The sequence below is a fragment of the Megalopta genalis genome, chromosome 11, assembly GCF_051020955.1.
Source record: "Megalopta genalis isolate 19385.01 chromosome 11, iyMegGena1_principal, whole genome shotgun sequence".
In the NCBI taxonomy this organism is placed as follows: domain Eukaryota; kingdom Metazoa; phylum Arthropoda; class Insecta; order Hymenoptera; family Halictidae; genus Megalopta; species Megalopta genalis.
In genome coordinates, this window is record NC_135023.1 from 6,425,688 (window position 1) to 6,631,100 (window position 205,413).

The 205,413-nt window shown below is 46.9% G+C and overlaps 13 protein-coding genes and 2 long non-coding RNA genes across 27 annotated transcripts; 8 read left to right on the plus strand and 7 right to left on the minus strand.

Moving 5' to 3' along the window:
• The first annotated feature begins 1,732 nt into the window (after positions 1–1,732).
• Positions 1,733–6,318, plus strand: Hrs (Hepatocyte growth factor regulated tyrosine kinase substrate). Its single transcript, XM_033479776.2, has 10 exons — positions 1,733–2,239; positions 2,317–2,401; positions 2,667–2,742; positions 2,824–3,012; positions 3,086–3,360; positions 3,424–3,676; positions 3,744–4,099; positions 4,180–4,493; positions 4,548–4,843; positions 4,959–6,318. Exons 1-10 carry the CDS (start codon positions 2,206–2,208, stop codon positions 5,568–5,570), a joined length of 2,490 nt encoding a protein of 829 aa, XP_033335667.2. The 5' UTR covers positions 1,733–2,205; the 3' UTR covers positions 5,571–6,318.
• A 100-nt stretch (positions 6,319–6,418) lies between these two features.
• Positions 6,419–10,831, minus strand: ema (C-type lectin domain containing ema). 5 transcript variants are annotated; one of them, XM_033479775.2, is made up of 14 exons: positions 10,696–10,831; positions 10,511–10,639; positions 10,298–10,431; positions 10,043–10,191; positions 9,555–9,784; positions 9,261–9,453; positions 8,549–9,193; positions 8,354–8,474; positions 8,121–8,275; positions 7,878–8,039; positions 7,637–7,775; positions 7,262–7,565; positions 7,059–7,192; positions 6,419–6,985 (listed from the first exon to the last, which is right to left on the minus strand). In XM_033479775.2, the coding sequence occupies exons 1-14, from the start codon at positions 10,767–10,769 to the stop codon at positions 6,558–6,560; spliced, it is 2,997 nt and encodes a 998-aa protein (XP_033335666.2). In that variant the 5' UTR covers positions 10,770–10,831; the 3' UTR covers positions 6,419–6,557. The 5 variants fall into 5 exon arrangements, with proteins under 5 accessions (XP_033335666.2, XP_033335663.2, XP_033335665.2 ...); XM_033479772.2 differs by having other exon boundaries at positions 7,637–7,799; XM_033479774.2 differs by having other exon boundaries at positions 10,034–10,191.
• Positions 10,832–11,355: 524 nt separating this feature from the next.
• LOC117228257 (tRNA (cytosine(38)-C(5))-methyltransferase-like) lies at positions 11,356–12,769 on the plus strand. Its single transcript, XM_076525121.1, has 2 exons — positions 11,356–11,497; positions 11,619–12,769. Exons 1-2 carry the CDS (start codon positions 11,443–11,445, stop codon positions 12,638–12,640), a joined length of 1,077 nt encoding a protein of 358 aa, XP_076381236.1. The 5' UTR covers positions 11,356–11,442; the 3' UTR covers positions 12,641–12,769.
• LOC117225926 (transcription factor MafK) lies at positions 12,718–13,739 on the minus strand. Its single transcript, XM_033479778.2, has 2 exons — positions 13,574–13,739; positions 12,718–13,341 (listed from the first exon to the last, which is right to left on the minus strand). Exons 1-2 carry the CDS (start codon positions 13,598–13,600, stop codon positions 12,976–12,978), a joined length of 393 nt encoding a protein of 130 aa, XP_033335669.2. The 5' UTR covers positions 13,601–13,739; the 3' UTR covers positions 12,718–12,975.
• LOC117225927 (uncharacterized) lies at positions 13,633–15,470 on the minus strand. The gene is made up of 3 exons (XR_013034382.1): positions 14,930–15,470; positions 13,898–14,033; positions 13,633–13,762 (listed from the first exon to the last, which is right to left on the minus strand). It is a non-coding gene; the product is annotated as an uncharacterized LOC117225927 (long non-coding RNA).
• A 3,588-nt stretch (positions 15,471–19,058) lies between these two features.
• On the minus strand, positions 19,059–86,187 carry LOC117226228 (QRFP-like peptide receptor). 6 transcript variants are annotated; one of them, XR_013034380.1, is made up of 13 exons: positions 86,042–86,187; positions 85,216–85,549; positions 71,520–71,874; positions 69,779–69,909; positions 38,139–38,260; positions 33,561–33,684; positions 31,710–31,915; positions 28,024–28,147; positions 26,356–26,516; positions 25,273–25,434; positions 24,976–25,063; positions 22,916–23,117; positions 19,059–21,590 (listed from the first exon to the last, which is right to left on the minus strand). XR_013034380.1 is itself a non-coding variant. In XM_076525118.1 (11 exons), the coding sequence occupies exons 3-11, from the start codon at positions 71,650–71,652 to the stop codon at positions 21,581–21,583; spliced, it is 1,173 nt and encodes a 390-aa protein (XP_076381233.1). In that variant the 5' UTR covers positions 71,653–71,874; positions 85,216–85,549; positions 86,042–86,187; the 3' UTR covers positions 19,059–21,580. The 6 variants fall into 6 exon arrangements, 4 of the variants coding, with proteins under 4 accessions (XP_076381233.1, XP_076381234.1, XP_076381232.1 ...); XR_013034381.1 differs by lacking the exon at positions 24,976–25,063; XM_076525118.1 differs by lacking the exons at positions 22,916–23,117; positions 24,976–25,063.
• Positions 86,188–86,240: 53 nt separating this feature from the next.
• Positions 86,241–88,733, plus strand: LOC117226224 (protein LSM12). The gene is made up of 3 exons (XM_033480357.2): positions 86,241–86,400; positions 87,068–87,444; positions 87,520–88,733. Exons 1-3 carry the CDS (start codon positions 86,280–86,282, stop codon positions 87,613–87,615), a joined length of 594 nt encoding a protein of 197 aa, XP_033336248.1. The 5' UTR covers positions 86,241–86,279; the 3' UTR covers positions 87,616–88,733.
• A 2-nt stretch (positions 88,734–88,735) lies between these two features.
• Positions 88,736–96,748, minus strand: LOC117226225 (NACHT and WD repeat domain-containing protein 2). Its single transcript, XM_033480358.2, has 26 exons — positions 96,463–96,748; positions 96,309–96,397; positions 95,876–95,992; positions 95,600–95,803; positions 95,386–95,530; positions 95,098–95,323; positions 94,841–95,039; positions 94,533–94,775; positions 94,221–94,418; positions 94,022–94,161; positions 93,364–93,966; positions 93,185–93,290; positions 92,957–93,129; positions 92,671–92,890; positions 92,402–92,614; positions 92,131–92,332; positions 91,933–92,056; positions 91,513–91,866; positions 91,220–91,438; positions 91,003–91,149; positions 90,730–90,935; positions 90,461–90,660; positions 90,237–90,406; positions 90,013–90,171; positions 89,760–89,949; positions 88,736–88,948 (listed from the first exon to the last, which is right to left on the minus strand). The coding sequence occupies exons 1-26, from the start codon at positions 96,563–96,565 to the stop codon at positions 88,802–88,804; spliced, it is 5,097 nt and encodes a 1,698-aa protein (XP_033336249.1). The 5' UTR covers positions 96,566–96,748; the 3' UTR covers positions 88,736–88,801.
• Nipped-A (Transcription-associated protein Nipped-A) lies at positions 89,214–109,599 on the plus strand. The gene is made up of 10 exons (XM_033480354.2): positions 89,214–89,327; positions 96,983–97,165; positions 97,247–97,741; positions 97,828–105,597; positions 105,673–107,031; positions 107,132–107,306; positions 107,376–107,607; positions 107,680–108,322; positions 108,399–108,612; positions 108,683–109,599. Exons 2-10 carry the CDS (start codon positions 97,040–97,042, stop codon positions 109,024–109,026), a joined length of 11,358 nt encoding a protein of 3,785 aa, XP_033336245.2. The 5' UTR covers positions 89,214–89,327; positions 96,983–97,039; the 3' UTR covers positions 109,027–109,599.
• Positions 109,600–109,683: 84 nt separating this feature from the next.
• On the minus strand, positions 109,684–115,118 carry MED24 (mediator complex subunit 24). 3 transcript variants are annotated; one of them, XM_076525116.1, is made up of 8 exons: positions 114,946–115,118; positions 113,099–113,250; positions 112,903–113,028; positions 112,497–112,833; positions 110,901–112,422; positions 110,531–110,821; positions 110,007–110,451; positions 109,684–109,925 (listed from the first exon to the last, which is right to left on the minus strand). In XM_076525116.1, exons 2-8 carry the CDS (start codon positions 113,225–113,227, stop codon positions 109,779–109,781), a joined length of 2,997 nt encoding a protein of 998 aa, XP_076381231.1. In that variant the 5' UTR covers positions 113,228–113,250; positions 114,946–115,118; the 3' UTR covers positions 109,684–109,778. The 3 variants fall into 3 exon arrangements, with proteins under 3 accessions (XP_076381231.1, XP_033336247.2, XP_033336246.2); XM_033480356.2 differs by lacking the exon at positions 114,946–115,118 and adding an exon at positions 113,548–113,686 and having other exon boundaries at positions 110,007–110,448; XM_033480355.2 differs by lacking the exon at positions 114,946–115,118 and adding an exon at positions 113,548–113,686.
• LOC117226229 (uncharacterized) lies at positions 113,836–115,007 on the plus strand. Its single transcript, XR_013034383.1, has 3 exons — positions 113,836–113,967; positions 114,063–114,197; positions 114,359–115,007. It is a non-coding gene; the product is annotated as an uncharacterized LOC117226229 (long non-coding RNA).
• A 1,235-nt stretch (positions 115,119–116,353) lies between the features above and the next one.
• LOC117226065 (uncharacterized) lies at positions 116,354–128,315 on the plus strand. The gene is made up of 5 exons (XM_033480036.2): positions 116,354–117,148; positions 120,138–120,591; positions 121,462–121,730; positions 121,965–122,502; positions 125,812–128,315. Exons 1-5 carry the CDS (start codon positions 117,029–117,031, stop codon positions 126,225–126,227), a joined length of 1,797 nt encoding a protein of 598 aa, XP_033335927.1. The 5' UTR covers positions 116,354–117,028; the 3' UTR covers positions 126,228–128,315.
• Positions 128,316–128,576: 261 nt separating this feature from the next.
• Positions 128,577–130,519, plus strand: DNApol-alpha50 (DNA primase small subunit). 2 transcript variants are annotated; one of them, XM_033479906.2, is made up of 7 exons: positions 128,577–128,789; positions 128,855–129,005; positions 129,068–129,243; positions 129,318–129,516; positions 129,596–129,792; positions 129,879–130,268; positions 130,340–130,519. In XM_033479906.2, the coding sequence occupies exons 1-7, from the start codon at positions 128,693–128,695 to the stop codon at positions 130,357–130,359; spliced, it is 1,230 nt and encodes a 409-aa protein (XP_033335797.2). In that variant the 5' UTR covers positions 128,577–128,692; the 3' UTR covers positions 130,360–130,519. The 2 variants fall into 2 exon arrangements, with proteins under 2 accessions (XP_033335797.2, XP_033335796.2); XM_033479905.2 differs by having other exon boundaries at positions 128,579–128,789; positions 129,596–129,806; positions 129,875–130,268.
• A 17,031-nt stretch (positions 130,520–147,550) lies between these two features.
• LOC117226132 (uncharacterized) lies at positions 147,551–169,354 on the plus strand. The gene is made up of 2 exons (XM_033480177.2): positions 147,551–147,845; positions 166,104–169,354. Exon 2 carries the CDS (start codon positions 166,111–166,113, stop codon positions 167,071–167,073), a length of 963 nt encoding a protein of 320 aa, XP_033336068.2. The 5' UTR covers positions 147,551–147,845; positions 166,104–166,110; the 3' UTR covers positions 167,074–169,354.
• Positions 169,355–170,735: 1,381 nt separating this feature from the next.
• LOC117226131 (uncharacterized) lies at positions 170,736–204,857 on the minus strand. The gene is made up of 2 exons (XM_033480176.2): positions 204,690–204,857; positions 170,736–172,890 (listed from the first exon to the last, which is right to left on the minus strand). The coding sequence occupies exons 1-2, from the start codon at positions 204,704–204,706 to the stop codon at positions 171,909–171,911; spliced, it is 999 nt and encodes a 332-aa protein (XP_033336067.1). The 5' UTR covers positions 204,707–204,857; the 3' UTR covers positions 170,736–171,908.
• Between the last annotated feature and the right edge of the window lie 556 nt (positions 204,858–205,413).

The window sequence follows — 205,413 nt, forward strand, 5'->3', positions numbered from 1 at the left end:
AAATATCCGTAAGTTCCCAGGACCGATTTCTCACATTCGTCGAACAATTCGCATAATCGATCCCTCGAAAAGCCAATTACGAGACCCGGCAATACCAATCGAGATAAAAGTATCGGCTGTTGGAACTGTCGAGACGCTAGAGAAGGAACCACCAAGTACCTTCAAAAGATAAATTCATCTACGGGGGGAGAAGTTAGAAATCTACGATCTTCAAAATTAAAAAATCACCGAGTACAATCATCGACGCAGCGCTAAACAATTCGGACCAGTTCACGACAAAGGGTATCTATTTATAAATCGATTTACACGTTTGCAAGTTCGAGCAGCCGGAGATAAATTGTAACGTAATTTTCTCCCTCGGAGAAGTTGCACCGATTGCAATTACAGAATCGTTCTGGCAGTAATACGCCAATTCCGCAGCATTTTAATTAACATCGCCCGGATGAACCCGCGACCGCGAATAAATCATAGAATGGTTAATAGCCGACGTGTAATCAATGGTTATTGGACGCCTGGCCAGATAAATTGTGTTATAGGTATCATCGAACGTCCCGAATTACCGTCGACCAATTACAGAGGGGGAGTGTAATCCCAAACATAGAAATGATAACACGCGCCAGTTTAATTCCAAGTTCCGTAATGCGCCACGGCCGATTTTAATCGCGATCGTGTAAACTCGTGGAGCACTGGCCGCCAAAAGATTTAATACACGGATACGGGAACGGACATTAATTAGTCGCGATAATGCCAGTCGGCTGTGAATTCATTAATTCACCCTCCCCGATTTCTTATCTGTAATTATAAGTAATTACGCTCCAGTAATTGCCGGAGCTGATGGAAGCAGGAAATCTCATCTGTAACTGCCATGGCAGTCCTGGTAGTCCTGGCAGTCCTGGCAGTCCTGGTAGTCCTGGTAGTCCTGGTAGTCCTGGTAGTCCTGGTAATCCTGGTACTCCTGGTTCTCCTGGTTCCCCTGGTTCCCCTGGCACTCCTGGCACTCCTGGTACTCCTGGAACTCCCGGTTCCCCTGGAATTTCTTAACGTCGCTCCGCAACGTCGAGATTGCGAGACGACGTCGGTGCTAGATACTTAAATGTCGAAAATAAGGAAGTTCGACGGATTCCACGTAATTTAGAGTAGATTATTATACAGTATAATTGTCGAATTGTGCATGAGTACCGAGTGCGTTTGTATTAGATCTCTTTACGAACTGATATAAATAAACGGTAAGATTCTCAACGCGCTGTGTTTTTGTCCTTTTTAAAACCCGAACTCCTTAAACTGTGAATTTTACAGATTATTAATTACTGCAAATTAATTTCAAAAGAATCCAATGAGAAGCAATCCTTTAAGCTGTTCGTAAAAAAATTAAAATATTAATAATCCGGTTTTTTATGATAAATTGTTTCATTAGTAGTCACATAAGAATATTAAAATAACATGACTAGAAATAGCACAAGAAATAATTATTAAATTCAAAAATGAAAATGGACACTGAACGTGGTTGGTGGTGCCATCTTCTTGAGAAAGTGGGAAACTTGAAAACAGAGAAGAACTGAAATACCTCCTGAATTGATTTTTATTAAAATGCTTTTTCTTATTACTCCATGCGTCGATTTCGTGCTATAAGATCGAAAAATTATTGTATTTTTAGAAATTTCAGTGATATCGATTCGATTGGTGCCTGAATAATCCTTTTATTAATTTATTGCGCGTCTTATTTTGAATCGAGTACAAACATTAAAGCCCGTCGACTATTTTAACATCAATAATAATTAATTTAAATGAATTCTTTAATTGCCAATAAAGCGATGTTCTATACATTACTGATGACAATTGTTAATTCGCAATATTGATCCAGGAGAATACAACAAACGATCTGACAACACTGAAAATTTGAATTTATTCCTCGTCTGTCTAAAATTTTTTGTGTACATCGTAGAATAGGAATCAATAAGAAAAAAGTACAATACATATTAGTCATTGACTATTGGATTGTCGGACTGCGGTGGATAACCATTTTAACCGTTTACGACGTGAGACGTGACTCATATTTTGCTATATGTCAGTATAGCAGTGCCATCGACGGTATAGGTGGTTGTCAGACTTCGTTTTGCAAGTTAATTGTCCAGATAATTGCAAAAGACCTGAACAAAGAGAGCGATTATAAATACTACGATTATAAATTGTTCCCGGTGCAACAAAATGTTTCGTAGTTCTAACTTTGACAAATTACTAGGTACGTTTTTATTAACAATGTCAACCCAACAAAATGTCCGACTTTCCAGATTCATGATTTTAATCAACATTTTGCAGATAAAGCGACGAGTTATTTACAGCTCGAGCCTGACTGGGTCCCAATTTTACAAATATGTGATTTAATTCGCCAGGGCGATATACAGTGAGTGTAAAATGTCATCTAATTTACAGTTAACCTATTTAATTTCTATTTACGACAAAAAAGTTGTTTTATCCAGCAATAACTAACGTTACATTAATTTCGCACTTGATTTGTATTTTCGGCAAAATGTTACTAAAATTCATTAACATTTCTCCTCTTTTCCTCTTGTCTATTTTATTAAAATAAGTAACAAATGATCTTCTATGATTAATTATTTGGTACCTCTATGTAAGAAAGTGAAATGCTGTGTTTTGTATGTACGTAGACCTAAGGCAGCACTTGCAGCAATCAAGAAGAAAATGACAAATGATAATCCGCACGTAGCTTTGTATGCTCTATTGGTGAGAAATACTAAGCTAATTATTTTAATAAAAAGATTATTAATTGAATGATAAAATCTTAAATGCTTCTTTAAAATGCAGGTCCTAGAATCTTGTGTTAAAAATTGTGGTACATTAATTCATGACGAAGTCGGTACAAAACAATATATGGAACAACTTAAAGAACTAGTAAAAACAACAACTCATGATAATGTTAAGATGAAGACTTTAGAATTGATTCAAGCCTGGGCACATGCATTTCGTAATAGCCCCAAGTTTAGAGCAGTACAAGTATGTTTGTATGTCCTGTTACATATAAAACTCGTTAATATCACAAAGTTAAATATTACCAATAATATTACAGGATACACTTAATATTATGAAAGCTGAAGGATATAAATTTCCTGCTTTGAAAGAGAGCGATGCAATGTTCATTGCTGATACTGCACCAGTGTGGGCTGATGCTAACGTCTGTCACCGCTGTAGAGTCTCTTTCGGTTTGATACTGAGAAAACATCACTGTAGAGCATGTGGTCAAGTATTTTGTGATCAATGTTCGAGCAAAGCATCGACATTGCCCAAGTTTGGAATTGAAAAAGAAGTTCGAGTTTGCGAAGCTTGCTATGAACAAGTGAACAAGTAAGCACAAATGTCTTTTAATTTCCTGTTGTTATTCCTAATTCTTCCAATATATTTTTGTAGACCAACCTCGGTGCAAATCAAAGAAGCTGATTTACCTGCTGAGTATCTAAACAGTTCCTTGGCTCAGCAACAACAGGTGCCTCCTAAAAAAACAGCAGCAGAGCTTCAGGAGGAAGAAGAACTGAATCTTGCTATTGCCTTAAGTCAAAGTGAAGCGGAACTCAAGGAGAAAGAAAAGAAACGAACGACTAATACAATAAAAACGAATGCAAATACTATAAATAGGACAACGTATTCTCCACCACCGTCACCCGTTAGTGTTTTAATTAGTCACTTGGCAGAAGCTCCAACAAAGAATTATACTAGCTTCTACTTTTCAGGGCCCAAGTCCATCGAAATTGCAAGAGGAAGAAGACATCGATCCCGAGCTCGCTAAATATTTGAATCGAAAATATTGGGAACAAAGACAAACAGCGATAGAAGAGCACGTCTCTCGGGTGGATGTTACGAGTCCGTCTGCTCCAAATATCAGTAGTCCAATGCCACAGAAAATTGTGATCGCGAAGCAACAAAACGGAGAAGTTGATAGCCAAATGGAGGAATTCGTCAGTGCTTTGCGATCACAAGTAGAAATATTTGTCAATAGGATGAAGAGTAATTCATCTCGAGGCAGATCGATTGCTAACGATAGTTCTGTTCAAACTTTGTTTTTAAATATCACTGCTATGCATTCAAGGTTCGTCTTGAAATACATGCTAAATTTATGTCAAATTATTAACGAACTGAAACTCAATTTGAATGTTTAAATCTCTACAGATTATTGAGATATATCCAAGAACAAGACGATAGCAGAGTATATTATGAAGGACTTCAGGATAAACTGACGCAAATGAAGGACGCTAGGGCTGCATTGGATGCTTTGCGGGATGAGCATAAAGAAAAATTGAGAAGACAAGCGGAAGAAGCTGAAAGACAGCGACAAATGCTGATGGCTCAAAAGTTAGCCATTATGAGGAAGAAGAAACAAGAATATCTGCAGTATCAGCGGCAATTGGCTCTGCAGAAAATTCAAGAGCAGGAGAGAGAAATGCAAATGAGACAAGAACAGCAAAAGCAGCAGTACATAATGGGTAAGTTGATCGAAGTATTTCCAGCTGCTCTTTATTTTATCACATCAACTTTAGGTGGTTATCAAGCTGTTCCGGGTTACATGGGGCCGTCTCAAGGTTCACCCGTTCGCCATGTTCAGTATCAAGGTCCCGGAACCAATTACAATCCCATGTCGCCAACCAATCAAGGATATATATACGGACAACCTACTGTGAAACAATACCCAATGCAAGGTTACAATATGCCTCCAATGAACACAATGCCAGCCCACATGATGGGACCAATAGCTAATCAAGAACAGCAACCGAATGATCCTTCTGTACAGGGGCATGAAGCCTTGGGTCGAGTTACTGTTTCCGGTCCTGGCATGGTGTGTATAATTTAAACTTTCTTACATTTATTTCTTATCACTGAGATAATTTAGCATGTATTAAATATTCTTCTATGTTTTACTTAATCAATCTTTTTGTACGTCTCTTTCGAAGATGCCTCAAATGACAAATCCCATACCGCAACTACAACAGGCAGGTGGACATCCAATGGGACCACCTCCTGCTCAGCCAGGACCACCAGGACCGCCAGGGCATATGCAACAATCTGCACCAGGGCATATGCCACCGCAACAGGGTCCTCCACCGATCGCGCAATCAGGACCACCAAGTCAAATGGTTATACCTCAGGGACCTCCTCAAAGCCACATGGCTCCTCCTCCCACACAAATGGGACCTGGAACGCATGGTCCACCGGGTCAAGTGGTTGGTCTTCCGCCTCAAGTGGGCCCTCAGCAACCAGGACCTCAAGGATCTTCCATGCCTTCTCACGTTGCCAACCCTTCTATCTCGGCTCAAGAAACAGGTCCTATTCAAATGCCGCCGGGAACTGTACCTGGACCAATCCTAACATCGAATCAGGCGATGCAAGGTCCGCAAGGACCTAATTTACCTGTCATGCCTCAAGGCATGCCACCAAATCCGGTTTCTCAAGGGCAACAATTGCCATATCAACCACCAAAACCGATGCCACCTACATCAAATGAAACCGCGCAAGTGAAAGAAGACCCGAAACCTGAAACAGCGGAGTTAATTTCCTTTGATTGAAGAGACTTGGGTAGATATATATCGATAATTAGAAATGCATTTAAGATAAACCTCCAATTTAACATAAATTTTTATTTTAAATTGGCGTCAACGATTTTAATACTTGAAACAAGTGTTTATTTTCATTATGTTAGGAATGAAATGCAACTGACCGCTTCAGATTAGAAATTTTGTTAAACGACAGGGATATTTTCCACATGAAACACGTGATTATAAATGGAGACATTCTTTTTTTATTTTTAAATGATAAATTACTTGTCCGTACTAATAGTACCAACTTATCAGCCTACAAACAGTTAACAAATACCCTTTATTTGACATGATTCATTAGCAGAAAGATAATTGTATTAATAATATATAACATAAACATTTATTTAGTAAATTTTATGTGCAATTTTCTGATAAGCATTAACATTTCCTCGAACTACAATATTAATTTAAAAATAAATATTCCTGAATACAGTAGAGAATTGTTCGATTCTCAGAATTCGAATACCTGATATTGTGAAAGAAAGATTTTTTGTCTTCAGTATATGTTTTGAGTTCTAGAAATTTCAAATACAAGACTTGATTGGAAAGTTGCTAGTGGAAAATTGTACTATTTATACAGCGAAAACGAACTATCTAATAACACATGATGTGTTGAATAAAAATGTATATACAAATACTTATATGTTATCGTTATGCAATAGAAAGGAACTGAAGATAAATAGTTTCGCCAGTGATTGACCTTTTACTGAAATCATAATACCGTGTGTTTTTTTTTACAAGATTAACTCCAATTTATTCTCTATTCTATTGAAAAAACGATGAAGCATGGGATGTCTTTCAAGTCATCATTTAGAAAGTACCTGTAGTAAAACCTTTTTATTACATAGATCAAAGATTTCTTCCATTAATTCAAGATCGCAAATACATTCCCACGTCTTTCTTATATCCTTTAAAAAAAAATCAATTCAATCTGTATGCTTTCTTTCTATCTCACAATCATACTGTCTCCACTTGACCCTTCTTACGCGGTTTCGTTTCCTTCGGGCAAGTAAACGATGTCTCTTCCGAATGTTTTCTGATCACAGTCGAGGGTTCGCCATTTGTTGAACACGCAGAGATTTGACCATCCTTCTTCTCCTGACACATATTTGATATACTCAATGCAGCAGATGTTAGAGCTGCTTTCCGTAGACGCATATCCTCCAGAGGGATCTCTTCGCTTCGCGGCCTCGGCATTTTCGGTGAATTATCTCGAGATCGCAAACCGTTCTCTTGGCTTTTCTCATTTGAGTTATCACTGCGCCTGGGAACTGATGAAGGTGCTGCATTGTTTTCTCTGCGCATTTGTGCCGCGAATCCGGGCACTCTGTTTACTATAAACATTGGTCGCGGTTCCTTCTGTCTTTGTCCACGTCCTACTAAACCTAAGATTAAGTAATCATATCAGTCTTTTTCATTTAAATGATATGAGCTAATAGCAGTTTTCCTGTAACATACGTTCATGTCGCATACCCCGTAGAGCATAATTTGGCGGTGGTGTTGATGAATGGGGTGTACTTGTGGGAATGTCTAACAGTCTCGCGATCTGACTCATCTTCTTTTGCCGTGCCTTTATCCGACCTTTCGTTAGCCTTAAAGTCAAAGAATGAATGAAGTCCATGCTATGAACTGATGCATGTATATTTAGAGTGAAGATATACCTTTGTTTAGCAGCCATACATCTAATGTGATCGTCGAAGATAAATTTTGTTGATAGCAAAGGAACACGATTGCCGGTCGAACTACTCGAAGGTTTGTAAATCGTTAAGTGTAAACATCTAGAATCGTCTTTGTCACCTGCTACCTCAATGTCTTGTAAAAAGCCCACTAATCGTGCCACTCCCCAGCCTAATTTGCTAGTGTCTGGTTCTACGAGGATTAATTGCACAATATGTATGACTAGAAAACGTCGAATTTTCTGACCGTCTTTCCACACAACCGTACAGGCGATCAAATCGCTATTATCTGTGAATAAATCAAAGTAGAAGTAACATTTAAAAATACTATGTACGCGATAGGAAAAGAATAATGTTTACTTAAGTCAAGAACATTATCCACTTGAACACAATTGACCGGGTTTGTTAAGGGCAACTGCGTTTCCACTTCCATGTTAATAGCTAAGGATAATTCTCTTATTAAAAAAAATACTCTTATAGCGCGACGAGCTCTCTCCACCTGTTTAAATGATAATTTGATTTTCTATCAATATATTTAACGACTTATATTCTATACAGAACATATTTGACAAATGAAAATATTTCTAATGATTACACTCACTTCGCCACACGGTAATCTTTTGGTAAATTCAATACCAGTCATCGGAGTACCTGTCGGTGGTAATAAAATGTTACTGTCCATCATCAACCATTCAACGTTCAAGGGTCGCTTTTGAATTTCACTATATTCATCCTCAAACATGTCTAGGAATATGTCTTCGCTCTATAAATATCATAAATCATATGTCTTTGGATTTGTGTCGCAATTAATTTTGTAATTAGATAGATAACTGTTGCAACGTACCCTATAAAAATTTTTTAACAACGCAGTACTCTGCTCTTTGGCCGTTTCGATAGCCGCCAAATGCGAGTCTTTTAACACTGTTTGTCCATCCGACATTACTAATTGCATTAACAACTTAATCGCCAATTCCAGCGTAACAAGTCTCACTTTCACACCTATAACACACCAAAAACATTATTCATGAATATTACATCTTGGAAAATTAAAAAAGTTTACTCTGGAAATGAACTCACTTGTTTGACAACTTAACGTTATAATATGAATTAGTCTATCTATTAAAATTTCATTATAGAAGCTCGTCGTAGAGCCTTGTGAACTGCTTAAAATTGGATCCAAAGTTTTACGGTCAATGCCCTAAAAAAAATTTTTTTGTTAAATTAATTGCATCGTCTTATCAATATATAGTCTTATTAGAGTCATTCTCTTACCTGATTGTTAGCTAGAGCATAAAGCAAACATAACGCAAACAGGGCAGCGTAATCATTTTCCGTGCAAAACAACGAGTTCAAGATAGTTTCTAGAAATAGCTTATTTGACAGAGATTCGTTTAGATTCCTTTGCGTTTCGGGTATCAAGGGGCTTTCCAGTGCAAGTCTCTGTTCTTTCTCTTCATCAGTTACATTTAAATATCTGATGTCTTCTAGATTATCATGTGGAATGCTAATGTCTAGTTGTTCTGGACTCATTAGTACAGGTGTATCACTTATTGAAGTAGTATCAAACGATGTACTAGGATAATTGGTGTCTAATATCCTGTTGACCATACTATCATCTCCTCCTTCTTCTACAACGCATCCCTCTTCGCAAAGATCGTCGGACACATTTAAGGATTCGCTCAAATTTTCTAGAGACTTTTCTAAACTTTCTTTTGGAGGTGAAAAACCAATTGACTTAATAGACGTAATATCACCGTACATTTCGAGCACTTTGCTTGCACCTGTTTGAATAGTTTCTAAGTCTGACAGCAATATTACTGCTGCTAAAGTATGTACAAGAGGGCCATGGGAGATTATAAGAAACACTTGAGAAAGTAGAAACAGTGCTACTACAATGCTTACATGTTTTCTCTCATCCTATTAATAAAAAGGAAAAGTTATTTCTTTGGACATGGTCATTATATAATGGTTATCAGAAACGTACCTGATTTTGGCACAAAAGATTCTTATGTTTTGTAAGCGAGTAAACGTACAACGGAACCAATAATTTGTGAAGCAAGTGTTCAGACAAGACTTTATTCAAGTCGGGTATATTTAAACAAAGAATATCGTTTAAGTAATGCAAATGATCTAAATGCTCAGCTACCAAATCCGATAATCTGTTTTGACTTTGATGACTGAAACATATATGAAGTTATGTATATACGTGCGTATATGTAAAGAAGTCTCTCTTCAACAGAGCTATTTACATTTCATTAATAACTTTTATCTCACTTACTCGGCATCGTTTCTGACACAGGTGTCAAGCTCTATAATGTGATCGCCAATAAACCATACAAGATTACTGAAATAAGGTGCAGCAGTGCGGTCTCTTATAAACACGAGCATGGAGGCATCCTCTACACGATAGACATTTAAAGTTAGGGTTCGCACCGCTATACGAACCATACCTTCTGAGTGGTTAAAAAATTTGATTGCCTCCGTATACAATGGAAAATCATTGGTGTGCTGATAAAAAAATCAAATTAAACAATATCCTTTTTTTATACGTGTTTAGTGCAACTTAAAAAATGAAGATGAATCAATGATCACAATAATGGAGATAATATTAACTGATTAAACACTATAGGCATATATAAAGCTTTTAATGTTAGATCAAAAGAATAAATATATATATCTCAGGCAGCCACTATTAAAATCAATGGACATGAGATTAGCTACAGTGAAAAAATAGACACAGAGAATTATCACGTGTACCTCGTTTACCTCATTATAAAAGAAATGAATAGTATGAGCATTCAACTTCAAGCTCAAGGTCTTTAAAAAACTGATGTAGTATGCCATCACCTCTTCATCACTGAAGTCAAATTTGTGCACTATTATACTGTTTACATGATTATTACTGAGCAAGTAATCTAAAACAGAAAGGAATACCTTAGCATTCGAATACTCCAAATTCAGAAGGTCTCGACTAAGCTTATCTATCAATATGTACAAGAAATAATTCTTTCAAGAACTTACATAAGGAAGTCTCATTACGTATATTTTCAAACAATATATTCAGTGTCTGTAGCAATTGAACACATACATAGCTTCCACATTTTTGTTTCATAATTCGTAAAAAGAATGAAAGCATGTTTTTCTCCAAAAAGAAACTGGGGATAGGAAATAAGACTATTAATTGTAATACAAAAAAATTGATGTTGAGTGAATGCTCTCATTAATTATACTTACTCGAATACACTACTATCATTTTGGTCACCCCATATTAAAATTTCAGCTATAGAACGGAGAATCTCTACCAATAATCCTCTATTATTCTCAGACACAGTCTGATTCCTTGATAGGACATTGTACAAATACCTATGGACAACAAGATAATAAGCATAAAACGCAGATATTGTAACATGTATACATACTTGAGGTGCTCCAAAGAGTGTGGATTCTTGGGCTTCCAGAGCCCTCCTCCAAACCAGCTTCGGCTTCGAAACATTTTTTAATTGTATTGCGATCGCATTTGGGTGGTGGCCTGCGATAAATTCATTTTTCGCTATCTTTTATCGCTAAGGAAGAGTATCAATCTTTGTTAATACGATTAGGATCACAGGGGTTTTTTCATGCGAATCCTTGCGCATTGAAATCTTCGTAAACGTCGAAACAATTATCAAAATAGAGCCAAAAGTCAACACATTGTTCAGGTTAGACTTCTTGTTTTCGCATTGAGCATTCTTATCATTGTTTTAATAACTAATTACTCTGTTACTTGCAAATTTACACTTACTTTTCTTATACATTTTTTTCTCGTACCATAAACAGTTTTTCGAGGTAATGTTAGATCACACACGTAGAATTTTGCGCGACGCAAAACGTAGCCCAGCCTCCATTACTGAACGGACTATGGAATCACATGTTAGGTTACTTCGTTGTCAGTTGCCGTTATTATTTCTATAGATTTCGTGTACGAAAGTGCGTTAAATATGAATCAAAGTGTATTTCCCTTTTTGCGAATCAAAATTTATTTAGATTGTACCTACCAATACGTATGAAACAAAGTTGTCAAAGAACGATGAAAACACGTCGATACTAGAGCAGATGAGTTTATTGACAATTAACAACATACGTGCCAGAATATCTATAATTAAGAAATTTCAAATGAATCATTAATCATGAGAGTGCTAGAATTATATAGTGGTATCGGGGGAATGCATTACGCGTTTCAAGGTAAGACACTCTGTTATTACCTGTACAGACATATATTGTTTAGAAACACCTAACCTACATTAGTCAATGTGGTTTCTCCATTAGATATAAATAAATATAAAATAATTATTTGTATTTCCAGAAAGTGGTGTTAATGGGGACTGTGTTGCAGCAATTGATATAAACACTGTTGCAAACGATGTGTACAAACACAATTTTCCACATGTTTGTCTCATGAATCGCAATATTCAGTCAATTACTGCAGATGAAATAAATAGTCTGCATATAGACACTATATTAATGAGTCCTCCTTGTCAACCATATACAAGGATAGGCCTCCAAAAAGATGTATCCGATAATAGGTCTTCTTCATTACTCTATGTACTTGAACTCGTACCAAAAATAAAAACATTAAAATATATTTTGCTAGAGAATGTAAAGGGATTTGAGAAGTCTGAAATGAGAAATGCAGTACTAAAATGTCTGAATAATTCCGAGTTTTATTACAGAGAACTGATTTTAAGCCCTTGTCAGCTTGGTATTCCAAATAGTAGACACAGATATTACCTGTTAGCCAAGAAAAAGAATCTCAAATTTTGTTTTGATAATGCTACATTAAATTTTGATCTACCAGAGGATATTTTAAAAACTTTAACAAGGAGGAAGTATAAATTCTTAGGAGAAAGATGTATTCAAGATATGGAGAGTAATAAGGATTGTTACATGTTAGATAAAATTTTAGAAAATGTTGAGGATGTACAGTACCTGGTACCAAGTAAATTATTGCAAAAGAGAGCTTGGGTGTTAGATTTAAGAACCTCTGAAAGTAGTGGTTCCTGCTGTTTTACAAAAGCTTATGGCCATTATGCAGAAGGTACAGGATCTGTGTATTGTCCATACTCGGAAGAAGTGATTAAAGAAGCATATTTAGCAGCGAGTAAATACGGTCGCGAAACGTTAGAAGCATTAGAGATACTAGAAAAATTGAAGTTGAGATATTTTACACCTAGGGAAATCTGCAGACTAATGTGTTTCCCAGAAGATTTTACATTTCCTGATCACATCACAAAAAAACAAAAATACAGACTACTAGGTAATTCAATTAATATATATGTAGTTAGCAGATTAATATTCTTATTGCATACTGAAAAGCAATTTGTATAAATCTATACTACAGAAGTACAATATTTTTCTATAAATATAGAAAATACTGGTGAGAAAATGACAGATTCAATTACATATTCTATGTAAAAACATTCGATTTTTAATACAAATAAAACCGATCCATACATAGATATATGATTTTACATATTAGTTATAGTTTTTTCAGCATCTTAAATCAGTTTATAATTAATATAATGCACAAGTGCACTATAATATTTATCTGCATTTCAACTGCTTCAAGGTACAACTCTTTAACATTATGTAAATTTCATATAGATTTATTAATTATTCAATACTTCTGTCACTTCCCAGTGCATCAAGCATTGTGATCTATTTTAAATAGTTTCCAATTCTGGTGGAATGTGAATCTTCTTCTCTGCTGCAAATTTCTTCAATGCTTGGTATTTTGAGTGCCAAGACTCTACTTCCTCTCTCATGCGGTTATTGTCATCTTGCATAGTTTCCATATCCCGGTATTCCTGTGACTTCTCTGACTCTAACTCATCCTTCTGTTCAATTCTCTTAATGCGGCAACTGGCTGCATATCCTCTGTTCTTCAACGTACGTCTACGTTGTTTCATACGTATTATTTCTTCTCTTGATAAACCACGTAATTTAAGTTGCCTATTCAAATCTCTGACTGATATAGTCACCAGTTCATCGTCACTAATGTCTAAACAGGGGCCAGGTGAAAGAGGATCCTATACAGATAAATAGAGATTGTCCTAATTTACATGGTTATATAAGAGATGCTGGTGCCACTACTAGAAAAAACTTTATTAAGAAGGAAATAACGCTCATGGAAGGTAGTAAAAAAGGGGAATTAATGTAAGTTTAATTTCCTGCGTGTCATAGTTGTGTATTTCGAATAGATACGTAAAACATAAAGGAAACATAGGAGACGACAATGTATGCGATGGTATTGCAACATACCATTTTTATAGAACGCTTTCCATCCATAGGTTTCCCAAATGATGAAATTTCTCAAGTTCCAACATCGAGCAGCCACCGAGGCTTCGATTTTCCGCTAGCTTTTACGCTTTCAGGAAAAATTTGCTTAGTCATTGTACGCTCTCGTACAGGTCAATTCGTCATTCGTTTTACAACACGATAGGTATCTCTCTAAAAACATGAACATATTCCTCTCGTAATCATTTTGTACGAATCAATTTTGTAATCAGTAACGACAAAAAGTATTCAATGCCTATTATGCATTTAATTTTGAATAATTCAATTAAATGTTTGAGTCATAGATACTCTGGTTTACGTGGCGAGGCTATTTCCAGGTTTTAATTGAAGCATCACTTCATAGAGGGCCATGTTCTGAGTTTCTCGCTTGTTCTTTGATTGTGAATCTTTTGTTTACATCTTATAAGGATTTTGAAGGCTTGATCTGCAAATAAAATATTAATATATACAACACAAACATTTGTTAGAGTATAATATGATATATAATTAAATTGCATTGCATTCGCATATTCTCAAGCAACAAAGCTGGCGCCCTAATATTATTCGAATGCTAATTATTTAAATCGTTCGTCTATTGAGCAAAATTAAGCTTGGTTAATTTTATTCGAGGATAAATGTAACATTCTATTAATAACAATAATAACGTTTTCGAGACAACAGCAGTATAGTAGGGTAATTATATGTGAATCGTATCGAAACATTCTGTTTTGTTGAAATACAGTTTAGTGCGCATAGTTTTCGAATAAACCAGATGGCGCGGCAGTAGCGTTTGGATGAATTTCGTTGTGATTACGTGTCTTTCACATAATTTATGTATTTCGTTAGTTAATTAACGTTAGTCACAGCAAAAAAAAAAGTAAAAACATAGCTCTAACACCAGACTGTGTTCGTTGCAAATTTATTCGATTATCATAAAGAAGTTTAATAGAAGGAAGGCAATTTATTAGAAATGAATTCTAATTTCATTAAATATAAATCTTTGAATTTATGAAATTTTTGAGGTACTTGGTGTGGCTGAGGAATTACTATCATCGTTAGAAACGTACTAGATTGTTTAAAAAATGTCGGAGAATTCGATATCGACAGCGGCGGCGTGCTCGAAGTTTACCAGGTCGTTTTTAAGGTTCAATTTGTGAAACGAGCCCGTTGCGGAGACGAATATCAAGCGAATTCAGCCCTTGGGGAGCTGGAAATTATTCTCGGAGTTTCATTAAGACCAGCCGCACAATGAAATGGAACCCAGAATCGGAGCATAAATCTCTATTTCACCGAGCATATGATTACAAAGTCTTGCACGTGTACCAAGCCCCCTAAGGTTACCTCCACGAAAGCCACGTAGCAATAATTTAATTTCTCGCCGCCTTCCTTTTTCGTCGATTCTTTAGCTTTCCTCTTTTTCTTCGCGGACTTTTCTTCGGATTTTTCCTTGTCCGTGAGCTCGTTTTTCGGTCGTTGGAAACGTACACCGAACTCCATCTGCGAAAACGATTTTTCAAGCCGTAAAATTCCACAGAAATGTTAGTTTTTAGCGGCGACCATAAATTACAGACGAGGATAAAATGATTTAACACGACGCTGAAATCGATCGAATAAAAACTGAAATCTACCAGCGATCGAAACAAATTGAAAAACTTTCTGGACAAGTAACCGCGGTCTACCGAGCGGAAGGAAGATATTAAAAAGCAAACGGATGCGCGCGGGTATCTTCCGAGCGGAAAAACAGCGTGTTTCGCATTCCTTTTTCAGATTGCATCGTGAACGTCGGCGCGGCATTTTCATGTATTTCCATCGGCGTGGAAATATCGAAGTAAGAACTTTACTTATCTCAGAGGAAGCTCTCATGTTTCCACAAACAGCGGACTCTCAGGAAACCGATACCTTTCTGGCCTCGGGCACCAGCAACCGCATATCCTCGTCGAGATCCGAGAACGAGAAACATTCGGGATGCGATGATTTCTCGAGAGCTCCTTCGGCTATCAGTAATTGCTCTTGCGGTCGAAGCGCGTCGTCGAGCCGCAAGTTCTTCGACGACTTTCCGTCGGACTTTCCTTTTTTCCGATGTTCCCTCGGCGATTCGTCCGCCGTCGCCGGAATATTACCCTCGAACGTGTCCTTCACGCGAAACCGGAAAACCAGAGGACACCGTCCGGTGTTCTGCAGCTGGAAATCAATTTCCCCTCCCGTGGCAAAGCGTGAGCAAACAGGTAGGCGAGGGTGATGCATAGTCGTCGGTGCGTCGGTAAATGGAAAATTTACTGCCTGTCGGCTGCGAATGATTTAATCGAACTCTACGCGGATTCTGCGGCCCGAGTTCCTCCTAGTTTAGGTATGTTCTCCGAGAATATGCAGGAAGTTTGCACGGTTGTCGGGCGTGTTTGCTCCGCGGGAAATGCATAGAATTTTTAGCAGCCGGAACCATTCGCCACCTTCAGAACTCCATTTCCGAGAAATCTCTTTCCTCTCGAAGTGTTCTGAATTTAAAAATATCGTCGCGCGCGGTGTTACGCGTACGCGGTACAAACAAAAAATAGTGAAATAAACGTATCTTGCGTGTTACGGACGTAATTAGACTGCCGATGGCAGCGCACAGCGATTCGAGTATCAATATGTATGGCCGAATTAACCGAAAGTTACGATCAAAGAGAATTTGGTTGATCGCGGGTGATCGAGCTTCCGGCGATATGAACGTCGCGGTGATTAAATCCTGCGTCGAACTTTGCGCGATCGAAGATCGACCCAGCAAATCGTGAAATATAGCGCCAGCGGATCGGGCTTAAATATCGGGGACGATCGAGAACAGTGATCAGTGGGATTTCTCGTTCGCAATAAGCTAATCGATTGATCCACATCAATTGTAGACTGGACAATTGTGGTAATTGCGTAAACTGGACAACGGGAAAGGATGTTCTGCAGCAGAATCCCGACAAACGCCGCACGAGACCGATTAAACCCGACCTTACTCAATTACCAGGATGATTCGCCAAGGTAAATAGGCTGTAATTAAACGATACGGCCTGGGGAACCTTATTAATTGATCGTGGTCAGGCGATGGCTAAGTTGCGTGGATCCGCTCGCATGTTTGCCCTTTGATCCTATCACGATGATCAGATTCGAAGATTCCGGCCTAATTAACGGGATTTGTTTAGACCGCCGAGCTGCTACTATCTCGCGATAGCAGCACTTTCTTTCGAGACGGATTAAGCTGATCCTCGGGCCAAACGGATAGCGATCTCGAGCTGTCCCCGGAACCATCGATTACAACTTTGCCATCGATCGATTAGCACTTTAGGAGGACCGATTATAAGCTCGTTAAATATATTTTTATCGAATGCTGTTAAATGCTCTTGATTCCTTAAAACAAATAGAATAATAATTTTCGAGGACCGATTCATCATGCGCCGTCTCTTAAAATCTGCGAGAGGTATTATTGGCCTCTCATAATTCTTACCAGTAAGTCCCTCGGACATCTCATAATTTTAGTGCGAACTCGTGTAGATTTAGCTGTACGGTTCCATTGGATCTTTTATCGGTGTTGGTATCTCGATGAATTATTGGCTGTCGTGTAACCAACCACTATCTGGTGGTCCAGACTTTCATCGAACTTCCCAAAAAAGAGAGACATCGCAGAGGTCTCGATAAATCCTACGGGATTCGTCAGCGAATTGTAATTAAACTCCGTTACCAAAATTCTACCAAATTCTAATCGAACTGAATTCTTAGAAAATCGAATAAAGATTCGACGCCAGATGAATGCTGAAATAAATAAAGAAACTTGTAAAAGATCGCTGTAAAAACCTGTAAAATAACCAAGTTCCCGAATCGAGAAACGATAGGCCAATTAAAAAGTCCTCGGAGATCAATGAAACTACGGTATCGTCTGAAATCGCCCGGACGAATATTAAGATCCAAGTGGAGCAAACAAACAAATGTCGGTTGCGCAGAGACTAAATAGAGTAAAATAAATGGTATCGGAAGTGTAGCGAATATTCTCGAGGCCAAAGCTCGATGAACAGGAAAAGCAGCTAAAAGCGTGGCGTCTTCGAGATACTATTCCCTGGAGGAAAAATTCGAATAAAATTCGTGGGAACCGATCTCCGAAGTTTCACGGTTGCGTGGACGTGTTAGGCGATAGTTGAGCAAGTAATCTCCCGTCGTCGGTGACGAAGATGGAGCTGCTGCCCTGGGTCCCGTTTGCTTCGTGTGTATCGGAACAGCAGATCCTTTTGCGAGATTTCTCGAGCGGAACACGGCGTTCGCATCGGGCTCTTTATGCGGGGATACCACGGGGATGCAGATCGAATTGTACCCGTTCGCCGTTCTGGCTTCGACGTTCTCGCGATTTCCAATATTTTTCCAAATGGCCGACTCTTTATCTCGCTTTGTTACGCCATTCGCTGCTTTGTGCCGCGCAGCCTTGGCGCCGCGATCCTCGGACCATGTTTTATGCGTCGCCAAAACACCCTTGCAATAAGGGTGTAAAATTGTACCCGTAGCTGTACACGAGTTTTGACAAATGTGACTCATTCAGTGGAGGCTATTGAAAGAAAGACACGAATCAAAATTGATTTCAGTGGATCGTTAGGAGAAAGTCGCACAAGAATGAAATAGTAAAAATTTCATTAAGAACCGTGTTTCAGAAACTGAGGCCTATATCAAGGACCTGCAACCTTTCTCATTATATTTGCGACCTTTAAACCAGCGCTCGTGCCAGCAGGAAAATTGGTAAGCTTTTTCGAGTGCTCCGATCAAAGTGTATGGTATGGTCTGATTACCTTTGACATGTCGATACCTAAGCAGATCGGTGTCATACGCGAAAGATGATCTCAGACCCGGATGTACCGAGCATCGAATTTTATTTGTCGAAAATGGAGGAAGCGACGAGGAAAGTGAACGAAAGCGGCGAGTAATTGAATTAATTGAGATTAAAGCCTCGAAGAAGCCTCGCCGGGCGCCGGCGGTGTCGATAATAGTGGACAATGGAATGGTGATACGGGCAGTCCGGGACAGCCCGGAGACCCTAATGGTCAACCAGGACAACCTGGAGACCCTAATGGTCAGCCTGGACAAACTGGAGACCCTAATGGACAGCCTGGCCAACCTGGAGACCCTAATGGCGAACCTGGATCACCGGGGTCACCTGGAAGCCCTGGATATCCCGGCGAATCTGGATATCCTGGAAGCCCTGGGTCACCTGGATCACCTAGATCTCCTGGATCACCAGGTTCACCTGGATCTCCTGGATCACCTGGATCACCTGGATCACCTGGTTCACTTGGTACACCAGGTAGTCCTGGCACACCAGGAACCTCTGGAACTCCTGGTACTTCTGGCCTCTCAATCCGATGATCTCGCAATGATCGGTCCAATAATTTGATCTGATGAAAATTAAATCGAATAGAATGGATATCGCGATTCTGGCTAAACAATTCTCGGTCTCGTAGAACAGGAATCATTGTTCGGGGTTGTTCGCCAGTTTATTCAAATATTTACACGCAGAGATGTCCACGTAGAAAAATCGATACATTCTGTCGCCTCGTGGACCGTCATGGAAAAATAAATAAAGCCGTGTCAGGACGCATTGTTCGTGGGTCGCGGAGGCCCCGAATAACGACGAAATTCCCGATGAATTCGAGAGTTGCGACGCGACGCGACGTAACGGTGTTTCCCACTTTGTACAAAACAATTTGTCCGTGACGAGATTCGCGGGCCGCCACGCGTACACAATTTTTACCTTCGCACCCTTCTCGCGCGGGATTGAACAGGAGAACTGAACGCAGCCGTAATGTAATTAGCACGCGAGAACAGGAAGCTCGTCGAACGGACAGCGCGGCGCGTTGTAAAAGCGTTCGTATCCATAATTGTAGGCGGGACAATTGAGCGGAACGAATGCGCGAAATGTTTTAGAAAAAGTCTGTCTCTCTACCCTAGGAGTTCGTGATTCGTTATCGCCGCCATTAACGGCCACGATCGCGCGCGAATCGTTGCGGAACCACGAGCTACGCCACGAAGAAACAGTCTCGTTGGCGTACCCCGTTCGCGATTAACACACAGAAGCACGACGAAATTGGAAAAATACACTTACCAGACTGTCGAGAGTTCTGGGCCACCTCGAGGAAGCTATCGTACGGGATTAAGGATCTAAATTGAATCGATCGGATCCGATCGGGAAGCTAGACTTCGGCTGTCAGTCGATTAGCGATTCGTTTCCCCATTTCTACGATGTAGATAATCGAAGAGTTATTTTTTTTTTGCTCGATTACTATTACACCTATATCGATTTACCTTCCTGTGGCCAACCGGGCGCCTGCATATTTCCAGTATTTTTTTTCCAACGATTTTTACGGTTTCGCGAATGGAACCGTGAAATTGGTTTGTTGGAGCTCCGGTTCGCGGAAATTGTTTCGTTTGCGAATCAAAATTTCGTATCCTGAATTTGTTCACATGCGTACGAAATCTTTCCTCGATTATTTTACGAACAGATCGCGATGGGTCCGCAGAGGAAAGATGAAAAATCGTCTGCCTCGGAAAAGGGATTGGAATGAATTATCGGTTGCCCACAGGAGAGTCAATTACGCGACAGCGCTCGCCTAGGAGCGCGTCCATCGAATGATATGACGAGAAGAGATGCGATTAGTAGTCTCCCTATTTTACAATTAATTTTACAACGTTCGATCCGCTGCACGCGTTGCTTCCTCGAACGTATTCTAGTTTCGAATTACTTCCTAAAGCTTGCGCGCGTCGATAGACGAACGAACACGCTCGATCGGCGTCTTGCACTTAATTAATGCCCCGTCGATTATGGGAAACAGTTTCGATGCGCCCGCCGATTGAAACGAACAGAAACGGCATTGATCCAGGAATCGTGCTTTTCGTGCTCCCTATGCGCGCCCGAGTCCTTTTTCATTCGAATCTGTCCGTCGACCGCGTTAATGGATCAAGAACGAAAAACGACCAGCACATTTTTCTATGCAAATTCAAGCCGCCGCGCTTCGAAACGCGCACGGAACGACTCTGCCGGAACGCTACCTCGCCGAAGGATTTAATTAAATGCACATTGTTATATACGATCAGGCCGACAATTTTCGTGGTTGCCCCCGAAAACCATGCAATAACATAGATGAAAATCACTCGCGATGCAAAACTCGTCAAAGATATTCGACGCATTTTCAGCGACCATTGTTCGCGTTCACAGAGCGAAAACGATCCTCCTGGTCCGCGCGGCTACCAACACGCTTCATCGCACGAACATCTCGCTCATTCCGGAGAACGAAGTCCACGTGCAACACGTGTGCGTTTTTGACAAACAAATTCCACGGGGTACATTGTTTGAGAATGCACCAAAAAAGTCGCGCCGCAAACATTTTTCCGGCGAAACCTCGGCCTGGAAAAAGCACGCGCGAGCGAATTATTTCGAGAATGAAATTCAAGCGCAACGTTACAACATTCCGCCGCATATTTCAAGGGTCGAGTTTCGCAAAACGAGCAGACCGAACCTTTCCGAATCTTCTTATCGACGATTTCTCGGTCGAAACTCGGCGTTCCTTGAATTTCGCCGAGTAGATTTACCCTTCGTTCCCTAAATCCGAGCGTCGGCTGTCAAAGAAAATGCGTCCCCGAATATTTTGCCGAGTTTGGCATCCCGTGGAAGCCTTATTGCGATCGTCGGACGTTCTTCGAGGGATCGTTCCGCGTTACTTCCGATTTCCAGCGCGGCTGAAAGGATTCGCCTAGGCTAAAACGAAAGTTTCGGTCCCTCGGCGTAACTTCTGAATTAAGGAGCCGAGATTCGCGGCGTCCTGGGTTCCGATGGACAAGGGCCGCTCCTTCCGGGGCTGAAACTTTTTCCCTGGCAGCTCGCAGAGACCTCGCCTTTTCTTCGCTTTTCTCTCACGCTCTCGTATTTCCTCCCGTTAGCGCTTTACCTGCGAAATAGCTGCCGTCTGACGTGGGCCGGCCACGACGGAAGAAGAATCAAGTCCATCTGAAAGCAGACGCGTTCGAAATGGGGCGGAATAGAAACGGCTCGATTCCGGCTTTACCCGGCCACCCACGCAAAGCCTGCGTCCGCCGTTTTCGGGACCGGTGTCCATCGAGTGAACGCGTGGGCCACGATCGCCCCTCGCGATACACCTTTGTCCAGGCGAGCCACGTACAGCCTTCGCCAAAAGCATCGACATTCGCCTAAAATATTGTATTCGTCACCGGGACCGGCAGAAGAATACGTCTGGACACCTCATAAAACGGAATAACTCATCGAAGATTGATCCAAACGATTTGAATTTGTTGAAGGACTCTATCAGATGATAGAAGAGCTACTTTTATGAATAATGCATGAAAACATTTTTCTAAAAATAACACTTCGGTGAAAAGAGCTGCAAAGAATTAATTTTCCTTATTATTTTTGTCGTTCCACCCATTTGCTACTTCCATAAAAATTTTTTCAGTGATATCCTCACGGTTTTATATTTTCTGCGGATGCTTCTGCTCAAGGCTGTACTTGTATTTTTCTCAGAAAAAAAATCACATAACCGTTCCGTATTATGCAAGGACACCGCGAGCCATTCGATGGCTTCAGTCCCGTTCCTTTTCTCGCATTTATGCGATTCGTTCAAGAATAATCGACTCGGAAAATCGAAAATGTGAACTTCTCTGCCGGTTATTTCGTCAGGTTTTTCCTTTTTACAGAGAGAAGTTTAATAAACACAACTCGGATAGTAATAGGACCGACGTTGGGTTCTCGTTGGGTTACGATCGCGTGATTACGTTAATCGAGCGAGCAAAAACACGAGGAACAAAAATCGTATCCGACTGGTGTGCGCCTGGAGACAAACACAAAAAAGCTCCAACAGAAATTCGTGAGACAGATTAGAAAGAAAAGAAAAAAAAGAGAGAACAGCGGTGTTCAAATATGTGTGTGTGTACGTGTGTTAATGTGTGAAAGCTGCGACAGTCGATTTTTCTGCTTGTCAGGACGTTCAACGGCGACGACATTTCCGAGAACAATTTCGGTAAATCGCGCGACGTTCGAGTCGACGTTGAAGTGACGTAAACGAAAGCGACTGGAATATATGATGATTCGAACTCGGTTTTCGAAAAATGAATTCAGATAAAATCACGTCGCCGGAGATGGGCACGGAACGGTCGCAAACAAATCAGAATCCATCGATTATCGAAAACATTGAAATCCCGTGACGTTTTTGCAACACTCGGCACACCGGCTCGTCGCGAAAATTTCCGGAATGGAAGGTGAATCGGTGAAAACGACTCAATCAAACCAGAACTGGGCGTTCCGTTTTTTCGGTTTACCTAGATGGAAATCGTGCTCCGTGGCCCTAGACGTGTTTTATACGTGTGTTCGGGTGCTCGTAGAGTCGCACACACTGCCACGGTGTCGCACTATAATCTGCCATATCGTCGAGCTTCGATGCATCGACTCCCGGAAGGATTTTCGTGTCCGTCGAAATCTTAGGATTATCAAAGAGCAACGATAACATTGTGCTTATTCGGTCTGGAAAAAGAGAAAACGATCAGGCTTCCCGGCAACGTTCTCCTCGGGGATAATCGCACTAGCTACACACGTCGATGGGTTCAGGATCGAAAGCTCGCGAAGCGAAATGCCAGCACGATCTATACTCGACGTTGGGTACTTTCGCTCGTGCTGCGCGAAGCTCGGATCAAATACGTTCGAGCAACTAAATCTGCTTTTCCGAACGAAACTATTTACATAAAACTATGTTGCTTGCACAGAGAGAGAGAGAGAGAGAGAGAGAGAGACCCGGCCCACGTAATAATCGGCTCGCTTTGCTTTGCTTCCCATTGTGCGAGCTCTTCGCCCGAGTTTCTTTGTTCCGCCGCTGAGAGAAACTGGCCAATCGAAATCGCGAACTCGTATGAAACAGATAAAAGCTCGCGCGTAAAAAGCGTGAAATGCTGCTCCTAAGAGCACGTTCTCTTCCTTGATAAAATATTAAACTGTGCAACAAATTTGCCGACCGAAAGAGAGAGAGAGGGAGAGAAAGAGAGAACGTTGCTTCGACTCGTTTCCCTCGTCTAAAGAATTCGGAGACATAAATTCGATTAAATTAATATTTTATTCCGACACGGTCGACTGCTCCGTTCAATTTTCCACGCGACCTATTAAATTAGCTTATCCGGCAGTCGATACATAATTTTCAGAACGGTTGTCCAGCGGAATCGGGCGGCGATAAATCAACCGTAAAATCAGCGGAATTTCAGAAAGCGGTTCCGATCGGAAAACTTGGTAATCGTTCGAACGACGAATATCCAATGCTGGGAATTGGATCTGGACTCGCAGGGTGTTACGGGGCCGTTATAATGCATCGGTCGAGAGCGAAACAAAGAGGGAATCTGTTAAGCGAGACCGATAATCCGCGGTATCAGCGGATCGATTTCCGCGGGATCGAACGTCGCGGCTCGATGTTCTCGGAATTCGTTCGAACCCGCTCGTAAAAGGAGGGACGGACGCGTAAAATCCTTTAACGGTGTGCACACGCGTCGACCGTGCGCCACGATGGAATTTATGGCCGCGCGATTCTGTTCCAGGACGGTTCCCGGGGCTCGTAAAGCAAATTCGAGATACGTCTCGCTCGTAACTCTTCGAGAACGGCGTCGAATGGTGTTCGATTAGTCCGCTCCGAGGGAATTTCGATGATCGAATCGACCACGGGACCGTGAAATTCGGGCCGGTCTAACCTGTTGACCGGCGCCGATTTTTCGGCGTGCGAACGCGAGACAACATCTCCGGAGATGCACTCCGCCTAAACACGCTTTGTTTCGGACTATCGCGAGTGCTTTGTTCTCGCAAAGATTCGCGGCGTTTTCATTCGCCTTTTTTCATCGTAGAGAATTCTCTCGTCGACGAAATAAATTTGGTCCGTTACACGGTGACTATTATAGACGGGAGATCATTGTATTTTATTTTCACTGGGAAAACATTATTCGGTCGCCGAAACAAAACTCGCCGTTGTTCCGGCTTCCGTTAAAACGATTCGTGCGAAACGAAATTCGTGCCACGATTCGCATCGTCGACGATTCGAGAATGCTTCCGAACGGACTTCGTGAGAAACGGGTCTCGCGATCAACGCAAGCTCTGAAAGCGACGTCCAAGAAATTAGCGTGCAGCACTATGCTCTAAACTGTTGCCAGTCTTCTTGCTCCGCGGATCAACGTTCAACGTTCCGTGGGAACGTAGGGTGCAAGCATTACGCAAGAACAGCATTAACGCGTTCTCCCCGATGAGCAGCTGAATCCGATCGTGGCTGAAATTGCGCCGTTTGAACGCGTCAAGTACACTCGGCAGAAACGTATGTTTCTTGTCAGCGATTACGTGTTGTAAGCAAACGCACGGGATGTTACGCTAAGGGATGCGATTCACGATTCACTGCGTGCAGAGTGTACCGCCTCAGAGTACCGTACACGTGTACCCAAATCAATCTGAAATTCAAAACAGTGATTCTTCGGCTACGGCTGCTGCTTCGTATTGCTTATCAAGAGAGGGGACAAGTGAGCGACGAAACAGAAAATTAAATGAACAGAAAAATAAAGAAATAAAGACAGAGAGTGTGTGAGAGAGAGAGAGAGAGATGATGGGGTTGACACCTAAGGGATTATGCGTGCATGCATGGTCTCAACAGATTGTATACCTGACGCTGGTCGTTCTGGTCTGACTGAGACTCGGGTATCTTTTCACCGGCTCCCTGTAGCCTTTCCTCGGACAGCAAATCCACCATCTGCAGCAGGCCGCCGCCAGGAAGCTTTCCCGAAAGTGCTTCGACATAAACCCGTAAATGATCGGATTTATGCAACTGCGAAACAAACGGATTTCGAAGAGAGATCAGAGCTCGATTACTCCGACCGAACTGTTTGCCTGTTTTGCTTAAGCGTTGCTTTTGGCCGCAGAATCGCTTCTCCCGTTTCTCTAAAATCATTCTCTGTCAAAGACACGATCGAAATCACAGACTAGTTTTCGAAGGAGTCTACAATCAGAAATGTTGGCTATCGACAAGTAGCAAGACCATTAACATCGTCAACCCACATCTCGCAGACGGAAGTGGGCGAAACGTGGATCGATATTAATCGTCTGCAAATCGCCTCGTGGTTCGAAGGAAATTAATTAAGCACGTTCGCAGCTGCGCCGCTGTTCTCTGGAAACGCGTGACTTTAAATAGACACCTATTCGTACACGTTCGCGTTAATGTTCCAGCTCCTATAGAGAGTTCTATCAATATCCAAGAGAAATCGGCAAGAAAAACGGACAAATTGTGTTCAATATTCTCTTCTTTAAAGCCTACTTTTTTTTCTATAAGCGAAACTCTCTCGTACGATGCTCGATCGTCGAAACAGCGGCTTTCGAAGTTTCCTCGCGCAGCAAGTGGAATAAGTCGGACATGGTCGGACACGCGTTACATTAAAATTATTTCCAAATAAATTCAAACGTATCGTTCTCCGTAAAGCAAAGCAGATGAGCCACTCTTAGACTTTAGATAGGTTTATCGTGAAATGATTCAGCGAGCAAGGACGAGTCGAAAACGCGTAAACTCGAGCAATCGTTATCCTTCGGCTAATGTTTCCCTGTATTGTTCCGTCGTCGCATAACCGCGATAATAAAGTGTCGAGTCCAAGCGAATAAAAAAACAAAGAGAACGAAGAGTCTAATAAACGCGAGGATTGCACGGTTTAACGAGACAATAAAGCTTAAAGTTCGAAGCGATCCTCGACGTCCGTACCTGTTAAAATAAGCCATCAGTTGGAAGGCGGTGTTCAGGTGCTTGTGCAAGCTACTCTTCTTGTACGGTAGATAACCGGAAGCGGTGAGGATATTGTCGATGAGGATGGGGCCCCAACAGATCACGAAGAGCACCACCACGGCCACCAGCATCTTCACTACCTGACACGGAGACAAATCAATGGATCACGCGAGTCCGAGGATACTCTAATTACCAGGGTCTCCGAGGCGAATCGTATACTCCTTTGATCCAGCAAGATGTAAGGAAGCTACAACCCATCCGAAGCCTTAATTACTTCGTGCCCATCGAGCCCGGAGACTTGGGCGGAGTTTTCAAAGGACCGTCTGTCCGTGTGGAAACGAAAACGCCATTACGAACGGAACAGCGTTTCAACGGGCGCAACAGACGCGACTTTTCATTAATTTTTCTCTTTCGGCAGAGCTTAACCCGCTTGGCCTACATCCTATTTCTCTCTGTCGGCGTTCGCGGCGTGCTATTATTATCGCTGCGCCGCAGCGAACTTTGTGCACTTATGCTCGCGGAGAATTACAAAATGCGAGATTCCGGGGAATTTAATATCGTTCCGCCGTTTAACAGGCTCCGGAATACGCGCCGTTGCCGGCTTGCAGATTTCGAATATGCACGTGTACATTTTTCCGCGGTAATCTGTAGAAATTGCAATCGAAAAGTTCGTCCGCTTGAAAGAGTCGAGCTTCGGTTAATCTGTTAATGAAAAGTTAGGTTCGTTCGGAGCATACTTTGTATCCCCGAATAAGTTTCGAAATGGTTGCGGAAACGTTTCAAATTGCGAATGAAAATAAATATGCATGAAAAATGAATATGCATGATGTTTCTTCATAGCTGAAGCACAAGATGAGTAACAAACTCTATATGTAGGACACGCGGGGGAGAGGCCTTGTGTGTCCGAGAGCGGCGTTCCAAGTGCACGACAATTACCATTTAAATGAAAGTGGCGACGATTTGTTTAGGCAAATTGCTGGGCGGTATCGGGGACTCTTACCAATTTCAACGGAGCTCTAGACTTTTCGAGCTGACGGAATTTCCACGCTGTTTCCTCTGGCTTGTTCGTTCCAATAATTTCAGTTCTATCGCTTTAACGACGCGGTAATCAACGGCCGACGATTGCAAAGGAACAATCCTCGGTTCGAGTATACCGCGATGCTGCTTAACATTACATTAAGACCATTGTGTACGGCACTTCGGGTTACGTTGAAACGATCGTACAAACGATTCGAAGATTATTATTATACAGGGTGACCAATCAGAGGCGAGATCATTTGGCGCGAGACGGCCGAGCCAATGAGCGGAACTGGGCTCCGTGCACTCGTTGGCTGGGCCGCCGCGCGCCAGCCGAGCTCGCCTCTTATTGGTCAGTGTTTTCCGTTAATAACTCGTAAATGAGGCCTCGGAGAAAATTTTCGGAAAGGAAAAAGTTGCTTCAAATACCTCAAGAACCTCCCATTTCCGGATTGCGAGACATTTTCGGGACACCCTGTATATACTCGGAGGCGAAGCGAAGCAACGATAGATCCAAGTGCACCAGTCAAAGGTTAATGCACGTATGTATAATATATCGGCATAAATTGAAGCAATTATCGGAGGGAAATGAATCGAATTTGCGGAGTTCTAAGCGAATATGCGACGCACCTGTTTCATGGTCCTGGATTCCTCTTCGGTCTGTCCGTCTTCTCTGCAAGAGCGTCTGCCGTTTCGCATGGTCTGCCGCTGGGTCATGGGTATCGACTCGGTGTCCGCGTTATTCGGGTTTAATCTGGAACACATTGTACCCGCTCGAATTAGATCCAGCGATCGGGTTTCTCACGCGAGAATCCGCGCAATCCTGTTCCACCGGCGCGGCACGGCCGCGTTCTCTCCTGCTACCCATTACCTAAATCCATTATGCGCAGGATGTTCTTTTGGAATGCTTGTAACGCGACCGACCCGCAGATGTCGCCTATCCAGGGATCGTTCCCTGGATCACGGGCCTTATCAAGGATTCAACGTGACACGATAAACCGCCCGAAATAAACGCTGCTCCATTGTATCGGGGAAAGAGACGCGAACACGATGCCGCAGTTTTGCAGCACGGTGGAACTTGCAAATTGCATCAAGCGAGATTCCGTCGTTACGGTCAACTCGGTGATCGGCTTCGTCCAAGTTTCTAACGAGCGTAATAAACGAGGATGGATCCAACCGACACACCAGGATCGATAACGAGAAGCCGAGGATCAAGGGCTCCCTTCGTGTTCCTACGATCTTCTTGGCACGATGACAAGTTTATCGAGAGCATCGCGATACCGTTCTCGAACCGCCACGAGACTAGACGATTAGCTGAATTTTTTACGCCGCGGATGATTCAGTGAATTTATCGTTTCCGGAGAACGAGCTCTCGAGGGAAAACAGAATCTTTCCTTTCGCAAAACATTCAGCTCTTCGAAATACAATTTTGGTAATAAAACTGAAAATAGAAAATCAAATTGTGTGTGCGTGTGTCCGTAACTGTTACCCGTTCAACCATTCTACATCATTTAAATTAGCAGCAATAAACCATTATTTCCGCCACCAGATGTTGCGATTGCTATGAGAGACTGTAATCTAGATTGTGGTAACAGCGTCTGTTATTTATGTGCAACATTTAACGTTGTTGCAACTGCTATACGGAGAAAATATATACCTGTGTAAAGTGTTTTTAATTAAAACCGCTAGCCTGGTAGAGGAAATATAACGGAGTCATTAGTATGTACTCTACAGACAGAGGATGTCTATAAATTTACAACTGGATCATGGACCTTCAGACAGTTATAGATCTTCGTTTAATTAAAAATTCGTTTAGACCATTGAAGATCGCAAGTTTACTTCGATCCCTGCTTCTATAAACATTCATACAAAAATCTGAAGTTACTTGGAATCCCATTAAATGGAAACAAACTCCAAAGATGTAATATTCGCAGTTTCCAAATGCTAGCAGAGATTCAATTACATCTTCCAATTCGTCTGGACATTGCGAACATCGAGATCGCTCCCCCAGAACAAAACGTTCCAAATATTTCATTCTACCCATTAATTTCTCCCATCCGATCAATAGCCATGGCAGCACGTAGCATCGATCATTCTCTCGCAGTGAAGTTCCTCGGCATTCTCTAAAAGAAACTTCCCATCATTGTAATAAGTCGATAGCAGTCCCAGCTACGTTCTCCGCGAACCAGCAATTTTTTAATCCGTCCGAAAGCAATTTCTCCATCCGACATTCGCCGGGAAACAGACTCAGACTGCTGCGATACCAGGCACTCTCCGAAACTCGAATTTTTCAAAGTCTTGCAATCTGCTCGGCCTGTTTCAGCGCAGAGTTCGCAAGGTCTTTGAAAGTTCGGTTTCAATTGGCTCTCGAGCTTCCGGGAACTGCTGTTTAGAGCCACCTGCAACTTTCTACGAGCCCGTCCCGGAGCCGAAACGATCACGGTCCGTCTCTTCCGAGAGAAATCCTGCCCTCGCAGTTGAATTTTATACGGTCCCGAAGCTTCTCCCTCCTCGTGGAGACGCGCGCCGAATCCCGAAACAAGAAAGACGAACCGGCGAAGGCGTCTCGCGGATTAAGAGAAATTTTAATATTCGCCCCGCGAAACGCTACTAGACCGCGTGACTCGCGTTAACTATGTGCTTTACAGGGCTTCGTTGCTTCTCCACGCGCTCTTAATGGCCGCGCTAATTAAAATGCAAATACCCCGCGCGAAACACCGTTCCGCGGGCTCTCACCTTCCTAATACCATTGTTTATTTCGCCGCGTTCGCCTGCCATCCCGGATGCATAATGCATCTCTCTCTCTCTCTCTCTCTCTCTCTCTCTCTCTCTCTCTCTCGACTGAAGGAATTATTTTGGAAAACGGTATATATGATTCCGAAGGAAACCACCGAGACGATTCTTGGGAAGGAAATTGTGCCATGTGGTGTAGAAAGCTGCCCAAAAACCGCGAAGAGCCTTCGCTTTCAAAAGTCAAGCAAAATTGTGTCCTAACGTGCATTATTTCCTTCCTTTCCCTAGAGTTTCCTCTATGTTAATATAAGAAATTTCTGAAATAGAGAGATTACGGTTCCGTGTTGTGAAATGGTTTCCTGCATTCCTCTTTTCAATTTGCTTCTACTTTAAATATTTGGTACACGAACGTCAAAGGCGAGATCCCAAGGCTTTGTTTAGCGAAACAGATTATTGAAATGACATTCCGGTTTGTATTTTCCGCGAGTGTTAATATTGAAACCCAGATTTCAAATTTGCCGAAAGCAATCGGCGAAACAAAAACACACAAAATATTTCTACTGGATCGTTGAAATAAAAATACGATCGCTCGAGGATGATCGCATCTCCGGAATTAGGGGAGGAAATGGCGGATGCGTGAACGGATAATCTTGCTGGCGTTAGAAAAAGGGAATCGTGTTGAGAAAATGGAATCGTCAGGCGGCGCAAATCAAAGCAATGTTCTCTTCTGAAAGACATCTGCTCAGTCGTGGAACGTCTCCTCGGGATCTCCGATTTTTCCCGATAAGTCGGTTCCCAGGAAAGTTTTCCATCATTTTCCGCACGGCTCTTGGGGCGAAACTCTGACAAGCGTAACTGATGCACTCGACCTTTCAACTCGGTACACACCGGTGTCCTTCGAGATGCGAGACTTAGTTCAGCAACACTTGAATCGATACCAGGACCGACAAAACTTACACCGGATATGCAGGATTTTCGCCGATTGATTCTTGTCCTTTACGAGTACGTTCGCGCTGCGTGGAATACTCATTAACCTTTTATCGTGTGTTTTATGCTTCTCGAAGGACTAGGACGAGATAATCCAGACCGTGGATTTTCTTCGTATTAAGATCCTCGTTAGGGCGTGCTTAAAGAAGTTATCCTTTCTTTTATAACAAGTTTCAACCCCTTTGCACCCGAGTGGCTACTCCAGAAATTTGTCTTACCATAATTCCGAACAGTTTCTAATTTTCATGTAATTAAAACTTTGACTGCCACGCTAATCGCCTCATAAATTTCGTAATAGTATTTTATTTAATCAAATTACGAGGATATAATAAAATTATGAAAATAATAACAGAAATAATAGAATAACGTACAAATTAATTTTCTAGTCAATGAAGAAGTCAAAATTATACGTACGTTATAAATCTGTACACAAGAAATTATCAAATTAATTGCAGTACGAGCAAATGCGCTTAATGTCGCATTGGTGCACGAAATGATAAAGATCGCACAGAATGATATCCTGGAGGTAAAATAGCTTCGAGGGCAAAGGGTCAAAAACCCATGACTGTACTTTTCGATGGAATTTGTCAACTCACGTGTGTCGAGATGTCATATGGTATCGGCGTTTCATGACGCGCCAGATTTCCCAGCAGATCGCCGTGTAGCAGAATGCCATGACAGTGACGGGCAAGATGAGGACGAGCACCAGCATATAGACCTCGTGAGCGAGCCACAAAAGTCCTGCATCGGAGTCCCTGACGCACCAATAAGCGATTACCCTGAGTCCCACTTCTTTGTGCGTCTGAAACGAACGGCAAATGTATCGTCAGAGAATTATTTAACAGCGAAGATCTGCATCCTATCGAAGTCTCAGAAAGCGTGGTCGTAGGAGACCGGTCGGTCTTGAATCAAGTCCGTCGAAGAAACCCGGCGAGCGAGGCCAATTAATGCGAGCAATTATAAAAACGAAAGCTGATACAGACTGGGAGTCCCGCGCACGGTTTCCGCAGGATGTATTTCACGTCGCTTCGCAGTTTTTATCGTCCGCGCAGGAAATTAACTTCGGGTTCGAGTAATGTACTGTGCGATCCCACGTATAAAACGAAGAATATACTTTTTTCCCGTAGATAAAATTCAGAGTCCTCGAAATAGAATTTCCTGCATTAACAGCAGCACCGCGCGTAATTAGCAAGCTATCCTCGTTTAACGACTGCAAATTTTCTTCCACTTTGACACGTTGACTTGCCGCACGTTTTACCCATATCGGATTAACTTAATAATTCGTCTAGATTTCGAAATGATTTTTTCGCCGACGAATAATAGGACGGCGGTTCGAACAAGGAACACTTCTCGTTAAATAAATGACTTCAATTTCGCGAAAAGTTTGAGATTATCGAGTTGGCAGTGTTAAGTACGTAGCTCGTTTCGATATCAAAGTTTTCGAGTTCTCGATCGACTCTTTAAAGGAATAATTGAAAAGCGAACTACCACGCGCGCGCGCGCGCGACAAATCCATTTCAGCGACAGGTGTTTTACGATCCAGAGGAAGGAAAGGTTTATTAAAACGTTGAAAATAGATGTGTGCTCGCGAGCACACGATTCTCCACGGTCGTATAAGATCGTTTTACAGCCGCGCGCGAGGCATTTATTTCACGAGAAGCGAAACCACAGTGTTTCATTAATTCTTTACCGTGGCCGTCAGCTGTTTAACGCCTCGGAGGAAATGTAAATTGACTTTCATTTCGTTTCGAGATTCTGTCGTTAGTTCGTCGTTGTGTCACCAAAAGGAACTCCGATGATGAACTATCTAGGAACTCGACGTACGTAACTCGGTCGAAACCACGCCGCCGACTATCTGACCGCGAAACTTGTCTTCTGTGTTCAAAATGTGCAATATCTAGGTACGACAACTATACAGTCTGGTCACGGTCCATTAACTTTGACAACCCTAGATAACAGATTTCTATTGTGCGCAGTATTCTCAAGCTATTTGTGCAAGACTTAGAATTAATTAAAGGCAATTTTATTTTAGTTTTCAACCAGCGATTGTCCGTTCAACGATAGAACATTTTTCCCGATTTCCAATCTCGTTAATTAAACGCGAAATAGAGAATTCGCATAAAGGGCCGTGGTTCGATGAAAATTTATGAGAAACATACGACGTGCATGCACGAGACAGCAGAATTTAAAAGGCGGGAAATTGAAATGGACTTAATTGTTCTCCTCGTAAATATAATATATTGAATTTAATAAATTACCAGCAACGAATACACGAGCCCTGCGAAATTAAAAAATTTCATATTTCTGTCTAGTGATCGCGAGTCCTCGTAAAATGATTTCATTCGGTAGATGAATAGAATGAAATTCGTTCGATAAGTTTTGATTATATTAGAACGAGGAATGCTCGACGATCGAGGAGAGCGTGATTGGAGGAAATTAATGCTCACCTGGGTGAAAATCATCGGAATACCGAGCAGGAACGAGACCACCCAAGTTATAATCACGATCTTACGAGCCTGGCTGATTGTGCACGTGTATTGTGCTCTCATCGGATGAACTATCGCATAATATCTGAAACAGGAATGAAATTTCTAATTAGTTCGGTGTCATTACGAAGTGTCGGGTCTTATGAACTTCTAACGATATTAAGGATACTTCGGCAACTCATCAGCATTTATCGTAGGAACTACAGGATCTGATCTATAATCATAGTCGATCGGAGGGTGCACCGTTCTCGAGCAACATTTTTAATTATTTTATAAACGTTTTTCGCTGCCTAATGATCATTCATACCTTCAGGAAGAAATAAATCATACGACCACGAATCATCATGGAAATGCAAGCTTTTTAGATAACAGGTGACACAAGACTATTAAATTTAAATGATCACAGTTCGATAATGACGTTTAATGAACGCAATCAATTACAATCGAGTTATGAATTTTAATGCAAATTGAATTCGCTTCGAAACTAGATAGCGGAATCACGCAGAAGCTTGTAGCTCTCAGCTTCTTTTCACATCGAAGTCCCTTTGAATATCTGATTTGAGCTTTCTTCGGTAACATTTCGCGCATCAGGAATGCACAAAGATATCGTAGTCCATAAAGTTGCACAACGTCTCCAGCCGAGGGATTAGAAGTTTTCACGGAGCGAATCTTTTGGATCGCGCGACAACGCGAATCCCGCGGAGGCTACGGGCTTTTTCGAAAACCTGAGATCATGGCAGGAGCGAAACGAAACGCAGAGAGAAGGGAAATATATCGAGAAAGAACGCCAAAAAAGCGCGCGGTGTAATGGCGCGAAAAATCTCCGCGAACGGTTCGCGGTCATTTCCGGAGCCGTTCGCTCCTATCTCCTTTTTGCTCTTCGTTTGTTGGTTCCACGCCTTCGCAATTAAACGGAGAGAAGACCGACTCCGAGATTATCCGGCTTCCTTTCGACAGCCGCCGTGAATGCAAAAGCACGCGCACCGATTTACGGTCGATTGGCATGAGCGGAAACAAAAGCGTTTCGTTTCGATCCGTTTTCACTGCGGATCAAACTCTGCAAGAAACCGGTTCGGTCGTGGGTCTCATTCTCTCGTGGATCCGTCACGAGCATCCGGGTCGTAAGACGATCGCCGAACCGGGAAGAGGCTGCAGTTATCTCGGTTGTAATTGTACCGTGACGCAATCGAGGATCTCGATGCAATCAGAATATTTCCACGAGGAGAGTAGCGCAACTTCGAGCACCGCGTTAATTGATAAAACATGCAGGACGTTCTCCCTTACCAGGCGAATAATAATTCGCTTGTTTTCCCCGGCAGTCGCTCGCGACGCGGTATGAATAATCAAATTAAAAATTTGCTTACGCTTGCGGCCCGATTGCATCGAGTAAACGGCGCGAGAAGTAAGCGATTTCGGAACCGGTGCTTCGAATCGTTACCCGGGAGATTGTAAATTTTTGGAAACAGAGAAATAACTATATCTTTTGCTCATAGCGTCGGTATTTTCTGAGAGTGATCAAAGGAATTCCAGCGAAATGTAAACCACGACCACGGAGAACGGTGCGATGTCTTTCAAGGACAGTTCAGTCCCGCTGGAATCTCAAGAATTCGATGGCAGATGCAATCCGACACGCGTTCCTGTCGACGAACACGATCTCAGTCCTCGTGATCTCTTTTAAACCGACATGACACCGGTGAAACGTTCCGTCGCCGCGGAGCACGGTGAACAGGAAATGGGATAGTTTGCGAGATTTATCGTTTCATCGGGCCGCGTGCCTGTCGCGATAAACAATGGCGAGGCGTGTAAAGGGGATGCAATCGAATCAACGAGACCGAGAGAGGCGCGACGATAAGGAGCGATGCGCGATAAGGCGCGGTTCAATTTCCCCTGGAATCAAATAAATTTTAAGCATGGTCGCGCATGGTCTGGGAAACGAGCTGTTGGCTCGCGCGTCCGTGAAGGCGTCTTGGGGGCCTATTTTATCGGCTCTCTATTAAACCCAGACGTGAGCGGCAAGAGCAAACCGAAACCTCTCGGGAGAAATCATAAATCGGACGATGGTGATGGCTGGCCGCCTAGAGTCTCCAGCGACCGGTTTCTAATTGTGGAACGTCGCGACGCGACGCGGCCAACAGGGAACGTCATCTTAGAACGAATCCGAGGAGCCGGTAATTAATTTCTATCCGCTAACCACGGCAGATAAGCCGCTTTCGTTTTATCCTCCGCTATCCAGAAAACGTTCGAGACGATTATACGAATATTTCGTCGTGACAGTGACTGACGGGGGCAGCTGCGTCAAATCGAATTTATAAAGCGACGGAGGTAAAGATACAATCAAAAGTGGGTTCAAATCGTAGTGACATAAGCGATGTTCTCGAAAATACGAAGCTCTCTTAAAATGTAATCTGTACATGCCAAAATGTTAAAAGCACACAACTGAAATAAATTTATCGCTATACTGAAAATAAGACTTTTACTATATGAAATAAGTAAAGTTACTATTAATTAACTTAGCTCCAAATTGTCTCGCAATGTATAATCCACTCTACTGTTCCGTAAAGAAATAGAAGATCCGGAAGACGATCATGCGAACATCCGAAAAATGAAACGAAAGAATGGACAGAGAAATAATTGAACAACGTCGACATCCTCGGGATAAGGCAGGAAGGTAAAAGTAAGTTTTTGGTATCCTTTAGCAACGTCCTGGACACCGGAGGTCGAGGAAAATCGTGCGAGGGAGTTTTTAGAGGCTAGATAAGGGACAGCGGGAGAAACAGTCTGTCGAAATCTTCTCCGACAAGAGAAGACAATTCGCAGGCCTTCGCGTGTCATCAGTCCCGGAGGGTGGTGGAAAACAAAGGCAACCGTATCAGCTGGAATTGCGCCAGAAGATCGAAGCCTTCAGACGAACACGTACACGCTTAGACAGTGGCCTCCACTCCTAGGGGTCGAACACTTTCCTCACGGGGAAATTGAACCGGGTACATTCGAGAAATTCGAAAGAGGATCGTGCGATGATTTTTATGCTGATTACAGTTCGCTAACGCCCGAGTCGAGTGCGGAGGGAGAAAGCTGTGTGTGTGACTTCTGCTTTAAATTTCCCTCCCTTTCGGGGAAGCTAAAGAATATATACGGCACGATGAAAAAATACAAGGAAACGAAACGAGAGAGGACTCAGGCCATGATTAGCCTTTTTCGAACGAGAATATGTCTTGGTGCATCTTCCAGCGAATCCGATCTACTTGTGATTTTTCAGACTTGTGTGATTCATATTTCAAAAACCCTATTATTCGGTAGAACACCAGAATAGTATTTAATAGAATTGACATAGAGAATATGAATTATTTTAAATTAAATTAAAATCCGATTCTTGCAGTATCGCTTCTTTAGCATGAAAGTAAATGCAGGCGTGCAATGAATAAATTTTTTCTCTCAGGAAATTACTAAGGACAAAGAAGTACGTAGCCGTGCAAATGATCATAGGATAAGGGGTTGAGAAGAACGATAAAGGAAGGACCCTTGTAGTTTAAAGAAAAGATTTCACACCTAGAGAAACGCCGGTGTAATCGAGATGTACATTGCAGGGATGACAATGCGAAAGCTTCCAGCATTTCGGAGATTGGAAATCGCTCGTGTCCGACTAATCCAGGCCGTTTCCACTGTGGCCAGGTGCGCGGCTGCTCGTTCATCAAACCGGACTTAGTGCCGCGATATTTTCGAAGGCTATTCGATCATCGCCGAATCGAATTTTCTTTTTGCACGCGATAGATCTCTCTTTTCCGGGAAGGAGCACGCAATAACCGGACAGGAATTTATAATCCCCGACGCGCCGTTAATCCGAAACGAAAACGGAGGATACAGCCCCGGGGATAAAATTGCATCGCGATCTAAGAACTAATGGCGGCGATTCTTGATGAAACGAGCCCTTCCGCGGAGAAAGTGCCTGCTTTCAGCGGCCCGGCCGTGGCTATAAATAAGCCGGAATCTCAGGCAACTCTCGTTTGCCTCCGCCAATTAAGTGAAATTATATGCGGCCGTGCGATATCTCAATCGCGGCCGCTTTTTCCCGGAAAGTAAATTGAAACTGAGAAACATCGGAAGCTCTCCGGCATCGTAACCGTGAATCTCGAAGCCTCCGCGCTTCTAACCGGCCTATCCGATCCGATGTTCTCGTGCCGCTTTTCAGAGAACTTTCAAACTTCCTCCGCTCGTTCTCTCCTTTTACTTTTCCCAGTTAGGGAACGCCTCCGCCCCTCCGAGTTCCCGCCAAATTGTTATGGAATTAGACAATTTATAGCCTATCATTATTCCAGAGTTTTGCTTTAAACTGCCCCCTCTAAACTTTCCAGGGAGATCGCTAAAAAAATGTCCGTCGTGCTTCGCTGAAATTCTGCGACGATCCGTCGAAGACGGGCTTCTTCTTTTTGTTAAAAGAAGCGTTCGCATGATATTACCCGCAGATCAATTTCGCATAGAAATATTTGACTCCGTTGACACAGCGAAATCGAATAAAGGAAAGTGTTTAAATGCATTGTCTACCTTTCTATCGACATCGCAGTCAGGGTGACAACCGAGCAGATGGCAGACACGCTCTGCATGTAGTGCACCGACTTGCATAGGAACAGACCCATGGTCCATGTGTAGGAGAACAGCTTGGCGACCTGAAACAGACATGTCACATATCTATCGTGCGCGATTCTCTGCAGTCTAGCGATCTTCTTTTAGATCGCTTCTCCACCCTAAGGTTCGCTCTACTTTTCGCCGCATTGGGATATATCGCGTCCACGGGTTTCCAATCCGAGTCCAGTCGTTAAGCAACACGTTAAGAGAACAAAACTCCAAAGACACAATGAAGCTCGCATAAAAGTGGATGGAAAAGAACGGCGGGAATGAAAGAAATACAGGAAAGCGTTCCGAGAAGCTAGCCGTGTTTCATCAACCCCTTTCGAGAACGGGAATAGCGAGCAGTTATTGAAGTAAGCTCTTTGAGGACGGTAACGAGCGGAAATACCGAGAAATCGCCGCTTCGAGCTGGCAGCTGCCACTTTCACGGCGCTGTCCACATCGCGAGGAAAATAAAAGGAAGCTAAAAGAAACGTTTCATGAAATTTCCACTTCGTTTGCGAGGTTTATGAAACTCAGACGCGTCCGAGACGATGTAAAGCGTACCCGTCGCGCCTCCCCATTCGATCGCTGCTGCAGGAGCTTTGATTTATCGTTATAGAAATACGAGAACGTGGTCGAATTAAGAGCGATTAAGGGCGAATCCACTTTACGTTTGCTGTGAAGGGACTTCTGGCAGACGAGATAAATTTCGGTCTCATCCCGAATTCTATGGAACTTCAGAAACGGGAATGGGAATGGGAGTTTGCATAGTCTGCAGTTTTATTGGACGATTCTTACGGCCGACCGAATTAACTACGCGACACACATTTATCGTTTCTTAAAATACCCAGAAATCGAGCCAGATCGTCGCTGTCTATATTAATGAAATTGTCATTCTTCTCACAACCAGCAATCGTAGAAATCTGGACGAAAAACCGCGGTCAGGACAACGCGTCGATTCCCAAGAAGATCGAATTACAAAAATTGGCCACGATGGTGCAAAGTCCAAGAGAAGCTGGATCGTAGAAGTATCGTAAGAACATGGAGTGAATTGAACTGTTCATAAGTACATTAAAGGAAATTGCAGCTCGAGGACGCGGAGAATCAAAGAGTGTCGAAGAATCACCGAAGTCGTTTTTCACGGAGGGAACAGCGGGGCAAGAGGAGATCGTGACTTTTCATCGGCGAAGAGAGATTCCACCGGCGAAGCCGAGGAATTAACCGGCCGATCTCAGTTTCTAATTCCGTGCAATGGGTACCCAGAGGAGCCGTCTCGCAGAGATAAGGGGACAGGCAGCACAACAGGCTTTGATACTCTGATCTCGATTGCACGAGTTACGGTGTTTCGGAAATGCCGCGGGCCGGTGCGAGTCGCTGGACGACACTGCCGGCACTAACGAAATTACCGGAAATTCTGCTCGATCGAAATTTTACGGCAATTATTGGACAATTTTCCGCCGGTTTATCCGTCGGTTTTGAGCCCCGGCGAGAAGAGATCGATCAAAATACGTCGACGTGGCAGCTGCGGAAATTATTTCCGAGCACGGAAAAACAGGAAATAATTATGCGCGCGTGTCGCCGAAAAAATGAATCGAAGCGGGAGAAATGGAATTGGGGATAAAACGTTAAATAAAATGCTCTTCGTCGAATACCAATGCATAAAATGAATACTGCGACGCGTACATTGTCGGCTCGATTGAATAGTTTTTGGTCGGTGTATTAGAAGGGAAATGCGCCGGTCGAGACGAGATCAGTCGAATGTCACAGGTTGTCGGCGGAGAGAGAGAGAGAGAAACGGAAGCGGATGAGCGTGGATTCAGCCGAAGCAATCAGCGCGAGTAAATAGCGAGCTATTTTCGGCATTGAATGAGCTTGCATCGGCGACGGACGAATAAACGGAGACGTTTTCCGATTAATTCGTCGGAGGATGCGAGTCTTCGTGAATATTTCAAGACCTATTCCGGAAAATTGCAATCAAAAAATGTCGAGACAATAATGAATCACCGATGCGGAGGACAATTTTACAGACATCGATACGCGTCATTCACCTGTTACAAATTCTTCAGTAGCGCGAGTCGACGATAAGTCGGGCGGACGAGTAAAATACCGTTGATAAACTCGGGCTACTTATGCACGAGTAACAAAAATATATATTAAATTATGCAATATGCAGGGCAAGCGTGGATGGTTTTATTAGTTGAAGCAACAAGTTTCTCGACGCAGGGAAAGAAATTTCCACGATCAAAGAGGGATTCAGCGACTTGAAAAGCTCGAAACGAGCGCCGGTGCTGATAGCACTCGGTGCACTCAATTAGGAAATTAACGTTTGCGCGTGAATTTAATTACACGAGAGCCGGCCTAACGTGCTGATCAACTCGCGAGCATTCTCGAGCGTCTTCTAAATCGACCGAAACGCGCGCAAATAATTTTGTTAGGCTATGTGCGAGGCTCGAGGAATTCTCTCGTCGCTCTCACGGCAATTCCCGCGGCATTGCGCGCTTTCGTGCAGCCTGCAATTGAATGAAACGACTTCGAGCGCCTCTGGTAACTCGATGAATCGCTGTCGGACTCAAGAATACGGCTCTGTCGAGAATTTCGATGACCAAAATTTCATTATCAGTGTGTTGAACAACGAAAAATCTTTCGATTTGTCCCAGAGAAATATCGATTCCTGTACAAGATTTTGTCCAACTCGTTCAGATAGATTTGAAGTGCAACAACAAGAGAAGAAAGGCCCATTGAGCACGGATTATCGAATCAACCGCGTTCCAGACACGTTCATGTAAGCACATTGATTAAAACGAACGCCATCGGCTTGAAGTTGAAACGCAGTTACAGCGCAATGTAATTCGATTACTCTCGGAAGACTGCCGGATCATCTTGGCGAGAATTAGTTCCCGGTTTCGATGGGAAAAAGCAACTTGTCGCGACTCGATGTTAGTTCCTCGGTTAATTAAAGAAGGAAATGGAAACCTACTGAATCGAAGTATCGGGAAAACGTTACCGAAGAATGAGTTTTCAGTATTTCAATATTCTTGTAATCGGCTCCGCGAAGTCCGTATCGCGACGCCAGTCAATTGCAGGGCCCAGCTTCGATTATTTTTATAATGCACTTCGCCGAGGACAATGGAGCGATTTATTCGCGCGATTATTTCCGACTGCGCCATTGACGTTTCATTTAAGTCGCCTTCCGATTCTCATTAAGAAACTCTGCGCACGGTTGAAATAGTTTCACGCAGCTGCAGCATAAACCGAGATTGCTCGTTCTATGCCCGACCAATTAGCGTCCCCCTAATTAGCTAAACTATCGACAGCGTTGACCGAACAGATAGCTACTCACGAGATAACCGATCTAACGTGCCGATTAAGCTGGTCTATTTAGACCCCTCGAGAGTCATGGATTTCGCTGGTTTTCGAAAATGTCTTTGCGCAATTAGTACGACAATAAAATGAAATATACTCGACAGGCTATTTTAAAAATAACTGCACCATTTACTCGATGTTTAGCAACTGTCCTCCGTGTTTAACGCGTATGCAAATTAATACTATAAAACAAGATCCGAACAGCTCGAGCATTTCAACTGTTACATCGCTTATGCAAATCGTCCATGTGACGGCAACCAGGTAGCAGAACTTTCTGCAAATTTACATATTTTTTAAGGGAATTCAAGCACCTATGATTCGGTAAAATTATACGCGTCACCAGGATGGGTCACAGGGCACGAAGAACTAAATTTCCTTCAATTACTACTGCAGCGAATCGTCGGATTCCATGAAAGTTATCCTTCTAACATGTATTCTTTCTCCCAGGAACTTAAAATTCATGAAAAATGAAAATCGCAGAGAGACGACGGGGGTGAAATTATACCAGGCTTAACGTAGGACGCAAAGAGTCGGGTTAATGGGGGCCACAAGGGGGAAAAGCGGTGGACAAACGTAATCCCTTTAACTCGGCGCTCGCTCTAATCAAGTTAAACCGTCGTTTATTATCATGCGTTGTTATCGTCCGCGTTGTTGGCGTCGCGTCATCATCGCATTACGCGACAACAAGTTTCTCGATACATTGTTGAGGATCGATATTCCCGCGGCGATATTGCATTTTCGGCATTGTGCAGCGATGGCAGTCGTTGTTATACAATAGACCGACAGAACGTCATGCGGGACGAATCGAACAAACATAAGCCGAGCTGCCTGCAGAGCAGAGCAGAACGGAGCAGAGTAGAGCGGAGCGGAGTAGAATGAGCGTAATTCATGTGGAACCCGAGATCCTGGTCGCGAAATGAAAATTGCCTTGAGCTGCCCCGAGCAATCTGCAACGCGTGTAACTTGTTGATTTCGCCGCGTTGATTGCAAATTGTTATTGTATTCCGGGTGTTTATGCAGATACGCGACTTCGTAAATTACTCAGCCGAGACATTCAATTATACCGTGTCCCGCACGCAGCCGCTCTGTTCGCTAACTACGCGAGTAACACAACTGTGTGTGTGTGTGAGAGCACCGCAATCTCATTTTTCAGTGTCCAGAAATACCGCGAATTACACACGGAAATAACAAAGATTCAATCGCCTGTACCTCTACGATATCGCAACCGCTCTAAACTTTGTTCAACGAAGCGGGATAAATGAAGTTAATACGGTCGACGCGGCGCCTGAAACACGCGAAAGATTAGAAGGATAAGCAGCGAGAAGATTTCATCGAAGTTCCCCATTTACTTCCGACTTAATAATCCTCTTAAGAACTCGGGAGATTTCGTTTCGGTTCTACGCTTTATTAAACGATCGATGGAAACGAGAATTTTCATAGAGAATTTGCGATCCGATCGTCGCAGCCTCCACACCCACTTCGTTGGAACGACGTGAGAAAATATTGCTCGCGACGGAAAAGGTCGCATCGTTGATTTTCCGAACTATCGATAACGTTTTAGTGTACCGAGACCATTAAAGCCGGCAAGTAGATATTGGCCAGGTGTAACGAGCGAATTTTCCGGGGACGATGGGCGTCATCGGCAGACAGCGCGATATTGCAACGGGATAATTAGCATACAGCGCGGTTCGTTCGGCCACTACTGCGTCCTGTTACGGTTTAATTAAGCGACTCCACTGATGCCATCGAGGAGCGAACGAGAAATTTTATCGGTTAACCATCTATCCCGAGGCTCGCTTAAGATCATCGATTTCGGTTCGACCCTCCTTAACCGTCGATCAGCCCCGAAACGGAAACTGACTTCCACTCGTTAAAAAATAACGATCAGTTTCCAAAATATCCTCTGAGAAAAATGCTCTAAAAAAATACAGCGCGAACTTCCTCGAGCTAGAACGCTGCCAAAGAGTTATTGGAACGAGGTCTCTTCGAATCGCCGAAGAACTGGCGCAAACTTCGATGCGGTTCGTCCGTCGAATAAAGTGCAATACGAGCGGATGCAGCAGCCGCTGAATTATATCGGCTGCATACGGGTTCTGCGCTGAGAGCCAGCGAAAGTTTGCCCCGTTAATTGTCCACCGCGGAAACGTCGCGTGTGTCGATCGACCGAACTATTCCGGCAAATTAATTTATGTTTCGACGGAAGCCAAACGAAATTACATCGGTGTCCGAGTTGACAGTCCGGCCGCCGTGAACCCGCGGACACCTGACCCGCCCTCGGAATTACCGAACACGATCATCGCTAATTAGATCAATCGGCGTCGTCGCGCGGCTAATTGAAAGCAGGACTGCCAAAACCGAGTTGCGGGCAGCGTCGGCGATTTCCTCCGTGGAATTTTAACGCGGTCACATCGATACATCGAAATCGCGTTCTCTGATCGACATCCGAACGCGATTCACGTCTCTTTCGATTCGGGGCACCGAGTCGACCAGCGAATTTCTGACTTTTGATATTCGAAACACACTGTGCCGCTATTCAGCGGCGGTGGAAACGTGAACAAATTAGGGAATCGTCTGTGAAAAGATCGGTCAAAAGAATGTTGTACAATTTGTCCATGCAGGAATGACTTTTCGAGAAAATTACCTGCGAACGTTGCTCCGCATAAAATCACCGAAGATTGTAAGTAGAATTACCCTAAATTGGTCAGACGCTACGAATACCTAGAGGATCGAGTACGGAAATCATTGTGCACGTCGCAGGAAATTCAACAAGTAGAATCAGTCGACAATGGACAGACGTCGCAACTGTATTCCCTTTCTGTAGAATGCAGAAGCTCTAGAATATTGATTTAAGTAATATAATTCTGGAATTAATGCCATCGTGTGCACCAAGGATTTTCTAAGCAAAAAACATACTGAAACAGTAGCGTAGAGCGAAATAAAATCGCAAATACCAATAAAGTCATAAATTAGATTGAAATAAAAGTTCCAGTTCCAATAAAACAAGACATTTGGACAGGCATAAAATCCAAGGCCCATAAAAATGTAAACGGTGCAACACGTGCACCGAGCGAAAAATAAGAAATCGTCCGCGGAAAGTTTGCGATTTAATTTTTCACAAACATTCGAGATCGTAAGTTACTGCAAAATTTCGCGATATCATCATCGGTGAGAAACAACAGTTTGTCCGCTAGCGGACAAGACCACAGAGACACCCATAGAAGTCGCAGCGATTTGCGGGGATTTCAACGAATAGAATGAATAGAATAAACTGAAGCCACAGAGGCTCTGCTGCCTCGTTAAAGCGAATCGCACCCCTGGAAAATTACGTTTCACCGTAGACATTCGGCAGTTTCGGCGCTTGTTCGGACAGGTGAATCGTCTGTCGACGAACGGTACATCGTTCGATTAGGATCGCGGAAAAATTCAATGCCCCTCGCGAATCGGTGAACATATTTTCGGTCGTCTCGTTCCACGCGTTTCTATAGTTGTCGAACACACGTGCCGTCGAAACCAAAACTTTCACGGAACGTTTGCGCTGGCAATTTTCACGCCTTTCGCTTCCTACTAAAATATATTTGCAATCCGGCAAGCTTAATTCTAGGCACTCGTTAAAAACTTGAACGTATCTCCGAATGTTGTGTTATCAGTTTATCGAAAATTTTAAGGGTGAATTAAGGCGGGTTCGGGCTGGCATCCCCTGTCAATTCGATTCCTGTTGCAGCAACAGCCCGAGACGGGCGAGGCGACGCTTCTCAGCCGGTTTAATCCACTCAGCCGATGCAATTATCCCATGCACAAAAAGTGCACGGCGCGGCGCTCCACCGAGGAATAATTTATTTTCGATTAACAGAATATGGTTGTCGAACGTGGTTGGTAAACCAATTACCGCGAGACAAAGTGCAATATGGTCCTAATTTTACAGGCGAATGGAACGCAGCACGCGCATGCCTACGGCCCGCGGGGTGGGGAGGGATTTTAATGGACTATTATCACTGCGGCCAGTGTCGTGCGCGTTCTTTAATTGTCTCATTAACTACACGACCCATCGATCGATTTCGCCAACATACCAAACAATATAGTAATCGACGTGCAACGCAGTCGCTGCACCGCAACTAATCGACTCCGTTTCAACTCGTGCCGAAATTGTTAGTTCGAACTACAAAACCTGTTTCTAGACTGAAAATTTGATCGCTCGAACAATCGTATCGCCTCTTCCCAAATTGTCCATTTTCTTACTGTATTGAGATTACGAAGCGTAGAAATCAGTTTTCTACGAATCGAATGAACATCGAGCGACAGTAACGAGGATCGCGCAAAGATTATCATGCGTGCGCGGAACGTGTAAGAGAAATTCCAGATATAAACATTCGCGCGAATGACGTTGCTCGGAGCAGATGTTAAAAAGTCGGATGCAAGCTTGTCCTCGAAAACAGACGTGGCGCGGGTGGCACTACGGCCGTTCCGCGCGAAGGTCGTGACAACGCGGACGTAAAAGTGAGCTCGCATAAATCGTTTACGCTCGGATTTGATAGTCCGCCGCCGTCCGCTGCAAGTTGACGCTTATACCTCTCCAGACACGCCGACAGTCGGCGACATTATTCTCGGGGAGGCGATAAAATTCCACGGATCAGAAGCTGGCTCGCATGTTTCGGCGAATGCGCGAACCGTGTCGCGACTTCCGCGTCCGGAAGATCCGCGTCTCCCGCGTGAAACTCGCAGAATGATTCACCGCCGTTCGACGACGAAGTGTCTTCGCGGGTAAAATAAACCAGTCGAATGGGGAATTTCCGGCAGGATCCGTCGAAACGCGACCTCGAAACGATTCCCGGACCGGGAAAGCTCCGTTAAACTATTCCAGCCAGAAGAATACTCGGAATTCCAACTTAATTCGACGCGTTTTTATCTCTCGGTTCGTCGATCGATGGAAAAATTCCTGAACTCGGCAGTTAACTGTAACGGCAAGGCGAATTTTTCTCTTTCTACAGAGAGGATGGTTGCGAGGAATTACAGGCTCGCAGTTGGAGAACTCTAATACATGAAACAGTAGAATTCGTTCGAGGCTCCGATGAAAAGGTTTTCATGCCGGATCGACCGGGGCAACGTAACGCCTGATAAATCACGAATGATAGATAAGGGGTCGGCTGGCCGGCGGCAGGCTGTGCCATCGACACCGAGCATAAGTTACCCTCCAGGTCGGTGTTTTTCAGCTGACATTTACAGCGAACAAGATAACGCGCCACGCGATGACCGGGCGTTGATCAAACCGTTGAAAAATTACGCTGCGAGCCGATACTCCCGCGCGGTTCCGGATCACCGTAACACTCGCTTGACAAATTCGACGGAAATTTGATAGAATCCGCCAACAGCTGCTAGAGCCGGGAGTCATTAAACGTCGCTGATATCGGCCGGCGATCTGCCGTGAATTAAAAAGCCCACTCGGCCCGATTGTCCGGCGCACGTTCCCCGCATCGATCGTCGGCGATCAGAAATGCCCGACTCGACCGGGCGCGCACAAATTTATTTCTTTCGCGAACGGTGAAATATACGCTGCCGAAAATTGAGCAAGAATTATTCGGTGCATTCGTCAGCCTGCTCGCCGACTATGACGAATGCTGGCCGTTTCGCTGTGCACAGAAATTCCCGACGAATTTGTTAAATCGGCTGACGGAAAAAACCAACGAAACTGTTGCATCGCAAAAAATGTCGGCGACCTAATCGAACGCGTCGCGAACCAAGTCGAACATCGGAGAGTCGCGCCGAGGATCGGGATGAGCGAGCGTAACCCGCGGGGACCGGTCGAACGTGGCGCGTAAAGCATCCAGCTAGCTTCGCCGCAGAGTTCTCGGGTGAGTATGAAATTTATGGCGGCTTGCCGGAGTCGAGGAGAAGGTCGAACGCGTGCAGAGAAGAAACGAGATCTTGAACGGGACATTTACCTCGGCGCTCCTTATCCGAGGAATTTTTCTCGCGCGCGATGCAAGACTTTCTTCCCGCGAAGTGGGCCAATTGCCACTCTCATGGATCCTCCGAGGAAGGGCGAGAGAGACAACACGCGAGGCTTTAAAGCACAGCCACGCCTGCCGCCCCCGCGACGGGGGTGCGCCGCTTTCGAGAGGCTCGCCGTTTCGCGTCGCGTCGCTATCCTAACAAAGCGGCCCGCTGCAGCTGCACTTATGCGCTCGCTTACCTTCGTTACACATCGTTCGCCGGCCGTCCGGGAACTTCTCCTCTCAAGACAGATCAGAAAGCGATGAAACTCTTTGCAGCGGATGGTCCTAGAACACCTGGAGAACGCTCCTACGCGCTGGAAATTCGATTTCCAAGCTCGACGCCTCGACGATATGTGAGGTATTCTAAGGAAGATCGATTGACAGGCTCCGTTTATAAGGTGGAGACGCTGCACGTTTGTTCTGGGACGTTTTTTCTCGGCCGTCAAACACGGTCAAACGAGATCAAATGGCATCCGATTACGGTTACCGAGCTTAGAGCTACGCGACGATGACGATTATTCGATGGAAAAGTGAAAAGAATTGCTTAGAAGTTCGTCAAGACTTACCAAACATCGGTAATTAGAACATTAAACATCGCCAAACAGTACGATAACAATTTCTGGATATATCAATTAGGAGCTTTCGATGTATTGTGCAATACTTTTGAGAATGCCCGTGATATTTATTTGATAGAACGATACTTTTGCACGTTTTCTGATGTCGCAGAAGTTCTGTGACAGACGGAAGGCACTCTCGAGAAAAGTGATTTGCAACCGCGAGAATCCGGCGAATGAGCGTCAGTGTTGAGTCAGACAGTCGGCAGGAATTTAATCATTTCCGAATGGGTCATTGGCAAAAGGTGATGCAGGCTAGATTCGCCGTGGAACGGGACAATTCGCGAGGCACTCGGGAATATTGCACGACAACCGCGCGGGAAGCACGATGGATGCGGTTCGCCCGTTCTGAATAATGGAACGCGCGATGGAAATATGGAATTTTTCCCGCGGACCCTAAACTGTCGGGCTCCTGTGCCAGGATGGCGCTGCTGGAAGCCAGTCGGCGACGTAAATCCTTGACACGAAATCCGAAACTGGTGTCGCAGAAGCAAAAATTCCAAATCCGCCGGCGCGGGGACACGCGAGTTGCACAATGGTGCATGATTTAAATTTTCACGCGCAACCGGATACCAGAATCGTCGACCGAACTGAAAGAGAAGGATCCCGGACAAGGACCATGAATTCCGTGTTCATAGCTAATGAAAGAAGGGGAGACGACGGCGCCTCTCCCTTGTTATTAAATTCTAAAGCAGAAAGCATTGCGTTGCTTGCGGAGCTTTTACAAGCTTTCACGCATTATCCGTCACACAGTGTCGGCCGTAACAAATCCTCGCTAGCGAGATTAGCAGCGGATTTTCATTACGACTAGTCCACGCGGCCAGTAAAGTATTCCTTCGCTGCGGGCTCGCCCTTTTAAGCACGATCCGAGCGATTGCATTCGTACTCGCTCGACGAACAAGAGTTACATCTGTTACGTCGTTCGAGAGAATGTCCGCGACTAATAACGCTGCGGGAGGAGAAAGAATTTTCAATTCTTTTCGACAACTAATCGACGTCCGCTAACTCTCATAAGAAAATTGCCGTCGTAAAAACTGTTCGCTCGGATGCATGCGATTTAATGAAAAATTCCGAGCACTGCATTCCCGGTGCAGGCTTTCCAGTTTCGCTATAGGCACGCACCATGTAGGACGAACTATTTTCCTTCGTTGTTCATCAAAATATTTTTCGTAGGCCGTCCTGTGAAAAAGGATTCAGCGGATGGGAAGAATAACAGGGGACGAGTGTCGTTCCGGCAAAATACACAAACCATTATTGATCCATTTCCTTGAGCCGATTAGCTGCAGTTCCGATGCAAACGAGTTTCGCGACGCGACGCGACGCCGCGACCCAATTTTCAGAGCTACAATCCCCTTCTTCCGCTTCCGGCCAATAATCTTAACCGACTTCGATCGTTGTCGGCGGAGCCGTCGGATCGTTTCCGACGTAACAGAAACTCCTAATGCGCAAATGTCGAAGATGACACTTGCGATATTATCTCTATCGCCCGGCGAGAGAATTGCTTTCTAATAAATTTGTTGTATCATCGGCAAGGTTTACTGCTGCGGTTAAAAAGTGCGGTGACAATTTGGAGATGCCTTTCTTGAACTAGTTTGTCAATGATATTATTTGTATGTGTGATAATTTTACATTTGTTGTCTTACTTTGTTACTCACTGTATTGTACTAATGTGACGGCTATATATAATCTCTCTTTCTATTTCTTTTCTTGCAACGCAAAGTTGTACCCATATAGTACACGATTAAAGTTATTGTAATTATTATTATTATAATGTGACAAATTGCCTTGCTTCTGTATCGATGCACGTTCAGATTACTCTCTCCCTGATCTTATAAAATACAGCCGAATTTCCTTCCTCGAGAAACATGCAAGCTAGCGTGTTTGACGGGAATCGATTGCCTTTGGAAGGCACCGCCGACTTAAGTCAAGACCGGCGCGAAACGGCTCTTTGCCGTTTCGGCGCCTCCTCGGCTTTCCCAGCGGCCTATTTTCCCCGCTGACCGGTGTCATCCGGTTTCCTTCGGCCGGAATACGAATAGACGCTCATCGGGGCATCTGCTACAATTTTTTCGAAGAACTCCCACGGGTCGGACCCTCGGTGATTTCGTTGGGAATCACGGCCGAGTTTCGGCAAGTCTCAGCGCTGCAGGAAAAAAAAGGAACGTGGCCGCGGCTGCGAGCTTTCTCATGCGCACGGAAAATTGAATCCGGCAGCAGACATTGCGGAAACTGTCTTCGGAAAAACTAGAAGTTCTACCGAAAATTACGCCCCAGAGAAATTACCGCAGAGAAACCGCTTCGAGACTTGTTCTGGTCCAGAAGTTCGGCGAAATCAACTTTTCAAAATGTCTGTGCAGAAATTCGTGCAATTCTTTTAAATGTAAAAAAATTTGCCGAAGACGGAGAACGCAAAAAATTAAAATAGCACGTCAGCCATAAGGCAAATATGTGTAGTTGCTATAGTCTTAGGTACTTCAATCTGAGAACAATACATGATGTACGCCAGATACTAGAAAACACGAAAGGATTCGAAGACAGTTATCCGACTTCCCGAAGAAGGTTCGAACGAGAACGAGTGGAAGAATGTATTTAAATCGCAGACACGCGGCTAACAATGTCGTAAAGTTCAGGCGGGCTTCTTCGTGACACCTGTGGGTACTCTTCGGGGAAGAGTGTTCAAAATTCCTGCGAAGTTTGCAGGGAAATCGCGGAAAGATTGAACGGCTGTTCACGGCGTCGGAAAATTGAATTCAATTTGCGTGAATTCTCGCGCGCCGCTATCTCGTCGACAACCTCCGTCGCGCCTCCCCCGCCCGTATAATATCCGACGTTATTATCATTTTTATTTGCGAGGCCGCCGGTCGTGGGACGCTTCGCCTCCTCGGGGAGTCCACTGTAGGCCGGTCATTTTCTTCGCAATCAAAGTTTATGACGTCGTTGCGGATCCCAAAACTGCGAACGAAATGGGAACGACGCGACGGCGACGGTCCGGGAAGCTTAGGCCGGACGAACAACTCGAGGACTCTCGGCATAAAACAGGAATTCACCGACTCCCCTTTGGATGCATGAACCGCTTCGTTCGTGTTCTCTCTGATTCCGGAGTGCCAACGGCATACAAACGGCCAACGAAATCCTTCGTACGCTTCGCCGCGCAAACGACGGACGGAAGATGCTAAATTTCTTGCGAATTAATGCGATTCTTCTTCAGATTCCTCGAATACAATCAAGAAATACTTGGAAAGCAGTTCGATTCATTTTTGTCGCTTTCGGATCTTAAACAAATCCAGCGGAATCACAATGGACCAGTTAACTGTTTTCAACTAACAACAGCTAACTGGTTAACTGGTTAAGAAGAATATATTTATATATTCTTTCGTACATTTTTTTATAGACTTATTAGAGAAATTGCTTCTAAGAAGTTGTAATGTAATGGCATTCAGAGGTAATTAGAAAGCTGATTACCAGCTCAAAGAGATGAGAAGAGGGAAGATATGGAAAATACTTCTGGTTATGAGAAGCTGGAAAAAGGAGATAAAAAGGGACACCATAAAGATTCTACTCTGTCGCGTTATCGAACATCGAGCTCTCTTGGAGTTCAAAGAAAATGTATTTGGCCGGCAAAGATCCGACCGATATAAAAAATGTAATATTCCGTCATCTTTCTTGTTCATGAAAGCGTCCCCTTTTCAAGAGGAAGCCGGCTGCCCTTGACGCGGAAGTATTTCTCCTTTGGATAGACCATCCCGGTTCTCCCAGCGTTCTCGTTTGCCCGTCCTCTCGCCAATCTCTATCGTTCAAAACTGAAAACCGTGAGTTTCCACTCTGCGACAGATAAAAACAACGACCGAAAAACTGAACGTCACTGGACTGAATGGTGGTTCACGGTTTCGTTGCGAAATTGCGGGCACGCAGGTTGAGTGGCAACGAGTTGGAGACCACAATTTTCGAAATAGCGTGAAAATCATGGAGATCCTGAAATTGGGCGAGTCGATCCGGACGCGAACGGACCTCTTTTTGATCCCTAATTGCTGCCTGAATAAATTGAGGCAGTTTAAGTCATCGTCGCGCTCCACGTTCAGTTTTTACCTCGAAAACCAGCACAGAAAGTTTTTACCAATTTTGCACGCTCTCGCGGGCACCACTCGCTCGAATTAATTCGTATCGTTGAAATCGTTGGTCCCGCTAAGCTTCAGATTTTTTTACGCGTTCTTCGAAAGAGCGATCTCTGTAAATTAATTTTTGTTTCCGCGGCGATGTCGCGTTTACGGCGCAGGAAAATTTCCGCAACGGAGAATCTCGTTCCGAGGAATCTTTGCGCTTCGAGTATTCATTTCCCAGCGAGGAGAAGTACTGTGGAATTAAATGAGCAGAGGTTCGATATCAACCGACTGCCGAGATCGCAATAAACGTTTCGCGAAGTGATCCGAATGGTTTGGGACGATCCGACGCTGCTCATATTGTGTTCACGGTCGAATGAAGCGACGCCGGAAAACTTTCAGCCCCTCGATAAAGCTAGACGATATCGAGAGAAAACCGCAGCTGTTTTGTTCCACCCGGTGCTTCGAGATTATGGTCGTCTTTGGTTTAGCAGTGGCAAACAATTTCGGCGGAACGCTTGTTTAAAAATGGTGGTCGAAAGCGAAGAACAAAAAATTGAATCCTGTATCGACGAATCGGTACAGAAGTCAGGGTCTCTGGCAAATCGTTAAAGAAGCATCGAAAGAAGCCAAATAATTTTGAATACAACGGCGAGCGGGGATCACAATGCGGGCACGCGCCGAGTAAATTCATCGGCTTTCGAGAATTAAGTGAAATATCGTAGAACTGTCGGAAACTTCGCGAGTACAGTAAGCCGTGAGAGCTAATTAGACTGTTCGGCTCCGAATGTTTCCTAATTTATCGAAACTCCGGCAGCTGGTTTCACGAACGTTTGGCCGCGATCGCGCAGTAAATTCAGCGGCCCTATAACGGACACTGTTGCAAATAGGGTGCAACCAACAGCATCGCAATTTATGCGAGGCGTTCCCTCGATAAGGGAGGCACTGGTTGATCGTAAGCGTCGAATTAACTTATTGGCGCGCCGATAAAGCGACCCGTCGACACGGTTTTTGGTCGTCGATCACGACGGCCGACCATAACCGGCGCTAACACATGCTCGCGCAGCCGTCGAAACGTCAACGAAACCGATAAGCTCGCGAATTTCGTGCCATCGGAATCTCTCCGGTCCCGAGTCTTCGTAACCTCTCCCGTTCGTTACCGATAATTCCCACTCGCAATTTGTTCCACCTGCTTTCAGCGAACGTAAATGTTGATTAAAAGTAAAATGCGGATATCAATTCTGCCGCAGTCCTCTCGCGAATCGTAAATTGCAAGCGATATCAAAGAAGAAACTTCATTTCGAATCATTTCGCCGGCAGCATTAAATCATCCGCCAGAGGGACGATAAAGAAATGAAAATGTAATTAGATAGAAGTCCTCGAGAACGCTGCATCGTGAAAGGAAGCGTTTATAAAAATGTTTCCTCCTTGCTTTAATAACGTTTTTTTAATCAACCCGGTTCTACGAACTGCTCGAGTTCCTTTCCGCTGCCAGCTGAATCATAAAGACGTGAATTCGTCTAAGCTGGCCGGGGCACTGCTGTTCTCGCGCAATCTGCAGTTTCTTCCGTTCTCACAATATTTGACTATCCTCTAGTATCAGTGTTTCCACGGAGGTCTCTGTTCGCTTCAATTCCCTCGAATATTCTTGAATATGAAACCGCGAGCGGGCGCGAAGCTGGCGAAAAATAACCGGGGAAACCTGCTGTCTTCGCGGCGTTCCAGTCCATGGAGGGCGCGTCTGTGCATCTGTTGCAGGTTGCATGATGCATCGCGGCGAATTACGTCGCAGTTGTACCGTAATAAACTCGCGATGCATTCCTGCCGTCACGTCCACTCCGCGCGAGTGTTGTTAGCAGGACATTGTTTAACCGCGACAGTCAACTCATGGCTGACACTAAACCGCTCGTAAACTACGCTCCCAGTCGATAATTGACTCTTCGTGTAAATGGCTCTGCGATCACTGAAACGAGAACCATCGGGGCCTCGGAACTTCGGAGTTCCTCTCGGAGTCGCTACACCGCCTGTCCGCCAGTTACCGAACAAGCAACTATTGCACATTCATTCGCTAGTTTCGAGCACACGTCACTCATTTTCCTATCCACTGGCGTAATTGTTCCGGTAACTTCGTTTCCATCGGAACGAGCGTCGAACGAACAGCGTTCTCCGCTGTGCGAATAAATAAATAAATTGTTCGATGTTACGTTCCTCGAGTATCTTATCAACTGCATTTTACCTACGATGCATCCATCGTAGCGCACGATCCTCAATCATTTCTGAATTTTATAGTCCGCTGCTAGAAAATGCAACTTCGCGTCGATATTTTTGAATATATTGCCTGCCGTTCCGTGATCGAAATTAGTTGCCGTCTATACAATGGCGAGTGAATCTCGGGAACATTGTTTACGACATTCGATCGAGTCGAACGACTTCTTCGACCATGAGACAGTTACGAGTGGACCGCGGTTTTTATGCGTGACAAAAATGGATTATCAAAATAGAGGACAGTGACAAAATTTCTATTTCAATTTTCTATTTATGAGAAAAGTTGTAATAAGTGACACTTCGGATTCCCCTTTCAACATTAAGCAAGGAAAGAATCACAGCAAGCTCTACACGATTTATTCTGACATCGGCCAGTAGAACGAGTCGCCAACGGGTCGGACAGTTATCAAAATTTTCCTGGATCAAGGAAACGCTCGAGCTCAATTCCAACGAGGATAATCTGCTTCGTCTGGCCAGTAAATTCTCCAGGACACTCGGGAATGCGACTACACGATAAATAAAATCGCCGCGAGGTGTATTAAAGCGCAGAGAGCGTACAATTTCTGGAACGTGTAAGCAACGTATAATCCTTTGATCCCTTGGAAGCTCTATGATTTAATTAACCGGCCCCGAAGTAGTCAAGAATCGCAATGGAGAAGTTTCCGGCCCGTTTCCTGCTGCAAAGAAGCCAATTAGTCGAGCCTATGCACGGAGACCGTCCGCGGCTAAAAGCCACGACCAGGAAGTTCGTATTTCAGCGACCACAATGAAAATATTGCACGCATAATCAGGAATGCAGCACCGGCTCGCGACTGCGCGCCGTTAATATGTAAATTCACGTAGTGCCTCTGGAGGCAAGTAATAGTTGCAGGAGCCTCGGAGGAGATTTCGTTCGATAAATCTTCCGGACAACTTGCCGGAAACAATCTCGCCGCGTGCAGAGGCGAAAATTCTGGTCGAATACGCCGCGGGACTCTAGTAGCATAACCAGGCATTAGTCGGGCCAAAGTATCCGGAGAACGCGATGCTTCGCTTCGAAACCAGCCCCGAGGCGGTACGCGCGCTTTCCGAACTTGCTAAGATTCGAGTGCGATTATTTGACCAAAAGTATGCACGATAATTGACGTCTGAAAAATTTATTTTGCCGATCGGAACATCTGTTCCGAAAATACTATCGATTTCTATCGAGCTTCGCAGACGTGCGAGGATTGCCGAGATTGCCAAACCGAGCGAGATAAAACGATTCTCACTGGCAGACGATTTCACGATTCGACGAGAAGACATCGCTAACATTTTAGCCCGTTTGTTCGAGTCATCGCCCTAATAAATCTCGCCGAACGAGCACAATTTATTAAAGCGAAAAAATTGGATTACAACAGTTCCCGCACCGCCCACGCTAACTTTCCAATCACCGTGCACGGTACCGTGATTTGGTCCGGCGAATCGGTCGAAACACTTCCCAAAAAATTGTTCCGCGCAATCTCTCTTGTTCCCGTTTTGTTTTTTGCCGGGAGCGTAATTAAGTTCCCCCCGACGAACGAGAACAACTAACCACTCGGTGAGCAGGAATTAAATGGCAGGATTTTTGCTAGAGGCGATCGATTATGGAGAGGCAAGTTCCACGGAGAGTTCTTCCCGGATACTCCGTTCTAGTTACACGTACAATTACACTTACTATTCTGATTTATTCGGGAGACGGGCAGGAAAGTACACCGTCTTGCGAACTGTCGTAACGACCTAGCCGAAAGTGGAACGAGCATCCGCGAATGGGGGGAAGCTTCGCTGCTGGTCGTAGGAACGCCAGATACCGAACGTGTTTGCGTCGAGCATCGGTTTACCGGGGAACGATCCGGTGTTCAAGTTTCCCCGTGTTTGCGAACGACAAAGGGCAAGAGAAAGGAAGATCGAGAGAGAAAGGGCGAGGCCTGTCTGAGAGGAGAAACGGGGCCATGTATTCGGGATAAAGTCGAGAGGTTCTGCGCGCCAACTCGGGTCACCGCGATCGACATCCGCCTGGAGGAGACGCGAAACTCTAATCGGGCAAATTTTTCGCCTCGATTAACAGAGCAAATGAAATTCGATCGGCGCCACATACCTCAATCGCGTGACAGCGCTCTAATTATGCTTGGAAAGCACTTTAGTGATCCTTCTTTGATTTCGGATGAGAATTACGGAAGGCTTCCTCCTCCTATGTGTCCTGTAATAACTTGTCTAATTGATGTCATGATCGGGTGATTCCGAAAACATACTTTTTATTTTCTGCGGATCTGTGTTTAAAAATATATGCAATAATTTATTGTTTCGCGTTATTTGCCGTGTCCGTATATGTCGGTATAATGCTGAATGTTCGCCCCAGAAAACCATGTTTCCGAAACACTGACTTGGTAATTATTAATTAAAGTATAACACATCGGAATAACTGTGAAACGTCTCCCGATACTTAATACAATATGTATTTAACTTCGCTCATATTTTGTATATTTCTCGTGCATAAATGTCACACATGCATTTTGCATATTTATTATGCACGAACATCGGCCAGTCTACGTTATTACGTTTTATAAAACCTTACGAAACCGAATCGATCGTTTTAATTTCCTGTGGGAGAAACCGAGAAACATCGCGAAAATTAATTTCATTAAAAGCACCCGCCAATCGAAGTGGCTGTGCCAAAGGTACCGGAACTAATTTCGTGGAAATTCTTTTTGACGATGAAATGTACACACGATCCTGAATTTATCGAACAGTTTTCGGCGCAGCGATCTTCCCGAACCGAATAATTCCATAGCGAAGAATGAGATATGAATTATTGTAATCCCTGCGGAGCCTTGAACGATGGATTTCGAGGGGGCAAAAAGCTACTAGGTGGCGGAATTCATTTCCGCGGCAGAGTTCGGTGAATTAATCGACGAGGGCCGATAACTTTTCATCGGAATCGGGAAACCGGAGTCGCTCTCGGTTTTTATCATTCGTTCATTCATTACGGTCGAATAATATTGTCGCGCGCGGGACGTTTCAATTTATCTGGAAATTGTTGGAGGTTCGGAACTCTGACGGACCGCGGAGCCCGCAGGCTATGGAACTACTTTCCCATTAGCGAATCATTAATTAACGAGTAGTTAATGCAACGTGATACTGGCGAACGTGTTCGCGGCCTGAAAGCGCACATTTCATTCGCGGTAATGTTTACTGTAACCCGTTGCACCGGTGCGTCATATGATAAATTAGCTTGGTTGCATGTGATACGAGTTTCCGGCAGAGTGATTTCACTTCCGACCAGGGGAAACGAAAGTCCAAAGAAACGTTTCCACTTCGCTGACTCGTCGGATGCGCCGGGCATTTAATTCACGTGCAATTGTACGATCAACGGACGTCTTTGAAGTTGTTCTTCGTTCGCTACATCGAACCACGACCGCGTAAAATGTTCCAGCAACGATCCAGCAGAGTCGATAGCCTAAATAATTACATTTACTCCATTCGTCGCATTAAATAATCCAAATTACGTACTTCCAAAATTTCACGGTGCTCGAGCAACTTTCGCGAGACAAGTATTCGTATTTTATTTCCCGACAATTTCACCTAACGAATTCGCATTTCAACAATTTCCGGAAGAGTGCTTCGAACATTTTTACGAGAGAAATCGCTCTGTCTGCTCGAGAGTTCACTGATAAATCGTAAATATATTCCTCGAGGGTGTCGACCAGTGTTCAGAATTTAACTTCGCGGGAATAGTCACGTTCTGGTAAATCGAATGTCAGCTCGAACTATCTGTCAGTGACTTAGAGTGCGTTAAAGGAAGAACTCCCGACAATAACTCCCGGATGCCGGTAACAAGCGAGAATGCTCGAAGAACATCATGTTGCCCACGTTTCCTGACTAGCTTCGTTTAAAGTACGGCTGTCCCGGCGATGTAAATTGCTGTATTATATTAACGTTGCATTGGTGCAGCTTCGCAGCCACCAAAGACCTCGCGCATGCATTACTTTAAACGCTACCGACTGCGGTTTACATTTCCGGTAGCTTCCGCGAAAATGGTAGACGAGAATACGAGCAAATTCGTCGGTTGTGTTTCGACTCTTCCCGACGCAATTCGCCATTTAATTCCTCGATACTGCTGTTCGCGACGCGACGCATCGTCCTCTTCTTCGAACTGCAATTTATTCAATTTTCAATCTAAACAGAACCGAGACCGACGAAAACATGTTGGAGGAGGAAGAGGAAGGAATATGCCAGCTTTCTGGCATATTAAACACAGTGGCGGAGTCTACGCGAACCGGTCGGAAGAATGACGAGAATATCGTCCAATCTTCTTGCCGTGCAATTTTAATGAAACTTCGAGCACAGATCCTCGAAGCGAGGGACCGGAGATACATAAAAGACCGGTCGAGAAAGGTACGGAGGAAGATGGTACCTAATTTTGGGAAACTGATGCAATAAATTTCCAATAAGTTCAGCCAGTGTTACGCGTCCTAAAAAAAAGATGGCATTCGCAACAACTAGGACGCGACAGCTTCGACAGACCTGACAGAACTGTGACCGTAAAAAATTTCCCGATGAATTATAGAGCGACTGGCGCGACCCGAGACGAGCCGGTTGCCGTACAACGGACACCCCCGCACCCGGAGAGACTGCATGCTCGTGGCGTCCCGAGGTGTCGAGGCAAACGTGCGACAGAATTTCCGGCTGTATCGCTTCCGGTAGCGGCCGCTCCGGTTTATTGGCTTTTTAGGTGGGCCCGATATTGCCTCATTTCCACGCGACCTTCGACGAGAACGTCGCCCCGCTCTCGCTGCCATAGTTTGACGCATGGTTCGAATCCGCCCAGCTCGTTTCTCCGCTGAAATATTCAACGAGGTCCCATCCGACGCTGGATCCTCGGGAATAACGATTTTATTTTTCGACGAGCCCGGGAGTATCGACACCGCAGACTCTTCGCGCACGCAAAAACTTCGCCGATGAATTTTTGTCCACGTGCCAGCTATGCTTGCCAAGAAAACACAGGGGACACCGTTGGTAGAGCAACGTTTAGCTTTTTAATCGGACCAGCTACTCCGTTCGCGTTAAACCGCTCGGACAGTCGCTTGGATTAGAAAACGAGCGGAACGGTGTCAAGGTGACGCTGCCAAAGTTTCCGCGTCAACGATCATGGGACGAATCGCGAGGTTAAGGACGACGGCTGTTCGAGAGCGAGCTGAAATTACATCGCTCCGACTGGCGAATGTTAGACGGTAGTGCTGTGATTAAGGAATTTTGGACGTTCGATGGAATAGATAACGACCGCGATATTCCCAGAATAAAAGGGAAGATTCAATGTCGAGAAGTTCCCTGGCACGAAGCGAGGCGATCCGTTCCAAGGAACTCAAGGTTTACAAACTTTTAGCAGTCTGGAAAAATAACGAGCTGAAAGAAAACGACGATCGGGAGTTCGCGGCGGAAATAGAAAACGCGACTCTTCCTTAGAAATCACATAATGTTTACACCACTCTACGACTGGAGATTTCGACCCAATTCTACTCTGACGTCGAAGGGAGATTTGCCGAAGCAAACCGTATTCGAACATCGAGTTCGACCAATTGATTGTAAACTTGGATGCGGAGATTCGTCGTTTAGATTATGATCTGTTAATTAGGAGATCGAAGTATCGATTGATCCGAGCGGGATCAGAGAAATATCGATCCAAACGAGGATTCGCTGGCTGAAAATAAAATCCGGAGAAACAATTGCGTTCTTAACGAGTACACGGATATCCAAGTTCCAGCAACATTCCAAGAGGAGAAAAGATGGAGGGAAAAGATTGATAAAATGAAGGATTGTGTACTAATCCCGTTGGGACATCGATCGTGTATAGTAACATGATCCATGCGAGAACTCGACCAGATAAAAGTGGAAACCAATTTCGCCCGTGTGGTACGTGACGCTCGCAAGTAGTATAGGCACGTGTATGATCAGCCGCTCATTCATGAGACTCCGCGATGCTATTCGTGATTAATCAAACGACAATTTCGCACGCTGCGTGCACAATTGCGCGGGACTAACAAAGTATTATATACGTGCGCGGTCTCGTAACGTATACATTTAATAACTGCCAATTAATAGCTATTCGAAGTTTCCGTCAAAAGCGAACCGCTGCTCCGCGCTTCGAGTTTCTCCAAGATGTCACTGCTCGGTCGAATCTTGTGCAGGAGTCGGACAGGAAGACGTAAGGATCGCATTAAAGTTCGTCCAACATTTCGCATCGCAATGCCTCACAATCCGAGTTCTCGAAATGTCAGGATACGCTGGGACACGGATAAATTAAAAGTTTCTCTGTTAGAAGACACCGGTAAAGATGAATACATTACACGCTACACGGTTTTTGTTCGTTCTCGCGTGAATTGTCCGTCGAAAATATCGTTTGCGCAGAGGGCAAATTTAAATTAAAATATTCCTCGGAGCATCCTCGTCGAAACGAGACGTCAAATATTAATATCGCGCGTGTCTGATCAATGCTGACCGATAGCACTCATTAAAATACACGAATGCAGAGAAGAAATTTCTACAATGAATTTTCCTGCGCGCCCGAACACGCTCGGCGAAATAAATTGTATGAAATAAATTCGTGAAATGTTTCAAATATTTTTACCGGCCGCCCGACCATTCCTGGCCGACGCTATTTACCGGAATAACGAACAAATATCAAAGGAACGTTTCAAATAAATTTTCACGCGTGTCTGGCCACAACCGACCGGTGCTAGGCGCCGGAATAACACGAGGATGCCGCAGCAACGTTCTACAGAATTTTTTATGCGTCTCCGACCACAATCGACAGAATAAAATTTACATCAAATTCGTTCGTGTGTCTGGCCACGGCTGATCGATGCTACTTGCAGGAATAATATGGGGATACCGAAGGAACATTTTCAATACGGTCGTGTATTACCACTTGTATACTTAAATAACGCTCACCGAAATGAAACCCCGAAAATTAGTGGCTGACAATGATCTACCTGTACCCCGACTGACTCGCCACTCTGTGTGTCGCACACGGTGCAGCTGTCGCACATTTCCGTAATGAATCAACAGTCCGCGAAGTATCGAGTAAATTGCTGCGCGCTGAGGCACGCGTACCTGTTGCACGTCACGGAATCGGGTCATCGTTAAAACTAGACAAACTGTCGATAAAACATCAGGAAGCAGGAGAAAAATGACCGGGAAAGCCGGCTCATTGGGACAACTTTTTTACCCGATAAAATTTCCATGGGATCGTTCGTCACTGCCACGGAAATCGAACGTTTCCCCATTGTAATCGACAAACTTCCCCGCCCTCGAGCAGAAGTCATTAAAGATTCCACGCGCGAAAACACTGCTCGAAAACAACGCGTTTCTCTGTACTGCTCTTCGATAAAAGTCGAAGAAGGAATAGTCTCTGGCGAACGTTTGGATATCGATCGGATCGATTGAAATCAATTCGGTGGTTCCAACGGAAGGCGGTCGACCGAATCGGAGTTAAAGGTAGCTTCTCGCGCCTCTCTGGCTAAAATTACTTTCCAAATGAACCCCCGAAGACGCGTGGCTAGCATCTGACGCCAGGGAATCCACCGCCGACTCGGAGATCGAAAGGGATCGAATTCCGGAGGCGGCAACTCCCGGAATTAGTTTAGTTTCCAAGCGAATTCGCTGTCATCTTTTCAGATATTTTCGGAGCTATTAACATCGGAATCGTCGAATCGATCAAACTGACGTTACAAGAAAGGAGCCCGAAGAAATATTACTTCAACTAATGGAGCCATGTGTTATCGAGCGGGCTGCAGTTTCCTTACAAATTCATCCCTCTCGCGTGATCCATCCCTAAATTCACGGTATCCAAAACTTCTTCTCGAGCTTCGAACCAGAGACACGGAAAAATCTACGCGAAGAAAGTTCGCGAACGAACCCTAAGATCAATAAGTAAACTGTTACAAAACGCCGCGATCTTTTACATAGAAAATTCATAGCGATCCATCGACGGATCTAAACCTCGCAAGTGAGAAGAAATTATTTTTTTAAGCAGAGAAGGGTACGAAATTGGGCGACAACGAACGCAACAAGAAGCCTGAGGGCTCGGAAAGGTAAACAGATGGATAAGGTTAAATACACTTTGGAATCGGGATCCATTTCCCGGAACAGGATCTCGACAAGTCGCGTACGCGCCGAAGTCCGGCAGAGCTTTCCTCGGGAGTGTTTCTCAACACCCTTCGAGTTTGCGAGCGTATTATGTTTCTCTCGTTCGGTAAACGCGACCGCGGAGAAAGGAGAAGGTGTTCTTTCCATGGTGTAACGAATAAATCTGTCGCGTTGCCTCCCTTTCCCAGTCTTTCCTAGCCAGGTAATTCGATACAGGGCGAAGTCGGGTTACGAACAGTGGCAGCACATCGGAGAACAAAGGCGGCGGATAATAATGGTGAATTACCGCGGGCGCACTTACCGGAAGCATGTTCACCACTCTGGAGAATGATTCCAGCCCTGTCGGAATTTTAAACGATATTTTCAACCGGTGGTTCCGTCTTCCTGGAACTCCGAGATACCGTGGACACAGGAAAATTGTACAATTCGAAGCTCTCTACTTATCGAGCAAACACGAAGCCACCGGTAGTGATGGTTTAAATTTATACAGCGAGCTATGACGGAAGTGCTCGAGTTTACCTAAAGCGTCCGAAAGCCTCGGAAACGCCATTTGCGCTTCCTCTATTAAAATTTCCAGGATACTCGCCGACCAAAACCACCGAAGCGTTCGGAAGCCTCGAGCAAAGGCGAGATCAGCAAATAACTATCAAAACTATGTGTCGAGAGAAACTGCCGCGGCCGCCGCTTATCCTGCATTTTGCATTACTTCCTCGAAGCAAGAGGAAAGAGCCGGAAGACCGGTGTCTCAAAGGATAACGATTAAAGAGATCCGGAACTCCTGGAAAATTGATGCCGCGTCCCGAGGGAATCCTTCTATACAGCTTCTCGACGGACGAATTCGAGGGACGAAACCTTACGTAAATAAGTTAGTACTCCTTTCGTCCGAAGCTCGTAAATTAGACGATATCTCGGTCGTTGATTTCGAACCAAAAAACAGACGAGCCGTTCTCCGCTCTTTATATTCCCGTTTCTTTTCCACCGTTTTCCCTAACGGTGGTTCACCGGCTGTAGCTCTAAACACTACTCTATCACTTTCAGCATCAGCGGAACGGCTCGATGCATTAATATTCCGTTTGCCGTGCGTGCGACCCACCGCCGAAGCTGCGGAATTTCATTTCTGCGGCGAATGAACCGTCGACGTTGACGAAAATTTACATCCCGCGGCGGCCCCTGCCTGGAATACAAAAGCCCGTTACCGTATATCGGCGATTTTATACCGCGTAAAACAACCGGCGACCGACTCGCCGACTCGCGGAATTAAAAACCTCGACACGCGGAGCCGCTCTCGTACACGGATTAAAAGGAGAGCCCGGCATCGAAAAAGCTTCGTACATCAAATCCAGCCGCGAGCATTCCTCTCCGCGCCGGCACAGGATGAATTAAACCACGCTAGTTTATGCAACCGTTACCCTTATTCGCCGTACGCGACGGGATAAAGCTCGCGGTTAAAATCTGCAGAAGCATCACAATTGTTTGCAGCTTGCCAAACGAAGCGATGCCGGAGAACTGAAAATTTGTAATTCTTTATGCGGCCGCAGCAGAACTCGAACAATTCAACGGAATAAAAACTTTTCTACCGGACGCAAGCTGCAAGTTTGCGGTTCACCCGGTACAGTCGAGTCTCGCGGACGTGGCAGCAGCAGCAGAGAGTACCACGGGAACGTACCTTTCGTTGCACGTTCCGGCCGCGTTCGCTAACATTTAAAAGAAATAAGGAAAAGTTCGCGGGCTGTCCGCGCTAAGAAACTCGGCATTGTTCGATGGAATACTTTCCAAGGACATTTTCTGTGAAAACAGTTCGGAATTGACAGAAGCTGTGGTTCGGGAAAGATTGCAAAGGCCTCGGGGCGAGGATCGACGAAGTTTGAGGAGAAGAGGTGGAGGAGGAGAAGGTGGAGGGTCGAGGGCGCAAGTTGGACGGAGCAGCGCGAAACACAATAATCGAGCGGAGGAAACGAGGAAGAAACTTTCGACGTTCGCCGGGCGACATCATTGGCAATGAAAGCAGCGTATTCAGCGGACGATAAATTAAATCAAGCTCTGTTCGCTCTGAATGGTGAGCGGGCACGCGATTACGAGAACGTGTTTGTCGGTGGAGCAGTCGTTGTCCGCCTCGCCTTGCCTCGCCTTGCCTCGCCTCGCCGTGAGCCGAGCGGATTAAGATGTTGCCGCGTGTAGACCAATAAGAGAGGACTCTCGCTTTCCGCCGGCGGCCCTTTGCTCGACTCGATCCCTATTTCTTAAGGGAGCCGCCGGACCATCTCGAGGGCTTCTTTATCTCGCGAACGAGAAATTAAAGGGTCGAGGGTAACCGGTTAACGCTCGGACCGCAACGAAAATATTTCCTCGCGTAATTGTCCGTGCACGGTAAAACCAAGTTTCAAGCACCGACGGGAGAGCGTAATTCGCTTTTAAAGGATACCGAGCAAGTTCCTGGCACGACGCTTCCAAGCCGGAATGGAAACCGCTTGGAAAGAGAATCGACTCTTTCAGGTTCGACCTCTTCATTATGTTAATCCGAGCGCGAGGTTTCTTCTGGCTAACCTTCCGGCGGGATCGTCGATGCACGGTATAGTGCTCCTATCACTGGAAAGATTCTAGAAGGGTAGAAATGCAAAGTTCTCGATATGATACACTCGAGGAAAGGATCGCCGGAAACTTCGTTCATTTATATTTTCTCGGCGAATTTTTATGCAAGCGTCGCTTCGCGTAACGCGGGGAAATTTTAATTCAATCTTCTCGAAAGCACTAAAGCTCCCCTAAAAAAAAGTTTCTACATTCTATTCTTTATTACTTTTACTCGGGACACACTGCCAGGCTGCGCCCACTTTCTTGACCATTCTTTGTCCGTAGCATTAAACCTTTTTGTTCCGCCGAGAGTACGTTTGCGTTGGAGCCGCGATAAAAGCTGTAACAGCATGAAAGCTGCGAGAATTTCTTTCTACGGCGTGTTTATAACTATGCTAATAGTCCAATTTCAGACATCTCGGGTTTCTCGGCGATGGGCGAGATATCCGGCCGTTGCTCGGACGCGAGCACTCCCATATAAAACAGTGAAATATGTTTTCACGTTTCTTATCGTTTATCGCAGTCCCCGCATAAAAACGTGCCCCAAATCACGCGAGCTATAAACTAGTAAATCAGCGAGAAACCGTGCCTAGACGAATCGAAACAGAGAGTTCGGCTCGTAAAGGCAGATTCGATCGCGAATGCCGGACGAAGACTGACCAGTGACGAGACGATCGACGAGCGACTGACCCACAGTGACAGTAAAACCGAGGCGAAGTTCGCGCTCGTGCACGAGACAAGTCGCAGCCGATTCTCGGATACGTAAATTTAGAACTTGGCACAATTCGATTTTATTTTCATTCGGGCCAGAACGTCCCGGCGCCGCCTTGACACCGGACTATCTCTCTCCCTCTCCTTCTCTCTCGGCAAGAGACATGGTGTCTCGATTTCTTTTCGACCAAACAACATTCGGTCCCAATCGTTCCTCCACGGACGAATCCGCCAAATTCTTATCGAGATACCTTATCTCGGTGTCATTCTATTCCACGCGGATCTATTTAGCTCTAATCAGATTGAAACTTTTTTACGGCCGCTCGTAAACTGCATGGTCCAAGTCCCGATATTTTGGCGAAAAATAGTAGCGTTGCTTCTAAGTAATTTTTTATAGAGCTTCGTGAGCGTAGAATAAAATATATTTGTCTACGATCGACCCATTTCCGTCGTTAGCGTCGAAAATAACTGTTAAGTATCGGGTGGTTTGTCAAAATAGCGCCACTGACTGATTTATCGCTACGAATGCTATACGAAACAATTATTATTAGACTGCGGATTCCTTTGCAAGATACAAATGTTTTATCTCAATTATAGGAGACATAAATTAAATACTTCTCTTCTAACGATATCAATAAATTACAGAGAAAATAACAGCGACGTTCTGAAATGATTCTAATATCTTTAGACTTCGATATTTTATCTAGGTCACTTTTATCACAAAGACATAAAATCCACGGTCCAATCATTACACGTTTCATTCTTCCCTGCGATGCAAATGAGTTGAACGAAGGTTAGAAGACGTGCCCGTTTACGTTTCAATCTCTTTATAAAATATTCGACAACGGAAGTCCCGCTTTATGAAATTTCTCCAAATCCGTGATTACTCTCTCGGACTATTTTCCAGCTTCGCCGAGCACAATTCTCGCAGGATAAAAATTCAACCGACAACAGGAAACGCGGAATGCGTAATACTCCCGCGACAAGAGCAAAGCAAAGACTTCGTTGATTTGTGTTATATCCCGTGGCTGTGAAAAACGGCGCGCCGTGATTCATCGTTCTCGGCGGAGAAAATGTCGCGAAAGTTAGCATGGCGAGAAAAAGACTCGTGTCGTCCCGGCGGGGTGGCCACGGCGGAGGAACAATATTTACCCCGTAGAGCGGGCCAGTAATTTCTTCCTGAAATTTGACAGGCCGTTACCGTGACCGAGCCCAAACTGGGGAGCGACAGCTTAATTGCAGTGGACGGCCTCGATCGCGAAACGAGGCGTCGAAAACTCGCAGCTCGACAATGCCCTGGAGGCTCGCGTTCATAAGGGTGGGCCCAGCCTGTTGTTTCGATAAACGAGACACGCTCGGGCGAGACAATCGATCACGGGGACGCTCGTGTGACAACAGAACGACCATAGGAAAAAGGAACGAGCGATCACTTTTACAGCCTCGCTCTCTATCGAGATGAACGGGGCAGACCGTGGAACGCGATAAATTCGGAACGACGAAAACAGACTCCGGAAATGAATTATTACGACCGCACGATAAACCCGCGATCATTGTTTCATGAGATTCCGTGTGGCGGGACATCGGACGATCTATATTCCACATTATGGCGGATGTTTATGCCAGCGTACGCTCGACCAGACAAGTTTCGGGAACTCGAGGCAATATTTCAGTTCGATTCCAAGGCCGTCGAGAAACAGAAAAAGGCGGACTCGAGGAAAAGCTTATCGACTCGTTGGCGCAAGGATTAATCCATTGTCGTATCATTTTCTTCGTAGATTACAAGTTTCTCGATTGCAGCAATTTCTTAGACGAGAAAGAAAATTCATATTTATCGTGTGCCTAAAAATAGAAAGTAGCTGAAGAAACCATTGTGGTAGAAATTGTGAACGGACGTACTGCAATATTTGCTGAGATTATTAAACAGTATTTTATGTGAATATGTGGAGTGAAAACGGAGAACGTATTTGCCCGTTCAGATTAAAGAAATGTATTAATTTCGAGCGTGCTCGCGCTGCACTCCAAATTGGGGGACCCTAGATGCACCCCAAATTGGGAGACCCTAGATGCACCTAACTGCACCGGTTGCCTCAACAACGATCCTCGACGAGCCGAAGGTTCGCTTTAATTAATGTACTTCCTGTTACCAGAGATTCTTGGCGCCCAACTATTCTCTGGAAACTTACGATGTCGTTTCGACCCGGATCACGGCTGCGTCGCAAGAATTAATTAACAAGGAATTATGAATAATGTTGAGGCGAAAATGTATCGGAGTGCTGAATTCGGGGCTAGGTTGCCTCGGATCGCTGTAACCAATTCAATTATTCGGCGTGCTAAAACTATTTCTCTCCCCGCCGAGCCTCGTATCGGGAAATGGCTACGGACCGATGTAATAAATTCAGCCAGACAAGAATTCCTAGCGAAGTTTCTTGTTCTTCTGATTAATCTGATACGTTGCCCTCTCTCCGCTGAGAAAGTGCATTCGGTAATTTATACCTTTTTCCGCGGAACGAAGGAATTTTCATTTTCATTTTTCACGATCCGGTGACTGTTCCCCGTATTTTATCGTTGAATTTGCCCACCGAAGTTGTGTGCCAATATTTTTATTTTTTACGAGACCAGGTGAAAACTGCGATTGCACTTTCACAGACTGATAATTTTACCGTCCACCGGGTGGAAGCACGGTGACTCACGGTGATTCGATCGCGATAAAATTTCGGATCGACCGTAAAACGTCAGTTTGCTGTTAGTGCAAACGCATATAAGCGTCGCAGGAAATTGATGGCTCTGTGGATCGTTGGTTGGAGGAGAGTGTACGATCAAATGTACGAGTCATCGAGTGATGTCAGCTTCCTTCGAGATTATTGTTACGTATATTGATTCATCTACTACCGATTTGCGGCGTTACCAGGTCGAAAGGCCGGGCACCGAGCCAAGCAGTTCTCAAAATTTCCATTGGTACAAGTGGCCGTTGCCTTCGGCACGGGAGAACCAATCTATTTGAACTAACCGTCGATTCCACCAAAGATGGCTGACCGGGCTTCCCAACTTAGATTCTCCGTTTCGCGTGGCCAAAATTCGTTAGCGTCGACCACGCGCAAAATTGCCAAAAACTTCTGGAATCGCGATTAGAACCTGCGCCGCGTCCAGGATTACGGGTCTCTTTACCGATTCGTAAAAACAGCAAAGACCACGGAAATCTACGATGTTATCAAATATCTCGAGCGAACCGGCGCGAACGATATTTTCGAAAATATCCAACAATTTCGCGATCGGCGGGATTTCATCGAATTACGTAGAAAATATTGCAGAAATGAGACTGAACTAGGACAACCTTTGAGCATTCTCATTATAATGTAAATTGAACGAGCGTGTACGACGTGGCTCGGTAGAAGCACGTTCTGCGAATCCATGGCACACTGTGGCGAAGCAGAGACCCGCAAAATTAACAAAGTTCGACGAGTATGATATTTGATTTACGACAGCTGCGAAGCAAACGAAATCTTCAAACGATCTTCGCAGATTGCTCCCGAACGTTTACGCTCGCCGAACGGAAGTTTCATTCGGTGATCGGTAAGCAACGGCGTCGGCAAATTAACCCTTAACGGTCCAATGCCGCCATACACGCGGCAGAAATCAAGAAAACCATAAAATCTGGCAGGAAACATTGAAAGAATAGGCACGATTGTTTAGATGAAAATATATCAACGATTTTTCGTCTGAGAAAACGGTCCGGACTTGGCAGTGGAAATAAACTGGAAATAAATAGTTTTGGTCCCCTAAGGGTTAATTCGGAATTGATCGCGATCGCGGTGATGGAGGCTCACCTTGACGGGAATGCAGAAGATAATGAGCAGAAGATCGGCCGTTGCCAAACCTCCCAGGAAGACGTTGGTCGGCGTGGCTGGTAGAGGTCTCAATCGCGGGCACAGCGTCGAGGCGATGATGAGCAGGTTTCCTGAAATAAAACACGATGCACAGCGGTGTTTCTACGGTTTCTCATTAAAACTTGATAATTGACCCGCCCACCCGTCGAGTCGTGTGTAGCGCAGGGCCACGATCGACCGATCTAGAATCTGGATCTACGGGAATGATTGCGCGATTCTTTGCAAACGGATCTTCGGCAGTTCTCGTTAACTGCTGCTCTCCAGAATAAACAGCGAGTAATTTCCTCGACGAAAGTTGATGATTAAAGTCGCCCGTAAAAATAGCTTCGATCGTGAAGAACTCCGCTTGAACTTTCTATCAAAAATCGGATCTTACCGTTTAATTAATGAATCGATCATAACGGATCGCAGATTTCTGCTTCGCGATTCCATCGATTCTCGCCGAATAAAAGTTTAATCTCGGGTGCCTGTCGCGAGATTAGAGCCGAGTCCAGGGCCTGTCGGAATAGCAAACGGGGGACCCGATTCTGCCTATCAAAGTTACCGGCGACCCGGCCGAATCCATGTAACGCGGAATTAGGGGAATCTCGGAGTAAATCCTGCCGTTCGTTCCTGTTTCGTAATAATATCAACGGCGAACTTCGCGCTTGCGGCGCACTTAAAGTTAGATTGCATCGCGGTTTCGCGGGATCTCCGTTCCGAAACGACAAGTTGCATCGACTGCGAAAGCCGGACCCCGCTTTTGTCGCGTAGTTGTGTGTCTGATTGATAACGGGAGTTTGGCAGACTATCCCCCGGCAAACGCGTTCTCGGCTGAACTTAATTAGTTTCGGTAATACTCTCTGCCGGCGCTAATCCTCCGAGCTTCCGACTCACTTTGACTCGTTCGGCGATTGAAACGACAATGCTTTTCTGCAGGATGACGGCCCGACGAATCGTTCGCAATAACGAGCCGCTTTCGTTTGGAACGGCTCTTGCGATAATTCCCGAACTGAAAATTGAATTTCCGCTTAATAACTCGGCCGAGATTCGCGGGACCGATGGGAAAACACGCCGGAAAAAATTGAGAATCGCGATATTAAATTCCGACAACCGATTCTCGATATCCACTCCGCGCATCGATCGACGTTATCGAGTGCAATCGAAATGTTATTTGATCAAGCTCGTGCGCGAGTAATAAATGCTGCGCATAAAACGGCGCGATGTTTGCGAAAAAAATGATTCGATTCGGACCGGGATAACGAGTACTTCGTGTCGAAACGAGATTCAATTGTACAGCGATCAAAGAGACCTCGATCCAGCGAACACAAAACATGCGATCGGGTGACTGCGACGATTAGAAACTAATTGGACATTCATCCGGAATTACGATCGATCGAGAAATACCTGAACTAGCGGGAAATCTATGCGGTGGCTGGACGGATTCGATCGAAAGGCTACAGCGACCGAAGCATCCGAGCATCGGGAACTTTAATCAAGAGAGACCTCTCGGACAATGACGATCGAGGATCTACGCTTATCGGAAAGTTTCTTATCGTCGCGGCGGTTCGCGCCCGAGTAGTCTGCAACCGGAATCAGTGGAAGAATGTTCTGGCTGACCGGAAGAGGAAGAACGAAGGGAGCAAATCGAGCGGGATGAAACGAGATGAAGCGGCATGAAACGACGCGAAATGGTACTCACCGACTAATCCAAGGAAAAAGGTGAGAGAGTAGACGACGAGGACAGGCGCAAGTTCCGCCCAGTTGAAGTGGCTGTACGATTCGTTGATGTCGTAGTCGGGAAAATCGTCCGTCGCATTTGTCTCGTTCGACATGATTGCGATTAGCTTCTCAACGGTGACACTTCGCAGGTTGGGACACCGGTTGACGATCGTTCACGAGCGCATTTCCCATCGTGCGGCCTCGGGCCCTAGCTGCGCCGCAATCTGCAACCCGAGCAGTCCCTCGAGATGCCTGCAGCCTCGTCGAGAAACCTTTCTCTTGATCCTGTGTTCGCTCGATCGCATCCTTTCCGGCTGCCCCGCGATCTCTTAATCCTGTCGCACAAAAGATTTCCACTTTACGCGCGTTCCCCCGTATTTTCTAATTCCCCTTCTTCCTGTTCCAAACATTTTGTTCCTTCGCAATGTTTTCCACCACCCTATTTCTTATTCCAAAGAATTTATTATTTCGCTTATCGGTGACCGGGTCCATATCCTCAGTATTAGAATGAGATTTCAGGACAAGACAGATTCGCTACTTCCATCGTGAAAGGGGCAATGGAATACAGTAATGTCTCCCTTACCGATGCTCAGATCGTGCTCAAAAATTGACAATTTGGGAAGAGGAGATACGATTATTCGAGCCTTGCAGTTAGTTTTTATAGCTAGCGTTTGTTAACAATTATAAAAACGAGCCGCAAGGCTCGAACAATCGTATCTCCTCTTCCCAGATAGTCCATTTTTTGTCGCAATTTGGGCGACAATAAGGGAGACATTACTGTAATACTTTTCCGCTATCGGAGCGCAATCTGTAAACGAGGTAAAAACAAATTCCGTTTGTCTCCAAGATCGTCGCAAAGAGACGCAATTATTTAGGAATCCACACAGCCTGTTTTGAAACTCGGAGAGGAAACTATTCAGCACCGAATCCCACCGCGGGATGGTTTCAGTGCGAAGCGAGAGAGGATCACGCTTGAATTCTGTGAATTTGCGGACGCGGTTTCGTCCGCGACGATCCGTATTAATTCGCGGGTGTTCGACAAAGTACACGAAGCTTTTAACGAATCCCTCCTTCAGCTTCAGCAGCTTCCCATCTTTCGACACATTAAGCGGGATTCGATGCGCGTGACTAGCAACCGACACCGAAACCATGCGACCACCGGCAGGATCCGCGATTTCTGTTGGCATCGGGAGCCGTTACCGTACCCTAGTCGGTTCGGTCGACAAATTCATTAAGAACCGCGCATTACGCTCGGCTCTGTAATTCTCTGAAATAATGCCCTCCAAACGCGGCCGCTATCGCGTCCAAATTCCGATCGAACGAGCCGCTCTGCGCCAACGCGATAGCGCTAAGCTGCCAATGAAGTCGTGCTGCCGTAGAAGTTCACAATTTATTCTTCGGATTTTCTTAATGAGCACGACGACAGCGCCGAAATTTTCCCGAAAACCGGGTCCCAAAATTCTTCGAATCGACGAAGTTGTTCGAACGAAGGAGACACACGGCCTATTCGCGGTTTCAATTTTCTGCTTCAAATCGCCGCAAACGATTCTACGGCTTCGCGACTGGAAAATAATGATGTAAAATCTCGAGATCCGAACTGCAACGCCCGCGCAAGTTATCTTGGGAAAGAAGCATCCTCCTGACCGGTATTCCGCGGGGCATTCAATTTCAGATGCCCGTTCCCCGGAGAAATTATGAGACCGTGGGTGTGCATGCGTGTAAACTGTTTCTCTTGATCCAGGAACTTCGTTTCCTGTCCCGTTAACCACGGTTCAGAGGGTTCGCGACCGTGACGAAGAATCGTCGACGGAAGGGTGGTTACGTTTCGAGTTTCGGTTTTAATCGGTCCGAGATAATTACCGGAGATTTGTGGGGCCAGTAACGAACTCGCGCGGAGCATTCAAGAAATAATTGGCCGGAAAATCGGAGCGCGGTTGGACAATTGATCACGGGCTCGGAAAATTTAGCACCGTTTCAGGAACGATAGCGTCGTCGCTATCGTTATCTTACGCCCCCGAAGCTTTCTTTCGGCGTCTCTTATCATTCGCCCACGAGCCATAATAATCAATGGAAGAGCAGTTCGAGGCAACGCGGAATGTCGATGACCAATTAAACCGATAACGGCCGATTCTCCCAGAGCCAGGGCGAGATTTATGATCGAACGCGAAGAACGGTGAAAAAGTATTACAGCGTTCCACGTTCCGCGTTTCCGCAATATTTTCCGGGCTTGGAAATTATGCTTTCCCGGTTCTCGCATCGGAGTCTCGTTTCATTGAATTTCCGCTGCCACGGAATCTTTCATACGGCCAACAGGGATAATGCCGCCGTGCTACAGATGGATATAAACGACAAATTAATTGGTCCGCGCCGGTTAACGATAAACGATCCGTTAAGCTCCGAGAAGATGAATGGATCGGGAAGCGAACCAACGAAATTGCATTTCGGGGAATAAAATAAAAAATGACTGGTTTGGCAATCAAAGTTAATAACGCCGGATAACCGGGACACAGGATCAACGGCGGCGCGACGTCGGCTCGTCGCTTAATGATTTCACCAAGTCCAGACGCGAGGCCCGGAGAAATCCTTGATTGCGATTGGATCTCGCTATCATTTTTCTTTTCTCTCGGCGACCGTCGCGAGCCGGAGAGCCGTGGGAAAAGAAAATCGTGACATGAAAACGTGAGCCGACATCGCGAATGTCGAGTCAACGAAATTCCGCAATTTTGACGTTGCATCCTCCTCGAATAGATCTCTAAGAAACGTTCGACTGGAACTCCGACAATTTCGATCGAACGATGGATCTCTGGATAATAGATCGAACAGATATAATCCGGAGCTAGACAAGCATCGAGGCGACTGACAGACTACGAGTCTTAATTCTCCGAGATTAATTTACCAGAGGCCTTCGACAAATTCGTAGGTCTATAAAACCGAAAATACGAGCGCCTCGAAGTGTCGAGATGGAATGCCGACTAAAATGATCGGATTAGAAATCTTGAAAAAGAGAATTTGCCGTTGGCAGTGTCCCAAGCCCCTGCCGAATCGAACTTCGGCACGAGTTTGCGGAATAACAGAGCTAAATCAGCGGCCCGATAGGTGTTTACGTAAAAGAAATCGAAGAGGACCGGTTCTCGTTGAAAATACACGTCGGAGAGGTCCCTTTTGATGCATCGTTCCCGAGAGAGATGTAATTATGGAGAAAACGCGACGCCGTCGCTACGCTCGGTCCTTGGCGCCCAATAATTCCAACTTGTCGTCGGAGAGGGTCAGAGAATCGACTGATCATATATTACGGAAGCACGTCGAGCGGATTTCAATAAATCCTGGTTTTTCTCTCCCGGCTTTCTGCCGGGGGATCGCAGGAAGCTCGGCGTTTCCGCTAGTTTTTCGCCGCAGCGTCGCGGAAGGAATCTCCGCGCGAAATGGAGCAGAAAAAGCACGCGATTCTTCGCGGTCGCGGGTCGTTCCTCCGCGTATTCCAACGCTGATTGCGCCCACCGCGATCTTTCACCCATGAATCGGCCACGCGTGGCCGGCACCGTTGGGAAAAACGCCGTTGTTCTCGATCCTCTCTCGTTCGACGATAAAATCGGCGTCCGGAAATCTCATTCGCGCCTTTGCGCCGCTATTGCCTCGATTTGCACGCGAAGTTTCGCGATCCTCTGCGTATAACCGACTCTCCGGGCTCGTGAATTTTAGAACGCTGCATTTTCCTGTGCCCGGATTCTAGACGTTAACACGTGTTCCGTTTGTTCGATTTTTTACGAACAGGAATTTTAGAGTTGCCGCATTCTCCTACGATCGACAGTGGACCCCCGATATCATACACAGAGTAACATGTATTCGTTGCACGATTTTCTGAGAACAGGAACGTTAGAGTTTCGTGGCATTTTTATATGCTCGACAACGTTGTCGAATTATAGAGAATAGCGCGTGTTCTTTTCTCGATCTTCGAGGAACAGCGAGCATCCGCGGGTGCATTATTCGTTCGATTCCGTAAGAACTCTGTGTCCCTGAATGTTCGATCATCGAATCGCGGGAGTATCGAAGCGTGTTCTCTTTTGAAACACTGAAAAATCCAATCGAACAAAAAGTGGCCACTTCTTGTCAACGAGGAGATATATATTTTATAGGACGAGCGACATTCGCCGCAGCGACCACACACAGAATCCGAGCTTTATTTTTGCAGCTGTAACAGGCATCCTACGGATATTGGAGCAGAACCGCAAAAAGTGACGCCCGAGGATCGACGGCAATTAATCGCATTCGAGTGTTTTCGACAGTGCGCGATTTGTCAGTTTGCGAACCATCGGGACGCGCGGATTCGGTGTCCGCAGTTTGTATGCGAACCAATATATTACAGGGAACCGCAGCACACGCTCGTAGGTTAATATGCAACGGTCCGAGGATGCACCGAGCTTCGCGACAATGCGTGTTACGCTTCCTGGGACCGAACGAGCGTGTGCCGGGACGATTATTGATTCGTGCACCAAGGATTATTACTCGGGATGCAGCCAGGAAACTGGACGTGTTTACCAGCCGAGCAACCTCGTTAAGATCGTCCCGGACGCTGGATATACCAAAACCGAGGTTTCATTAAACAGATTCATTAACAGGGAGCCTCTCTGTGCCCCGGAAATAGAATGCGCGATTAGGATACGGAGGCTCCTAAGACTGCGCGACGGAAACGGAATCGTCTACAAAGCGGCGGATTATTTCGTTTCCCCGTATCCGACCTCGATATCGCACACCGACACCGACTGTGATCGATTGGAGCTCGGGTGCTCGGCCAATTAGAGAACGATCGTCGATTCAACTTCCAATCGATCGGTTCTACCGAACGTCAATGCTATAAATAAAAATTGAAGCGGAGAAATGAAGATCTGCCTCTCGGAACGAACTTCATTCGCGTTGCTATTATTACGATATCGAGGAAGAAAGCTTTCTTTTGGAGAAACGCATTGGAGAGTTAGGTGCCGGAGCCGGTTTCTATGATGTGCCTTCGATTTTTCCATTATTTTCTTTTGCTTATTTTTGGCTAAATAAATCTTCGTATTCTTCAATTTCGTTTATTTCATAATAAACCAGAACCGGCTCCACTATTCCAAATAAGAAAACAGAAGATATCCAGGGAATACAGGTGAGAACGATGCGTGAATCGGTTCTATTAAAAATACTTTCACAACGTTTGGATTTTCACGTAATTTTTGCGTGCATCGAACGAGCGAAGACTTTCCAGCGAGATCCGGCCGGTAAATGCGCCGGATGTTAAACCGATGAAGTCTGGTTCATTGTGTATTCCACGGCGGAGCAGTGACAGCTTTTTCGTATTCAGAGAGAGTAACGACAGCGAGCCAAAAGTTAAACGGTCTCCCGGAGCTTTCAATTAACGAACCAATGAAATTTCCCCGGTCCGCCCGTGGGAAATCTCGATCGGCGAATGATCGGATTCGCGACGCAATAATTTTCCAGCCTAATTGCTTCGCGTAAATCTAGTTTAAGTAGTTATGCAACGGCTCGCGTCCGCCGAATCGATAATTACCATACGCCGTCGGAGCACGTATCCTGGAGCTACAGGTAGCACGGTCCCATTTTCAATCTAATGCATTTTTCTTGTTCCCTGTCGAGCCGTACTCCGACGCGATCCTGGATCCGCCGAACCCACGTGAATACGTCTCGTATGATAATGCGACTCGCCTGTGCACCGTATATCAATGGAATATTTGCGTTCGCTGTTGTAAATTGAAACGGATTTCCCTATACTTAATGGACCGACGACAATTAATCGATTCACTCGACGACGTAATTCGAATGTTTCGCCGTTGTCACGGTACAGAGAACTATTCTCGAGAAGTTTATCGAACGAAAAGAGTGCCGCCGTTTTTAAACTATTGCCAGGATTTCGAAGAAACTTGGTAATCGACGCTGGAACTTGGATCGTTTCGACGAGAGAGTTGGGCAAACATAATTCTGCACGCGGAACAGACGTCCACGAGTAAGCCGTGGACACGGTCGAGTTTTCATGTCTTCATTTTGCCGAAGAAAAATGTTAACACATTTACGAGCGCTCGTAAAAATCCTTCATAAGGGCAAGAACGTCGTGGAGATTGAGAAGTATAAATTCCGGCCGTGTCCGACGGTCTGAATTAACATTTCCTAAATAAAAGGCAAACTGCGTTGCTTCGCGGAAGCTGCAATAAGCCGGTATGAATATGCAGCTCCAATTAACGAGCGGTTCTTTCCTCCCTTCTTGCGAGTCAAGTAGCGTGAAAGCTTCGCGATTCCTTCTAAACGGTCGAATAGATGGAGAAGAAAGCGCTTGTTAAGACGAACCGAGTAATGCGATTTTTCATCGGGCAGAAGCCGGGTCATTAGAATTCACTGGCGACGATTGCCATCGTGTTCCCAGCGATTTCCAAGAGGCACACGTGCGACACACTTCGCTGCCGTGATATCGCGCGCGAAAGCGAAAACGGATGATGACTCCGACAAGATACGGGAGCCGTTTGATCTTATCGATCCCATAATGATCGTGTAAAAATTAATTCAAGTCCGTCCTCGGTGCAGATGTCGCTCGCACGCTTCCTATACAATTATACATTATATCTGCTAGAGTTATCGCGCGACCAACACCACGATTACTGTCACTAACACGACGAACTTGATAGTGTATCTGTAACCTTGCCGGTCGATCTTGCGAAGAGGATCGTCCGCGTTTCCGTCCGTCAACTATACCAGCGTTCGCAGCAATATATGTTTAGACTGTGAAATAAACGCAGCAGTGAACGTTATGAAATACGGACAAATAAGTTGCAGCTTCATTGATCGAACGAACAGAGAATATTTTTGGCATGATAAAAATTAGAGAGCCGTCAAGAACCTTTCGAGTCAAAGCTGTCAAGAACCGCAGTCGATTGTTTTCCGAGTCATATGCTAATAATTGTTGTCGTTGCTGTTATCTAGCATCCATATCCGAGGGTCAGGTGATTCGCTCGCATACATTTACCGCTTCCCCAGCGCATATAATCTCCGCCGGCGCGTAAATTCCGCAATTAGAAAGCCTGGTCGTAAATTACGAAGTTTAGAAACTGGCGGATCGCGATGAAGAACGACGAAAGCGAGGAAGAATGAACGATAATGGATTTGATAGAAGAACAGGTTTCGATAAGATAGGAGAGGAATGTCGAGCCTGCTCGAAGATCTACGTCGCAGATTCCACGATGTACAATTAGGTGAACGACAGATGACGCGAGGCAAGAGGCGTTCGAAAGCTTGCGTCAAGCTTGCGTCAAGCTCGCGCCAAGCTTCCTCTCGTGTTCGCTATTTCGTTCTACAAGTTGGAAAGACCGTTCATTCGCGAAAGACGAATCTCGTTAGCATGCTCCCGGCTAAATTTAGATCGTGTCATCGCGACCATTCTGTCGTTGCAGAAAAAGCGTTAAACGTCCGCGACGAACCAAGCTCGCGTTACACGCTTTTGTTTCGCGGCTTGTTAATGCCGCCGCTGCGTCCACTTGCTGTCCGAACTTCTGCCGCCGTTGCTCGACTATTTCGAGCTTTCGAAGCAGCTTACAATTAGTTAAGGAACCCGAAGCCGGAAAGATAAAAGCTTCTTCAACCCCTTGCCTTATTCGTAACATCGGGACGGACTCGTGAGCAGAATTTCGAATCAGGTCCGCCGAGTATACACTCGCGGCGGAAAGTATGTCGATTCGAATCTTTTATGGAGACGTTAAGCCGACTAGTTTTCTAAAGAATGGGTATACAACAATTATTTTCCGTCAAAATATGTTCCAATGAAATCTCGTCTGCTCGAACGGGTCTCGAGTTTGTTGCCGAATTTGACCAAAGAATAACGTCGCTTACGTATACCGTGTTTACCGTGAAACGAGGAAAATTTATATCTTGCCGAGCAGAGATCAAGATTCTCCAGAAGACGGTGCTTCCTCGTAGAAAAATTATGTAGACAGCTCGCTATGCAGAGCACGCCTGGCTGATAAATTGCTGTACAAATGAAACAGAACAAAAGATTGGTCCACGACAGGTCAGAGATGCCTCCGACGCTCTGCCCAATGAATTGTTGAAATATTCAGAGCTGCCAATAGATTGTTCGCTCTTAAAATACCCAAACTATACGAAGCAGCAGAAAACGCGGGAATCAAAGTATCCATTGCGCGTAAAGATGTCGATTCTATTTATCCACGATAAATAAATTGCACAATAAATTGCAACGACTATACACCGGATTGCAGATATTTTCGAAGAACGCGATCGATGCTATTCGCGACAAGGAATCTCCGCCCAGACCTTGGTATCCATTATCCATAATTCCTGATCGCGATGCGGACCAGTCGGGGCGTGCAAAAAGTCCTCGTCGCATAAAATTATGCATAAATCAGCGGACGGCGAACGCGATCCTCGCCGAGGCGACGAACACAAACTAACAACGGCCGGCAAAAAGCGAACGTCGAAGTACAAGCGAGAGGAAGAGAACACGAAACCACCGACCGAAAGGAAAACAATCTCCCGACGACGGTGAATTGTCGCGGGGTTGGCGGCGACACTAGCAAACAATTTTCGATGGATCCCGGTCGCCAATACGCGAATCCTGCGGAGCAGCCGAGGAAGAAACCATCCAGCTATAGCGGCGTGATCGATAATCGGGCTAGTTCGAAATAGCTTGCCCTGAAAATAGGCGTGAATCCGGATAATTGAAGATCGGAGTCGCATCGAGGGTGAAACTTCGGGCCGCAATTAAGACGGCACTAACGAAAATCACGCGGTAGTTAAACCGCGCAAACTTTTCCCCGACTACGACACGATCTTCCGCGAAATTACCGCGTACCCGGTTCAGCCGCGGAATTTCCGAAATCGCGCGAATTCCGTCCGGAAACCGTGTTTTTTAATCGCCGCTGCGGCCAAGCGAAGCAGCGAGCAACCATCTCCGGCGAACGAGCGAAGTTTCATGTTTAAATGTTCGGATCGTTCGCGAAACACGGCTCGAGAGTTGATAAAATCGGCCCGGGATATTATTTTTTCTTACGCCAGCGCCGGTAAATCTGTCTGAAAATATGCTTCTGTCGATCGCGAAGGCAACCGCGCGGGCTCGCTGCCAAACTGCCTCCGCTTTCTGGTCGACAAAACGAATTCTCGATGACAAGAGTCGATCGGTGTAACGACGACTTTCCGGCTTTTCGACGGCACAAAGCGTCCGTCGACGTTCCGCGAGCCCCGGCGCCCGGTGTGCTTGAATAATTCGGACGGAACATCAAACAGCTCCTTCTGCGACGTTATCGGGCCTCGGTAGACTAATTATTCTGGAAACTTTCATTCGAACCATCATTTGTTCCCGTCACTGATAAGAAATCGTTACGCAATCCCTCGGAACCAGGTCTCTCGATTTTCTACTCACCGTTGTCTCTCCGGGACCTTCGCTACACGATACTCGACAAAAGATTCCAGCCTCGGAAGGGCTGCGCCTCGGAAGCGCTGTTCCATAATCGATAAGTTCAGATTTCTAGTGGATCTAATAGAAAATGGGTGTTCACTTATATAACGCTTCATCTAAAGCTTCCAGTCTACTAAAGCTACGATCGCGATACAATAGACCTGCGAAACGTTATCTAAAAACTGTGAATATTCCACATAACGCGCGGTCATCGGAAGCTCGCGCAGTTATGGATCGTAAAAGCATAAAAAAGAACCGATGGAATATAAAGTTTAATGTACTTTAATGCACGTTTACGTTCCTTTTTATCTGTCAAAGCCACGGTAAATAAATCTTGAACGTACTTCCTCGAAGTTCATTCGCGGACGATACGCGAGCACAGAGGCATTCGCATAAACTTTGCGGTCCAACGATCGAACGTTACAGAATCTACTCATCCTTTCTACGGAACGTTAACCGTCGACTGGTTCGAGAACGTTTAGGAGAAAAACGCGTAATCTACCGGTTCAATTAAGAGAGGCGCACAACAGGCAGCGTGCACGCGATGCTTCAGAGACGTAGACCATACGCAGCCTGGAAGTACAGAAGCTCTCGAACGCGAACTATAGTACACAGTTGGCTGATCGGAACACGGAGCAAGTGCGATAACAGGCAGAATTTATGCAGCTAAACAGGCGCCACGTGTTCGCAATAAAACTAGTATTTATAGGAAAGGTCGGGATCGAGTCCCCGCACCATGCCGGCGATGCCAAACCATGGACGCGAGAATTTTTCAAGCGTCGGGTGGTGTCGTAACGAACCTGCTGTTCGTCAAACTATGCATGTAATTCCGATCTCGATTGTATTTCAGAGGCCGCACGGGCTTCGTAAAACGATAACGATACGAGACACAATGCCGATTCGAAGGAAACGGAACCTGGTACCGGGCGATCGTACGATTATCTGGCCGGGGAAATAAATGCCCGAGTTTCCACGGGGAAAAACGAAACGGAACAACGAGGTAGAAGCGCAAGATTACGCGATAAACGGGGGCGTGTTCGCTCGGTTTTGGCCTGGTTTCGATATTTTCCTAAAAGACGGTAGTACAATGTCTGGCCGCGGAGACGTTTCTGTGATTTACACGTTCCCCGGGCAACGTTTTCGATGCAAAACAGCGCGGCGAGGCGAGGCGATTCTATTTATGAGCGGCGGACACGTGCGATCGCCCTTACCTGTGCGGGTGGTCGCAGTTTCCTGGCACCGGCGCTGACCAGAGAAAAAGAACGCCGAAGAGAGAGAGAGAGAGAGAGAGAGAGAGAGATCGACAGCCGGCGCGCCGAGAAAAAGAGCTATGCATTTTTCATGAGACCAATTCGCGGCTCTTTCACAATTATTCGACCGTCGCGGCGCGGCTCCGAGCGCGACACGGCGAGACGCTCTTTATCTTCGCGCCACAGCGAGCACTGAAAAACGCGTTTATCTGCGAATCCGTTGCCCGACCGTGACACGAATATCCTTTTCATTTACCTCGCACTATTTTTCTCGGCCGAAAATGTGCATTCCGCCCACGAGTGCGCGATGTTTCTGGCGGACTGCGCTATCTATGAATTTTCATTTGCTTTACGCAATTTGTCTGCGAGCAGCCACCTTGATACAATTCGGCTCGCGTCGCTTGAAGCTTTATAAGATAGAAACGTGGGAGACCGTCGTTTAGAAGCTACAGCGAAGAGAATGTGTACGTCAAAGCGATCCGAGAGACGTTTCGAAGAGTTCTTTATCAACGTCTGTTTACGACGAGAGAAACCGAGAGACCTGTGGCAACAAGGAACGGAACGATTCTTCGTGGAAAACAATTGTCTAATCGCAAGGCCGTTCGTTGTCATGTAAATTGGCTAATTAGAATCTCGGGCGAGGAGCAATTGAATTAAAAGATCGAGGAATCGACGCTGCAACTGCTGGACAGAAAGAAAAGCACCGAAGAAACAAGAATCTGGGAAAGTTAAACCTTCTTCTTTATCGATCACTTCGCGAACTCCGTTGCATCGCGAATGTAGAGAACGCTGCAGTTTGCAATAAACAGAAGACAAGTAGTTTCTAGAGAGTTGCCGATGTTTAGTAACGTTAATTATCGAGAGACCTGATTCGGGCAACGAGCGAGAGACGCGTAAAATATTCATCTGGAACAAAATACGGCGTCTATTGTACGCGTTCGATCGGAAGGAACGCTGCACCGATAGGTTCGCGTCGATAACGAGACGAATGGCAGAGGATTTGTATGGCATTCGCGAACAGAATTCCAGATTGCCGTGAAAACGACCCGGTGATTCATTCGCAGCCAGAAAGAGGCAACAACTCGCCGCCTGCATTATTTTCCGAACCGTCGATTCGTGCGAGGAAAAACCGTTGATTCGTGCGAACGGTTTTCGATCGTCGAGAATCAAATCGAACCATCGAGCATCGTCGGAAACACGTGTATCGTAAGAAAATCGTTTTGCAGAATGCCTCCAGTGATTTATCTCGAGTGGTCGAGTCTGCGACCTAACTGGCGTGAATTATTGGAGTATATATGTATAGAGAGAGAGGACCGTTTACACTTCCCTCGGTCAGGATGTAACTAGGTCTGATGGTCGTGTTCGTTGCTGCATCTTATTCTATGATTGATATGGACGATCATAAAATTTCAACCGTGGTCGTTAAACCGCGGATGTCTACGCGCGAAGATCTACCGAAGCGGTTTAGCCGAGCTAAGGAGTCGATCCGACTCGAGAGTCGATTTCTGATCGATTTGTAGTTACGATTAAGTGGACGTAAAAATTGATAATAAACTGCTATATTAATCACTGGTATGAATACATCCTTTGAGAAATCATTGCATGGCAAATTATCGAAAGAATTAATAGGCATCGCGAATGGCAATCATTGTCCGCGGAAAAAGTTCAATGAAAATTCCGAGGAAATGGAGCAATCTAATTACTATTGAACGAAGAGAATTGTAATCCAGCTTCGGATTTAGAAGCAGGATTGCTGTCGCTAACGATGAATTATGCAGATTTCGGAAATGCGCGCGGTTGGAGGCGTCCTGCAATTATTTGCGGAACAATGATTGTTATTCCGATTGATGTTACGGGATTAAAGAGCGTAGCAAATAGAAACAAATATTCATCTGGCGGAGGAAACAAATGGTGCGCGCGGATAAAGGGCAAAAACAACGTTGCTGCGGATTTCGAGCAAAAAAGCGCAAGTTTGCGAGCAATTCTAGCGAGGCGAACTCGGTCTCATGAAACTAATTCGATTACCGAGGAGCTTCGAGCACGTTGTTGAAGTCGATAGTAAATTTCATGCATCCGACGAACCGAATTCGAAAATCCACTAAACCGTAAATCTTTTCCATTCGCAGTCCTCGATACGAGAAAATGTTCAGAGCTCGTTGCGCAACGAAGTCATGGACGAATAAAAGGACGACTAATGTATCGAATAAAAGATCGAATATAGGGACAAATAAAAGGACGAATACGCGGACGAATATCGCTGCAAATTAATATTGAATGGGGGTGAGTAATTACTTGTAATGGTTTCCTAATGGAGCCGTATAAAAGGCGCAACAATTCCGCCCGACAATCATCGTCACGCGAAACGATATCGTGTCTCAAGTTTCACACACCAACATCTTCCGTTTCCATCGACCTTCGGGTAATGTTAGGGGATTCGTCAAAAAGCTTTCCGCCGATAAATGTCACCCTGACAGGCCATTATATTGTGTACCGAGGAAAGCTGCGGTAAAGGTCAACCCGAATTTGATTGCACGAAAATTAATGGGACCGGCGAAATAAAAAACGATGGGAAGCGAAATGTTTGGAACGTCTTGGACTTGGTAACTTGATACAGTAATTACTGTACTGTAAACTTTATTCATTTACAATCCACATATGTAAAAGTTCAAAATCCTGTATAAAAAGAAAACACTAAGCCTCCTAAGATACTTTCTATCTGCCCTTAAGATAAATCACTATCATTTCATTACAATTTCTGCAATTCTGCAATAATCGAGAATAAATAAATTCAATGAAATAGACGTATCAATCAAGTTCACTTTAATTAAGCGCAAAATAAGTCGTTTAAGAACAGCTATTTTTATAGATGTTCTAACATAAAAATATTTCACAGTATTTAGCGAATAATACACAATAAATTCTTGGACGCGTTCGCCAGAAATGAAGGTTAAGTAAGATTATTTGAAATCGCGACTTACGTATCACGAAGAGGATGTCGAAGATGCTGAAAGCGGGTCACTGTGCACCATAATGGACACCGTTTACGGACGTAGCAATGCTTTCGGTTCACTCACTTTGTCACTATCCGGTTGACAATTGCGAATGATGTTCAGAAAACGCGATAAGAACGGATATCACGATGTTATTCAGCGGAGCGATATCTATACACTGAACGTCCGAAGCCACGCGACTTACGGAACTACCCGCCAACCCGAATTCCCCCGACACACCCCGATTGTTGACGAAGTTCCTCGAACGATGAACGTAGATGACCGAGAATCGGTGCAGGGAAAGCACAATTCTGCGTCGTACCTAAAATTAAAAAAAAATTCGAATAGACTCCAATAACAATGCTAACGATCCTACGAATAACGTAGAAACCAAGATTGCTATCTAGACTAAAGTTCACAAATGCTTAGGTCCCTTCGCATCTCTAGAAATTATGGTCGAGAGATACATAATGCTTAAAGAATTACTCATAATTATAGAAACGAAATTTCTAGATGATCGAGTAAATGCCAAAATGACTACTAACCTAACAGAGCTTACCTTAAGATTCCAAAATACCTATCTGATTAACAGAACTGACCCTGAATCGTTATTCTAGTATGTAATTACCACAATCGCCGGTAAATATTATAATAAACTGAAACAATCATTGTTTTCTTCATTTATGAAAGTCCGTTGAAATAAGCTGCACAGATCTGTATCGGACGTTTTTAACGCAATGGCGGGCTTCTAAATTTAACCACGCTCTAATAGAAGAAAAGAAATTACTTCTTTAACGATGCAGAAAAGACTAACCTCATAACCCAGTAGGAGAAGAAAGAATTCCGCATCAAGTGGCAGCATAATTCATAACTGTGCTCGAATGATTTCCTAATGAATTGTCAATTAATTGAAGAGCACATCCTTCGAACGTCCACCAGCCGCAAGCCGCAACGCATACCGGGAATGGAGAAAATGGTGGGAATTTCGTGAGACATTTGAAATTAGAACAGATGGCGACAGGGAGCCCGCGGTTCTGAGTCCGTAGTGAAAAATGGCCGGTGCCAACGATTGTTTCAGCATTGGGAGTACGGTGGCCTGTAAAACTTGTTACAAGGAGGAGATCGAAGGCGAAGTGTTGGCATTCGATCCACAAACTAAAATGTTGATACTGAGTATCCTTTTCATATAAATTCCCCGAGAATTATTGCCGTTCTCGACGTGTACATGTATCCAGCGTTCATCCGTCGCTCGTTCAACATCAACCCAGTGTAATGAATATTCCGTGCAACCCGCGACAGATTTTCTAATGTCCGATCGACGACAAATACATTCGGTTCCGCGATTTTTCACGGGCAACCCGAAATACCGCTTGTCAATTATTTGATGATTTCCTAACCAGCTACACGAAGTCAGGTTAGTTTCGTCATTCAATCAACCATGCTGGAATTTTCATTGGTTTTGTTTCGTCGCTGTGTACATTTCTCGCGTGCATTTTCACGATCTCGACAGCCGCTTTCACCTTTCCCATCCGTAGAAATCGCGAATGATATTTTTCCAGCCCGATAAGATAACTAATATCGACTTGATTATAACCTTAGATTCAACTTTGATAGGAGACCCATTCTGACAGAAATTATTTATCAAACGAATTTATATTGCTCGAAACAATTAGTGAATATTTTATTTTAATCGGTGGAATGTGATACAATTGCTACATATTGGGAATGCACCGTTTTCGAGCAAAGAAAATTGTAATATACCTGCTAATTGTTTTGGGCAGTTTATTTCTAACTCTGCATATCGATTATTGTCTATAATTTCTTAACCAACGGCAATCAGAATGTCCTTCTTCAAGCGGAACACCCACGTTAAACGACGTACATATAGTAAATTTATCCTTGGTATCTGAGGTCCAAGTAAAACGAGAAGTTAGCCCCACAACTAGCGAACCACCACAAAGCCTTAATTTGCAAAAGTTAAACAGAAGAGTACGTAATCAAATCGAAGAGAAAAAGAAACTGGTAATGGCTCTGCAGGCCGGAGTATCCCCAGAAGGACAAAAGCTCTTCAGTACTATATCAAAGACAATTCCGGAAATAACGTGGAATGGAACAAATATCGTTGTATTTGACAATGTCACGATTAAACCTCCATACAAAGTTGACAATGTTCATGGTAACACAGAATCTGGAGCATACAAGCATGTAAAAAAAGTGGTATGTATAGTTGTGGGAGGAATCGAAAGAGGACAAAATGTATTTATGTTACTGTAACGCCTATAACTGTTTCAGGTCGAAAAACATATTAAAGATACGGAGGCATCCGCGCAGGCACAACAGCGAGAACAACAGCAACAACAAAAGCAAAAAGGAGGTGCTATGCAATAAAAATTTGAAAATGGCACTATATTACGAATAAAGCTACCAATGCTTTCACAGAAGTTCCAGTGTTTGAGGGAAAGTAGGAAAGAAATGAAACCGGATAAACAAGAAAAAAAACCATTGCAGAACTACTAGATAAGGCTATCATGGAAAAACCAGCATCACAGACGAAATTCACATTTGTTTTGTTAACGGGGCATTTTGGAGCGACCAAAGTGTAAATCGATCATTCAAATTCCAAATATGTTTCGATCACACGTTAATTGTATTTGTATGAGCAGCATTTTGTAAAGCAATGGATTCGCGTCTCACCCGAATTTTAGTATAGAGCTGGCTCTTGAATGAAGAGCGTTGTTTATTTTATCCGATTAGCTGCCATACATCTTATGTACTGCTGGAACTATTGTTCATACATGTGCTCTGATGCAGGTGTGTTTTAGTTTAGTTTTACATTGTTACAAAATACGTTTAGTAGTTGTTTACAGATCATTGATACACCTGATGGTAGCATGACTCGATTGCCATACCAAGTACCAAATTTTTTAAACAATCAGTAAATTGATTATCGCAATTATGATCCAAGTCCGTATGAAACGGTTTAACAACAGAAATTTGTAGAATCACTGTTGTAATCGGGAGGGGAAACACGATCAACGGCAATGGGCACGTTTACATGTGACTCATTCAACTTCGTAATTGACTGGCATTTTACTTGTATTCACGAATTAGAAATCGACATTCGTCTTCAGATCATCGCTGTAGTACTATCGATCTCTCAAAATTTGTAAACAAAGAACAAAAACGGAAACGTTACACTTGATCACGCCTGCGTCGGCACGAGACGTCTTCAGTCGTGACTCAACATTGTTAAATGAAGGATATTCCCTTGCATAGAACGAGCGAAGAAGAATTGTTATTTAAGAGAAACAACAACTTGGTCTGTGCAAGGGCAACTGCCGTCTAGCTTGCACATAGGAGTAACTTCATTTGCAATTCAAACTACGGAACACGTCTCGTGCCCTTTACTTTTTGAACGCGGAGAAAAAATGTAAAACGGAAAGAAAAGAAAGATTATAAAAATTAATTACACGAAAAGACACAAATAAATGTAATATAAATTCTAAGATTCCCTTTCGTATTTATTACGTTTTTACTATACTATAAAAGATTTACTATAAAAACGATGCGATCTTTATTCAGAATTCTCTTCTAATTCCTCAATCGTTTCCGCAACATTTGCACTTCGCACGATCGCATTTAAATCGTGAGTTACCCTTGCAATTCGTGCCGCAGCTTTGAATTTAATTGCAGCTCGTTGTTTCTCCATCTTTTTCTTCCACTAAAAAGAATTATTCATTTGCATATCGATATGAAATTTATGTACATTACATATCTGTGCACATATGTAGAAAATCTACTTATGGTGAAAAGAGCTATATGCAATGGTAGATTATTGGTTGAAAGTTCAACCAAAATCGACCTATAGAAAAAGGATACCGCTAGGGGAAAAATCGAATGAATATCTAGTAATATTTTACCATCCTTTCGGTACAAAAGGTCCCTAGGTTCGATGCTTTCCATTCTATTAGAGTGACAGAGAAAGAGCGAAAGAAAATCGTGGTCGAGAGTCGAGTGTTTTGGAAGAACGTTTTATGTTTGTTACTTCGTATCTGAGTTATATGAGTAGTTTTATATTTTTGGTAAACAAACGAAGTAAGGTAATTGTCATTAATTTTATAAATAATTCCGCACGCTTTAAGAGTCGTTTCACTATGAAATATTTTGTATACGAAAAATTACGCTTGATTTCGTGTTTGAGCGGGATGTTATGATCGTCATAATTTCAACAAAAACGATTGTAAGAAAGTGTTGTATGGTGTTTTAAGTACTATCAAATCAATTGCTTCGAATCAGTCTTCACTCTGAGACTTGATAATTATTTTATACTGTTTTTACTCAACAATGCGGCAAGTGTTTACCCTAACCTATTTTGCTAGTTGACAAATTTCTAAGTAAGTTGAATATTCAAGAAATTCAATTTTTACTACGACATTACTGTTGAAAGCTTATTAGTTATTATTTTTAAAAAAATTGATGTCTTGTGTATATGTAGTGTGTTAGGTTACTAATATTAAAACTTCATTACTTACATCCTCATCACGAGATGGTAAGTTTGAAACATATTCTTTCATTTCTTCTTTCATGGGATCTACTATAGCTACCACAGACACACAACCGTCAACTGTACCTAGGACTATACTTTTACCATCATAAGTGCTATCTATTGCACTTAACTCTGCTTGAACCCTATAATTTGCTATCAACTCACAGTCTGATGATCTGGAAAGCAGATATATAGATGAAATTCAATAATTTCAGGGAAACAATTTCATCTGTCTTTACCTAAATACACGTATAGTTTTTCTACCACTGTGGTAATAGAGAACATATTCATCTGTACGGTTGAACATGGATATTACAGTGAACACCCCTTCTGCTACTTTGGGGATATAAGTCTTAACACTGGTACCTTTCTTTAACTCAAGAAGTTCTAGCCCTCCTCTGTAGAAATAAGAACATTGAAGTTTATATTATGTTTCTCTCTCATTTTAGAAAAATTAGACTACCTGCTGGGTGCGTATAAAGTGTATTTTCCATCTCTGCTGATGTTCCCACTCCACTTTGGAATAGTACGGATAAATTTCTTCTTATTTATATCCAAAATAGTGCCCTTGTCTGCTCCAATAATGCCCACCCACTGTGGTTTATTGGGCATTGGAGTAATAGACAGTATATCCTATAAAAATTAAACAAATTAAAAAATGTACAAGATACAACAAATTTCTCTTACTTTAAATCCAGGCAATTTTATAGGGATTTTGTTGATCAGTGCACCCGTTTTTGCATTATAAATTATAATGCAATCTCTGTTGCCTTTATCAGCTGCTGGTGCAATCAGGAAAGCATTGTCAGATGTAATTACTACATTTCTAAAGGGTGTACCTGTGTGGCTTCTGACTATATATTGCAATAAAAATATTGTTCTACCATCTAAAAATGAATATTAATTATTAGGAACCATTATTTACAGCTTCAAGCTTTCATTAAGCATCAATGTACCAGGAATTGATCTCATAACAAGAGTAGCACTGGTCTTCATACTTTCCACCCCCGCAGGATTTTTAGGTCTGGAAACAGCCATGAACTTGCTGGAGTTCTCAATTAATGTTAGTTGTCTCACATGTTGTTGTTCTTCTTTAAACAACACTTGTTCTGTAATTCTGTTCCATATCAGGACATTGCCTGATTCTGTTGATACGACATACCTACAATAAAATAACAATATACGACATTGTTGTTCAAACATCGCTTTGACTGACAAACATCACCGACCTTCCATCGTGTGTCATACAAGCATGAGTAACAATTGCCCCCAAGGGACTATCAGCTAATTTAGAGATCAGCTTTCCAGTGTGTAAATCCCAGATCCCCACACAATCTCTGGTGACTATCGCAGCCAGATTAGACTGTTCTGCTAAACTGTGAAACCAAAAATATGCTTGCGTCAGAATTAAAATATATATTTATTTAACATTGAAATCCAAATTACCTTATCATATCGACCTGCAGCTCGTGCCTGTCTATCACGTGAACCTGTTCAAAAATGTTATTTATATTCCATACTTTAACGCTTCTGTCAATGCTCGAAGTGACCACACTGTTCCAATTGCCAACAGTTAGTGCCTCCAACTGAATGATCCTGGCAAAATGAGCATCTAATATCTTCACTAATTCTGTCGTTTCTAAGCTCCAAACGTACAAATTTTTTCTGTGAAGAAGATAGGCCACATTTAATTGTATTCGCGATTTAAAATTGTCTTCTCGATTTACCACGAAACATACCTCACACCGGCGACGGCATAATTTTTCGTGCCACTGACCATTATCGAATTGGACCACGTCATTCTCGTGCTGATGTTCCGAACACCGTTCGGCAACATCAGAACGTAAGCATCGCTTTTGTTCTCCAAAAACCAAACGATGAAACCATTGGCAGTGGTAGCCAGTAGCATTTCTTCTTCCCTGTCTAATTTTAATTGCAACAAGTACTCGACGTCGTCGTTATAAGCTCTAGGCATATCGAAAACTTTTTCCCATTGCGAGGACGTTTCATCGCAAGTATACTTAGTGACTCGATTATCGCTGTTAACTGTACAAGTATACAGGACCTTTTTATCGTTGGTCATCGTTAGGGCACTACAAAATAGACGTTAATAAAATTGCAATTAATTTTAAACAACCAATATCAAAAGGACATTTTACCTGTGGAAATTCAGAGGATCCAAAGATCCTTTCTTCCTGTAAGTATGCAATAGCATGCCAGTGTCCTCCATATTCCCAGACCAGAACACTATTCTATAGTCGTTCAAGGTCGTGTGCTCTACATCTACATGAAAGAGGCATTCCCAATGTTAAAAAAAAAATACCACGTAAACAGGTACAAAATTTTTTCACCCTTACGCAAAATCGGCCACTTGTTAGAATCTTCTGGATTCGTGTGAGTCTCCAGCAAGTTCCCTCTCAGATCGAACCTGCACCAGCCTAATTTCCCGTAGACGAAGAAAAACTGGTTCATCAAATGCACCCCGTATACCGGATCCTCGTTCGACAGGGGGTTGTCGATGGTGACGAATTCGCTCGTTAAGGTGTTCAATACGACGATCTTAAACATTCAAAAGCAATTATAGAGTTGAAATTACGAAACTGTAGTTAAAGTCAGAACATTGTCCACCTGATTGTTGGTAGTAAACGCAGCTGCGTATCTATTGTCAGGACTCAAAACTAAATTCTGCATGATCCCTTCGACTCCGGGATTGACATCCCTCGTCATGTCGCTGGTGCTCAAGTCCCAGGTGATGAACCTGTTGGATATCGAGACCACGTGTCGGTAGTCAGAAGTCAGACAGAAGCCAAAGACAGCGAACTGGTGACCCTCCAGTGAATACTGAAAGAATTCAAATCATATAGTCCCTAGCCGAGCAGGTATATCGCTAATATTACTTTCAGAGGTCCTCCAGGTGTATGCAAACAGTGATAAACCGGTAGTAGGGCGCAGTCTTTAGCACCATCGTTGTCACAAGCCCTGAGTAGCATCTTCACATTAACATTGCCCCCAATTTCCGGTAGTAATCGGCCTATCAACTGGGGTGCAAGCATATCGGGGTGAGAGCCCAGAATTGCACCCCCTAATCTCAGAGCATCAGCTACCAGCATCAGCTCCCTACAAAAAGAAACGCTACAGCGTACAAAATTACCAAAATTCCACAGTTCTAGCTTGAAATATTACCTGACGATGCTTTGATTATCGATGAAGGTGCACGCGTCCTCGAAGTCTGAAAGTACAGCTTGCAGGGGACAAGAACTGAGCTTAGCATGCAGCCATTCGTAGTTGAATAACACGTTTTCGAAGAGATCGTTGAACCGACGCGATCTGACTAGGTGGAACGGCAGCTCTCCGAACTGAAAATTCACAGTGAATCAATGAATAAATATTACAGATATTATTATTCTATACCTTTCTTAAATTGTATCTCGTAATTGTCCCCTCTTTTGAGTAGAATGCTAGGGGTTGTTCCGGGACCTTCCTGTCCGCCACACCTTCTTTGTCCGCTAAGTTGAACCTAGAAGAGACATTTTATACTGCAATAGAATCCCGAGGTTTCCACGATACCCTAATTTTATAAATTCACTCACCGATGTCTTTGAATCTCAGTGTACTTGAAAGGCTTCGGTCGTCCTCCTCCCCAAATGCCCAAGTAATAGTCGGCGATCATCGAATGAAAGTACATCGCCATGTTCATGTTCTTGAAGTACCTTTCTTTCGCGGCGTCCCTGAACTGCCTATGATACCAATTAAGGACACTGACGCCATCGGCTTCCCTCTCGCTCAAATAATTAGGCAAATCGTTCCTTATCCTGGTCCAAAGCAACGGAGGGATTCTCCTAACAGGTGGCAAGTGGTATTGATAGACATCGTCCAACACTTTATCGTCCAGAGAGATCAGATCCTCTAACTCGGACTCGGATAGTCCCGATTTCGCCGCAGTGATGTAAGCCAATGCATGGAAGACCAAGATCTTGCCATGCTGTTTCTCTATCCTCTCGAACAGCATCATGATGCTGTCCATCACCGTGCTGGTCAAGTGGGTGTCGGCCGGCTTCGTGTAGCTCCTCCATCTGCAGATCTCCGCGAAGACCAACTTCACGAAAATTGGCAGCGAGCACTTGGATATAGCGTTCGCTACCAGACGCCACTGATAGTTGTTCAAATCCCTGTGCGCTGTCTTCATCCACATCCTATGGATACGTTCTTCTGTATAAATATGTTCGTACAGATTTAAGTCTGTTTTACCTTATCACGTCCATAGCTAGGTCCTCTCCGAGGGCTATCACTTCGATGAAATTCTCTTCCGTGTCTATCATCCTTCGCAGAAGCTGATAGTCCCGAGAGATCACGGGATTAGATTCTTCGGCAGCACAAGACAGCATCATCTGAAAAGATTGTCGAATGCTAGAATCCTGTACAATTCTTCCGACATACAATCGAGTACCTTGCAGTTGGTGGGGAGTCTAGTTGGTAGCCAGGACAATTTATTCCCTTGAACACCTGTTAATTGGTCCACGCTGTCCAGAAATAAGAGAATCGGTTGCTCGTTCGTTGCCAGAGTCAGCAAGTATTTGAAGTACGCGGTCAGCGGGACTATATCGTCTGGGATCTCGTCGAAAGGTAGCATGAAGTTGTAGGAGATCTGTAAAATATTTCATGCCCGTCAGGGTTCATGTAAATCCCACGCGTCTTTCACTTTCTCAGAAGAGAACAAAAATATAGTATTTCTGGACCACCAAGGTGTTGATTAGTTTACCTGTTGACAAATCGAGATCAGAGTAGGTGTCAGGGCACTGCTGTCAGGGGTAGTGCCAAGAAACCGGATTATGTTGATTGGCTTTTTCCCAGTGAGCCACGTACCGCTTGTCAGCCCTGCGCTCTTTGCTAATAACGACGTCTTGCCACATCCACCCTCTCCGTATAAAACCAGGGGCTTGTCGCTGTCTCCTAGCATGTACTCTTTGATCCTCATCAAGGTGTCCTCTCGGCCGTAAAACACCTGAAGGTACCATGTATCGAAATATTATTTTTTGCCTCGCCAACGATGAAGTATCAGAAACATACCCTGACAGAGTTGTTGCAAGCGTGAAGATGCTGCAACATCTCTGTTATTATTTGTCCTTGAGCGGAACTGTCTTCTTTTCTCATGGCACGGTCCACCAGCTTCACTATGTTCCGATAAAAATGAGTTATGAAATGCTGGAGGTATTCACTGTGCGTCTCTGTGTCCAGACCTTCTCTTCCGATCCATTCCACCGTGTATCTGAGAGAACGAACTTGTCGAACAATCGTTGGGAGCAAAGTTTCGAGGGAATTAGTACCTTTGTAGATTCGTAGTTTCGATTTTATCAGGCAGTCTCTCGTCCCTCAGGTTTGCCAAGAGCTTCGAAGCTTCGTTGTCCAAACTTCTGTTCGCTATATCCAAAAAGAGACTCGCTTTTCTCAAGTTCTGAAGATTTATGTTGTTTATGTATCTCACGTAGGCTAGACAGTGGTTTTTAGTGTTCTTAACGTTCAGGACGCCGTTGATTACTTCTCGCTCGGTTACTGGAAAATTAATAAATCAGAATAGCTGCCAGTGTTGGTTCGCGCGTGAATCAGTTGCTCACCGGACATGAAATAATTGTGCATCGTGTCTTTGTCGAATTTCCCATTGTTGAACAGAGACTGTGCTCCTTTTCGGAACAGCTTCTGCATCTTTAGCATGGTGTCCCACCAAATGGCCTGGTCCTCCTGCTGCAGCTTCGGTATCCTCTAAATTATCGCGGGACATTAACGTCAACATAATTCACGCACCTTTAAGGGAAGAAGAAAGTTTTATACTTTATTGTTAAAGTTCTTTAAGATGGACGATATAGGTTGCAGGATACTGGTCGGTGGCACAGCGTTGCTGTCCTTTTTGTACCATCTATCCAAAAGACTAACGTCCATTCCCTGACCGTCCAATTCTGTTCGCAACATTTCCAATTCTGAACTGAGCACGTACGTCGGTATAGGACGATAGCCATATTTTTGTCCAAGAAAAACCTATTGGGAAATATTAGAGAAAAATAGACCGTCGTTCGGAGAGTCAGCGGAATAAATCGGCGAGATCGTTACCACGAAATTCGGTCCCATAGAGAGCCTCTGACAATTCTCTATTTCCCTCATGCAAAGTTCTGTGGTCATGTGATCGTCGGTCGCTTCGTCCCTTACACCCCATCTCATGTCAACTACCTGCAATCGAAACACATCTCCCAGTTGCGTCTGTGTTGGGTGCAACTTGACTGGTCACGTGTCAAGCTTGAACTTTAGTATTAAAAGTTTCGGAAACTCTTCCTCGTGTGCAGGACTTGGTACCTGGCACGAGGAAATCAATTCCTCAAGGACGAGCGAACATGCGACACGTATCTCGGCAATATCTCTCCCAAATACGTATATATGTGTATACAACAAATAAATACACCGAAATAGTATGCAACATCGTCGCATTACTTTTTAATTACCGTTTCGTTATACCGAACTAGATTTTTTTAATTGTGGCTGCAATTACCTGAAACTCCAATCCGTGTTTCTCTCTACAATAGTCCTTGATTTTAGGGTAGCACTGAGCCATCAGAGTGTTACGTTCCATCGCGGTATCTGGAATCGCAGTTATTATAATTCGATATCACGTTCAGATTCTTACAATTAATTATCAACGATACCGGTGAACGTGGAGCTGGTAAATATCCTGACGATTTTAGAGCTGACCGCGGGCAGGGACTTCAAAGAGCCCGCGAAGATCGAATCCACGGTAGATTCGTCCATTTTTCATTTAAACGTTCTCTCGCGATCGAATCTTATCCCATCAGGTTCCCAACAACATTGCGAGGAAACTGAGATCGGGTCTCGAATATCGCGAGTACTTATACCGTGTAGACGTATATTCATGATCCGCTGCCATCTCCATAGACGTCGACTTCGGCGACCATGCGAATCGCTAGACCCCGCTAAATTACTTTTGTTCGCGAAATTTCAACGCTGCTTCTCCGTTGTCGCCTGCGACCGAACGAATTTTGCAGCCCACAAAAAATTTACAAAGAATCGTAGATCTTTGCAAAACGTTGGAAAAGCGTCTGCAGGGTGGTTGCTAAGGGCTGTTTACGAAGTCCATAGCCGTCTCATTGATTTCGCGGGAGCTATGCATCCTCCGTTTGAAGATAGAACACGTTTGCTTGGCCGCAGGTATTCTAATGGACCAGACGTAGCGTAAAGGGATAAGATTTTGATTGAACAATCAAAATGGCACCGCCGGACCCAGTCACCCAGATGAACACGTACCGGTCGTACGTGACCATGCTGGCTGATCCGGTTTCCAAGGACGAGTTGAAACTGAAGGCCGCTCAAGAATTGTCCGAGAATTTCGAGGTACCAAAGTCTTGACAATTTTCACGAGTTCTCGATCGTTGAAAGAGACAATACCGATCATCCGAATCTTTTTCTCCACAGGTCATTATGTGCTCCTCGCAATACCCGGCGTTTCTCGATCACATGATGAAGATATTTCTGAAGATTCTTCAAGAAGGCGAGCCGCACTTCATATCGGAATACAATATACAACAGGTCAGGAAGCTGATCCTGGAGATGATACACAGGTTGCCGAGCAACGACTATCTTCGTCCGTACGTGAAACAAATCTTGAGCTTAATGTCGAAACTGTTGGAGACCGACAACGAAGAGAACGTGCTGGTCTGTCTGCGGATCATCATCGAGCTGCACAAGCAGTACAAGCCCGCCTTCAATCCGGAGATACAGTATTTTCTGCAATTCGTGAAATCGGTGTACAGCGAGCTACCAAAGAACCTACCAAAAATATTCGAGCCCCGTCCGCCGTTAAGGGTGAAGGATTTGTCGGAGATAAACATAGAGGCGCTGCTGAAAGAGACGTTCACGATCACGGCTATACAGAGCGAGAAGAAGGCTGCGGATGGCACAGTAGTCACAGTAAGCAATTTTACATTCTATCATTCCAGTTCACGAAGGATCTACCTTTCAATAGAATCGTTACTAAAAGGAATATTTTCTTCCAGTACAATCTCATTCCCAAAGCAGTTCTGTCCTTAAAAGTGCTTCAGGAGCTACCGATCATAGTCGTGCTAATGAACCAACTGTACAAGCAGAACGTGCACCAGGACGTCTCGGACTTCATCCCCCTGGTGATAACGACGATAACCCTGCAGCCGAGTCCTCAGCACAGAGGCTCCCCGGGATTCAACAAAGAAGTGTTCGTCGACTTCATGGGGGCTCAGATCAAGACGCTGTCTTTCCTAGCCTACGTGATCAGAATCTACCAGGACGTGGTGTCTCAGCACAGCTCCATATTGGTGAAAGGCATACTGGGCCTGTTCACGCTGTGTCCCATGGAAGTGGCGCACCTGCGAAAGGAGTTGGTGATAGCTTCGAGACACATCCTAGCCACGGATCTTCGGAACAAATTCATCCCGCACATGGAGTGTTTCTTCGACGAGGACATCTTTATCGGTCGAGGCTGGACGACTCACGAGTCGCTGAGACCATTGGCGTACTCGACTCTGGCAGACTTGGTCCACCACGTGAGGCTGTTGCTACCCTTGAGCGACGTTTCCAGGGCGGTGCACTTGTACAGCAAAAACCTGCTGGACCAGAGTCTTCCGACCGCGGTGCAGATGGTGTCTTGCAAGCTGCTGATGAACTTGGTGGACACGGTCAGGCAGAGGTCCGACGCAGAGAACAGTACGCAAGGCAGGGAGCTGCTGATGAGGATTCTCTTGGTGTTCGTCTTGAAGTTCAAGACGATAGCGAAGATCTACATACCGATCCTGAGGAACAAAACGAAACAACTGGCCCCTCCGGGCCTGGACATCAAGACAGAGGACGTGAAACCTGTTATTCCCGATTTGAACGAGGAAAAGGAGGCAGGGAAGTCCAAGTTCGGATTCCCCTCGTCCCAGGCGATGAGCTTCAACGTGGGCGACTACAGGAACCTGGTGAAAAGCCTGGTTCACGGCGCGAAGGCCATCACTTCGAACTGCATCAACTCGAAGACGGGAGAAGTGACGCAGTCCAACCAATTTCAGTCGAAGGAGACTCTGGTCTATATCAAATTAGTGAAGTGGGCTCTCCCTGCGCTGGATATATACACCATAGGTCCGCCAACGATTGGAGCCATCGCTCAGCCAGGAAGACCCGCTCAATCTCAGACTATTCGCACTCGCGAGGAGAAAGAGGTTCTGGAGCTTTTCGGAAACGTGTTCACTCAGATGAACCCTCAGACGTTCCAAGAGATCTTCTCCACGTCCATCGACTACATGGTCGAGAGGATCTTCAAGAACTGCGCGCTGCAGATCATCGGCAGCGCCTTTCTATCTAGCCCGACTATATCCTCGACCTTCGCGACCATTCTAGTGGAGTACCTGCTGGAACGAATGGGGGACATGGGCTCCAACGTGGAGAGGAGCAACTTGTATTTGAGACTCTTCAAGTTGGTCTTCGGCAGCGTGTCTCTGTTCCCCGCTGAGAACGAGCACATGCTGAGGCCCCACCTGAACCAGATAGTCAATCGGGCGATCGAGCTCGCCATGTCCGCGAAAGAACCCTACAATTATTTCCTGTTGTTACGAGCTTTGTTCAGATCTATCGGCGGTGGATCCCACGATCTCCTCTATCAAGAGTTCTTGCCTCTGCTGCCGAACATGTTGGAAGGCTTGAACAGACTGCAGTCCGGTCTGCACAGGCAGCACATGAAGGATCTCTTCGTCGAATTGTGCCTTACCGTCCCAGTGAGGCTCAGCTCCCTCTTGCCTTATTTACCGATGCTGATGGACCCCCTTGTCTCAGCCCTGAACGGCAGCTACGGTCTGGTCAGCCAAGGGTTGCGGACTCTGGAGCTCTGCGTCGACAACCTCCAACCTGATTTTCTCTACGAGCACATTCAACCTGTCCGAGCAGACCTGATGCAGGCTCTTTGGAGAACCCTGCACAATCCAACCGATCAAGCTCACGTAGCCTTCCGGGTCTTAGGAAAATTCGGAGGGGGGAATAGAAAGATGATGATCGAACCCCAGAAGCTGGAGTACAACGACCGCGAGACCAACTCGCCAGCGATCGTCGTCTACTTCCAGGAACCTACCAAGCCCATCGATTTCACTGTAGAGAAAGTGATAGAGACTGCGTTCAACGCCCTGAAGTCCAACAACACCGATTCCTTCTACCGTAGACAGTGCTGGGAAGTGATCAGCTGTTACTTGGCAGCTTCTTTGAGACTGGACGACAACAACGGGATACTGTACAAACTCTTCATGCATCCCAGCTTCAAGGAAAGCAAGATTCCTCATCAACAGGGCCCTCATTACAAGTGTCCCGACGCTGTAGCGAGGAACGTGCAGCAGACAGCGCTGACGGGACTCTTCGTAGCCGCGGAGATCAAGGAATTGAGACACTCTGTGCTGGGTACCGTTGTGTCGATCGTGAGACATTATACGATGGTAGCGATCGCTCAGCAGGCTGGGCCGTTTTGTCTGACCGGGAGACAAGTTCGTATGCAGGGTCAGGACCCTCTGGTCTTGATCGACGCTTTGGCGGTGATTATGGGTCACGAAGAGAAGGAGTTGTATAAATCTGGTCACCTCGCTCTGGTTCTGATCCTGGAGACTGCTACCAACATTCTGGGATCGAAGGAGAGAGCTTGTCAATTACCGCTGATGGAGTACCTGGCAGAGAAGATGTGTTCTCTCTGTTACGAGAGAGCCTGGTACGCGAAACTGGGTGGCTGCATAGCCATCAAGTTTCTTTTCGAGAGGATGGCAACCAAATGGGTGTTGAACCATCTGTTCGTATTCTTGAAAGCCCTGATGTTCGTAATGATGGACCTAACGGAGGAAGTATCCAATGGAGCTATAGATATGGCCAAGGCCAACCTGGAGAAGATGCTGCGAGTTTGCGTGAACCCTGGGATCCAAGATGGAAACACCGAGCTGATAGAAGCGCAGAACAAGAGCCTCTACGACGTCACTCACGAGCTGGTGAGGCAGGTAACATCCCCGCACACCTTAGTGAGGGAACAGGCTATGGCATCCTTGCGTCTGCTAGCAGAGATTCAGAATAAAACAGTGACAGAGGTAATGGAGCCACATAAGGAAGTTTTAGCGGACATGATCCCACCTAAGAAGCATTTACTGAGACACCAGCCTGCTAACGCTCAGATCGGTCTGATGGACGGAAATACCTTCTGCACGACGCTGAATCCTCGTCTCTTCACGATCGATCTAACCGTGATGGAGCACAAGGTGTTCTTCCAGGAGCTGCTAGCCCTCAGCGAAGCGGAGGATGCGAATTTGAACAAGCTACCTTGCTACAAATCGGTGTCGAACCTCATCCCACTTCGGAAGTCAGCATTGAGAGCTCTCGCTGCTTGTCATTACATAGTAGCTTGCAGGGAGAAGATCTTCGGGGTCCTGTACAAGGCTCTCGAGAAACCGAACGCCGAGCTGCAGGAGGCAGCTTTCGAGTGCATGCAGAAATTCATCGCTGGATTCCAGATTGACATGGAGTCCGTTCACACTATCATGCGACCGATGCTACTGACTTTGGGTGACCACAGGAACCTGAGCCTCAACTGTGTGAAGAGGCTCTCGTACCTGACGCAACTGTTCCCCAGCACCTTCAGTATCACTCTCTGCGAGCAGCTGCTGCAGCATTTGAAGAAGCTCTTGGAGAACTTGATACAGGCGCACAAGGGGATATCGAAGTCCGGAGAGAACGAGCAGAAGATAGCCACGATCATAGGCATCTTCCACGAGATTCCAGCAGCTACTCCGAAGTTCATCGACGTACTGTGCAGGCTCGTTCTGCAGACGGAAAAGTCGCTGATGGTCGAGGTCTCCAGTCCATTCCGGATTCCTTTGATGAAGTTCTTGCTGCGCTACCCTACCGAGACGCTGAATTTATTTTTGCACGACAATAACATCAAGGACCAGCAGTGGAGCAAGTACCTGGAATTTCTCATCAAGCAGAAGGATGGGAAACCGTTCCGCGATGTGCTCCACAACAGCACTGCTAGATTGATAACGATGCTGCTCGCTCACTCTCAGACCAACTCGAATCTGACTCACACCGAGAAGAGCGAGCTTCAGCATCAGGCGATCAAGATCATCGCGGTTCTAATTAAATTCGACGAGCAATGGTTGTCGACGCAGACTCAGCTGGTCGGTGCTTTGAAGCAGATTTGGTGCAACGACGAATATCAAGCTCTGCACAAGAAAGTCGAAAGCGTGGACTATTGCCACTGGAAGGAGCCGAAGTTGATAGTCAAGATCTTGCTGCATTATTTTCGCCACCATTCCAAGGACATCGACCTGCTCTTCCAGCTGCTAAGGGCCACCTGTGACAGGTTCATCCCCGATTTCCAGTTCTTGAGGGACTTCTTGGAGCACACTGTGGCTCAGGAGTACACGGTCGAGTGGAAGCGCAGCGCGTTCTTCAAATTCGTCGAACATTTCCCCACGAACAATTTATTCCAAGAGTTGAAGGCCAACGTTCTCCAATTGATCATCATCCCCTGCTTTGCCGTGAGCTTCGAGAGAGGAGAGGGTACTAAGTTAGTTGGAGGAGCGCCGATGCCTTATCAAGATAATCCAGAGAACGTCGTGTCGGTATTTATCAGCAAGATCATAGATCCCGATAATCCGTTCGGATCCGCCGACTGCGTTCGCATTTCCTTGCTTCAATTCTCTTGTCTCCTAGTCGAGCAAGCTTCTCAGCATATTCACGATGTCACCAATAAGAGGCAGGGTAACAAGCTCCGACGACTGATGACCTTCGCGTGGCCGTGTCTCCTGGGCAAGAACTGCGTCGACCCAACGACCAGATACCACGGCCATTTACTCTTGAGCCACATAATCGCTAAATTCGCCATCCATAAACGAATAGTTCTTCAGGTTTTCCATAGCCTATTGAAAGCACACGCCTTAGATGCTCGAAACGTGGTGAGACAGGCTCTAGAAATCCTGACTCCTGCGATGCCAGTCAGAATGGAAGACGGTAACACGATGTTGACACACTGGACCAAAAAGATCATCGTAGAGGAAGGTCACTCTATGCAGCAGCTATTTCACATCCTCCAGCTGGTGGTCAGACACTACAAAGTGTACTATCCAGTGAGACACCACCTGGTCCAGCACATTGTGAATTCTATCCAGAGGCTAGGATTCAGTCCCACTGCTACCATCGAGCACCGGAGATTGGCTGTCGAGTTGGCAGAGGTTATTATCAAATGGGAGCTGCACAGGATCAAGGACGAGGCTGAGAGTGCCGAATCCGGTGGCACTAGAGGGGCCCAAGGTTCGTTGAAAAGACCTATGAACGATGATCCTGCGGGGACCAAGCGGATGACCACTCAGGCGGCCACAGGAAACGCTACCGTTCCTGTGATCCTGCCTAGAATAGAGCCCGGATCTACAAAGCCGATCGAGAGGGCACACGCCGACGCAATTCTCAATTTCCTGCTCCGTCTGGCCTGTCAGGTGAACGACGTCACTACCATTCATGGAAATCCTGGCGAACAGCTTTCTAGACGCTGCGTGGCCTTGCTGAAGATGGCCCTGAAGCCGGACGTCTGGCCCCAGTCCTGCGATTTGAAGCTCGCTTGGCTGGACAAGGTCCTTGCCAGCGTCGACAGCACTCAGCCAATTTTTGGAAACATTTGCACAGCTTTGGAAGTGCTCACTTTCTTGCTGGGTGTGATGAAGAGAGAGCAGATACTCGCAAGCTTCAAGTCTCTGCAAAGAGGCATCGGGGCTTGTATCGCGAGCAGCAACACGAAAGTGATTAGACTGGTTCATGGTCTGTTATCGAGACTGATGACCATTTTCCCAGCAGAGCCGACTTCCTCCACAGTGGCGTCGAAATACGAAGAGCTGGACACTTTATACACCACCGTTGGCAAATTCATCGTGGACGGTCTGGCGACCTACGAGAAAAATACGGCAGCTACTCCCAGCACGCTGTTCGGTACCCTGATGATGCTGAAGGCGGCCTGCACGAATAATCAGAGCTACATCGATCGACTGATAACTCCCTTCATGAGGGTCCTTCACAGAATGGCCAAGGATCACCTGCACTCGACTCAGGCAGAGGCGAATCCTGTTGGAAGCGAATTATTAATCCTCAGCTTGGACCTGGTAAAGAATCGAGTGATGGTGATGGGCGTAGAAATGAGGAAATCGTTCATCGGCTCGATTCTAGTCGGTCTGATCGAGAAGACGCAGGACATCAAAGTGATGAAGGCCATCACGAAGATGCTGGAGGAGTGGATGAAGAATAAGAACCCCATAGCTATGAACCAAGCACCCAGCTTGCGCGAGAAGTCGATTTTGTTGGTGAAGATGATGCAGTACGTGGAAAAACGGTTTCCCGATGATTTGGAATTGAACCGACAGTTCCTGGAGCTCGTCAATTTCATCTACCGAGACGAAGCCTTGAAATCGTCGGAACTGACTTCGAAATTAGAGCCAGCGTTTTTATCCGGTCTACGATGTATTCAACCCCAGATTCGAGCGAAGTTCTTCGAGGTGTTCGACGGGTCCATGAGGAGGCGACTTCACGACAGGCTTTTGTACATTATTTGCAGTCAAAGCTGGGACGCGATCGGACCTCATTACTGGATCAAGCAGTGTATAGAGTTGTTGTTGGTCACCTCGAACTCTACCACTCAGATTCAGATGTCTAATCAGGACACGTTGCTGCCCAGCGTGACGTCCGTGATAAATATGACGGACAGCGAGGAGCACAAGAATTTCATGATCTACAGCTCGATCAAGGAGGAACCGCAGGACATTTCCGACACGGCTGACGTGAAGGACGATATACTGGACATGGATTTGGCTAACGTAGACTCCACGACAGTCCCCGAAGAGATCGCTACCACGGGCAGGACGACCTTGACGCAGCTAATCGCGAAGCAGGCCGAGTTCATCGAGCATGCGAAGAAGATCAGAACGGAGCAGCTTTTGTTGGCCGCGGCGCAGCTTTGCCACATGGACACCAATCTGGCGGAGCGTGTCTGGCTGGACACCTTCCCGAGAATCTGGGGGATCCTCGACGAACATCAGCACAGCACACTGATTGCCGAAGTGGTGCCGTTCATTTGCAGCGGCACGCACGTCATTCAGAAGGACTGTCATCCGAGCGCGATCGCGACGTTCGTCGAAGCGATCGCTCACTGCAATCCTCCGGTGCCCATGAGACCGGCCTTGATGAAGTACCTGGGCAGATCCCACAATCTCTGGCACAGGATGACGCTGAGCTTGGAACAGATGGCGTTCGACAACGGCAACAATCAATTTAAGATCAAGAGAGAATCGGACTGTTACGACTTCGAACCTGACAATAGTCCTCACGCCGAGATCCTGGACTCTTTGTCGGACATGTACTCGTTGCTCTGCGAAGAGGACATGTGGTCCGGACTCTGGCAGAAGCATGCGCATTATAAGGAGACTCTTCAAGCTACCGCGCTCGAGCAACAAGGCTTCTTCGAGCAAGCTCAGGGAGCGTACGACGTAGCCATGACGAAGTTCAAGCAGGACTACGTTTCGACCCCTGCTCCTTTCAAGATTCAGAGAGAGGCTATGCTCTGGGAGCAACACTGGATCAGATGCGCGAAGGAGCTGAATCAGTGGGATCTATTGTTGGACTATGGCAGCAAGAAGGCGGAGAAGAACCCGTTCTTGATTCTGGAGAGCTCTTGGCGTATTCCAAACTGGACGATGATGAAGGAAGCTCTGGCCCAGGTGGAGCACAATTGTCCCAAGGAGATGGCTTGGAAGGTAAACGACTGTCCCCGGACGTTTATGTCTCCGATATACCCTGCGGATCGGTATTCCGAGTCTTTCTCTTTCCAGGTGAACTTGTACCGAGGTTTCCTGGCGATCTGCAACAGCGAGGATCAGCACCTGAACGCGGTGGAACGCTATGTGGAGCTTGCATCAGGTCTGTGCATGCGCGAATGGCGCAGGTTGCCTCACATCGTCAGTCACGTGCACCTGCCGTTGCTGCAGGCCGCGCAGCAGATCATGGAACTGCAAGAAGCGATGCAGATCCATCAGGGCCTGTTGCACGGCAGGAGCACGTCGCTGCACGATATGAAGGCTATCGTAAAGACCTGGAGGAACCGGCTTCCTGTGATAGCCGACGATCTTAGCCACTGGTCAGACATCTTCACCTGGCGGCAGCATCACTATACTTTCATTTCGAGCCACTATGATTCTCAGCAAGACCAGACGACCAATCATTCCATGCTGGGCGTGCACGCATCGGTGCAGGCGATCATCCACTTCGGCAAGATCGCGAGGAAGCACAATCTCTGCGGTGTCTGCTTGGATTCTTTGTCGAGGATCTACACGATCCCCAGCGTTCCTATTGTCGATTGCTTCCAGAAGATCAGGCAGCAGGTGAAGTGCTACCTGCAGATGGCCTCTGTGAGCGGGAAGAACGAGCTGCAGGAGGGTCTGGAGGTGATCGAGTCCACGAACCTCAGGTACTTCACCAAGGAGATGACCGCTGAGTTTTACGCCCTGAAGGGAATGCTGTTGTCGCAAATCGGGAGGTCGGACGACGCTAACAAAGCATTCTCCGCTGCTGTACAACTGCACGACACCTTGGTCAAGGCGTGGGCTCTATGGGGAGACTATCTGGAGCATATATTCACCAGAGATGCTCGTCAGATCTCGATAGGGATCTCGGCGATCACTTGCTTCCTCCACGCCTGCAGACACCAAAACGAGTCCAAGTCTAGAAAGTACCTCGCCAAGGTCTTGTGGCTTTTGACTTACGACGACGACAAGTTCTCCTTGATGGAGGCTGTGGATAAGTACGCCGTTGGGGTTCCTCCTATTCAATGGCTACCTTGGATACCTCAACTTCTGATGTGTTTGGTGCGACACGAGGGCAACGTCATTCTGAATCTACTTAGTCAAGTTGGAAGAGTATTCCCGCAAGCGGTGTATTTTTCGATCAGGACTCTGTACCTGACCCTGAAGATAGAGCAGAGGGAAAGATACAAGAGCGCGGAACTGGCTGCAGGAAAGAACCAGGAAGGTGTCGAGGGTCGTGGAGCAGGTGGAAACGTTCAGCAACAGGGAGTGCCGGAAACCGGACCTATTCGAGCCACGCCGCCCATGTGGAGGTGTTCGAAGATCATGCACATGCAGCGGGACATTCACCCGACCATTCTGTCCAGCTTGGAGGGAATCGTGGATCAGGTTCATCTTTATTTTATTTTATTTTATTTTATTTTATTTGATTGTGGTTTTTTCGTGCATTCGGAGCATATAGAAGTGACACGATTTAATTGTGTTCCAGATGGTGTGGTTCCGGGAGACCTGGTACGAGGAGGTTCTCAGACAATTGAGACAGGGCCTGGCCAAGTGTTACGCGATAGCATTCGAAAATCGCGGGGCTGTCAGCGAGGCTACCATCACTCCTCACACGCTGAACTTCGTGAAGAAGCTGGTCTCGACGTTCGGAATCGGAATAGGTGAGTCCTCGATCGACCTCCCACCCTGACAGAGACGAGTTCTTACGGACTTCTTCCTGTAAACCGTAGAAAACATATCCCCATCTCAAAACGTGAACAACACATTTGGCTCAGCGGCTTCAGAGTCGTTGGCGCGCAGGGCACAAGCCACCGTCCAGGATCCCGTTTTCCAGAAAATGAAAGGTCAATTCACTAGCGACTTCGACTTTACCGTGCCCGAGGCCAGGCTGCTGCACAATCTCATCAGCAAGCTGAAGAAGTGGATCAAGATTCTCGAAGGCAAGACCAAGCAGCTGCCCAAGTGAGTATCCTAGTGATCGAATCTCAACGTTCTGCAAAGTACAATCGCTGCAACGATACATAATTTGACCAGGTCCTTCCTCATCGAAGAGAAATGCAGATTTCTCAGCAACTTCAGCCTGAAGACCGCGGAGGTGGAACTTCCCGGCGAATTTCTGCTACCGAAACACTCCCACTATTACGTCAGGATAGCCAGGTTCATGCCCAGAGTCGAAGTCGTCCAACGACACAACACAGCAGCCAGAAGATTGCGCATCAGAGGACACAACGGTCGCCTCTACCCTTATTTGGTTGTGAACGACGCCGGGTTAGGGGATGCTAGACGCGAGGAACGCGTTCTTCAACTGCTGAGGATGTTGAATCACTACCTAGCAAAACAGAAGGAGACCTCCAGGAGGTTCTTGCACTTCACGGTGCCGCGAGTTGTCGCGGTTTCCCCGCAGATGAGACTAGTCGAAGATAATCCTGCTTCGGTTTCTTTACTGGACATTTATAAACAAGGCTGTGCAAAACTAGGAATAGAGCACGACGCTCCTATAGCTAGGTATTACGAAAGGTTGGCTGCTGTGCAGGCGAGAGGAGCGCAAGCGAGTCATCAAGTTCTCAGGGATATTTTGAAGGAGGTGCAGACGAGCATGGTTGCTAGGACGATGCTGAAGGACTGGGCGGTGAAGACTTTCCCGGGAGCCACGGATTACTGGACCTTTAGAAAAATGGTAACGAAGCGAAAGACCATTTTGGTCATCCAATTTTTCTCTGTCGCGTCTTCGATGTTTCCTTTTTTATTTGCAGTTCACGTTACAATTATCTTTGGCCTGCTTCGCGGAGTACGTGCTTCACCTGACGAGGTTGAATCCCGACATGATGTACGTGCATCAAGATTCCGGACTGATAAACATCGCCTACTTCAAATTCGACGTCGACGACACCTCTGGCGAACTGGACGCCAACAGACCTGTTCCGTTCCGGCTCACGCCGAATATCCTCGAGTTCCTGACTAGCACAGGTTCGTGATCGATCGGCGAAACCTTGTACGTAATTTTGCGCGCGTAAAACTAAACGGGGATTTTCTCCAGGTGTCTCCGGGCCTCTGACAGCGAGTGCGATCGCCACGGCGCGCTGTCTAGTGCAGCCATCCTTCAAAGTACACACGATTCTTCGTGCGATCTTACGCGACGAGGTGATCGCGGATCACAACAAGAAACAAGAGGATGCTGAAAACGCGTCCCAAACACCGACGGACATGAAAGGCGAACTTCTAATTACTATGGTGACACGCGCGGTCACGGCGATCGTCTCTAGGTTAAACTCTCTAGCCAATTTCGATGGGACCGACAGCAAAGTCAGCACGCTGGTTGCTGCGGCGAACAGCCACGACAATCTGTGCAGGATGGATCCATCTTGGCACCCGTGGCTGTAGAACAACTTCTACGGCTGGCCTAAACGTGCTTCCATTACGAACAATCGCTGGAAACGTCGATCAGCTTGAACGGTTCTCCACCTTTTGTGCAGTCTTTGTATCTCTTTCCTTGCTTTCGTTTTGAATTCCGCGCCAAACCGTCTGAGTTCATCGATGCTCCCGGCTTACGGATCTCTTGAGTCGTTCGTTATCCTTTTCCTTTCAACGAACAAAGAGTGTTGTCCAATCTACTATATCCCGATACTTATCGAACGTGTCTCGCTAATCAAATCGGGGAGAAGCGATTGGTCGGTACTCTTTGTCGGAACGTCCCTGTTTCATGTAAATATTACGTAGTCACGTAAGGTGTTACTTACAAGGTGCGTTTTCTTTTGTAACTTTAGCGAACGGAATAGTTTGCGACTTTCATTTACCCACGTGTTTATATATCGTGTACAAATTCTCGTCTATCCCCGGGAATACTACGTGTATCATTTACTGTACATAATTTTAAATATAAGAGTTATTTATAGATCTGTTTATAAATCCGCAAGGACGAGAAGAAAGGATGGAATAAAGTGTCCAAAACAATAACACCTTTTCTAATTCAGTGGTTTTAATGTGTATCCGGAGTGGAGAAGAGGGGGATATGCTTGGAAGGAAGCATAAAACGCAATAGCCATATTAAATTCGTATATTTTAAAATAATAATATGAGTCGACGTCTCACTATCAATCATACTTATCGCTTCTGTAAAAAAATGTTCTCGTCGTCTACTTCGACGGCTTCAAAGTGATATTTCTGAGCATACACAAATCTCGCGCGGTGGCCTTGCGTCCAACTGCAGTCTGGATGTCGTAAAATCGTAACAATATATCAGTCGTGAATAATTCTGGCAGTGCTTTCAGTAGACATGGTACCTAAAATCCTCCGAAAATTCAACATCTCGCCTTTCGATCGAACTACTAATGTACTATAAACAGGCTCCGAGTTGCACTCACCAGTGTTTGTGGCATTCCCTGCAGGACGATGCGAGTTCTGTCTTTGCCGCATTGTACCATCAGACGAAGGAACTGAAGTATGAAATGAGTCTGCTGGGAAACCTCGCCGTCTCTACCAGCCAAAAAAGTGAAAATTGTGAACAATCCGTTTAGCGAAGTCAGCAGAGGATCCCTCAACACGACCGATTTTTGACCGTTAGTGGGTCCCTGGGCCTGAGGGCTCTGCGACCCGAAGATAGGATTCGAATCCCCCGCTTCGTTCAGTCGCAGAATTTTATTTGGCACGCCGAGAGCGTCCAACTCCTCGGCATCCAAATCTCGTCGCACGCGCTTCCTATTGTTGCCGCGATATGGATTCGAATTGTTATACTCTAGGGTAGAAAATATACAGTATACGCACAGCTTCGCTAAAACGGAGGACTGTGGCTCTACGAGTTCTTCGCTTCTGAAAGAAATTTCGAGTCAGTATTTGATTAACCAAACTGAATTGAATGAATTTGTCAGCGCCGAGAATCGCGACTTACTGTAATGAGTTATATAAATACTGTGGAATGATATGGTTAATGAGATCTAATGTACAGTTCTCAATGTCAAGGTGAAAAATGGCGAACGCTAGGTCCACGGCCTGGTCAAGTTCCTGCTGGTAACGATACTTCAGCACCTCCTTCACTATGTTCGAAACGAACCATAGCGAGCCTCCAGTGTTCAACAAGGACTCCAAGGACTGCGTCGCTTGAATGTTTATCCAGCCTCGTTGATTGATGTTTCTCCACACTGTTTCCAATTGTTCGAGGATCGGTTGCCTCGATATGATGCTGAAGAAATTAAAATTTGTACCTCGTAAATTCCTTAGAAACGTTTATAAAAATATTATAAGGCAGGTGAATTAGCTACCTGTGAGACATCGAAAGGACCTTGTTTTTCGACTGAGTAGGTGGATGCACGTCGTACTGCATCTTCCTAATGATCTGGAACATCAAGCTCGACCGTTCCTTCAGATTATCCTGCATCTCGTCGCCAGGTAAGGGCGTCAAGAAGTGCTGCACCATGTTCATGGGCTTCAGAAGAGCGTCCTGATGAGTGATGCTCATGTAAGCACAGAGCCAAGCCGCTGCACAAACTGGCAAACAACAAGCGGTGGCTCTTAGTCCATCCAAAGCTCTTTTCACATCTCCAGCTCCTAGGACATCGCTCTCCCAGGCACAGAGAAGTTCCTTAACAGCGCCCATGGCCGATTGACACGCGATATGCCATTTAATATTGCTAGATTTGAAGTCCGAGTCCGGGGAATTAATTTGCGCTAAAAGAGCATCCACTCTTGCGGGGTCGATGTTCTGTAACATTTTCTGAGGCGACTTTGGTTGATTGCGTTCCGGCATACATTCGCGCACCCACTGTTCAAAGAAAGAGTCCCCGCCACCTTCTTCGAGGACTGCATCGGAGCCGTAAGTCTGCACTATGGAGCACAGCATCAGAAACGACACTTCGAAGAGCATCGCTCTGGTAGCTGCCGTTTTCGGTGGAACGGGTTCGTTGATCTGTTTGCTGCACTCGTTGAACTTGATCAGTTTGGTTACAAAGGTCTTCAGCTTGCCCTCGACGGTCGCCACGGCCAGCATCAATTCGAAGCTTTTTCCAGTGAGCACCTGGTAGAGCATACTCAGCAACGCTTCGTGGATCTTCAAGTAGTCCGCGTTCAAGGTCTTCAAGATCCCGGAAAGCGTCGGTTCAGCTCTGACGATCACCTTTGGAATCGAGGGAGTGGAGGTTGAAGATTCTAATTTTTGCAAGGTGGCGGTGACACCTTCCCTTCTACTACTCAGCTGCTTCGCCTGCTTCTCGGTTACCAGGCTGACTTTCTGAAGGGCGTTTAAGAGACACTCGACGCTGTTGCAGGAGCATGCAGTGTCCATTATGTCTAGGAGAGGCGTGAACTGCAGAAGCAGCTCAAAAGCGTCCAAGATGTCCTGAGAGTATTCCGATTTGTCGTCGCCATTCGAGTGTGCAACGTGCAGTTCTTTCAAGATCAAGGGGGCCTTAAGGAACGTCATCGCACCCCATTGGGACTCTTTGAACGTCGCCGTGACATTATGCAGACACATCAGGCAAGCGCGAATTATCTCGCAGTACAATCGAGCGTTCGAGTAATTCTTTAGTCTCTGCACCATCAACAACTGGTTAACAAAGACTGTCGTCTCCGTGCTCGGATTCAACAGCACTTGTACCGCGAACAACGGTTGTAAACAGTGTGTGATCGACTCCATCTGGGTCATCTCGGGGGAGAGTGCCAGGCACTCTACTTCTAGATTGCACAACTTCTTCAGCGAATCCTCGATAGGCACCGAGGACTTCAGGCTGCTTGTTTTTAACAGAGCCTCGATCTCCTGGCACTTCTTCACAACATCTATGTACAAATCTGAAAAGGAAGTTCGGTGTCAGAGAGGTGGGAGATGCTTCGAGTCAACATTTTTCAGTCAATTTAGCTATTACCTTTGTCATCGTATTTGGCTAAGTACATCATTGCGCAAAGAAAGTCCGAACTGAGCATCTGTTTCAATATACTGGCAGGTTTGTCCATCAGTTCGGTGGGCTGCGGTGTCAATGGACTGTTCTGTGGCATTTTGGTTAAAGTATGAAGGTAGCACTGCAACAGCCAATGCACGATAGACAGCACAGCAGCTGCCAAGAGGTCTTCCTCCGGTTTGCCACGACATGTTATACCTATTTGGATAGATTCTAGAAATTCTAGTAAACTTAAGATGCAGTGGGGCTTGTGAAACGCGTCGTATTTGCTAATTCGTTGCAACACAGCTGCATAGGAGACCAACTGGAAAAACATTTGACTTAGCGGATATATTTGATAATATTGTAACAGTGATATAGAATTAATTCATACCTGAGAGCTCAATGAATGTTTCAAGTAAGATAAAACTAACTGATTGGGACCAAGTCCTACTAATGCCTGTTGCAATATACAGTCTGCTAAATTATATACATCTCCACTGACACCTCGTGGTAATATCTGCAAGGGAAAATTATTTTGTAGGCCTTACGCTCTTGAATTAAATTAATTACAATTAAGTTAAACTTACTGTTTTAATATTAATACCCCATTGCAGATCACTCCAGCGTTCTCTCCATGCCCGTAACAAAAGAGCCTTCAAGCTGCTGGTTTTACTAGTAACTTTAGTCTCCATAACTAATGCCAGAAGATTACACATAATTTCGTCCCCGCGAATTACGTCTGCAATAATATTAATCACCATAAAAAATTATAATATATGATTTCAATTGAAGTGCAACAGATGCATTCTATGATTATTAAAATAGGCGAATTGCACACTTCGTTTTTAGAGTCTAGATACTGCACACATCACAAAAAAATATATCTTTTTATATAGATTGTCATAACACAAAACAATATTAAATATAACAATATATAAACCTGTGAAGATATAATAAGTATAATCTGTATCTATATTAAAGTGAAGCTTGAAATTAAGTTAAAAAATTTGATTGCTCTCGCGAGTAGTCTACCTACCTCATTTCATAAAATTCATTTACTTGATAAATTACTATAACTGGCATATTTTCATTCGATAATCAGAACGTAACCTAACCACAGCCGCCATGATCGCCGCCATAGTGTAACTGTTAGCTTGTTAGGCTGCTACGGGCAATGGCAATTCACGCTGCGACGCTATTCGGCGGACAAGAAACGAACGATCGATCCGAAAAGCCTACAGTCCCGTCCAGTGTTCAAAACGTCATATTATCAATTGTTTGTTCAACACCAACCAAGCCTGTCCCACCAAAATCCATCGTCTCTGGCCACTAAACCACCCATCCAAAATGTTGTCACCGTTATGCATCCCCTAACTCGAACTCACCCTCCGGACCATCCAAGAGTCAAACGAACAACTAATATCAGCAACTTATCATGATTATCTACGTCGTGCAAGTGAAGCATTTTTCCTTTTAATTCGCACCAATTAAATATTTCAAATCAACTGCAAACTATTCCCGAAATCTTAAAGGCACCGATTGTTTAAAAAGATGGGTGTATGCGCGAGAAGAACACCACAATCGTCTTTCAGTATCTTGGATTTATTTCTATGGCAAGGATGGAGTTTCATGGTTTTTGTAGGTCTCCTGATAGCAATCGGAATATTTTATCAGCAGTATGTAAACGTATGTACCTAATTACTTTAGCGAACGCACCATTATTTAAAATCTTACGACATTCTTTTCAATCTGAGATTTTACTCATTTTGTTTCATCCTGCAATATTCTTTCAGTCCATCGAGTGGTATAAATACAATTTAATTGCTTACGAAAAAATTCTGTTACAGAAATCCTGAATTCGGTAAACAGAGCGTCGGTCTATTTGACATTACATCCGTCACGGAAACGAATTCACGGGGCGGAAGTAGAAGAAGGAGCGGATGGCGAATATGGGACTGAAGCCGATGCAGTTTACGATGAGACCCCGTGGTTACAGATCACTTATGCATTTCCCATACATATTTTAACGAAAGGATAATGCGACGAAGATTCGCGGAACAATGGGGCTCGTAAACTCCGTTGCAAACATCATTCAGTAACAAAATGCTCGGAGGAAGTCTGCGTCATTTTCCGTCGCGGATAATGGAATAATATTTCGTAGCTGAATATCCATGACTCACTGATGTGTACCGAATGCGTCGCGACTTCGACCAGCCAGCCGGAATTGATTAATCTGATGCAACGTCCGCGACGCAAACATAACGGTTACCTCACAATCTCCCTGAAATATTTCGGAAACAATAGGGATTCCACGACGACTTTTCCGCGGGAATAATCAAGCCGAAGCTCCAACCTTAACTAACACCAAAAGTAAACCCTCTTGTACCTTCGAATTACGGAGATTTCACGGAAACACTTATGACTCAATACTTACCATAAAAATAGAATAAACACAAAAATAATCGTAGACTAGGAATAAAAAACTTATGGCTCCTATTCTCTCTCTACTTTAATTGAAACAGGTTTATTCGTAATATTATCGAACCAAACACAATCGTACGGCACCATTAGATTTTAAATTTGGTATGGGCGACGCGGATGTTGCAACGTGAACGATATTTTCTCAAATGGTGAAACGAACGTTTTCGGGGGTCTATTTATTCTGCCCTTGTAAAGGACAGAGTATCCCTCCTGACAAGGACAGAAACAATGTCTGCTAGGAACAATGTACCAAGTACCGTACGAAAGTCCCTTCATTGTAAATGGCCAGCTATCAGGTGTTCGCTGCAACAGTGCAGCAACACTGCAGAATTATGAGCTTCGGAATTTTGTCGGGCCTTGGTAGTGACCGGATCGTACCAGGAGAATCGAGCGAAGAGAGTACCAAAATTGGTTGAAACTCCACGCCAAAACCAGAATACAGTAATGTCTCCCTTACTGACGCTCAGATTGTCCACTGAATTGGATAATTTGGGAAGAGGAGATATACGATTATTCGAGCTTTGCGGCTCGTTTTTATAATTGTGAACAATTTATAACTATAAAAATAAACCGCGAGGCTCGAATAATCGTGCCTCCTGTTCCCAAATTCTCCATTTTTGTGCGCAATCTGGGCGTCAATTAGAGAGACATTACTGTATATAGTAAATCGAAAATATGCGACTTTCTTAAGTTCGTTGGAACTTCACCGAAAGACCCCAAATACATGTCTTTACGATGAAAATAGACTACAGATGTGACGGAGTATATGCCATGTACATACATAGGTATTGTCGCGTTTTATAAATGCGCACATGGCATAGATGCATCGCAGTAACGATCTACATGAACGGTTTATAAATCGTATTTGTCCCTCAATATTTTTAACCCCGAAAGCAACAGATTTCTTCGGTAAGCCCGAGAGAGATCGAACAGCATCTATACAAGCAATCTTTTCCAAAAAGAAAGCGTAGATCCCGCGCCAAAACCGAGCAAGCACGCACGATGCAGAAGAGACAGGCTATTAAGGTTTATAAATCATATTTGCTCTTAATATTTTTAACCCCGAAAGCAACAGATTTCTTCGGTAAGCCCGAGAGAGATCGAACAGCATCTATACAAGCAATCTTTTCCAAAAAGAAAGCGTAGATCCCGCGCCAAAACCGAGCAAGCACGCTCGATGCAGAAGAGACAGGCTGATCTCGTTGTAAACAGTGCTGTTATCAACGTCAGACAAATTGTAACCGTCTCTCCGCAGCGTCTCTTCCTCTCGAGCTCGAGCGAGAGAGCACCGGCGAAATCTCGGCCGAAATTGATCCACGATTTCGTCAGTCAGTCCAGAAGAGCGTTTGAAGCGGGTCGCGTCGCGTCTCGATTCCTCGAGGTATCGTTGCGTGCGTGTTCTCGACCAATCGCGACTCGGGTCGGTGGTGCGCCTGTGTGACGCATTAACTGCCACGCTGGCAGCTGGCAGTTCAATTGACAATCGTCTAGGGCCGAGTGCGGTTCAGTATTCTCGGTTCTCGGAAAACAAACAGACTCGCGATTGTCAGATCGCGGAGCACCGAGACGCAGTGCCCCCGAAAAATCTGTATCAGCGCGCGAGGACGGGTCGGGGGGACGGTAGAGTGATCGGGGCGGGTCGTGGCCGAGCGATGCCGGTCCGGGTTGCTCGAAATATGCTTGCGCCAGCAGGCTCGAGCTGAAAACCGGTCCCTCTCTTCGTGTGCAGTGCGCTGTACGGCCTGGCTTCTGTTCAGGGTGGGGCGAGAGAGCAGAAACGAACTGCGTCCGTCCGTTGGTCGGTCCGTGACCGCGGTTTTCCTTCGCTCCGTTACTTATTGTTAGTTAGTCGGGACTGACGTGTTGTGTGTCGTCGTCGCTGTCTGTCGAAAGGTGCATCTTTTGGTCGGTGCAGTGGCACGGCGAAGGCGTGGGTGCGTGGCTCAGGTGTTACATGGGAGCGTAGAGTGCACGGTTCTCCACACGCTACAGTGTTGTCGCGCGCACACGGTGCTTGAAACAGAACTGCCGGGATTATGTCGTCGACGGACATGAACCTGATGGACCTCCTGTTCCCCAGGGAGGAGTCGTTCCTGAAAGGCGACGTTAAGGACGAGCCGTTCATAGACCAGAGCTACGGCGACGACGCCATCGCGGTGAGACACACGCAGGACACGATCCTCTTTCTATTTCCCTCTCTTTCCGCACGCACGCCCCTCGGGAGAAAGATTCTATTAAAAGAAGCCAATCCAGACGGAGTCACGAACCGTCCTGTGAACCGTGACGAGTTTTTCTTCCCGCCCGGGATTATCGGTTCATTGAGTAACTCGCGTATTAATACCATTCTCCTCCGACTTCCCCGAATATTGGAGCACGCTTCTTTCCCGTTTATGTAAGACGTTCTTATGGATCTCCGAGAAAACTTTAGAAGTTCGCGGGGAGAGCGAGAGAGAGAGAGAGAGAGGGCTGGTATCCGGAATGCTAATACCGGGAATAATACCCAAGGCTGGCGAAACCTTTTTAAACGACTCATGCTTTACGCAATCGCTTTTGAACGGTGCAAAGAACGCTTCGCGGTCTTGTTATCGATTCCGATAGCCTGCTTCCCGGATCTCGCACGGATGAGAAAGGTGTCGCGCGGTCCCAAAAAATGCGGCAGCGACGGAGAACGTTCGATCCGCGAACCGGCGGCGGCACATTTCACCGGCTCGTGTGCCACTTTCGTCGCATCTGCCATTCTCGTTCCACGGTCTCCTTTCGTTGCAAACGATTAACCGTTTAATGGCTACAAAAAAAGAAAACATTCCTGGCCGGCCGACGAAACGGAAATCGATTCCTCTCGGACCGCCCCGGATGTTTACATCAGCACCGGCAATTAGCAATCTCTGTTCGACGAAAGGCCCCGTTAGATTCCGGCGTTTCCAGCTATTCGAGTTAACATATGGTATGTGCGACCCACGTGCGCCGCGCGTGCACGCTCGGCACGCTGACGGCGACGGCGACGGCTCCGCGAGCCTCGCGTTGCACCGTCCCCGTTTGGAGAACAATGATCGCCGCAACAAGGACGAGACCGGTTTAGAAAAATCCCGATTATCATCGCGAACTAACGTAATCGTTTTTAAAAAACGTCGCGGTTGGACGAGCAGCGTTTTATCCGCGGCCGTCACTGAAAACACCGAGCGAACGTATTTTTCTTGCGGTGAATTTTGTTTACGATTCCTCCGGAAGAGCCGTCGGACGGCAATTAAATTCGAACAGCTGTAATTACCGCACAGTCTCGTCTAGTTTTTGTAACATATGGAATGGTCGGATGCACGTGCCGGCGCTGCGATTGCCGCCATCTTGGATTCCCCGATAGCACATCGCCGGACACCATCGGTATAACTCCGGTTCGAGACGAGTCTTATTAGCTCCGCTTTGATTTACGACGCGCGTTCCACGAATGCATCCGACCGAATTGCACCCTGCGACTCGAAGTTGAATCGCACCCTGCGTCCTTCCACGGTCAATGGTCGAGCGATACACACATGTAGTCCGCATTGTTCTCCAGGTTAATCGATTTGGTTACCTGCGACGAAGGTGCACAGGGGGCCTCGGGTATCGAATCAGACCGAGAACGCGAAGAGTTACTCATCGTGGCGTGCGACCTTCGAACGCGGGGTCCCGTTATCTTACGGGACTCCCTGCGATTAGTCTTGAAAATTTCTGAATCATTTTCCCCAGGGGGACTAAACGAGGACTTTCGTCGGATTCGAAAAGAGTCCGGGAGACAGCCCGCTTTATAATTACACTATGACGCATACCAGTTCTCATGTTTGCTTAGAGTTGCTCGCTCGAGTCGATACTGCAACTATGTACAGTAATGTCTCCCTAATTGTCGCTCAGATTGTGCACAAAAATAGACAATTTGGGAAGAGGAGATACGCTTATTCGAGCCTTGTAGCTCGTTTTTATAGTTGCTGAGAATCGGTAATTATAAAAGCGAGGCGCAACACTCAAATTAATCGTATCTCCTCTTCCCGAATTGTCCATTTTTTGTGGACAATCCGAGCGCCAATTAGAGAGACATTACTGTATATGCAGTTCCACGGATCTCCACAGAATATGTATGTACATATCTCGCAAGCATTTTCAAAAATATTACGGACCGACGAAATGGAAAATTCAAAGGAATTCAGAGATTGTGCTGCAAAACCTCTAAAAATACATCGACCAAGCATGTTTACTCTGTCCCGATGATAAAATCGCGAAGACCGTCGGACGGCTGGAGTTTGATCCACGAAAAGCAGCTTGTTCGCGCTTGGAAAAATACACGACTACCAAGCGTTAGCTCAGATTTATTTTTAGTATATTTTAAACTGTATGGAAAAAACATAATTCGTGCCTCGTCCCGAGACCTCGCTGCTGGATCTCGGACAATGTCGCGGTCTTCTCGGCACGACGCGCTCGTTTGTTCCTAGCTCCTGGTAATTATTGGAGTCGCGGGGTCGTGCTCGTTCTCGTCTTTTTGCGCGGAGAGCCGCGCAACAATCGCAGGATCCCCGAATCCGCTCGAGAATCATCGCTTAACTATATTTACCATAGCTCGGGAACTGGGTTAACTGACATTGGGCAAACGTTCGCGTTCGCGGCTCGCACCATGCTCGCGGCCATTTCTCAAGCTTCGCTAAGTCGATTAGCCCGACTTTCAACCGGCACACGTACGTATGTAAGTGGAGCACGCGATCATCAACGGGAATTGTTGGTGCCGCGATCGGGACCGTTTCGGTATCGAGAAACAAAGCCGATGCTTTTGGATCGATAACGCCGGAGCCGGACAGGAAAACCTGCGGGAAAACAGCCGCCGATGAAATCTGCGGCCCCTCGCGCGTCACCTGGGAAATATTCTCGAATTAACATTTATCCTGCGCCGCACGCCTGGTCGCTTGTTTGCGAGCCTACGGACGGCGCGATGAATTCTTAACGAACCGTAAGATAATGACTGCAACCTCGCGGCGAAGACAGAGAAATCAAATATCGGTTGTACAGAACTTCGCATTGTTTCGCGTCGTTTGCGACCGCAATGCGAAAACTGTCCGAACAGCGTGCGGTCAGGTTTCCAGGCGGCTAGAAATAATCGCACGCGGTCCCCGTTTGATGTTCAAGGCGGAAGAATGGCCGTCGAACCCCGACGACTTCCTGGACTCCATCTTCAAGCTGGAGGACAATCAGTTCAACCTGATCGAGAACGACCTGGACACGATTCCGTCCTCTTCCTCGGACAGCGGGCTGTCGAGCGCGCTCAGCCTCTCCTGCGAGCAGCAGCTCAGCCCTTTGCTGCCCATCGAGGAGGATCAAGTGGAGATCAGCAACTCCGAGATGAACAGTCCGGACGAACAGAACTTTATGGACTTCGAGTCTTTGGACAGTCCGAACCAATCGGTGGGCAGTGTGGACAGTCCGATCAGGTCGGTGGTCAGTTCCAACATCGGCTCACCCGTGACAGACGTTGCCGAAGAGATGGACGTGGAGCACACCTTGGTGGCAGTCGTGAACCCTAATAACACCTTGGCCGATGCCAGCGCGACCATCGTGGCGGAGTCACCGGCCGTCGATTTAGGTAACCGAGGATTTTGGTAGAACTATATAGAATTGTTTGGGAGACAGGGTGCGCTAGAGGCGATGATTTTCTGCGCGATGAACTCGCACGATTTACGATTATTAACTCTCGCGAGGGTGACGCCTTCGATGATTTCAAAGCAGCCATTTATCAGGTCCGCTCATCTTCTTACGCATCAATTGTTGCGGTTTGTTGACCTGCTTCTTCGGGTTGACGTTGTTTCGCTTGCTGGATTTAATACAAGCAACGCTTCGAACCGAATTTACTAGGACGCTGGAATTTCGACGGAACGTTTACGATTCTGAATGAAATTGATTTCGTGAATCCCGTGATTCGAGGACGCTCAAAAATGGCCAATTTGGGAAGAGCAAATACGATTATTCAAGTCTTACGGCTCATTTTTAGAATTATTGACAATCGGCAACTATAAGAACGAGCTGTATAATAATCATATCTTCTCTTCCCAAACTGTACACATTTTTGTGTACAATCTAAGCGTCAATTAGGGTGGCTTCGCTGTACATCGCGGCATAGAAACACCGCGGTTATTGAAGGAATTCGAAGTCGTAGATATTGTTCGGTCCGTCGCGCTTGTTTATCCGCTAGAACCGGAGATAATGTTCGTTCGCCAGATGAACGCCGTTTGAACAGATGTCGCGTATTTCTCCATACACATCGGAAATTATAGAGCAGATAGTAGATACTGGAACTCGCTCAAGGTCGAAGAGATAATAGTTCATCGAGGAATCGATCAGCATTTCAGAGCGGGACCTTTATTTTTAGACGAGGAACGACGAGTCGTTGTTCGATAGGACGATGAGAGGATTTAACGATCCAGGGAGCTTGCAGAGATGAACGTTTTCGTTTTAGATAAAATAGCGCAGCAGCAGGTACTGGCCGCGCCGCAGGAGAACAACACGCTAAATGTGCGCAACGTCGCGAGCAACGGGAAACGAAACATGAGACAATTGATACGCGTGACGCCGATGGGCTCTGTGAACCCGAGATCGATCCTGTTGCCGGTGAGTCTCAAGGACATGAAGGACGTGAGGACTATCAAGATCATCAACGCGTCGCAGGCGAGGAACCTGAAGGGCTTCAAGATCAACCAGGCGAACATCATCAACAAACCTGTCCAAGTATGTCGCAAATGAAACACTAACTTTTGCTAACTTTTACTTAGCGAACTAGGGCCTCCGAGATCTTAAGACAATTTTTAAATAATAATTTTATCGTGGTATTGTTTTCATCGTACTATAAGAGTATCTTACAAATAACGTAGATTTGTAAAGACCCGCAGTTTAACGATCGGTCAGCCGAATGCCTCTGAAGCGAGAATTTCGCTAAAATGTTTGGGCTCTTGTTTCGCGCAGATGACCATCAAGCAAGAGGACTCGAGCAGCGAGAAGGGTTGCAACTCCAGCGACGAGGTGTCGGAGTCCGACTCCCCTTATCCAAGGCTGAAGCTGAACGCGGAAGAGAAACGTTTGCTCCAGAAAGAGGGGATCACGTTGCCCTCGCATTATCCCCTGACGAAGCACGAGGAGCGCGAGCTGAAGAGGATCAGGCGCAAGATCCGCAACAAAATCTCCGCCCAGGACTCCCGGAAGAGGAAAAAGGAGTACGTGGACGGGTTGGAGGATCGAGTGAAGCAGTGCACCGAGGAGAACATGAGCCTGCTGAAGAAGATCAAGGCGCTCCAGTCGCAAAACCAGAGCCTGGCCGGCCAGCTGAAGAGGCTGCAGGCGTTGCTGCAAAAGGGCAACAAGAGCGCGCAGCCTGCTACCTGTCTGATGGTCTTGTTGCTCTCGTTGGCCCTGGTCGCTGTACCGAATCTGCGACCGCACTCCAATTCCAGCAACGAGCTCGCCAAGGAGCAGGAGCAGCCTGAGAAAATGCCACCGTTGGCTGGTGAGTGGAACGCTTCTTCGTATGCAACGGTATTTTTATTCCCGAACCAAGACAGCGAGAATGAATCTCCGATCTCTCTGGTTATGGCAAATCCATGGGGGGATAGAATAGCGATTCGAACGGGGGCTGACGGGGACAAATTTTCTAACCGAGCTAATATGTCTCCGGATGCACTAATTTTAGTTTCTTTTTCTCCACGTTTCGCGATCTAAGAAAAGCTTCAGGCTCGTTTGTAAAACTGTGCTAGAACAGATTATCGTTCGAGGGTTAGAGAAAATATTGCCGGACGAATATCAGGCGAAGCGGCATAATTTTTGTAGGGAGCAAAAGAATCTCGAGGCTGTCCGAAGCCCGACGAGTGTCGCGAGCTCGCCGAACCTTTTCGGACCGTTATATTAGCGGTTACGCGAGCTGAATGGGTTTGATAGCGCTCCCCTGGCATGGCCTGGAACATTGAACCCCACGGGATTGTGAAAGGCACAGCCCTGCAGAGTGCTCCTTTCTTTTTTCTTCTGTTTCGCTTTGGCTTTCACGTCCTGCGGTTTGCTGCTTCTCGATCTCGCTCGTTGCTCGCACGGTCGAGCGGCTTTTTACCCGCGCCAGCAACGAAACGACGAGCCACCATTTTGTCATTTTTGCGGGACGATTTTTTAATTCGCGAATCAAATTTTCGCGACGCCTCGGCAATTAGGAACTACGCTGGCAATTTAATCCAGGTGCTGTGTCGACGTTTCACGCGGTCGCAGTTGTTGATGCATGGATCGCGATAATTTTGCATAAAGACAGTCATCAATTTCGCAGCGGCGTTAATAACGAGACTCATTGGCTTCCGAGTCGTTTCGAACTTAGGTGATCGACCGTAATTGTTTCGCACCGAAGCTTAAATGTCTCGTAGACTCGAAGCGATAACTCGTCGCTGGGTTTCTGTAAATGCGTAGGAGGATGATAACCGGGCGTCCTCGACACGTCGTTGATAGCGAACTTCACAGTTGAATTCATGGTATTTTGGAATTGTTCGCCTACACGTGGGAGAGAGTAGCATCGACATGGAAAGATGCGATCGTCGAACAGATCGACGCCGACGTTGTATTCATTATCTTGAGTCGCGATTGGGTAACCCCAGATAATCGAGTGACGTTAGGTGAACGGATTACGTAACCGTAAGCTCTTAATTTCGATCATTTTTTTATAACACGACGTTCTCGTTCGTCTCCGTTTGTTGCGTTAAAATATTTAAGTAGAACGACGCGACGCGGAAACGCTGTTCCTTCGTTCCTTCTTGTTTTCACGATAGCGTGCTTCGGGCTCGATCGACGGCCAATATAAAATACAAATAAATAAATGAAAGAGTTCCAAGTAGCGCCAACGTAATCCAAGGCAAGCCGCAAGCTGTGAATATTAGGAGAATCCTAGCCGACGCGAAAACGATCGATTAGCATTCGATGGTTTTCGAAAATAGTGTCGCAGCGGATTCCGCTAATCGCTGGAGCACGAATTGCGCCATGGAAAAAATAACGATACGATATCAGCGGGATTTCTGATTGCGACACTGATTCTTGTTCTCCGTGGTTCTACGATTCATCAAATCGGAGGATCGAAGTTTCGCGATCAGCACTGAAGAAGTAATCGAAATTAATTCCTCGAGATCGTCGACTCGCGTCGCACCTCCCTCTGTTCCCGTGATCGTTGCCCGTCGATTTTATCAGATGGCTACGATAGGGTACTGATAACGAGACGTACAGGATATTTCGAAAGCGAAATAGCTATGGGCCCGATATTAAACACCGCGGCGCGGCGTGTCGAAACCGGAGCAGGCTGCGAGATCGAGCAGAAGTTGCCCAGCTACTTTCTAAACGAGGGCAAGAAAGCTCCCGATCCTTTCCCGCCGATCCAGCGATCCATCTCGACGATCTCGTCCACTTTCTCGAGCATTATCAACCGATTAATTTGGACGCACCCTCGGTGTGTCCGACGATAAAACGCAACCTTGCGTTGTTTCGTCGACCGCAATTTATCGACGATGAGGCTTCTTTTCCTTGTAGCGTTACATACAATGTTATTGATTCGCGTGCAGTTTATCCAGCGCTGTAATCTAACGCGCACTCATATTTTTATCACCCCAGCAATATTCGATAGAATATTCGAATTCCTATCGATTAATTCCCAAGCAACGTTTCCTGTCGATTACGATTCGATCGGATCGAAGGCACGCGACGGAAACAAGAAATTATTTTCATTGCTAAATTTCCTGAGTATTTAATAATCGTATGCGTTCTCGAACGCTCGTAAATTTCAATCTATTGCCAAACGAAACTCTTCGTCGAGCTCAATTCGATTAGGATCGAGGTAAAAGCGGGAAAATAATGTTTTTAATTGGTCGTCGCGCGAGGTTCGGCCAGAGAATGCTTCTCCCTGACGTAACCCAATCACCTACGGCTAGGGAATTATACCTGACCGAACAGTTCCCGAGGTTTTAGACGGCACGAGGGCCCCCGAGGTGTCATTGAACTTGATTAAAATTCAAACGTTAGGAGTTTAGGACCGGTGGCGCGTACGTGGAGCGCTTCGTAACCAGTTTCCCGGCTCGGTTACGAAACACGCCGAGCAGCCGCATCAGGACTGAGCAAATACATACTATGTATGTGCACCGAAGAACGATTAACGACGGTGTAACCACTAGCCGAGATAATTACTTCGTGCCGACGATAAGAGCGAACGCGTAAACATGATAACTGCATCGTCGAAATTGCCTCGAGCACAATATCGCCGTTGCGATCTCGCCTATTTTTCACGCTCGACCGTTCCGATCGGCAGCGTAATTGGATTAGTGTGAGCTCGATCGATAGTTCGATCGATGAAAACTGAAAAAAACGCGCGTTTCTGTTCAACTTCCGCGCGAGATTCACGATTCCCTTCGATCGGCATCTTCGAATTCCTGTTTAGTTCTCCGTTATTTTTATCTAGACACTGATAATTCCAATTGATATGCTCTTCGCACTTCGGCTGTTATGTCGTTTGTGCGTGTGGATGACGCAACAACCTTCGTCCGGACGGAGAACTTCGCTGCCCTATTTCGGAGGAAACGGCGGGACATTTTTTATCGCATTTATAGTAACGTCTTACTCGCTTAGTATTATTATTATTATTGTGTGTAATAATAGTAATAATAAATATATGTACGACCATATATAACTAAAATATGGAAGAGTTTTTATATTCCTTTCAAGTCTGCTAGAACTCTAAAAATACGTATTTTGCCGCAAAGCTAAAGATCTCGAGAAATGCTGACGAAATTCATTGGAATTGCAGGTCGCTCCCGAACGCTACTCTACACGAAGCAGCTGATGGACGAGGAGCTGCAGCAATACGGCGAGGAATTGCTGCAGGAGGTGGAGGGACTGTTGGATCACGATTACAGCCCGGTGATCCAGCCGCCCCTTTACAAACGTCCTCGCCTGGACACGGAACCGGCCCCGAAATGCGTCTCGTCGTCCGATCACGTCGGGGGCACGCTCTGCGGAAGAAAGGAGAGCATGATCTTCATATCAAACCGGAAGTACATCGAGCCTCCGTTGGACGACGTGTGGCCCCCGCCTAATCCCGGCGGGTCAAAGAACGGCAAAGTAGTGGACAAGCTCGAGGCGCTGACAAACGAGCTGAAGATCAACATCTCGGACTCGGAGGGCACCAGAACGGTGCTGCTGAAGGTGCCCCAGGAACAATAAGGGCGGCTCGAAACGATCGCGGGCCCTTCACGAGATCTTCTCTCCCCCTGGACCCCCAAGAGCCGACGATTCGTTTCGAATCGATAATTTTCTCCACGGTGTTTCCGAGAACCACGGGAGACCACAGGGCCGTCTCGACTTCCGCTGGACCACAGATCGAAGAACCAGGCTCCGTTCGAGCGTTTTTCATTCGATTTTCGCTGCATGGACCATCGCGAGAGCCCATTTTCGCTTTCATTCGATTTTCTTCCCGCGCCGAAACGCGACGGAGTCTCCGACGCGAACGAGAGTTCGTTTTCTCGATGAATTTTCGAAGAATCGGCGCTCGCTGCGATCGACGTCCCGCGAGACGGGTCGGTCTACATTGGCTTCTTAGTCGAGGATCGCGTAGGACCGATCGTTTTTAGGTGAATTTTTCCAAGAGTTTTTATCGATTGAACGATATTTAAGGATTTATCTATTTATAAGGAGAATTTATTACGAGAGTTTTACAATTATTATTGCTGTTGCCGATGGTAAGAGATATTTGTACATAGTTACTATAATAGACAACGTAAAACTGACACAGAGAGATATATATTATATACTATATATTATATATATGTATACCTATCGTAGCTTTAATTTGAAAAGAATACAATTTATATATATACATATGTACGTGCGTGGCTTGCCATACGAGAAAGACAATTTTCAGAGAAACGTTGTATGGCAGACCGCGGACAATTCGTCGATGATAATTCGTTTCAAGGAAACATATACGAGAATGTGTAGCAAGCGTACGTTTCCATCCTTTAGTGAGCGATAGATTTCTCGATTAGCCGGTGGATCAGTTTCGTTTCATACTTTTCCTGGGGCTGGGGCTGCCGCAGACTATACTTCTCTGGCTATAGTGCAGAACGATATCCATTTCCTCGGCGTTGTGCACTTTTATGCAAGCTTAGCACATTTTCACCAAGCTATTGTTCGATCAGGGATCGATTTTTTTTTCTTTAATGCGTCGCGACTAAAATAATTATCGCATCGGCTTTTTTCTAAAATTACTACTATGATTCATTCGTACTTGTTCTTAGTCCTTACGTTCGCGTAAACTCGATGATTCATTCGTACTCGTGCTTAGTCGTTACTTTCGCGTAAACTCGTGCTGCTTTTTGTAAATATCTACGAGCTGCAAACGCATAACATTCGCAATCTAGTAATAATCGTTGTTTTTTTTGTTTTTTTTTTTAAACGAATTTGTAAAGATTGCAATCTGCAAGTAATCTGATAGAAGAGAGAGAACACGAATGTTGGGTTGCATTATGGCCAAAAATTGGTATCATATCACGCGAGAGAAGTTCGCGGATCGGATCGGATCGGGTTCGAACGACACATTTTCACCGTACGAAACGTATTTAAAAATCGAAAACTGCTGTGTGCGAGAACACCGGCAACGAAGACTGTATCATACTGTATGTTAGTAGCATCCTGACATTAATCTTCGACCTCGAGAGACCATAATTCCTCGCCTCATCTTCGATTCCTTTTTTGCGCTTAGATAAGTTTTAGGTGACGCGATCGTCCGATTCGTTTTTACTTTATATATATATATATATATACAATATATATAGAATATATATGTATACTACACACGGTGAATCACACACACACACGCAAACATGCGCGCGCGCGCGCGCTAGGCGCTACACACAAGTTCCCACGACATTTTCTTCACCATGAATTGTAAATAAAAGAAATCCACACACCGTGAACAGAACGTGACTCGTGGTTGTTTGAATTTTCTGATAGCTTGTACTTACGTTTAATCAGTTTTCCTTTGGTTTTGATTCGACGGGATTCATCTTCCGACGAATTGTGATCGGGTACACGTATATGTGAGTGTCGTCGACGTTGAAACGGAACATTGACAGGCGTTTTCTCCTTTTTCTATTTAGATAAGTTCAACGATACATTCCTACCAGTAATGTTTATTCAAAAATAGAACCGTTCTATTTTTGCACTATGTAAAAGGGTTGATGGTACTACACTCTAAATTTGATTCAGTATACGTGTAACGACATTAGAAAATAAAAGTTACGGTCAAATACACCTTTACCCTTTATTTACACCTCCGCGAACCTAAACCCGATGAAATACACGTGACACAAATTTCACGGTCTCGTTTATTCTTCCCGAACGTCGAGAACTTCTGATTCTAGCAATTCAAATTTGTCCAATCAGTCGATGGGGAGCTGTCCTTTGCTAATCAGCTGTGCACGAATATTTGAAATTAGCGCGATTTTCTCTACTATTTAGCAGCGCCCTTTATAACGAGACTCGCGAAGCTCTGATAAGGAGGGTGCCATCTTCAAATTGTCTGTTTCATGCCGATACATTTTCCCGCCATAAACTGTTCCAATTCTCGACCAGTGTTCGGCGTTTCAAGCTTTGAATCTTTTTAGTGGAATTTTCAAGAAATTGACAGCATGGGAGACGTGGAAAACTTGGCTGACTTAATGCCGATCTACTACACCAGATTATTTCCTTTTCACGATTTCTTTCGATGGTTGAGTTATGGAAATTGTATGTCAATCGCACTCTTCCATGTAGAATTTGAATAGATTAATGAGAATGGATTGTTTTTTCAGCGAACCTATTCAGTCGCAGAGAATTTTCCTTCACTTTACACAATGACATTTATATCAGATACCAGTCATTTATGACTACACAGGACCTGCAACATGAGGTTAAGAGGCTGATTCCTTTTAAGATCGACATTGGTGCAGTGTATAATTACTGGTGAGTATTTGTCAATGCTTTTGATATCAGATGACTAAACTACATAATTTTATTGTGTTCAGTCCCAAGGATCGCCATAAGGGCACAAATTTCCAACCTACAGAGAGGGAATTGGTGTTCGATATAGATATGACAGATTACGACGAAATCAGAACATGCTGCAGCGGTGCAGATATTTGTTCCAAGTGCTGGAAGTTCATGGCACTTGCCTGTAAGATTCTGGATAGTGCTCTAAGACGTAAGTGGACAATAATTCATGAAATGTTGGCAACTTCGTCGTTCATGAATTCGAATAAAGTTTGATTTTTTCAGTGGACTTTGGATACAAGCACATTTTGTGGATCTTCTCTGGCAGAAGAGGCATACATTGTTGGGTATGCGATTCTGGTACACGCAAACTGACTAGCTACGAGCGTACTGCAGTGGCAGAGTATCTACAGGTCCTAGAGGGCGGAGAATATACAAAGAAGAAAGTGAATCTGCCCGGAGACAAAATCCACCATTCCATCAAGTATGTAAAATTTAATCGGACTAATTTTTCACTCAACCAAGACCTGTTACTAATAAAAATGCAATTATTTTACTCTCAGACGCGCTTTGGAGACGATAGAACCTGTCTTTGTGCCTTTCTGTATAGAAGAGCAGAATATACTAGGCACGGAAGAAGGCGTGTCCAAGTTTCTGCAGATTATTGCAGACGACGAAGACAGACAGGAGTTGAAGACGTTATTTAGTCAATGCAGCACTAGCAAAGACAGATGGAATGTTTTTGTAAAGTTCATAAAAGGCAAGAAAACAGGGGTAAGAAACATTCTTAAAATCTATTATAATTTCGTTTTCAGCAAGCATTGTTTAAGGCTTGTTTCTAGGTAGACAAGAAGTGGTACCAGTACCGTCACATAATCGAGGAAGTAATGATACAGTATTCCTACCCAAGACTGGATATAAATGTCAGCAAGGGACTAAACCATCTTCTAAAGGCCCCATTCTGTGTTCACCCAAAAACTGGCAAAGTTTGCATACCGTTTACCGCAAACACCGTTGACAAATTCGAACCTGACAAGGTGCCAACTATAACATCGCTGATCGAGGAGATAAACGAGTTCGATGCGAAAGATAAAGCCGAGCAGGAGACCAACGACTTAACTAAAACGCGAATCAAGGACTACAAAAAGACTAGCTTGAATAAATCGATGCGACTATTTCATGAATTCCTTTGGAACCTGGAAAATGAGAGAAAGGGACAAAAAATTCGAGAGAGCGGTATGTATCCCGTTGTCTTGTTAATTTAATGTGAAATTGCATTTTTAACCCTGGTCTACTTTACCTTGCAGATGCGACAATGGAGTACTAATTTATGTTGTACAAATGTTAAGATAAAGTACATATAAAGGGAACACGAATATATTTTTCTATTTTATTACTACTACTATTATTATTATTATTATTAGTATTATTAGTATTAGTATTATTATTATTATTAAACTCTATTAAAGTATTTTATATTTATAGAAGTTTATGATGTTTCGAGTCCTTTACCTTCGGTAGATAAAGTTGGAAGTATTTCTAGGTCGATAAATAAAGTTCTAATAATCTCATTCCGCGCGATCGAACGTTAAAATATTAATTTTCAGCATATTGATAAATTAGTGTTCAAGAAAAAGCTATTAAAAATGTCTAAAATATTGAAGTACACTCTTCAACTCACTGTTCATCTCAAAGCGACACGAACATATTATAAAATCAATTATCTACAAACACAAGAGATTTTCCTTCGAACTATCCATTACATCCTATAAAAATGTTGACAATGAGCAAGCAAACATGTCGGATGAAGAAATGTTTGACTTTGCGGCACAAGTTTCCCATCAAGGTTTTAGGTCATAGGCTGTATCACGACTTCCAACAAAGTCCTAACACGGAGTCGGCAGTCTTGAAAGAACATCGAGCTGCCGGCTAATGAAGGAAAATCACGATCATCGTTTAATCGGCCTCACGCCTCGCCTGTTTGCCCATTCAGTCGATCCCCGCGTCCAGATAACCCGTCTAGCCGTCGACGAGTCTTGTCACCGTGCCATCGGTGAGATCGATTGGCAGGATTTCGCGAAAAAATCACTTTCCCCGCACGTACACATGTCTCTGTCTGCCCCCGTTACTTTTCCCTGTTCCTGCGTGAAATACAGCAACAACGTGAGATGATTCTTTCATAGGGCACCCGAGGATGTTCTTTGTTTAATTCAATCTCGAGCAACCGCTGGGAAATTTATCGTTTCGCGAGTTGCTACGTGCCCGGTCGTTGCTTCTGATTGCTCTTCCCTAAAAAAAAAATCACTGGCCCGATAATAACTCTTTCTCCCATCGGTTTCGCTGAGAATTTTCTAATTGAGAAAATTATGTTCGAGCAGCAGCTGGAAAATTTATTGTTTCGCGTGCTGCCAGCCGATCGCTTTCTACTTAAAAATTACCGTCCTAATAATAACGCTGCGACCGGCAGTCGTCGATGATGCTGAGAATTTTCTAACTGATTTTATGTTCGACCTTCGCTTTTACCGTGCGATGTTCAATCGACGGGGGTAAACACTTCTGCTCATTGCGGAGAAGTCAGCAAATGTGTCCCTAGCAAAAACGAATTAGCAATAAAAGCTGCCAAAGAAGGCCCTCGCATTGACTGTCGCAGCAACCGTGCCCGAACGTAATCCGAGCAGAATGTCGACGGTCCCAATAATTACGAGCGGCTGCTCGAAGAATCTTGACGCCACCGCGCCGATTTTTTGCTCGCGATTTAATCGTCCGCGGGAATATGGACACATCGAAAAATCGACGAGAAACTGCTGCGCTCGCTGAAATATTCAAAAGAGGCACGGAGGAGAGGAAACATGGCTTTAATCTACTTCTCTGGTAAATGGTACAGCGGTTGGTCACACTCGATTAGGATTGTAATTACGGTCGATCGGAGGAATTACTTTTTTTCCAGCAGTTTTTAAGAGCAGCCTGCGGGCCAGGCAAACTCGGTTAACACGGGGCAGTGGATCGATCGGCGATAAAAAAAAACCTTGGGCACTTAGGATCATTCGTTCGATTCGCTTTCCATCGGTCCACCCACCGCGATCGTAATGGACACGAGGCGGCAAGAACAATGATTTCTTGCGATCGATATGCACCGCGGCCCCCTTTAATCCAAAAAATCATCGGGATCGGTGAAAAACCGGCGGAACGATCGCGTTAGAAGGTGGGGAAAAAAAAGAACGGAAAACGGGTCGAGAGGATCCATGGAACGCCTGGGATCCGTTAAATCTGGATCTCGTCGTTGCCAGCCTGACAAATCGGCATCGCGTGAAAACTTTCACGATTTTTAGGTTAACTTTTCTGCCCAGGGATCACGTACTTTCGAATACTTTCGTCGACGCCCGAAGAAATTCGCCGTGCCCCGGTGCAGCGGCCACGAAACCGTCTAAGATCCGATCGATTCATCGCCTCGATCCGAGAAATTTTGAAAGTCGCGCGCTTTCGAAACCAGGCCGTGCTTACTTTTCCCTGGGCGTTCTAGTCCGGCAATGACGAATAACGAAATACCTCGAGATCGACAGAAATCATCAGCACTCGGACAAACTAACCGCGTGAACGCGCCGATTAAAGAGCGAAATTTCAAGAAAAAAAGAGACACGAGTGGCGGTAATGGCGAACACTTTGGGTCAGGGAGATCCGTTTAACTGTTCCTTGACACCCGAGACAATGCTCCTTAATTCATTACGGTAAAAACTACTGGACCATTCGCTTCCACATGTAATTATTTATCCACACAGTCCTGTTTTTCAAATTTATTTCGCTTCTTATAAAGGAGTAATCCTGCTTCGGAGAACTAATGGCATAGCATAGTATAATTGTTCTAAAGATGAACCAGGAAAGCGACCACCTAAATTGATTCTTACAAAAGCTACAAATATATAGTCAACTTGACGGATTTTCATTTATATTTTAAATCAATTCTTTTTTAAACATTGCTACTAATCGTACCCATCAAGTTGCACTTTAATTAATGCTTGCACCGAGACTCGCAGAGCTGCACTCGAATCGCAAATAATTCCAGAGACTCCGCTAAATTCTGCGCCAGAAAATTATTCCCAACGGCGACGACTGCTCCTCTTAAAGCATTATTTCGAGGATCGCAGCAGGGCTGCAGCAATTATCCCGCGCCTCGTTAACGGCCTAAACGCTGAAGAAGAAGGAATTCCAAGTGTTTAGGAATTCGTGCGAGTACGCTAACGAGAGCACGGTTTCGCCGAAAAACGCAGAAGAAGGTTGACAATGAGTAAGTAACAAGCGGGACAGGTCCGCGGAACGAGCAAACGAGGCGCGCCGGCAACACCTAATTTATTTATCCACACGGGGAGCGTAATGACTAGAGCTCGCGTCGCGTTACGTCGGCCACAGGAGGCGTCTTTTAGAAGACAATTAACCCATTTCTCGTCCGATCTTCTTCTGCCGGACGTTGTCGGGCCGTTCCGCGAATGGAACCGCGGGTAATTGAATCGACACCGGTCAGAAATCGTAACGAGAAAGTTTCCCGTTTTCGCGGAATCCCGAGCGAAACGGGATAAACCAATTATGCGCCTATTCAACGACCGCTACCACCTTCCTACCTTAACACCTCGAGAAAATCCGTCTCTGAAGTCCTCTAATTTCGATGCCGCGAATTACGAACGCTGGGCGAAAGACTGCTCGCGCGCACGCGATACATTTCGAGATCTCTATTCGCACGTAAGTCCGCCGGCAAGAAAGTGTTTTTAGTTATTTTCTGCCTCGCAAGCGGGAACTCCGTTTAAAAGAGTTTCTATATAATTTATTTGCTCGCGACGATCATGGACTACTTTGAGAAGTGAACGCATCCGATGCCAAGAAATCGACGTCCTATCGGCGTAACTCCCCCGCAACCGGAATGCGCATAATTATGTTTCTCGCGTAGATCATAGAGCATTCCGCGGACTATGAGATACTAGGAAATCGATATTTCATGCTCGGAGTACAAACGCTCGCGATTCCACGCCGCTGAGAAAGTTTACCGATTTTTTGTCGCGGCGATCGTGCGCCGTTTTCAGAGACAAAAGGGTAGGTTACCAGGAAACGGCCGTTCCATGCTCGGGGTTCGAATGTACACGATCCCGCGCGACCGTGAAAATTTTCCGACTATCTGTCGCGTAGAAATCGTGCGCCGTTTTCAGATATAAAAGGGCACGTACCAGGAAATCGTCGTCTCGCGCCGCACGGATACTTTCGTTTGCAACACGTGGGAGTTCTTCTCGGAAGAGCAACCGGTCTCGATACTCTCGATCGTCCAATCGTCACCGCTCTAAAAGTCCCTGCGACAAGATTCCAGGGTTCTTTGTCGATCGGCCGATTCAGGGAAGAATCGTTTCTTGCTGCCGCGGCTAGACCGCGATCGATCAGCGGTTGAGTCACTTCCCGATCGCTCGGGATCGTCGGTAGATCCTTTCTTTGCCAAGCTGACCGAGTACCAGCGACCATAAGCGACACGCAGGATCCGCCGCATCGACGTTCGATCGAGGCACGATCGCTGGCCCGATCCTTCCGGATCTAGGTCGTCGCCGGTGTACGTCTTGCCATTAGGCTATCGCGGAATACCGTCGTTACACCGACCGTGCTCCATTTCACGACAAATGCAAATACCTGCGTGTGTATACTTTCTCCTAATGGTATTAATTTCATGCCCGTGATCGAGCTACCGAGCGTGTAATTGACGGCGAGGCGACCCGCGTCACGCGTAGATCCTGTGCGATCGGTATCGAACGCGTCGCGTCGCGAGAAACGCGACCCAGTGAAAGTATCGGCCGATCGACGATCAGGATCGACTTGAAATCGATCATCTATCTCGTTAACGCGACCGGCAAAAATATCGCTGGTATGCCGGTGATAAATCACCGTCTCTCGTTTCTCCGTTCGTTCGACAGATAATCGCTGATAACCAAGCCGTTCCGGTATCTACAGCGTGAATCATGCTCGCCCGTAAGTCATTCCGTTAATAGGGAGATTCGATGGTCCGAAGATCTCTCGCGAGGACATCATATCTCTTCTCGACATTAATCGAGTCGTGCGTCTCCCATCGCACGACTCGGAGGGCGATCGATTAAAGTGCAAGGTTCTTCAACGTTCTTCCGTGCACGACCGGTGCATCCCCGATTCACAATAGCTTCTTCGACCACGGTAATCCCTCGTCGGAATTTGAGACATTTCGAACGAGCTCCGCCCGGAGAAACATCATGATTTTTAGCAATTTCCGTTCGGAGGCGAGCGCGTTAAGGATGAACGTTTCGCAGGATCGTTGCGAAGTGTCCGCGCAACCGGGAGTGCAGCCAGCGTGTACAGTTAGAAGTTGCAACGAACAGACAGGCCGAGTTGGCTCTGCTCTCCGGCAGCTTCTCGCAATGCGTTCCGCAGATTACGAAGAGATTTAAACCGTGGCGAACGTGACGCGTGTTCGGGATCGCTGCCGATCTTATCTGCCCGCAACCGTAACACAGGGACTTTGTTCGAAAAGGAACGAGATGTAGATAAGACAGGGAAAAATCGCGAACGCGTAACGTGGTAGGGCGCGCACGCGAAATCTGGGTCTGTCGTACGAAATCTTCTTCGGTGCCGCGCGACCCACCGTTCCGCATTTCCTCGGCTGACTTTAGAAATTTCACGATTTATTCACCGCGTTCCCACGTTTCTAGCACTAATCGTTTCCTCGATATTCTTAAACATTGTTCCTCTTACAGTAATCGTCCACTAAAATGGATCATTTGGGACGAGAAGACACGATTATTCGAGCCTTGCGGTTTATTTTTATAGTTATAAATTGCCCACAATTATAAAAACGAGCCGCAAGGCTCGAACGATCGTATCCCCTCTTCCCCAAATTATCCATTTTAGTGGACGATCTGAGCGTCAGTAAGGGAGACATTACTGTATTCATGTCGTACTGCAACGAGTGGCAGAATATTTCTCGCCGATAAATCGCAAAGTTATTTCGACGGATGCCAAATCGAGTCTTGCAATCGATGGCTATATTTCTACGGATTTCAGTTCGCAAAATCCGGTATAGAGATTTGCAGTCTGACTAGAGGTATCTGTGAGTTTATTTTCATTAAATTTTAATTAATTTTATTTAAATGGAACAGTAATATATGTAACGAATGAGAAGTGGGCGCCGTATTTAATATTATTAATAAATGATTCTCGTCTCATTTCCGCATATTCTTGCTTAATCGCGGCATAGCTTCGCAATTTACGAGCTGATCACGTGCGCCTCGAGATGCGTTTTGGGAAAAATCAAGCTCGCCTGAGAGCGTTCGATCGACGATCGAGGAGAAACTGTGCGCTTTCGGTGGAAACGCGAGGGACTGGCTACGTCTACGTCTATGCCAGCTGTTCATTTGTAGCGTAATTACCAGTCGACGGTGAGGCCATTACGTCCGCGGTCGGCGTCTAGCCGCCGCTATTACACGGTGCAACCGAGGTGTTGTTCCGATTGGCGGTGAAACATAGCTAGGCGATGGAAGAAGAATGGTAGGCAGCCTCGCGCCACCATCCGCGCGATTATACATAGAAATTAATGGCCGATTATGTTGGAACGCGCACCGAGAGGCCCCGCGTCGAGGAATTTCTTTTCGTGCCCGTAACACGGGGCCCAGGTCTACGAGCTTGTATAAATAGAAGCAGTTTAGCCGGCGCGGCGTTTATAACGAAGCTAAACGGTCCGCGCGTTTCTAATTCACGCTGATCCCTCTACTCTTACTTTTCAGGCTCGCGGAGAGGTTTCCAAGCTGTTTCCTCGCGCGTGAACACACATTCCTCCCAATGTTTCCATTTTCACTGGGACGTTGGATGGGTCGGGCACGCGATCTCGCGACGATATCAAACAAGATGAAACGCGCTGACATGCTCGGTGTCGTGCAGTCTGGATCCATTTAATGGCAATTAGGTTCCGCGTGCACGCTTCACCGACCTCGTTCGCCTCGTTCGGCCGCCAATTAGCATTCCTTTTCGATAAAATTCTACCAGCCACCGTGGACGAGATTATAATAATCGTTAGTTTCGTTAGATCGGCCAGTTTGTCGGCCATCAGTTTATCGCGCTCTTGTTCCCCAGTTTCGCGCGAGCCACGATTAAATTCGATTTTGCTTTCGATAGTCACGTGAAATCGGCGCTCGCGACGGATCCATTAACCGGAATGACTAGTCCGACTCTAGGCGCAGGAAACGTCGCCCGAAATTCGACGAGTGGAAGACGATAATGCGACCGGCTTTCACGAAGTGGACCTATAAATCCGTTTTTTTCCCCCCTTCAGAAGCGGCGCGTTCAGTTCCCGTTACGCCGAATGCAGGGTCCGGCGTTAATGCTCGCCGCTCGTTAATTGCGTTGCCGGGTTCTCACGAGGCCCCGGATTTATACGAAGCTTTCATCGTTGCCCATTGTTTCCGAAAAAAAGGGTCGACGGCGCACGCTTCGCGATCGACGACGTCTCGTACAGTCTTAATGAAATCCTCGAGACGAAAGTAAACATCGATTCACGAGATAACGGTGTGTACCGTTCGTTTTCAGAAGACAAGCGCCCCGGAGAAGGACGGAGAGAGAGAGAAAGAGCCGGAGGTGCATATTCTCACGAAAGCAAAATCGTAAGAGAAAGAAATATTACCCGCGTCGTCCAATTAACGGTGGTTACCGGGGAAATGGTTGCTTTTGAGTAATTGGTTCCGCAGGAACTTTCTCATCGGCATCGTTGACCACTGACAAGCCTCCAAATTGCCCGTTTAGAGACAAGTCGGTTCGAGTACACGTGCCAAATATTTTAAACGTCGCCGCGGCGCGGCGGTTCGCCTAGCGAAAGTCGAGAATAACGACTTTGCTGTTATTGATGATTACAGCGGAGGAATAGCCGTGCACGAGCCGGCACGCGGTCTTTGTCTGCCGCACGAAACCTTGCCCAGGTTCGCCACGGTCTCGCCTATCCGCGATGCTATTAGCGGATTGCGGTATACGTTGGCGTTGGCGCTGAATCTCTCGTCTTCGACGAATTTTAAGCGATCGAAATTCGACCGTCGCTGCAACTCGAGCGTTTCTTACGCGAACAAATTAAAATTGAAAACTTAAGTTGCTCGCCATCGACAACTATTTCAACATCGTTCGCGACACAATTCGTGAAACCTGCCGGACTTCGACGGATGTGATAAGTTATCGTAAAAATTAATACTCAAATCTGAGCAAACTGTGTCGACATTGGGCGACGCGACGATCGAAGTGTTAATCTTTCTTGCGAGAAGAAGGATCGTGGTAGGCAACCTGCACGAAGACACTGAGATCGCAGTCAAATAGAGGACCGAGACGGGAAGAAGACGATTCCGTTCGAAGGAATCGTCAAACAGGCCGGTCAAATATTTCCCCATGCTCTATCCACAAGGGAAATTCCAGCAACCCCGTGAGGCTTATGGGGGCACCGCTCGGTTCCCGAAGAGGCGCAAAAGCTTCCGATTAACATCTCGCGAGGGACCTCTCGACCCGGCCACGTCCGTGGACACCGTTCAAGTCGCCAGAGGTTCGCTGCGGATTTGCAAGAACTTAATTAAGGAATCTCGTCTCGTCTCGTTTTCTGTGACTCCGGGCCGCGTGTGCAGATGGAACAGAAGAAAGAGAGAGGCAGGGAGAGAAAGAGAGAGAGAGGGAGAGGAGATTATGCAGCGGGACTGGCACAGGTGGCATACGACGCGACCGGGCAGGGTACAGTGGTCAGCCAGCAGCGGCTACCTGTCGGCGGGAAGGAACGTGATTAACAAACGTGATCGATCCCCGCGATGCCCGAGATAATTCGAGCGGGCAGACTTCGCACGCACGATCAATATTTATAACGCGTGCCGGCCGCGGCCGGTGTGTGCTCCTGTTTCTTCGACAAGCGGAATCCGCCGCGTGCGCGAGCGATCGCCCCGCGAGGACGTGATCATTTTTTGAGAGGACTGCAGCCGTGGCAGAGTGCAACCTGTATGTGAGAGAAAGAGAGAGAGAGACCCACGGGAACAAGCTGCAGAAGCCGCCTTTCACGGCGAAAAAAGTTAGGAGAACAGGGCCAACGAACCGGCCACGTTTATATTTCCACTTCCTGCAATTTACCTCTGTGATTATCTATATGGCGCTGCTTTTTCGAGAACCTTGTCCAGGTGACAATCTAATTAGCAGTTTTTACGGCGCCACGTACGCGCAGGACCTGATTGCTATTGGAAAGCTTTCCGGGGAACCGGTGGAAGGAACTCGCGTAATCCGAGTCGTGAGATTATAGGTGCTTTATGAATATTGAATGACGATTGAACGGAGAAAAAATTAATTGGCACTGTTCAAAGCCGCTGCGCCGGTTCCGCGTCCGGCATCCAGTTCTCGATCCGCTCGGCGCCGAGAGCCGATTTCCGCATTTTCCGAGAAATCTGGATCACGTGCCGTCAACAATCTTGCGATCCACCGGTACTTATCGAGGTGCTTGAATTTGATCCTAGTACTGTAGCGTAGCCGGCGGATAAAGCCGGAGCCGGCTTTTCCGAGCGGGTTACCCGCTTCCCTCCCCCACCGTTCGACCCTTGCATTTACATAATTACGAAAACTTACACGGTCGCTGGGCTCACAATAGAGTTGTCGGCTACAGGCAACCGAACACGCAGACAGAGAACTGTTGGTCGTGTAATCACGGTACTTACGCGGCACTAAATCAATGCAGATTCACCGATCCTGATACAGTGCTCGAGCGAGCGTACCTGCCCGTGGTACCGCGTCCTCTCTTTCTCTCTCTCCCCCTCTCTCTCTCTCACTCGCTCTCTCATTCTTTCCCTCCCAGGAAGGTAGCAATTTCACAAATTATATTTCTACATTTATGTATTACCTATACGCGGAAGATAACGCGACCGGAGCATCATCGAGCTCTTTCGACTGCTGGCCGGATCGTCGCAGGAATTTTCTCGGTCTTCCTTTTTCGATTTTCTATGACCGCCGTGGAGATGATAATAATGATAACAATAATAATCCTTCGAGCATGCACACGACGCGCGACGTTACAAAATGTTTAGAGCGAGACGCTCTGGGCACACGAAACATGTGATTCAGAACCGATGCAAGAGCCGAGAGGAAACGAAGAAGTGGAACTCGATGACGTCGGACGCGGCAGAGACACAATTTCGTGAAAATAAATTACTAGAAAGCGGAATACCTTTTGGCGCTGGGACGTCGTCGCGTGACTCGTTTGCATTTTCGTGTACCGATTCCTACGATAGCCAACAATTCGTGCTGCTCTCGCGAGGCTGATCAAACTGAAAAATGTCTAGAACGTGGAACGTTGTAACAATTTCTGTAACAGCTAACAATTTCCGTAATAGATGACTACCATTGTTGGGTATTCAAATTCTGCCAATTAAAAAACTGCCAGAGGAGAGAACAATGGATGATGGATGAAGATTCGGGACTCCAGGATCCCGTAGAGAAAAGATCTAACTCGGAGATTTCATGTACCATCCGAATGACCGCATTTTTCTCTGGCAACATTGTAGCACTCGATCTCAGAGCGTTGGGTTCGCACGTCGCATCCTCGAGCAACTAAAGCCGGAAGCGGCGCCGTGATTTCGTATTCCCACAAAAGCTTGAACCCGTATCTCGAAGAAGCCAGTTCCAGCAGGAAGCGAAACGTCACCGCGACTGGTCCAATTAACATCTTTGCTCGCGCAGCCCGCTCCTGCGATCCTTTTATTCGTCGTAAAGACTAATTCTAATGTTGCCTCCTGCATCTCGTATCATTATCCCTAGAATACAAGACGCGCGGCGCTTTCATCCGTAAACGGCAATTTATCGATTCTATCTTAAGTGTCTCCCTGTTATCCCTTTAGGACTCGAATAAAAAGTGACGGGGCCGGTTCGTATTTCCACCCTAAAACTTTGAAGACTTCCTCCCCGATATCATTTTTGTAAAATCGCGACGGAAACGCGGAACAAAAACTCTTGATGCCATCGTTGTTCGGTGTTCTGTGTTGTTAATATTGTTCCCATTTTCACCGTCATTTTTTTCACCTAAAAATTAGGACAGGAATTGGACCTAATTCGGGAAACTCTCCCGTTGCTAGAAACGATTGAAACTTGATTACTTTGTCAATGGCAGCCGTGTGATCTACGCGTGGGAAATTTGCTGGATTTTTATTCTACTTGCAGTAATGTCTCTCTAATTGACGCTTAGATTGTCCAGAAAAATGGACAATTTGGGAAGAGGAGATACGATTATTCGATTCTTGCGGTTCATTTTTATAGTTACAAATTGTCAACGAGCTGCAACGCTCGAATAATCGTATCTCCTCCTCCCAAATTGTCCATTTTAGTAGACAATCTGAGTGTCAATTAGAGAGACATTTCTGTACTTCGGTTATTATTATCGTTATTATTGATGCTGCTTCCTCGGTGATTCTGTTACAACTGTGAACTCGTGCGGTGTCGTAAAACCAGCCAGGAAAGCACAAAATGTTTTAGATACTTATAACTGCACGTTGTCAGAGTTCCTCCAGGAGAACGAGAACAATTGATTCGGTAGAGGCATTATAGGGGTTCGGGTGTAAGCGCCAGGGAAGATTCAAGGGATCGGACTCGCCTGCTGATAAACGCCGGTGCTCGGAAGTGATCGTGCATTCGGACGTAATATAAATCATTGACACGCAGCGTGGAGTCGACCCGTGGCTTCGGCGCACGCGATATTATTAATTAACTTTCCCGATTGCCAAGGAAATCGTTTGCGCGGCTTGCTCTATAATCTTGTGGTTCTCAGACTCGCGTCCCGGCGTATAAATAATTTGTCTTTGCCGGAGCAGGCATTTACACCGTTCGAATCCGGCCGGTCGTTTGTCACAATTAAACAAACAACCGGCGAAAATCAATTACCGAGCGAGGCCGCTGTCAATTACGCGCGAAACCTGTAATTAAAGGTACACTCTCTCTCACTCTCTTTCTCTCTCTCTCACACTCGCTTTCTCTCTCTCTCTAACTAGCATCGCTGCGAAGAACCGCCATCAGCATCACGTGTCGGGCCGGTTAACGCTGTTAATTCCGAGACGGCGATGTAAACACCGGCCTCTGCGGAGGAAACCGTGAATAAAACGACGCGGGCTTCGCGAAAGGGAACACGCGCTCGAACCGTCATGTCAGTCACACGTTAAACACATTCTACGAGAGAGCCAGCATACCGCTCGGCTCGGCTCGGCTCGGCTCGAGAGGCTCATGCTCCTCTCCGCTCTTCTTTTCCTGTCCCTTTCGACGGGACGAGCGCGAGCAAACACGACCTCTCTCGCCGACGAGCCCGCGATTTGCATACCGCTGAAAAAAAGGCGCAATAAACTTCGCCCGGTAATCGGAGAGGAACGAGGTTTCGAAAGGGAAAAGCTTTGCGTAATGCTCCCGCTCCCCCTTGCGCCGAGCCATCGATCATCCTCGCTGTCGCGCGACCGGCCACTTCCACTGCACTCGAACGAACAGGGACAGCGAAACGAGAAGCGGATTTTCCGCGAATTATATATAAATTCTGTCATCGAGATAGCCGTGATTGCTCGAACAGTATCATCGACTGGCAATTAGCTTCTCTCGCAGTTCGAACACAATCGCGGCTAATGAATCGTTTCGGGCGGCTATGAAACGATTTTTATGGCTCTTCGAAATCGACGGTGATGCAAGGATGCGGGTCTTGCGGAATGGCTCATTTTCCTCAGGCAGTTTAATGGCCATTAAAAGCGCCGAGCTAAACGACTTCACATTTTATTGGACGCTGGCGAAGTATGTGGGGTAAAGATTGTCTTCGTGTCGTTTTCCGAATGATTTATTCACGCTGGAGTTATTCGAGATCGTTCGCGGTGATACAGATGCAATTGTCGGATCAACGAGAAGGAAAATGCGCGAAAAATTGTGTCGTTCGTCTCGCGATTGTTTCTTGCGTCTAAGATCGCCCATCGAGAGCTACTCGGGATCCAGGGGCTGCTTTACACCCAGAAATTGCAACAGCACTATCGCGATCTACCCGCCGACCGATGCAACCACGCAACCGCGAATGAAACCTGTCACACCGAAGACTTCGGATGATATACGATTCACATTTGCATACTTTCTTAATTCTTTCGCACCATGACCGTCACGGAGTTTCGAGGCCAAAAGCAGATTATGATCGTTCAATTTATGAGATTTCGTAGGCGTTCCATTTCCGAGATAAACAGAACCAAGTAGTGAAGTAAAAAACCAAGTCGAGTTTTCGAAGCCAAGTAAAGTTAAGTAGAACCAAGCAAAGTTTTTTAATTAGGCCAAAATGTCTAGAAAGATATCGTACTGTACTTTGATTGTTTAATGTAAGTAAATTCAATCTTTATGCACGCGATACAATAGAAATTTTATTTATTTATTTATTCTGTCCTATATAGAAGAGTAAATAAAGTTAAGTAGAACCAAGTAAAGCTTTTCAATTAGGCTGAAATGTCTAGAAAGATATCTTACTGTACTTTGATTGCTTAACATAAGTAAATTCAATCTTTTTGCACGCGATATAATATAATTTAATTGACTTATTTATTCTGTCCTATATACAAAGCCTCTAATCTACAGCATTTTCTGCAATTCGATGAGAAGCGAGGAAACTGTGATTTTCGGATCTTGATAAAGGTAGAACGTTGAAGTGTTCCGCCGAAGCGGAAGCACGGAGACGCGGTAGGATGACGCAGGTCGAACGCAGCATAAGGCATCGAGTAAGAAAAACGGGCGTATTACGGCCGATACGAATCGTGGCAATGGTTAAGAGGCATTATCCGGGATCGTAGGCGATCGGTTCAAAAATCGAGTCCCGGGAAGATCACAGATATGGAGCGGAATGTTGTCGCGGTATTGCGATCGGCATCTGTCGTTGGACGTTCAGCGGGATCGTAGCGGTGGTGCATTCCGTTCTAAGTGGCGGGTCAAAGAAATAAAGCCAGGATCAAGCCATGAAGTTTCGCGCGACGAAGTAAGTCAGTCCATCGGCTTTTCCTGAAACCGCTGTGCCACCGTGCGCCGCGTTGTCGCCGTTATCGTCGCGAGTCAACGGGAAACCTTGTCGAATCGTACTCGCGATTCGAAACTGACATCAGTTCAGTGATTGGACCCGTGAATTCCGAACCGGTGCGAGTACACTTTTTAGCATCGCGCGATGCTAAATCGGTGCTAGTCGGATTTATCGAACAGAACATTATTTAAAAAATGAGTCAACAAATGTAACATATCGCTGAAATAATCCTATCAAGGGATCATTTTCCAAATTAATAACGAAAGGAAGATAAATTAGAGAGACGCACATTTTCTTCGTTGGCGGACTCGCGCTGCTGTTTCGCAACAGATGGCTCCGATTTGCCGCAGAGAAAACGAGCGAAACATTTTTAACAATTTCGTAGGAACCGATCCTTTGTTCAAACTGTTACCAGCGTGGTCTGCTAACACTTTTCGCATGCAGATTTCTCGCTCTAGTTTTCCCCCTGCCGTCGGTTGGATCAAGTGCGAAGAAATCGCGACAGAAGAAATCATTGGACAATGGAATTTGCCGTCCCATTACCGTGACGATCGTCGTCAGGGTAATACCGGTTCTACCACCCCTGTGAAAGTCAACCGAAGCATGCACTTAAGGAGTTTTCCCAAGGAAAGTCATCGATATCTCTGGAAAGAAGAGTCGGAGCGTTTAGAAAGCGTTGTGTTCCAACAATGTTCCATTTTGCTCGGACATGGCCAATCGTGACGCGACAAAGAATGGTCACCGCGCCGAAATAATCGTTCGGCGCGAGCATACGTCCGATCCGACGTGTCACACATGCTTCCTGTTGCCGCGTACCGGTCGTCGGATTACGCGGTGCATCGGTCGCGCAGCGGATGATAATTCAGCGGATAATGCGACGGATAACGCGGCGGACTCGCGAGGAAACGATGCTGAAGAATCCGCGGTATCGGCGGATCGTGCGTAACGCGGTCGACAGCCCTATAAGACCAAGATGAAAGGGCAGTGAGGAAGAGACTGGGGACTTCGTTTATCGTCCGGTCTGATCGCCGGTGGATCGAAAGGGAGTGCGCGCCCGACGCGACACGACGTTACGCGACGTGTGGAAAACGAGCACGGGTTAAATAAAACGGGAATTAAAAGCTCGGCCAACGCGATGCCGGAACGAAGCAGCCGCGAGCTGAAGCGGCGTCCACGATCCATGATCCTGGATCAACCGTGAAGATCTCCGACGGAGGAAACGCGTGTCCACGGGAAATTGTCAAAGGCCGTTTCGATCGCCGCGCCGCGCCGGCAACCGAATTGATTCGTCTCGATTGCTTTCAACGGACCAATCAGGAGAATCGTGTAACAGGATCCTGGTCTCCGGGAGCTGCAGCGAAAATTGGATGGCTTTTTTTTTCTAATTTCGGTGGAACGTAGTCTTCGAACCGAGCCGCGCTCGAAGTGGGAGACCCGTTTCATCGAGTCGAAGGAGCCCATCGATATCCATTCCGTTTTACGGGAATCGCTGAGGACTTTATAGTCACGCAAACTATTCAAGGATGTCACAGAGTCATCGGGTTTAGGAAAAAGTTCAGGTGCTCAACAGGTGTCCTCCGCAGCTGCGTAACTGTGAATCCGTTTGCGGAATTTGAGGCTGTTAAGAGAGCTGATAATTTTACGGTTCTCTCATTATGCCGCGAATATTTCAATTTTTCAGTCCCCGATCCACGGGAATCTACCGTTCCGAGTAACGCCGTATCGTTAAAAATTTCGTTCGATTTTCGATCGCGCTCTCGGGAACGGACCACTGTCGCGGAGTTTCGATTTCTGGACCACGGGCCCGCGTTAACGGTTAAACAGAGGAGGATCGCGCGGGATTCTTTGCGAGGCCGGCAAAAAGGGTCCCGAACGGTGTTTTTCGCCGGCAGGGCGAGAAAAAATGGCTGATTGAATTCTGTCCATTGATCGGAGATCAGTCACCCGCGCGATTCAAGATCGAGCATCGCAAAAACCGCTCGATTGTGCGTGCGGACGGCTATCGAATACTGTTCAGCCACGGTCCGGGGAAACTGAATCGCTCGCGAAACAAATACATACAACGACTTTCTTGGAGAGATCCACCGGAGCAGCGTGCTAAGCGACGCCTTTGTCGACGAGAATGTCCCTCGGTGGACCCGTTTTTGCCGTTAGGGTTGCTCGCGTATAAGTCGCGGCCGCCGGGCGATTAAGTTTCAATTGACACGTTCACTTTCCTTACGCATCTGTTCTCGAGCTTGCGCCGAATAATCGGGTTTAAACGCTGCACAAAGAACCTACCTCGACTCAATCGTCCGGACAATTATATCGCGAAAGGATAAAATCAATCAGTGCAGGCGATCCGAGCTCGAACCGTTCATTAAAGAGATTCGTCGAAGTTAATTCGTCCGCCCGGCGCAATCGAGGCTGCGCGAAATTCTTCGAAAGACAGTTTTCTAATTACCGGTGGCAACTGCGCGAGAGTCACTGCTAACTAAGTAGGCCCGACTTATATGGACTTTTCACATAACGCTCGCTAAGGAGTCTTAGAGACCGCACCATTTCCTTCGATGATTCATTAAGCCAGCAGGATATGCGACTGCGAGCGGCAATATCGTCACGCTTCGAGGATAAATAATCTCTTTGCGAGACGAAGTCGCTGCGTTCGTTTCGAAAGCGAAGAATTCTGCGATCAACCCTTTGCTCGACGATTTCTATCGGAAGTGTATATACATCGATTAACACATTTTTGTCTTTAATCGTTTTCCTAATACAACGAGAGAATTTTCGTTTCTCATTCGACTTTGTCCAACTTTAGATTCTAGACTTTTATAACAGAGTAATCAAAATATTCTTTCGATTTAGAAAACATTAAAAACATTCTCATTTAGCAGATTACGTAAGAAATTTTCATCACGATTTTGGCCCGTTGTTGTAGTTCTAATACAGAAAGACTGAGACTTTCGAACCCAATGATTTTAGAAACGATAGAGTCCCAGGGGCGTCGGAGAGTACAAAAGAGGTGGAAGATTGATAGCCTCGAAGAGCGAAGCTGATGAACCGAAGAAAAGAGAGAGAGAGACTCGTTGCTCAAGATTAAGGAATTTTAGAGCGAACAAGGCGAGACAGAGACAGAATAAAGTCTTGGGATTCGAGAGTAGAAAAGCGTCGGAGGGGAAATTGATAGATCGCGCTCGCTCGAGGAAAAGTCTTGAAGAGTGAAGACGATGGAAGAGTGAACGTTGTGCCATGAGATGGTGAACCTGAAGCGAAGAATTAAAGAAATAAAGAAAGAAAGAAAAAGAAAGAAAGATCGGGCGAACCAAACCGAACGAAAGTGTGTCGTCTGTCCTGGCACGTATTTCCTTTTCTATGTTCAGAGGGGGGCATAGTTGTTCGGGCTCGAACGCTCAAGAACTTGAGGAGAGCTCGCCGCGCGTAGCCCCGTAGGTGGGGGCAGCGACATAAGTACGAGACGGCCTTAAGAAAAGCCTTCATTCTGATAGCAGATCGCGATTCACGGAGTCGGTGAACTCGTAAAACGCGGCCGTGTGTTCAGTAGCCGAATCGCGATAGGAGGCCCGGCGACGCGCGTCGCACTCATCATCGAGTAACTATCATTTTCCATTCGGACCGGATGAACGGTACACCGGGGACGCGTTAATCGTCCGGTGGATATATACTTCGGCTGCGATCGGAACCGGGGCCTCGAATCCTCCTTTGTAAACCGGCAGAGACGACCGCCTCCGTGGATCCTGGGCAACGTGACGACCGACCAGGTGGGTACACGGCCAGTGCGAACAAACTTTGCGCTTTGTAATCGCTCCGCGGCCGCGAAATCGCGAACGCTCCAAGGACTCTCGCCTCGCTGTTTGCTCATTTACGTAAGCCGAAGGCCGGCCATTTGTTAGCAGGACATTGTTGGCTCTTTTGTTGAATCGCGGGGGTGTGAAACTTCGTGAGAAACTTCGCGCGAACATGTTACCACGATGCCTGTGGCAATTTTATTTCACGAGCCGCGACCGTCAACCTTTGCGCGGGCTAAGTCTGTCGTTTCTACAGCTGGAGCAGCGCGTTCGCAGCCACGTCGTAGCGCCGAACAATGCCGTAACTGATAATTAAGGGAATTCAAACTGGAAAGTGAAAATTCGACGAAATTTGGTATGTCGCGAAATCGAAATCGTTTCTAAATCCCGTCGAAAAATATTGTCAACCATACATGATCGATACCACTGCCACCATACGTGGCAGTCGACGCGTTGAATCGTGCTTGAACCGAGAAAATTATTCGGTGATCTATCAGTCTGCGATCACGTTTTCTGCTCCGTCGATGACATTCAGATTTCGATGATTTCGGCGACGATTAAAGCTATCCGCATAATGTAACACCCTCGCATAATCCACATGAGAATTTCTTGCAGGGCCCAGGGGTCTAACAGGACCCAGGGTCAACAGTCCCCCATCAGCGGCGCCTCGAAATCATCGTGTTCGCCGATCACGAAAGCTCGGAACAAATCACGCTCGTTAAGCCATTATTCCCGTGATAAACAACGAACCCGCGGCAGCCAGGTTCCCACCTAATTTTCAATTATCCGGTAGGCAGCCGGCACGCAGCACGCTTTGTAATTTTGTGTCGTAAACAATGTAAGCGACGTCTGGTCCCGCGACTCGGTTATTTCCAACACTCTCGATATTAATCGAAAATCCTGGAGGCAACACCGTACAATTAGAAGCGATGCCGTTTTTACCACGATCGTTATCTGTTCCGTTAACGTTAACGTTTCCGCGATTACCCATCGGAAGCTAATGCACGCGTTCTCTCGCACAACTCAATCTACATTCCGCCGGCTGACAGTCCTGTTCCACGTCGAGATATCTCCCCGTTGTTTCTCGTCGCTTCTCTCGTCGGCAGACGCTATCTGGAAACACCGATTCCCGGAGAACACAACGGCGACTTCCTCGTTGCGACGATAGACCAGTCAGCCGTCCGCGGCAAAAAGTACCTGAAGAATGATCGGGGGAAACGGGAAACTTTCGTTCGTCCATCGAAAATTCGCCACTGGTTCCTGGATCATTATGTGTCTATAATTTTTGTAGACTTTGCTCGATCTGGAAACGCGATCTCCATAAGCAGACTGAATCCTGAAGCAAATTTTATTTCTCATAAAGTTCCATTCCTGGCAACGGTAACAATGAACGAAGAATGTTCGCACGTTTTGCGTTAATAATCTTCGTATTACATAAATCCACGCAATGACGTCCGCGATAAAAAAAAGTTCAGGGACAATCCGCACGATTCCAGTTACTTTTCTAATTACCGTCGTTTTTGCGAAATCGTTCTGAACAACCGAACCGAAAGAATTATCATAATCCGATTGTATCAAGACCACGATTGTTGCGGGATGGGAAGACGTTGAATCGCGAAGAGTAATTAAACGGCGGATAAGGATCGTTTCCTGGATGGCGTACTTAGAGGGCCCGTTTTTTTTTCGTGTCGACCGTACACATTTTTGCCCTGGAAACCCAGTGATCTTTATTCCCCGTAGATTCTATCTGATTCCGTGGAATTTCGTGGAACGTTGTCGGTGCTCGCCGCGATAACAGCTCGAGTAACAGTTCTAAAATCGTGAGCGGTCCGGTAACGCTGGTTCGACGCGTTACACGTTTTACACGGCCGCGGTGTCCCGTGCGTTTCGTGGAATATCGGGCCGAGGAATGTACATGTTGCATGCCGTGTCTCTGCTACCGGTGAAATTACTCTCGACGTCCCGGGTTGCCGTTGGTAAGCTAGTATTTCGAGTTTTATTCGATGTTGAACGCGCGGCGCCGTGTCGTTCGGGTATTTAACTACTGGAACGGCGAATCTTTACGCCGATTCCGGTTCTCGAGGGGTAATTTATCGAGCTGTGAATCGAACGACTACTCACTACCGTCATAAACGTTGCCGTGAAACGAAGAAGCATCAATTTATATTCAATTGCTCGAGATTGCTGTTATGTGATTGCGAGGAAAATATAGACATTTTCGAATATATTTGTAATACATTAATTCGAGACGAATTAACGCACGCATCGGTGTAAAATTATCAAGATAACAAGATGAAATTAAGATAACCAAGGGATACGCCGTTACCAGCGTTTTCGCGCAGTAGAAGCGCTCTGCCTTTGAACGGACACGCCTCCCTGGATTTATAACCAGTTGAAGAAAATTATCAAAAATTCTACGCGCAACGCGAGGCTCCGTATAACGCGAGATCATCTTAATTGCGAGAGTTTTACCGAAAAGTGCTTTTCGAAGCACCGTGTTTGCTATGCGGAACGAATTTATCAAGAAATAAATCGCTGGTTCGGTACGATTATACCGACAAACGGTGAAAAGCCTTCTTTATTCAATCTTCCTGTATCAAAGCGAAACATCTGGAGTGTTTCATTTTTATTGGTACGATCTTGCTTTTTAATGGAGAACAATCCGAAGACGAACACAAACGAAGGTAACAATATACAGTAATGTCTTTCTAATTGACGCTCAGTTTGTTCACAAAAATGGACAATTCGGGAAGAGGAGATACGATTATTCGAGCCTTGCGGTTCGTTTCCATAGTTATGAATTGTCAAGGACTATGAAAACGAGCTGCAAGGCTCGAGTAATCGTATCTCCTTTTCCCAAAATGGCCATTTTTGTGCACGATCTGAGCGTCAATTAGGGAGACATTACTGTACTCTTCTATTTCAAACCTTCATGAAAAATTATAGAAACTTCGCCCTTCTTCTCTCATTACAAAATCGACGCGGCCCTTCGCTGTAGCGCTTATTTCGATCACCTTTAACATCATCGGCGCGTTAATTGCACAGAGTATCGCTAACGAGCTGACAGTAAACGCGTGAAAATCGGCTATAAATAACTAAATAAATAGTAGGAGGAAAGACTAGGGGGAGGCTATAGAAACACGGAAACGCCTAACTCGGTGGAACGGCACCGATGAACCGCCTTAAGAATGCGTTTTCGTGGCCGATCGCAGGGCCGATGCAACGAGCATCGCAGCGCATCTGTAGCGGCCCGTTTTGCGCTACTTGCGCGTCACGGAAAGTGCCTCTCGACTCTAGCATTAAGGACGCTGTTGTCTAAAGTTATCCAGGGAGTTGGGGAAACCAGTTCGACGCGGCTCGAAACGCGCGTTGAATCGACGGGTGTCCCGCGGAGAGGACGATAATGGGACGGGATTGCGGTCGCACGGATCTAGGAAGCCTGGACGTAATTAACAACACGAAATTACCGGGCCGCACTTAGTACGCGGCCGTGGAACGATTGTATCGTGGCGCGGTGGCCACGATCGATTACGCCGGCAAAAACCGTGCAAGATCGCTGAACGGTCGCTGAACGATCGGTGAACACGGCCTCCCGGTTCGCTGGGAGACGAGCTCGTCTCTCTCGCTCCCTCCCGAGCAGAAGGCGAGCCGCCGATAAACAAACCGACGAAAATATCCAAGCCGTGTAATTTTCGCAATCACGTGGCACCGGGATACGTCGCGTTCTTCTATCTGGAATGGTCCCGCAAATATCGAGTTCCCCGGGCCCCGTTTCCATGCGCTTCTACGCGCACCTATGCGCACCTATGCGCTTTTAATGAAGCGGTAGCCGGCCGTCCAACCATCCGTATGCAAATCGCCGATCCCGAGATGCTCCGAGCTGCGGAAACATTAAAATCAGCCTCTCGTTTTACGACGTTTTTCTTCTCGCGGGAGCCGATGCACACCTAACTGGACTGCGCCGTCCAGCTTCATCGGATATCGACGATCCGGACGCGGCGTGGTGCGCGCGGTTGCGCAACCCGCGCCAGATTTTTGACTTTCTCCTTCGATCACAAGCCGCGGTCGCGGCGGCTATTCGCGGCGCGAGCGAACCGCGAGCGAAGCCGCGCGGGAGTTAGTTAGCGATTACGACCACAACACACCAAACGGTCCGACCATTTTTCCGAATAGTTAATGAACCGGCTCTCTGCCTAACCGCATCTCGCACCGTTCGCTGCAGAACCGCGGAACCGCGGTCGCCTCGTCGCGCCGTTCGATACCGTTTTTCAGCGTCTGCCACCGTGAACATCTCGTTTGTGATCGATGATTTTCCTTTTTTCTGTTTTTTGTTTGCCAGCTTCGAAGAGGCGGGGTCTAAACGATGCGCGCGCCGCGCGTGCTTCGAATTCCTCGAAACTGTTTCGGTAAAACGGCGATAACGCGCCGGCAATTTGTTGCCGATTAACATCGATGCTCTCGTTAGGGTAATTGGCAATTGCGATGCAGATCCTCGGATCGAAAGTTTCGCGCCGCCGTCGATTACGCATCTTTTGCTTGTATCACTGCCTGTGTACTCGATGATGCAATATCTGGCAGCACGATGTACCGGTGCGATTACGAGATTTTCATGCGCGACGTTATTAATCGGGAGTACTTTTGCCTGCGAGCTTTTCCCGAGTGGTTTTTCGAGAATCTGCCGACGCAATCGAGAGGCTTGAAAACCCGGTGTACCGGTCCGTGGAACTAAAAATTCCGATTAAGCAAATTGATGTTCCTATTAGGCAAATTAACGTTCCGATCAGGTGAATTAACGCTCCGATTAAGGAAATTCGCCGAGGGAAAATGTCGGGCAATTTCGCAGGATCTGAGAGGAGAATTTCGCAAGGGGGCGAGGCTTTTTTGGCGACCGAGGAACGAGAAAAATGCGCGGCGCGCAAGGTGGAAGCACGATGTAGCGGTACGTCGTTCGCATATGCGCCTGTTCTCGCACAGGCTGCTCCAACGGTGAAGAAGAAGAAGGAGAAGAAGAAGAAGAAGAAGAGGAAGAAACGAGCAGCACGTAACACGGTGGTCTGTTCATCGAGACGCGTCGATTATCGTACACGGTAGCGCCGTTTATAATCTCCCGGCTAATTGAAATGTAAGAGGGGCCCCGGCTGCTTACCGCTTCCTTGGTCAAACGCCAGTTCGCAGTCTGGTTTCACCCCTATAACGTGCCACGAGACCTCCAGGACCACGTTCCGTTCGAATATCTCTTCCTTCTCGCAGAAAATCGAGAAAAACCCCCGCGAGCCACGATGGATGTCCGAGGAATATCGATGGCTCGATGCGAGGATCGTTGCTCGTGCAGTTTATCTGTTTCACGAGGAGAGAGACTCGGCCCGTATGCGGGACGACAGTATAACGGTCCCATTTACATTGAACCCGGCGCAAGGATTAATGACTAATTGAAAACCCGTGTAAACCAGTACCAGTTGGCTCCTGCGGCTCTCGGAACACGCCGGGAATTTTTGGAGAGCTCTCGCGGCAGCCAGAGGCCACGCCGCAACGTTGCTCTAATTTTTGTCGGTGCCGCAATTAATGGGAAACGACCTGGGAATGGTGCTAGAATTTTTCGCGACCTCGCGGAAGCAGGAAATTGCCTGAAATTAATCACTGGACGCTTCGCGAGGTCGCTCTAATTTTTGCTGACCGAACAATGCTGACCGTACCAACATTTGTAGAGGCCTCGCGGAGCCAAGGAAACGCGTGGCCGGTATTTTCGGAGTTCTCCCGGACGCGGAGGAACGCGGAAAAATATTTCAAAGTCGGCGTCCAGGTGAAAAAGTCACGAGTAGCGAGATTTTACCGTGCGACGCCGACTCGAGAGACCGAGGATCGTTTAAAGGCAATAGAATCGAGAGGATTCCGAGGAGCGACCGTGACTAAAGATCGCTCACTTCTTCGAAGAATAATACATACAGCTGATCGAATCGTCTGCCAGGAGATCTATATAAGGCCCAAGCTGCTGAATCATTTATTTGCAAGACCTCCGTCGATCACCGGTGCCTCGAGGATCGAGGCAATAGATGCTATCGCGGCGATGTCTCAATTTTCAGCTATACAGGAAACCGAACGGAAAAAAGCAGGATCTCTTTTCAGAGGATCGAGGACGAGAAAGAAGAAGAAGAAGAGGAAGAAGGAGAAGAAGAAGTAGCTCGAAAGCAAATCGATGGTATAAATGGTAGAGATTGTTCGGCATGAATCGAGGAGATGCTATGGGACGATCACGATCTTTATCACCGCTACTAATTGGTATTCCGATACCGGTTGCGACGGCGAACGTTATTCGAGCAGCAAGTATGGCATGGGAAAATCGCGAAGAATTTGTTTGGTTCGCTAGGCAATCGTCACCTACCGAGCATACCATATCTCTAAGCAACAAAACTAACTGTTGTTTCTATTCGACAACGGACGGCGGTACATTCGATCCACGAAAATTCTTGACACGTTCGACATTTTATTCTTGCCAGCAGTCGACTCGAGATTCTAGCACGAACACGCCCCCGCTCACCGTATCGAATCGATCGATTTGATAGTTTTTCGTTCGTTGAAATTCGACTTCTTTTAACACGCGAACTCGACGAATTTCGTATCGCATCTGTTGTTTAATGTTCTTAAAAACGCAAGTACAGTAATGTCTCTTTAACTGACGCTCAGATTGTCCATAAAAATGGTTAATTTTGGAAGAGGAGATACGATTGTTCGGGCCTTGTGACTCGTTTTTTGTGGTTATCGATTGTCAACAACTATAAAAACGCGCTGCAAGGCTCGAATAATCGTATCACCTCTTTCTATATTGTCCATTTTTGTGCACAATCTGAGCGTCAATTAGGGAAACATTACTGTACAATGAATAGAAGCTCGGAGACGAAGCACTACGATTATCATTCTATTCGTATCGTGCTTTTCGTGCATCCGTGACAAGAACAAGAACGCGAGATATAAAACAGTGAAATTATTGGAAGGATTTAATGGTACTTGATATCAACATCTTGCGATACACGCGGAAAGTGTTTCTGCCGCGTAAAAAGATCGGCAGTTTAGAAATAAATGTAATCTAATTTCTATGGTTTTAATCCAAGACTTCCTCTACAACTACGGATTACGAAACTGGAGGAGAAAACGTTTCTCGCTGCAGAATTCCACTAAAAATCGCACGAGGAATTCGCGGTCTGGGACGATTATATTTTTAGCGAACGCCGAGCGTTTTAAGATAACTATAGACCCAGGGGGGGGGAGGGGCAACGTGGAGAACTGAAATTGATTAGTCGACCGGTTTCCGTGCTGAGCGAACGCGTCTCCGCGTTTCCTCGGCGATTTGAACGCGCGTGCAGGCGACGACCATTGAATACTATTGAATCTGCGGCGCGGCGCAAACTCTGAAAAATTCGAAAGCGGTCTCTTCCGATCGAACAAGCTCGGTAATAGTAGGGAAAGAACTCATTTCTATTTGCGGTGTCGATCGTACGTGAGACGCATACCGATTCCAGAGTCGCATAACAGGCACGGACGGTTTTCGCGCGGCCGATGTCCGACAGCGCTTCCGACCGGTTTTCGGATTTCACTTCCCAACGATTCCGAATACAAATCGCGAACAACTCGAGCAAATAGCAGCGTATCGATGCGTGTGGACGGGGGAACTAGGAGGAAACGATCCGCGATTCGTGAATTATCTTGCGCAACCTCTGGAAAACGAGAAGCCGCCGGGTGAATCAGGGAACGACCGCCTCGATGCTTAGGCAACGAGAGAACACCGAGCAGAGGAGGAAGAAAATCGATCCGTGAAAAATTCCCGAGGAACTCCACCGCGAGCATATATTTCGATAATCCCGCTTCCAAGTAAATTGCTATATCGGGGGTTCGCCGAGTCCAAAGCCCTATCCAAGATAATTTTTCTGACCTATATAACAGTTTCTTAAATATAAACTATAAAAATTATTTTCCAGCATGATGTAACAATTTGCAGCGGTGCCTCGAAGTCACCGTTCGAGTGCAAAGGGTTAATATTACTCGTGCGATCTCCTCTATTGCCAGACATTCTCTTTAGATTCATCGGTGCCTCGACTCGTAATTGCGTGCAACTGAATTTGTCTTGCCACGAGGACGATAAACCAGCAATAAAACGGCGGGCGTAGTCTTGTAGACGGTTCACGAGAAACCTGGAAACTCTGTTCTAAACACTCGAATTCAGGTTAATCGGCGTCACCGTTTCTGCTCGCTCGTTTCAACACGATTCGCGGTTGTACCGTTGCTCCTCGACGGGAGAGCCCGATGCAACTTTTGAAAAAAACCGCCGGATTTTTGCGTGAACCCTAACGGTACGCGTTCGACAGGCCTGTTTCGCCCGTGTAACGAAAGAAGGCGGTCTAATACGCTCGACAAAAGCCGCTCTAATCGTCCCGAATTTGCGTATCTAATCGCGGCGTACCGCCGAGCAACACGGTCGTTCCCGATCCAGAGCCGGATGACCGTTTCTTGCTGGAACCACTTTATTTCCATGAAATCTCGCCTTAATCGCGTCGTTAGACACGACAGTTTTTCTCGGGCCGCTCGGTGCACACACCCGGCATCGCGTTCTGTCCTGTCGCCGCGACCCGGTCTTGCCATTCTTGCGGACTCATCTTTTCCATAGCCGGTCGCGTCGCCGTTAGAAATCGATCTTGTTTAATCGGCGAGCACCCGGCCTTTTCCGCCGGATATTCGACGTTGCGAGCCCGACCGGCTGCAATTGCGAATTTCACGTATCGACAGCTTTCACCGTCGATTCGATAGCGGTGTCCGTCAGATCGCGTTATTCCTCTATGATCCGCTCGATCGGTTCGCTTTCGAGCGTCAAGGCCGCAGATTCGTCCAAGATATTCTGCGGATTCGTGAAACCCGACGGGTCGCTTTCTAGCAACGACACTGCACTTCTTCGATTTTCTAATTAGTCGAATTAACATCCGACAGATCGACTTTCTAGACGAACTGGAATCCCGACGTGACCCCATAGAATTCGGCGCCCTAGATGACCGATCGAACGTAATTAATCGCCTAGCTAATTATGCGTTCCAACTGCAGTTCGCGATGCGAACGGTTCACTGTTCAATCTACTCGTATGTTTTATCGATTCGCTAGAGATAGGGGTCCCAGTGAAATTAAGGATAATCGTTCGTTTATCTGTTACATATTTGCAGAACTTTCTCTTGCAGTTATGCTGCTAAATATTTTCAGAACGTTGAAGCCGCTTCGATACGAAATTAATGAGAAGTAAAAATAATGCAAATCCATATGCCGAAGAGCGCCCGAGGTAGCCGCCACAGCGTGATCGGGCCTAGAGGCTCGACGTGTTATTACGTCAAAGATGTGGACGATACTCGTTACCGTTTGTTGGCTTCTTACGGTACCTTTGTTCGCTACCGAAACGAGACAATGATGGGCTTTTGGTTAATCATACACTATACCCGACGCAATTTCGAGATCATCGATCTTCTAATTCGAGGCAGCTAGGAATCTCCCTGGGTCATAGATCCATCGATCGACACGTCCGAAACATTGGGAAACTACGTTCTACACTTGCAATTAACCTCTTGGCTGCGAGCGACCAGTGTAGTCGTCGCGCTGATAAGTTACAATTTTTATTCTGCAAATATATTCGTATAACTACAGTAATGTCTCTCTAATTGGCGCTCAGATTGTCCACAAAAATGGACAATTTTGGAAAAGGAGATACAATTGTTCGAGCCTTGTGGCTCGTTTTTTATGGTTATCGATAGTCAACAACTATAAAAACGAGTTGCAAGGCTCGAATAATCGTAGCTCCTCTTAGGGAGACATTACTGTATTACGATTCTAATTCTTGTGAAACGACCGATAAAATACCTGCTTAAACATTTAATTTTCAAAATTTGAAATCCTAAAAGGAATCCTTGAAAATATTGAATAATTTTTAAGGAGTGTATCTCCTCAAACTTCGCTGATTTTTCCCCGCCAGGCGTGCGAATGAATCTCGATCAGTGCCCCGCATACAATGTGTTAAAACGGAACTAGTCACGATAAATCCTGCTTAGCTTGTAGATCAGATTAATGAGAAGTGTGGTTGGTCACTGAACAATCAAATTCGCGCGGTTCCCGCTGAACTTTCTTCCGGCGGGAGATCTCTCTCTCTAACGGGCACGGTTTTTGCAGAGAAGACGGTTCTCAGGAGTACGAAAAGAAACGGTCGGGGTGTACAGTTAGGGAATCGCGCCGAATCCTTTTAATCCAGAATCCTGCCGCGCAGGTAGTATAATAATAACGACCGGAAGAGGCGATCGTACGTAGTTAGAACACTTTGGCTAGAACGATTGGGATCGCTTGAGAACCAGCTGCAGTCGTCCCGACCTTCGTGACTGCCGGTGCAATTATGAGAAAGTCCATCGTACCCGACTCGTTCCGACAGCCACGCGCGACCTTCGATGCCGTTCGAATTACCGGCACTTAAATTAGTACTTTTGGGACCGCGACGCCTTTGCATTTTTATTCGCTTCTCGCTGTTCTAACGATCGTTGCGCGTTCGTTAATTGCTATCTTATTCGAAGATCTTCCAATTCTGCCAACATCTCGCCTGCAGAAGCAGCGAAGGAATTGCATCCAATCTCGGACACCAAGATCGAATTACTAATGACACTGAACTACCAGGCTGAGCAGAAAAATGGCGAACACCTTTTAAAAATGTATCAGCAGCTTCCTGAATATAATGCGAATCGTTTATCCGGCTGCATGATTTCGCAAATTGCTCCAGATCGTTACAAAGTTGCCCTTTTAGTCGGCTCTTACGACGAGCAGATGGATTACTATGGGCGTATTCCGTGCCGCGCCCATACAACGTTTTACTATGATCAATATTAATAAAATTATTGAGCCGGACCGGCGCGGCGCCGAAGAACTATGCAGAAAATGCGAAATGAAATTTCCTTATAGAACAATCCATTTTCGAGATAATAAACTCGCAGCATCGAGCGCAAACAGGTCATTTAATGGGAATAACAGGACTTGATTGAGGTGTTCGTACATCGCAGACCGTTTCCACTCGCCGTGATATCGGAATGCCTGGCAATCAGGAAATATGTGTGGCTAGAAAATGAAGCGCTTCGCGATGACATCTCACTCGGAATCGGCAATTTTTTCCCCTGGACGTTAAACTTCCTTAACGCTTCAGTCCCTTAATGATTTTAAATACTTCTCGTATCTCCGCTACACGAAATGGCACCTACGAATTTTTATCGCAAAGTGCATAAAATCCGCATTTCATTAATCGCTAACCGACAACAGGATAAAAATGATCGTCGCAGACTCTTTCTACCGATTAGAAGCTCCCATGCCGAAGAAAAATTAATCGTAGGCTCAAGTTCCACGCGGTATCCTTCCAGAGCGTTGCAGGATTTAATTTGAGTCGGTATGCAAGGAAATCGAAAGACTAATCGTGCCGATAAATCAGAATACAGCTTTCGTCGCGATGGACAAATTGCTTCGATTCCGCGAAACTTTCCAAGCAGCATGTCCCGCGGTCGGCGAGCCGATAAGAAAACGTTAAGCGTGCGCGTAGGTAACCGCGTGGCAGGTCGTAAACAATTTTCCGAATCTCGTCTGACAGTTGCAGCGGTGATTAAAGATAACCACGATTAAGATGCTTGTTCACTGGTCGTGTAATTCGATTCGCGGGATCGAGCCGATACCGGTTCCGCGTGCTTGTAGCCCAGTAACCGTGCCGCTAATTCCGATTTATAATAGCTCTATCGTTCGCGAACTGGACTCCTTTTTCCCCGATCGTTTTTCTCGGCCGCTTATTAATTAGTCGTTCCGCCTGCTCTGTTCCCGATTGACCGATGACTCTCTCGCTTGGCGAGCTCTCGATTATAAACGGATACTCGCGCGATCTCTCTCTCTCTCTCTCCCTCTCTCTCACCCCTTACCCTCTCCCGATATCTTTCTCCCTCAATTACTCGGAGCACGCCGTTTTGAGGAAACGATACCGCGGCTAATGGAAGCCGCGGCTTTGTTTGCAACATATGTTCGTATTTGCTCGAGCGATGAATGAATCAGAGTATGAAAAGCTTCAACGTTTTCATGCAGGCGTTCCGCGAATATTTGCGTTGTACGGTACAGAAGCGAGACCGCGGCACCGTAAAATTGGCTAATTAGAGATACACGAGCGATCATAGCCGCGGGATGATCGGCCGCTTCGCCTCGATCGCAACAGTCGCAACACAGCCGCGGCGAATCGAACGCGAGCACAGATCGGACGATCCTTCTGATTGCCGGGCAGAGGAGAAAACACGCCTTTTCCCTTTTTCATCGCGAACAGACGTAATAAAAGACGCGGGCGCCACGGCGTTCAAATTACACGGCCGTGTCGTTTATTAAAAATTATCCGGCGCGATTATCTACCGTTACGAGGCGTCGATGTCTAATTAACAGGCTCCGGCGCCCGGCAAAAATCCGTATTTGGCGTCGGATCAAACCGAAATGGAGCGTAATCGTTTGCAGAACGACCCGCAACGGGAAGGAGTCGCTCGCCGCGGAAGACAATTTCATGGATTCCTTCGAAGGACCGTTAAAGCAGAAATATTTGTTGCCTTTCGTCTTGGAAGCTCCTCTACTGCGGCGGTTTCCGCGTTCGTTTCATTCGGTAATGAGCCACCGGTCACGTAGCGGACGGTGTCAAGGACCGTGTTGAATATGGCATACGATTCCCAGCGGAAGCGTTGCGTCAAAATCGATCGGGAAACTGACAAACAACCGAGAAACGTCACGGTTTCCACTCCGGCGATTTATGTGCAATTAGCGGGATCGACTACCAGGTTGCAATTGCGATCTTCGTTCTCGGAAATTGCCGGGGAAGCAGAGAAGCGGAGATAAAGTCCACTACTAGAATGTCCGGTCGACGCGATTGCAAATAGGCTGTCGAACGATTAACCGTTGGACGCTTAAGGTATTAGAAGGTTTAAGGTCCGTTTAAGGGAGGGTCATTTCGCATCCGTGCAAGAAGAAGTGGTATAAATAGTAATTTTTCCGTTCGAGGTACAGTTAATGTCTCCCTAATTGACGCTCAGATTGTCTAGAAAAATGGACAATTTAGGTAGAGAAGATACAATTATTCGATCATTGCGGTTCATTTGTTATAGTTACGAATTGTCAACAGCTATAAAAACGAGCTGCAAGGCTCGAATAATCGTATCTTCTCTTCCCAAATTGTCCATTTTCGTGCACGATCCGAGCGTCAGTAAGGGAGACATTGCAGCACGTTCAATAGTGCATTTAAGTGCCCGCAGTAATAAAATACGTAAAATATATAAAACGACGTTTTTATGAAATGAAAATACGTGTTTAAAGTTTTGTGATCCTTCCTTAAAAGCATGTTAGGGTGAAATTTGTCGAACGTAATTTGGAGAAGCAAAACGACCGAAGGCTGGTCCATGAGAATGGGTGTCTGCATATAATAATTACACGTCGGTATAATAATTGATCGGATTCCTTAATCTGCGAACGAAAGAGATCTCGATCGTCCGGCTCCGTATAATCTACGTTCATTCGCCGACGATCGACTGCACCTGTTATTCGGAATTCTTGGCTACTTCTCAACGCAATTAACGTGGCCGTCTCATCAAGCGCCTAGGATACGTTTCCCCCGGCGATTTTTTCAACGCCGGAGTTATTACGTAGAAATGATAATGCAGGGGTGACTATGCTATTAGGAGCGATAGAAAAAGACGTCTACCGTGCGATGAGCAATGCCGGGACTCCAGAAGAAAATTCAACCGTTGATACGTAATAGTTCTTTTAAGGAAAAATAAGAAGATCACCATGGTGAAACTGTTTTGTTTTGATCCGGATCGGCTGGTAAAGGACGCGAGACATTATAGAGACAACGATCTGCGACGATGGGGAGGAAACGTTCTGGTACAAATGAGAACGCTAACCCGTTAATTCACCGGTCTATCAGACTTCTTCTCGACTCGCGCAGCAGATTTTAGAGAAGCAACAAGACGCATTAGCAGAGTCTCGATCTATTTCGATCACAAATTTCATCTCGCCCGTGAAATTCTTAATTCTTCGTCGTCGGTCGTAAAAACTGATTTGCTCCAGCGGAAGGATAAACGGTTGCTGGCCCGAAGGTTAAATCATCCGAGCACCTGGCGAACGTCGAAACGAACACTAGGCAGCAATGTACAGTAATGTCTCTCTAATCGACGCTCAGATTGTCCACAAACATGGACAATTTAGAGAGAGGAGATACGATTATTCCATCCTTGCGGTTCATATTTACAGTCACGAATTGTCAACGACTATAAAAACGAGTTGCAAGGCTCGAATAATCGAATCTCCTCTTCCCAAATTGACCATTTTTGTAGACAATCCGAGCGTCGATTACGGAGACATTACTGTATTTTGCTAGAACCTTTCGCGCGAGACAGAAGAGAAACGACCGCGTGGCCGTCCAAAAATCGAAGAGGCGCGCGCGCGAACACGTTTTACGAACTCCTATCCAATTAAGCGTAATTACCGACAGGTAGAAGCGTTGTTCAGGCAGAAAACGGTACACCGGAAGAGTCGATCCTAATGACACGTGACGAAGCATCGTTCCACGTGCCCCATCGTCGAATCCTTATCCCAGAAACGTCCCGATTCTCGGCTCGTCTTTCCTGTCACGATCCATGACACAGTGGGCTTCCTGACAAAGCTGTCCACGAAACAAGGCAGCGCTGCCCGCTGCATATGCCGGCGTTTTATTTCGGCAAAGTAACGGTGCACCGGGGGTCTCGTTTCGCGGCGACGGTGAAAAACGACCGAGAGAACGGGAGCACAGGCCCGAAAAGAGGCTAAGAGGACATTTTTAAGGAGCACCTTTTGACGAGGGACCGACGAGGCGACAGGCCGATGCCAGTTTACTCGGACTTCAGTCCAGAACGCTGTTCGTCTCAACCCGTCCTCTTAATTTTCTGATGGAATATCCTGATGGAATTTTCTGATGAAACATTCTGATGAAACGTTCCGATGCAGCATTCTGATGGGACAGAATTTCACCACCAAGATTTTATACTAAAGAATTCCGACGAGTCTCTCGCAATATCTAACCAATTTCCAGAGGATCCGCGTAGACGAGTTTCACGAATTTAACCATGGCGAACCCCTGACAGATCGATGAAACAGAAACACGATCGAATAAGCGAGCTCCCGACGACGCGTCCGTCACCGCGTGCTAGTCATTTACTCGGGATTCGAGTGGACGAACGCGATGAAATTTGCTCCAGTTACCGATGAGAAATCGACAAAATGGAACGGTGATCGAATAAGTGGAAATAGCTGGCAGATAACGTGTCAGAATTAGAAGGATCGCGTTGAACGAGGCGCAGGAGCAAAAACCGGAGGAAAGTAAACAGGACAATTACCATCCCTGGCGGAGGATTATCACAAAGTGTGTACTTACAGGGTACAGAGAGTCTCTACAGTGTATCGTAAAGGAGAGGATAGGCGTCGCGTGCTAGAACCAGCCTGTCAGCCGGAGGAGGCGGTAGACGGCAGGCACGGGACTGAAATAAGACCAGTGGCTGATAACACAGGTACCTGCAGCCGGCGTGCTCACCGTCGGGCGAAAAGGCAGTCGGTTTACCTTACTGACAGCGGACAGACAAACTGGCAAAAGGAGGTCCGCGACGCTAATAACGGGTTATCCCGTAACAATCCTTCAGTATTTAATCGTAATGATGATGGGCCACGATTATCCCATGCATTACCCTCTCCAATTACACCCGCGATAGGGCCCGAAGACCGCGTCTCCCGACTCGAGACGAGGGGCTGCTCGTTTCCCGAGGAACGAGAATCGTTTTCAAACCGGCCGGCCGTTGATCGAGCCACGCTTTTAATTACTCCGATCCGAGTGTCGCGAAAGGAAGAAAAGGAGTCGGCCGACGAACACCGCTGTCATCGCGGCGATCTATGGCCGGCAGGCTGTCAGATATTATCCGTTGATTACGGGGTTCGTTACCGATCCGGCTGGCCGGCGCGATGGCGAGGTTTTTACGGCGATCGGAAGCGCCAGCTACACGCTAGATTCGATCGGGCATTTGCATAGCGGCGAGAAACGGCTCGGAGGCCACCCTTGATGCAGGCGGTCCAATTAACGATCGACCAGTACCATTAACGACACCTTGATAAAACCGAGGCGGTTGCTCTGTTACGAAATCGCACTCCTCCTCCTCCTCCTCCTCCTCCTCTTTCGTCCGTTTCTCTCGTTCGCCGCGGAACACCGACGTTTCTTTTCCCACCTTAGCCCGACCTTCTGCAAGGTCTTCCCTCGAGAAGTTCGCGGCAGGAATGCGTGACTCGACGATTTTATAACCCGCTTTCAATTACCATTCCTGGTGCTCCTGTTTCCCCGAGGGTTCGCGTTCGCGTACGCGTTCGCGCCGCGAACACCAGAAGAAAACTCGACGCGCGGAATGCACGCGCCGCTCGCCGTCTAAATGCCGCCCGGATCCCCCGACTTTGTCCTCGGTATCTATCCTGTCCGCTACTTCGAGCCCCCTAGGCCCCCCCGTGGCCCCCCTCGGGCGGCACCACGCGCGACAATCCTCCTTTTCCTCTTTTTCCTCGTTTTCGCTTATGCTGCCACCGGCAACGTGATTTATTCGATGTCGGCCCGCGGAGAATAGTCGCCGGAGGGCTCCGGGCGGCTTCGGGGGGGACTCGGGGTGGCCACAGGGGGGGCCGGCGGCAAGGGACAGCCGCCGGAGTGTCCTGAGAAAACGAGTTATCCTTAAGGACGTCCGGCCTCGATCGACGATAATTTGTTTTGGCTCGTTGCTCGCTGATACGGTCCTGTCTGCGACCGAGCAACTTTATTTGATTAACACTTACCGTCGCCAACCGTCCCGATATCGCCGATGCTGCCACTCTTGCTCGAAGTCAACTTCGAAGTCAATTTCGAAGTCAACTTGGCAAACTGGCTTGACTAGGTCTTCGTCGCTTCTCGGATAGAGATCCGTCATTTAATCGTTGGAGAATTAGCATTTGATAGATTTTAATCGCTACGCGAACTCTGCATCATCCGTTTCAATTAGCGTCTCTTTCAATTAACGCCTTCTGTCAGGAAATTCAAAAGCATTTTAGTAAATTTTCGCGGCCTTCTCAGCCAGATCCCGGTGTGCACTTCGGGGCCCAAGAAAGCAGGATACATATACCGAGGGTTAAATCCAAATATCGTGGGGTTCTTACGAGCACTTTCAGGAAGTCACATTAACGTAGCTCCTGCGCGCGCTTCCGGTAATAAAGGAGGCTTAATTAGAAGGTAATGTCCTGCGAGGGAGATTATACGACGCCGCAGAGACCGCACAAGATGGGAGGTGCGAAAATATCCACCTACCACTGATATTTCACCAGGCATGCATCATTCGTCTCGCTGTTAAAGTTGTTAATAACTTAATCTGAATGCCGACGCCTGCGAAGGGTCCATAAGCATAGTAAATACTCTTCTAAGCCGGCTTACAAGAGCCTGGTATCGCTGCCCGGCGAACAGACGCGTAATCTAGCGATGCCAATAATTCGTACATCTTCACCGATTAACCGGTATCGCGAGAGTAAATTACAAGGTTCCCCTCTCGGAGATCCTGGGCGTATTTCATTCCCTACCGACAGGTTCGTCGGAAATCGGTTTCGATTCCGAATACGAGATTTCCGCGCGCGATCTTACGCGTAACGTTCTCGTTGCGGGTGCCAGCCGGCGCCGACATAAAACCGTACAACGAATTTCACGGATGTTTCGTGTACGGTAGACTCGGACCTCGAAGTCCGAAACGGTTTCGGCGGCGAGAAAAATTTGTTAAGCTCGGCAAAGGTGTTCGAGCTTGTGAAAATTTCGAGGAACAGATGCTCGTACTTTTATGTCAGTTTCGTGGGACAAAAGCACGCGACGATAAAATCAATATATACGGGGCGAAAGCGAAGGGTTTCTCCTTTAAAATAAGCCAAGACAGACTATCCTCGGATTTTTTCCCTCGAAGTAACAACGGCCCGAATATCGGCAATATTTTGTTCGGGGTTTAACGGCCTTTTAACGAGTTGCTGTCGGAATCCCTGGATTCATCGTAAATTTTGATAGTCACTGTAGAGAACCGGCAGCCAGGGGTCAATGCCGACTGGCGGTCCCTAGAGAAAAGCTTCGGAAGATGACTGGACCTTTTTTTTCAGTCACACCATGAGGACGTTGCTGGTTCTGCTGGTGTCCATCGCAGCGTCCGGTATGGCAGCACCTGTGCCCGAGCCAAGCGGACGAAACTTCTTGGCCAGGAGCAAGGACGAGGCCCCCGCGGAAGCCGAGATTGTCACCGGCAAGGACGCGACGAATCGGCCGGCAAAAAAGCAATCAGAGAAGACCGACGGTGGAACGAAAGATTGGAGGGGCTCGTTACAGTCGCCGGTCCTGAATAAAGCGGAGAACAGGCCCGAGCCGAGCCTCTCTCAAAGGCGTCCGAGCGACAGCAGAGACAAAGTATCGAAGAACCGAAGGCACAAAGCGATCTTCGTCAACTATCCGATCGTGCCCCAGCCACAGCAATTCCCGGCGGTGCCTTACGACGCCGATTACGCGCGAAACGGCCACAAGAACGACGATGCGACGGCGGCCGGGGACGCCAAGAGGATCCAGGAGAGCAACGTCTTCTACATCCGACTGCCACCCACGCCGTACATGTACGTCCCGGGCTTAGGCTACATCTCGCAGCCCCCGAAGTACTCGACCTCGAACCTGCGACCTCAAATCCCTTATCACAAGCCGTCCAGGCCGAAGCCCGTCTACCAGAAGCAGCCCGGCAACAACCCGTTCATCAAGCTGCCCATCGATTTCGTGAGCAACGGCAAGCCGACGGCCGTCTATCACTGGCAGAAGAAGCAGAAGAAGCCGACCGACAGTCCCATCACCAATCTGGACAGCTTATCGCCGGTGTTCGTGAGCAACGGGAAGCCCACGTCCATCTACCAATGGCAGACCAACCTGAAGCCGGCGAAGAGACCCGACGACCTGGTCAACAACCTGGACAAGGGCCCGTACATGTTCAACGGCAAGCCGACCAGCTTCTTCCTGCTGAAGCCCGACGGCACGACCTCGGCCCGCCAGCAGCTTCAGTATCCCGACTACCAGCAGGATAATTCGTACTATTGAGGCGGCCACGGCCGCGGCCGCGGCTACCGAAACGTGCCACGGAGGCCGCAGATCCTAGGAATTCTCGATTCGAAATCACCGGCTGCCGCGGAGACTCGATTCGATGGGCGTGCGCGCGCGCGCGCGCGGACGCCGCGCCGGAGACTTGCTCCCGTCGAATCCGGGTTGCTACGAGGATTGATGGGACGCGAAAGTGCTCGAATGTGCGGCGAATCTCTCGATGGGACTCGAACCGGGCGAGAGGAGGCTCTCGTCGAACCCGAACGATTAGGGTTCTTCGAGAGCGGTTCTTCGGCCCTTGCCTTCGTGATAACTCTGCGACGAGATGCAGAGGGTCAAAAGATTGGCTGTTTGTGATCTTTCCGCGAGAACAGGACAACCCATGGAGTTACAAGGCTTGCTCGGTGTTTCTTGCGGAAGCGGACGCTGGCTTAGAGACGTTAACGAGTTCGGATTGGGCGTGGTCTGCGGTCTCGACGCATTTTTACCGTTCGAACGGTTGTTCGCCGACTGTACAATTACGACGATTCGATGATAAAAACGATCTTTTACTCTAATTCATTGTTTCCACAGTGTGTTATCAGCACCTTTCTCGTCTCCGCGAATCGCTATCTTTTTTCCATTGTAAATTACGAACGTTTCGAAGCCAGCGTATTCGTTCCTCGCGGAGCGGAATACAAAGAGGCTAGAGAGTTCATCGACACGCTGTTCTCGCGGGTTTAAGTAGCCAGAAGAAAAAGCGACGGTGGTGCCAATGCATTTTTGACTCGCTGTACCGCGACGATTATCGTGTAAGAGCGTCGATTATTACGTATGATCGGAGGAGGGCCGTCGGTGAGCCGACAGAGAAAAATTCGACGCGTACTATCGTTAGCATAATTAATCCTCCCTTAAACGGGCCGCTCGCGTTTCGGACCTTTTTTCCCCCCCGAGGTCCGAACCGGTCTGCCATACACAATGATTACGATGCTTCGCGAAAAGGCGTCTGCTCGGCACGCGTGGTGCTCGTCGTTTACACTCCGCGTAATCCGTTCACGCGTCCGATTAGAAATGCCATTTATCATCCACGGATAGTTGGAAGAGTCGTTTGTAAACGTTTAGCGTCTTAGCTCGCGTATTTATCCGTCTAAACCGTTTCGCGGTGGTGCAATTAATATCCTATTAAATCGTCCGTCCCGGGGGACACGGCTCGAAACCATCTGCTGGTGGCGCAGCTTTGTTATTTATTGTATAGATTTTTCACGGAACAGGTTAAGAAGGCGTGCGCTCCGCATGGAACTCGTTCTCCATCCGCGAGATGTTTGATAGCCTTTTAATTACACCCGCCCACCGCCAATGCGAATTTACACGGACGTCCGAGCGTCCCCGTTCGTTTATAAATGGGAAAACGATTATCCGTTTCTCGTGCGCGGAGACCAAGTAGCAACCGGAGCAACTTGGAAAGGCAGAACCCAACGTCGGAATCTGCTGTGCAACAATAACAATCGAAACGTCGCGCATCGCGATCGTAAAATCGATCGTCCCGAAGTCGGTCGGGCACAGTTTCCCGGCTCGTGTGCGTCGTTTCAACGATTCGATATTAATTGTCCGCCTCCAATTGGAGCGTGTCATTAAGTCCCGTTTCCGAGCGAGAAGGCCGCCGAGACCTGTAATTATTTCTAGAAATGTATAGCTGTTATTTTGTAAAGTATAGACACTCGCACGCCTATTTATGCGTCAATTAATTAACGAGACCGACGGGTTTCGCGTTGGTCGCGTCGCCGATAAAAAAAACGAGCACGTATCGCGACGCGATCATGCCGATACGAAGACTGTTTGCTCAAGCGTCTAGCCTAACACGTTGTTTGTTCATTGTTCATTATTGACAGTTTCACTCCGCTGTTCCCCTCGATCGTACATCGAATTTCTCTGCGCTTCGAACGCAAGCTTACAAAAATGTTGAACCGAGCAAAATGGAGCAATTTCAAACGGTAAAAGCATTGAAAATATTTTCCGCCCTATCTCTGCTTGCTGCAATCGGACGAAGAAAATATTTAATTCGCGCGGAAATCAGCCTAGCAATGAAATTTAATTATCGGATACGACCGCGAATCACTGCGACCGAGTCTCCGGGGAATAGCGGGGTTAATGGCGTATTTATTTGCAGATCCAAGTCATATTTATACACCTCCCTGTTACCGGAATAACGTTGTCAGGGCCCCCCACTCCAACCCCCTCCATTTTCTACGTTGTACATATGTGAAGAAAATACACGAGTGCTCCGAGGAGCTTATCCGTGAAAGGTTTTACCTTCTTTTCCCGAGGAGAGCTCGATGGTTTTCTCGAGCCGATGCGATCCCCGGGCTGCGTCGACAGGAAAACGTGTTTCATATGTTTCTCCCCCACTCACGTAACACAAATATTGACTCGGTACTCGGGACGCGAGTCCGCCCGGGATTATATCCTGTCTGGTTACGGGAATACTTTGCGATCCATGCTACTTACTCGAGGAGGGATTCCGACTCCGAGATCTGAACGATAATACCGGCGCGGCGCGGCGCGCGTCTCGGGAGAAAACCGTCTTCTCCCCGGGATTGCTTCCTTATCGTTGTGAATAAGAATTTCATCCGCTCGGATTAAATCCGAGGGAGCGCCAGACGAATTTTCCAGCGGGGAAAATCTACTTTAGAATCTGTTTGGAAACTGTTATACGATCATCAGTTTACGGATCCACTTCGGGCTCGCCGGAAGATCTCGACGATTTGTCGACGTTTCGACTGGCATAATTTCGATGAAACGATAGCAAAAACTAGAAGCCTCGAAGTAAGTATCGTTGCGGGAATTTGACAAGAGATTCGTACGGTTTGAGCGTCGACAATTTGTCAAACATCGGAAAGTGCACGGAAACTTTCTGGAAAAGTAATTTAAGAGCCGTAGACGCGATCGAATACTTCCTGCACTCGTTGTCCATGTTCGGGCAAGCTCTGCTCTTCGTCCTGAAATTTGTGAATTAATAGAACAGAGCCAGATGAGCGTATGTTCCTCGTAGATGGTTTCAGAAGAGAATCGATCACGTACCATTTCCGAAATAATAGATATTGGAAACGCGACAGGTAAACGCGGAGACGAGCGGCACAGCAAGGAAGACGTTCTTACTTGTCATTTTCGAGTTACGTACGGCCAATTACCGAAAAATGTGGCCCCCGGGGCCCGGAGCTCGCCGCTTGATATCATCGAAAAAGCGTGGTAACGGGTTACAAGCGGTTCTCATTTGCGGGGAGATAGAGGTCTTCTTAAGCTCTACCGCTCTCCAAAATCCTGCAACGAAAACGAGAAAAACAATATCGTGGGCCGGTGACAGTGATTGAATGATCATTCTGCACTTACAGTATTATTATTCGATCGTAATCGAGAGAGTAATCCATTGACGGTGATTAATTTAATGAATAAATCTCGACCAGCGATCCTATTCCGTTTCGCAGGATCGGCCGTCGATAAAAAAAATTCATTACCGATTCGAAGTTGCTTGTAATTGCTCTGCTTATAACAAGATCGCAATCGTTAATTGGATAGCGAATTAATTGGATCGCACTTTGCCCGACGCTGGGACGCGACGCGACCACCCGCGAACGGGAGCAGACGGTTATGCGCGTGCACAGGCCGACGGATGCTCGTGTACAAAGTACTATAAATACTTTTATTCGCTACACTGAATGCCATGGTTCGATACAATTGAGCTTTCCTCCTATAACGTGTGTATACATATATATATATAATATAAGAATATAAAAAATGCTGCTCTCGCGGTATGCAAAATTTAGCGATAAAAGAACCAGTAAAAATCCTTGCGCGGCTATATACGTGTAGAAAAGGCATGTACATCCTGTCGAGAAGTTATATTGTCCAGTCTTTCTTAAGAATTCGCTCGTGAACGATCGCTCCGGAGAGGAGACCGGGCACCATTACTCTTCCACGCGCGCACAACTATGACATAGCCAGCGCCCGTTTCTCCTCGCGTCCCCGTGGTCTTCGCCCGCCGCGTCTCGTCTCGTCGGAGGGACCGTTGGCGACGAGCGTGAAACGGCACATCGTACGATAGAAAAGTATCTGTTAAACTTAGAAAAATATATTGTACAAGATAAACGTAGCGACCGGAGGCGACAGTCGACGCCTGGCCCGCGATGGAACAACGGTCGAACGTCGTCTCCTTCCCCGAAACCAATCACCGAGCACAGTATTCCCTCCGTACACGATCCTCGATCCCTCCTTCTCACAATTTCTGTTCCAAAAAAATTCAAAATGCAGATGCGGATAGGTTCCACTTTATTTTGAGCCCTGCTGGACCAATTTACGCGGGTCGTTGTTTCGCGAGCACTCGAAAATAATGTGCGTGCGCAGAGGGAACACTGTGACGACATCCGGTCGCGGTCGATGCAAAATCCCTTAATCTATCCGTAATTTAAGTTCTCCTTTCGAGAGAGAGGACCTAAGACTAACCTCCTAACAATTGTAACGGAAGTGGAACGGCTTTGCAGCAGGATGCTTGTAACCTCGAGCGAGGACGACTAACCGAGAGATCGTAGTCTCTGTTTTTCTCTCTCCCTGTCGCTCTATCTCTCTGTCTCTTTCTCTCTCTCTCTCTCTCTCTCTCTCTCTCTCTCTCTCTCTCTCTCTCTTCGTCTATCTATCTCCCGTTTCTCCGAAAGGATTCGAATCGTGCTGGCGGCCTCTGTCCGGCCGTGGCGATACGCGACTACTTAGGACTTAGGCTAACAGAGAGTTCACGGGCAGTTGACACGTGAGAGACGCGGTTACACACATGTTCACACAGGACACGCGGGCTCGGAGCAGATCGATTAAGGTAAAAGGGGATGATAGTAGACGGGCTTGCGACTCTTCTCCATCACGTAGAACGCTTTCGGCTTGCCGTTCCCGGGGAAGTTCTTGTGGATGCTCGTTGATCCGGATTTATTGGAGATCGGCGCGTAGTAGGACATGGCCGCCTTCTTCCGGTGCTTCTTCACCTTGGCGGTGTTCCTCGAGCCGTGAAGCTCGTTCGTCAAGTGGATCCTGTGCACGCCGGAATCGTTCAACCTGTAAGTCTTGTTTCCCGCGTTGCCGCCGTTGCTCTTCTTCGCTGTTTCGCCGGTCTTGTCCTCAAGGTCGGGATAGCTGAGCCTCTTGTCGTTGTTCCTGACGTGCTTCGCGGCGCTCTGCTTCTGACGAACGGAGATCCTGTTGTTGTCCGCGCCGAAATATCTCTTGTTCTCCGGCGCAGCCTCGTGGACAGCCTTCTGGGCTCCCTTCGGCGCGTCCTCGTTCAAGTTCTTCGTTCCTCCGTGCTTCTTCGCGTCCTCCAGCTTCTTCTTCGCCTGGTCCATCTTCAGCTGCGCCTGCAGCCTCTTCTTCTCGCCGATCTTCCTCATCATCGGCAGGTTCCAATGGTAGATCTTCGCCGGCTTGCCGTTTCCCTGGAAACCGACCGGGAAGTTCGGCCCGGTCTTCGTCACCTTCTCGTCTTTGAGCGGTTTGTGCGGCTTCGTGATGGTGTAGTACGGCGGACTGGCGGGGAGCTTCACGATGTACACGTGGCTGTCCCGGTGACCGTGACGACGACTATACGGCTGGTGGATCCTCGTCTGAGAACCCAGCCCCGGCGGCTCCGGTCCCGCCAAACGTTTCTTATGGTGGCCGTCGGGGATCTGGAGCGGAACCAGCCCGAGACGGTTCAGGATCGCCGCGTTGCTGGTGTGAACAGTCTCGAAATTCGAGGCGGACTGGTCGGTGCCGATCGCGGCCACCATTGGCAGCAACAGTGGGAGCGTGTAGCTGAGTAATCTGAAACAGAAAACATCCCGGGAATATTAGAACGGGTGCCGGTCGTGCGCTGCCTAAGAGGAGGCGCGGTGGCTTCGGTTCGCGTCTCGTTTCGCGCACATCAAAGACGGCCACGGAATAATCAGAAACTCCGGAGCGACGCTCGGCAAGTAATTACACGCGACTGATTAAAAGCGAGAGTGGATGGAGCTAGCGCCCGGAGAGGTGAATCCGTTTATGCCGGAAAGTCGAGCCAGACTCGTCGGATTCGATCGGTTACGGCCTCGAGTACGGTGGCTTCAACACGTTGGATACCGACGGCGTTACGTGTCGAAAGTTATGCATAGGCCGATTAAAAGGGTCAAAAATCTTCCACGAGACGGTGATTTCAGCCTCGCCTTACTCATCCTCGAGCTCCGACGTCTCGTCATCGAACTCTGTCCTTCCCGTGGCTACACGTCATCGTCGCGATTCTCGTCTCGTCGCATCAGCCCTTACGATTCGTAAACCCTACCAGTCACGTTCAGCCTCGGTCTCGATAGTCACGACCACCGTGTACTCCACCGATGTGCGGAATAAAGGGAGATACGTTTGAAAATTTGCGGTCTGCTTCGTCGCGACTATCGAAAACTGACTAGCGAATTTTGTATCGAACAAACCTTTTCATGCGCGACGCGCAATTTCGATGAAAAAGATGAAGAAGACGTGACAAAGGAGGCTTCCTCGGTGGCTTGCCGGTGCGGACACACGCGAAAGCAGCCCCTGGACGGGCACCTGGCAGCTCGTAAAGCGGATTGCGCGGCGCAAAGAAACGCGGCAAAGAAAAATATCATTGACCGTAAAAGTGACGACTCCTGGCAACGAGACAACTGGGAATTTTACGAGCGAAGTAGCGCGGTGACAAAAACTGACTACGATCCGCTCGCGTGGATGCGCGTCGGAAGAGCCCGAGGCTCTCGCCCATATCGCGAGGATCTTCGGAGGACCGTTCAAGAATCGTTCGGACACCGTGTCCACGGTCGTCGGATCGTTACGTAAATGCCCGGGCGAACGATAAATCACCCGTTCCCCTCTTAATTACCCGGTGCACACGCAGCCCCGAACCATCGCTAATTATTCGCGGATCGTTTTTCCCTTTTTTCCGGGGCGACGCCTTCTGCATAATGCCGCGGAACGTGAGTTCCATTCCATTAACAGGGCCGCCGCGAGGCCGTTAATTCCTGGTTCCGATGAAAAAGCACGGAGAACGCTCTCCCCGGCCGGGCTGCTTCGGCACTATCGCTCGCGCCTAACATCTTCGAGGAGCAGGTGAAAGAACGCGCAGACGAATCCTAGCAAGATCGCGCCGCGCCGTTACGTTGTCACGTAGACGTTAAATGGGACACGGTATTTACGCAGCGTCCACATCGGACAGCCTGTAATCTCCCTGTTATTATTTCGACGACGACGCGACGCTTCATGTTTTATTCAACGTCTGTATCGACGGCGAGACCCATCGGCATCTATGAGCTATTCTACTACCGGAGATCGAAATATAATCGCAACTCCGGACTTAATTCGTAGAGGAGATTCGATATTTTTATCCGTGGAGATCTTCCTCCGGCCCGACGAAATCGACGAACAATTCGATAAAGATGAAGATTTAGCAGCGATGCAACTGGTAGGAGAATCTCGGGGCGAGTGAGTCACGGGCCGGAAGGATACTCGGCGCATAAACATATGCGAGAGGAATAATTAAATATCCGTTCCGAGGCGTCCGCGTTTCGGAGAAAGGCGAGTTTCCGACGATAAGCGAAGCGGTCCTGGGACGTCCGTCACGCGATCCACATAAATTAATACGCCAGCCGGGCGTCTCCCTCGTTGCAAAATTATTCCTCCGTCCGTTCAGCCGAGTCTCTTCGCGTGGTCGTGCGGGACGGTGTGCGTGTCGGAACGGAAAAAATAAGAAGGGAGATCACGAGGTCCGAGAGCCGGAGAATAAAAACGACGGTGAGGAGTAATGATACTTGCCGAGCATTGTACCGTTCCCCACAGTAAACATAATACATACTACGAAACTAAGCACACAATAGACGGTGACGTTTTCGTCATCGAGACTCCTATGAAACTATACGACTCTTCGTCATGGGATTCAGAAGCTGCAAAAATTCTTCGACATGCCAAATTCTTTAACACAAGTGCTTGTACCGCATCGGAATTATTTCGGAACTTTTTGACGATACTTAAGATGAGAATCAAACGGACGATAGACAAGCGTCTGCAAAACTCTTGACCCTAAGACCCAGAGTTCGCGATCTAAAAATCGAGAAAAATTCTACAACGTGTAACCAGGTACGAACAACGTGTCAGAATTATTTCAGAATTTTCGAACGAAGATTTAGCAGAGTAATCGAGAAGAACGTCCAGCACGAATATCTCCAACGATTAAACAGCGTTTTGGCGAAGGCGCGAAAGACTCGCTGCAACACGTTTTCTCACAGCGAGCTATCGATCGGTCCATCAGAGGTTCAAGGGCGCTTTCGACCGTCTTTCTCCAGCTACACCCCTCGTCAATAAAAATAAAAAAACCGCTTATCCGAGCGAAGATTCGATCGAATCTCGCCGGCAGCAGGCACAATGGCTCATTCACGCGAGTTCCCCGGAATTTCTTGCCGCTATTAGTCGTATCTGCGCGGATCATCGACGCAACAAGACCGCGTAGACAAACAGGATACACCGAGTGGCAACGTGTGTCGTCCTGAATGAACTCATTGTCCCGAAGACCTTGTTGCGGCGATTTACGCTGCGATTGTTCTCGAACGGGCTTGGAAATCTCACGCGGCCCTCCAACGGTGGAAAAAAAGAATCGCGCTCTCTCCCGGTTTAAATGTCAACGACAGCGAGCGTCGCACACCATAAATAGGAAGAAGCGTCGCAGTCGTTCTCCCACCGAGCCGGCAACTAACAGTAAGTGGATATAAACGTTCAGGGATCCGGCAGACAACAGCCACGAACCGATATCAGAGACACTTTTAAACGATACGATAAATCAATCCGCAAGAAATTCATTCGGAAGCTGCGTCCCGCGATTTGCTAAAATAGTAGAATTTTGGGCAACGGGGAGGAGCAGAAACTGCAACGATTTAGCTCGAGGGCCACGCCTAAATGGGCCAGACCCTAAATTTAGATCGGACGATGCCCGTTACAGCGACTGTCGCAGCTATTTGGAACACCGACGCGTCTAATTTACATTTAGTCCGCGTCTGATTTACATCGTCACGCGTTTCCCCCGAATCGCACCCCCCCCGTTTATTCGGATCACAGGTCACGCGGTTCGAAGGTGGTCGCGTTTGCCTGCAAAGTTCGCAATTTTCACCGGCGATTTACACAATTTTCGAGCGGCGTGCTAGAGCAAGACAGGGTGTAAACCGTACGAACGAGGTTCTAAGTGGCCGACGCAGCACCGTCCGGGTACCACTCCGCAAAAAGGTCCGACGATTACAATTCCGGTTGGAAGAGGGAAGAGAAAAGACGATGGCTGCGCGCGATCGGCAGTCCATTACCGCTTCTCGGACGTATTCGTCGAAAGCACACGATTGGCAGGTTAGAAGAACGCGGAAGAAGAAGGCTACGCGCGACCCGAAGGGGCGAGGCGAACCAAGATGGAAAGAAAACGAAGGGAAAGAGACTCGGCAGACGAAGAAGAGGAGGACGAAGACAGCGAACTGGGAGGTGGAGACCTACGAGCACAGAACGATAGAAGGCGAGTGCGAGCGCGAGAGAACGGCTAGCACGTGCGTGTGCATACGAGTATGCGTGAGAAAGACTGACGCTCGAAGACGCGTCAGCAAACGCACCGGGAGACAAGGGGCAACGTCGTCGCACCGATGGAATGAAAGATGAAAGGGGCTGGATATGCTGGCGTGTTGCGGTGAGCCGAGATTAATCTCCGTGATCATCGGCCGGATCAACGTTTTGCGGGCTATCCGCCGCGCCGGACTCTCTTGGCCTTAACTTGATCTAATGACTTGTGCTCTGTCAGACGGTTTAACGCGATTCCGGTCTCGCGTGTGCCGCGCGCTGCCCTCCAGTACCGTGGCCACGAAGAGCACGCATCTTGATCTCGTCGAGAGATCCGAGACCCGCAGATATTTCAATCATCGATGATGGAAAACCGTAAAGCGATACACCCGGATTTTTCTCGAGCACCTGGAAACAAGATACACCTGTCCAGTTCGAAGACGAGGTACCGCTCTTCTCGGAACCTCGGGCATTTCTGATTCCATCCTCTCTCCCTCTCTCTCTTAGAATCGAATTAAATTATACAGGAAGGAGTGTTCCAGCAATTCTAACTTCATCTTCTTCCGTAGTCTCCGTCGTAGTTAATAATTGAATGAATGATACCCCCGTCGGAGTCCTCGGACAGTTGCAATCTCCCTTCCGTCCAAAACTTCATCACATTTAATAATTGAATGGGAGGTACCCGAACCGAGTCAGCACGAAATCGTTTCCTAGGGCCAGTCGCAGTTACAGCCATGACTTGTCCATCACGCGAGACGCGAACGCGAGTCGTTAGCCCGCTGACGAGCCGGTCCCGACAACACGGATCGTTTCGTTTCGTTTTGGCGTGGCTGTTACGCGGCTCGGTAGTCTGCCAGGTAATTACCTGGACATCGAGTCGGTCCAACCGAATGTAAATTTAATAACTTGTCCCCGGTGGAAAAGCGAAGGAGGCGACGACGATCGATTCAATAAGGCGCGCGTATCGCTAACGATTTCAGCGTGTTGCGGCGCGGCGGTCGCAGCTCGCGCCGCGCCGCGCCGATCCGCTTCGGTCTGCGTCGCGTTCTCGAGCCACTTCTCACTGCAAATTGGTTACGATCACGTGAATGCTTAAACGAGGGAATAACACGGACGCGAAAGGTGGTTCGTTCCACCTCGAGGTGAAACGAACGGCCGCGCCTCGTCGAGGGCGAGAGGAACAGGTTGGTCCCGACGAGACGTCGGTGGTTGTTGGCCGCGGGGTTGCAATGGACCGCGAAGCCTGTAATTTCTGTCCTGGTCGAGTTACCATTCGACTGCGCCGCTGGCAGAGACCGAGGGGTACAGAGGCGAGAGGGAAAACCCGCCACCCAAGCCTCTTCCAGCGTGACTCCCTGCGTGACTCACCCGAGATTCGCGATTTAACAGGTTGACACGAAACACTTCGGGCACGGTCGCGAGCCCCGACATCCGAGGATCGAGGACTATCATCCTAAGAGTCGAGGCTCGCCGGTAGCTGGATCTTCACCGAACTCTAGAATCGCGGGAGAATGCGATATACGTAGAGCCGGAGCTTGCCTCGGAAGATTAGCACTGCAGAGCAGTGCCACAAGCAGGCCGAGAGAATCGGCAGGGCAAAGAGCGACCGTCGTCGAAGCTCGATCCAGACCGAGCCGGCTGGCAACCGAAGGACATTGACTACAATGCGTCGGAGGATCCGGGTAATTGGCATGCAAATATGCAGCGCCCCGGAGCCTCTCGTCTACTCGAGGTTTTGCCTAATTGCGTTCGGTAACGAGCATCCTTCGGCTAACTAAACAGCGCTGGTATCGGCAGAAGCCGCTTACCTACGCGGTCTCTCTATCCGACGATGCAATCTGCCGATACTCCTGTTCGCTGGAAGCAGCAAACTTTTGTCATAGATCACGCGCGAGAGATTTCGCGCGTGTGTCTTTGTTGGTCCGGTCGTATCGCGCGGGATTTCCAAGGCAATTCCACGAAACAAGCGTGGTGCGATATTCTAGATGCATCGGGCTGTGGGAGACGTCTTCCCGCGACAGGGTTCCCGTTTTTCTCTCGACGCGGTGTCTGAAAGGTAACGATGCCGAAGCGGTCCGCTCGTACATTCTCGAATATCTCCGCTTGTCAAGCTATAAAATTAATGCGTTCGGAGCGACGGTGGCGCGATTATGGTCGTCGTCGTCGTCGTCGGTGGAGGAAGACCGAGGCGGCAGCGCATAATCCACGAGGAATTCCGCTGGGGAAACACGAAACAGATTTCAGACGGCGATTCGGCGCGCCGTGTATCGGAATCGAAACGATCCTGGCGACGAGAGTGCTTCCACGATTAAAGATGACTGCTAGCCGGCTAGGTGTCCTAGCGTTAATCCCGAGATGCTCGCGGGATCATTCGATGGACTCTCGACGAGAGGATTAAACCGTGGCAGGGCGCTAGAGCGAGGGAGTTTGTTCACCTTGGTGATCCTCGCCGTTGCGCGCGGACTATGGTCTCGAGTCTCGGCACGAGCAATACCGAACCCTGAACACTGAACACTGCAGCCTGTGTGCACTTCCTTGTCGCCGGAGTCAGAGTCGGAGACAGAGACAGAGGCGGAGAACGAGGCCCGTGCGAACGCCACACGTGCTCGCGCGTTCCACCCGTCCCGGCGCACACAATCGCACGCGTCGCGACGGATAGACGGGCCCCTCCTTCACGTGTGTATTATCCCAGCAGGAAACGCAGAAAACCACTCTACGGGACCCGGCCGCGGTCCCATGAACCGAGATTAGAACGATTTCGAACGGATCTCGCAATGTCGACCTGATGTACCGCCTGCTATACACCTGCCACATAACCTTGACATAACCCTTTTTTTTTTATTTAACGTGGAGGAAATCTGCTCGCTAGACACCCCCGCCCCGCCCGGGGGAGCGAGACCAGGGTAGTGTGGAGCATTCCTCCGCGTGTGACCCTGACATAACCTTGACATAACCTTGATATAACCTTGACATAACCTTGACAAGCGTAGTTGGAGGAAGAAAAATCGCGGAGATCCTGCAAATTGCCATAAATCTACTAATAGGATAAATCGTCGAGGAAACATACCGGCCGTTGTAGTTAATGATACCGGTCAGGATGTGGCTACCGTTGGAACCGTTCGCAGCAGTCGCCGCTCGTATAAAACAATAATATCCAGCGTGGCGATTGCAGCCTTCTCGCCGTAAGAATGCGAAACGGCGCAACGAGAACACGCGTCGTGAATCGGCAAAAAGTCGGGGAATCGCGTGAGTAATGCACGGTGCGACCAGTTTCGCGCGCTCCGCTGATTGTTATAAATTACTCTAATCCGACGGTTCGCCGATCGTTTAGTTCTTACGGCGCGGCGGCGCGGCGCGATGAGACGAGAAGCGGCGCGCGAGTTGGTCCGACGACGGCTGCCGCGTCGCAAACCAGTCACGATTTCGTCCGAGACCGCCGATGACCGGTCCCGGAGGAAGAGGAAAGCGATTTTATGCCATCTCATCTGGCAACAATTTACGATATAACCAGATCGCGACGGTGGGGGCAATAAGAACTGATGAAACGTAGGAGATGCAATCGCCGATCGCCGATTGCCGATCCGCGAACCCGATCCATCCAATTCCGATGAAGATAAACGGGCACCGGCGGAATAAACGAGCCGGCGAGAAAGCTTCAATTCCGATACACAAAGTATCGAAACTGCCAACATCCCGACGCGTTCACGACGACGTCGACCAGCCTCTTCTGCGCCTCGTGTCCGCGGCAGCGCGCCTACTCGCCGAGTGACTCACGCGATCTTCTGGACAACCTGCTATCACCGCGACCGGTAATCACGGTTCGATCGCGGAAAAATGTTAATTGCAATCGAGCCTGATAGATGTCCGAGGAGAGAAGCGGAGTCGCGCGGCCAGGCGAAATGACAGTGATCGGTAAACGCGGCGCGGTGCCGTGCCGTGGAATTCAACTGTTCGACGTGACTGAAATAATTTATTGATTTCTGTCGTGAACACGCGCGTTCGGCACACACGCACGCCGTTCATAACCGACTGCGACTGTTCGTTCTGCACTCGTGCGTCGGCCGCTGCACGCTTCGTTTCGTTTCGTGCAACGCCGGCTAGAGAAACACCGCTGGCGGACGTGCCCGTCCATAAATCTCAATGCGGCCGAATTCGCTTGGCCCGCGCCAGACTCGCATTTAGGGCAATTAACTCCTTCCTTCCGATCGGGCTTCGTGACGTCTGCACTCGGAAACGCTACCGTACAAATGAAACCGCGTCATTGTCGATGGAAAATCTGGCCGCACTTTGTTCTATACGTCTCACGTTCGTCATTATAAAAAGTAAAAATGGCCACTAACAACATCTCTCTGACACGAATTATGTACTCTCATAAGAGACAGTCATCAACGCCGACGTCTGTGCATCGATTATGATAACCGATCGAGACGGATTTATTCCTTATAAAATCTAACACTTTTTAAACAAGCGTGCACATTACCTAGAGACAACTTCATACAGTTCTGCATTGTAAAACATCGAGTAAGAATGTCGGAGCGCGAAGCTATAAAGCCAATACATAGCGATTAATATCATAGAACATCGCCGACAAGCCTGATCCCGGATTTTATCGAGATCAAAGAATCCTCGTCTCGTATAAAGCAACGAAACGAATGTACCAAATGTCTCCCAGCACGGATTACCCCGATCAAGAAGTCGCTCGGATTCTATCAAGATTTCGCGTGCTGGCCCATCCAATAAAGTTCCAGACCAAAAAGCCGGGTCACAAAGCGAGCCTGCCGTGGAAGTAAGCGTTAACTTCCACCGGAATACCTGTCCGTCCCGCTACAAACGAATTGTTCCCGGACTCCGGCCATAGTTCACCCCCCTGAGACCCATTGAAATCGCTCCCCGGGATCACCTCGGGCCGCGTCACTTTCCGGAGGTACAAAGCCCACGCGAACATTCTCCGCTTAAACGGCGTTCATAAATCAGGCAGGGCGGAGTGAATTATCATGCAAATTCTTGGCCGTCGTTTCATCACTTTTCAATTATGTCTCCGGCGTCGGGGTCGAGCCGCGCACCCGGCCATCTCGCTCTGTTCTACGGGCGAGGCTCGCGATAGTTTACATTTACACCCACGCGATCGCGATGACGAGGCCCGGGACCCCAGCTATCTCCAGTCGTCGACGATTCCTTTTCTTCGAATTCGCTTTCGTATCGCGCGTGCAGCATTCAGGATTCAATTAGCGTTGGTTCCTTTTAAGCCTCGACCGACTATGTATATTCATCACATTTATACATAATTAACGATCTTTACGGCCATTCGCAGCTTTATTCGTCGATTTTTCGAAAGATATTTTCGAAGACGTTCAATCTAATGGCGTTTTCGTTGTTCCCAGTGCAACAGCAATTTATTTAATCGAATTGCCGAGAAATGAGTCACTATGTGACGATTAAATCCACTCCTAGTGGAATAGTGGAACCAACTTGGTGACTGCAGTTCGATTATTCTAATCGAAATGATCGAATTTAGAGTGGTTATCGTAGAAATCGGAATCTCGAGTTCTAAGGAATATCGATTCTAGACACAGACTGTTCCTCGGAGCACTTACTCCAGGCTCCCTTGAAACCAAGAGCACCGAAACCACGCCCCACGCGGCCAAGCCACGCCTACTTGAAACAGATAAAGCAAGAGATTTTCTATATCGCGATACGAGGGCTTCTTCCTTTTTCGATACGTTCGGTAGGGCTCGAAGACCCGATCCCGGGGGCAAGGTGTAGGGTGTTTCCAGAGCGTTTCTAGCAAATGCCTTCCACGAAATTGCGAGCTTCTGGATGTACGTAGGTATCGGCAGCGGGGTACGAGGCAGCCGTGACCGTGACCGAAGTATGTCACGAGTTCAGTGTACGTTCTCGTCACCTGCCGAACGTGACCGCGTCGGATCGCACTCGTACACTCTTAGAGCAAGCCCGGTAAGAGGTTCGAGAGCGCGATGCAAACCGGTCGGAGACCGGTTCGAAGGTTCTAGCGAGAATCCGTGGGGATTTCCACGTATCTCGTTGGACAGGGACCAGCCGAGAAAGGTGGTCCGGCTCTCGGTGGTGTACGGTTATCGGCGCGCAGAAAAGGGCATCCCTTTTCAAGAAAATGCATTAACGAGGTTGGCGAAGCGTAAACGCGCAACCGATCGGCTAATGCGCCGCGTGACAATTGATGGCCAATCGGACGAACCCGACCGCGTCGGTGCAAACCGACGTGCCAGATAATTGGAATAGCTCGTGGGCCCGTTCGCGATTCCTGCTCGTTCACGAAATAACAATTGCCGGCGATCCCGACGCGATCCGACGCGGACATAAATTTCGCTGGATACGACTACCACGCCGGCTGAAACTCATTTACCGTGGACGGAGCCGATCCACGCGATCCAGCTGGAACCAAGAAAAGAGAAAGAAAGAGAGGATCGACGTGTTTTTTCAGCGCACCAGAAGCGAACCACCTTCCGTATATCACGAAAGGATGCTCCGGCTGGCCGAGAAAGGTATCCGCCAGTGATTATCCTCGGGAAAAGGCATCATCGTGATCCAGGAAAGCCATTAGGACAAGCTTCCCGAAGAACGGTCGATGTAGTTACCTTGTATCGCTGATCAGGTGACGATCCGCTGATCGATCGTTGCCGCTTACTATTTGCCAAGGTCGTGATCGGAGATGAAGAGCGATCTTTACGGCAGGCTTCGTTGATTAATGGCCGGCCGAAGGGAAACCGAAAGTAGCAGAGGAGGCCGACGACTAGAGGGGGAGAAAAAAGGAAGGAAAAGAAAGAGGAGGAAAAGAGAGGAGGACAGAAGAAGGAACGAGGAACACCGTGGGAGAGCATCATCGATTCCGCGTAGCGCAGACACTGCCTTATAGAGAGCTCGCGCTACCCTCCCTTACGGCCCATTAAATCCACACGCGCTGCCAAGAAATCGTAGAAAGATAGAGACAAAAACCGGCCGGAGAATAGGAAGAGACGCGAAACTCTATCGTCTTTCTGTAGCACGCCTTTAACAGCCGCGGTGGCATTCCCCGCTGACGAGCCGAGCCTCCTCTGTACACCGCAAAATGTGAGTCTCTCGTAAAGTCCCGATCCCGCCGATCAGGAAACGGTCACCGCCTTTTTCATGTTCGTCGAAATTTCCTTCGCTCGTTTCTCAAGACAAATTAGCCGGCTGCGCGGGGTGGCATTTAATCGAGCACGCGGACCGACTTCTCTTGTTTCCGGTCGAGCGAACGGGACAGGCCGATTCCACGGAGAACAAGCCGCGCCACGCCGCGTCGCTCCAACTATTTAGTCCTCCGCAGGACTCTCTCGTTCGATATGTAAAATCGTCGGAAAACCATCTGAAGCCGTCGGGACGGTCGCGGGCTGCGCTTCCAGGCGCGTGACCGGAATCCCGGATCGGGAGTCGTTCGATTCCGCGGAAAAATGCCCGGGGAATCGGCCCGACCGAAAATCTCTTCCGCGCGGATGCCCTCTCTGTTCGCGGTTTCGGCTACTCCGCTTGAATTATTCATGCCCGACGCGAAACCGGAGGAAACACCATCCGGTCGTCTCCAGAGAGTCCGCGATTATTGTTCATTCGATTCGCGTTTACGTCGGCATTCTAGCGTGAACTTTTAAAGAAATCAAATATCTTTGCATATTTCTTAAAGAATATAGTTTCAGAAGTACATCTCTTGAACCTTAAATAAGAACTCCTAAATCTCAAAACCAACATGTCCGACTACAACCCCTACTAGAATCTTCCAGAAGTTCTATTTTTTTTCTATATCAAATTTTTTTTTACAGTTAAAATTGACTACGAGTGCAAAGGGTTCGAGGAGAACAACAGAGACATTCCCCGGCGCAATCGGTTTTAATTTCCAGAGAATTCGCGAGAGAATCTTGACGGTCTCGCAAAAGTGAAAAAAGGAAGAAGCCGGCGACAAACTTTTTTTTCTCGGAGCTAACAATTATCGGGGACGCGCTAATGAAACTGTAGAATCACTCAGCCGGTGTAGCGAGTTTCATGAAACGGTATCGGCAGCACGGCGCGACGGCCGATCGGATGATTCGATTAAGGCGAGCTAGACGATACAGGCCGATAAGATCGGCGACGGTATCGGAGGAGGATCTCGGACGATGAAGGGGCCTCCGGATCTTCCTCCGGGCGTGGAAGTGACGCGCGCGGAATAGCGAACAACGATCCCGAAGAGCGCGCGAGGAGGGACAAGTCTCTGTCCTTCCTTCGCGTTTCAATCGATCGTAAATTCACCAGCCATAAACGTGTATCTCGCTGTTAGGCAACGCGCCACCCGCGTCGGCCGACTCCTTAGGCGCATGGAAGGGTTTCCACTGACATCAATTACTGTTGCTTGACACCTGCACGCTCGAGATTTGTGGCAGACGCGGAGAATCTCGGCTCACCGTGCACGAGCAACTTCTGGGAGACGGAGGACGCCGGCTGGAAAATCTTGGGCAGGGGCCCCGAGAAAGTCACGCGAAGGGCGCTCTAGGTCTCTTGTGATAATGATACTCCTATATCGCCTGTTCATTATCTGTCGCGGAAAATGAATCGCTCACCTCAGAATAGGAACATCCTAATGTCGCGACTCGTAAAATCTCGCGGAAGCATGCGACATTCGAAGAGCTATTGAAGAGCTATTTATTTCTATTATCTCGAATCTGTGAGAAACAGATCAGCGTCACGTCACACGATTTCACACGACGTGACATCGGCACGTTTCTATCTTTATTCTATATCCTCGCGTTAACATAAAAAGACGAAGGCGATGCAACGAACTAGCCAAGTTACATTCGACGTAGCTGGCGTCGATTTAACTTATGCTAACCGTAAATCGAGTCGACTGTTCGATTCGAATTATATTAACCTCGACGTTTTACAATATGAGTTTATTGAAAACGACGAATGTGATAAATTTGATGTGCCGTGAATAAAGTATAAGCGTTCGATGCTTCGGAAGCGTTCGCGCACATAAACGAAAGAAATACGATCCGAATTACGATCGCAGTAATGGTGGGCACTCGCCGGGCGTAAACGTTCGATCAGCCGTCCCTGGAGAATTATAAAATTATTCTATAAAATCCATATGGATAATGGTAATGAATTACAACGAGCGATGTATCATATCCGAGCGAGTATACTTTCTCGTTCGATGGAGAACGAATGGGAAGTCCGCGCGCGTTAAGTAGCTTAACCGGTCATTGTATAAATCGGAATTTGAGCCTGGTAATTCGATAAATTATACCGTATTTAATCAACTAAGTTTGGCCGTCCGGCGACCTTCCGCGGGACCGCGTAATGATCGAGTAGCGGCTCCCGAAATTTGATAAAGCGGGTTACACGCAAATTGTTCGAGATTCAATGGCTTATTAAAGCTCCGAATATTCGGCGAGCCTCGCCGCCGCAACCACTCCCGGCCGTTGCCGAATAATTCCCCGAAATGAAATATAATACACAACATGATCTACTACCCTCGCGTGGTCCCTCGGCGGGAACGCGCCCCGGTCGAAACGGAATCGAGCCACCATTAAGAAACACGAGTTCCTCGAAGAGGAAACCCCTCAAGGTAATTTAGCCCGCGCTCACCCCGAACGTGCACAATAGAGCCGTTCGAGGGTCTGTCGACGTCGTATCGAGAATTCGGACGAGAAACTACGGCTTCCAGGACTTCAAAGAGGGTGGAAAGCACCCCCCCCCCACACACCCTTAAAGTGGTCGTCCGAGGAAAATACAGTGTCGATATTGCTTCCTTGGAAATGGTCCTTCCACGCGATGCTCTACAAGAACCCTTCTTCCCTATCGGCGACATCTCCTTGCAACGTTCGTCTCTTCGAGGTCTGCGTCGCTTTTCCGACGGCGGGTCTGTCTGTCGCGCGTGAAGAACGTTCGCGTAAAATTGGAAGACAGCGATAAAATGCGAAGACGGAAATACATCGAGGAAAGGTATAGAAAGGAGGAATATTGGGAGGGAAAATGTGGTGGAAAAATGCGAGGAAAATGTAAAAAGAATATCGGGAGAAAATGTTTCAAGATGCAGAGGAAATGCAGAAAACGTGTGAAGAAAATGTGAAGAAAATGTGGAGAAAATGTGGAGAAAATGTAAGAATAATAGAGAAAACGTGAAGAGGGGCAATGCGGAAGGAATGCAGAACAAGTGTGAAGAAAATGTGGAAAAAATGTAGAGAAAATGTGGAAAAAATGTGGAGAAAATGTAAGAATAATGGAGAAAACGTGGAGAGGGGAAATGCGAAGAAAATGAAGCGTGGGAAGAACCGTGGAAGAAATGTAGGAAGGAGAAAACGCCGAGAGACCGGTGGAAAAGACGTGCGAGGAGGAGGACGAGGGGATAAGGAATGCGAAGGGCGAGTTGGAGGGAAGAAAAGGGATGGCAGCGGACGTCAAACAATGCTTTGGTATCTGAGGAGACTGGCAGGCGGTGGGCCATTGTTTTGGTCACGTAGCCGTTCTCTCCCTCGTATTCGGTCTATAATAGACTTGGAGTATCTTCTTCGCCCGTATATCTCGCGTATTCATCCAGCATGTAGCACCCCGTACATTATGAACGTTTCGCGGAACCTGTTACTTAGCCAGATACCAGATACTGTGTAGGGTCGTTTCTTATTTTTCTCCTTCTGTTCGCTTTTTATTTCTCTCTTCTCTCTTCCACTCTCTCCCTCTCCCTCTCTCTCTCCCTCTCTCTCTCGTGCAGTGTTCACGTCGTCTCTCTTTCTCGCTCTCTTTCTTCGGCCGCATCAGTGAGCACGTTAATTGGCGCAGTTAAGTATTTATAGGGCTACTAACCGCTAATTAGCTAATTGGATTAGTGCGTTTCGATGATAAACGAAAGTCTCGAACTCCGGGCAATTAACGGAGGATAATGACAGTGCGACGCGACCCCTCGGCCGCAGCCGGCGTTGCCCGCCAGAAAACTACTATTAATTCTCGGACCCGCGCGTTTGTAAACCGTGCACGATCAATCCCCGCTACCGTGCCCGCGGACAAGATAATTCCGTCGTCGGGGAATTTGTCAAAGACGGCTGCGCCGAGGCAATTGGCAAGCCTGGCTCGCGTTGCCCGCGATTCCTTTCGAACCTCGATTCCTCGTCGACCGAGGAACGAGAAACGAGAAACGAGACTCTTGGCGCAAGCCTCGTGTAATTGGCTCCGCTTCGGTTCGGCTCGGCACGGCTCTGCCACTGCCGAGGAAGTGTCTTCTTGCTCGAGTAACGGGGAACAGTGGCTCTCAAAATCTGCTCCTTAGCGCCCACGCTACAACTCGAACAACGAACATAAGCTGCTCCTCGACAGCTCAACAATTTCTCGAGACCTCTCCGATCTTCGTAGACATTTTTCCCAGCTAATTCTACAGTGATATGTCTCCCTAAACGACGCTCAGATTGTACACAAAAATGGACCATTTTGGGAAGAGGAGATACGATTATTCGTGCCTTGCATCCCGTTTTTATTGTTGTCGACCATTCGTAATTATAAAAACAAATCGCGAGGCTCGAATAATCGTATCGCCTCTTACCAAATTGTCCACTTTTGTGGTCAATCTCAGCGTCAGTTAGAGAGACATTACTGTACGTCGGTCAGAGAAACGAATTTAATCATCCCTCGGCAAACCTCCGTTCGCAATCCTCGATAATTGTTAAATAAAAGAATTAACGACTCGAATCTGTCCTCTCGCCGTAACGAAACCCGGACAACAAGCTGGCTTATTAAAAAAATTTGTCAGACCTATTCGGCCGTGGAATGTAGGTTACCCGGTAGATTTTACATCGTTGAAGAACACACCGCAGAAACATCGAACTTTCAAAAGCAACAATCCGGAGCTATAATATCCGAGCTATCAATCAGCGAACACATCATCAGATACGGTCGACCGTTACATCGATCCCGCGGCGAACCGGCGTGGCTCATTAAATAGCAATTAAAATCATAAAGCTGCTAAACCACGTTTAGAATGATAGAATGTTGCGTGGCCGGACGCGGCGAGGCGAGGCGAGGCAAGGAAAGACTGCTTAACGGAACCTTCGCTCGGCTCGATAAAACGAGGAAGCGTAAACGCTCTCAGGAATCCCGATCCCGCGTCTCGCTTCTATTTTCCACAGTTGCATCGCGGCAGCTTCCGTTTCCTCGGGCTCGGGGATCGGGTCCCGATCTGGGTGCCATGTGGTCGGCCGAGAGGCGGCCCGTGGTTTGACGAGTGACAGAACGAGGCATCGACAGGAATGCCGAAGGCGAACACGAGAAGCGCAGGAATGCACTTTCGTTCTACAAACCGGAGAATTTCAACGGGCCTGTCTAGGCAGGCCGAGAGCCTGGTATCACTTTCCCCCGGCGAGCCGGGATGAATGAAATACCGCCGAGTTTTGAAGAGCCGAGCCGCTCTTAACGCGATTAACGCGAGAATCCCTGGGCGACTCGTCCCATTACGCGACGGGAATTAAAAGCACGCGTCCGAGACGACCGGCTCGCCTATCGAGGCGCCGCGATCCTGGTCGGCCGATTTAATCGATGGAAAAATGCATTCCAGGGAAAGAGGGAACCGGAAACTCTGCTATATCCCAGGGATTCCCCCTCGGCGAGTCACTGAAGCGTGGAAAATAGAAAGGAATGCGAGATTATGTGAAAAGGAATGCGAATTAATATCAAAAGGTATGCGAAACGGAAACATCGCGGGGGTTAAAATCGTCGATGAAAAATGGTCGATATTAAAACTGCCGTAACTTCCCGGGAAAAAATCGTAGCGCAATCTACTTTGGCTCGTTCGAAAGAGCGAATCCTCCGCTATTACTATCCCGAATCGTTATTCCCTACAAAATTTCCTCCGCGCTGGACAACGCTCGGACCGTACCCAATGGCTCCTCATCGATTTTCGCAAACCACGAAATTAATATTCCAGAAATTCCTGATCACAGTCTACCGAAATTCTCGGATATCGAACCCGTCGCTGTCCGCCGACCTCGCAAAATCCGACGCGCGATTCTTCACCGGCGATTTATCGCGGAGGAGGACCATAGTTAGGTTCCAATCTCGGAGCACAAACAGTGTATCAATTTGTAATTGGAGCCGTTAAACGCGTCGTGGCAGCGCTGTCAGCCGAGTGAGATTTCAATTGGTAGGTTGCCCGGTAGTTCTCCATCAAACTTCGAAAATTACACCCTCCCGAAGCTCGGTAGATTACGGGATGCCCAAATAGCACGCGCAGCTCTCTCCTACCTGACCCTCGTTGTAACGACGTCCCGGGTTTCGGGGCTGGGAATTATTGTCCCCGTCTTAGACGACCGAGACGGGAGAGACGGGAGAACCAACCGGAGATGGAAGATGGGAGGAGGTACCCGACAATAGAGACGCACCTGTTAACCGAGCCCGAGAGATGCCGGCGGATTACGCTCTCGAAAATCCAATTCTACGGCCAATAAACCGGGTCTATTCTATTACGGCCCGAGCCGGGCCGTAGCGATACTTCCTTATTGAACATTAGACACGTGCAACGTGCTCCAACTTCTTTACGAACGGTTCCCCATCGGTGCTCGGGATCGCGGTTACCACCGCTTCCTGGGTACCCGATCCGACACTTAACGCCCACGCACTCGCGAGACACGGACGTCCGACAGTCGACAGGAATCCGAACGATTCGATGCGATCTCCCGACTCCATATCCGGAAATCCACTTTCCAACGTGAGTCCAACGTTTTTGGGTCCGAGGCATTTATTATACGGTAGCTGCTCGGTGAGCCTGACTAATCTAGCTGTCCATTAGGAACACTGAGAGAACTTTTAGCCGAGTCGTTACAGAAGCAATAATTTCCTACAAAGTGTCTTGATAATGTTCTCTGGGATCTTATCGAACAACTTGGCGACCGAACCGTTCGAAACGTAAATCTAAGTTAATTTTCGGATCGTATACGGAGAGTGCATGTTACTAACAAATTACAAACTGTTTAAAAAAATATATACTGTCATAATCTCCCGTTGATTATGACCAATTATAACGATAATAAAATTGCAATCGGTAGAACAGACTATAAATGTCCACGGCGGGAACACGTGGCTCGGCAAGCTGGAACCGCGACGAGTCAACGAAATTGTTTAAACAATCCCAGGCGAAAGAATCGTTAGGTTCAGGCGGGTTCCCTGGAAGACGATTCTGCGAGCCCGGTTACCGAGGTGGTAAAAGCGATCGTGAAAGACACGTAAACAATGGAAAGCCGCGAAGAATCGAGAGGAAGGTCCGACCGGGGCCGAAAAGCAAAGCAATGGAGGGCAAAGGGACGCAGAAGAAGGGCGAAGCAAGCAGGCCCGAGAAGCGAAACCGCGGGAGAGAAGAAAGAAACATAGAAGAAAGAGAGGTAGGTGGAGTCTACGAGCGGCGTCCGAGGCATCCGCTCGCTGTTTTTTTCGTGCCACCCTCCCAGAGGGCCTCCGCCATTTGTCTCAAGGATCCCCTTTGCTTTCTTTTCTCCTCGGGTCCCTCGGTCTTCCTGCCGCAGGACCTGACGCGGGTCCCATTCAAGCGCCGCGTCGAGAAAAAAGGAAGCAAAATAAAGTCGAAACTCGCCCCAACCGCCGCAGCCGGCCTGAACGCAACGCCGAGCCGCGCCGGAGACCGGAGAGAGAGAGCCCGCGTTCCTCGGCCAATCGCGATTAACAAAAGCCATTATGTCCTGTCTGGATCCGAAGGATCCGCTCGGTATCGCGGATACTTCCTGTCGATCCCCCTCGATCCGATTATAAAGCTCGCGAACGGAAACTCGCGACTCCCGTTACCTTCCTGTGTAGCTTCCCTACCACCATCGGATCACACGAAGTCGATAAACGCCAGAGAATTCCGGCTTCTGGCAACACGAAGAACGAAGCGTGGATCGAAAGTCTTGGCACGAGGGAAATCGGCAAGCACACGGCCAAAATTTCCTGGCAAAGTTCGGGGAAGAAGGATCGCGGTTTTTCTGAAATCGGCGCAATTCGCCGCGTTTTTCTGCGAAAGCGTGCAGAGCTATCGCTAGACTGCGGATTTTTAGGCAGAACAAATATCTTAAACAGTTCAACGAGTTGGAAGCAATGCGATATAAATCGGAACATTGTTGGAACACAAATTGAAACAGTTGGAACTAGTGCAACGTGCTTGTGAAATTCTTCAAATGTTTTCACTGTTCTGCAGTCGATCAAAATAGTCAGTCTAGTCGTAAACGCGTGAAAACTTCGCAGTCTTGAAGGAAAGCCTCGGGGAATAGAAACGAGAGCTCGCGGGAAGGGACGTCGATTTTGGCGAAAAAAGTCGGCAAACGTTTGGAGCCGGGAACAGTGTCGGTCTGCGAGAGCCTTAAAGATTGATAGCGGGTCATTACGGGATAAGAGACGGGCGTAAAAGCTCGCGAATTACGTCAACCGGTCCCCGGTTTATGGCGGAAGGGCACGTGAAACGTAATTGCAAGGCCTCGAAATTTCCTCGCTGCCCAAAGCTCTCCATTCCCAGATCGTTAATGCCGCGCTAGGCCTGACCCTGTCATTACGTATCTTCGGCCAGTGAGCTTTGATTACACGTTGCGTGCGAGTGCCGACGAGAAATTCGGAGGAAAGAAAGCACGGGCGCAGAAGTGGGAGGCCCCCTCGGCGTTATCACCGATAATTGGACGCGCGATACACCGGTGCGTTCCCGTCGTAAACGACCCTTTCCTCGTCGGCGAATTTTTCTGGTATTAGGGAGGGCGAAAACCGATCTCGGGACGGTAACAAAAACGTCCGAGACGCGATTCTGTTGCGCGGTTCGAGAAACGGTAATTCGCGAATTTTCTCAGCCCGGTGTATCCAACTGCAGCCGGGTTTACGAGCGTCGTAAACAGGTTCGCCGATCCGATCGGGCAGCGTGAAATCTTCAAATGATACGATGCAACGACCGACCGGCAAGCAAGAGCCGATCGGGGAATTATCTGGTTAGGAAATTATCTGAAAATTAACGCTCTATGAGCCAGCAGATTAACGGTTTCCGGCCGTTGCCGTTCCAGACCATCGGCTCCACAAGCGTAATCTAATTCCGAACAGATGTCCTGCAGATGATGCGAGTTTTTAGAATTGTTCCGATACATAAACTGCGGACGTTTGCGCGACGACCTATCTATATTCGCGGTCTCTAACGACCACGAAACCGGAACAGCTCGTTATTAACCGTTCAGGCCTCCGATAATGAAAGAAAATTCACTTCCGATCGCGCTTAACCGTCGCATGCGAATCCAATCGAACCGATCAACTTCAATTACAATAGCCGGAAAGAAAATTCGTAATTCGTTCGGACGATTTTGACGATCGTCGTTCGACATGCAACGGTGGTCAAGAAATATCCGAGAATAAGATACAGAAGAAGACGCAATTTGAACGAAGAAAGCGGGGAAGAACGAACGCGGAGGACTGCCAATCAAGTGCATCGGCGACTGCACAAATTAGCGAGCAACTATAAAGACTGCGGAATGTAAAAATTCAGGCAAACAACGCCGTAGCATTCGATGAGAATGCAGGCGGACGGTCGGACGAGGATCGAGACGGTGCCCGGAGATCGACGGCGGGACTTAACGACGCGACGCGTGCATCCGTGGTCGAACAAATGCATTTCCCGAGTGCACGCACGCCTGTTGCCCTCGTCTCGTGACTGACGGAGTCATTAAACGGAGCCCGAGCAAACACGCGTCAACGTCGAAAGCGCGATTGTAACGAGCGGCCGACACGTTTGCCCGCGTCGAGGAAACGATCGCTGGCTTTTTATTGCGTTATCACGGTGGACGCAGGGGGTTCCGAGCAGGAAGGGCCGCAACGGAGCGCAGAACACAGAACGGGCAACTGGTTAATTTTCCCGTCGGGCAACGCGCGATGCGGCTGTGTCGATGCCGTCCGTGGCCCCCCCTTGCTTTTATTTTTACGATTTATTTCGCGGCGGTTTCCACGCGAAACCGTTCCGGTTAAGCTTCGCTCGTCAATCTCCGGTAATGGCATCAACGCCATTAATCTGGCCGTCGATCGGGCACGCACCTATCCGAGTAAGTACGTGCGAACCCGAGGACTCTGAGACAATCGATCGGCCACGGGACTAATCACTTTCGTCGATTAATTAACGGTGCCGCGGTTGGAGTCCTCCGGACTCGGGGCCGCGGAAGCGAACCCGTTAGGGCCCCGATACGATCGTGTAAATTGACCGCCGCGTACGATTTCATGCCCGTTTGCCCGCAATTAATAGAATCCAGCCGATTATTGAACCGACACGGCAAGGCAGCGGGGCAGCGACTTCTTGTTCCTCGCTGCCGGAGACAAACTGCACAGAGCTGGAAGTCGTTCAAACAGAATTCCGCGAACGAGAAACAATGGGAAACGAATAAAAGAAAATGGATGGAAAATTGTTCCTGTCCATCTAATTTGAAAACTATGCGCGTAAGCGAAGATTATATTTTTTAACTACTGTTATCGTAATATTTGCCGCAAGTAAGTTTAATTAGTAAATTAAATTAATTACATTAATAAATTATTGACCCGTCGTTTGGACGGGTTCCGTGAACCTAACGTTGTATCGGTGCACAAATAAATAAATAAATCGTCGGAGGAATTGAATACGTGCTCGAGCTGCTAAAATATTATGAAATACCAGCGATATTATGAGAGATAGCTGGGCGAATGTTCCAGGGACGACCGCAAACGAGGATCAATTGTTTTCTCAAGTGCTCCCCGCGTGTCTCCCCTAATCTCTCCCTTCGTTTCACCCTCGTGATGTACCACCCTCTCGAACAAAACGTCCCAATTACGAGTGGTTCCTCGAGAGAGAGAGAGAGAGAGAGAGAGAGAGAGAGAGAGAGAGGGATTCAGCGAAAAAAAACGATTCTACCATCTCGAGAACCAGATCACGGGGTGAAAAAGGCAAACCGGCGATCCCCGCGAGCGGATCGTAAATCCTTGAAAGAGATCGTAGCACGGTGTTTTTGAACGGCGATTAATAAAGGCCGCCACAACGTCCGATTCAGAATACGCGATATTATTTAGCCAGGTGAACGATGCAATTAGGCTCCACGAGATTTCCCGCAAAGACGCCGCTGCTTCGGCGTGCAGGGGGCGTGTTGAGACGCGGTAACCGAGTCGCATTTACTCCTTTTTAGGTAGTTTACGACGCTTCGACGGAATAATGAAAAGGATGCCGGTCGGCTGATTATGCGTAAAAGTAACCGCGCACCGGTAAGTGAAAAGGGAGTCGCCGATTCGCGGCTACCGACGAGCCTTGAATTTATAATTCACGACGCCGAGCGACGAGAGATACATACCGCTCTCGGGAATATCGATAACCGGGCAGATTTTCCACCTCGAAGTTCGCAACACTGTGGTTAGTCCCGGACTAATTAGCTCCAGCACGGAGAATCCGAACACTCTGGCCCGAACTACGAAACATCGCGAATTGTAATCTAGAGACACGCCCTTCGTTCGAGGCGCGATAGAACGGCAGGAAAAAATCGTACATCGAATTTTTCGACGTCGTTGCATAGGGGAAGTTTCAATCTACAAATCCATGATGGTTTGAGCCGAGGAAAAAATTGTTCGAGTCACAAAATCCGGTAACAAACTCAAATACTGGAACAGTTTGGTACGAGAAACTACCATTGTCCTTCTGCCGATTTTCAAATGCCGAAGCAATTTTAGGGAAAAAGTTGATACCAGGAGGTGAAAGTAGAAGCTTTACCCTTTCGAATGAGACTAGATAGACCACCGTACGATTTTTTTTAACGAAGTTATACCGATAAGAACATCGCCACAATTTGTCAACGTTCCTCCAGTCCTTTAGGGGATATATCCTAGCGCGAATCTTTGAGAACATTTTTCTGCATTTTCTCGAAAGATACAGATTCCAAAATACGTGTACGAAATCTCACGTGTGAATTATTCGAATTAAGGAAGTTGAATCTGGTTGATCGGAATAGAGATCTAGCAGAGATCGGGGACACCGTGAACAAGTAACAAGTATCCACAGTATGCAGATCGTGGAGGAGAGAACCGATAAAGCGAGAGCTGCGTTTTATGGGGAGCGAACCGAGCACGTGTCGACGACAGAAATTTATCGATAAATCGTTAACAATCCCGAGCGGGATGTATCTCGCCGGTTGACTTATCGAAGAGCCGGTGAACACAGACGCGCGCGGCTCTACACGGGAGAGAGACTCGATTTAAATGCGTGCATGCGGGATGGAGACGCGTGCTGCGTCCGACGGACGGTCAGGAACAATCCATTTAACCCTTATTAGGTCAGTGTCAATGGCCAAGATTGAAACGAGTTTCGCGAGCGAGCAGAGCTGAGCCGCGCGGCCGCCTCGCCGGCCTGCGTCGGCCATTAGAAATGCGCATTATTTAACGCAAACGCGCACTGGTAATTGCATAACCCGTCGCATGTACAAAGTAATCGAACCGGCGCGTACCGTGTACCGATAAATCACGTCGCGAGCGTGTCTTGTAATTGCGTTTGTCGCTCGGCCGTGAAAGGGAAATCGAGGAAATATTGCCACCGGCTTGTTCGACACGATCTGGAAATTCGATCGATCGCGAACGGCAACTGATTTAACGAGTTCGGCGATCGATATGACGAATGCGAACACCGTGTACATGTTTATCAAGTCGATGCGTTTTCGTTCGATCGGAAAATCTCCGAAGTATTCGGGCCACGATCCGTTGATATTGATTTAAGAGCGCCCGACTGTTACATCGAAGAGCTAATCGCGACGCGTTATTGGTTCAGTGTAGAATGCATTTCTGAGTAGGAATTAATGTTCTTGAAACCTGCTCCCTCGCGAACGCAGCGAGATTTTTCTTTACCGGTCGGACGAGAAGGATCGAACGGGCTTCGAGCTGTTGCTCAATACCGAACATCCAGAAGTTTAGATCATTTGTCTCGTTGCCGAAATTTTTACGTTCCGTTCGATATTTGAATAAAACACGCTTCCTGTTAGCGATCGATTCCGAAGTTACGACCGAATACGACCGAAATTTGTATTTGCCGTGCGATCGGTGGCAAATCGCCATGTAATTGCACCTGCAGGCTCGCAAGTTCGCGGACGAATTCCGAAGCGAGAGCGGCATTGTTCGCAGCGCAAAAGGTCGAATGTATTTCGCAGCAGCTCGCACGATCGCCGGTTCGAATATTCCCGAGCTCGCCCGGCGAACGAGCATATCCGATGCGCTCCGAACGCAATGCATCCGAGGCAGCAGCCTCCGCTTCTTCCCTCCCGTCGTCCGCGCGCTGGCTCTTTGACCTCAGCACCATTCTGCATAACGGTGCATCGGCCTGGACGTTTGCCTATTATGTCACTATATTCGCGAAAGGATGCTGTGTACCGTAACCGCAGCCTGGATAGAGGCACCGCGGCTTTTTCAAATCCGCGCACGATCGCCGTTTCGCAACACGGGACACCCGAACACGACCGATTCGGATCGGGAACCCGAGGAAAAGCTCTGCGCGCGCGATCGTGCTCGGTTTGATAAGGCCCGAGAGCGGCGATCCCGCATGCAACAGGCCGCGGGGCCGCCGGGCCCGTCGGCGAACGTATTTATGCCCGATAAATGCATTTATGCTGGATGCCTGCCACCGGAACCTTCGCACCGATCACACACGACCGACCGACCGACCGACCGCCGCTCCACCGGCTCCGCAATCTCGATCACGATCCAGCAAATATTTGCGCGCCGATGAAATTTCCCTCGACAAATATTCCGAGATAACTCGCGGAAATTAACGAGGTTTGTTGGCATTACCGGCTTCCTGTTATCGGTTCGTTCAACCGTACTTTATTAGATCCAAGGGCGGTTTCACTTTAGACCGGTCATATTCGAGTTCTCTCGAAGTACGTAAAATTCTACAGGTTTCTCAAGAGTGTTGTTTCCACTATCGTATCAACCGATCGAGTCGGCGCGCGATCACGCTGTACATTTCGCCGCTTGGCATTTTTCGATCCGTGTTTTTTCAATGACCCCTGGTACTCAAACGTTTAAAGAAGACAGATACAATTTAATTATCTGGCTTTCGTCCTTTACGACTGGTTATAGTTTTATTGCAACGGGGCCCCATTAAATTCGCTCGCTCTTAATAAAATGCTAATGATCAACGTTAGGCGAAGTCACTCTAATATTATACCGGGCGAGCGATGCGGGACGAAGTCGTCTCGATATTATCCACCCGGTTTTTGCGTGCCTGCGATTTTTCTCGGTAGCGAAGCTGCTCCTTTAAAAAAAAGGCTGCGGATTACTGATCGACCGGCGCGGAGTATAACAGTGTATAGATATAATATTACATGGCTAGCAGGACCGGATAGCTGTTTTCCGTTTATTAGCGGTCGTATGGTCAGAGCTAACGGTGCGTGGACTCGATAAAATGAGAGGAATCGATCGGTGGATCGACGCGTTGATCCCGATCCCTTCGGGCATTGAAATCGCGACGGCGATAGAAGCGTTTAACGAGATATTTTGTTTGCACAAGTTTGGTTCCATTGGTCACGGAGGCCAGGAAATTCTACGAGGCTCGGTCGAATATATATGTATACACCCTGCACAGCCGGACGAAGTACGACAACTCGTGTCTCGTTTCTTTCTTAATTGTCTCGATCCGACTGGAATCCAACGATGCGATGGTCTGTTATTTGCGATTCGCTTCGTGCCGGCCGGAGTCTTCTCTATTTGCATGGTCGCGGTGTCTCGCGCGCTAGCTGGTTTATTTCACTTGAACTAATTGGCACTAATTACGGCTCGACACGATTCCGCGGGAAACGCGGTACACGAGCGGCTGGAAGAAGTCCGCGGGAATGTATAATTCCTTCGCGGAACAGGGCGGGACGCTTATGGTCGGTTGACGCGTGCTGGTGTACCCCTGCAAATTATTTCTCTGATTCGTTCAAGAACTCCGGACTCTCTATTAAGCCGGCGCATTAATAATTGCGGCTTCGGACCGGCTATCGCGGCACGAAGGCAGCCGCGATGCCGCGCCAAACAAACGCGCGCCGGCCATTTTTACCGAATTAACAAAGCACGTTAATTAGAAATTCTACCGCGAACCTGTGCTTATCCCTGGTCTGATATTTCCGCCGCGATACTTCGAGAAATAACGATCGAGTCTCGCGTATACGTACGAAAAAGTTGTAATTTGTGCATTTAGATATAGATCTGCTGCAGCAACGGATAACAGAGTCCACGAAGCACCGGAGGATACTTAATAGTACCAGCAACGCTCCTCTAACAACGTTATCAGAGCCTCGTAAAAAGTTGCGACGTTACGAGCCGCCTGATCGCGGCATCGCCGAGTAACCGTCTTAAATAATTCTGTGCATAACGAATTCATAAAGCCATTACACGTGTAATCCGGCCATTATCACTTAACCCGCGATAAATCCTAAGACGCTTCTTGCGACCGGGACTTACACTAGACGCTACATCTGCGGTTATAGGGCAAAACAACCAGTACTAGACGATCGCGGACGCGTAGACCCGCGACGAAACAATTTCTTCGGCACATTCTGTCTTCAATGTACGGGAGATCACGGTGCCAGTGCCTCGATGAACATGTGCAGTCAGAATCTTTTTTGTCGGACACTCCTGTTCACCTTGCGACAAGAGACGTTAGCGTCGTAGATCCTCGGAAAAATCAGTGGTTCTCGGATTGTCGATAGCGACGAAGAAGAAACGGAAAAAACTTTTGCCTGCAGGAGGCGTCGGATCTTTCGACTCTTGGATCTAGCATTTAACACTCTGGACTCTACGATTCTAGACCTCGGACTCGACGATTCTAGACCTTGGACTCGAGGCTTCCAAGCTCTATATTTCTAGAATTCTAGCCTCTAGGCATCTAGGATTCTATAATTCCGAGCTCTAGACTTTCAACATCCTCTACACTTCCCTATGTTTCTAGGATTCTGGACCTTGGACTCGAGGCTTCCAAGACTATATTTCTAGAATTCTAGCCTCGAGGCATCTAGGATTCTATGATTCCGAGCTCTAGACTTTCAACATCCTCTACACTTCCTTATGTTTCTAGGATTCTAGACTTCCAGGATTCAAGGCTTCAAAAATTCTACACTTCTGTACGGACCCACGCACTAAACTTTTAGTATTCTAAACCCCACAACTCCAAGATTTCTGAACGCTGAACCCCAGAGCTCCGAGAAGGTAGACTCTATCCGCCAGGATACAAAGCTCTAGCCTCTCGTTTCTAATGCCAGAGGTCCCGAGACCCGGAGCTGACGAAAAAAGGATCGGCCCGTGTAAGGCAGCGACGGTGGTTGCATCAGAAGACGCGTTCCTTCATGCTAATCGAGCTAGGCTCGTCGAGGAGGAGCGTGTCTCCCGGGTAAAAAAGAATTGGCAAACGGGACACGAGAGGTTCCGAGAATCAAAGGGTGGGATCGCTCCTCGGTTCTCTAAAGGCCGTTTATAGTCGGTCGAGAGGTCTTTTGACTGCTGCTAACCAGGAAGCCGGCCGGTTACGATCGCGAGCCCGAGAGAGAGAGAGAAAGAGACGGAGGGAATAGGAAGAATTAGAAACGTCAGAAATCGTTAAAACGCGCGTGCTCGAATTGCTCACGTGCCGATCATCCTCCTGGCTCGACCTCCCTCTTCCTCTTCCTCTTACCTCTTCCTCTCTGTTCAACCCTCCCCGTGTACTCTACGAGCTGGTCTCTCGACGCGCACCGTGTTGCAACGTCTCCGTACACACGGGTCTCCACACGCGTCCGCTCGGCTATTTATGCCTGTGTCTACTTATGTGCGAACCAGTCAGCACGTACGTGCCGAGCACGTAATATATCGCGTGTCCCAATCGAACCGGCACCCCTCGGTTCCCTTCGCGGCCCTACTCCGGCAAAGAGGGTCCCTCGACAAATAGACCTGCCGCCTGGAAATGGTCGTAACCCGGCAGAGAGCAAACACGTACCAGCGTTTCGAAGACGCGCGGTATTTTTACCCGGGGGCCATAAGGCCGGGGACCATGGTCGCCGTTGATAAATAAATAAATCTAGACGCCACGATGAAATGGTAGCTGCCCGGCCGCAGCCGTTTGTCAGATGTATTAACGTGTACGCGCAAATTCCTGGCCACTTGGTTTACAGTTAGCCTCTCGGAGGCTGGCTCTCTCGGGGCACGGCTTGGGATCGATCGATCCTGGATCGCGGGAACTCGAGGTTTTAAACGTCCGTGGCCTAGATCGCACGTGTCTCATTCGCGGGGAATTATTTCGGGCGATGGTGCCACCGGATCCTCGAGATCGCATTAATTTCTTTCCACGCTTGTTTCAATTGATCGACCGTCGTTTGGATCTCCTAAGATCCAAGGTCGGTAGGTGTTAGAAGTTAGGAGTGATTTCTTGCCGAACGAACGCCGTAGAATAAATCTTAATTACCTTATTGTAAATTTTAATCGAGTCTTTTATGATTCTTACTGAAATCGTACACGAGCAGCGATATAGAATCGCATCGCGAAGACCGTGTAAAGCTCGAGACTTTCACGTCCTGTAGCTCGCATTGGTTTAATATTAGACTTTAATGAAGGAAGTGAATTATTTTCGTTCATGCTTAGCCGGGCTCATGCGAGTGTTATTAACCGGAAAATCAACCGGTTAACTCTTGGCTGGCCGCACGGGGATAAGCATGATTTTAAAAGCAAATCTTCTCGAAGATCCGCATAAAGTAGACGGATCATTTCGCAACGTATGCGCGTAGAATTTGATTATAAGATTCCTATTCATTCAATCAATTAGGATTTTGAAAAATCTGTGCCTCGTTCAATTACGGGCTCATAAATATAATGCAACGTCGCCGATTCTATTGTGTTGTCGGGTTAGCAGATGGCTCGGGATTAACAGGTTAATTGCTCTCCGTTGATACCGCAACGAGAGGCGGATTTATATTAATGTTTAATCAAGGAAGTCCATTGTTCCGCAACAACGTATGTATGGACCAGCCGTGGAAAATTCATGTAGAAATCTTTCTAACGAGTCGAAATTCCAGATTTGGGTCAGATCGCGGAGAAGAATTATACGCGAGGGTTAAATTGCAGCCGAGAGATCTACTGTACTTACGCGCGTCGGCATGTAAAATTCATTTCGAAACAGTTGTAACGAGTACGTACAGTTTCGGGCCCGAGTATCCACGAATAAATCTTGAATCGTCGGACAAGATTTTCAGATAAACAGCCACAGTTAAGAGTAGCGTGCGAAGCTTGCATAATTCCATCGAAAGCCCGCGCAGCTCGTCAAATTCCTAATTGAAATTTTTAATTACATTGGCACGAACGGTGCCGGCGGAGGAGGATGAAATCACGGAAGAGATCCACGGACCCGTAGAAAATTCATTAAAAAATTAGCACGCCGCGAAAAGATACGAATGAAATTTTAAATTGGCGGCAGATTGACCCCGAACAGGGGACACCACCAGGGGTTAATTCCCGCGAGAGACAGCAGCCGTGTCCGTGACCGTCGGCGTCGAACCGCGCGGGTCGTTCCGTATTTCTCGAACCACGAAAACGCTATTCTTCCCGGAACGATATCCTTGAAATCGATTCGACCGCCGAGGGACGATTCGCAATTAAGAGAATCGCGGCGCGAAATCGAATTCGGAGGGTTTGGATGGGGTCTCTTCTGCTGGCACCGTGGAAAAAGGACAGAAAACACGGGGAACCGACGCGAGACTCCATCGACGGTGTAATAATCCGCGACAGAGATGGTTATGCTCTTAACGCGCAGCTACGTGTATGCAAAAGTAAACACGTTGAGCCTGTTTAACACGAATGCGCACGCGGGCTCGTTCGATCGTGCTCTCGCATGTGTCTGCGTGCCACCTTTTCTTCCTCTGGCTTTTCTGCTTCTTTTTTTCTCGGCCCACTCGCTCTCTCTCTCTCTCTCTCTCACTTTCTCATTCCCTTTTCGCCTCCCCTCTGACAGAGTCCTGCCAGTCTCTCGCACCCCCCATGGTCGGTGACTAACACACAAAGCAGACGGTGCCCTTACCGTAAATCGCCGACGAACACACAGGGAACACAACCACGACGGCACGAGCGTGTAAAATCTCTGTGTGTAGGTTCGTGTGTGTCACAGTGCGTGGGCGACCCTTCCGAACGGCGTATCGAGTGCCGTCGGACCGACGGAAAAGTGCACAGTGCACGGTGCACTTGCACGGCCAAGGTAGGCGTCAAATTACGATACACTTATGGAAATTTGTACTCTTGTCAGCGCGCGATCCTGCCACCGCCCATCGATCGTAAATCCAACATTTTTCCTCCGAATCCGACCCCCCCACCCCTGTACGCTGCAGGTTGTAGACGCACATGATCGATACACCTTCTATTTGTCAAGGGAGTTCTCGCCTTCGAGCTCGAAGTTTTGTGGGCGTTCTAAATGGAACCAGAATGCGTATCGTTCGCGAACGGATTCGGTTTCGAAACTGTTCCAGAGGTTCAATTGCTCTTAAAGTGGATTTCAGGAAAGAGGAACACGTGCAGTCGTCTCAAGCACGAAAGAATCCTTGAAGAAATCAGAAACTAGTTTGAAGTACGTACCTACTCAAGCTACTCGTGTCCGCAATTGAGAGGGTACAACGATGAAGAACGATTCCGTCACTAATTCCTAACAAAAATCTCTCGACCCTTTAAGCGTAATAAAGATTCGCATAAGAATCTTTTTATCGCCGCAAGATGTTCTTGTCCATCTTGAACATCGCATTCTATCGAAATCAATCAACCTTTTGGCATACAAATACAGTACAATACAATAAACGAGTCTAATTGTCCTATCTACAAGTCTCATTATAATTCGCAGAAAACGTTGACTTTACTACATAAACGATAAGATAAGAAGCAAGCAGTGGCGAGACGGAGTGCGTCTTCGATCCGTAAACCAAGGGATTAATTCGAATTTGCTCGAAGCCCGGAGAGTTTAAGCGGCTGAGAAATTACAGCAATAAATCCAGCATTTTCTAAGCGCATTGAAAAGTATTTAGACGAGAAGCAGAGCGCAGGCTGGCGAGGATAAAGTCTGTTAAATTACGGCCAGACCGCAAATAAGGAGGTTCGTAATGCGAGAGAATCGCGGAACCATCTCCTTTGGTTGTTATCCCTTAGGAATCATCATTTAGGATCGGTCGATTCGCAAACGTCGATGGGTCTCGCGGACCTCGCACGTCCCCGGCGACGATAATCCCGGCATAAAGATGATTTATGGGACACATAATTTCCGAGCCTTATGGCAAATAGTGGAGTCGGTTACATCGGGGCGGATAGGTCGTACGGTTAATGCGGATCACTGCAGGACTTTCATGGTCTCGTCTGGTTCCGTGAAGTCAATAATTTATTACGATGTGCTTTGGCTCGAGCGAGATAGTCAATATTGACCGCGCTGGGATACGGAGGATGCGGCGCCGTTCGACGATTCGACGGTACGAGTACAACAAATTCAATCGGCGATTCTTCCCGCAAATATTTGCTGTACCGTTCTCTCGTATCCTCGCACCATGGGATAAAAAGGATAAAAAAAAAAGGAAATATGGTAGTCGCGGAACGGGATAGAGCGCGTGGTCGATACTCGAGCCATTCACCGGCGAATGAAATTTTATTGGGAGCCGCACGGCGTCCCGGACGATTTATTATATGGCCGGTCCGTTATGGATTTTCGATACTCGCCGCTAGCAAGGATAAAAGTACTCCCCCGACTCACGGCTACGAATGGAGCAACTATCAGCTAAATGCTCGTCAACGTGTCACCGAGGATTAAACCGAGTCCCGTGCTCCAATGGAAGCGCGATACGTCGTGAAAGCCGAGTCCTAATCTTATCTTCAACGGCCAGACAGGACGAAGCGATTTTCGTAGACAGGAAACTACACGAGACACGAAGCAACCGTGACCGTATAGAAATTCCAGGAAACGGTCGAAACGAAAGCAACACCGGTACAGGTTCGAGGAAAAATCGCGAGCAATAGCGAAGAACGATTCAGAGGATCCGTGGATCGATTATTGTTCTTACCTCGTGATCGCACGCATGATGAGGAACGGTTTCGTCGAGAATACGGGACAAGCACACCAGACTTTTACATCAGAGACGAACTGGGAAACGTTCGTTGCGGAGATACGAGCACCATTTAATACCCGATGCAATCGAAACGAGCGCGCGTCAACGACTGACTCGAGCCAGCACGAGCACGAGTTAAGAGTGGCCACGAAGAGCGTCGGTAACCGCCGAAGACGCCCGAAGTCGCGTTCGAAAAGCCGATTCTTGTCAACTCGCGACCCCCAAGCGTTTCCAACCCTTACCCCGTTTTATCCCTAATTAAGATTGGCAAATACGAGCCTCGAGCGGTGTTTGCTGTAACAACACTGAAAAGATTTCGAGTGCCTTGTAGACACGTACCTACGAAACGTCACCTCGTTCCCCCCCGCGCGGTTTCTCTTCTCTCGTTGATTATTCTTGAAAAGCGAGACGCATGATTTCGTTATCGGAGGCATCGACGCGATGGAAAGATAATAACTCGAAGTTCCCCTTTGCCAATCTCGATGCGGATTTAATCGCTGCGGCCCACTCGATAACCGAAACACTGTTGATTTTGCAAAGTCAATTAATTGCCAAGTGAAACTTCCATTTCCCATTCAAACGATTTATTCTGATATCAGTGCTTACCGATTTGATCGAGACAAAAATCCCTTAATAATTTTAATAAGAGAAAAATGATGAAAGAAAATTTGGAAATATT

Excerpts from the sequence above, each read along its gene's own strand:
- Hrs (XM_033479776.2), top strand. The coding sequence starts at position 2,206 with ATGTTTCGTAGTTCTAACTTTGACAAATTACTAG. Across the intron at positions 4,494-4,547 it reads AAAGCAGCAGTACATAATGG|GTGGTTATCAAGCTGTTCCG; the intron begins GTAAGTTGATCG and ends CATCAACTTTAG. Across the intron at positions 4,844-4,958 it reads CTGTTTCCGGTCCTGGCATG|ATGCCTCAAATGACAAATCC; the intron begins GTGTGTATAATT and ends TCTCTTTCGAAG.
- ema (XM_033479771.2), bottom strand. The coding sequence starts at position 10,769 with ATGTTTCGAAGCCGAAGCTGGTTTGGAGGAGGGCTCTGGAAGCCCAAG. Across the intron at positions 10,192-10,297 it reads ACGTAATGAGACTTCCTTAT|ATTACTTGCTCAGTAATAAT; the intron begins GTAAGTTCTTGA and ends TTTCTGTTTTAG. Across the intron at positions 7,800-7,877 it reads AAAGATTACCGTGTGGCGAA|AAAATCAAATTATCATTTAA; the intron begins GTGAGTGTAATC and ends ATATATTGATAG.
- LOC117228257 (XM_076525121.1), top strand. The coding sequence starts at position 11,443 with ATGAGAGTGCTAGAATTATATAGTGGTATCGGGGGAATGCATTACGCG. Across the intron at positions 11,498-11,618 it reads AATGCATTACGCGTTTCAAG|AAAGTGGTGTTAATGGGGAC; the intron begins GTAAGACACTCT and ends TTGTATTTCCAG.
- LOC117225926 (XM_033479778.2), bottom strand. The coding sequence starts at position 13,600 with ATGGATGGAAAGCGTTCTATAAAAATG. Across the intron at positions 13,342-13,573 it reads GAAAGCGTTCTATAAAAATG|GATCCTCTTTCACCTGGCCC; the intron begins GTATGTTGCAAT and ends TTATCTGTATAG.
- LOC117226228 (XM_076525117.1), bottom strand. The coding sequence starts at position 71,652 with ATGTCGAACGAGACAAATGCGACGGACGATTTTCCCGACTACGACATC. Across the intron at positions 33,685-38,138 it reads ACTGCGATGTCGATAGAAAG|ATATTATGCGATAGTTCATC; the intron begins GTAGACAATGCA and ends TTCCTGTTTCAG. Across the intron at positions 25,064-25,272 it reads ACCAGAACGACCAGCGTCAG|ATTGATTTGGGTACACGTGT; the intron begins GTATACAATCTG and ends TTTGAATTTCAG.
- LOC117226224 (XM_033480357.2), top strand. The coding sequence starts at position 86,280 with ATGGCCGGTGCCAACGATTGTTTCAGCATTGGGAGTACGGTGGCCTGT. Across the intron at positions 86,401-87,067 it reads AACTAAAATGTTGATACTGA|AATGTCCTTCTTCAAGCGGA; the intron begins GTATCCTTTTCA and ends AACGGCAATCAG. Across the intron at positions 87,445-87,519 it reads ACAAGCATGTAAAAAAAGTG|GTCGAAAAACATATTAAAGA; the intron begins GTATGTATAGTT and ends TAACTGTTTCAG.
- LOC117226225 (XM_033480358.2), bottom strand. The coding sequence starts at position 96,565 with ATGGACGAATCTACCGTGGATTCGATCTTCGCGGGCTCTTTGAAGTCC. Across the intron at positions 91,150-91,219 it reads CTGCAGGTCGATATGATAAG|TTTAGCAGAACAGTCTAATC; the intron begins GTAATTTGGATT and ends TTGGTTTCACAG. Across the intron at positions 89,950-90,012 it reads AAAACTATACGTGTATTTAG|ATCATCAGACTGTGAGTTGA; the intron begins GTAAAGACAGAT and ends TCTGCTTTCCAG.
- Nipped-A (XM_033480354.2), top strand. The coding sequence starts at position 97,040 with ATGGCACCGCCGGACCCAGTCACCCAGATGAACACGTACCGGTCGTAC. Across the intron at positions 97,166-97,246 it reads AATTGTCCGAGAATTTCGAG|GTCATTATGTGCTCCTCGCA; the intron begins GTACCAAAGTCT and ends TTTTCTCCACAG. Across the intron at positions 105,598-105,672 it reads CCAAGGAGATGGCTTGGAAG|GTGAACTTGTACCGAGGTTT; the intron begins GTAAACGACTGT and ends TTCTCTTTCCAG.
- MED24 (XM_076525116.1), bottom strand. The coding sequence starts at position 113,227 with ATGTGTAATCTTCTGGCATTAGTTATGGAGACTAAAGTTACTAGTAAA. Across the intron at positions 112,423-112,496 it reads AGCCAAATACGATGACAAAG|ATTTGTACATAGATGTTGTG; the intron begins GTAATAGCTAAA and ends CTTCCTTTTCAG. Across the intron at positions 110,452-110,530 it reads TATTTATATAACTCATTACA|AAGCGAAGAACTCGTAGAGC; the intron begins GTAAGTCGCGAT and ends AATTTCTTTCAG.
- LOC117226065 (XM_033480036.2), top strand. The coding sequence starts at position 117,029 with ATGTCGTCGACGGACATGAACCTGATGGACCTCCTGTTCCCCAGGGAG. Across the intron at positions 117,149-120,137 it reads ACGGCGACGACGCCATCGCG|GCGGAAGAATGGCCGTCGAA; the intron begins GTGAGACACACG and ends TTGATGTTCAAG. Across the intron at positions 121,731-121,964 it reads TCATCAACAAACCTGTCCAA|ATGACCATCAAGCAAGAGGA; the intron begins GTATGTCGCAAA and ends TGTTTCGCGCAG.
- DNApol-alpha50 (XM_033479905.2), top strand. The coding sequence starts at position 128,693 with ATGGGAGACGTGGAAAACTTGGCTGACTTAATGCCGATCTACTACACC. Across the intron at positions 129,517-129,595 it reads AAAATCCACCATTCCATCAA|ACGCGCTTTGGAGACGATAG; the intron begins GTATGTAAAATT and ends TTTTACTCTCAG. Across the intron at positions 129,807-129,874 it reads TAAAAGGCAAGAAAACAGGG|GTAGACAAGAAGTGGTACCA; the intron begins GTAAGAAACATT and ends GCTTGTTTCTAG.
- LOC117226132 (XM_033480177.2), top strand. The coding sequence starts at position 166,111 with ATGAGGACGTTGCTGGTTCTGCTGGTGTCCATCGCAGCGTCCGGTATG.